At 36.1% G+C, this 215,608-nt stretch overlaps 1 protein-coding gene and 1 long non-coding RNA gene across 2 annotated transcripts; one reads left to right on the forward strand and one right to left on the reverse strand.

Annotated features, from left to right (window-relative positions):
- The first annotated feature begins 59,680 nt into the window (after positions 1-59,680).
- Positions 59,681-188,533, forward strand: LOC149793773 (uncharacterized). Its single transcript, XM_089967764.1, has 23 exons — positions 59,681-59,727; positions 64,753-64,896; positions 65,860-65,955; positions 68,000-68,100; positions 69,020-69,115; positions 71,146-71,247; positions 72,276-72,417; positions 74,716-74,842; positions 78,530-78,666; positions 80,028-80,281; positions 140,846-140,915; positions 142,869-143,051; positions 148,752-148,864; positions 155,065-155,228; positions 155,935-156,049; positions 160,013-160,159; positions 160,461-160,601; positions 160,853-160,990; positions 163,692-163,817; positions 168,469-168,558; positions 171,642-171,842; positions 172,355-172,519; positions 178,386-188,533. The coding sequence occupies exons 2-23, from the start codon at positions 64,781-64,783 to the stop codon at positions 178,451-178,453; spliced, it is 2,892 nt and encodes a 963-aa protein (XP_089823890.1). The 5' UTR covers positions 59,681-59,727; positions 64,753-64,780; the 3' UTR covers positions 178,454-188,533.
- Positions 94,207-116,238, reverse strand: LOC149793774 (uncharacterized). The gene is made up of 5 exons (XR_016422587.1): positions 115,723-116,238; positions 115,090-115,211; positions 104,251-104,365; positions 94,770-94,876; positions 94,207-94,317 (listed from the first exon to the last, which is right to left on the reverse strand). It is a non-coding gene; the product is annotated as an uncharacterized LOC149793774 (long non-coding RNA).
- Positions 188,534-215,608: the final 27,075 nt, after the last annotated feature.

A 215,608-nucleotide genomic window follows, 5' to 3' on the forward strand; every position in this document is an offset into this window, starting at 1 on the left:
AATGATACTAAGGGAAATAACCTCCAGTAGACGTTTTCTAATGCCATCCCGTATCCATCATGTTTTGTGTATCTACTCGGACACACTTGCAGAAGAAATTTTCTGCTTGTAAGTTTGCGTTTGGTTTGATGTATAAAAAACCGCACTCGGAACATTGCTCGGCCTTTTCTGTCAGGTCGTGAAATTAACATTATTCTCAACCTGACGGAAACGCTTGACCGATGTTCCGAGTGACAAAACTCTTGAAGATATTGCTCTACGGCATTACTCCAAGCGAAAGGTGTGTGTGTGTGTGTGTGTGTGTGTGTGTGTTTCATTTGGATTTTTAACGTAGCTTTAACATTTTTTCAGTCATATTGCTACGATGTCTTATAGTGATGTCTAGCACTGGGGCATCATGCCGCAGACATGTAGCATGATGTCCAACCGAGTCACATTATCCTGACACCAGGCTGACCAGTCCTAACACTAACCTCTTAATGCTGAGCGCAAAGCGAGGCAGCTGCTAGTCTTTTGTAAGTCTTTGGTATAACTCGGCCAGGGATCGAACCCACGACCTTCGCTTCCGAGGCGGACGCTCTAACCACTAGGCCACCGGAGCGGTGAATTGTATGTATATGGTATGAAGTGCTTATATGTGCACAAGCCGAGATTATCACTCGTCATATAGTGTGATTGGTTAATCCTTGCGTAGTTCACCCTATTGCTATGTAAATGAGGTTCGTACTGAACAATAACGTTATAAATGTTACTTTTTGAAGCTTATATAGAAGCTCATTGTTGGACATATTTTGCAAACTAATACTGCATCATTAACATAAAATATAAAGGTATTCATTTATTGGCAAAATATATGAAAGCGTATTGGTGTAAAAAAAAATAAAAGACATTTGAGCAAATGTTTGTGAAAAAATAAGCAGAAAGAGAATTAGTTTTTTGGTACTTGCATCTAAAATGTATAAGATAGTTAGCTGCAAAACAATTTCCAAACTTGATGTGGAAGATGCGCTAATAATTGATATGTGTTATATTCTAATAATTTATATGTGTTGTATTCTAATAATTGATACGTGTTATATTCTCGACACATCGAAAAATCGATTGCTAATAATTTTAGCTCATTAATTCATTTCATTTACCAGTTTTGATAGTTCAGATGTGAAAATCAAGTTTAACTTATTAGAAGCAAAGTTAGATCGTTTACTGAAGTTATCTCCGTTTTAAAGATAAGAGTTTGAGATAATAAAAAAGTTATAAAAACCTGGTTGGAAAGGAATTCCCCTTCCCAGACGATTAAATGATCGGTTCTTTTGATGTTATATAATATGATTTAGTTTAACTTCTTCTGTCCACGTAGGTTAGTTGAACGTTTATATTGTGGGGTCGAAAATAAAACAGAATTCCCATGAAAGTGAACCTAGGTTAGAGGTTAGAAACACAAACAAATTATTGCTGGATCTATTTCAGTCCCATTCAGTAAACCCAACACTTTTTTGGGGCTTTGTGACGGTAGGCCAATAGTATTGTCATGGGGACTTTCAGGGACCCTGGCTACCAGGCCGTGTCATGAAAGCAATGACAAAATATAAAGTCGCAACAAAAGAAGTTTGGGAGATATAATTTATAATTGCAAGAAGAGAAGCAAATGTATTTCAGAGATTTCATACAAGTTCCGAAGTATAAACAAGATTTAAACAATCACACCGTTTTCTATGTTCATCACAAATTCCTATTAAGAAAATACGTATGCTAAAAACATGAAACTATGGAGGAGCCCAAAACACCTGATCATACATATTCTGCTTTTACATCGGTTCTAGCTTTGATAGCCAACTCTGGTGGGTTTTGTTTTGTTTCCGATTGGTTCAGATATGTATCTTCTTTCGAGCCCTTTCCCTTCCAAATATATCAGCCATTTATGATACCTTTAAATTAGCAGCAGAATTACAAAGATATATGAATGACCAATTGTACAAATAGCTCACTATTTATAGGATAACATTCCATTTTGAGCATTGTCTGTTGTGTTAATACCCCAGAACAGCTTGTGGGTATCTTGTAGTCATCTTTTGCTATCTTGTTGTCATCTTGTGGTATCTTGTAGTCATTTTAAAATATCTTGTCGTTAGCTTTTCGTATCTTGTAATCAATGTTTGCTACCGTGTAATCATCTTACGTTATCTTGCGTTCAACTTATGGTATCTTGAAGTCATCTTACGCTATCTTGCAGTCATCTTACATTATTTTGCAATCATCTTGCGGTATCTTGTACTCATCTTACGGTAACTTTCAGTCATCTTATGGTATCTTGCCGTCATCTTATGGTATCTTGCAGTCATCTTATGGCATCATGTCGTCAATTTTCTGCATCTTCTAGTCAACTTATGGTATCTTGTAAATTAATGTGCGGTATCTTTCGGTACCTTGTCATCTTATTAAATCTTGTAATCATCTTTTGCCATCTTGTAGTTATCTTACGGTATCTTGCAGTCATCTTATGGTACCTTGCAGTCATCTTACGCTATCTTGCTGTCTATTTACTTTATTTTGCAGTCATCTTGCGGTATCTTGTAATCATTTTACGGTTTCTTGCAGTCATCTTATGGTATCTTGCAGTCATATTACGCTATGTTGCAGTATATTTACTTTATTTTGCAGTTATCTTGCGGAATCTTGTAGTCATCTTACGGTATCTTGCATTCATCTTATGGTATCTTGTAGTTAACTTTCTGCATTTTCTAGTCATCTTATGGTATCTTGTAATTAAGTTGCGGATTATTTCGGTATCTTGTCATTTTATTAAGTCTTGTAATCATCTTTTGCCATCTTGTAGTAATCTGACGGCATCTTGCAGTCATCTTATGGTATATTGCAGTCATATTACGCTATCTTGCAGTCATCTTACATTATCTTACAGTCATCTTGTGGTATCCTGCAGTCATCTTATGATATCATGCAAATTCGAGATGGACAAATGCCCCCCCCCCCCATGACGTCCTTGTCTACTAGTAACAGGAATGATCTGTATTGTAAAGACATAATATATGTATAGTGTAGTTATGTGCAAAGTCCTCCATAGTGTGTGCCGGATGGCGATTTATCAAACGACACAGTATAATATTGTATAACAAGATCGGACCAGGTGTAGCCCGCAAGCGATAGGGTGCTTGTACATGTTATAGTGTTGAATGGCATATTATTACAATACTGGCTACACAGTGCTCATCTATAAGCTAGTTGACAAATACAAGTGTTAGCAAGTTATATTAATAATGTTACGTGTTTAGGCTCGAATAAACAGTATCACAAAAAAGAGTGAAAACAACAAACTTTGAAAAATGTAGCAAATTATTTATTTCCCTGGAAAAATACTGCAAAAATTAAAAAAATAAAAACTCACGGTTTTAAGAATCAAATCCAAAATAGATCCAAGAATAATCCACGAATAAAATTTTAGAAGTCCTAATAATGAAATGTTCTAATGAATTTAAGTTATAGCCCTGACGAAGAATCAAAGATGGAAGGCGATGACGTATAATGTTTCCTGTACAGTGTTGAAGTCTACAGTTCCTTGTAGAAACACAAGAAATAATTCGGTGTTTGAATTAATGAAATTTCTTTGTCCAAGAATTCTGTTTGAGCACACATATATTTCCAGGAAAAGAGAATTAATCCTTTTGAATCCAAATAATTCGAAGAAAAAAAACATTTAAAAAAAACAAACTAACACAACAAAAGAACATCTTGACACCAAGTATTTTAAGCCCAGACTGAGATTATTTCTCTAAAACAATGGTTATACAGTAATTCTGAGGCGCATAATGGGTGCCTGTATGAGGGTCACATGATCATGTTTACATCACGTACTCAAAACATGGCCCTGACGAAACCAATCATTTTACTCTAAGAATAAAATAAAAAATGTTGTTTACTTCAATTAAACTTTTTAAAAGCCTAGGGTAACGTCTTCAATACAGTCTCGATCTCATCCTTATTATTCACACAATAAACATAAATAAATCTGAACTTGTTCACGTGACTGTTAGTAATGTTGAATTAAGGTCTGGAACTAGGTCAACTGTATGTGTTTACAAACGAATCAGTCATGGTCAAACTATTTTCTTATTAAGTTTCCAAATCACGTAAACAAGATTATATTATAATAGCATGTATAATACAAATAAAGTTTTAAAGCTGACAAATAAAAAAATTAAAATAAATATGAAGTAAATCAGATATACGTAAAAATAGAAAGTGCATTATGACTAAAGTGCTAGCAAAAATTTAATATTAGTTTTGTGACCGATATTCTAGTGTTGACTTCTAAAAATTAATAAGCGGCATGCAGAATTTATAAACAATAGCCTATGTAGAGAAGTTTACACATGAAAACAATTATTAACAGGAAAAGAAAAGTATTACCCTTAAAAATTGCACAACGCTAAAATATAATACGTGTGCAGCAACATACATAATTCTTGTATATGGACGTCAAAGCTCTCCCCAATGATCTAATTAGGGTACTTGCTATGAATGGCGAGGCTATACAATTAGGTGTATTTAATACCGATCGGATGGATTAAAGTGCCTTGGGACTTAACGCATTGGGTTAGTCCAGTTGTTGAATTCGAACCTTTGCCCTTTGGGTCATGACTTTGGCTTACAAGCAACTGCACGAACGGCTTCTCGCGCCATTATTTGCCTCTTACGACATGCGGGGGGGGGGGGGGGACTGAATTGGTCTGTTTTAAATCCACGAGCCGTCAGGATATCCGGCCACAGAATGTAATCAGTGTACCGACATCATCTACTAATTCATATGCGAAACATTTTGTTAAGTTTGACTGATCTAGTGATTTCTTTAATTTTGTTTTTAATCTGCTCATATATGTCGTATATGGGATCGTGATAACACAAAAAACGAGAGGACCAGAATGGTGTATATGTTTAATACGAATGTATATGTATTTCCAGTTCATTATATTATGCAATGATACACGTTTGTAATGCGCTGCATATAATATTAGTCAAATTAGAACTGATGGATGGTAGAATGGATAAGCTGTGAACTTGATCTTGTTGGTGACTGCCGGTGGGACTAATTTTACATGGTTATAGTACGTAACTATGAGGATGACAAGCAAAGACGAAGATGTGTCTGTCATTTCAATATAATTTATTACTAACCTACTCAATGAAAATAAGTATTGTTTCAGTTCTGAAGGAATTTAATGTATATACTAAAGCATATTTGGAAGAGAATGATTGAATCAGATCACCGTAAGATTCAGTCCGATTTACTGCTTCAATTTACCAATAAAATTTTATAAAAACAATAAGGTAATATTTAACTTTATTCAAATCGTGAAGCCGAACTCACTCCTTGTACTCTACCCTAAGACTCCAAAGCAATATATATATATATATATATATATATATATATATATATATATATATATATATATATATATATATATATATATATATATATATATATATATATATATATATATATATATATATATTTATATATATATATATATATATATATTGACTCGAGTGAATAATCACGTTAATTTTGCACAGTGGTGCTTCGTGTTATTTCAGTGACTCCAGGTGGAATTTATCTTGAGCGAATAATACCTTGTGTTTTTATTGGTTAAAATTCTCACATATTATGTCAATATGTAGGATCATGCACGCGTGCATTTAGCACAGTTCGAAAACTTCATTCATGCCTGATCTAAGAGTGAGTTTAAAAATTAATCCCCTCCCTCGCAAAAGATTGAAAACTTAATTCTGACAATATAAGATGCTGACAATCATACCTAAGATAGAAAACAAATGATATACTGATCACGATGTTAAATTAGAGCAAAATGGGTTCTGGTGGTTTCATTAATGGTTTCATTTATTCATGCGATGTATCTTCATTTTTTATCTAAGAGAACAAGAAAAAGAGAAATGACATTGAAAAATGATACATAATAGTCATTTTGAGGCTGTGGTATCAAGAATTATATGGCAAACAGATAATTATTAATTGCGATAAGAAAGTATCACCAAATGTTAGAGATTCAGAAAGTCTAAATCATTCTTTTTGCCAATTTGTTTGAGAGGACATTTACTATTTAGCTAGACTTCACGAGTTTTAAATCAAAGTTGTTCATATCCAATGTGTTAATAACAGGTTGGATGATCACTTATCTCTCTGGAATTTGAATAATATTCGTGAAATGTACTTTTATCCTCATACCAGTCGATATTCAGAAGCATAATCGGATTGTGTCGGATTCAGTCCACAAATTTGTAACCGATATCAATGGTTGCACAGTTCAGCCCTTTCCTGTGGCCACTTTTAGAAGTATTTCAAACGCTATACAATTAAGCAAGGTGAGTATCAAACAATTTGATTTTGCTATCTTCCAAGTTGCAAAACAACAATATACAAAATCAACAAACGGATGATTTTTGGTCACAGAATTTTCAAACCTTATAACAACATCAAGGAAAATTAGTTCAAATACAAATGTCATTTCTTCGCCCACTTTTTCAAGACCAAAAGATGGCCACTTATTGGATAGAAATATTTTCTAAATAAATAAGTTTTTGAAAAATAAGGTATGCCCTGACTTTAATGCCATGCTTTTAGCATATTACAATTTTTTTTTCTATAAAAGTAATATCAAGTGGGAAACGTTTGCCAACAAAACTGGAGGTTTTCATTTGAATTTAGAAGGAACAGGTCACCTTAGGTATTTTCCCACTCGGGTTATCGTAGATCTGTCATTTTTACTAGCTTATATATATATATATATATATATATATATATATATATATATATATATATATATATATATATATATATATATATATATATATATATATATATATATATATATATATATAAATTGTATCCTTCAGAAGAAGATCTAGGTCTATTGTTAGACGATATGTCTTTGTGTGTATATAAACTGTTCATATCTTTATCTATGTACATAGATGACACCATTGCGGACCTTCGGCTTCTCGTGATTTCAAGGCTGTTGTTAATATATTTATCAAGCGTTTCTTTATATTTTCAAGAATGGAATGAATTTGTATAATTACTACATACGTTTACTTGTTCTGAATTGTTTAATTTTGACATTATTATGTAATGCTGTGTCAATAGTCGTGAAATCGCTATTTTCTAATTTACTCTAAGGGAAAGACATTCCAGCGACATGAAAATATCTTTATTTTTTAATCTGTCTTTCTCTCAAATTTGTTTTCTGCCCCAAATAATATTGTCATTATATTATACTCTTTCAAATATCCTTCTGTCTTTTGCACCTTATGTGATTCAAGTCGGTCTGACACGGAAATGACGGAAAACCGATCGGCGCGCGGTTTTCACGCTCACAACTAATGTGCTCACAGTTACAACGGTGAGAAACCGATTATAATAAAACAAACACTACCACATAACAACTACATAAATAAATCGAATATAATATTTTCTAACTTCTTATTATTGTATATTATACCGCGCATGTAAATGTAACAGCCTGAAGTAACGATTTCACTACGACGATTTGCGTCCCTATTTCTATCACACGCATACCGCCAAGATTGCTGTAATGACACAGCAGTACATCTCTGAATAAGGTATAACCCTAAATGATGTCAAATACATAGGACAGATGTACCAAAAAACCCAGTTGTCAAAGTTATTAAAAATGCATTGTTATTCGAAACAAATGATGATGACATTAAATAAAAATAACAGTTCTGGATTGCAGAAAGTGTGTGAATACGGTCCAGTAACTAGAAGAGGCGAGATCCAAGTATTTACGTATCAATAACATTATCATCGGCTTTTGCAATGCTGATTCACTTACATGTACTACTCAATACATAACCATAGAGAAGTTGAAGATTCTGTCTAGATTAATTAGCACATTTATAATTAAGTCTGAGCAATAGGAACGGTCCAAACTTTTAACTGGTTTCAATTGTTTCTGACACGACTCATAGCTGTGACAGATCGAACAAAACATAGAAGTGTACGAAATACACAAACATGTGCTCACACACACACACACACACACGCGCGCGCGCACGCACACACACACACACACCAACCAACCGACAGGACTAAATCAACTCCAAGGTTTTGTTTGAGAAGTTTGAATTCTCTTTGTTTCTCTACAGTTAGAAAGTAATCATTAACTGTTCCCCATCTTGATTACAACGAATTCAAAAGATCCGAAACACGTGTTTAATCTATGTATAGATTGATAATTGAGATGATTTTGAATATATTAATTGCTTGGTGTTTAACACAAGCAAAAGATGGAACTAGTGAACCAACTAGAAATAGAAATTAATTGCAGTGCATGTTCATTGCCAATCTTTGTACAAATAATCAATTTACAGTGATTTTTGCGACTTCGACTACAAAAGGTATACAGCATTTTTTTCTTTCTATTTTTGTTTAAGCGAGGCATCCTCCACCCCCGTAAATTTAGCAAGATGTATAGTGATTTTCGAGACTTTGACTGCAAAGACCATAACACATTTTTTTTTTCTATTTTGTTTTTGTGTGTCACCATACACCCCCGAAAATTTAGCAATACATTATAACCGAAATCCCACTTACAAACTGACGACGTATAGTTTCAGTTATCTGTCAGGAGTTAATGGAACATTGAAATAGCTTCTTGTCTGCACAAAGATATAACTACTTTTAGTAATGATTGCAAGTATTATTCAAAATAACTAATCGCTGCAAAACGAAACCATGATTCATTTCAAATTTACATCTAATATATTATTTTATTCAGCTTTAAAAATAAATATTATTTATATCCCTGAAGTAAACACTGTTAACTTACTATACGTATACATTAAATATACTTAAAAGGTACGTAAAATAGAAGTTTCATAAAGGCGTGAACAGATTTTTCATTATATTGGACACGATTTAGGCCCTAAAGATTTAACATACTTAGTTGGGTCGACACATAAAACCGGAATCTGTATACCATATCTGACAATATTCCCATAACAGTTCACGATTACAATATGTCCACCCCATCTCCACCACTAAATTATTATCCGCAAGCCTGAACTCCGCTTCCTTCCTCTTTTCCTGGTCCCTTCGAAGTACGAGCTCTATATTTCAGATGCCGATTTTATTGCTGAATGACCCATCGACTATTCTCCCGTCAGAATTATACACTGCGATGTACATGTATCAACATATATAAGGTACTTTTAGGCTTGTAGTACTTTTAGATTTGGTAAAATGTGTGCCAAAACTAGAATCCATGCCCCCTTTATGTAGTGATTTCAATGCTGTCGCAAAATTTTAAAACACAATCATATTTATCAACTTTCTTTTTAAGTAATATAATTGTTATAATATATTTTGCGTCACTATTTTTAGCATACGCATACCTCCAAGATTGCTGTAACACGACACGGCGTTACACTTCTGACTAAGGTATAACCTTGAATGGCGTAAAATGCTTAGGACAGATGTACCAAAACGCAGTAAAGTTACTAAAAATTCATTGTTATTCGAAATAAATGATGACATTAAATAAATAGAACAGTTCTGGATTGCAGAAAGTGTCATAATACGGTCCAATAACTAGAAGAGGCGAGATCCTAGTATTTATGCTTAAACGACACTGCCTGACAGTATGGGACTCGGAAAATATGCCCTGGACAATAATACTGGTCTACCTATCGGGTAGTTGAATGGGTCTAAAATAGATCCAGAGAATGTTTGTTTATGTAACCTCTGAATTTAATTTCGTGGGAATTATGGTTTGTTTTCTTTTCGACCGTACAAAAGAAACACTGAGCGGGCTTATGTGCCCAGAAAAGGTTAAGATAAATAATAATATTTAATACAATAATACAATAAATAATAATATATAATATCGTAAGAAACCAACCTTTTAATAGTAGTAATGGGGAGCTGGATTTCGAATGTATATTGTGTCCTAACATATAGGCAGATTTAAAAGCATTGTATTATACTTAGTACAGGGCCGGAGCTACCATATAGGCAAATTAGGCAGCCGCCTAGGGCGCTGATTTCAGGGGGGCGCATTTTTTTAAAAATAAATTATTGTTTATAAATTTTGAAATTGATATATTCCGGGGAGGGGGGGGGGGGGGCGCCAAAATCTAACTTTGCCTAGGGCGCCAGATAGTCTAGCAGGGTAAGGCGCCGGCCCTGACATAGTAATGTATTGCATTGCAATGTTACACCAGGTTAGGGCTAAAATTAGATAGCTACAGGATTCCCATGCTATTTTTAAACAAGAATTTCCAGGTGCTTACCCCCCCCCCTTTTTTTTTTTTTAAAAATATATATATATGGAAATTGGACCTTTTCATAGATCAAGTATGAGCCTAATATAGCAGGATGAGTTCATTTATTTTTTTATATATTAGTCATGTCTAAATTAGGTCGGATTAGATAAGGTACCATTTTCTAAAATTATAATTTCTAGTTGTAATAAAGTCAGTAGTTGTAAATATTATGTTATTTTTTTATCTACCCTTGTAGTCAATTAGGTAACCGTGATTGCTCGGTGAAATGTCAAAAGGTTATGTTTGAAATGCCGAATTTGATTCATATAGTAAGCGTAAAATGTTCATGATGATTTGTATTACATTGATCAAAACCTGCCAACATGCACAATAAACCCATTTTCAAACACTTTAGTTATTGGCCTGTTTCTATGAACCCGAGATTAGTCCAATCACTTACTAAACGTAATAAAAAAGAAACGTTTTCGTTTAGATAAAAATGAACTATGAACCAAGATTCTTACAGTCCTTGAAAACTCCTTGAACTTGGGCATGGTCCTTGAAAAGTCATTGAAGTTGATATTTTCCCTTGAAATCTTTATTTTTTTTTAAACCTTCTTGATTATATTTTAAAACAACTTTCTTTATATCTTAGAAGCAGACGTAATAATGTCATAAACTGTGTATTGATCGAAAATAAATATTAAATAAAATGGAACATTGTGAGTTCCAAGTCTGCTTATTGTTACGACTATCTTTCGGTGGATTCGTTTAAAGAGATTAAACTTTAACGGTTCACCGGCGGAAATACACCCAACAAGCATGTGTACTCATGTCAGTTATTTTTTCTGGGAATACATTCGCCACCAAAATCAGAGGAAAAATGTTCTGAAATAAACTGAGACTACATTTGTGGGTACTGAACCGGAAGTAATAATTGTGACTCGAGTCCAATCTGGCCAGTTATTTATGGCCAATATTAGGCAAAGTATTAAATGTGCATGCCACACCTTTTTCGACTTTACATACAAAATCTTTTTGAATTTCATAGCAAAGAAGATGTGTCATAGTTGTCAGAAATTTTGTAGCAGTGGTGTTGCACCGGACGCAATAATTTGGCCAAGTGGTCTTGAGAAACCAAACTAAATTTGTTAAATCCTCCTAACTTATAGGAATTTGTAATGTAGTAAAAAAAAACTAGCTCTTAACACCAGGTACTTTGTTTTATCAAAAATATGCTTAAAATATCAACCATTAATATATTAAATTTGCACAGAATTTAAAATAAGTATTAAAATTTACAATGTTAAATTGCAAGGAAAATAATTTTCATACATATTTTAAATATGAAAGTGTCAAATTTACACAGCAAAGTTCAATAATGAATCTTTTGTAAAACAAGTCGTAAAGTCGGTCTGTACAATATATATTTTATTTTATCCAGGGGTAGTGAGGCAAGCTATCTCAGTGGTGTTTGCAGCAAATTACAATATGACTATTCAAATGTACAGAGGTGCGTACACTAAAGAAACAACCACAAATTCAATGTTCGATGTTTATTTTCTCATGTATTCAGCCATTTTGTAACTATAAATAATAGCGCTCTAAACTTTTCCATTTCGATGGGACAAGTACCAAGTATTATCGGAAAAATGTACTGTGTTTGAATATTAATAACCACATAAGGCGACAATGTAAACAGAAAATACACCTCCAGAAAGGCTCTGCCACACTTAAGTAATGGTGCTTATTTCTCTCATGAAGACATAAGCTATGTCTTGGAGGTGATATATATATATATATATATATATATATATATATATATATATATATATATATATATATATATATATATATATATATATATATATATATATATATATCAGTGTGACAATGATAACTAATCCCGATCAGTTATGGCAGGTGCACTGGACATGTCTTAATGTCTAATCAGAACCTAACTACTGAAGAGCTTCCAAAACAATTCAACTCTTCCACCTTCTTCGGAAGAGCAGGCTAGACCAGAAGACAGATATGTTCAACTGAATCTTTTTGACCAATAAGAGTGGGCCCCGAGTGACCGAGTGGTTAAAAGCGCTCACCGTTATGGATCACTGCCATCTCACCTTTGTCTGCGTGGGTTTGAGTCTGAGACTCGACTTACGTGGGTACGTGAGAAAGCTTGCCAGTAGTTTCTCGTGGGTCGGTGGATCTTCAGGGGGTTTTCCAGGGTTCTTCCTCCACCAGTTACACTGGCCGCCATGTATAGCCTATCTTGTACTGAAAAATGGCGTTAAACCCTACAACAAATGATAAGTAATATTGAGATGTTAAAATGTACTAGACATGGAGTTTTAAAAATGATATTAAGGGTGCAAGCAAGGAACAAACAATTAAAACTGACATAGTGACACTCAAAACTGAAAACAATCCACAGGTATTAAAGTAACTATTCATCATATATATATATATATATATATATATATATATATATATATATATATATATATATATATATATATATATATATATATAAATATATCATTGTACCTGTAGTTGATCTGTTAGGGACATATTTGGCAGTTTGCATCCAGAAATAATATATCCATCATAAATTTCCTTACGTATGTTAATATATGCTAATTTAGTACTTTGACATATTTCGACATCAGCTGATATCACATTCTAAATAATTGTTAATCGACACACTTATATAGTAATGCACATAACTGGCTACATGAACTTAAAATGTTAAAAATGTTTTTTAATTATGGTTACAGCTTTTAACTCAGTGCATTGTTACTTAACCACCCTGCACACTGATATTTACCAGTTGTTGCACCAGTGATCATACATTCCCATCCCCAGGTTGTCTTAAAACTTTATTGATAGTTAGAGGCCATCCATGTAGTATACGTACGTACGCAAAATTCTGGCAAAGTTTGACCACCATCCCGTACACCTGCGTACTTTTTTTACACCCTCCACCTGCGTGCGTACGTCTGACGCACCCCCCCCCCCTCCAATTTTATAGAACGGCCTATATTTGATCCATGCAGAAACGATAAAGGATTATTGATGTTAAAGTGTTTAATAAAGCAGATAGTCCACCGACGTTGAATGTCTGGCTGCATCAAAGAAATAAGCTGCGTAACTTATAACAGTTAGTCTAGTATCCGCTAAAATTCAAACACCGGCTGCACCCAGTCGAACAGGTTACGTATTAGACAAATTATTATCCATGTTTCACCTCACCCCACCCCCACCCCCCTACCCCCCGTTTCTTATGTGTACGTCCATTATCAGTAGACCCACCATAGGCAAGCGTATGCAATTGGGTTACTCCCTCCCCCCTCCATGCGTACGTACTAGATGGACGACTGACCCTTAGTTTATCTTCGTAGTTAATTTGCCTGTAAATGGCTGAGCATAATGTAATAAACATACTTCTAGAAACCTCATATAGTCCAAGTGCAGAGTATCAATTCAAAAGTGTTCTCCATGGTATAGCAGTGTTAGGGACCAGCTTCGCACTGCTAAAAGAGACCGCCGTAAAGCTGAGAGGTTCGGGCTTTCCACCAGACTCACTATTCATAAGCAAATCTATGAAGTCGCTAAGAAGAATGTCACAAATATAGTCCATGCAGCGAAATCAGCCCACTACACTACTAAGATCATGGAAAGTTCCAGCTGCAAAGAGCTCTTCGAGATTACTAACAAGCTAATGTCAAGGAACAAATCAACACCACTTCCAACTACCTTCTCTCCAATCGACCTTCCAGACATGTTTGCACATTTCTTCCATGGCAAAGTACAAACCATTAGAGATAAGCTTGACACCACAATTTCAATTGACTCGTCGTCACCATATAGTTGCGATACAGAATTTGAGCGGAAACAATTTGCAGCATTTGAACCGGTCTCTATGAATTTCGTACGTACAATCCTGATGAAGAGTGCACCAAAGTCATGTGAACTTGATCCTATTCCAACATCACTGCTGCTTGAGTGCTTAGATCCAGTATTGTCTTCACTAACTAATGTTATTAATACCTCTCTCTCTCATCCGGGGAATTCCCATCATTTTTACCAAAACTGCCATTGTAAAGCCTATGCTGAAGAAACCAACACTAGACCATAACGATTTAAAGAACTACCGCCCAGTTTCTAATCTCCCATTCATATCAAAAATCGTAGAAAAGGTTGTTCTATCCCAGCTTTTATCTCATCTAAGTTCAAACAGTTTTTTTAGCAATGTACAATCTACATATCGCCCTTGCCACAATACTGAAACTACTCTTCTAAAAGTAGTTAATGACATTCTGCATTGGATAGCGGAAAGATTACAGTCCTCATCCTCCTTGATTTGTCTGCAGCATTTGACACAATAGACCATGATATATTACTTCACCGTCTCCATCATATATTTAGCATTCATGATACCGCCTTGCTGTGGTTCAAGTTCTACTTGGTCAACAGGACACAAATTGTATCTGCAAATGGAATACACTCCAGCCTAGTTGATATATGTTGAGGTGTTCCACAGGGGTCTATTCTTGGACCTGTTCTCTTCATTGTGTACACTCAGTCGCTCTCGAGTGTCATAGATCATCATCCAGTGTCTCACCAACTGTACGCTGATGACACCCAAATATACAAATCTAGCCACCCAACTGAAGTTGTTGCTACCATCCAAGGTGTAGAGAGGTGCATTTCTGATGTGAAATCATGGATGACATGTAACAAGCTGCAGATGAATGATGATAAAACTAAGGCCATTCTGATCACAACACAAAGACTTTATCATTCACATCCTTTACCTCAAACAATAAATATCTGCAACGCCAGCATTAAATTCACACAATCAGTACGAAACCTAGGTGTTACTCTGGACAGTACTCTCACATTGCACCAACATATCATGAACATATGCAAGGCTGCATATCTTGAGCTGAGACGCATCAGCTCAGTTCGCAAATATCTTTCAGTTGATGCCACTAAAACACTTGTGTGTTCATTATTACTTTCAAGACTGGAATATTGTAACTCAATTCTGTCTGGTTCATCTCATTATCTCCTCCAGAAACCTCAAAAAGTTCAAAACACAGCTGTTCGGATCATACTTAGAGTACCACGATCAGAGCACACCTCCCCACTGCTCTGTACCCTACACTGGCTATCCATCCGATCCAGAATCAAACACAAAATTTGTTCTCTGTGCTACGTTTCACTGACGGACTCTAGTCAAACATACCTATCCGACCTGACCCATGTGTACACACCAGCAAGATACTTACGCTTCTCTTCTGACAATCGTATACTCATTGGAACAATATTCTCAGCATGTTTTTTTTAATTTTTTTTAATGTTTTTCGAATTTCATGGTGTTTGTTTTTGTAATAATATTATTATATGTTTTTATCTTATAGGTGTTGTCTAATGTTGTAAAGCGCATAGAGCTTCTAAAGATTAAGCGCTATAGAAAGTCCTCATTATTATTATTATCACCATGACAAGTTTAATGTTTTTCCTGTGATTGCACCATTGATGTCAAGGCCTCATTAATACATGTGCAATGTACACGCCATAAGTTACCTGATTTAGTTCCTACTACCACACTGATATAAAGCGTCAAAAAATGGCTTCATGAAAGAGATAAGTACCAATATTCGGTAAGGCAGAGACTCAATGGAATTTTATTTTTCTATTGCAAAGTCGCTTTTTTGGTGTTAGTGACATTGTAACACAACTTAGTTTTGCTATAAAACATGATACGCTACTGGTCTCATTAGGATGTGAAATCTGAGTGCGCTATTACTTGTTCTAAAGCTGGTTGAGTACCTGACACAATAAATATCGAACATGTATTTGTCATTGTTTCTACACCTACGTGCATTTTAACTTTTATGTTAATGTTATTAGGTTTATCTCCATTTTTCAGCACAAGATAGGCTATACAAGACGGCTATTATAATTGGCGGAGGAAGAACACGGAAAAACCCGAGAAAGAACTACCGACCCACAAGAAGCTACTGGATAGCATTCTCACATACACACTGGTTGACCCCGAGACCCGAACCCATGCAGTGAGAGGTTTAATGCTTTAGACACTCGGCCACTCGCGGCCTTTAATAATACTGCAATTTTCTTTAAACCATCACTGTGAGCTATCTTGTTTCACTAACACTGGAAAAATGTGATACCTTGTATAAACCCAAGCTACCATTTGTTTTAAATACTGTTCATTAGTCAACATTGCAGTGTAAAATTTGTCAATGTCCTTTGTACAACTTGTGTGAAAAATTAATTTTATGTTAAGATTCAGTATTCTAAAATTAATTGTTTTGTTTGAGATTATATTAAGACTAAATTTATGAGTGTTTAATATGTCATGCGCACTATCGTGTGTTATAAATAAGCTTTTTATTTAAGGACGATATAGCAAATTATCTTTTGGCGTTTCAAAAACAATTGTCCCTACATTTTCACCCAGTGGAATACCAGCAATAAACACTTTCTGAGATATGCCACACAACTTGTTTGCAATGAAAATCAAATGACTTCGTGAGGAAATTTGAAATAGGCGTGGATTGCAAATATGAATGTTTTGAATAAAATTAGCCATAACAACGTTGGTCTGACAGGACTCGGGTCACAATACTTACTTCCAGCTCAGTACCCGAGGATGTTGTCCCATTTTTTTAAATATTTTTTTTTTTGTTTTTGTTTTTTACATTATTGCATATTGTCATGTCTCATTTTCTTGATAATGCATGCGTTATATTGAGGCATGCTTTGTATCGATTGCAATTTATTTGTTCATTCTTTAGAATATGATCATTATAGTGTAGTTACTTGTGTCTATGTTTGCAAGTGTGCGTAGAGAGTAGTGGGGCAATTTGATACTGGTCAGGAAATTAAATTTGTGGAACACAGCACTTTGCTTTGCTTACAATACAGCATCTCCAAAGAATGACAGCATCATTAAAACTTCACCGTATGTTCATGGCTGAAGTTGAAAGAAGACAATTCACTTCTGGCTTGTTGTGTGAGGAGAAATGTGTCAATTGGTAATTGATTTGCCAAAATATGTTCAATTATTCTCTAATGTGGGCCCTTGCTTTATCTTGTACAATAGAACAGCTCAATATGCATCTTCTATTAAGCGTGTAATTTGATTTATTATATGCTCATTTTTCCCCCGTTAACTTTACATTGTCAGAATCGTTCAGTATTTCCCGATATTGAACGTTCGCGACAATACACATATATCATTCACGTACATAAAGGAACTACTTTCTATTGTAAACAAACAATGAGGCAGACGCCAGCACTTTTGATTTGTACACAAATCATGTACACTCGCGTAAGAGGCTCTTTACGTTGTGGTTGTTTAAATTTGTTTCTGAATGATCTAAAACATGTTTCGTGGACTGCAAAAAACGCCAGCTGTCTTGACATTTTGCGTTGATACAATGTTACGGATTTAGGCTAGCTACCTTATATAAATGACGGATTAGTCCTTACAAATAACAAGGCATATACTGTTTTCTTTTAGCTGGTGATAAGAATGGCAAAATAAAATATACTTACAGTTTTACATCCTGAATTTCCTCAAAATGTATTTTCTTAATTCTGCAAATCCGAATTACATGAGCCATGTCATCGGTTTTCAATCTGGATTACACATTTCGAAATTGTGCTGTAATTTCGATGATAAGTGCAATTGCATCCTCCTTACTGCACTCAAAATGAAATAAGCATTAAATTCCATAGCGTCTTTTTGATAATTGCAATTGAAAGACTTCATATTTTTCCCACATTATGATTTCAAACATTCAATGACAGAAACAGAAACACATTTGCAGACGTAAACACGCTTCTCCCGCGCCACTTCAATCCGATGTATTTTATGTATAATTTGCACAGACGAATCCAGTCCAAAATCACAAACTTTCGTCGAATCGAAACAAAATACCAAAATATATTCATTCCAGATCAAATGGAACAGTTGTTGCAGTGCGCATTCATTCACAATATGACTCCAAATTTCAATTTTAACTAGACACGCCATTTTCTTTCGAAAGTTATGTCGAGCGCGCGACTAAGTTCAAATTTATCTGGGCGGAGTTATGTGCGCATTAATAATGATGTCATTGTGTAATGACAAATCTGCGCTTGTGTATTTAGTTTGGAAAAAGACATTCATTCATTTACGTTGTTTCTTGTAGTGTATTTTGTTTATATAATTAAACCTTAGGTAGTATAAAAAATGAGCATATAATAAAAAGGTTACTGCATTTGTATGGGAAATTATGAACTCGTTTTGTCGGAAGGATATACTGCACTCACAAGTTCGTGCAGTATTCCATCCCAAAACTCGTTCATATATTTCCATACAAATGCAGTAACCTATAAATATTACTGGCCATTCTGAGAACCGCCCCTATAATCTCGATGCATGTTAAGAGAGACGGAGACACGCAGTTTGCATGTATATTTATTTAGATTTGGATTTTTAACGTAGGTTTAACAATTTTTCAATCGTATCGCTACGGTGAACGCAGTGTGGCAGTTTATAGTGATGTCTAGCGCTGAGACATCATGCCGCAGACATGTAGCACAATGTTTCCACTCAGTCACATTATCCTGACACCAGGCTGACCAGTCTTAACACTAACCCCTAATGCTGGGCAGCTAGCGAAGCAACTGTTATTACCACTTTTTATAAGTCTTTGGTCGTTCAGAGGAATTTTCGCATTAGTTAACCAGGCGATTTATATGGCAAAAGCTGGAATGGTTTGTTAGCAGATTCCCCATCATTTTAAATAGAAATAACTCCTTCTTGCTGTGATTGTCGCATTCTTTGATATAAAAAAGAGCTTGTGAAGTGCATGCCATTAATACAAAACCATACGGTTTCAACACATTAGGTCTATCAAGATGAACGAATAAAGAACATTGCATAATATTCGATTGCTTTTGACAGGTGTTATTGGAATATAAGAACTCCCACATAATACCTTTTGTTGCTTTCTAATTCGGTTGCAGTAGTTTGTTTCACTGCAACCTTTTCTCAAAGACATTAAACACTTCATCTTCGTTAACTGCATTTGTAATCAGTTAATTGTTTAAACAAGCCCAAGTGCAGAACTGAGTTACTCAAAACATCAAGCGTGTAATAAAAGATTCTATTTTAATAATTATATTACTTAAAAAGAAAGTTTATAAATATTTTCTTACTGAATCAAACACTCACAGTGATTGTGTCAAAATTCTGTAATTTATAGCTAATATTTAAATCAGTGAAAACCATAGTACAATTATTTTTTTCAAGAAATGTAAAATGGGTAGGGGGAGTCCTCTTCCCCTCAATGGCTTTTGTTTCCGGGGGCTGTTGTCATACCCCTGTCAGAGGGCTTATGTATGGGAGGGTGGTTTTTTTTGTTCGCACCCCTATGAAAAGGAAACGACCATTTAATGGAGGGCGGTCTTTCCATTCTCTATTGTTTCTCAATACATCGACTGGTTGGCAAATATTTCATTGCATTAGGATTTCACATCAAGTCAGAACAAAAGGTAGACATATAGAGTATTTTAACGCTTTCCGAAACAAAAATCTTTTGGTGTTTTCCATGGGTTTTCCGAGTTAAAATTGTTTTTATTCATTGCTTGATAGATCAGGTATGACATTACTGAACGAAAAAAAATCATTTTCGTATAAAAAAAAAGGAATTTTAAAACCCAATATCTGTTTCCATTTGAAGTCTCTCCAGTAGAATCAGAATTAATGATATGATTATGTACTCAAAATCGAAGATGTGTCACAGGAAACCAGTAAAACCATTAATATATATATATATATATATATATATATATATATATATATATATATATATATATATATATATATATATATATATATATATATATATATATATATATATATATATATATATATATATTACTTGTAACTCATTTTAGTTACATAATAATAATGTTCACTATGCCTTACTGCATATGTTTGTATAACAAAAGTATTCTAGCAAGGATTGTTTTAATTTTGGACAAAAAGCTCTTAAAATTTATATACCAGTGAAAAGCAAACTAACAGATTTTTAAATAAAGATTCAACTTATGTTTATCTGGTTCCTTAACATCTACTTTATAGTCGAACTGTGTATGCTACGTAATTATTTTCAAGGACAGCCAGAGTACGAGATTCTACGTTTAAAATTGTCTCAGCAGTTTGCACATTTCTAAGTACAGAGATGATATAACTATATAAACTGGCGCCACTTGGCAGCCACAGAAGTTTTTATTTCAAAATACTCCAAATCAAACGTTAGTAAATCTTGATATTCTTTTTCCGTACCAGAAATCATGAATCATGCAAAAGCATAGCATTGTTTTTAGATGCGTTTAATCATAATACGTCAGAGTCCAAGCTTGACATCAATATTTGGGAGAAATTATTTACCTAGCTAAAAGGGGCGAAGTTGGCAAAAATAGGTAGAAGCGGGTTTACAAAGTTCAAAAAGCAATCATATGAAAGTAGTGTAGTGGGACGGTATAGGGACAATGGGAATTAACATTACAGACCCACCCCCACCACGGGACGATATAGGGACAAGATTTATAGGGACAATGGGAATTAACATTACAGACCCCCCTTGGGACGATATAGGGACAATGGGAAATTTAACATGGGTGGGACTATACAGGGACAAAAAAGTATTGGGTCTGTATAGGGACAAGAGAAAGATAGCGTCTGGCGTCACGGTAGGGGAGATTGGTAACACTGTAGCAACTAGGGGCAGGTGACGTCACATGACTAAGCAAAGGTAGAGATGGATACAACACATAGACAACAGACATTTAAAAAAAAATAATTTAGCCAAGAAAGTCAATTTCTTTTCGAGGCAAATGAGGGGCCCTGAATTTTTTTAGGGCCCTTGGGTTCTTCTTCTATTTCCTCCACTTCTTCCGCCATCTCCTGACCTTTCCCACTATTCCTTTCTTCTTCTTCTTCTTCTTCTTCTTCTTCTTCTTCTTCTTCTTCTTCTTCACTTCATTCTATGGCATCCAGTTAGGATGGCCTAGAGCTCTGAACTTCTCCTGAGCTTTGATCCAGTTATTGTTCTGCCTTTCAAACTCTTCCTTTTTCTTTATGTTTTCTCTTTCTTTTCTCTCCTTTGACTACCTTTCTTTGATCTTTTTCACTTCTTGGGTCAGCACACTTCTCATGAGTTCTTCGGCTTTCTTCAGCTGGTCCAACCCCCATTTTACAAACGACCACTTTGTCCATTCCAGCATATCTTCTAAAATGCACCTCACTTTCGTGACAATATCTAGGGCTTCCTTCAAGTGACCCACTTTCACATACTCAAGGCGAATGAAGCCTCTTATTCTCTTCACCTCATCCTGTGTCATGTCATTCACAAGATCCATATCTAGTTTCAGGTTAGTTACTTGTCTTTTGTAACTGCATGCCTCCATTCCTTCTCAAGCCTTTCCACTGCATAATAGCCATCCACTGTCCAATACCAAATATCCTTCAACTGGTTGAACAAGTCTGATACTGCTACCATCTTCTTCTTTAGCTTATTCAATAGAATGGCGCGAATGACGAACGCTTTGACTTTTTATACCTAAAGCACGGACGTTAAGGAAAACATCCCCTATTTTTCTCTTCTCATAATTTCTACTATCCACACAGAGGTGAGGAGACAAATAACAAATCACAATTATAATAATCACACACGGGAAGGAAATAAACTAACATTTTCTATACTATCCACACACGCGAAGCAGCAAAAAAAAACATAATCATATTCTACTATCCACACACGCGAAGCAGCAAAATCAAACCCAAATATACTATCCACACACGCGAAGAAGCAAAAAACATAACCACAATCTACTATCCACACACGCGAAGCAGCAACAAACAAAACCAAAATATACTATCCATACACGCGAAGCAGCAAAAAACAAAACCCAAATATACTATCCATACACGCGAAGAAGCAAAAAACATCACCATAATATACTATCCACACACGCGAAGCGGCAAAAAAACAAAAAATTTTATACTATCCACACACGCGAAGCAGCAAAAAAGACATAACCATAATATATTATCCACAAACGCGAAGAAGCCAAAAATAAAACCAGGATATACTATCCACACACGAGAAGCAGCAAAAACATAACCACAATCTACTATCCACACACGCGAAGCAGCAAAAACATAACCATAATATACTATCCACACGCGCGAAGCAGCAAAAAACAAAACCCAAACATACCATCCACACAGAAGGGAATGTTTAAGAACCACACACTCTACTATTCACACATACGTACGTGATAGCTTACAAACCCCAATAATCTACTATCCACACAAACGTATGTGAGCGCTTACAAACACAAACACACACATAAACACACACAATCACACTTGGAAAGGAGTTAGTGTTTATATTCACACTACTCCACATTCACACATTGCCAAATTTAGTGTTTCGTTTCGAGAGTTTTGGTTAGCCTTGAAAAGCGCTGTTTTTATGGAACTCCAGAGGCACCTGACTAATGGTTGCACCTTCCGGGTCTAGCACCGCAGACACATCTCCTGCTCCAGTCATTATCCCAGTTGACTGATGCCGATGGGAGTGCAGAGGTTTGATGATTAGCCTCAGCACCCCAATCTTCAGTTTCTGGGATTCTGAAGATTTCCCTCTCTCTTCTTCTTCTATGCCACACCCGAGGATGTTGTCCTTGCCGAGGCTCCCGCTCTCGCTCCAATTCATCCTCCTAGTTTCCTTTTTGGGGGACAACAGCTCTTGGTAGTGGTACTGGTATCGCTTGTGATTGTTGTTGACGCTGTTGTTGTGGCTGTGGCTCTCGTGCGACCTCTGGAGGCGTCCTTGCTACAGGTTTCACCTCACACACAGCTCTAATCATGAGGGTAGTTAATATAGTTTTTTTATTTTCCTTATCTTCTTTCTTTTTCTCTCCTGCTCCTCCTCTTCTATTTTTGCTTCCCCTGCTATGGCCTCATTGGCCAGCTCAGGCGACGGGCGTACTCCAGGTGCATCTGAAGTTCCAAGAGTTTGGCTATTCTGGTGCTCATTCTTCACTGTTGACAGGTCAACGATGGGTGGCCAGACTGCCGAGTGCTCCGTATATATTACCGAAGCACGGACGTGAAGGAAAACATCCTCTGACATTCAAATCTTGCATTATCCATATATCACCAAAACTGCGCGGACCTAAAAGAAACACTCACTTTTTTATACTGACAATCAATATTTTAAAAATTTTGACAAGCATCTTAAAGAAAATGCATATACACGCACTTTCTAACCAAGATAAAGAATTCAAGTGGTTTGCGATGAGGTAGTTCATCTTTTGCGCACACGACAGGATTCCAAGAAGCAATGTACGAACTGTGGTTCAAAAGGTAATAAAGTTCCCAGGTATCCATATTTTTTGGTGTTGTTTTCTTCTTCACAGGTGATAATAAGTTATCAATTCGATCCTGATTTTCTCTTGGAAAATGTCTGACAAGGAAACGGGTATTAACTCCGACTTCGTACCCTTGTCCAAGAGACTTTCGATGCGACGGATATCCAGAGGCGTTAATGGAGGATAAGAATATGTACGCAAGTCTTTATACCACTGATGAAACACGTCTTGTTCCGAGATGAGACTCCAAGCTTATTCCAGATACTCGTCCAATTTTTCTTCTTGACTCAGCATCAGACATTTGTCCTGTTGAATTTGACTGGGCTGATCGTTTTGACATCCATAGCAATATTTCTTGATCAATTCCTTAATTGTTTCTGACAGGTATGTAGCAAAACAGGAGAATAAATCTGCTTCTTGTTCTGGCCATCTGGACTTCATCATTATGACTTCTCTCAAACTGTTGATTTCTATCGTATTGTCAAATTCTGCATACAGGATGACGTTCACTGTATTATCTGGGGGTAGTGGATTCGCAAACTGAAGTTCCACACGATTCTGGCCGGATTTTATAGGGTGAAAATGTCCCTCGTCGCTGCCTTGGTCGGGAGTGAAATCAAAATCCCACAAAGCATAGCCTCCTGCATAATCCTCGTACGATATGCCGTGACTGATGTTGGTCCCTAACTGTCCGGTGACTTCGTACAGGGACAAGTACGATCTCAAATAATTCCTGTCACCAAACTTAGGTTCGAAGGGCCTGGTACACAGTGTATTGCCATCACGACTGACTTCGATTTTGGCTAATGTAATGTTGAAACTGGAAAAGGTTTTCGTTGTGAAGTCCATTGAAGGCTGAATTCATGACGATGCCAATGATCAAACGTTTGGGTAATTGTCCTTGGAATAAATGATCTTCGATCATGGATCGCTGTCCAGCTGTAATAGTGAAAGTTTTCACTTCCACTCTTCGTATCGGATACTTGGCGGTCATTCTGCGCAAAGTATGACTGATGTCATTTCCCACTTTAGGTAACACTTCCACACGACGCACGTAGAGCCTGGCTTCTTGACTGATAGTTTTATAATCGTTGGCATTGGCCATCAAATGGAAAGTGGCACTGCTACGATTCAGTCTCTGGCGGATATCCACTCCGTTCAGCAAATACTTTTCTTGTAACCACATGTCCAAATGCAAACGATCCAACAGTTCTAAACTAAGTCCTTGCAGAAGTTTCTTACGACGGTCATTAAACCCTACATTGTGAGGATCGTCATCTGCTGTCAGGACTGTGTCGTTAAACGTGTTCTCACCCGCTGTGTCAGGTTTCCATACCACGCAAGCATCCAGATGAGTATTCTTGGCTTCTTTTCCGTACGTCAAGAGATTTTCCAGGTACGCTCGATAAGGGTAAGTATCCATGCTGCTGCTGACCAGTTTGTTATTCAAGTACATGTCCACTTCGCTGCACAAGGAATGCATGAAATTGTTGACAGGAGCTACTCTAGCATCGGCTCCTGGATTAGTGTTGTCCGTTTTGATCACTTTGACTTTCAAGCACAAGTAACTGCTATTCAGATCAATGTAATCTTCGGGCAGACCTTTGATATCAAACTCAATGGGAGCTGAATCCGTCAAAGAGGAGACGAGATGAAATTCGACCCATTGGGATTCTTGCATCGTCATCATGGTGGGTGACATGGCAAACAGATCCAGTTTATCTGTAATAATTGAAAACGTCTAAGTCTCGAGCAGTTCTTTTTTCCTTAGTCTTTCTAGCTTTAGAAGTGTGAAGTCTTGTGAAAGGATGTTTTCTTCCTCGTCATTTTCTACCGTGTCCTTGCTGTTTCGTCAGGGAAGCGGAAATGCCTGAATCAGTAGCACTCAGGGCATTTATAGAAGTTTCTCGTCGACCCAAAATGTCTTTGCCTGTTTGCAACAAGACATTGTTGCCTGCTCTCACGAAAGCTTCTTTAGGGTTTTGTTTGTCAATGATGACATTTTGGAGAAATTCTTTGCCTTGCGTCAGTGCGGCATCTTTCAAGGCGTGCAATCCTCGTGTCACCATCAGTTTCAACACGGGAGCCACCGAACAAAAGGCTGATTTTAATATATCTCCTAAACCATGTCCTCGCTGTCGAGCAACACCTCAGTACACTGGATGCATGACTTACAACTCGTTAGAGAACCGTTTTCGAAAATGGAGTTTCACCGTTACGTTTCCTTTGGTGAATGGAATATTTTGTCCAAGATCTCCTTTAATAGCAATGTTGACAGTGTCAAAATACGAATTACTGACGGGCAAATAATGAGGATGTACAAATTCGCGGTGAACATGATAGGTGTTTCCACCTTCCTCGTTAGTGGCCGTGGCAGAATCCACTTTGAAAAGAATGGCACGCAGTAACGGTACAGAGGTGTGTCCCACTACGTTGTACTCCACCACATCGGATTTCACAAAGATCAAATTCAGTCCTTGGTTCATTTTTACTGGGAAACGAAATAACTTAGTAAAGGAATCATTCTTGGAAATGACTGGTAATTCGTTTTTCTTCATCATTGCCATCCTCATCTCCACGTACCCGCCCAAGATGTCAAACAATTCAGAACAAAATAAAATGGACATTAAATTAACCACCCTCAAATTTCATCATGAAGCGTCTAGTTACTTTGTTATACTCTAGGGTGACATTTTTTCTGACACTCCAAAGCTTTAAGAAACACGACATTGAACCTGGATGCAATGGTGCCCACTAAATGTTGACCACTAAAATAATAGCCTGGGGAATGATCAAGTGGTAGGTCCACTTTTGAGTTTGTTCATTATATGTTTTATTGTCATATTTTAAATTATTTAAGTACTTTTGCATTTGCTCGTCATGAACTTCGACCATAAAATAATTTTGATTGGGAAGGACATTGAGGACTTGGGTCGGGGGAAAAATTTCCACTAAAGCTACTTCCCAATAGGCTTCGTGGTCTAATTGGATGGCCTGATGTAATTTGACTGTGTAACAGCACAAAGTGTTATTGGGAAACACGTCCATGGAACTGTCACTGGGTAAGGTTAAGTAAAATTGGTTATGGTGGCTCATAATTCCAGAGTTCTGTGGCTGTCCGAAGGGTTACTGGAAGTCAGAGGAGTGTCTCAGCCCAAAATGGGGTTGATGTTGTTGGAGTAGTGACTGGCACTGGACACAATATTCCCGTTGTTCCCGTTCGAGGTTAATTTCAGGGACGGATTGGGAAGAAGGTAACCGATGCAACTGCTCATTAAAATGGTCCACAATTGTTTGTCTCCTTGTTGCAAACTCATATTGGCGATGGCTGCGCCGATGACACCATAGAACACAAAGATTTGGCAGAAAAAGACGATTTGCGTTTTAGGCACACGTTCTCCAGAATCAAAACTGGGTGGATATCCTTTCCAACGTACTTTGACTTCTTTGACACGTCGTTTTCCCACTTTACGGGTTCTGCGTTCGAGAATGCTTTCGATGTCGTCTTCTTTTTTGGTGAAACGTTGTAACTCGGGCAAATAAAACGTTCCTTTGAGCACTTCTCCGTTTATGCCTTCCAATTTATAGACGGCAGGATGACGGCCATGCACTCGTCCAGTGACACGAAACAATTCGGTCGTCCAGTTAGGTAAGTAACCTTTGTCGAAAGTGCGTTTGGTTTTGCCAATGCGCACCCAATCTTCTACGGTCAACACTCCACTTTTCTTGGGGACAGCCCTCGTCGGGGACGTACCAAACAGGCGCTCAAACACCAACACTTCGTTCTCGAGAGTCACTTCTTGCGGGGCACGTCCGATGCTTCGATGGTAAGATTGGTTGTACGCTTGCACCAGGTGCGGTAAGATGTCGATGTACTTCAGAGTGTGGTGATGCGTAAAATATTTCCACATACGTTCTTTCAAGATACGTTGAAAACGTAACACGATGCTGGCTTTGGTTTCAGGATTCTCGGTGGTAACAAAATGAATGTCACGTTTCTTTAATTCATTTTGGAAAGCTTGGTTCAGAAATTCGATGCCATTGTCCGTTTGCCATCGAAGTGGGTGACCACCACTTTGTTTCAACACCAGTTGCAGGGCTCGCACTAACTCGTTGCTCGATTTGGAAGTCAATGGCACGACCCAGGCAATTTTGGAAAACACATCGATGACACAAAACAAATATTTGTAGCCGCGATTGTAGGTAGCCAAATGAGAGACATCGGCTAAATCGGCTTGCCATTGATGATCGTTGCCTTCCACTTGGGTGCGACTTCTGGAAAACTTGAGTCGAATGGGTTTGTGTAAAGTGTAGATAGCTTGTTCTTGTAACCATCGTTGCACTTGTGGTAAACGTAGACTTTTCAGTCGAGTTTTGGCAGCACGATACAATTTCTGAACTCCTCCTTAACCCGCAGGATATGATGGATCGTAGTAAATGCTGGCTAACACCTTCTCCATTTTCTGTTTTTTTTAATAAGTCACCCACTCTTTGCTGATACTACTCTTTTTCTCGTGTGGTATTTTCTTGGTTTGTAATGCTTTGCGTGTGCGGCCAGCGATAGGTGTCGAGGAGGAGGAGGATGTCTAAACAGGGGTCATCGGTTCTTGTTTCACTTCTATCTTCGCCTTCTTTTTCTCTTCTGATGAAGAAGGGGTGGTCATCATCTTTTTAATCCATCCAATTCTGGATGTAGGTGGTGTTTTTAACTTGCGTACTTTTTCTGGCGGAGTTTGAAACCCTTCTTCTTCTCCTTTTTCTGTCTTAGTCACTGGTAGTGGTGGTGATGGTGGTGGTGGGCTTTTCATCAAGATCTTAAAATCTTTCAGTGTGGGTTGAGCTGTTTCGTCTAAAGCTTTCTGGTGAAAGAGTTACAGTCGTTGCAAGAGTTGACCGTACTCTTGCGATTTTTCTGTTTCGGACAAATCGTGGCGATCCATCAATGACTGCAATTCGTGTTGTAACTGGGACATCTCGCTCAAATTAGGATTGAGAGGCAAATGCGGGGTCCGTTTTTCTTGCCAAAGATGGTATTCCATCCATCGTTTCTAAGGCACTAAAGCTAGTTTACGTCCTTCCATTCGATGTCACGGGTCACGTCTGAGATCTTGGGACTCCAGAGGTCCTTTTTATCTTGTTCCCACGAGTCCTCCCAACGTGGTTCCCAAGATTCCTTTCAGCAATGTGCCTAACAATAGTGGCTAAATTCCTCCAAGTTGGACCAACATCTTCTTCTTTTGACGAATGGGGATTTTCGTTTGAACCATTTGGCGAAGAACGTGACGATGTTTGCCTAAGCATTGTTTCTAGTGTTTTAACAAAGGGATCGTGCCTTTCAAAACTTTCAAACACATTCGCACACGGTATCGATGACATCTTTGGAGGCCGTTTGAATGAGTTTTTTCGCATGAATGGAGAAGCTTTGGACAGGACAGACAACATGTCCCCATGTTTGACTAAACGAGGAGGCAGTCCTTTCCTTTTCTTTCCTTTGGGTTTAGAAGAGGGATGTTTTCTGGTAGGTGACATCTTTGCTTGTTGGTTCCGGGACATTCACCAAAAAATACACTAACGTCGTTGACTTAGCACACGCCCTTTTATCTTTTTTGGGACTATCGCTTCGTCAAAAAAGTGACAATGTGTTTTCCAAAATCACCAAGGAATCCTCCCCTTTGGTGACTCTTCTTTTTCTTTGGACGACTGAATCTTTTCTTAGGGTAACGTCGATGCTTGGCTAAGCGCTTTGTCGGACGACGAGACTGTCTTTGTCTCTTTCCTTTTTGGACAGGAGAATGACGATAGTGACGGTGTGCACTTCTTTGAGGTGACATCTTTTGGGAGTTCAGGAGCACAAAAACACTGATACCCATACTTTGTCTCAGGCCTTTTTTATACTGGAACGAGTCGCCACTGATTGTCTTTACGTCGTATCAACTTAATGAAAGGCATTACACGTCGTGCAGGGGTTCGCAACGGACTAAATCGAGCCAGTTCTTGCTTGGACAAATCCAGTAAACTCTGTAACATGTCCGATCTCTCTTGGACTTTGATTTTGGGAGCAGGTACTTTGTGAGCAGCTGCCACTGCAGCTAAAGAGGAGGAGGGTGTCACTACTGGAGGAGAAGTTCTTGGAGACACGGGCTTCCATGGTGTCATCAACGGAGAAGTGGATGAACCTGAGGCTACCGAAGACACGGTCACCGCCGTTGCAGGTTGTGGTTTGCAAATTTAAGGATGCGTCCTGGCTAAAGTGCCTCTCTTGTGAGCAGAAGCTGTTTTCTGTGGGCTTTTCTTTTTCTGGGTACTTCTCTGTTTCTAATTATGGGGGCTTTTCTTTATCTGGGGTTATGACCTGGTCTTGACACCGTTGCTCTTTTTCTTCTTGGGGCTTCGTTTGGCTCTTTTGGGAGTGGCTATTTTCTTAGGGAGAACTTTGGGAGCATTAGCATCCTATCTTAAGAGTGAGCGAATGATGACCCCTCCTAGAGTACCGCTCCCTCCAGGTTTCAAAATGATTTGCTTTTTGGCTTGAGTGTCAATGCGGGAATCGGACAGTTGGGTCAAAGCGTTTGGTTTGATGAGGAATCTGAATGATACCTTGCAGTAACTGACGTACTGTCACCGTAAACCATCGTAAGACTTCTTTGAGACTGGCTTCTAAGACACGAGCAAGTATTTGTGGATTTTTCTCGCTACTGATGATATACAAGGCACGAATCAATTTGACGGGAAGATGAGACTGAAGGGACGTCATGTTGACCCTGTGTGAGACAGACGAAAAGTGTCCGAGGTTTTTATAGATTTTTGGGGGGTTAAGTCGAGAACGGAGACATGTACAGGACAGGTCCTCCGTCTTGACACCAGTGGTGAAACAAATGGGCACGAAATCGCAAATAATCGGGGGTAGTGGGTTTCAAATCGAAGTGTAAATAGGCGTGTGAAGTTTGAGTGGCATCGTCGTACGCCTGAGTGAGCCAAAGCGTTCCTAACTGTTTGGCTAAGACTTGCACTTGCGATTTATCTCGAGGGCTTTTGAACAAGACCACGTAATGAGCACTGAGACTGATGTTGCGATGGGCTTTACTTTATTGAAACAAATTTTGAGTAATATAAATGACACTGGCAATACGATGATGCCCTTTGCGCGTAAACCAAAGTTTAATTTCTTCTTCGTCTTCTCCTAGCATGTCGTCGAAAATGACCATATGGGTTTGACGGGGGTCAGACACGATTCCGTCGTCTTCGCTAGGAATGCCTTCCACAAACACGATGGAATCGCCTTGACTTTCTCGCAAGAGGCTGTACCCCGATTGCCACGCTTTTTAACACCACACGAGGTGGACGATCGATCAAATGATGTTTATGTTCGATCAAACGTTTGACCAAATCGGTTTTGCCTGAACCGCTAGGTCCAGCACTGAGCATGTTAAAGGGATGGCGAAGATAAAAGCCTCCCAACTGGCACGATCTAAGTGTTCGTCTATGATTTTGAAAGTGGAGGAAGAGGGAGCAGAGACAGCAGACGCAACCATGGTGTCAGGAATGTCACTTGGGACACGAAAACAGACAAGACAAGAGATTTTATACATTTTTCAGGACACGTTTATTGATGTTTCAAAAATAAACACGAAAGACTAAAATACATAAAAGCCAAAGGCTTAAGTACAACGATAAAAATGCACATTAAAACGATCAAACTGGAATAGAAACAAGTCTCTGTACAACATGTTTTGGGTAATGTTCTGACAGGTTCTACAGGGGTAATGTCACACATGCGTCCTCCCGAAGGGGTATTTCGTTAATGTCCATATCCGTCCTGTCCTCGGTGACGGGTTCTTATGGTACTGTCACTAACACAGGTTGAAAAGTGACTTTTTTCCTTGGACGTTGGAAGGAAGGATTACAACTCTCGAGCATACTGAACTGCTTCTTGGGTCCAAGCCTCAAAACCCCATTTTTTCCAGTCACGTACATCTGTCCAATGGGGGTGTAAGTCACAAGCTACACACACATCGTCATACACGTCATCGGTAGCTAAAAGTTGACGAATCTTTTTTTCCCCGTAGAAGTCGAGAAGTATCGAGATGAAAACGCAAGGCTTTGAGCAAAATGAGTCTCTCGTGACCATTTAAAACCATTTGGGTGGTAAGGGCTGTTCGTAAAGAGTCCACAAGGAATCGGCTGGTAAACGAAATCCTAGAAAACAAGTCACTGAGACACACACCACTTGTCGACCCAAATTCAACGGAACCTGTTCTTGTAATAAGTGATGGTAATCATCCACGGTTTTAATAGTGTCATTGAGTTCCTTCCACGGAATCTGTTCAATCACTTTTGATAAAAGCCTTGGCATGGCAGCCTGTTTTTATATCCTCTTTTTTTTCGGAAGCAATAAATGTACTTTCAACCCAGAGATATTCGTTCTTCAGTAGGGAATCTAAATGCTCCAAACACTAACCTAAGTTTCCTCTTCCACTAAGCAGATGTTGCATAAAAGATTTTTGTAATCCTTCAACTCTTCTTCCTCAGTTCGTTGCAGTAGGTGTATCTCGAAGTAACGGAAATCATGAACATGTTGATCATTCGCGACCTTGAAGTGTTTAACAAGGTCTGACCACTGGAACACTTTCTCATGAATTAGTCCTCTTATATTATTCAGGTACCAGTGGTTCAAACACCGGTGACTTAACTGATGCAATTGTTCTTTACGTTTGACTTGAATTTTGACCAGTTCTCGGTAAATGCGTTCTCTCAATTCCACAGGAAAGCCACGAATGTTCTCTCGTAAAGTATCCATGATCAGGTCATACTAAAACCCTCTTTTGTCGGAGGTAATAAGTGAATTTTCTGTACAAATCTGATTGTACTCCAGTAGCTAAAACAAATGTTTTAATGTCTAGTTGACACATTACACATCGCATAGAATTTTCTTCTAGAGACAAAATTCGATCAGGTAAAAGATTTTGGTAATCCACTAACTCATCCTCAGGTGCTCGTTGTAGAATGGTCAACATGTAAGTAGTAGGATGAGTAGACACCAAAGTCTTACTATCATTGTCCAGTTGAACAATATCTGACCATTGGAACACTTTCAACTCAATCAGTCCTCTTATAATATTCCGGTACCAGTGGTTTAAAAACCGGCCACGTAACGGATGCACTTGTTCTTTACGTTTGACTTGTATTTTGACCAACTCTCGGTACATGCGTTCTCTCAACTCTACAGGCAAGCCAAGAATGTTCTCTTCTAAAGTATCCATGATTAAGACAGTCAGTATTATTGTATTTACAATCTTCTCCTAGAACAACAGTAATCAAAATAGTGAGTAATTTCTGGCCACTGCCATTCAGGGTAACGCCCAAGAATGTCAATGAAGTCTTCTAATGTAAACGGTCTAAAGCGTATAATAGGATGAACGCTCCCTTGTTCCAGAGAATTTCTCGACACGAAAGTTCTACAGTCACCCATTGAGATTTCGCTCTGGCAAGTCCCTTCCAAACCTCCTTGTAGATCTTCTCTTGCAGTTCTTTAGGTAATGATTCAATATCATTTTTTAAATGAGGTTTAAATACTGTTATCGGTGGTGTCCAACATTTGACTCCTAACCAATCTGGTTTCCTCAACAACATGGTAGGTTAATTCAATGACTCAATCCCTCTATAGGTAGGTAGTGACAATTCGGAGACCATCGAGCGTGTTCCAGGTAGGCTGAATCTTGTTGTTCCCACAGGTGTAGTGACACACCGCAACTGAAGCACTTGACTTTATCCCCTTCGCCCAAGTAGCCAAAATCCGGCTCTGGCTAATTCTTCAGGGGTTGGTCCTGCCAGATACTTAGACCATTTTCCTTTCAACGATTGAAGACGGCTTTTAAAGTCGCAGTATTCAGGCAAACGCACAGGGAACGAATATTCGTCTTTCACAGGTTCTCGATGAGGGTAGGGTGATATCGATAGGAGTTTGCTCTGGTCTGAATGCCATCCGTAGGGTGGGTGACGTGAAGGTTGACATCCACATTCACAATGAAACCCAGTAAAGTGTCCACTATGACGAGTGGCATCGCTTACGCATCCATCAGCTTTGACACGCACAACATCACTTTCCATTATAGGGGTAGTGGTAGTAGTAGTGAGAACAAAGTTCCCATGATGCTTTACTGCATCACTGAGGTCACAGCGTACAGAATCGCTAACATCGCAAGGCTCAGCATCGCACTCCACTTCAGAGGCCCCAAACTTGAATTGTGCCTGTCTGAACTTGTTTTGTGCTTCTCTGAAAGTATTCATTTTGTTCGCTTGGTCTTGGTAGTCACAATGAACTATCAAGCTTCCGTATTGTCCCTTTTTATATGCTGACCAATATCGATGTGACCGTACGGCAAAGTGAAGTGGTTGGGAAATCGCACTCGCTTCTGGTACCCAATTTGATAGACTTTTGCCAAGGTTCGACTGACGATTTGATGGTTGGGTAAACGTAGAATCTTGTGCGATTGGTAGGTGGTCACTTTAAAGTTTCCATCCTCTCCAGACTGCAAGGCTTCTTTCAATACGCCAACGTTTAACACTCGACTGGTGCGATAATTGAGAGTCAATCCTTTCACTTTACACTCCTTGTGCACTTCTCCTTGTTTGTCCCGGTATTCGTAGCCGTAATTTTTAGGACCGCCACTAGCGAAACTTAAAATCTTCTCGTCGGGGTGCTCGTCTGTCCAGGCTCCTAAACGGTCTCCTTCGATGTTAGGGTGATTTAGACCCGGACGATCGATGTAAATGCAAATGTCCGTGTCAAAGTAAAGGACGCGATCCTCTAACAGTTCTAAAGCTTCGTACAATTTAAAGCGAGAATGGGCTGTCACGTAAGCCGCAATGATGACATTTCCAAATTTGTCGGCTTGTACAAGGTCCAGATCTTCTTCGTAATTGACTAAAATCAAATCCTTACGAACGACGTCCACGTGTTTCATGTATTTGGTTATGTCTGAATCATCTGGAAGTAGCGGGAAGGTTCTGTCAAATATTCCGTCTTGGGTAAACACGGGCATTGTGCCATTTTGAACCACAAGCAATTTAACATCACTTTGGCAAACGATCGCCTGCCTTCGTTTTCCCGATTTGGTCTAAAGTGATGCCTTCTTGTTCCCAGTATTTCTCTTTGAATGTCTTTTTATCTTCGGGAGTGTGACACCAAAAAGGATAGCCACTGGCTTCTTGTTTCAGTTATAAAAAGGCATCCACGTAGTCTGCGAAAATGCCTTTCTGACTTGGGTTACCCTTGTGGTAATGTTGTGTCTTGGAAACGTGGTAAATTTCGTACACTTATAACAGTTGGTATCCCATGTCCAGAGCTTTGAACAATTCCACGCTGACCCACATTCCCGTTAAGGCACGTTCTTCCTGGGTGTGATGACAAGGCTGGTCTTGGTCGCACGTTTCGGCACAAGTACGGCACAAGGGAAACATCAGTTTGCCTTGGCAATGGTGAGGTAACACGGGATGGTACAAGTCGGTGGGAGGCAAGACTTTACATTTAATCAAGCCTTATTATTGTCGAATGTGGTCCAGGTCGATGTGTTAAGTCAAACATTGAGGGTGCCCTGCAAGAAAGTGACAATATTTGCACACGTAAGGATACAGCGAACACACGTCCAAGTATTTTATTTCTTCTCCTTTCTCTTCGTCAGCGTGGTACAACAAAAAGGTGGCATTTGTCTTTCCTCAGTATAAACTGTCCCTCGGGTTCAGGGGGTCCATCAACTTGTAACTTTCCACGATGCGTTTAAACTCAGGATCGGTTTTTAAACGGTGATCGTACTCGTGTTCCATCATTTCCACACTTGGTATCCTTGCTGTTCTAACTTCAAGCGTCGCTGACAAGTGACCTGATACAAGTCTTCCATGGTTCGTTGTAAAAACTGATTTTTAGTGCCACGTTCAGGGTAACAGGCGGGACACCCGTGAAATAAGCAACCGTTAAACTCGTACACTATCTTGGGGTTTTCTAAGTTCCAGCCGTCCACCGAATACGTTCCGATGGTCTTTTTGCCCCCTCCATTGCGGGCGTGCTGAATCCATTTGTCTTCCTTGTCGCACAAGTATTGTAACTGGCGGAGGGCTTTGACCGAGTATTGACGTTTGACAAAGTTGGTCGTTTGCGGACTGATGACAGCCAGGGTGTTTCCGGGCATGAATCGTTGGCGGTACACTAAGGAACACGCTTTGGCAATGGTGCGGGCTTCTTTCAAAGGATCGACCCATCCGTGTTCCATGAACAGTTCTCGAAATTTTCCACAACAACGCCGAAAAATGTCCACATCGGAACGACAATACTTTAATATTTCTTCCTGAAAGTCGAAAGGGTATGTGGCGTGAGCCTGGTACCAAGCGTAGAAAGCTTCTCGTTGTTTCGTGCGCATGTTGTCGGGGTCGTAATCGTCAGCCTCATGCAAATGGGGTAGAACGGCATGTTGATTGGCTTCGGTATTGAAAAAAAGTGGAAGGTATCCTTTGGCCATTTCTGTCATTCCAAACGTTTTAGGCATTCGGCTCAAATGCATGGCCAAATAGCTCATCGAATCTTTAAATTGTACTTGTCCCACTTGCATGGAAATGATTTTCGCTCCGTTCAAAGTCACTTTAGGATGTTCGGTGCCATGTTCCATTTAGTATCTGAGAAGAAACTGTCCATCGTATCCCGAGAAATTGTGAGCCATCACCGTGGCATGGCGATGACAATCTCCGTAACGTTCAATGTCCTCTTGGCTCCACGTCTCGTCGATGGGGTCTATGATCCATCGGGCAAAATTGGTTAGCGTGTTCGGTCCCCGAAATATTTTTTCACGTCCTCCAGGAATCTTGCTGCAGTGAGGGCAATGACTAAAGATAGGCTCTTGAATGCAGTTCTCGCACGCTCGATGAGCCAAGCAGAAATTAGGAATGTGAATGCCGATCTCTTGCCTGCATTCGAAATCGAAAAAGATGAAATTCCCTTTCTTCTTGTGCTCATCATCTTTCTCTTGTTGGGGCTCGTATTTCTGAATGTAGCATTGATGTTCCAAGTCGACGATTGGTGACAAATGTGACATCGTTTCTTTCCTGAACATATGTGTGCCTTGGCATTATTGATAAGTATGACTTGCCCACATGTATGACACAATCTCAGCAGTTGACAAGCACATTTCTGCTGTGAACCTTGTGTCTTCAAATGTTGTTGGTAATAGGCAGGGCTGACAAAAGTGCGCAGAGAAGCAGGGCAATGCACTCGTTCTTGTCCTTCGTCCAAACAGGATAGAGAGGCCAATCATCCTGAGCATTTCGATCCACATTGGTTGTTATAGCCATTGTCACATTTCTCACAGTAAGAACCGTATCCCAGGAATCCAGTGATACTGGTAATGGTATCGAAATGTTCATCGTGATAATAGATGTGAATGTATTTTCCATCCTTAAAATCTTTGCCTCGAAACAACAGAGGTCCGCGCACTTCTTGAGGGTGCACTTTCAAGGTGTAGCGTGGAGATGGAGCCAAGAAGTCTTGCAATTTTAGCATTTCAGGAATGCCACAGGGTGTGTCTTTGGATAGCCCAGCTTGTTGTAACATGAGTTCTGCTTCACTTCGTTGTTTGGCTCGGTTTGTTTTTCGAATGTTCTCCCAGGCTCTCTTCCATTCTACCGTGTCGTTCTTGTTGGCATAGGTTCGTCCCACCACGATGGCACGGGCTAAACACATGTTATCCTGAGAGTTGTTAATTTGGACGAGGCTACGCTTAATGCTACGAAGGTCGTCCACCAATAACACTTTTCTGCGTTGTCCGGTCCCCTTGGGGAGAGAAACATCAGTCATGAACAGTGTGGCTTTACCATCGGCGATGTGAAACTGGTCATTGGATTGTTGCACGTGTTGTATCTTGTCCATGACTTTGGAAGGGGTCAATTCTGCTGAGCTACTAAACTCGATCCAAGCGGGTGACTCCCAACCGTCGTGATGAATGGAAAGTCTCAAGCAATCGTCTTCTTTGGCTTGACATTGGTGTTTCAATGTGGTTAACAAAGAATCCCACGTCTCGGTGATGAACCCTTCTGCTTTCTCTAACGGTACGTTGGTCTTGAAATCTTTAAACTTCACCCTGTAAGTGTAAGCCGTGGTTCTAAATTTTCTAGAGGAGCGCTTTTCCGTCTCTCGAATGTGATAGTAATTTTCAGAGTTTACTAAGGGTTATGAACTTTGACTGGGTGTAGAATCACTGGGTCTGGATTCTGGTTCACTCATGTCATCTTCAAAATCAGTGGCATGAATTTGTGCCAAGACTTCAACTATTGTATGAGGCGATAGATCACATTTCTGCCTCTTACTTTCTTCTTCTTTCTTCTCGAATTGATTCGATCGTTTCATCTTGACTGCAAAAAGTCAAATGACTACATGTTAAACACCATGGGTCACTTTATATCCATGACAGACCAGTGTATATATAAAGGGTGTGTGACTTGCCTTCCCATATTTATTTCACTCTCAAACCGAGCACAACGATGGAAGAGTCTACACAGATCGAACTTTTGATCAGAGCTTTACGAGGGGTCATCAGAAAATGTTCTTCAGACAAGCCGACGGACTACTCACCCCCCTTTCGAGATAAAAGTCAAGATACTTGCTATATCTATAAGAAGAAAGGGCATTGGTCTTCAGAGTGTCCAGACCGTCAAAAAAGCAAAACAGGGGCTAGAAGAGACAAAAGTCAAGATACCTGTTATCATTGTCAAGAAAAAGGACATTGGTCTTCAGATTGCCCTAAGAAACAACAGGAGAAAGAAGAAGAAGAGAAGAATTATGGAGAGGAAGAAGAGGTAGCCTCCCCCAAGGAAAAACCCAGACACGTGCAGAAAGAGAAACAGGAGAAGAAAAGAAGAAGAGGAGAATGTGAGGAAGACGTGGAGGAAAAACTGTGAAAGTGAAGAAATATAAAAAAACAGAGAGAGTGAACACAGACACAGAAGAAGCCTAAGTTTTAAAGTGCTATGTTGTGTTGTGAATTGGATTGTAAAATATGTACCAGAATAGGCCAGGCATAACAAGTAAGTGTCTCTTGGTTTTGATTTTTAGAATAAGAATCTACACTCACGCACTCATACATTCACACGTACCATAGGGGTTAAAAGGTTTTTTTTATAGTTTTAATTGATATTGGCAATTGAAATAGTATCTCTTTTCGAGAGAAATGGGTGGCCCTGAAAAGGGCATTTTAGGTATAAACAACAAACTTAGGAAGCAATCAACTTTAACTGTCTTAATCCTTTGCCACGGCCAAGGCCTACTTCTGGACTGCATACTGTCGATGATGATTTGGTAGAAATCACTAAGGGTGGTATGGCAGGCGTAGTCACAGGGTTGGGTTGTTTAGCTCGGGAAGGTCTTTTTCTCTTCGGTCGTAATAAAGAAGTCTGATACATTTGTTTCATACTTCTAACTCTGCTAAAATGTCTAACAGTACCGTGACCGTTTGACTTTCACACCCTTGTTTCTTTGCTGCTTCTTCTTCTTGTTTCCTTCTTACCTCTTCTTCTTGCTGTTGTTGCTGAAGGAGAAAAGCTTGTTCTGTTTCCTTTTGCTGCCGTATAAATTTCTACAATTCTTCTTTCTGTCTCTGTTTAACATTCTCCACGTGTGGTAAAGAAGGAGAAAGTGGCGAAGGTACTGGTTCCGGAACAAATTCTTGCGAAAGAAAATCCACAAAATCCCAATTAAAATTAGCTTCTTCTGGAAGTAAGTCCGAGTTGACTTGGGTAGTCGACGCTATTTCATCTCTTTTCGTTTCCACGGCCGGTGCACCCCAATTCATCGTCTTCTTAGTTTCCGTCATGTTTGAAAACTGTGTCGCATGGATTGACTGCGTACAGACTCTAGCGCCTCAATATAGGGAATGTGACGTCACAGACTGCTCTCTTAGGATTGGACGACTGACTCCGTGTGGTGACTGAATTTTATAACGCGTGTTTGGATTGTTCAATGAACTCAATCCGTTTCGATCCTCCCTTCCCCTATAAATAACCGCAGTTCGCTGCATTTCTTCACCTGTTCTCGTCACAAGATGTGGATCGACGTAGAATCCTCTACTTTCGTATCTTCAATGCTGACTTACCCATGTATGTCAGATCATCGTTGACCATTGTCAAGATGACGGATACAAGCGTGTGGAAAAGAAGAATTTATGTGGAGAGGCAAGGCTGTTTAAAGAGGGTTTTGATTTCCGGACCAGAAGTGAGACAAAGTTTGAGGAAAAGAAGGAGACCGACGCGATGCCCTCTATGTTAATGGCATGATGTTAACATAAACCCAAAGGCCCTTTTCAGGGCCCCTCGAAAAGAAATTGACTTTCTTGCCTAAATTATTTTTTAAAAATGTTGTATCAGTGTTTTGTCTGTTGTATATGTGTTCTATCAATCTCTACCTTTGCTCAGTCCTGTAACGTCACCTGCCCCTAGTTGCTACAGTGTTACCAATCTCCCCGACCGTGACGTCAGACGCTATTTTTCCTTTGTCCCTATACAGACCCAATACTTTTTTTTTCCCTGTATAGTCCCACCCATGTTAAATTTCCCATGCTAAATTTCACATTGTCCCTATATCGTCCCAAGGGGGTCTGTAATGTTAATTCCCATTGTCCCTATAAATATTGTCCCTATATCGTCCCAGGGGGGTCTGTAATGTTAATTCCCTTTGTCCCTATACCGTCCCACTACACTACTTATGAAACTACTGTTTCTGTCTCATAGGATGGATGTTAATACAGTAAAGTGTTCCACTTTCTGGTCGTCAATACAGTAAAGTGTTCCACTTTCTGGAGGTCAATACAGTAAAGTGTTCCACTTTCTGGTCGTCAATACAGTAAAGTGTTCCACTTTCTGGTCGTCAATACAGTAAAGTGTTCCACTTTCTGCGGACACTAGCATGTTATGCTCTCTGGCCGAGATTCACCCTTTAGGACGTACGCATAGGTCAAATATATAGATCATGTATGCCAGCTACACAATACCACCACATTTTTGTGATGTGTTGTCTATGATGGATGCTACTCTTCAATGATGAGTCTGACGCCCTTAAGTTTGTGGAGATTTTATCCCACATATTTTGTCACGTGTATCTAATAGCACTGGTTGACATGGTATTTGAAGTCACTTTATTAATGCTTCCATTCGAAATAGGCGAAAGAGGACAATTTTGGTTGCCTTAACTGCTCTTTCATTACCCTTTATACCAATTTATATATGTCACGTTCATTTATACATCTACTGTGGCGCCGGAGATTTTTGCTGTGCAAATGTCTCAACAGACGATTGTAACGCTCATATGTTAATTTTCAAAATATATGGTAAATTCGCTGGCCGATTAGCAGTATTGTCAGCATTCTCAACAAAATCTTAGACCATATAAATTCACAAATGTCATACTTTCCATGCTCTGGCCTGACTAGATCCAAGCTGTTTTGGTTATAGAGCCTGTCGCGTTTGAGTGAAACTTTCCAATCGTCAGACTCTGATAACAAAGCACTGAGTACATTAAAGCACTATTTTCGCCAAATCTAAAAGTACTGCAAGCCTAATGAATCTGACACCATTTCATTTGACCAAATCTAAAAGGATATTATACATATGTTTTTCCATATATATCATTGATGAACTTCACAAAATAGATATTGTATATTTCTGACGGAAAAAAAGAACTAATAATCAGATCTACTGTCCTTCGTTATCAATCGGGATAGATCTCGCAGAGTCGTATGAGAATCTTCCTAAATAAGACCGAAAAGTAACTTGTAGATTAAACATAGTCAATGGGTCTATTGAGCAATAAAATCGGCGTCCAAAGGGACAGAAAAAGAAGGAAAGTAAGTGAAGTTCATCCTTAGGGATAATGATTTTCGGGGTAGGGTAGAGTTTGGGTGAGTAATATTGCAATATTTAAATGTTTATGGAAACACCGTTATATATGGTATACAGATTCCGGCTTAATGTGTCCACTCAACTAAGTATGTTAAATCTTTAGAGTCTAAATAGTGTCCAAAAGAATGAAAAATCCATTCACAGCATTTTTAAACTTCGGTTTTATGTGCCTGGTAAATATATTGAATGTATACGTACATTATGTTAACACTGTTTACATCAAGTCTATAAATAATATGTATTTTTAAAGGTGTAAAAAATAATGTTACATGGAAAGTAGAGATGAATCATGGTTTCGTTTTGCACCAATTAGTTGTTTTGAATAGCTTAGGCTTGAATTATACATGCAACATATACAAAAGGTATTTGCACAGACAAGGAACTATTTCAACAAGGAACTATTTCAACTCTCCAGTAACTCCAGAATATTGAATATGTACATGTAGTCAATATGCAGTTGGGATTTCGGATATAACTTATTGCTAAACTGACGGGGGTGTCGGGTTACACACATAACAAAAACAGAAAAAGAAACTTGTATGGCCTTTGCAGTAGAAGTCTCGAAAGTTGGTATAGCCTATTTATTTTTACAAAGAATTGCAAAGAAGACGTGTTTCAATTGAGTTCCATTTTTAAATTGTTCAATATTTCCATCTTTTGCTTAAGATAAACACGAAACAATATATTCATGAATGGTCCCAATTATCAATATGTATTTTCTTTATAAAGTTTAAACACGTATTTCGCATCTTTCGAATGCGTTGTAATCGATATCCAGTTAGTCATGACTTTCTTAGTGTACTGAAACAACGAGAATACAAGCTTCTCAAACAAAAGCTTGGAGTTAATTTACTCCAGTCGGTTGGTGTGTGTGTTATGAGTGTGAGTCTGCTCGCGAGTACTGTTTGTGTGTTCCGAACACGTCTACATTTTGCTCAATCTGTCATAGTTATGAGTCGTGTCATGAACAACTTAAACCAGTTAATAGGCTGATCTTTAATTATGTTCAGACCTAATTATAAATGTGGTAATTACATCTAGTTTCCTTAAACGCTATCAGCTCTTGAGTGATAATGATCTCACGACAAAAACAAAGTGCTTAAAAGTGTTTTGCCTTGTAGTGTCATACCATGTGACAAACTTGTTTTAAATATGTAGTGTGTCATTTGATATCCAAGACAACATTTTTAACTTCTATATCGTTATGTATTGAGCAGCATATGCAACGAATCAGCATTGCACAAGCCGTGATAGTGTTATTGATACGTAAATACTTTGCTTTGCATAAAGACACACATGTAAATAAGCACATGTCTGCGTGATTGCAGAAAGTCAGTATCCCGTTTCTTTTTTTTTTTTTTTTCTTTTCTTTTTTGTTCCTTTCTTTCTTCTTTTCTCCTTTCTTGACGGGAAGAGGACAACAGTTGCGGTTAACATTTAATTGGTCTAATTCGTCCAACAAGGTTCGAGTTGGCATTGTACAATTTACCTTGGCATACACTAAGTAACATGGTTTCGTGACCTGACGTTTGGCTCTGACCCTGTGTGTTAATATTGCATAGACTATAAATGTGGACAAAATATATTATCGCTTAAAATTTATAGAAACCAATGCAAATTTATGATACAATAATGTGTTGAAAAGACATTAGAACATTCTTATTTTAAAACATGATACAGTCATTTGAAATTTTTCTTAGCACCCTGCCCTTGCAGTTAGTATGTGTTCCTGTACACAGCACTAGCTCTGATCAGACCCGTAAACCGTTATGATACTTATATCCGTCTTTTTGGGGCTCAAGAAGGGGAAAATCTAAGTCTGTTATTAAAGCACAACAAAGACAAATGCTAGAAAATTAAAATGACGTGATAATCTGAATTTGTTCCAAGAAACAAAAACATACACATATGAGACAGACAAATAGATCAAGAGAGAATATTACGGATTAAATTAAATGACTACTGAAAAACTTTTCAACGGCAGACTACTGCCGTAAAACTACATCTGCGTAAAACCAAAATGTAAGCTTTCCTATGTTGACTTCAAACATGACGTAAATTGGTGTTAGATACACATGGAAAAATATGTGGGATGAAAAATCCACAAACAGGCTTCGGGACATTAGATTCTTTACTGAATAATGACATGCATTATATAGAATAAATGGCATAAATGTGGTGGTATTGTGTAGCTCGCATGTGAGACATACATACGTTGTGAAGGATGAACCACGGTGCATTCAATGACATACATAACCGGCATATGCATACTTCCTGAGTGTGAACCGCGACCAGAGTGCATACCATGACATTCATATTTGATCCATGTAACCTCGGTTAAAGAGAATACCATGGAAGTACATACCTGACCCACGCAAACTTCCTCCGGGGCAAACCTCAACCAGCATGAATACCATGAAAATACACAACTAACCTATGCATACATCCTGAAGTTGAACCTCAACCAGAGTACATCCCATGAACACGTACCTAGCCCATGCATGCATCCTACAGAGTAAACCTAGACAAGAGTGCATATCATGACATACATCTCGGACACATACATATATCCTGGAGGGTGAAACTCTACAAGAGTGCATACCATGACATACATTTCTAAGCCATGCATACATCCTGGAGGGTGAACCTCTACCAGAGTGCAGACCATGACATACATCTCTGACAAATGCATACATCATGGAGGGTGAATCTTTACCAGAGTGCAGACAATAACATACATCTCTGACTATTGCATACATCCGGAAGGGTGAATATTTACCAGAGTGCATACCATGACATATATCTTTGACACATGCATACATCCTGGAGGGTGAACCTCTACCAGAGTGCAGACAATAACATACATCTCTGACTATTGCATACATCCGGAAGGGTGAATATTTACCAGAGTGCATACCATGACATATATCTTTGACACATGCATACATCCTGGAGGGTGAATCTTTACCAGAGTGCATACCATGACATATTGACAGACATCTCTGACTATTGCTTACATCCTGGAGGGTGAACCTCTACCAGAGTGCAGACAATAACATACATCTCTGACTAATGCATACATATTTACCAGAGTGCATACCATGACATATATCTTTGACACATGCATACATCCTGAAGGGTGATCATCTACCAGAGTGCATACCATTACAGATAGTATATACCTATCATTTTCTGCTCAATATTGCGCCAGACGTTTACCATCAAACCCAAAATGTATTAAAACTTCACTGTCCTGATATAATCCAGTAATTCGATTATCCCAAACGAGGCTGGAACTAGTCTCCTCCAAGGTTTCTGGATACAATTAAACACGCGTGAATAACCACGCAGTTGCAATACTTGACATACACGTGTAAATTAGTATCATTCTCTTTAGCAAATCTATATAATCAAGTTTCGATATTTTGTATCATACCGTTGTAAATATTTGTCCAAATCATGATGTCATTAGAATGCCAAGTCCCCAATTCACACAAAGTCTCGCCTGAAAAGTCAACAGCTGTCAGCAGGGCCTCGGATAGAACCTTGCATAGTTTAGTGATAAATATGAGAATAACAATTACTATTTTCATTAATATTGACGATGCCAACGTCAGAAAAAAACGACAACATGAGTAAAACGATCTATACTTAAGACAAGTCAACCGTTGGCAAAATTAATCTTGACTGCTTTTAAAAAAATGGAAGAGTAATACACTCTGTAAATGAAGTTAAGGAAAGGATATACACAACCCGGAAGGATATGAAATGTAAATAGTTTAGTGGGGCTGTACAGCGTCAATGGAAAACCCAGTAAAAAGGGTCGTGGGGCTGTATAGCATCAAGACTTTTACTGACACTTCACCCCTGGGGAGCATCAAGATTCGGCTTACCTGGAACATGTTCTATGGTCTTGCATTGTAACTGCCCGCCTTCAGTGGAACGACTTCAGTAATATCTGGTGAATACTTTGCACAAAAATATTCCTGGTTTACCTATGGAGTGGAGAGAACGCATTTACCGAGAATTAATCAAAATACAAGTGATACGCAAACTCAAACTCATTTCTCCATTTTTTAATATATGCTCGTTTCCAAAGTAAACGACGACTGATTAATGGAGGACACTACTTCAGTCACAAATGTAATGAAGCTATTGGCCACGACCGAGAGATTCCTGATTCTTGGAGGACACTGAATGGATATTTTACAAAAGAACATTCGTGGTTTGCCTATGTAGTTGAGAGAACGCATTTACCAAGAGCTTGTACAAATACAAGTTAACACAAAGAACAAAGGCATCCGTTACGTCACTAATGTTTACACCACTGGTACCTGAAAGCTATAAGAGAACTGATTCAGATGAAAGTGTACCAGTGGCCAGACATTGTTAAACTGGACGTGGGCAAGAAGGATTTGTTTGTTGTTATTCATTCTTTTTACTACAAGATAGACATACTGGAATGAATTCCTAAAATAAGCGTTAGTGGATAACCAAACTTTTTTACACAATGTGCGATCATCTCTGTGCAGAAAGTACACTTGTTGTATCCGCCAATAAGTTATAAAACGGGCTACCTTGCCACAGTCGTTATCAGTGGTGATACAATAAATTCCGTGAAAGGAAATCAATGAGAGTATTCAGACGGTGTAGGATTACCAGCACTTACTACGAGAACTGTGTCCCGTGAATTTGGGCAGTCTTGTCGTGTGCGTCTTAGTGACTTGCTTTCTGGCATTTCGTTTACCAACCGATTTTTTGTAGGCTCCTTATGAACAGTACATGCCGCCAAATAAAACATGAAAGTGATCCCTTTAAATGTCCACATGAGACTCATTCTGTTAAAAGCCTTGCACTTTCATCTGGATACTTCTCGACTTCTAAAATAAAAGAAAAGAGTCGTCACATTTTAGGTACTGAAGATGTGTACGATGATGTGTGTGTAGCCTGTGACTTACACCTTCACTGGAGAGATGTACGTAACTGGAAAAGTTGGGGTTGTCAGGCTTGGACCAAAGAAGTGGCAAATTATGCCCAAGAGTTGTGATCCTAAAATCAAACGTCCAGTGAAAAAAGTAACTTTTAAACATGTGTTAGTTACAGTGCCAGAAGAAGAACCTGACACTGAGGAAACCCCATCTCTATTCTGGACAGGACTCTCATGGACCTTCCCGAATTTCCATTCCGGGAGGACATCTGTGTGACTCTACCCAATTAAAGACTGTAAGACCATTATACACTGTACCTGGGATAGCTTTGTTACCTAAAACATATTCTACAGTGACTTGCTTTTATTTCTTTTATATTACCTCTACTATCTCTGCACCCTCTTCCTCCACTTTCAAAGTCATTGGCCAACACTTAGATTGTGCCAGTTCGGAGGTCATGTATATTCGCCATCCCTTTAACATTGTTAAATAAATGAGCCTAGCAGTTCAGGCAAAACCGAATTTGTCCAACGTTTGATCGAATGTAAACATCAATTGATTGATCGTCCTCCTCAATGGATCGTGTGGTGTTACAAAGATTTGCAATCGGCGTACTGTCTCTTGCGAGAAAGTCAAGGCGATTCCATCGTGTTTGTGGAAGGCATTCCTGGCAAAGAGGAAGGGATCGTGTCTATCCCCAGTCGAAACAATCGCGTCATCTTCGACGACATGTTAGGATAAAACAAAGAAGAAATTAAAATGTGGTTTACAAGCAGAGGGCATCATCGTAATGCCAGTGTCATTTACATCACCTAAACTTTGTTTTAACAAAGTAAATCCCATCTCACCATCAGTCTCTACGACCTGTAGCGATGGTGACCGCGTCTCCAGTAGCCTCATATTCTTCCTCTTCTCCGTTGGTGGTGAGGCCTGCCAAATCCAATTTGCCAGCCGTTATTACTCATTTGATGAAACGATGGAAACCCGCGTCTCCAAGAACTTCTCCAGCGGTGAGACCCTCCTCCTCTTTAGATGTAGTTGCAGCTACTCACAAAGTACCCACCCCCAAAATCGAAGTCCAAGAGAAACCAGGCATGTTATAGAGTTGAATAGATTTGTCCAAGCAAGATCTGCTCCGATTTACTCCTCTGCGAGCCCCTCCACGACGCGTGATGCCTGTTATCAAGCTGATATAACGTAAAGACAATCAGTAGCAACACATTCCAGTATAAAAAGGACCTGAGACAAGGATGGGGTTAGTGTTTTTGTGCTCCTGAACACCCAAAGATGCCACCTCAAAGAACTGCACACCGTCACCGTCGTCATTCTTCTGTGCAAAAGGAAAAGGAAAAGGACAAGGACAGTCTGTTTGGTACGTCCACGAAGGTGGCTGTCCCCAAGAAAGGTGGAGTGTTGGCAGCAGGAGATTCGGTGCGCATTGGCAAAACCAGATCCACATTCAACAAAGTTTACCTACCCAAATGAACAAACGAATTGTTTCGAGTCACTGGACAAGTCCGAGGCCGTCACCTTGCCGTCTATAAATTGGAAGACACGAACGGAGAAGTTTTAAAAGGAACGTTTTACTTGTCCGAGTTACAACTCGTGACCAAAAACGAAAAAGAAGTATACGACATGGAAAGCATTCTCGATCGAAGAACGCCAAAACTGGGAAACGAAGTGTGAAAGACGTCAAAGTACGTTGGAAAGGATATCCTCACAGTTTTTATTCTTCGATCGACGCTTCGCAAGCCATCGACTATAAAAAGAAGTGAACATCATGTCCTTCAACATAGCCTCAACCGCTACCACGGCAATGACCACTTCTTTACCCGGTTCCTCTATGCAAGACCTAGAAAAGCAACCCTTGTGGGTGTGGTGTGGAGAACGCGTGCCTAAAACACAAATCGTCTTTTTCTGCCACATCTTTGGGGTGTATTGTGTAATCGGTGATGTCATTGACAATTTGAGATTGCAGCAAGGAGACAAACAATTGTGGACCATTTTTTGAGTAGTTTCATCGGTTACCGTCTTCCCAATACTTCCCTCGAACGGGAAAAACGAATAGATTGCATCCAACAATCACCACAACAACAGCAAACTTCTTTTGAACACTCCTCTGACTTCCAGTGACCCCTCGGAAAGCAGCACAAATCTTGAATTATGAACAACAATAACCAATTTTATTTGACGTTACCAGTTACAGTTCCATGGAGGTTTCTCCAACACACCTTGTGCTATTTCACGGCCTAATTACCTCAGTGTATCCATTTAGATAACGAAGCTCGTTGGGAAGTTGTTTTTTGGGGAAGTGATTCGCCCTGCACAAATTCAAAATATCGCCGAAAATCAACGCACTTTCAGCGTCGAAATCATGACCGAACAAGTGCAAGAAGAGAGGACGAAAATCAAGATTTCAGGTCCTACAGAAGGAGCAAACAATCCATTTTTCAGCGTCTGGAGGCAAAGTTTGACACTGTCAACATTGCTGTAAAAGGAGATCTGGGACAAAATATTCCATTCACCAAAGGAAAAGTCACGGTGAAACTCCATTTTCGAAAACGATTCTCTAACCACTCGTAAATCATGTATCCAGTGTACCGAGGCGTCGTTGGACAGCGAGGACATGGTTTAGGAGATACGTTCAAATCGGCCTTTCGTTCTGTAGCGCCCGTGTTGAAACCGATGGTGAACGAAGATTTACACTTTGACAGATGTCGCACTGACGCACGGCAAAGATTTTCTCCAAAATGTCATCATCGACAAGCAAAACCCTAAAGAAGCTTTCTTAAGAGCAGGCAAAAAATTCTTGCTGAAAACGGGTAAAGAGATTTTGGGTCGTCGAGAAACACTAATAAATGCCGTGGACGGTGCCGAGTTAGGCATTACTACTTTGCTGACGCCACATCAAGGGCAAGGCAGAAAGAGACGACGAAAACACCCCTTCAGAAGCATTTATTCCCTTCGATTTAGAAATACCAAGAAAATAAGAACCGTCCGAGACTTATATGTTTTTTATATTTTTAAATCCTATAGACAGATATAATGATGCACCGAGAGTCTTGCGCCTGTTCTAAATCGGAACTGGATCTGTTTGCCATGCCACCCACCATGATGACGATGCGAGAATCCCAGTGGGTCGAATTTCAACCCGTTTCCTCTGTCAAAGACTCATGATCAGCCTCCAATGAATTTGAAATCATAGGACACCCCGAAGATTACATCGATCGGAATAGCAGTTACTTGTACTTGAAAGTCAAAGTGAACGATAAGGATGATACCGAAATAGAAGACGATGAGAGAGTAGGTCCCGTCAACAATTTCATGCATTCTTTGTTCAGCTCAGTGGAGTTGTACTTGAATAACAAACTGATCAGCAGTAGCATGGATACTTACCCTTACTGAGCATACCTGGAAAATCTCTTGACGTATTTAAAAGTGACCGCGAACACTCATCTGGATGCTTGCTTGGTAAGGAAACCCAACACGCCTGACAAGTATAAACTCTAGATGACCACAATTACGAGTTTATAGACCGTAAAGAGAAGATCAAAGCAAGCCGTAGTTTATTACTGATGGTTCGTTTGCATTTAGACATGTGGGTGTAAAAGAAGTATTTGCTGAACGGCGTGGATGTCCGCCTGAGACTGAAAACATCAGTACCGCTTTCCACGTGGTGTCTGAAGCTGATGTTACCAATTCAAAACCATCATCCAAGAAGCCCGACTTAAGGTCCGACGTGTGGAAGTGTTGCCTTAAGTGGGAAATGACATCAGTCGCGTTTTGAGCAGAACGAATCCCAAGTATCCGACACGAAGCGTGGAAGTGAAAACTTAACACCATTCCCGATGGATAGCGATTCATGATTGAAGATAAATTTTCCAAGGACAGTTACCCAAACGTTTAATCATTGGTATCATCGAGAAACCAGCCTTCAACGGAGCCTACGACGAAAATCCTTTCGACTTTGATCACTTTGACGTGTCCACGATCGAAGTCAGTCGTAATGGCAAGACACTCTGTACCAGACCCGTCAAACCTGACTTTGACAAGAAGAATTACTTGAGATCGTACTTGTCCCTGTACGAAGCCACCGGACAGTTAGGGACCAACACCAGCCACGGTATTACGTACGAGGATTATGCAGGAGGCTATGCCTTGTGGGCTTTTGATTTCACTCCAGACCAAAGCAGCGAGAATCTTTGAAAATGGAGGATACAGTGGAAGCATAACCTCAAGTCAAAGACAAATAGGACATAGTGATGCGGTCCGGATGGCCAGAACAAGAACAACATTTAATCTATTGTTTCGCCAAACACCCGGCGGATAAAATTACGGAATTGATCAAGAAAGATTGCTATGGATTTCAAAACGATCATCCCAGTAAAATTCAACACGATAAATTTCTGATGTTGAGTCGTGAAAAAAAAAATGTATTAGTATCTAGACGACGCTTGGGGTCTCATCTCAGAAGAAGACGTGTTGCATCATTGGTATAAATGCTTGCGTGATCATTCCTCTCCTCCACTGATTACTCTAGAGATTCATCACAACAAAGCTGTCTTGGCTAAGAGTTTGAAGACGAAGCTAAGAAACGGTTACTTGTCAGAGATTTTTAAGCAAAAAGTTCGGATTGAATTGATGACTTATCATTACCTGTGCAAATAAAACAAGAAAAAATAACAACACAAAAATGGATACCTGGGAACTTTATTATCATTTGAATAACAGTTCGTACGCTGCTTCTTCGAATCCAGTGGTGTGTGCTAACAATGAACTGCCTCATCGCAAACCTCAAGATCATCAAGCTTATGTCATCACGGACGACTGTCATCTCCCAGGAACCCTCTGGGTAGCCGTCTACTTCCCTAAAGAGGATTATGTGGAGTATTTTGATTTGTATGAATTAACACCTTTGGAAGACGACATCGTCGACTTGATGAGAAGAAATGCCCAAACGTCACGATTCAATAATGTGAAATTACAAGGCACAGATTTCATGGTGTGTGAACAATATTGTGTGTATTGTCTTCATCAACGCAGTCTTGGATATTCTTTAGAACATTTAATGACTTATTTTGATCGTAACTCTTCTATAAACGATGACAAATTAGATGGATTGTTTTGTGACAGTTATGACTATCTCTTGTCTTTAGCAGGAAAACGTAGTGTACATCAATGGCCCACTGATTTCCATCCGTGGAAGTCTAGGTTGACTTCATAACTTTGTCAACCGTGTCAAAAATAGTTTGTTATTTGAATAATTGTTTGTTTGTTTGAAGAAAAAAAATGTCTTATGGTTAAGTGTTGGATGTTTGTTGTTTGAATAAAAAATGTTTTGAATAAATTATCTGTCTTTTATTCCAATTTTTATCATAATACATGCTCTTTGATTTCTCTATATTCCCCTCCCTAAAATCGACAATCATAGCGTTCCGACCCAACAAAACTTCGTTGGGATGTTTGCTACTTCGTCCGCGCTTGAACCATATAAAGCGAGACAGTCACCAGTCTGACCATCATCATCATGATTAGTCTGCAGCGAACAGAGCAAGAGGTAACACACACAATTGAGCTAGCGACGGAATTAATAACCCCACCCCACCCCCAGACGATGAGTGCAATAAAAGGCTTAGGTCTATTTGTTGCTTCCGACTAGAGTTTAAGAGCCCAAAAAAGCAGAACAACGCTTCTCTTAATCTGGGAGAACAATAAAAGAATAAGGCCCAGGAGTCGCCGTGGCGGAAGGAATATGCAACAGCAGAGGGAGCAGTCAGTGCAGACCCAGCCAGTATGCAGCCCACCTAGGTCGACTCAACAGGCAATTAGTAATCAACAGCCGACTGTACCAACCACAGAAAAATACCCCGGAAACAGTGGTACAACAACATAGGGCCCGGACTAATGTCGTAGCTGGACTGCAACAAACATCACAGGAGACATTTGCGAGTATTGTAGCATATACTCCTGTAATACAGGCAACTCCACTAGAGCAAAAAACCACGAGCGAAACAGAGGACACAGTTGCAGTTGACCAGGACATATCTTCTACTTCCAACGATAGTCCAGAAGAATCTTACGTAAACGATCAGAGCGAAGAGGACAGAAGAAGAGGAAAGTGACCCCCCAATCAATAAGTACAAAAAATGGGCCTAGCACCAGCGATGGAAGATGTAAAGAAAGCAGGACATTTCACTAACGCTGTGAAAGAAATTGACTATCAATCTTTGGAAACCTACAAGCTAAATCCTGCCCAATGGTATTACTGGGTCAGGATACTCACGCAGTACTACCACCACGCATATTCCAATTATCATCTCTGGCAACTATTATAAGCTGCATAATTCGTGTCCACGCTGCACCAATACACCTTCCCGCAAATTAAAGGACAAGATAGACGAAGTGCTGAAAAGGTCAAAATTGCAGAGGACTGTGGTATCTTCTAGCCACAAAAATAGCTCTTCTAAGGGCTCCAGTTGCCTTTTCTATTTAGGGAACCATTTCGGCTTGGTATCCCATTTTGATACAACTATATTTACACAAACCGGATCTATTGGACTGCCACATCGAAACTTAAAACTCTTTATGACCTAATAGTGACTAAACTTGTTATATGTCGCTTAGCCATATTCGTTAAATAGGACAATTAGGGCATTTTCATTGCGTACATTATGTACTAGAATTAGATAGATTTGCTAAGAAGTAGGAAATTGTTAGACTTGCTGGATTTGATCTAATTGCACAGGTGGCTAACACATTATTGGTATTATTGTATTGTCCATTAGCAAAACTGGACTATATTTGAAATAAGTACGGGCTGGCGTTTTTTGGGAGTACACGGCATCCATGTAGATTTCCGAGACCATTCTTCCTGAACTCACTCCGACATTGTACCATTGACGGAATGTGGGACCATTTCCACCCGTCAAAACACCAGGTGTCGTAATGTGACGTCATCGCTGCCGACCAATCGTAGCGGACATTACATACTGCTTGGGTTGACACCTGGTGCGTTCAATCGCAACTGCATTCCAACGTTTCAATCATGAGTGCGAGTTGGGTTCATTCCCACTCATGACGGCTCTACATTCAGGTCGTTAGGGACTAATTAGTCCCACCATCGGATAGCCAAATTAATTAGTGTTCCTTGAACACATAAACGCCTGGGGGATGAGGCACTAATTCCTTCCCCCAGGAGTAATTAAACATCCAACTATGCTGGAATAAAGGTCGAACAAGCCCGAACGGGCGCAATCGACGTTAATTCAACATACTTACTTACCTTACTTAGTCTGACCATCCGTCGTTGACTCATCCTTTTAAGATCTGTTCAAGATTAACCAAGCTGAACGAAGTTTACGTGAATTTACATCGTGCCAGGCTAAGCCTGATACCCAAACCTGAAGAAATAGAGAATGTCAGAATGATAAAAGTGACCAAAGACCTGATAGAAGAGCTCTTCAGAAAGGAAATCAAGAAGAAGAAAGAATAATGGACGGAGAAGTACAGACTTCAGAAGCAGAGGGAGCAGCATCAATAGCAGGAACCAGACAGAGGTATTGTGGACCGTCGTGTGGACACGAATGAGTTCTCCTTCTCTTCTGAATAAGGATTGTAAGGAAGAAAGTCTTCACGGTTCCGCAAACTCAAACGTATGATGATGAGGACACTCAAACTGCCTTCGCACTCCCAGCAGTCAATTGTGTCTGTGCTGCCATGCTTTGGAGATGTCACCATTAACCAGGTGTATTTAGAGTTTTTATTTAAAAAAACACCCCTTCTCAGGTCTAACCAAAACTCTAGAAAAGAGACAATTCAAGTTGCCAATTGGCATGAGTGTCGAGTAGTGTGATTATAAACAATCATTCCTTTCCGTGTGTGTGTGCGTGTGTGTGTGTTTGCGTTCACGTACATTTGTATGGATAGTATATTTTGGGTTTATTTTCTCCCCTTCTCTTCGGTATGGATAGTATAGTGTGTATGTATTCGCGTGCGTTGTATGGATAGTAGATATTGTGTCTGTATGCGTTTGCGTACGTATGTGTGGATAGTGCATATTGTGTTTGGTTTTTCTCCTTCCCGTGTGTAAATAGTATATTTTAGGTTTGTTTATTTTTTCCCTTCCCGTCTGCGTGAATAACAGATTTTGGGAATTGTATGCGTTCGCGTACTTTTGTGTGGATAGTAGATACTGTAGTTTTTGTCTTCTTCCTGTGTGTGGATAGTATAATTGGGATTTTTGGATAGTATATCATAGTTATTTATTCTTCCCGTGTGTAGATAGTATATTTGTGATTATTTTGTCTTCTTCCCAGGTGTGTATAGTATGTTTTGGGGTTTGTATGAGTTGGCGTACGTTTGTGTGGATAGTAGATAATATGTGAAGTGTAAGGGGTTTTTTCCTTCATGTCCGTCTTGACAAGTCGAGCGTTTGTCATTCACGCCATTCAACATTGAATAAACACTGATGGCTTCAAATCAGATGGACGTATTGAAGATACTGCAAGAGGCTAAAGGCGATCTCGGGATGGTGAAGGAATTCATAGTGAAATTGAATTATGGTGTCTATACTATTCAAGGAGCCAAGATGGAGACATAAAATGTAAAGAAGACGAAGGAAAGATTGACAGAGCTGCCTAAAAGAGTAACGTAGGACAAGGAAGATGAAGAAGGCAGAATAAGTATGAGAATGGAATGACAAAATAGAAAAATAAGAGAATGAAAAAGGGAAAAAGAGGAGAAAGACAAAAAGGAGACAAAAAAGGAAGAATGTAGGAGAGAAAATAAGAAGTTGATGGAGAACAAAAGAGATTAGAAAACAAATATGAAGAAGACAACAAGAAGAAAAAACCCAAAGGACAAGACCACTCATATGCCTCGAGAAGATATTTATTAACAAATTATTAACAAATGTTTTAGTGATTTTATAGTTTAGGTGGGATCGATTGATGTTTATCAATCTACGTATGTATGTTGCATGTGTTACATATGTATATGTCCCGCCAGTCCCGCCCCGCCAAGCGTTCTATGTTTTTATTTCGCTGTTTGGTCCGATTGAGGTCAGGCCCTTGCAACATTGTTACCAACGTCCAGTCCCTTCACGCTATACAGCCCCATGACCTTTTTGACTGGGTTTTCCATTGACGCTATACAGCCCAACTATAATATTTATTTTGTTTGTATAGTGTAAGTGATCACTATCTGAGATTGGGTTGCATTTTTTAGTTTTTAACAGCTAGTTGCACTTAGTTGCTACATTAACACTGTCGGAGACCGTTCTATAAATATGACGCTTCTAATTCAAATGTACTAGATATTTTTGTTTTAGAAAGCTGCGAATCCCGGTTATATTTGGTACTTAGAAGAAAGACTCAATGTGTCAATTTATCTGCCTTACGCAACCATTAAAATTGTTTCACTTCCTGATTTATTGAATGAGACACAAAACACTGTAAAATGTATGTTTCTGTATACACTGAAATGAACCTAACGCACAAGGCATACAAACCATGCATGTGATTTCTACCTGCAACTTCAACAATACGCGTTAATTTTATTTTAGGATTTGATTGAGCTCATTCTTTAAAGAACCGTTAATCGTATGTTTGTTGCGCTATACTGTCACAGCTTACGAACCGTGTATGGGACAGATTTGCATTACCCTCCACTGGTAATGAAGTTCTTATATTGATATATATTTCCTGACAAGGAATGAACCAGCGTTTTACCGGCTAACCCAAAAAGGTAGGAAAACTATACTGTCGTTTTCCAATTCATTATTACCCTAATCTAAAACTAGGCTGGAACTAATCTTACCTCGAGATTTTCTGGTTTCAATTCAACAAGTGTGAATAACCATGCAGTAACTTCATTGGACATAGAAATGAAAATCAGGAGCATTGTCTTTAGAAAATCTGCATCATCGAGTTCCAACGATTTATCGAATCCCACTGGCTGCAAATAACTGATATTATTATATGCTCTTTTTTTTCTCTGTTAACTTTACATTGTCAAAATCGTGCAATATTATCTAATACTGAACTCGCGTGCAAATACACATATTGCAATCACGTGCATAAAAAAAACTAATTTCTATTGTAAACAAATAAAGGACGCAGACTCCAGCACTTTTGATTTGTAAACAAATCATGTACACTCGCGTAGTAGGCGCTTTACGTTGTGGTTGTTTAAATTTGTTTCTGAATGAAGTAAAGCAGATGTTTCGTGGACTGCCACATACCAGCTACTTTGGCACATTCCGCGTTAACGTTTTTGATACAATGTTTCGGATTTAAGCTAGCTATATAACAGACGCAAAAAAGGGATCTTACAAATAATATACAAGTGACAAGGCATATACTGTCTTCTTTAGCTGGTGATAAGAATGGCAAAAAAATATACTTACAGTTTTACATCCTGAATTTCCTAAAAATGTACTTTCTTAGCTCTGCAAATCGCAATTACATGAGCCATGTCATCAGTTCTCAATCTTGATTATACATTTCGAAATTGTACTGTAATTTCAAATATAAGTGCAATTACATCCTCCTTACTGCACTCAAAATGAAAAAAGCATTAAATTCCATTGCGTCTTTTTGATAATTGCAATTGAAAGACTTTACATTTTTCCCACATTATGATTTCGAACATTCAATGACAGAAACAGAATCACATTTGCAGATGTCAACACGCTTCTCCCTCGCTTCTTCAATCCGATGTATTTCATGTGGAATTGTTTCATATAAATCCAGTCCATAATCACGAAATTTCGTTGAATCGAAAAAAAAATAAATACCAAAATCTATTCATTCAAGATCATATGGAAAAGTTGTTGCAATGCGCATTCATTCACAATATGACTCCAAATTTCAATTTTAACTAGACACACCGTTTTCTTTCGAAAGTTATGGTCGAGCGCGCGACTAAGTTCAAATTTATCTAGGCGGAGTAATGTGAGCAGTAATAATGTTGTTGTTGTGTAATGATCAATCTACGCTTGTGCATCTAGTTTGGAATACGGCATACATTCAGTTACTTTGTTTCTTGTTGTATATTTTGTTATTATAATTAAGCATTAGGTAGAATTAATTTAAAATAAGCATATAATAAAAAGGTTACTGCATTTGTATGGGAAAATAAGAACTCGTTTTGTCGGATGGATATACTGCACTCCAAAGGTCTGCAGTATTTCCATTCGAAAAACTCGTTCATATTTTCTCATTCAAATTCAGTATCCTATAAAAAATAAAATTTTGTCATTATAATGACAAGTCCCCATCGGAGCCTCACACAATGTCCTGCCTAAAAGTTCAAAGCTGTCAGCCGTATCTCGGGTTAAGTACAACTTTATTGTTCAGCTGGTGAAATATTATGTGGTGCAAAATCATATATCTGCACAATGTCTGCAATCCGATATATAGGTATGCTGCCCTAATGTGTTGAAGAATTCGTATTATTAATAGCGTAGGTACTTAAACGTGTTATTACACGTGATTTATTCATAAAACTAATAAGCTCATCACACCTATTCAAACAATGATATTCGGTTTATGTCTACAGGAGTTCGTAGCAGAAAGTTTCAAAAGATGAATTGTTTCTTTTTTCAGTTCGTAGCAGAAAGTTTCAAAAGTTGAATTGTTTCTTTTTTCAGTTACGTTGTGGAATTTTCTTAATTTATCTGACATTTGATTGGAATATAACAAACATTATATTGTCATGATAATTCGATCTTGATTATAAAACAAATCTTGTTGTCACTATCAGAGATCGTGATTCGATGACTTAAACACCCCGATATTCTGATGTTGACATTCGACCTGATCGAGCAGTAAAGATCGCTTTTCTGAGCTAATACCATATGTAGATCTCCCATCCACTTTTCTAAATCAAGTTGGAGTTGAAAAAGTCCTCTTCAAGTGCTTATTTCTTCTCAAAGTTTTGTGAAAACATGTAACGTGCAGATTACTTAATCAGGTATCTTCAAACATTAATAAAAATAAAACTTTAGTAATAAATATTAGAACAGCAATTAATGTTTTCTTTAATATCAACGCTGCCAATGTCAGTAAAAAAAGAAAACATGAGTATAATGATGTATAGTTTAGACCAGTCAGCTCTAGGCTAATCAATCTTGACTGCTTTAAAACAAAGGCATGAGTAATGCAGTCTGCACATGAAAGTTAAGGAAAGGAAAGACAACCCGGAAAGATATGACAAGTTGTCTGTATAGGGTAAGTGATCAGTATGGGAAGTCTGGATGTATATTTCACTGTATAGGGTTAGTGGTCACTGTATGAGATTCGGCTGCATATTTCATTGTTTTAAGAGTTAGATGCATTTACCGCTCCGGTGGCCTAGTGGTTAGAGCGTCCGCCTCGGATGCGGGAGGTCGTGGGTTCGATCCCCGGCCGAGTCATGCCAAAGACTTACAAAAATGGTACTAACAGCTGCCTTGCTTGGCACTCAGCATTAAGAGGTTAGTGTTAGGACTGGTGACTGGGTGGGACATCATGCTACATGTCTGAGGCACGATGCCCCAGTGCTAGACATCACTATAAACTGCCACATTGCAGACATCGTAGCGATATGACTGAACAATTGTTAAAGCTACGTAAAAAATTCAAATCACATCACATCACACAGTTAGATGCATTTAGTTACTGGACCATGTATGACACTAACCCTTCTATGATTCTTATCCTTAGAAACAAATGTGCTGTGAATTTTCCTTTGAAGCAGGTGGAAACTCTGTATGTGTGTTTATGGTGCTTACCGCATGAAAACAATACAATACAATCACATTAGATTGTGGTTAAAATGGAAACTGGTTTTCTTTATGTGCTGCCCGTATTAATATTTTAATAAGGACTATTTGCTGTGAAACTAGCAAACATGGAGCATTCCATATATATATATATATATATATATATATATATATATATATATATATATATATATATATATATATATATAGTGTCATTCCAAATCCCTTAGTAATTTATATTTAAGTATTACCTTCTCTTTTATTAGCGTCAGTCTAAAAAGGTATATTAAAGTGAGCACTACTTTGTTTGGAAAATAACAGGTAAGTGTGAGATGTTTATGTTTAGTCCGTTTCTCTTTTAACCACAGAGTTATTTGATTGACTGCATTACTTTGGACGCCCTATCACTGACTGTTGCACATTTGCGTAATTAACAATTCAGTTCAAACCAAGTTACTCTCATAAATTGTACGTTTCAGTTAAATGTTAGAAGAAAGACTTAATGTGCCAATTTATCTGCCTTAAGCAACCATTTAAATTGTATCACTTGTTGATATATTGACTGAGACACACAACACTAAACATTTCTGCATACACTGAAATGAAAGCTAACGCGCAAGGCATACAATTCACGTGATTTGTACCTGTAACGTCTTCTATATGTGTTCATTTTATTTTAGTATTTGATTGAACACATTCTTTAAAGAACCGTTATTCGTTTCATTTCACTCCACCTTCATCAATATTCATTCAAAGATTATTATATGAACACCGCTAGAAAGACAAATGAGAAAGTAATCTTTAAAGTTTGTCATCACTTTTAAACCAAGTTCAACCAAGAGATATGATTCCTTATAATTGTATTGAATGTTTGTTGCACTGTACTGTCACAGCTTACGAACCGTGTATGGGACAGATTTGCATTACCTTCCACTGGTAATGAAGTTCTTATATTGATATATATTTCCTGACAAGGAATGGACCAGCGTTTCAACAGGCAAACCCAAAAGGTAGGAAAACTATACTGTCGTTCTCCAATTCATTATTACCAGAATCTAAAACGAGTCTGGAACTAATCTTACCTCAAGATTTACTGGTTTCAACTGAATACAAGTGAATAACCATGCAGTAACTTCATTTGACACAGAAATGGAAATCAGGGATATTGTCTTTAGAAAATCTGCATCGTCAAGTTCCAACAATTTATCCAATCCCGCTCGCTGTAAATAACTGTCTAAATAAAATGTTGTCATTCTAATGACATGTCTCCATCGTAGCCTCACACAATGTCCTGCCTTAAAGTTCAAAACTGTCAGCCGGGTCTCGGGTTCATACTTGCCTAGTTATTCAGCTGGTGAAATATTATGTGATGCAAAATTATATAACCACACAATATCTGTAATCCCATATATAAGTCTGCTGCCCCCATGCGTTGAAGATTATTATATGAACACCGCGAGAAGTATTTATGAGAAAGTAATCGTTGAGTTTGTCATCATATTTAAACCATGCTCAACCAAAGTGTATTGTATGTTTGATGCACGGTACTGTCACAGTTTAAGAACCGTGTATGGGACAGATTTGCATTACCTTCCACTGGTAATGACGTTGTTATCTGCTTATCAATTTTCTGACAAAGAATGAACCGGTATTTTACCGACAAGCACCAACAGTAGGAAAAATGTACTGTCGATCTCAGATCCCTTTTTACCATAATCTCAAACGAGACTGGAACTAACCCTCATGATTTCCTGGTTTCAACTGAACACGCTTGAACAAACATGCGGTAACTTTATTTAACATTGAAATAGAAATGAGTATTATTTTCTTTCGCAAATATTTATCATTGAGTTCCAACAATTTCTCGATCCCCGCTCGCTGTAAATAACTGTTAAAATAAAATTGTCATTCTAATGGCAAGTCCCCATCGGGGCCTCATACAATGTCCAGTCTGAAAGTTCAAAAGCTGTCAGCCGGGCGTCGGGTTACAACTTGCCTAGTTATTCAGCCGGCGATACATTCTCTGATGCAAAATTATATAAATGCACAATAGCTGTAAATTCCATATATAGGTCTGCCGTCCCCATGCATAGTATTAATAGTGTGGGTACTTACAACTGATGACTGTTATTACACATGATTCATTTATAAAACTGTTATACGCTCATCTCACCTATTCAAACAATGGTATTTGGTTTATGTCTACAGGTGTCGTTCGTATCAGAACATTTCATCATATTTAAACCATGCTCAATCAAGAGACATGATTCCTTGTAAAGTGTATTGTATTTTTGTTGCACTGTACCGTCACAGTTTAAGAATCTTGTATGGGACAGATGTACATTACCTTCCACTGGTTCTTATATGGATATCAATTTTCTGACAACGAATGAACCAGTATTTTACCGGCAAACACCAATAGTAGGAAAACTATACTGTCGATTTATAATCCTCTTTTACCATAATCTCAAGCGAGACTGTAACTAATCTTGCCTCGTGATTTCCTGGTTTCAACTGAACACGCTTAAACAAACATGCAGTTACTTCACTGACATAGAAATGGAAATGAGTATTATTTTCTTTAGCAAATATTTATCATCGAGCTCCAACAATTTCTCCAATCCCGCTCGCTGTAAATAACTGTAAAAAAAATAAAATTATGTCATTCTAATGACATGTCCCCATCGGAGCCTCACACAATGTCCCGTCTGAAAGTTCAAAAGCTGTCAGCTGGGCGTCGTTTTACAACTTTCCTAGTTATTCAGCTGGCGATATATTCTCTGATGAAAATTATATAACTACACAATAGCTGTAAGTTCCATATATAGGTCTGCTGCCCCCATGCTTTGAAGAACTTGTATTATTAATAGTGTGGGTACTTAGAATTGATGACTCTTACTACACACGATTCATTAATAAAACTGTTATACGCTCATCTCACCTATTCAAACAGTGATATTCGGTTTATGCCTACAGGTGAAGTTCGTATCAGAAAGTTTCAAATGTTAAGCGGTTTCTTTTTTTTCAGTTACATTGTGAGATTTTATTATCGTATGTTACGTGTTTAGGCTCGAATAAACAGTAACAAAAGAGTGAAAACAACAAGCTTTGAAAAATCTAACAAGAAATTTATTTCCCTGGAAAAAACACTATAACAAATGAAAAATAAAAATATACGGTTTTAAGAATGAAATCCAAAAATAATCCAAAAATAATCCACGAATTAAATTTTCGAAGTCCTAATAATGAAATGTTCTAATGAATTCAAGTTCGAGTCCCGACGAAAATCCAAAAGGGAAGGCGATGACGTACTGCAGCCTTTACGGTGTTGTATCGTCTACAGTTCTTTTTTATTCAACAGTCAATAATATTCCGTTGTTTGAATTTCAAAAAAAAAATTAAATAAATGTCTTTGTCGAAGAATTCCGTATGAGCACTCAAATGTTTCCAGAAAAAAGAATTAATCTTTTGGAATCCAAATAATTTGAATAAAAATTAAAATGTAATTCCCAAAATGGCCACAAACACACACTTTCCACTGTAAAGAAAAAGACCCAACTGAGAAATCTCTCGCTAAGCATCACTGTTAAAACTAACTAATGCGCAACTTCTGAAAGACCAGAATTGCGAAATGGAGGCTGTTTACATATATAAAAAAAATCACGTAGCCCCAGTATGAACGTGATAAAATCAATCATTTTACTCCGAGAATAAAAAGAAATAAAAAGTTGTTTACTTCTCGCACTGATTTCTAAATCAAGGTCTGGAAGTAAGTCAAAATAAGATCCAGTGTTTCTATTATTAAGTATTTATGAAAAGATTCAGGTCAAAACTGAATTTTCTGGAAAATATCAAATTAATAATAAACAAAATTACATTACATTGACATGTAGTAAAATTAAAAATATTTATAAAAAAACAACTTACAAACAGAGACATAAATTAAATCAAATATACGTAACAATTAATTTATCGGACATTTGATTGGAATATAACAAAAATAATTTTGTCATAATAAATCGATCTTGATTGTTCAATCAAATCTTGTTGTTACTGTCAGGCGCTCCAGATCATTAGTAGACACCACCCCGATATTCTGATTTCGTCATTCGACCTGATCTAACAATCAAGATCGCCTTTCTGTGCTAATATTTATATGTAAATCTCCCGTACACTTTTCTAAATACATGTACGAGTTGAAAAAGGCCTCAGCAACACTTAATTAGGTATCTTTATACATTAATAGAAACAAAACTTTAGTATTAAATATGAGAACAGCAATTAATATTTTCTTTAATATCAACGATGCCAAAGTCAGTAAAGATGAAAACATGAGTATGATGATGTATACTTTAGACCGGTCAGCTCTAGGCCAATCAATCTTGACTGCTTTAAAAAAAAAAGGGAAGAGTAATGCAGTCTGTAAATAAAGTTAAGGAAAGGAAAGACAACCCGGAAAGATATGACAAGTTGTCTGTATAGGTTAAATGATCACTATCGGAGGTCTTGCGTATATTTTACTGTATAGAGTAAGTGGTTACTATGTGAGGTTGGGCTGCATATTTCAACATTTTAAGAGTTAGATGCATTTAGTTACTGAACTATATCTGTCTAAAATCCATGTAGGACCCTTATAATAAAGATGCACTGGGAATTTTCCTTTCAAGCAGGTGGGAAACCTGTATATGATTGTTTTAGGTGCTTACCGCATGAAAAACAATACAACAGAATATAATCACATTTGATGGTGGTTAAAATGGAAACTGGTTTTCTTTACGTGCTGTCGGTATTGATATGTTAATGGGGATTATGTGCTATCAAAATAGCGAACATGGAAAATCTCCCATATATATTTATATGGGTCGCGATACAAAAACAATTGTTGCTGGATCTTAAAATCTGTAAATTGTAGCAGTCCCAAAAATTCATTAAAATTTCGTAACGTATGAAAATTATTCAATTCGCAGTAGAAAATACTATGAAAAAACAGTCAATTTTCTCACTCTCTTTCTTTATTGGTATCTGTATTTTATGTATACAGTTTCCTTAATTAAAATTCCTAAGATCAGAGCATCACACAATGCCTCTTTTAAAAGTTCAAAAGTTGTCAGGCGGGCTTCGGGGAAAAAGCTTGTTTTGTTATTCAGCTGGGAAATCTTATATGATGCAGAATTGTACAGCTGCACACTAGCTGTGAATATCATATACGGGTCTGCTTCACGTACAAGTCCAGATCCAACTGTAAACTACACAAACAGCATATCAGGGTCTATGTTGTTTGCAAGCTGGACTGGTTTTGTAAGCGGGTATATACGGTACCAATAAAACCTTGAACTTTCATTTCAGATTTAGCAGATTTATTTGAATTTCCAACATGAAAGTGAAGGCCATCTTAAGTGTAGCTGTAACTGTGATATTTTCGATTGCTCCGAATAGAGGACAGGATGCTCCCAGAGATGGAGGACCCAATATTTGTCATACTGTAGCAATGTAAGCTATAAAAAAATTGTATTCTAGTTTAGACCGCTTGTTTTAGGTTTATGATTTTAATTGTTGGCGTCATTTATATGGGTCGTGATACATAAAAAAATTGTTATTGGATCTTAAAATCTGTAAATTGTAGCAGTCCCAAAATTCATTAAAATTTCTTAACGTATGAAAATTATTCAATTCGCAGTAGAAAATACTATAGAAAAACAGTAAATTCTCTCACTCTCTTTCTTTGTTGGTATCTGTATTGTATGTATACAGTTTCCTTAATTGTCATTCCTAAGATCGTACAATTAACATCTTAAACGTTTAAATATACGAAGGGGATATTGTGATAACAGTCCGTTTGTGTCTGCGCAGTATCACGGAACTCCTACAATGTTAAAAGCTAGATGCATGAAACGAGAAATCAGGGACAGCCTTGCGGGCATAGATTGTGCCAAAACTTGAAGAATTTTTATCGTGCTCCTCAAGATGGGACTAGAGGGTTAGCAGGTGTTTTTACATTAAAAGTTTAAATAACTTTGGAGTTTTATGACGCCCATGTCTGAGAATCAACATATGTGATAAATGACCACATTTGCTGGTGATCACTTTAACCTCGTCAATGTGCAGCTTCAGCAGTCTTTGAACACGCGAAACTATGCCTACATGAATCGTTTGTAGCAACAATTAAGTGTACATTATTGTAAAACAATAAACATAGTTTATATCACTTTGAAAAGTCAGCAGCTGCTATAATACTAAAAATAAAAATACTAAATAGCTATAATGGTTCACCATCGTAAATCATCGCATTTCTTATCACTTTTCTTTGCACTAGATTCTCTGTTTATTGATGGACAGACGAAGAGTATTGCATTATCTGTTGACAAAACTACGGGAAAATTAGAATGGGTAGATGAGACCAAATAATGTCAATTAATTGAATTTTACATAAGATTGCTTTATTATTCGTTTCAGGGAGACTGTATCAGAGACAGTGGCCTACAATGAACCCTACACTTACAGGACCACGACGTGGTGTTGGTCATTTCCACCAAGATGTTCCCAATATTTGTGAGTCAGACCTCGATACACATTGATAAAAACAGTATATATTGCTTTATACTATAAAGCATTTACACAACAGTCTATTTAAATATAAATATTTAAAAATTTGATTGTTCCACAGCGTAGAAATATATTACCATTTTTCTATATGAAATTGTAAATACTACCTGCTCAGAACATAAAACGTTCAAATAACGACCGTCCTCGAGTTACTGACTTGAGGTGCGAATTCTGATTGTGATTCAAGAAAAGTACAGCTTTTTCAAGTACATATATTGTGAGAATGATGTCAGCTAGCCAGACTTGAATTGGGATTATATCTTTTAGCAGTTAATAGTTTTTTTTTTTAAAATTTAAATTGATATGCCAGTTGAACAAGAACTAGGAGAGGCCCAGTTATTTCTTACCTCCGGGCCCGTGATCGCTCTCAACGGCCCTGGTTATTAATGCAGGCTGCGCATCTTGCACATACATCCATATATTTACACTTGCCACTGCACAATGCATTGGACTGATATAAATATTTGTTTTTAAAAAACAAACGCACAAAAAATCATTGTTCGGTATAAATCTGCATTATTCGTTAGTTAGCAAACACGACATTTCCGATTGGCCAACACTAGTCTGATACCCCGTACATTGTATTATCATTAGTCATTATACTAGTGCATCATCGCTGTCTTCCGGTCGGGCGATAGAATCAAGTTGGGCCACTGATTTACTCCAGTCTAGTTACACGTGCGCGAAGACCTAAAAATAATGTAATTTGGTCAGTGATTGAATAAGCGGTATAACACCCGTCATGTTCATTGTAAGTTTTTATTGTACCTCATCAAGTGGAGAATGTTGGTTTGTACTTAGTACCGATACACAGGTGCTCGACGCGAGCTTGATGTTAAAAAATAATAATAATCTAAAGTAAAAAAAATCATACAGAGTGACAAAAATACTTTAGATTACCCCGATGACCGGTTCTGACATAGGACCCTCTCTATCATAAAATATATTATGATAGAGAGGGTCCTTTGTCAAAACGGGTCATCGGGGTAATCTACGGTATTTTTGTCACTCTATGATTTTTTTCCTTTAGATGATTGGTTTTTTTCTTAACATCAAGCTCACATCGAGCACCTGTGGTCGTAGCTATAGGACTCACGGTACTAATTCCACTCCAATGGTAAACATATGGAAACACTATCATATTCAAAATTCAATAACTTAAAATTTATGGGTGCTGATAATGACACCTATAATTTTTCGTGCACATCTAACCTTGGTGCAAGCTTATGTGTGGAGAACACCATATGACCCGCGGCAATTTGTTTACACACATGTGCATGAAACACGTGTTATTGATTCTGCACCAAATGAATAAGGTGCTACTTTCAGTATTGAGTACTCCTGAGTCAAGCCTGTAAAAATGCTAAAGTTGCATCAGTAGAAATTTGTCAATATTTTTTTTACATTACATATAGGATAAGCTCTCAAAAGATATTTTTCCTAAAATTTTAATTTTCATTATTAACCAGTTATGGACCACCAAACCTGTAAATACTCTATCATTTCTTCACCCATTTCTAGACTGGTTCACAGTTCTTCCGTATAATTAGTACCGTGTGTCCTATAACTCAGTGCAATAAACGGATTAGTTAACCAATAAAGGAAACAACGACTTAAAACATTTCTTAACTTATATGTTAGCGAGTAACGATAAAAATTGTCTCTGCTCCCACGGATTAGTGACGCTGATATTTGTTGTGTTCAGTCGGCAAAATCACTAACCGTGTGGTAGCGAATTAGCAATAATTTTGATTCCTCTATAAGTGACCTGTAAGTTCTGAACCGGTCAAGTATATATCAGTCAGAATAAGTTGTTTCCGTATCAGAGGTAACAGGTGAAATGATTTGTGGACGACCAGTGTTACTCGACATAATGGGAAAATAGATTAATACATCTAGAGGACAAAACGTAGTACTTGATAAATGTATATCGATGATTTATTCAATTAAATCGTTTTTTGTCTTAACATTTTTTTCATGTACATTTCAGCACCAAGTACAGATTGGGACAGAGGGTCGAGCAAAGGACAATCTATAAAACCATTAACAAATGTTGTATTGGATACATAAATGTAAATGGAATATGTCTTGGTGAGTAATGACACATAAAATAGGAACCTAATTAATATCAGATTGACATTAACCTGACCCCAATATACAGTCTCATTTGATGATACAGTTGTAGATTCAGGTCTCTGCTTCATGGAGCTGGGCACCGGTCCGGTGGCCTAGTGGTTAGAGCGTCCGCCTCGGAAGCGGGAGGTCATGGGTTCGAACCCCAGCCAAGTCATACCAAAGACTTACAAAAATGGTACTAACAGCTGGCTCACTAGACACTCAGCATTAAGAGGTTAGTGTTAGGACTGGTCGGCCTGGTGTCAGAATAATGTGACAGGGTGGGACATCATACTACATGTCTGCAGCATGATCTCCCAGTGCTAGACATCATTATAAACTGCCACACTGCAGACATTGTAGCAGTAAGACTGAAAAATTGTTAAAGCTACGTTAAAAATCCTAATCGCATACTCATGGAGCTGGGTATGTGTTATGTTCACTTGTTATTTATTTTGTTTCACACATTTTTATTGAAAGAATGACATTTTTCTGATTATTAAGGCATAATGTTATCTTTGATAAAAATACATTATTGGTTAGTCATGCATCCATCATCCTGTATCCATCTAGTGTCATGAATCCGTCTATCTGGTGTCCATTGGCAGTCATTGTTGCTTCAGCTCCTAAGTTATTTGGAGAACATTCATGAAACCTAATACACAGGCTGACCTTTGTAATCAGTTGGTCCTAAATTAAAATGGTGTTATTTGGACATCCAGCAGACTTCTCATGAATTCCTACAAATTTGTTTTAGACTGTATAGCATCAGTCACATCAAGGGACTCTTGTTTATATTTTAGTCCAGTGTCACAACACCTGTAATAGTAAGGTGGAAAGGGGGCTAATTTTATTAAGATGTAAAGACCATAAATACTTTAGTTTCTGTTTTCAGCACAATGTAGCAATGACTGTAATGGCCATGGTACCTGTGTTGCTCCTGGAATCTGTAAATGTTCACCTGGGTTCACAGGAAACAACTGTGAGGCAAGTAAGTAGAATAAATTACAGTATTTACCTGTACACTAATCATACATAGAGTAATCAGTGTAGGCCATGATCTGCCACTATATCAGATCACAATAGGTCTGTTTTATGCAGAGTATACATGACCAAATATAGTGGTCCCCTCACTATAGCACTTTTCAGGGTAGCCATTCAGGTGTCCCATGTTATATGTGAGGTCACCTTATATGGGGATATATTATACACTGATCCCTTACTATAGCACTGTTCAGAGTATCCATTAAAGTATACTGTGTTACATTTGGCTGCATTATACTGTACATTGTCAATGATCCCTCACTATAATGGAATTCAAGGTAATCATAAATGTGTCCCATGTTATATGTGAGATCACCTTATTCTGGGGTACATTATATTGTGATCCTTTACTACAACACTATTCAGGAGTGCCAGTAAAGTATAATGTTATGTCATTTAGGTTGTCTTGTACTGGGGTACATTAAACACTAATCCCTCACTACCACTTGAGGCAGCCATAAATGTTCACTGTATATGTGAGGATGCCTTGATCTCTCACTATAATTCTGTTTAAGACAGACATAAAAGTGTACCATTTTATATGTGATGTTATTTGTTGCTGTAGTACCTTATACACAATATTCATGTGAAATGAGGTAACATTATAGACAATATTCCTGTAAAATGAGGTAACATTATAGACAATATTCCTGTAAAATGAGGTAACATTATAGACAATATTCCTGTGAAATGAGGTAACATTATAGACAATATTTCTGTTACACAAGGTAATGGGATCCATGGCCTTGTCTGCTTATATAAGGGAAAGTGTTACATTAAGATGTCCATATATGCCTGATAAAAGGAACAGTGTTATATTGAGATGGCCATATATGCATTATAAAAGGGACAGTGGTATATTGAGATTGCCCTACCTGTATTGTAAAAGAGACAGTGTTATATTGAGATGGCCCTATCTGCCTTGTAAAAAGGACAGTGTTATATTGAGATGGCCATATATGCATTATAAAAGGGACAGTGGTATATCTAGATTGCCCTACCTGTATTGTAAAAGGGACAGTGGTATATTGAGTTGGCATTACCTGCCATGTAAAAGGGACAGTGTTATACTGAGATGGCCATACATGCTTGATAAAAGGAACAGTGTTATATTGAGATGGCTATGCCTGCCTTATAAAAGGGACAGTGTTTTACTGAGATGCCTTATTTTGAGGGACCACTGTACATAGTGAGTTTGAAGTTATGAAAATGAAATCAAAAGAACAAGGGGCAGCATATTACTGTAGCCAGTCAAGGTTGGTATATACCTGGCTGGTATCAAGTAAATAGGCCCATTTCAAGATTTCATTGACTGAATTGTTGTCATCTAATAGTACCTTCAGTCAGTTTTCATAACAAATGGGCAACCAGTGTTTGTCTATTTTACTGATAATGCTCTCCAGGTTTTAATTTTTGGTTGTAAAAGCAAATAAGAAAGCATTAAACATTATTTCCTTGTTAAGATATTTATAAAACATGTCAGGAAATAATTGAAATAACAGTTCTTATAAACTGCTGCTGATCATTGTTCTTGAGGAAGAAGTAATGGGAGGGCTTAGAGGGCAGATGGTCATATGGTGGGCACTAGAGGACATGATAGAGGGCACTAGAGGGTATGATCGAGGGCAGGTTGGAGGGCACTAGAGGGCAGGATGGTGGCACTAGATTGCATTATGGAGGGCATAATGGGGGCACTAAATAGTATGCTGGTGGCTATTAGAGAACAGGTTGGGGTGCATTAGATGACAAGATGGAAGGTACTAGAGCGCATGATAGGAGGCACCAGAGGACAGGATATGAAGCACTAGAGACATATGAGGACATAAAGAACATACAAGTAAAGATGCAGATAGGTCAGACATACAGAGCAGAGAAGGCCATCCTTGATTTTCTGTATACTGGTATCTTTACTTTGTATCTTGCTTGTGAATTTCAAGTATCATGTATTTATAGCTGCTGTCTTTTAAATGAATTTAGTTTGTGTGGAAGGAACATGGGGACCAAACTGTGACATGAAGTGTAACTGCAATGGTCATGGCACATGCAGCACTGTGGATGGAAGATGCATGTGTGCAGCAGGTGAGAGTTAATGCCAATTGATTCTGATATTCCAAAGTATCTTCAATTGTTAGATATAAAACTGTACAAAAGAAGCTGAATTATATTTATTATTCCATATTCAGTTGATAGCAAGTATCATATTGTTTCATATTGCATCATGTTGTGTCATATTGTATTATTTACTGAGTATAGGGAAATTGTATGGTCTGTCAAGACATTTGATTATTTTTTTTTTTTTTACTTATTGTACCCTAAAACTGCAAAGACTTTCTTGCATCATCAATGAAGCATACATGAGAAATAAATAGCTTTTCCAGAAGCATAGTCAGCCTAGGCAATAAGTTTATGTTTTCCCATTTAGCTCTATTTATATGATATGGTTGCATGTACAGTCATGAAGTTTTATAGGTATATTTATCTTGGAGGAGATATACAGTACTACGCGCCATGGGCAAATTAGGTTACTATTGCTTGCTTCTCGTGCTCAGTGATTTACATGGTCTTTTCTATTTAGGCAAGTTTATCAGACACTTTTTCATGTACAGTTATGAAACTTGGTGAGTATATTCAACTTCACACATGCTATTCACCATGGGCAAAATTATATCACAGTAGCCTATTTGTTGCTCCAGAGACTATGCAATATTTTGGTATTATAGATATGACATTCTGTGAAGCTCTTGTGTTATTTTGTGACATTGGTATGTTGCATTACTAGACGTTATTTTATAATTTAACCTGATATGTAATTTATGACAAATTATTAAGAAGGTTATAGTTGTTGTTTTAAAGATGTTTATTAAACCTTTTGATATCAGTTTTACAGCTTTGTGAAAAGGTATTATATTGATGCAATATGAATACTGATATTTATTGCCAATATAGAACAATATAACTTCCCTCTTATCAGTGTGTTTTTATGATTGCTATTTCTTTACAATTTCATTTCTTTAAATATGTACATTACATTTTTGATTTTTGTGGTAGAGTTTCAATATTTACCATATCATAATTTTTGTGTTTGCTTATCTGTGATTGTTTTGAAGGTTATACAGGAGAAAACTGTCAAACTACGTGCCACAATTCATTTATAGTGAACTGTCAGATTCCATGTGCATGCCAGAATGGGGCGACTTGTGATCATGTGACAGGTGCATGTGACTGTGCCCCTGGATTTTATGGACCCCTGTAAGTTATTTTCTTTGCATTTCTTTTGGAGAGACCAGTCTGATTATACATGCATACAATGTCTGTGCATTGATGTATATATGTAGTGTTTTGTGTTGTACACATCAAATACACAATTAAAAACATCGACCTCATTCCGTGATATGCAGTTTATTTTCGCTAAGGTCATTTCATGTATTTCAACAGATATTCTTCTAATTAATAAAATATTTTCATGTTTTTCCTTTTGCATCTTAGGAACAGAAATGTTCTGTCATGAGATTAAAAATCTTTAGGCTAGAACTGTTATAATTTTTTTAGTATTGTGCCTAATTTGATTTATTGGTAATAGCATAAATAATGAGAGAAAAAAATAGAAATATAGGTATCTGATTATCAAACTTATTTTTTTTGTAACACTGTACATGTTGCAGATGCTTCATTTGTTAGATTTACATGATTATTGTTTAGAATATTCATAATTAAGTTTTTAGACTGTACATGGCTTATTGTTTAGAATATTCATAATTCAGTTTTTAGATTGTACATGGTTTATTGTTTAGAATATTCATAATTCAGTTTTTAGACTGTACATTATTCATTTTGACTTTACATGATTCACATTTTAGACTGTACTCAATTCAGTTAGACTGTATTTGTTTAGTTGTTTAACAGTACATGATCCAGTTGTTAAACAGTATGTAGTATAATACATTTTAAAGATTAAAAGGTAAATAAAAAACCCTGGATACATGTCAGTGAAAAATGCTACAAAATAATTTTAAAAAGGAACAAACAACCAAGACTATGACAGCCAAGCAAATAATAGTGACTAATACCAAAACTATGACAACCAAGCAAAGAATAGTCACTAATACCAAGACTATGACAGCCAAACAAATAATAGTCACTAATACCAAGACTTTGACAAACAGGCAAATAATAGTCACTAATACCAAGACTATGACAACCAAACAAATAATAGTCACTAATGCCAAGACTATGACAACCAGGCAAATAATGCCAAGACTATGACAACCAGGCAAATAATAGTCACTAATGCCAAGACTATGACAACCAAACAAATAATAGTCACTAATGCCAAGACTATGACAACCAGGCAAATAATAGTCACAATCCAGGTTAATATATTTTGACTATCATTATCAGACAATTCAGAATAGAAAGAATGTATTATAGGTGATGTGTTGAGGGTCTTGAGCCAGTTGGGTCGGGGAATTGGAGTCTGTGCTCTTTTGTTTCCTGAAAAATATTATTCCATATCATCTGTTGGGCTTTGGTATAACTTTCCTGGAGGTGCTCACAGGTGAATTTAATATTGGCTGCAGTGGACAATATCTGTCTTTTAGAGTCAGTATCACGGTTGAATATTAAACAAAGTCAATAATCTTGTGCAGTTTATGGTGACAACTTACACACACACACACACACAGACACACACTGGATCCTTAACAAAAACAATAATAATGCATATAAAACATTCCAATTTTATTTCATAATGCATTTGCAGTTTCTAGTAATCATAACATATTTACATTTTTCATGCTTTTGGACACTAATTTGATTTCTGTAACAGAATAATATGTATTGAATGGTTCTAAAGTCCAAGGTCTTTATACATGTCAAATGACACAAATGCAACTTGTATCTAAGTCAATTGAGCATTGTTTGTTTCTTTGGGAAATGTCCAGAAACATTAAGATACCTGAAACATAATACATTTTTGTCGTTTGTTTTGGAACAAAAAGACTTTCAAAGCAATTGGCAGGAGTTTTGTATAAAATTTTCAAAGTCACCCAGGAAAAAGGCTTGTTTCACTCATGGTTTTATTTATTATCATTATATATTTTGCATTTTGCATTTGGTCTTGATATTTATATTATACATTTTATTTGCATTTAGTTTGCAATCACCAAGTGCTTCCTTTGCTTCCTTTTTATATTTATTTTCAGTCTCCCATCTTTTTTCATTTTACTTTAAAGTGAAATCACTCATTTCAGTGTCTGTATGATTCTGTGTTGGAATTTTGGTTTAAGTTTTGGCATGTCAGATGTGTGATGACTAATTCATTACAATTTGCATAATAATAATATAAAACACTGCATCCTGTGGAACCAATATCTGATAGACTGGTAATTCTGATTGATCCTGCCAGAATCTGCAAGAAAATGCATCCTGTGGAACCTTTTTCTGCTAGCTCAGACGGTTTGATTGATGCAGCCACAATCTATGGGACATGTACAGCATGCCTAGGTTTCATTCAGTGACAGATTTGAAATGCAATTTTTATTCCCACAGGTGTCATTTGATATGCCCTCCTGGAACCCATGGAGACAATTGTCAGAACAAGTGCCTGTGTCAAAATGGAGGACGATGCCATCCTGTGAATGGAGCCTGTGACTGCTCACCCGTCTTCGGATATACTGTAAGTATATTGCACTGCTATTTTCATTTTTTAAAAATTGTAAGTTTTAATATAAAGTGTAATTCTCATTTATTTGCATAACACTTTTGCCAAGAGAATTTATGCACTTAACTGTGCTATGTGAATAAACAAGATAAAACAGAAACTAAGGGAAATAACTTTCTTAGAAAGACATTTAATTAGTAGCTAGTATTATGGACATACAGTTGAAACATGTGATAATAATAAATTATAATACAAACTTTTAAACCCAAATTGAGTGAGGAATATAATTCACTTAGATAATATTTTATACAGTTTGGCATTGAAATGTTTTTCTGGTTCTAATACTTTAAAAAATGCACAGATTATGTAAACTGACTGGGTAGATAGCATGGAGCACATTCTTTATAATTGTATTTAATAGTGAACATTAAAGTCGAACACACGCTCAACTTCCAACACCACAGGCAGTGTGAAAATCCCAGTCCAACACATCCATGACTTTCCAACACCACTGGCAGTGTGAAACTCTCTGCTAAATTGAATGAATCCCTTCTTATAAATGGGTAGGCCTACAACAGTCACAAAAAATTGAGTTGCCATGAGTGAAGTGAAACCTGTAACATTCCATTAATATTAAAAAATGTTCCATCTGATCATGTAAGTACTTGACTTCTAGATGAACTGCTATAATCAAGCACATACTAATTGACTGTCTGCAATCAAGCAATTGAATTATCTAGTTATTAAAAGCCTTTTATCAAATGTAGTTGTTGATCCTTTACAATGGTGGATATTCTGTTTTCGGTATTTGATGGTAATGTTAATGTTGTTACATGTAGTTCTAATGTATACAGTGTAGTATTATTATTCTTTTAGCATGCATCAGCTGCCACCATTCTGATAATAAACAAATATAAATTTTATCATTATTCATTTAAAGTTATTTTTACACACATCCATTCATACATACTATAAGGGGTATATTCATAATGTTCTCACATAAAAACTATCCCCCTAATTTTAAAAAAATAATGTCACCCTTACAAAAAAGTCAGATGATTCACTTTATCTCTTCCTCTCTAAATATCCTGAAAAGTCACTGCAAAGAGACATTCAGTTAAACTATTGATACTGAATCCAGAAAAGTCCATGGTCTTGTAGTGTTTGGTATGATGTGGCACACTGCTATCAATTTAAGTCTGCCTGGCCTTTATGAAAATTGAAAACATAAGTGCCAGTAATTTGTGTACAATGTGATTACATACTATACATACAAACATGTGATCTGTGTACAATGTGATTACATACTATACATACAAACATGTGATCTGTGTACAATGTGATTACATACTATACATACAAACATGTGATCTGTGTACAATGTGATTACATACTATACATACAAACATGTGATCTGTGTACAATGTGATTACATACTATACATATGAACATGTGATCTGTGTACAGTTTGATTGCATGGTAATCATACAAACAGGTGATCTGTGTACAGTTGTTGTTGTTGTGGGGTTTAACGCCATTTTTCAGCACACAATAGGCTATACATGGCGGCCAGTATAAATGATGGAGGAAGAACCCAGGAAAACCCCGGAAAGAACCACCGACCCACAAGAAGCTACTGGCAAGCTTTCTCACATACCCACATTGGCTGAATCTGAGACTCAAACCGGCGCAGACAGATCTTTGTGCAGCGTGGTTGCATGACAATCATACAAACATTTAATCTTTGTACAGTGTGGTTTTATACAACACATACATACAGTGTATATACTACACATATAACAAATAATCCTGTATGATGTGACTAAATGCTACAATTAAAACATAATATGTGTACATTGATTACATACTACAAATACAATCTGTTTACAGTGTGATTACATACAATACAGATGTATAAAATATTATGTGTACAGTACGCTTACATTGTTCATATGCATGCAAATACTCTATGTATTTACATACTGTGCATACAGATTATCATTACATTTGGTAATGCATATGTGTAGGATATGCTAGTAATGTCTGCATATGTGTAGGATATGCTAGTAATGTCTGCATATGTGTAGTTTGCTAGTAATGCCATGCTTATGTGTAGGATATGCTAGTAATATTTGCATCTGTGTAGGATATGTCATTTATTTACATAAGGACTCACATATGATGACAAATGAGAATAAATGAGTTTGAGCTTGATAATTTGATGCAACACTCCAAAATGTGCAAATAAGTGGCATATGTTTAAGCTGGTTGCATTGTATTCCTATTCATGTATATTTTCACACTTCTGGCTGAGTTGTCACTGCATTGTAATGTTTTTGACATAGTAGAAAGTGTCAAAGATAATCTTTTTAAACTTTAATAAGCATTTAAAGCTTTATAAAACCTTAGTTTTAACTTAAGCATTGCGGTGTTTTTACTACAAAGCATGCAGTAGTGACTAAACAGTGTATGTAGATATTGACATAACAATAAGGCTCCTGATTAACCAGTAATTACTACCATAAGTGTTAATTTTTAATAGTGACTGAATTAATCTCTGGTGGCAATACATACCATTTACACAGTGATTTATATGAAAATACCTTAGCCACCAGTATTTTTACTTATGGCTTCTTTGATGATTTGCTCCATAAAGCACTTCAGCAAATAATGTAAATTTCGGAACATAAAATTAAGGAAAGCTAAGGCATTTTGCTTAATCATGACTTTAAATACATGTTCAGTATTCATCAAAGAAAGTATTATTCCATGTAATGCAGAAACAGTCTTTTCACAGGTGAAGAATGTGAATGCAAATTCCAATGTTTCCATGACATCATGTAATATGGTTGTTCTTCTTGAATATTTTTCTGTCATTATTAAGAACTGTTGAGTAATTGCATGCAATGTTTTAGTTATCATACATGTCTAAAACTGCACTTGTTTTACTAAGGCCTTGTCTGTTTCATTTTGTCATGCGATTTCATGGTCTCTATTAAAATGAACATGCCCGTATAAACCTGGGCCTTGTCTATTTCATTTTGTCCTGTATTTTTTAGGGTGACTATTGCAAAGAACAATACCCAAATAAAAAGTGGGGCTTGTTTATTTCATTGTGTCCTGTAATTTCAATGTGCCTTTTGCAATAAACCATACCCAGATAACACCTGGCCCTTGTCTATTTCATTTTGTCCTGTAATTTCAGGGTGCCTATTGCAATAACCATGCCCAGATAAAAAGTGTGGCTTGTTGATTTCATTGTGTCCTGTAATTTCAATGTGCCTTTTGCAATAAACCATGCCCAGATAATACCAGGCCCATGTCTATTTCATTTTGTCCTGTAATTTCAGGGTGTCTATTGCAATGAACCATGCCCAGATAACACCTGGGCCTTGTCTATTTCATTGTATCTTGTAATTTCAATGTGTCTTTTGCAATAAACCATGTCCAGATAATACCTGGCCCATGTCTATTTAATTTTGTCCTGTAATTTCAGGGTGTCTATTGCAATAAACCATGCCCAGATAACACATGGCCCTTGTCTATTTCATTTTGTCCTGTAATTTCAGGGTTCCTATTAAAGTAACCATGCCCAGATAACACATGGCCCTTGTCTATTGTAATTTCAGGGTGCCTTTTGCAATAAACCATGCCCAGATAACACCTAGGTCTTGTTTATTTCATTTTGTCCTATAATTTCAGGGTGCCTATTGCAATGAACCATGCCCAGATAACAAGTGGGGCTTCAACTGTAACAGCACATGTCCTGTTTGTTATAATGGAAAGTGTAAACAGTCGACAGGGAAATGTGAATGTTACTTTGGATATGGTGGAGATAAGTAAGCAGTTTGACATAAAGTATCATTAGGCGATTTCTATTCTTACTTTAATAACCATTAATTAGTGCCTGAGAAAATTACTAGATGAAGAAAGGAATCTTTTATTGTTTGCTGGGTTGCCTGTTTGTTTGTCAGATATGATTATTAATTGCATAGGTAACATGTATGCTTTTCAGATGCAAATATCTTCTTAAGTTTCAAAATATGAACCAGTTTTGATTTTACAGGAGGATATTTATTAATTTAAATCTTATTTTAAAATTAATTTTTCAAGATAACAAGAAAATGTCCAAGTATTATGCAGTCTAACTTAGTGAGCACCTTCATGAAAAGGTCATATGTCCATACAGGACTTGGAGAGGTTTCAGTCTTTACTGGTATTATAACTAAAATGTGTTATAAAGGACATTATATCTGTGATATTTTTATTATCTTCCACATACAGGATTTGCCATACTTGCTTGGTTGTAATTTCTGTTTTTGGTCCGGTTCCATTTTTCCTGAAAATTACTAAGCTTTTGAGTTTTAAATTTCAAAACCCCCAAATATTAGAACAAAGAGACCACTACATTTAGGGCATGTCATGAGTTATGTTGTTACAGAGAATTGTTATGCACACCTGAAAGCACATATTATTCCTGTTTTAAGTTCAGGATAGAATTATAGGGTCTGTTTATTTGCATTATTTTACCTGTATAGACCTATAGCAGAAAATAAATAGAAATATTCAGGTAACAGTTGTGCTTGCCTGTATATGCAAAACTCGTACCAGCACCAGAAATTTGTAATGCCTTATGTTTTATTCAAGTTTTATTACAAATTAAAATATATGGCTCAAAACATGTACAGTTTACTAGTCAGCTTCGTTTCCTGTTAAACTATAATTAAGAAAATGCAATTCAGGGACAAGCAATTATTGCATGTGGTGTTTCAGTGACTTACTTTCAGAGGAAATTAACAACAACATTGCCTATTCCCTCAAACCAAAGGAAAGATTTTACCCATGTTTAAATAGGATCACTTGAAGAGCATATTCATTATGTTATAAAGGCATGAACATTTTGTGATAAATCTTATTGCCATAAACTTTACAGTTGGACCAGTCAGAAAGTCTGTAACATAAGTTTATATTTTAGATATTTGACTTTAAACAACAAGAAATTACTATAAATCAAATGTTTTGTGATGTGCTTATTTTCAATAAGTTCATGTTTGATACAAATGGCAAATTTAGAAACCCAACAAATATTGATCCTTCTTTAACAAGGCAGTATAATTCCTTCCTGCATTCACAAATACAAAAATGTAATTTTTTGCAAAACCATGAATATTGATACACACAAAATATATATTCATTTCAGCTGTCAAACCCAATGCCAAACGGGTCGCTATGGTGATAGCTGTCAAATTCAGTGTCCATGTCAGAATGGAGGCACTTGTTACCAAACTGCTGATGGAGGGGATATTGCCTGTAACTGTTCAGCAGGATACATAGGAAAATACTGTAATCAAACCTGTCCATGTGACAATGGTGCCAGATGCTATTACACTAACACAGGAGTTATTGGCTGTGATTGCCCTAAAGGATTTATTGGTGACAAGTGTAATATCAGAGGTTTGTATCAAAATATTTTAGGGGCCCCGAGTGGCCTGAGTGGTTTAAAATGCTTGTCGTTATGGATCATTGCCATCTCACCTCTGTCTGTGTGGATTCGAGTCTCGGGTTCGGCCAATGTGGGTATGTGAGAAAGCTTGCCAGTAGCTTCTCGTGGGTCGGTGTTTCTTTCCGGGGTTTTCCTGGGTTCTTCCTCCACCATTAATACTGGCTGTCATGCATAGTCTATCTTGTGCTGAAAAATGGGCTTAAACCCTACAACAACAACAAAATATTTAACAAAGGAGAACAATTTGTTTTATCCTCTTCCTAGTAACGGCACTGTATATACTCGCATTCAAGTCCAACTGCAAACAACAGATTCTGATCTGCCATTACATAATGCACCAGAAGATCAGGGTCTATTTTTGTTATACTGATTACCTCTAACAAACTGCATAGATCCAGATCTATCAGTGCATTATGTGATGGCATATCTGGATCTGTGCTATTTTTGCAGTGGAACTTGACTTATAAGCAAGTACATATGATACCAAGTTTCTACGTTATGTCCAAACTTTTTGTGTTAAAAGTTTTGAGAGTCATCATGATATATACAGCAGTGACTCATTATAAGGCAGTCTTGTCTATAACACATTTCCTGTTATAGGGCACATCTTTATAAAACATTTCCTGTTATAGGTAAATTTATAACATTTCCTGTTATAGGGCACTTCTTTATAAAACATTTCCTGTCATAAGGCATATTTTAACACATTTCCTGTTATAAGACACTTTATAACACATTTCTTGTTATAGGACTCTTTATAACACATTTCCTGTTATAAGGCACCTCTTTATAGCACATTTCTGTTTTAGGGTCCTTATAACACATATTCTGTCATAAAGGCACTTCTTTATAACACATTTCCTGTAATAAGGCACTTTATAATGCATTTCCTGTTATAAGGTACTTGTTTATAACACATTCCCAGTTATAGTTCTGTTGATAACACATTTCATGTTATAAGGCACTTTATAACACTTTTCCTGTTATTAGGCAGGTACAGTCATGGAACCTGTCTTTATATGCCGTAGGAAATATTCTATACACCAGTACAAAGTGGTCACATTATAAGACAGTATACACCATGGCTCCCTTGGTCAACATTATAATAATGAGTGCTGTAATTACATGCAGTATTCCAATAAACCCTTAACATTAAATTGTTTCATTGGTTTGCACCGAATTTAACTAAGAAGATGATATGTACTACGAAGAATCAGAAAATATGATAAAAGAATCTGGATGGTATTTTTATTTGGAATTGACTGTATATCCACTTATAAATCAAGTCCAATTGCAAGCAATGTAGACCCTGATCTGTCATCATGTAATGCACTGTCAGATCAGGTTCTGTATTGTTTGTTCTGCTGAATTCTCCGAGCAAACTGCACAGACTGAGCACTGCTGGCACATTACATATGGTCTGTGTGCTTTGCAGTTTGACTTGCAATCTAGCAGTTATTTGTCAGAATGATCTTTTTAACAGGATTAGGCATATATTACAGTGCAACCCCGCTATAATGCGAATTCGGATATAACGGGGTCGTGGTGTGGCTCCCGAAATTTTGTATATTCATTTGCACATGAAAATATAATTTTTGTTCAAAGTACATGAAATAGTGTATAAAAATTTATTATCATTATGGGGAAGAGATCGCGTATGAATTCGAATTTAATATGATTGTGGTGTGGTTCCTAAAATTTTAAATATATGTATGTGTATTTTTCTCATACTGGGAAAGAAAATTTGTTTTAAAGTACGAGAAATTGTGTGTAAAACATTCATTTTGGGGAAGAGTTCGCATATGAATTTTAATATAATATGATCGTGGAGTAGCTTCTGAAATTTAACAGTATCACCGGGTTCTTGAAGTGTTGCGCCAAAAAACACATTATCGGAAATGTTACTTATTACTGGTCCATGAGTAAAGCCAGTAAGTCGTCTTTGTGATTGTCTTGAATTAATTCTGTATACAGTTGTTGCTCAAACAGTTAGCTAACATGTGTTTCTTTAACTGCATACACAACCAAGCAGCAGACAATGTGGTGGTTGATAAAAGATTCTCACAGTTTAATAAACATCAGAAAACAAAAGCCGTCAAGATATTTGCTGGGCTTGGTGGTGTTATTAGATGCAGTCAGTTGACCAGTAAATAATGTCCGCTTTATCAGCTGGAAATTGAAAGGGTATGAAATTGTTCATGCATTCAACTGTAAATTTTTTTATAAAAGTGACTCGTGACCATTGCAGGCCTACTACACTTAGTTCTCGGGTTTTACCTGTTTATGGATTTTTCTTATGAACTCGTTATTAATTTCCTATTTTTTATACAAATATTTTGCCGTTACGGTAAAGCAAGTTCACAAACGCAATTTATGCTCTGAAATTTGTGGGGGAAAAAATTATTATCATTTTGAGGAAGAGTGTATGAATTCGAATATAATATGATCGTGGCGTGGTTCCTGAAATTTTAAATACTTGTACGTGTATTTTTCGCGTACCCAGAAAAATACTTTTTTTTAAGTACGAGAAATAGTGTGTAAAATGTTTATTATCATTTTGGGGAAGAGTTCATGTACAATTTTGAATCTAACACGATCGTGGCCTTGGCTTCTGAAATTTAACAATTTCACCAGGTTCTTGAAGTGTTATGTCAAAATAAACATTATCAGAAATGTTACTTATTACTGATCCATGAGTAAAGCCAGTAAGTCATCTTTGTGATTGTCTTCAATTAATTCTGTATACAATCGTTGCTCAAACAATTAGCTAACGTGTTTCTTCTTTAACTGCATACACAACCAAGCAGCAGACAATGTGGTGGTTGATAAAAGATTCTCACAGTTTAACCCAAACCAAAATTGCAAGCTTGTTTTAAAGCTTGCCACAAGCTTATTTATAAAGCTTGCGGCAAGCTTGTATTTGGAACATTGCAGCAAGCTTATTTAACAAAAGTGTCATAAGCATGCACAAGCTTGCAAAAGCATGCGCAAGCTTGTTATTTATTTACCTAGTACAATAAGTATACACAAGCTTGCGCAAGCTTGTTACTAGTTTGCGCAAGCTTGTTACTAGCTTGTTGCAAGCTTGCAGAGATTTCCTGCTACAAGCATCTGGGCTTTCAAAAATCAGACATGATTGTGTTTTCCCCTCTTCCAAAAAAAACCCTGAAAATGTGAAGGAGGGGTCTGGGAGTCCAAAGGCCCCTGTTGAAAAATGCATTTTAGACTCAACTGCTCCTGGTGGACCATATTATCATAATATATTGCAAAGTTTTACTTCATTCCAATGAAGTAATCTGCATATTTAATGATTAAATAATGTAATCTTATAGTTGCAATGCAGTGGAAAACAAATCTGTTGCGCCAAAACATTAAGTTTAATTCCATTGTTCAAGTTTATTCATTCACTGCAAGCTTACCCAAGGCTGCAGAAGCTTTATGTGTTCCCCAGCTGCAAGTGTCACCCCCCTATGAAATGATCATGAATAATGAGTGAACTGGCATGAACTGTTCATGAACTTGGTTCAAGAACCATTCATGAAAGTTCATCAAAAGGTTCATGAATTATTCTAGAATGTGCATGAACTGAAAACAGTCCACAAATTGGATCATCATCATTCATGAACAAGTGCATGAACATATTCATGAACTATGATGAACAAAGTTTCTCAATGATTCATGACTTCATGAACAGTGCCTATAAAAAAAAATATGATTACCTGACAAGTCACAAATACCTATTTCATCCTGAATCATACAGTAACCTTAGATGGGGGATGGGGTTAATACAGTATAAAATGCAACATATTATCTTAAAAACTGTATTTGATTTCAGATAAATTTAAACTGACAAGTGATATTCTTTTTTTTTCACCCTTAGCAACACTTTTTGTATGTTTTGTAATTTTTCTTTGAAAAATGTTCAAGAGATATTGGGGCAGTTGCCTGCAATCAACTGTTGAAGCATATTTCATCGTCATGGGGCTGTCTTTCAGCTGGGGTTTCTCCTGACCAATCTTCTTCCAGAGACTGACCTGTCTGATAACTCTTTTGTGAAGATGTTCAGGGTCTATAATTTAATCAAATCCTGTCCATTGTCACTACTGAATGTCTCCTTCTGCAACTTAAGCTGTTCCATCCGATTACTGTTTGGATCTTTAACATTGTTGCAGCAGTCACAATTTAATGTCTCATCCATCTTGGATCCTCCAGTTTTCAAATTTTCGTCCTTAACCTACAAACTTCATCCTCTAACAATTTTACTTTTCTGCTGTCTGGTCTGAAAAAAAGGTAAAGTTAGTTAATTACAGATAATCTCTGATCAACATTGTTTTTAGCTTTTAGCACATTATCATTGAACCCCACTTTACTTACTGGAATAATATGATCCAACTCAAAAATGATTTAATCCCTTACACATAATACTGAGCATTTATATTATTGCAGAATTTTGTCACTGTTTTATATTAATTGAATCTGTCTAGCCATAGGTATAGTCACAGGAGACGGATGCTTTATTCAGTAAAATATGACAATTTTTTTGACAACATCGTTACACTAAATAACCGTATATATTACAGATAACAGTTATTTCATGCTTTCAAATATTTTCGCCATTTTTTATTGATAAAACGCCAGACTTGTCTGGTATAGGCCCTTAGTATGTCACTAATGCATCCACTCCGACTCTGCCTGTTGCGTATAAGCTGCTTCTGGTTTCATCACGTTGTTATTTGCACTTTTATTGTGAACAGTTTCATGCATTAACTATTTTCTTAAGGTTTTTTTTTTAAATTACCAAATTACATCAGATTATAGAAATAGTGATGTCATGTAAAAGAAAACGATCTTGAACATCTCGACTCCTATCGATATCGTACCACATCTGGTATCAAGAACTGGGGGGTGGGGGTGATAATGTTTAGTGATTTTCAAAACTTCGATGAGCAAGTTTAAATTAGGTCTGAACAAAATCGTGTCATTAGCTTGGTTATAAATAATATGATGACATATATAAACCAATAAAATATCTATATAACTTCTACTGAAATAATCACGAATGACCAAGGAAGATATACTCACCGTAATTTTGGTCATCCAGGCTTGGTACGCTTTTCCGCCTAATTTTGCTCTCACCAAATCATTTCCTTCATATTCTTCAAAATCGCTTCTCTGCACTTCTACTTACTTTAAAAAAATGATATTGAAAATATTCTCATCTGTCCATTCCATGGAGTCCACGGTTTTTGTTCGAGGTTTTTGCCTAACCATCTGCATGATCTTTGGTTTCTGAGGAAGCTTAACTGCTGAAATCGCACGCGTATATTAACCAATCTTATCACGTCTTTTTTCATAGTCATCCAGTCAGGATAATCGTTGTTAATATATTTCGGTTTTTACTGCAAATTGGCAACCAGTGACTAAGTCAATAGAATATGCAGTTTATAACAGTAATGGAGAGAAGAAAAAAAACGTTAGGACAAAGTCATTGAAAGTTTTTTAAAGCAAATACATTTTGTTGATGCTGGCCAGAAAATATTTTCCCATATTAATCCAGAAATACTCAGGTTAAGTACACAAGTATTGAATTAAAGATCTGTATGAACATTTATAGAGTATATCATTTAAAAAAAAGAAAAAATTCATCTTTATTTCAATTTCACTAATATTGTGAGAAGTTTGTATGATAAATTTTCATGAACATTTTATGAATATAATGATATAGATATTTAATATACATTTTTTTAAGAAATACCATGGTATTGCATCAAAGTACTTGAATTGTTCATGAACCATTAGTTCATGACATTTCAGGAACTTCAAAGATATTATAATAGTTCATAAAAAATTCATCAGTGTGTTCATGAACTTCAAGTACATGATTCGTCAAAATTCTTGAAGTTCATTAACTTAGTTGAGGAACTTTCATGAACACTTCATGATTGTTCATCAAGTCATGAATTTGTTTTCGTAGGGGCATGACAGTGATGGTGCCTGCTACTTGGATACATGGTCTCAAACTTTCACAAGCAATGTATATATATATATATATATATATATATATATATATATATATATATATATATATATATATATATATATATACACGTTTTAGGTGCGTTGTGGGCAGTCATCCCGAAAGTGGGTTTACGGGAAGGACATGATATAGTTTACATTTCAAATCAAAATACATATACATAGGTTGTATTTCTCACATAGTAATTATGTATATGTTGAAAATAAGTATATACACTTATGTTATAGTCCTATTCATGTTTTCGGTTCGTGGGCAGATATATATATTTCATGGGCAGTTTTGACCTTTAGGTTGAAGATGACAAAGTAACTGCCCAAAAATACGTTCACGAAGAACAAACATATAGCATTCTGCCCGTGAATACGGTCACGGGAACAATATATAGCGTACTGCCCACGAATACGTTCACAAGTAACAAATATATAGCATGACTTTCCGGTGTGCGCGCGCAAAATGGTTGTCAAGACACGACGATAAACATTAATCTATTAAAGCATCCTTTGCAATGGCCAGCGTACATATAGCGGACGTGAGGTTCGTTTTTCACAGCTTGTTTGAAATAAATGGATGATTATATATCCAGTGTAACAACTTGTCTTGACAGCTTATGGATGCTAATGTTTGACATTTATTGTGAAGATGATTGTTCACTGCTTGTTGATGAATTCGTAGCTTCTGTTAATCGATGCTATAGCTCAATTTAACTGTCATACACTGATATGTTTAAGTCTGCTTGCACAGTTAACTATGCAGAGTTATGGAAATATAACAAATTGGTTTTAATAACTTTCAGAGTTTGTTTTACTATTACTCAATTTTTGTTTCAAGTACTATAAAGGCTGTGATAGGTTGGGTGGCTTAGATTACAAATCAGGCCCTTCTCACTTGGGGGTGGGGGGTGGGGGGTGGGTACTGCCCATTATGAATATTACTGGTCCTAGATGTCCAACCTGATATTTATGACATATAGGTTCAACATCTTACTGCCAGCAGAAATGGTGTTCTGTAGTATTTTTCCCAGTCAATAGTTTATGGATATATTATGTCATGTACTATGCTTGTTTAATTCTCTCATCTCAGTTCTGACGTTACCATTGAATGCTATAATGTTCCCAGACATCCGGTATTCTTGGTTATTAAAATTATATATATACACAGATAACTGAAGGTGAGTTCTCATTATTCCCTAACAATTGTAATTAGTGGGGCTGTAGCAATTGATGGTCTGAGAATTCAAGTTAACTGGTTCAAAACTTGGGTAAACAACAAACTGTTTTCTTCCTTTGACAGGCATCATAAAGTTTTGCATCTTTGTCTCTCTGATGACTGTGGTACACAAGTTACAGACTTTGCCTTAGAATGAGCCTGATTTTTGATACTTGTTACTGAATGGGGTGGGGTAGGGAAGTAACAAAATTATTAAAGGTGGAATGTATGCAAACCATGCTGGAAATAGATATGTGCCAGCAACTGCAACATGTAAGCTTCAATCAATTTGGAAACTATAAGCTTTATCCTGTAAATATTAACAGTTCGCACCCTGTATAAAAGGTGATTTTGTGTTTGATTAACTGGAACTGTTAATTTATTATGTTAAGGAATTTATTGTTTTAACCCTAGTAAATGTAATATAATTAGGTCAAAAGTTCCAGTTTGTTTATTGTTTCCAGAGTTGATTATTGTAACTGGAAGAACCTGTTTCTAAGTGTTAAATGAAACGAAAGAGATATTGTTTACTCAAGTGATATAAAATAAAAGTTTAAAATGAACTGAAAGAAATATTGTTTATTCAAGTGATACAAAATAGATGCAAAAGTGTATATTCATTAAGAAGTGTATTGTCAATTGCAAATAAATGAAGATTTATCTTATTTTGTTCTTTACTTGTGTACAAAATTATACCTGGATTGGGCAATAATTACTTGGACTCCATTTGGAAAAGAAAAATCTATATGTCCTAAATACCTAATGTTCATATCATAATGCTCTTTTAATGGATGATTATGCTTTTCAGCTGACATTACCATATTGCCAAGTGAACTAATAGTATGGCCTTCGGTGTGGCCCACTAATCACATTTGTAAATGAATTATGCATACAATAGAGAAATAGCTCTTAAAATATCTTATGAGTTGAACAATGTGTGTACAGAAATAAACATGAAGCAAATCTTTGAACTTGTATGCCACACATGCAAGTGAATTGGTGGTTTTCATATGTAACTTGTGTACTCTTATGGCTTTTGTCTATATTACTTTTAGCCATTTCTATTCACACACCAGAACACAACCTTTTTTGTCTGATTCAGGTACTAATGCAAAACTTATTTCAGCTGTAACTGAAGTATACAGAATTTTTCCTGACGTTGAGGCCTACTGTGTAGACAGTATAGCTGTAAGTCATCAAATCAAATGGAAGACAACAGTGTGCAGTTGAAGAAAATGATATATACCCAGTACCATTTAGAGTTATCTTAAAGAAAAGTCACAATGCACACTGATACAAGTAGTTTTAGAAAATGCATTTGTTCCACATACATTTTAACTTAACCCAAAAGTTCAGTCTCTTGCCTAAAATTCAATCAGATGTATGCATTTATTCCATAAAACACAAAGATATAATGAACCAAATCATTTTCATTATTGAGTTAGGTAGTAGGCTATGTTAAAGAGTGCAATCACTTTATCGATTTTTTTTTCCATTACATTTTTATTTATTATAAAATGACATTTCTTAGTGGAGTGCTAGCAACTGTAACTTGAGGAATATTTTGTACATGCTGGCCTAAGTGTCATGAATATACTGTGCTACATTTTGCTTTATTAGGTATAATACTATCATGAGACTTGCTTGATTAAATCCTGAATTTGTCAGTTACACTTACAAGTCCACTGGTAGAATTTAAAATCTGTGACAGTTTGGGAACTTTTTTTGCAGTAACTGCAAATCACTTTGCCTTCACAGTCAATGAATTCAAGCCATTGATAATTGTCAAACCATTGTGACTGAAAATGTGATTGTCTCTTAGTTGTGTCCTATTTGATAATTTTGCTGCCACAGAGTCTGGATTGTGTCTCTGAAGAAATAGTTCATCTAGACTCTGTTGCAGTATTACATTTTATATGTTCAATTTAATGAATTTTCTTTCTTTGAATCATTCTTATGTCATAACTTGCGAAAATAGTTTAGTTAACAATATTTATTCAAACAGAAAAGATAACCTCACTTGACAAATCATCCTACTAAAGTGATCATGGCATACACTTTTATCTTTGAAATTCAAATATTGCCCACTCGTTAATTAACATAACTAATATTGCACATTGAAGGTGATCATATGTATCATCAGTTTTAAAAAAATAAAGACATAATACTATCATTTAATCACTGCATACAGGAAACAGACACTTGTGTCTGTAAAATGCCTTTCATTGGATTACTTTGGTTTATTAAAACCAAACAGCAATCCACTCAGGATTTTCTAGGATAGATACAGAGAATATATTATGGTCATTCAGAACGCTATCAATACATCAGACCAGATTGTTTTTATTATTATTTAGGCAAAATAACTTAGTAAGTCAGATGGCAAACATGAGGATGGTGATAGGTTATGTGGAATTTGCATTGAATCATCTGATCCCAGAAGATTTGATACAATGTCACTGGCTGTGGTAATCATCAAGTGCAGTTGCACGGCACCATAAGACTTATCAAGATACCATAAGCTAGAAAGATGAAGAAAAAGAAAAACGATGACCCAAAGACAAATCCTGCAAACTGTGTGCAAAAATGATTCCACAGATTATAGATGAAAACTTTACTATATTTAGCTTCAAGATATTAATAAATTCGGATTACTTCCTCCAGTCTGCTACAGTAATTCATGCCCATTGCACTCATAAATTGATTATAGTCCTTGCAGTATTTTGTGTGGGCCACAATATTTTAATTGATGCAGCTGATGCTCCATTCTTCAGTTCAGTGTTGATTCAAACATAGCAATGTCCCTTTGGGATGTGTGCATAAATAAAGAATGCCTGTCCCTTCATTACCACACTTGTTGAATTTATCGTGTCTCTCTGAAAACTGTACCATGTGAGAAAGAATTTTATAAACAAACTGGACATAAGTATTGCTAGACATATACTCAGACCTGAGACTTCATAAAAGACTGCTTACTTGTGAGGCATTATTAGTGCTAGGGCTTGAGGTAATAACTTGCTATATGTTTGGTAAGGCAAAATAAGGGGCCTTATGACTTAAATTGAAACTGTGAAAAAACAAAAGGTTCAAATGCAATAAACTTTTGTTTTACCTCATTTGTTATATTACAGTGCCATGAAAGGTCATTTCTTTTATCTTTTTAATCCCTTGCCAATTTTAAGTCATCATCACTAACCAAGTCTCTAAATCAATTCTTGGCATATTTAGCTAAAATGGTGTCTACTGTTCCATTATATCATTGATTGTTTAGCTTGCTTGTATGGAGCTTAACACCATTTTTCAGGACATCATAGACTTTACATGGCAGCCAACATATTTATTGGAAGAAATCAACACACATAACGCTACTGGCAAGCTTTCTCATATACACACATTGGTTGGACTAGAGAGAGTTGATTAGTGATGTGTATGCCTAGACCATTCTATAATCCAGGGCCCCATGATTGAATACAGCTTAAAGAAATTAACCCTAATTCAATTTCCTTGTTGCATTTAAATCATAACACCCACCATGCAAAGTGACACATGTCTCAAGATTTTCAAATTTGTATATGTTTTGCAACTTTTAATTCTGAGTTGATGCATGTGGATGTGGAAATTCAGTTACTGAATACTTAGCTACTTATATAAGGAGCTCTCACACTGGTAAAAGCATGCAATTGGGATTGTATTTGCAAGAGGGCAATTAATTGTTCAAAATACTGTTTTAGCTAACTACATATGCGAAGGGTTGATGTATAAAAAAGAGGATCAAGAAATCCTAGCTGGTAAAGATAATTGTATCCAACTTGACAGAAAGTGAGAAGACCTTTTAATTTTGTACAGCAGTTTCATTAAGGAACCAACTATAATACCATTAGAAGTTTATGAGCAGCAAAAACCACATTTAGGACCAACTAGACATCAAAACCATATGCATAGTTCCATTTACGGCCAACCAGACATCAAATAGGTCATCTAGTGAAAGCACAATGTCAAAATGACCAGCCATCTAGGAGAAGTAGCAAGGAAGGGGTTTTCCAGATGCCCATTAAAACAGCCATATTGGAGGTTAGATTGGCACTATTTTCATTTACGTCCAACTAGACATAAGAAGTCTTTCACTGATATGACGATTCATTCAGGAGAAGTAGTTATACCAAGATTTTCAGGATGGCCACATTGGTGGCCTTATAGGATGTCTGTACAGCACCATAATTCTCATTCAGGACCTGCTAGACATCAACATAAGTATTTTGTACACATGTTGACACGCTGACACAATTATCCATTCAGAAGTAGCGATAAAAAGTTTCTTAATATGGCTACTGTGGCAACCACATTGTATGTGTGAGTGGCACCATCTTGTTTTTTCTTCCAGATATTTTCACACAAATATCATATTTAAAGATAACATGAATTCATACAAGATCTTGTCAGTTTATTTCATAACAGATTTTTCCCTCATATTAATATAATCTTTTGAAAACATTTATACATTATAGTTCTAGAAATTTTTCATGCTCTCAGAAACTATTAAAATCACAGCAGAAAGTGTTATGTTATATCTTTATTCAGCACTGAAAAATATTTATGAACTCTTAAAGTTTTTTCCCCTATATTAACTTAATTTAATGAAGATTTTCAGACTATAACCTTTCCATTGGATTTATTTTTTCAAACATGGCGTAAAAAGTATGTTATAGTAACCAATTTTTACATTGCCTTCACCATTGCAGAAATCTCTATAATCAATTTCCTAGTAAAGAAAAGCCAAGAAAATAAATGGACAGTTAATATTCACTTCAGGATCACAGACCTGAGGCAAATATGTCATTGTTAAATCAAACATTTTTATTGTGTTTCCTTAGACCTAAATATATATATATACTTGCTGTTACTCTAAACGAAGGCTGGTGATCCAGTTGATAACCTTTTGGGGGTTTTAAGGATGTCTTTAAAATTAAGGCCTTAAAAATGTTGAGATCTTATATTAAAAATGACAATTTGAGCCTTGCAGATTCATGTCCACAGGTGCCCAAATAAAAAAAAAAGGGGGGGGTGCAAGGGGCAAGCTTGTTGGTGTGTTATAAAATAACTGACTTATCATCGGTGTGCTGACAGGTGATGTGTAATTAAATCACTGTTGTAATATTAATAATGAGTGAGTCTGCACAAAGGAATTTCATACAGCTAAACTAGCTCAACAACTAGAGGCAATTAAGAAATATATCCACATTCGTGATTCTGTCAAATGGCAGATACAACAGCATCAGGAAGCTCAAGTGGCATTTACAGAAGGTAAAGAGCCGCTATACTTGTTATCTTTTTAGGGATGTGCTTGGATTTTGCCCTCAAGCTGGAGCAGTCATAGGATATATAATAAATCGCCACGGTCAGAATTTATCCCCAAGCTGGGGTAATCGATGGGTAAAGTCTTATCCACAGTCGGGGTTTTATTCAAGCTTCAGGTGCAAGTTTTTGTGCATCTCCATGCCCTTGCATAAAACACAGTTACACGTTTTTTTATATAGATATTTTTCAGTTGTAGACAGGAATAATAAGTATTTGCGAGTGTTTGAAATGAATGGGTTCATTATGAATTGAGTGGCACTACATTTCAAAAGCAAAATTGGATTGAAATGCAAGAACTGTAGTACGGAATTAGTGTTGGTTCTGGATCGTAGAATGGAATTGTGTGTGTGTGATTGGATTTTTAACGTAGCTTGAATAATTTTTCAGTCATATTGCTACGATGTCTGCAGTGTGGCAGTTTATAGTGATGTATAGCACTGGGGCATCATGCTGCAAACATGTAGTATGATGTTGCACCCAGTCACATTATCCTGACACCAGGCCGATCAGTCCTAACACTAACCTCTTAATGCTGAGCGTCTAGCGAGGTAGCTGTTAATACCATTTTTGTAAGTCTTTGGTATGACTTTGCTGGGGTTTGAACCCATGACCTCCCGCTTCTGAGGCGGACGCTCTAACCACTAGGACACCGGAGTGGTCAGAATGGAATTGTAACAATTACAATGGAAGCAATTTGTATTATGCTTGTTGGGGCATTCCTCACTGATGGCTGTCAGTGACATCATCATGGGAATGTGTAACAGCCACATTTTGTAAGAACAAGGTGTAGTTGGTGAACAATACAGACACTTTTCTGCCATTTCCACTGGCATCATCTCATATGATGTTATTTAAAAAAACTTCCTACAACATACTCACAACATATAAAACCTATATGCAAATCTGATGAAAGCTGCTTGTGTTTCTGAAACACATATTCCATACTGGTGGCAAGAATGTCCAAATCTACATTACAAAAATGAAAACATTACCATCCATCTAGGAGTTGCAAATGTATGAAATCCTCTTGTTGGGTAGTTTTACTAACAGGCTTTACAGCAGGGCCTTCCATTAGATTTAAATGTGGCAGGTAAGTTGACAAAGTAGGGTGGGGGGTTGGGGGGACCTACCCCAATGGGGATAATTCATTTTTTTTTTAAAGTAGCATGGTGTAAAGTAAAAGTAGATGGGCTGATAAGGAATCCACTGAATTTACAGACTAAAGGTTCAGACATTTGTTTTTAAGAGAAAAATGAAAGAAGGAAACAATACAACAGATATTTTAATATCACTTTAATGTTTATTTTCTAGATTTAATTAAGATTATGAATCAGAATCAGTCTCCAACTCCACTGTAAAGTTTATCTATTACTTCTTCTGCTCAGGCACCTGCAAATTAAAACAAAATTGTAATGCTTAAATAAAGTCATATCATCTCAGCACTAGTTACATATGCAGAAGTCATGTTAATCAGCATTATAAAAATGTATGAAATTTTCTTCACTGCACTTGTGCTTCCCTTACTATCGTTAAGCCATGATACAAGATAACTTTGCACTTACTTGTCATTTCTGGCAAGTGGATGGTGCAATCAATTTGCACAAAGATGAATTTATTTCATCCAAATATTTCATGTGAATAAAAATTCCAAATGGAGGCACTTGTCCGATCAGACAAGATATATGCATATTGTAGTTAGCTGGACTCTAGCTCTGATAGTCCTGGGCAATAGGATAAGCTGATTTTGTTATCAGTTTAGAAATGCATCCGCTTTGCAAATACTATGCTTTAAAAGACGAAACTAAATCCAATATTGATGAAATAAGAGTCATTTGGATTACCTTGTTTTTTATCATTCTGCGTTGGTTGGGTGCATATTTGAGGGTCTCTGATATGGTCTCTTCCATTCCATTTGCCTTTGCTTTGCCATTAGTTTTCAAGCAGGCTTCTGCATGAGTAATACAATGTTTTAAAATAAGTTTCACAACAAAGGATGCATTGCATTTTTCTAAATGCCAGCAATAATCAATGGAATATTTTTAAAACATGTACTTTGAAATGTGTCTCAAGTTACTTTATCAATTCATTTAAAAATCTCTGGCAAGTCACATGAAAAACACAATTTAAATCAAGCCATACTTACTTATCAAAGACTTTCTCATTCACATCCTTTACCTCACACAATAAATATCAGCAACACCAACATTAAATTCACACAATCAGTGCAAAACCTAGGTGTTACTCTGGACAGTACTCTCACATTGCACCAACATGTCATGAACATATGCAAGGCTGCGTATCTTGAGCTGAGACGCATCAGCTCCATTCTCAGATATCTTTCAGTTGATGCCACTAAAACACTTGTGTGTTCATTACTGCTTTCAAGACTGGACTATGGTAACTCAATTCTGTCTGGTTCATCTTAATATCTACTGCAGAGACTTCAAAAAGTTCAAAACATAGCTGCTTGGATCATACTTAGAGTACCACAATCAGAGCACACCTCCCCGCTGCTCTGTACCCAACACTGGCTATCCATTCGATCCAGAATCAAACACAACATTAGTTCTCTGTGCTACGTTTCACTGACAGACTCTAGTCCAACATACCTATCCGACCTCACCTATGTGTACACACAAGCAAGATACTTACACTCCTCTTCCGACAATCATATACTCATTATTCTCACCATGAAAACAAAGTCACATGGACAGCATTCTTTTGCATACCAGGGCCCAGCAACATGGAATGAATTGCCCACTGAACTTAGACACAAAGACGCAGTGATCCCATTCAAGAGTGCTCTCAAAACTACTTATTCTGACTACAAAAACAAACTTAATGACTTAATAATGTTAACTACCTTAAATATTCTCAGCATGTTTTTTATGTTTTCTAATTTCATGGTGTTTGTTTTTGTAATCATATCATTGTGTATGTTTTTATGTTGTCTAATGTTGCAAAGCGCTTAGAGCTTCTAAAGATTAGGCGCTATACAAAGTCCTCATTATTATTATTATTATATTTAGCTTGGATGAATATTTTTTAAATCAGTGGCCATAACTAAAAAATGGGATTTTGTTTTATGATCATAAAAGTATGTTGGACACCATCCATGATGTACAATGCTGTCTGACATTTCTATGCACCTAAGGTTTCCATCTCAAATATTCAAGCAAAATGCATACCGAATTTGACAGATTGATGAAAATAAAAAAAAGCAATGCTTACCATTTGAAAAGAGGCAATTGTCACTAGAATATTCTATTCAAAATGATATTAATTTTGGACACAGGGGATACCACCCCCATGTTTTCCTGACTCGTGATATGTCGGCCTATTCTGTGCACAGCTTTAAAAGATGTAATGTTTATCCATCGAGCTATAGAAATGAAATACATTTACTGTAGACTGTTTCTGTCAGCAGTTAAGTTGAGTAATTAGGTCAGGTTTATAGCTAGTTTACAAAATTCAATGTAGAATGCCAATAAATGACAAGATGTATTTTTGCAAACTAAAGTGATCTTGAAAAAAGATTAGTAAAGTTTAACATTTTATAAAAAATAAGCTATTATGTGGAAAAGAAACAACAATGAAATAGGATGCAATGTGTTTACGTCTAGTTTTGGAAGGTACCGTCTCTAAGGTACCGTCATAATTGTACCGTAGTTTAATGGGTGGAAAGGCCATTGAAAGGTAAGGGCAGTGCGGAGACCATCGAGTATGTTCCAGAATAGCTGAATCTTTGTAGATACATAGATCCATTCGTAACTTCAGTCCGCAAGCGAAACACTGTACTTCGTATCCCAATCCTGACTCGGGTCCGAAGTAGACAAATCCTGTTCTAGCTAAAACATACGAAGAAGGTAATCCTTCCCTATCCGTAGGCTATTTTTGAAACATGTCCAATCGACGGGCACAATCACAATAGTCAGGTAAGAAGACTGGAAAATGGTAGGGTTTGAACTTGGAGTTCTCACTGGATTTCTCACTCGATTCTTGCTGCGGCGAAGTCATCCTTCTGGTGGGTGGCTATCCTCTTACAACCAATGTTTTATACCGACATGTCCATACGGCAAAGTAAAGTGGGTGGGAAGCCGCACTCGCTTCTGCTACACGATTTGATAGACTTTTTCCAAGGGTCGACTGACGATGTGGTGTGTGGGTAAACGTACAATCTTGTTGGGTTGATAGGTGGTCACTATCTCTAGACTGCAAGGCTTCTTTCAATATGCCAAAGTTGACCACTCGACTGGTACGATAATTCAGAGTAAGTCCTTTCACTTTACACTTCGTGTGCACTTCTCCTTGTTTGGCCCAGTATTCGTAGCCGTAATTTTTGGGACCACCACTAACGAAACTTAGAATCTTGTCATCGGGGTGCTTGTCTGTCCAGGCTCCTAAACGGTCTCCTTCGATGTCAGGGTGCTGTTGACTCGGGTGATCGATATAAATGCAACTGTCCATGTCAAAGTACAAGACACGTTCCCCTAACAGTTCTAAAGCTTCGTACAATTTTAAGCGAGCATGAGCTGTCATGTAAGCTGCAATGATGACATTTCCAAAGGGGTCATCTTCTACAAAGTTCAGATCTTCTTCGTAATTCACCAAGATCAAATCCTCACGAACGACGTCCACGTGTTTCATGAATTTGGCTTTGTCGTGAATCATCTGAAAGTAGCGGGAAGGTTCGGTCAAATACTCCGTCTTGGGTAAACACGGTCATTGTGCCATTTTACCCCACAAGCAATTTAACATCACTTTGGCAAACGATCGCCTGCCTTCGTTTTTCTCAATGTGATCTGAAGTAATGCCTTCTTGTGCCCAGAATTTCTCTCTGAATGTCTTTTGGTCTTCGGGAGTGTGACACCAGGACAGATAGCCACTGGCTTCTTGCTCAGTTTCAAAAAGGCATCCACGTAGTCTGCGAAAATGCCTTTCTGCGTGGGGTCACCCTTGTGGAATTATTGTGTCTTGGGAAAGTGGCAAATTTCGTACACTTCTAACAGTTGGTATCCCATGTTCAGAGCTTTGAACAATTCTACGCTGACCCATGTCCCAGTCAAGGCCCGTTCTTCCTGGGTGTGATGACAAGGTTGATCTTGGTTGCACGTTTCAGCACAAGTACGGCACAAAGGAAACATAAGTTTGCTTTGGCAATGGCGAGGTAAGACGGGATGGTATAGGTTCATGGGGGGCAAAACTTTGCACTTGATCAAGCCTTCGTATTGTCGAATGTTTTTTAGGTCGATGTGTTCGGTGAACAATTGTGGGTGCCCTGCAGGAAAGCAACAATATTTGCACACGTAGGGATACAGTGAACACACGTCCAAGTATATGATTTCTTCTCCTTTCTCTTCGTCAGCTTGGTACAGCAAACAGGTGGCATTGGTCCTTCCTCCGTACAAACTATTACTTGGGTTCAGGGGGTCCATGAACTGGTAACTTTCCATGAGGCGTTTAAACTCGGGATCGGTGTTCAAACGGTGATTGTATTTGTGTTCCCACATTTCCACCACTTGGTATCCTTCCTGTTCTAACTTTAGGCGTGGCTGACAAATGGCCTGGTACAAGTCTTCCATGGTTCGTTGTAAGAACTGATTTTTAGTGCCGCGGTCAGGGTAACAGACGGGACATCCGTGAAATAAGCAACCGTTAAACTCGTACATGATCTTGGGGTTTTCTAAGTCCCAGCCATTGACCGAATGCATTCCGATGATCTTTCGCCCTGTCCGTTGCGGGCATGCTGAATCCATTTGCCTTCCTTGTCGCACAAGTAATGCAACCAGCATGGGGCTTTGACCGAGTATTGATGTTTGACATAGTTGGTCGTTTGAGGACTGATGACAGCCACAGTGTTTTCAAGCATGAATCGTTGTCGGTAGACTAAGGAACACGCTTTGGCAATGGTGCAAGCCTCTTTTAAATGATCAACCCCTCCGTGTTCCATGAACAGTTCTCGAAATTTTCCACAGCATCGCCGTAAAATGTCCATGTCGGAACGACGATACTTTAGCATTTCTTCCTGAAAGTCGAAAGGGTCGGAGGCGTGAGCCTGGTACCAAGCGTAGAAAGTTTCTCGTTCGGTACGCATGTTGTCAGGGTCGTAATAGTGAGCCTGAGGCAAATGGGGTAGAACGGCGTGTTGATTGGCTTCTGTATTGAAAAAGTGTGGAAAGTACCCTTTAGCCATTTCTGTCATTCCAAACATTTTAGGCATTCGACTCAAAGGCATGGCTAAGTAGCTCATCGAATCTTTAAACTGCACTTGTCCCACTTGCATGAAAATGATTTTGGCTCCGTTCAAAGTGATTTTAGGACGCTCGATGCCACGTTCCGTATAACATCTCAAAAGAAACTGTCCATCATATCCGGAGAAATTGTGAGCCATCACCGTGGCATGACAATGACAATCTCCATAATAATGTTCGATGTCCTCTTGGCTCCACGTCTTGTCGATGGGGTCTAAGACCCATTGTGTGAAATCGGCTAGTGTGTTCGGTCCTTGAAAGATTTTTTCACGCCCTCCAGGAATCTTACTGCAGTGAGGGCAATAACTCAAGATAGGTTCTTGAATCACTTCTCGCACGCTCGATGAGCCACGCAGAAATTAGGAACGTGAATACTGATCTCTTGCATGCATTCGAAATCGAAAAAGATGAAATTGCTTTTCTTCTTCTTGTGACCATCCTCTTTCTCTGGTTGGGATTGGTATTTTTGTATGTAGCATTGGTGTTCCAAGTCCACAATGCAATGACAAATGTGACATTTTTTCTTTCCTGAACATACGTGTGCCTTGGTACTGTTGATACATAGACCTTGTCCACACATTGGGCACAATCTCAGGAGTTGACAAGCACATTTCTTCTGTGAACCTTGCATCTTCAGATGTTGTTGGTAACAGGCAGGGCTGACAAATGTGCGCAGACAAGCAGGACAATGCACTGGTTCTTGCCCTTCGCTCAGACAGGGTTGAGAGGCCAAACATCCTGAGCATTTCGATCCACAATGTTTGTGTTGCTCTCGATTATTATAACCATCATAAGTCACATTTCTCACAGTAATATTTGTATCCCAGGAATCCAGTGATAGTGGTAATGGTATCGAAATGGTCATCGTGATGATAGAGGTGAATGTATTTTCCATCCTTAAAGTCTTTCCCTCGAAACAACAGAGACCCGCGCACTTCTTGAGGGTGCACTTTCAAGGTGTATCGTGGAGCTAGGGCATCTTGCAATTTTTGCATCTCAGGAATGCCACAGGATGTGTCTTTGGACAGGCATGCTTGTTGTAACAGAAGTTCTGCTTCATTTCGTTGTTTGGCTCGGTTCGATTTTCGAATGTTCTCCCAGGCTCTTTTTCATTCTACCGTGTCGTTCTTGTCGGCATAGGTTCATCCCACCACGACGGCTCGGGCTAAACACATGTGGTCTTGAAAATTGTTAATTTGGACAAGACTTGTTTTGGTAATGCGAAGGTTGTTGACCAATAAGGTCTTTCTGCATTGTCCGGTCCCTTGAGGAGGAGAGACGTGGGTCATGTCCAGTGTGGCTTTTCCATCGGTGATGTCAAACTGGTCATTAGATTGTTGCACGTGTTGAATCTTGTCCATGACTTTGGAAGTGGTCAATTCTGCAGGGCTGCTAAACTCGATCCAAACAGGGGATTTCAAGCCGTCATGTTGTATGGAAAGTCTCAAGCGATCATCTTCTTTGGGTTGACATTGTCGCTTGAGTGTGGTGAGCAAAGAATCCCACATGTCGGTGATGAACCCTTTTGCTTTCTCTAACAGTACTTCAGACTTGAAATCTTTAAACTTCACTGTGTATTTGTAAGCCGTAGTTCTAAATTTTCTAGAGGGACGCTTTTCCGTCTCTCGAATGTCATAGTACTTTTCAGGGTTGACTAAGGGTGGTAAACTTTGTTTAGAGGGTTTGGATTCTGGTTCACTCATGTCCTCTTCAAAATCACTGGCATGAATTTGTGCCAAGACTTCAGCCCTAGTACGAGGCGATAGATCACGTTTCTGCCTCTTACTTTCTTCTTCTTTCTTCTCAAATGAATTGGATCATTTCATCTCGATAGCAAAAAGTCAAATGACTAAAGTTTAAACACCATGGATTAATTTATAGTCATAGCAGACCAGCGTATATAAAGGGTATGTGTCTTGTCCTTTCACTATTCATTTCACTCTCAAACTGAGCACAACAATGGAAGAGACTACCAAGATTGAACGTTTCATCAGAGCTTTGCGAGGGGTCATTAGAAAATTCTCTTCAGACCAGCCGAGGGACTACTCTCCTTCCTTTCAAGATAAAAGTCAAGATACTTGCTATATCTGTCAGAAGAAAGGGCATTGGTCTTCAGAGTGTCCAGACCGTCAAAAAAGAAAAAAAAGGGGTTAGAAGAGACAAAAGTCAAGATACCTGTTATTATTGTCAAGAAAAAGGTCATTGGTCACCAGACTGCCCAAAAAAGAAACAAGAGGAGTCAGAAGAAGAGAGGGATTCTTCAGAGGAAGAGGAAGAAGAAGAGGAAGAAAACAGACAGGTGAAGAAAAAGAAACAGGAGAAGAAAAGAAGGGAAGAAAGTGAGGAGGAAGAGGAGGAAAAGACTATGACGGTGAAGAAATTAAAAAAACAGAGAGTGAACAATGAGACAGAATAAGTCTATGAACTTTTTAAAGTGCTCTGTTGTGAATTGTGAATTGTAAATATTTATAAAAGAATAAATTAATTATAAAAGGTAAGTGTCTTTGGGTTTTGATTTTAAAATAAGAACCTACACTCACGCACACTCATACACAGACAGGTACTATTGGGTAAAATGTTTTTTTTTAGTTATTGGCAATTGAAAGCCTATCTCTTTTCGAGAGACGTGGATGGCCCTGAAAAGGGCCTTTTTTGGTGTAAGGGGTGAGTTTAAACAATCAACTTTAACTGTCTTAAGCCTTTGCCATGGCCAAGGCCTACTTCTGGACTGCGTACTGTTGATGATGATTTCGTTGAAATCACTAAGGATGGTGCAGTAGGCGTAGTCACAGGGTTGGAGTGTTTAGCTTGGGAAGGTCGTATTCTCTTCGGCCGTAATAAAGAAGTCTGATACATCTGTTTCAGACTTCTTAACTAAAATGTCTAACAGTACCGTGACCGTTTGATTTTGACACCCTTGTTTCTTTGCTGCTGCGTCTTCTTCTTCTTGTTTTTTTCTTACCTCTTCTTCTTGCTGCTGTTGCTGTAGGAGAAAAGCTTGTTCCGCTTCCTTTTGCTGTTGTATAAATTTCTCCAATTCTTCTTTCTGTCTCTGTCTAAAATTTTCCATGTGCAGTAATGAAGGAGAAGGTGACGAAGGTTCAGGAACAAATTCTTGCAAGGTAAAAAAATCCACAAAATCCCAATTCACCTCTTCTGAAAGTAAGTCTGGGTTCCCTTGGGTAGTCTCCACCATCAGTGCACCCAAACTGATCGTTTTCTGAGTTTCCGTCATGTTGAAAAACTGTCGCTTAGATTGACTACGCACAGGCGCTAGCGAATCTATATAGACTATGTGACGTCACAGACTGCTCTCTTCGGATTGGACGTGGGCTGACTGAATTTTGTAACGCGTGTTTGGATTGGTCAACAAACTCAATCCGTTTCAATCCTTCCTCCCCCTATAAATAAGTACAGTTCACTGCATTCCTTCACCTGTTACTCAGCACCCCAACATGTGGACCGATGTACAATCTTCAACGCTTGTGTCTTCGATGATGTTCCGGACGGACATATCAATGTATGTCCGATCCAACTGGACAGTTATCCACAGGACAGACACCAGCCTGTGGATGCGAAGAATCTTATGTGGAGCATCAAGGATGCCTCAAAAGAGTCTTAATCTATGGTCCTGCAGTCAGGCACAGCCTAAGGTCAAGAAGAAGATGTCACAGATGCCCTTTATGTTAAGGGTATATTAACATAAAACCAAAGGCCCTTTTCAGGGCCATTCCTATCTCTCGAAAAGATCTTGACTTTCAATTGCCTACCCCTTTTTTTATTTTTTTGTTTAAAAAAATAATAAAAAAATAGAGACCCCTCCCTGTTTCAATTTTCGCCTGTTCCATTTTCATAGACCCATCAGGTCGGGACCTTATTAAAATAGGGTCCCGACCCTGTTCCATTTCCCCTAGTCCCAAGACAGTCCCACGATTTATTCCCCATGTTCAATTTCCCTTGTCCCTAGAGTGAATAGTTTTTTTTCTTTCTCCCATGTTAAATTCCCCTTGTCCCTAGAATGGATATTTTTTTTTTCTCCCATGTTAAATTACATAGTCCCCAGAGTGGATATACCCTTTTTAACATGGAAGTTCCCTAGTCCCTAGACCGTCCCTATTCACTACTACCATTGTCATTACCAGCCTGAAACCAAATTTAATGCCATTTGTATAAATTCATTTCAAATAAATATTATGATATAGTTGAAGTGTAAAGTCAAGCAAGTATTCTGTTTGCAGATTTTACATTTTAGATATTATAGTAAAGTCATATTTTCTCTTGTTTAGTAAACTTTATTGCAACTGGTTCCAAAATAGTAAATCTTATTTAATGTTCATTCACCAGAATAGGTATTAATACAATCCCGAATTAACTGTATGGTACTAAAATATACCCTGATCTTGTGTGAGATTGTAATATACAGAACTATACCTCAAGAAAACAATAATATATTGAATTTATATTGTATCAAGACTGTCATGGTTATGAACTCCAACTTTATTCAGGTTTTTTCATAATAAATGATCATCTTGTGCTATGGTTGAAAAGAAATCAAAGTTCAGTTTAACTCCATTCTCTCCACATTTGTAAGTTGTTAAGAGGCATACTCATCCTCAGTGTTATAGTAAAATGTAATCTTATTTGGATCAATCTTGGTGGTGTAATATATGAATGGAGAAAGAATATTATCATCCAGATTAAAATATGTTTTATTCAGACTCTACTAAAATTTTTAGTTGGATATGGGTTACGGAGCCTGATGTGTACGAACAAAGCAATGTGTACCATGACCTTTTTAATTTAACATTTTAAACTCCTGCAGAAGAAAGAGATTTTTTAGATCCATTAATCTGTATTAACAAAAACATTTCTTCAGTATGATTTTCAATTACTTAGTATTGACAAAACTCATATTTTAAAGTTGTTGTTTTTTTGTGTTTGGTTTGGCCTTTTATGGTAAACCAACACAAGTAAGTTATTTAGTGCCAAGGCACTTTAAGTATAGTGCCTTGCCCAAGGACACACCATGGTAGCTAACCCAGGTTGGTCTGATGGTAGAATTTGAACCTACCTTATTTCACAGGTCCAGAAAGCTAACCACTGAGCCACTACAGCTCCCCATCTTATAGTGGAATGCTGGTATACTTTATGATCAAGAAGGATGGGTTGGGGTATGCATGTTGCATCTGAAAAAAGTGATGGAATTTTTGTTTACATAATATTTTAGTCATACAATATGAATCATTTTCTATAGATTTAAGATGTATCAGATCAAGTTAAGAAAAATCATATATTCTGTTTCCTGGGAATGTACTAAAATTCACTGTTATTGTTTGATTTTTTGGTAGTAAGCTTACTTGGTATTTTTTTCTTTTTAACTTGAATACCTAATTTGTTAACATCCTATTCTAAATCTTCAGAGTTCTGTCTATTAAGTGACAACTGTTGATACATGTAGGGAAGTTTTTGTTTATATCTTTTGATTTTTGTGATTCTGGAAGTTGCAGTATTTGTTGTTGTATTATAACCATTTCAGTAATTTAATGAATGCAGAGTATACTGCTCCATAAATGAAATTTAAGTGAAAATAATGTAAAAGTATGTTTCACTGCAAATATAAATTGTTTAAAATAATATATCATTTATCATATGACTATTCAATTGTGGTAACTAGTATTCCATCCAATATCTATATATTAAAATATGTCTTTTCATACAGCTGGTGATCATTTAGATACAAGTCCAATTGAACATAATCAAATTATCAATGCAGGTGTTTTTATTAGTAGTAGTATTGCAAGTATAAGTGTTAGTATTAAGATTTCATATACAGGTATGATAAGTGTATCATAATGTTTAAATGATGCTCCTTGTTACAACATAAAATATGTTCATTGAAACAAATGGTTCACTGGTAAATTGGCAGCAAAGGTCTTCACTGAATTATGTTGCATAAACTATTTTACAATAAAACATATATGATGCATCTCAATTATGATGAATGTGAGGAGGAGGATTAATAATAATGCAATTTAAGTTATCTTCATAACATAAGTTCTAGCAGATGTGTAATTTTTATGTGGTTCATCATCAGTTTGAAACTGGTCTGTGATTTCTGGATCTGGACATACCTGGTCCCCTGCTGTTGTGCTGCTATGGTCTTTACAGTTCATTAGGATATCAGTTACACTTGGTTTACATTTAGAACCCCATGGGATGGAATGCCCAGTTTGAAACTGAGAGAATGGTTAATTATCCATAATATAACTCCTGCAGTTATTATTAGGTTTGATATCAAGGTCTTTCTTTAAAAGCTTTTCAACTCAGGTTCTGTTCTACCATACAGATAAATAAAGTCAAATTCAAGGCTTTCAGATTTGTCCAGTTTGTTTCATGTGTTGCGGCAGACAGACTGTATATTGCCACTGTACCATATAAATATCAGTGCTTAGTCTGCTCTCAGTTGCTGTGGTTTGATTAGTTACAAGTGTCATCACATGTGACTAATTATTGACCAATGTAATGAAACTTGTATAATTAGAAGGCTGTATTTAAAAACTCTAAAGATCTTAAAAAGAAAATTGGATCGGGGTAAGTAAAACCTTTTACTTTGACCATTTGGCTAGAAAATAATTTTCAATAAGTTTAAATTGGATAATAGTAATATAATAATTAATTACACAAATCAGAATAAAAGCTATTTGCATATCCCCTTACAGCTGTTGCTTTTTCATAGTACTAAGTAGAATAAAGTATAGTTAAGACAGATAGCTTTAAGCTAGAATTAAACTCAAATAAATTGCAAGAAATCAAAACAAACCCAGGATTAAAACTAAAGAAATATCCCGTCATATATACCTTACATCAAATAAAGAAACTCAAGATGGATAACAACAAAATTAATGTCACATCATCAAATAGTTATCTCAGCTGCCTGGTCAACCTAAAGGCAGATAAACTAAGGCAAACTTACTCCGAAGCAGTCTCATCCCCCCTAAGAGAAAAACGACAGATACAGTTCTTAACGCCAATTTTCAACTCGACCCCAACTGACTCGATGAGTAGACTCTACCTGTCACCAAGCGTAAACGAGAATGTGGACAATCTACCGAGTAACCGCAAAACTACATCCGACATGAGTACCCAAACTGAGGAACAATACTCAACAAGCACAAAAACAACCCAGACCACGCTGGTTAAAAACACTAGCAGCCAGGGGACTCAAACTGAGAACCTACTAGATGAAACAGAACGCCCTCACCCTACCACAAATAAAGCAGTCACACACGACTCAACAAAAGGTAAGAATAATAGGAAAACCAAATCCCAAATACCAGTTAGAAAGAATAAGGAACACACTAACTGTCAGAATACAAGACCCAGCAAGCCGGTTATGGACAACGAAACAAAGTCAGCTAAAGAGACAAACACCAGGGGAAAAAAGACCAGTCTGCAAAATATCCAAAACAAGAAACACCCCGCTGAACTGACTCTCTTCGTCAAGGGAGTAAATTCCAAAATAACGAAGTTAGCCTTTAAAACCATAGCATGGCAATTGAACAAACATCACCAAGGAGAATTCACGCTTAAAAGCACTAGAGACGACTTGCTGATAATCAAATGCACCACTGAACAACAGATTGCCAAATATATGGAAATTGAAAGAATAGACCAAATAAATGTTCAGGTCACTAGACACAACAGAACAAAACAACACATAGACCCAAACCCCCCAAAAACACACAACAAAGGAGTCATATACGTATCAACTCAAAATAAAACCAATGAAATAGTAGACTACATAAGGAGTAAAGGACAGGAAGTAGAGAAAGCAATCCGCCTAAAAACAAGAAGGGGAAAGGATAGCACTGCAGTGGTACTCTTTTTTAAGGGCGCCACCCCAGAAACTATCAAAATAGCCGAAAAACTCGAGGCTAAAAAAATTTTTGCTTTCAAAAACAAACCACGGTTCTGTGGCAACTGCAAAAATTGGGGGCATTACTCTAAGAGTTGCGGAAACCTATTCCGGTGCAATCAATGTGGTCTTCACCACCCAGACCGGAAAACATGTAGCGCCACCAATCAGCACTGCGCTAACTGTAGTGGTAACCACAAACCAAACCACGCAGAATGCCCCAGGGCTCTTAGAGAAGCCCTAATAGTCGAATATATGATCTCCCATGGGGTAAACTATAAGCAGGCCAAAACAAAAATCAGGATACCAAAAACAAAATAAATAGGTAGCACCCTCACTGGTAGGAAACACGCATAAAACGAAAACAACAGTAAATTAAACAAACTATTAAGACTTTTTGCAATAGAGATGGATTCCAGAGCAGAAATCAAAATATGGCAATGGAATGCACGCGGCCTTAGGGCCCACGCTGACCAACTAAATAACAAAATACTTGAACAGGAAAGAAAACCAGATGTTATATGCATACAGGAAACCCACCTAAATGATACCTCACGTATCCCAAACATCATAGGCTACAACACCAAATACCTAAAGCATCGATCCCCCACAGCAAGAGGAGGGGGGTTAGCAACCTTTGTTAGAGATGGAATTACATCAGAAATGCATAAATTAACAGATAGTAGACCGCCCAATGACTTCGAAATACAGATAGTCAAAATAACCGCTCAAACTAAGCAGGTACTAATCGTTAACCTCTATGAAACAAATGAGCAGCGCAATTTAAGTGCAGACGAAACAATCAAAATGATTAAAGACTGTGGAGAATGGGTGGTAATATGCGGGGACTTCAATGCGCACAATGAACTATGGGGGAGTCAAAAGACGGACATTAAAGGAAAAATTGTAGAAAAATGGGCACAAAAATGCAACTTAGTTTTTCTAAACAACGGAATGCACACCCGGATAGATGACAGAACAGGCCACACATCAGCAATAGACCTATCTCTATGCACACCAAGATTAACAGGCATTTCTGATTGGCAAGTTGATGAAAGCGACCCTATGGGAAGTGACCATTACCTTATAAATATAGAAATACAAATTAGAATACCTCAAAATAAAGCGTCCTTCACACCAAGATGGAAATACGAACAGGCCAACTGGATTAGGTTCAAACAGATAGGTGACTCAATCGACCCAGAAACCATATATCACCGGGACATTGACACCTTTAATGACAAATTAATAGAAACCATTAACACAATGGCCCAAGAAACAATTCCTAAAACTAAAGGAGTAGCACCCAAACCCACGGTGCCCTGGTGGAATAATGAATGTAAAATAGCAATTAAAGAGAAAAAAAGAGCTCTAAACAAATTCAAAAGAACTAAAAATAATAGGGACTTTAACTACTACAAGGAAAAGGAAAAAACTGCCAAACAAACTATTATGATAGCTAAACAAAACTCATGGAGAGAATTCTGCTCAAAACTAGATATTAACACAAAATCGAAGGAGGTGTGGCAAAGAATTAAAAAAATGAGAGGCAAAACTAAATCAATAACCCCCAACATACCTGGACAAAACAACAAACATAAGGCAGAATTATTCGCAAACTATTTCGCCAACATGTGTAGCAATACCAACTTAGAGGATAAGTTTAAAAATCATAAAAGGCAATTTGAGGAAAGCAACTCTGACAACATAAAGGAAGCAGGAAATAATGACGGCCCACTAAACCTTCCGTTTACAGAAGCCGAATGGAGAAAGGCCCTCGCCGGCAAAAAGACCACATCCCCCGGGGAGGATACTTTGGGGTATGAAATGTACAAGAACCTACCCAAAAAACTTGTCACAATTGCACTTAACCTCATTAATAAAATATGGGAAACCGGTACCATACCTATAAGATGGAAAAAGGCAGTAGTGGTCCCGATTCTTAAGCCTGGAAAACCCTCAAGCGATATAAAATCATACAGGCCCATATCACTAACAGACAATATATGTAAAATAATGGAAACTATGGTAAACAACAGGCTGAAATACCATTTAGAAAGCAAAGGACTACTAGCTAATACACAGAGCGGGTTTCGCAACTACCGAAGCACAATAGACCAACTCATGAGACTAGAAACCGCTGTCAAATTAGCATCTAGAGAAAAATTTTAAAAATCCAGATATGTTACAGCCATCTTCTTAGACATGGAAAAAGCATATGATCTAATGTGGACTAAGGGACTGATAAGTAAACTTAAACCATACGGAATAACTGGCAATATATACAAATTTATTGCTAACTTCCTAACCGATAGAAAGATACAAGACAGACTAGGACAAGACTACTCCGAACGATACAAACTGGAAAATGGCACGCCACAATGAAGCGTAATCAGCCCAACTTTATTTAATATAATGATAAACGACCTGGAAACAGCGGTAAAACCCAACCACCTTGACTTATCCCAATTCGCCGATGACAGCGCCGTATGGAAAACTGGCAACCCAGCCAGCAGAGAAACGACCAAGCACTTACAAAAAGGACTAAACGATATAGGAAATTGGACAGATAAATGGGGATTTAAATTGTCACCTCTAAAAACAGTAGGCATAGTTTTCAATCCGGGAGGTGGCCACCCCCCACCCACTCCAAACTTAACCCTAAAGGGGGTACCCATCAAATTCGAAAAACAAGCGACACTCCTAGGTATGGTATTCGACCACGAACTCACGTGGGCAGCTCATATCCAAGAACTCGTAACGAAGTGCAAACGAGACATCAACCTCCACAGAAACCTCAGAGGGGTGAATTGGGGGGTTGATCAAAAAACACTCGTTACCCTATATAGAGCACTTATAAGAGCAAAATTGGACTACGGTTGCCAGGTATATGGAGCGGCGAACGCCACGTTACTAAAGAAACTAGACACAGTCCAATCAAAAGCGCTAAGGGTATGCACCGGCGTCCTAAATGGTACCCCCACACAAGATATCTTAATAATAGTAGGAGAACCCCCGCTAGACCTAAGGCGGAAGGAATTGATGCTGCGATACTCGACTCGAATATCAATACACCAACCCAACCACCTCACGCTACAAGCCCTCTTAGCATGCGACAAACCATTCGATACAAAAGGAAAAAATAAAAAAATACCTAGTGGGAAAATAATTATAGAATTAAAAAGGAAATTTCAAATCGCAAATATCAACCCAGAAAAAATAAGGTACTACCCAGACCCCCCGTGGACCTGTCCCACACCACAAATAGATCTTAGCTTACGTAAACTAGGACAAAAACAAAATGACCCGATAGGACTAAGAGCATCAATACTAACGTACATTGACAACAAATACGAGACATACACGCAAATCTTCGCAGATGGATCAAAAACCAAAAATCCAAATAAAACTGCAGCAGGGATAGTGATCCCAAAATTAGATGTCGCCATTGGAAAAAGACTCCCAGACCAATGCGCTATATACACGGTAGAATTCATGGCAATACTAATGGCATTAACATACGTCAAAACATACCCCACAACTAAGGCAGTCATTCTAAGCGACTCTTACAGTGTACTACAATCGTTAGCAACAGACCAATCCAAGAGCAGACCTAATATGATTAATCATGCAAGATCGCTACTTAAAGAGATTGAAAAAAACAACAAACACGTTGAATTCGTATGGATACCCTCTCACATCCATAATCCCAGGCAATGACAAAGCAGACGCAGAAGCAAAAAATGCCACAAACGAACCAAAAGCCCAAAATATAGCATACAGCGTCACTGAAATCAATAACATGGGACAAGATCAATGACATGTGGCAAGAGCTATGGGAAAAATCGGATGCAAACAGTCTAATACACACGATGATGAAAAAAGTAAGTAGAAAAGTCGAAAGTCCGACCTTCAAAAATCCACACGATATAACAATAATAAATAGAATAAGAACAGGTAAAACACTATTGGCAGGATGCGCAGGGAAACACATAAAAAGGGGACCAACCGAAAACTGCCCCTACTGCCCAACTCCAGAAACAATCGCACACTTAATAAATATATGCCCCAAATACAACCAGGAAAGGGCCGAACTAAAATCTCAACAGGAACAAATAGGAGAACGGTGGACATACCCGGAGTTACTTGTGGCAAAAAACAATAACATAGGAATGACCTATAATAACATCATGACATTCATTAACAAAATAGGCAAAAGGGGACAAATCTAAACCGAATGAAGGGTTGGGTATAAAGAGAGACCATGTAAAGAAATTAAAACCAATAAACCTAAAAGATCGAACCAAAAAAGAAAAAAACCAATCAAAATATTACAAATCACTGTTTGGGAATTGTGACGGCCGGCTCGGGCTAGTGGGTTCACAGACTGACACCGCCGCTCATAATCCGAACAATAAAAACCAGATAAGGACGAATATTACAAAATCACTGTTTTGGAATTATAATGGCATGCTAGGCCCCGTAGGTTCAAAAAAAAAAAAAAAAAAGAAAAAAAGGAAAAAAAAAAAAAAACAAAAAACAAAAAAAAAAATATTAAAAAGTAAATCAAAGACCAGTCAAAATATTACAAATCACTGTTTGGGAATTGTGACGGCCGGCTCGGTATCGTGGGTTCACAGACTGGCACAGCCGATCATAACCCGAACAATAAAAACCAGATAAGGACAAAATATTACAAAATCACTGTTTCGGAATTATAACGGCATGCTAGGTCCCGCAGGATCAAAAAAAAATTAAAAAAATATAAAAAAATAAAAATAAAAAAAATATACATTAAAATAAATCACAAATAGCTAAGCTAAACAAAAATAACAGGTAAATAGCCAAGTGGTCAAAGCGAAGGGAAACAAAGGCAATCAAACCACCTCCCTCGAAGAAAACATCTCACGGCGAACATGGCAGTATCAAAAGGACGAGAAGACCAAAATAGAAACGGACACGGGATAAGGCAGAAAGAGCTGAAATAAAGAAGAGCAGGAAAAGGCACAGGATGAAGTTAAACGTCCTAAGGCAGTAAAAGAAGAAAGAACAGGACACTTGCAGACCTTGGGGAATGAAGGCAGAAACAATGAAAAGAGTATGCCTCAAATAATCAAACCACCCCCACCCCACAGTATGAAAAGAATTGCCTTCCCGAAATCAAACAAAAGAAATAAGGCCACCCCCCCCCCACATCTACTTATAAGTGTGAATGAGAAAGTGAGCGTGAATGTGTGTTGTCGGGATATGTGGGAAAAGCAGAAAAACGAACAAAAATGTCTATAGCCATCATACAAATATAGCATACACACTCCCTACCCACCTTTTTTTTCTTTTCTTTTCTTTTTTTTTTTCTTTTTTACAAACAAATTTTACCACATAGGGCTTTCATTCTGACCCACGAAAGCCCTCTTTTGACCAACAACTTACTGGCCCTGAAACACACTGATTGGTTTAAAGCCACACGTACGAAATACTTAACCAAATTGAGATCTCCAAAACAAAATAAAGGGCTACTAAAAGCCTACTAGATGTGAAAAAAATTTCGGAAAATTCAAGTACGCAAAGTACACAAAATTTAATAGACCTTACAAAAGATAGGAAAATTCACAACTCAGGAATATCTGAAGCGTATGTGACAATCACATGTTTGGCAAGATAGTACAGGAATAGCCCAATAAATATAGGGAACTGGGCATTGATTGCAACGAAAATTTCATAATACTGCTGCTGGTGTGCTTCGGTTACTGCCTGAAATGAGAGAGGAAGGAGATGCAGGATGCAGAAACAGACCACCAACGGAGTACAACGATGGAGAAGGTTGCAGCGATGAGAGCCTGGGCGGGACCTTTTGGGGCACCTGGGCTTCGGCTTGCTTGCTTGGGGGCATTGTATAAGTTAATCGCTAAATTCAAAAAGTACACAAACGTGTACAAACTAAACAGTCGCACATACCGAAAGGTGCACGTGACTTTAATCCAATGAATGAATGAAATGTGTGCTAGAGGGTAGGGTTAGCAGTTATACTCCCAATTATGTTTGTGATGAGCAAAAGCAGCTGCACAAATTTGAGCTTTTAGTTTGGTTCTGGTAGGGTCAAAGGATGCAGGTACATTTTACATTCATTTTTTACTAGAAATAGCTATTTTCAATATTTTTCTGTGACAAGGCAACTAAGAGAATCAGTATGTGCCTTATGCATGAATAAAGTTCACTAGTACTATAACAAATTAGCATACTTTTCATCACCCCTCTACCATCAAGATTTTTTTATATTTACCTCTGTAGCAGACACAAATAAAAGTCGGCAGCTCATTTGCAGACTAAGTTACGCATATGATCTCCAATGCTCATCTAACTGTGACAGGCAGTCACCAACAAGCCAACCTATTTCCATGCCTAACTCAAAGTAAATCTGAACCACATTATAGATTTAGCTTATGTGTAAATTTATAAATGCTAGGCTTGTGATAATTAGGTTCATGCCTTCTACCTTAAAAATTAGAGGGATGTCAAAATACGAAACTATCCAGTGAGACCTATGATGTTAATTTTAATCCCTATGGGATCTGTGACATAAAAAACCCAAATGCTTTATGTATTAAAAGGTAACTAATGGGGGCAGGATCTGCAGTGAATCAATGGTTAGTATGCTAGACTCCTGATAAAAATGTTTGTGTTAAAATCCTGTTATCAAGTCAACCAGGTTACCTACTGCAATGTACCCTTGCCTTACTCCAATTCCCTCAGTACTCAGTAAACAACTAGTGTTGCTGTACATAACAAAACCAGTCCATATTGATTTTACATATTTTACTAAATCCTGACAAAAATAATTCTCTAAATAAAGAATGATTAATATGTGATGGTCTCACATGTAATCAAACTCTTCCAAGCTTTTAATGATATGAACCGATTTATCAATGTTTATCAAATTTGCATGAAAAACTATTTCTTATTTGTCATCAAATATGTTCAATGTTTTGATCATATAAGCATTTCTGCTACATTAGATCAAAATAATCTTTTTGTCAGAAATAGAGCCCTTATAGTATTTGCAAGGTCAACCAATCAGATGCAGAATTTGAGTTTAATATGAATGAATATTTTTTTTTACAAAATTGCTCTTTTGCTATATCTTGATGAGATAAATCTATTCACCAAGTCTGATGAAATTAATGAGAAATAGTTTTAAGAGCAGTAGCAAGAATGGCTAGTGAGATGTAGAACCACCACATTATATGCATAGATTTTGCTTATAGCCTCAGACATACAAGCAAATAATTAAACAAGTCAGATCTAAATTGGATCATAAACACTGTTGTGCAAATCATAAGAAACTCTGCCAATCAGATGCAAGGTCACTTCACTACCATACCTTTATCACACTCATAATAAGCATCATTGTGAAACTTGACTCTATAAGCCCAATGGCCAAGCATGATCAAACTTGAATCAGCAGTAGTGGTTATAACCTCATGTATTTGTATGCATCTTCACTTCTTCAATCTAGATCTCATTTATATAAGCATGTATTCTACGTTTAGTAAAAACTGCACTACATGTATAAATATTGCATGCGGTGGTAACATACTCAGATGAAAGATCACCTTATTATTATTAATGGTTAACACTCATCAAACTTCAAGGACAACTTAATGATTTTAGCCTATATTGTGGAAGTATGGCTTTTAGGCTGGTTAAAAAACTCAACTAATCTTATACATGATCACATGTATATACTTGGATTTTGCTCATTATTAGATTTATCCAAGATGTTGATTTAAGCCCAAAACCAAGTTTTATATAAACAAATTGATCAGAACTATGGACTCCAAAGTAGCTAATTTCTTACTGTTGAAAGACAGAAGGGGATGTGAAATAAATAACACACTCTGGACCATTACATAAACCCACTTAGCCTTTTGACCAGTTGAGATAAAATATCAACAATAATGTTAAATAAGATTGATAAATTATGTTTTCTCACATTACCTCTAGCCCTTTTCAACATGGATGGTATTTTTCTTCCACATATGTCAGCTCTTAATTAGTGGCCCTTTCCCATCATGAATGTTGTAGGTGAAACTCTCAGAATTAGGCTTTTTAATTTATATCTGTAGAAGAAAAAAACTATTGGTCTGCATATATCAATGTCACCATTTCTGTATTAGATTAAAATACCATATGTGTGTGTGTGTGTGTGTGTGTGTGTGTTAATTTTAGAATTTAAGCAAACTTGTCTCCATGTGTTTTTCGTTTAAAACTGATGATGATAACACATAACAGGTTCAATGGATAAAATGTTATTTCTTACTTCTTACAACTGCTCATTATATCTGAATTTACATTCAATGTTTGTTTTAATTAACATATTTGGGATATTGGGCAAATTATTTATTTTGTAGTTTATCATTATATCATTTACCAGTCTTTTATCATTCAAATATGTAATATAGTACCATTATACTGACTTCATATTCTATATGATATCCCAGCAATACATATTAAGCAGATAAGTGCAAATAAAAATGTTCAGAATGTAAAATTTACTCCAAGCTCAAAGAAGATCAGCAAAAGATAATATCCAACAAATTACCAAACAAAAAGCGAAGTTAACGCAGTTACCTTTATTATGACGTCTCCAACACCAACGGTACTGTACAGCTACGTCTTCTGAGTTTTACCGTCATCTTGTCTTTCAAACCAGAATTAATTTCTTGAGCTCTTACAAAATGAAGAAACTTTTAAATACTATAATTTAAGCAGCTTCTTTACATGCCATCAGATAAATTATGGCACAGTGTTATGTCTGTCAGCAAAACGCAACTTCACATTTGGACGGCGCGCTGTGTGGGCATCGCCGACACAGCAACTGACATGAATTCTCTATTAGCAGACAATGATTCGGAATAAATCCTTCGCAAATCTAACATTCTCGATTTTTCATAGTTCCACTTTTCATTGTTGCATCTGTTTGATTGTACAATTGCTAATGATGTTCAATGAATCAACTTCAATTCATCTGCTGTCTGAAATCCCGGTTCAGTTGGTATTTTCTTCCGCGCATGATGCCGTGTAAATAAAAGATACGGTCGACATTCAAAGTGGTTTAGGTTAATTTATTATTTTTCTGTATTAAGGTCATTTGCAGAAAGTGTTTCGCTAGGGTGAGAAAAAAAAATATAACAAAAAGAAAACTTTCTTTTCCAACGCTAATACTGTATATATTTCAATTTGTGATTGATGCTATAAATAAAAAAAAATGATAATAAAGCATTTTAGCCCGTGGCTTCGGCACGGCACTCGTTTTTGTGGGTTTTTTAAAATGTTGTTAGTGTTGTTTTGGGGTTGTTTTTTGTGTGTGTACCACACTAAAAAACATACCAGGTATTAGGCCTAACGTAGGAAAAGAAATTATCCTCTATTTATTACTATTCTTACTGTCAAATGACGCAAAAGTGATCAAATTGCTATTAAGATTTTGTTTTGTATAACACTTACCGCTCGTTTTCCTCGAGATAAAGCAGCCACTTCAAAATGATTATAAAATCTGTGACAGATGAAAAACGTGGTTTAAATAATTCGTAATCGCCTGCCTTAAAATACTGTAGGAATTTGCTAATGTATTTCATGGCCCTTGTTTGAATAGATACCAACGATCATGTATATCGACCAAATTTTGTATATTCCTGCCCACAATCATGTATTTTGTATTAAACCGTATATTACACGAGCGCTCTGTGGCAAACTCGGGGGGGGGGGGGGGGGGTCTCTATTATACCCAGAGGCGTAGCTATGATATTTTGCGCCCGGGGACGAACTATAAAATTGGCGCCCCAGCCCCCTCCCCGTTTAATCACATTTTTGAATATTACCCTTGTTTACTTATTATAATGTAACGTTGTAAGCCTCATTTTGGCGCCCCTGTACCTTGGCGCCCGGGGACATATGTACTCCCCTTCCCCCCCCCCCCACCCCGCTACGCCTCTGATTATACCTGCTGTATCAGTTGAGAAATATATTGAACAGATCAGGCCCCAATACTCTCGCTCTGAAAAACATTAAAATAATTATATGCAGAATATCGGTAGGTCTCCCTCTTGCCGAAAATGTCAGCACCATATATATTTTGCAAGTAATGTAATGGGTATAATAACACACACACACACACACACACACACACACTTTTTTGGGAGTGGGGGGGGGGCAACGGACAGATGCCCCCATTTCCCAAAAAAAATAAAAAGTATTTTATATTTGTGTATTTCCCCCTCAGATGTGTTCTACGTTTTATTAAAACAAAATTTTATATAAAAAATTTAGTTTTTAGAATTTTTGATGGGGTATTTATGTTTCCATAGTGTTATCTAAAGGGTTGTTCGTCCGAGTCTGGTTTCCCTCACCTTGCTCGAAGTTCATTCCCTTGAAATGTTTTGTAACCTTTGCTATATGTCGCCTAGGTCTCAGTGTTTGCTATATGTAATGGTGTTATATTGTGTGTATGCTATATTTTCTTTATGTTTGAGACAGCAAGTATAGATCAAATATCTTTCCCAGTTGTATTTCTTCCTTTATGATGTTATATTGTATCTTTTAATTTGTTTTATGGTTTTCTAATTTTGACGATGGAATGGTGTACTATTTAGACTTTGTTTAAAAAAAATAATTTCCTATTTTATTATTCGAGTGATAATATGTGTCGTTCCTCATAATAGTCTTTAAAGATGTTGATAGGTAGGTTACGCTCGATCCAAGGTTCACGCTTCTTTATTCTCTATGTGTTTTTCCTGGGTCGCGTTAGGCCTCCTTTATTTAGTTTATCTGATTATGCTTTATTGAAAGATCCAAACGTATTTATGAGACCACATTATTCTATAGTGGTCAACCATGCAGTGCGGGAGAAGTTAGTAGGGTTTTAAACTAAGTGTTATACAGTATGTATTTGTGTCTTTATTTTGTCTGTTTATGTTCTACATTGGGTGTTTTCAAAGACTCATGATGGGCCTATGCACTTCACTGAGCCCTGTGACTTAGCCCCATGATGTCATCGCCATTTATTTCCCCCTTATATTTTCCCTGTATCCCTTCCTATATATGTCTTTAGAATTTTCTTTCAGAGAAAGAAGAAAAAAAATTAAATTACAAAATTCTTTTATTTTTTTCTTTCTTCCTTTCTTCCTTTTTCTCTTTTAAAAAAAAAAGTTATATGGGTTTCTTTGAAATATTTGAAATAGAATTTGAAATTTTCTTTGAAATATGGCTGTTGTGGGGTGCGAGGAGGGGGTATGGGTATGGCATCAGCTCGCAATTGCGCTACGCGACCCTTCGGTCTGTAATACCTATTCCTCCCTCCCCCTCTCTCCCCCAATTCCAACATCAATTGCGTTATATCAACCTGACGGTAAGTATCTATTCGTCGTAAGACGTACTGAGTTCTTGTTGTGGTTAATATTCTTATTTTTACCACGTATCTTATTTAAAAATCTTTATCACCTGTCCACAGGATATCATCGTAGTTACTATATAGTCTATACATTTTAGAACGATTTTGTTTTCGTAGTCTAAATCTATGAATAAAATGTTATTTTTGTTATACTTATATTTTTTGCAAATTTTCATTATTAACTTTATCCTAGTATGTTTAGATTTATCACATTGGACAATCGTATGTAGTTTGGTGAAGTTCGCTGTTTTACATAAAGGGCCTTTCGGCATTATCCTCAGCATACGATGTTTGATTGTTTCTTCGCCTGTTAGCCAGGTGTTGTGCAGGTATTTAAAAATTATACTTTGTGTTTTGACAGATCTTGTTTTCCCCAATTTTTCCAATTTTTTGTCCAATTTACCCCCTCAGTTGTCCTGCTCTACTCTACATTTTATATTTTTGGTTACCTCCTCCCTAATCCAAGCGTGACTTTTACTTATTAAATTTTGCATAAATCTGTTTTGTCTCTATATTTTAAAATTAGTTCTCATATGTTTGCGTGGCACTTCGATTTTTTTATATTAATTTGTTATTTTTGTATATCTCTGGTCGGTTTCTCAAGGTGAAGCCGAACCAGTAGATGTACGGTGCTTCTCACGCTGTAGCCGGGTCTGAGTGCATTTTTTTTTTAATCTATTGATTATGTTAGTTAATTATAGTAGTAGAGGGCTCGGCAACCCCAAGCCCCCTCTACTTTTGGCCCTATATAATGTCTCTTTTTTTACATGATGCATTTTATGATTCCATATATAATCTATTATTTCGTTGTCTGTTTTGTTTAAAATTGTATTATCCATATCTATGGATTTAATTATGTAGTTAATATTTGAGTATAAATAAGTCTTGGCCACTTGGGCCCGCTCCATGATAGGTAATGGCGCCATGGCCAGATTTTCACATTTTCTCTTATTTTATTGATAATATGTTCATAATTTTCTACAGCTTCTTTTTTTTATTACCAAAGTAAACCCCTAGAGCCTTTACAGTGTCTCTCAGTAAGTGTGTGTGTGGGGGGGGGGGGCGATAATCCAGGGTGGTTGCCCCTCCAGTTAACTATTTTTAAGATTTCGTGCTTGTTGTGGTTTATTTTGGAACCCGACGCTTATAGCATTTCCCCTCTCTTATAAAGATGTTGCAATCATATGCATGTTAGAGCATTTTTTAATTCTTTTTTAGGTTTGGTATTTGTATGCCTTGTATAATCAGGGGCGGATTAAGGCTCACTGGTGCCCTAAGCACTGACAAATCTTGGCGCGCCCCTCTTTTCCACGTACACCTGAGAAGATAACCCTAGGGTGTACCATGATCAAGAAACAGAACATCATGATCAATTTGCACTAGTTGTATCAGTTTTTTTTACAAATCTTCATTCTTTTTTCTTTCTTTCTTTTCACCCTTTTCTCAACTTTGTGGTGCCCCCTTTGGCCCTGGTGTCCTATGCACGTGCTTAGTCTGCTTAATGGTTAATACGCCCCTGCTTGCACATCTGGGTTGTTTCTTATCGTGTGACGTAGGATTTATATTGCCATTACGTATTCTAGCATTGATAGTGGACATCCTTGTATCACTGATCGTTGTATTTCAAATTCTTTCGTGCATTTCCCGTTTAATTATCCCAGTGTGTAGGATTTTGGTCCATTTTGGAAATTGGGTCCGAAACCAAATTTTTTAAAAACATTCTTTATACAGTTTTGTTCAAATCAGTCGAAAGCTTTCTCCTGGTCGAAGAGTACCATAGCACTCATCATACCAGTTTCATTTATGTAGTTAATTATAGTTTTAATGTTTAAAATATTGTTTTGTATATCCCTCCCCCACAAGTTTGATTTACATTAATTATCTTGTTTATCCTACCCTTTACTGTATTTGTTAAAATCCTACTTAAAATCTTATAGTCCGTGTTTAAAAGTGATATAGGCCTCCAGTTTTTAATCTCGTCTCTATTCCCTTTCCCTTTGTATATAATTGTGATAACTCCCTCCCTCATAGATTTAGTCATTTTAGTTTTACTTAAAACTATATTATTATACAAAGCGTTTAAGATCGGCGTCAGTTCACCGTGGAACTTTTGGTAGAATTCCACGATGAGTCCATCTTTCCCTGGTGACTTTTGTGAGTGTTGATATAATTTTTGTGATTTCTTCATCTGAGATGACATCATCACATTGGTCTCTATGTACTGCTGATGTCATCTCACAGTCGACATTTTTTAAGTAGCTGTCGATTGTGCTGAAGTATATGTTCTGTGTGGTGTGTGGTGTATAGTTCTTTATAATATTTGGAAATATTATTTAGGATATCTTCTTTTACAGTATGGGTTACATTGTTTATTTTGATATTGTTTAAAATTGTATCACCCCCTTTTCTAAATTCTTCTCGCTTATATACGTTTTTTGCCTCGTTGTAGATCTCTGTAAATTTTCCCGCCCTTATTATTCTCCCCTGATTTTCGTCTTCTTCAACGATTTTAATTTTGTCTGTCAATCGTTTTTTTTTTCTTTCTCCATCGTCGTTTGTTGTTTTGCTTAGTTCTAATTTGAGTTCGTGTTTGTCTTTTTTTTCTGGGGTTTTTCCGCCCTCTATTTGAGTACTGAATATTTATTCCTTTTATTTTGTTTTTTAAAACATCCCAATCAATTATTATATTAATATTTTCTTCATTTTTGACGGTTTCAATTTCTTTTTTTAATTATTATTTCGACATATTCTTTGTCATTTAAAATCTTATTATTTAGTTTCCATAGTCCTGACCCACATTTTTCTATTTTTTTCATTTTTAGGTCAATAGTGAGCATGAAATGGTCTGATAGCTTTTGGTTGGTTATTGCAGTATTAATATATATTAATGGATCATAAAAATTTCCGTAAAATTTATCAATCCTGCTAGACTGGTTTAATTTATAGTTACCCAGTTGAAATCTCCCCCTATGATTAGATTTTCCATCGAATATTGTTGTAGGTAGGTGTATAAGTTTTCTTTAAAATTAGTTTCTTATTTCTATTAGCTGGCATGTACACATTTATAATATGCCAATTAAACATTTTAACACGTAGCAACCGTCCCTTAAAAAATTCCCCCCTCCTCAAACCTTTCCCAGCTTTTTAAAAATATTATTGTTGCAACCAACTCTAATATCATTATTTGCAAAATTGTTGCATATCTTTATTGCGTTAAGTTTGTCTTCTACTAAAATTTCGAACTCTGGCTTAATTCTATAGTGTGTTTCTTGTATCATTATTACACCAAAGTTTGTTTCTTTGGCTACTTTGTCTGCTTTCGCTTTGTCTATCCCATTGCTGTTGATAGTAGCGATCCGGAAATTTGTTTCTTCCATTTTTTGCTTTACTCCCAGGTGCCGCATCACTTTTATATAGAATTTAATTGTATATATTTCAGTTAAAGTTATTATATTCCATTTGTTTTTGTACACACACACCCGCACGCTCGACAAAGAGCGCTTGAGTAATATACAGTTTGATACATCCTACATGGTAGTGGGCAGGAATACATATATAGGTCGTTATCCTTCTCGACCGAAGTAGTAACATTGTTCCAATGCTAACACTCGACGTCCTCGATTTGTGCTTCATCGTATTTGCAGTCTATACACTTAAAGTTACAATGGAAAAGTGTACATGAACATATTTATACCATAGACAGAGCCTTGAAGTACTACTTTTTTCGGTCTAAAACTGTCCCAAAAAAAAAAGAAAAAAAACCCAGCATGTAATAGTTCATTTCGATACAGTTGCACAGAGCATTTGACGTTCATTTTGATGTCAATATATATTGATATCGATTAAGTGCGATTTGTTTTCAAAGCTGCTTTATTGCTGGTAGTGCTTCTGTTTTCAAGTTCGATATATAATATACCCATGGAGCAGTAGTAATACAGAAATCAGAACAACAACCATCATCATCATCATCGGGAGTATTATTATCGTATATGTTGGTCACATCGATGATCATTAATAAAAAGCGGTTGAAATATGAACAATATTCCATCTCTTCAAATAGCAAATAACTAAGCAAAGTGTGTGTGTGTGTGTGTGTGTGTAATTTTTAACGTAGCTTTAAACAAAATGCAATCATATCGCTACCATGTCTGCATTGTGACAGTTTATAATGATGTCTAGCAATGTGGCATCATGCCACAAACATACAGCATTTTGTCCCACCCAGTCACATTATCCTCACACCAATATCTTAATGATGGGCGCCAAAAGAGGCAGCTGCTAGTACCATTTTTATGTCTTTAGTGTGATTCGGCAGGGGTTTGAATCCGCGACCTCTCGCATCCAAGGCGGACGCTCTGTACAGACACTGCACCACCTGAGCGATCGCTTAGCAAAGAATGTACGATACTGTTTCCTGTTGTTCATAACAACTCGACCTGGAGACCCACCTGACGGAAAATGAAAGCGCATTATAACGTTATAATATACGAATCCGGAATTTTTTTTGATTATTATAATTTTCAAGAAAGTTAGTGCCTTTTAGCATTTGACAAAGTGTGCTTGCAGTTGCATACTAAGGGCAGGGGGAGTTTACAACATACTTCGATGCTGACTACTGATTTGAAGCATAAAATTAAAACTAAACAACAGCATAACATGTTTATATATCTTATTAAATACGTCTTCATTTGTCTTTCCGTGCGCCAAAATGCCTTCCTACACGAACATGTTCCATATAGGTAAATAAGTTGTACCAATCGTAAACAACCACCGATTTCGACATATATGATATCAATTTATAGGTTTCTCATCAGTTTAAATCGATCTGTGCAAAAAAAAAAAAAAAAAAAAATAATTTAAAAAAATGTGTGAAAATGAATAATAAAAAAGTTGCTATTTGCGACTCATTGTCGCTTGCGACTTTACCGATCTTCGTATCCTTGATGCTTCCATCCTTCCCGTTTAGGGATGGTAGCACCTACTTGGATGCTAATACTATAGATTTGAAGCATATAATTAAAGCTGTACAACAGTAAATAATATGTTTATGTATCTTCTTATTAAGTACGTCTTCATAATGTATGTTCGTGCGCCCAATGCCTTCCTCTACGAACGGTTTCGATATACACGAATAAGTCATACCAATAGTAAATAAACACCGATTTTGACAAATTTCATATTAATATATAGGTTTCTCATCTGTCTAACTCGATCTGTGCCAACAGACATGTGTGAACATGCAGAATACAAAAAAGTGTACTTTTTACTGAATATTGGGTTCGACTTTACTGATCTTCATATCCTTGCTACGTTCATATACCGTTCCCGTTCTGCGATGGTAGCACATACGTCCATGCTAATACTATAGATCTGAAGCATAGAATTAAAGCTGTACATAATTATAAAATATGTGTATGTATCTTATTAAGCACGTCTTTATCTGTCTTTCCGTGTGCCTACATCTGACCTATACGAAAGTTTTCCATATGGGCGAATAAGTCATACCAATCGCAAAGAACGATTTTGACACGTTTGATATCAGTTGATAAATTTTTATCAGTCTAAATAGATCTGTGCCAATATAAATGGGTGAAAATGCAAAATAGAAAAGTTGGTATTTTTCACTCAGTATCGCTTGCAACGTTACCGATCATCGTATCCTTGCTATGTCCATCTGCCATTCCCGTTTTGCGATCGTATCACATTTTTTCGATGCTAATTCTATAAACCTGACACATATAATAAAAGCTGTTCAACGGTAAATAATGTGTATGCGTCTTATGAAGTACGTCTTCATTTGTACGTCCTTGCGTTTAGTGCTTTCCTAACCGAATATTTTCCATATAGGCGAATAAGTCATACCAATCGCAAACAACCAACGATGTTGACAAGTTTGATATCAATTGATACGTTTCTCATGATTCTAAGTCGATCTCTGCCAATAGACATGTGTGAAAATGCAAAATAAAAAAGATTGTTCTTTTTACTGAATATCGGGTGCGACATTACCGATCTTCATATCCTTGGTACGTGAAACTACCATTGCCGTTTTGCGATTGTACCACATATTTCGATACTAATACTACAAATTTGAAGAATATAATTAAAGCTGTACAACAGTAAATAATATGTGTGTGTATCTTATTAAGTACGTCTTCATTTGTCTGTCTTTTCTCCTAATGTCTTCTATACGATCGTTTAACAAACAGGTGAATAAGTCATTACAATAGTAATAAACACCGATTTAGCAAAATTTGATATCAATTGTTAGGTTTCTCGTCAGTCTAAATCGATATGTGCCAACAGAAATGTGTGAAAATGAAAATAAAATAGTTTGTATTTTTGACTCGATATCGGTTGCGACTTATACGTGCCTCTACCATTGCAGTTTGCCACGGTACCACATATTTCAATTTTAATATTATAGATCTCAAACATATAAGGAAAGCTATACAACAATATATAATATGTGTATGCATCTTATAAAGTACATCTTTGTGTGTCTGTATGTCCGCTCAATGTCTTCCTCAATGAGCGTTTTCCATATAGGCAAATAAGTTATAACATTAGTAATTTTTTAAAAACGCGATTTAGACGAATTTGATATCAATTGATAGGTTTCTCATCAGTCTAAATTGATCTGTGAAATATATAAATGTGTGAAAATGCAAGTAAAAAAGTTGATATTTTTTACTTGGTGTCGCTTGCGATATTACGGATCATCAACGGATCATCATATTCTATATTCTACCTACGTGCCTCTACCCTTGCCGCTTTGAGATGGTACCATATAATTCGATGATAATCATTTGAATGTTAGTGCTCCTAGATCTTTACAACACGAACGTTTATCTTAGAGTCGAATAAGTCATACCAATCGTAAGCACACACAGATTTTGACAAATCTGGTATTATTTGGTAGGTTTCTCATCAGTCTAAATTGATCTATGCCTACAGAAATGTGTGAAAATGCAACCTAGAAAAGTTTATATATTTTACCCAGTATCCTTTGCGACTTTACCATTACCAATCTTCATATCCTTGTTACGTGCCTCTAGTATTGCTGTTTTGCGATGGTATCACATACCTCGATGCTGATACTAGTGATATGAAGCATATACTTAAGCAATAAAACAGTAAAAAATTATGTGTATGTATCTTATTAAGTACATCTTCATTTCTCTGTCCGTGCGCCTATATCCTTGCAACATGATCGTTTTCTATAAGGCTAAATATGTCATGTTAATCGTAAAAAAAGCTACAAAGATTTGGACCTATTTGATATCCAGTCATTGGTTTCTCATTAGTCTAAAACGACCCGTGTCAATATAAATGTGTGAAAATGCTACCTTGAAAGTTGTCTTTTTTGTCTCGGTATTGCTTGCGACTTACCGATCTTCATATCTTTGCTACCCGCTTCTACCCTTGCCGTTTTTTGATGGTTTGTATATAACCAAATAAGTCATGCCAATTGTAAAGAACCACCGATGTTAACACATTTGATATTAGTTTATAGGTTTCTCATCCTCCAAATCTTTCTGTTTTTAAGAAACGTTTTTCTAATTCAACTAACGGGTCATCACGCTAAAATTACGCTACTGACAAATGTCACCTTAATATCCTACATACTAAACTTAGACAAGCAGGTAGTCTCCTGAAATCCGACCTTTACATGGTGAATTTAGTTAACTCTTTCACGTGTGCATGTGCTTATGATAATGAAGAAGTTGAACACTTTGTCTATTGCCCCTTACCTAATGCCAAAGATCCCAGCTCTTTCGCTCTACCTTTCAATACACTTCTTGGTTAAGTCTAGATTTATCATTGAAAAGTGACGTGACTACTCACCTACAATAAGATGTCTTTCTGCTTGTGTGATGACCCGTTAGTTAAATTAGAGAAACGTTTCTTAAAAATAGAAAGATTTGGAGGATTTCGGATATCATCAGGCAGAGAGTTCTAAAGACGAATCGTATATGGTAAAAGGTCGTGTGAAAATATAAAGTTTGGTTGAGATTGGTGTGATACTTTGAGAGTAACGTAGACGATAATTAGATGCCTCATATCTCCTTTGTGGAAGAAGTTCGTTTAAATAGTTAGGTACTTGAGTATTTATAATCGAATACATAATGCATAATCTCTTCCTTTTCCTTCGTTGTGCAAACCAAGCAGTTTCCGCATAAAGAGACTATCTAGAAGAATTAATGGGTATAGATCTGGAACGATCCGTGCATCTTCCATCTGATTTTCCCCCCTTTATTCTGATCTTTCCGAATCTTCAATAGAACAATTATCCCAGACTCCAGAAGTATATTCTAAGGTTGGACTTATGAATAGTGTATATAATTTAGCTGAAGTCAACAATTAGTCTGCATTTAGACGGTAGTGTTTTATCTCCTTTCTTATACATCGGTATGTCATACGCTAGCTTGCACTGTGTTAGGAACACGCTGGCTGGGAGTGATTTATTTAAATGTATTTGCAATGGAACATACATTTCTTCAACTATACTTGTACAAGTTTATTACTTATTGGATTGGTTCCAGCGGTTTTGTTTAGGTCAAGACTAGTTACTACATCTATAATTTCTTGTTTGTATATAATGATGGCAGAAATAAAAGTTTCATTTCTAACTTCAAAATGCGGTAACTGTTTATCATAATTTTTTAAACGTGTAACATATCAAACTTCCGAGTTCAACAGGTCGCACTTCTCCTGATCACTTGTTGCAAATTTAGATGATCATTTCGTACGTTTCAGTGGAGGTAATAGGTTCCATGTCTTTTTAGAATGTACTTGTTATCTCATTATTTTCCAAGAAGGTCGAGGATTTGATCCGATGGCAGGGGTTGAACCTGCATCCTTTCGGTCGCAGGTCTGAGACGCTAACCACTGAGCCAATGTTGCTCCTCTTAAGATTAATATACCCATATGATATTTTCCAGTATCATACGTAACTATATGATACGTTTAATAACACCCAGTAACTCAGCAAATGCCGGCATGACGACATATGAATTGAAGGTGTAATGACGAATGCAATTTAAAGTCAATTATGTAACCTATTTTTATGTTTTTTATTGAATATCATTTCTGTCATGTGATACACATAACATAATCTTACATTTAAGTTTATTTAAAATGAAATTTATGAAATTCGTTAAATAGTTTCAATCTTTTGCGACTCTCGTGAAAAGATCCTTCATTGCTGTTCATGTAATTTTACATGTCATTATATTTCTTTATTGATTTGCACTTTGGTTACAAAAGAGACAACTTTTGCAATTTAAAACTTATTTCATCTATACTACACTAGTATAGCTCATGAAATGAAGGCAGTTTACTTGGCCTCTAATTCATCTATAGGGAATGATACCTGCGGGAGACTGCTCTATCTGACCAGTGTGTAACTATGGAAACGGTAATTTAGTGACCTCTTCTCCAGCCTCGAGCTTTAGGTTAAGACTGAAATTCGCTGTCTTATGTAATGTTCTGTATCTGTAGTTTAAAGCTGGGAGAATTATACAAAGAGAATAGCAAGTAAACCCTTCTGTAAATGGAGCAAACTCGCACTTTTACACTGTAAAACTAATTTATCTTACAATCATTTATGAATAATTAAAAATTACTGAGTAGTAACTAAGAATATATAAATTCTTTAGATGGAGACCCAAATTTCATTTTTTAAATTATCGTATTTTTTATGTTTACTTTCCAGATACATTTTTAAAAAAATTCTCAAGAAAATATGAAATCTGACAAAAGATAACGAAAGTCTTATTATTTTGATTTTTTGTAAAGAGCAAAGAAAGAAAACTATTAATGACATAAGCTTTCATCATGACATATACACACTAGCCTCCACAGAAGTACCTTTATGACAGTACGGTTAAAATAGAAATAAATATGCATATACAGTTGTAAACTTTCCCGATTTATGACTAAACATTTATACTGTGATAGGGTATTCTTAGTAAGTAAAATGTGTATTATACAATGAATGAATAGGAGGTATTCGATGAATGGACTGCACGCATTTCAGGTGCAGTGGCTACTCAAGATTATTTACTGATGCACAAACTAGTTATAGTTGTCATACTGGTTGTCATTCCAGGGATACTGACAGTCAGTGATTTCCACCTTGTAAAATCTTTCCTCTAGGGCGGACAATAATAATAGTTTCTGAAGCTGATTTTATTAGCAATGGTTTGCAAAATAACAACAAATATCCTTGTGTTTTATCAACTCATTATGGTTCCGCTGCTTTGGTAGAACAAAAAGGAATGTTCTTTATTGTTTTATGAATTTTATGCCCTGTGACAATGGCCAACATTTTGTAGGTCACGATCACTTTGGCATAAACTTATTTTATGCATGGCAGTTGGAAACTACGAAAATCTTCTTAGAGGCGAGCTGTATAATCGGCAGTTACATTGTTATTCTGAAAGAGTTCTGATAACTAAATAAATAAGTAAATAAATAAAAACACCATCTTTTATCATTAAAAGTTGCCAAGTGTTGTTTATACATTGTACGTGGCGTAATTCGTAAGTTTACTCGGCATATTTTCAACTCGGTAACGCCTGGTAACGGTCATACTTTTACCTAAATATGTGGGTCCTTTGAGAGCATCGTAAATGTATGGAGGAAAAGAAATAATTGTATTTTATGCTCATCTCAAAAGATTTGTTTGTATTTCTGCGAAATAGTCATGCCTAACCAGATAATAGCACAGACCCCCCCCCCCATTGTAACTACAAAGCCTTGAGCAAGTGCGAAGTTACCAGTTAATTTTATTGTTTGTTTCTATTTTTCAAGTTGTCTTCGTGTGTGAGCGCGTAAATTGAAAGCTTGTTATTACCAGTCAATATCGTCAATCATATTTGCTCCATTATTCCATGCAGATAAGAAAGGAACTAATTTTGTGTTGAATTTGTGCCCCCCCCCCCCCCCATCCCACCCCGCCCCGGCACGGTACAATAAACAAACACTTGATTGAAAATAAAATAAAAGAAACTAACCTTGCATTGTTATAATGTATTCCTTCTTTTTTCATCATGCGAAATTTACAGAACAAAATATATCAACGAACTCCGTAAATGTAGCGGATGCCGGCATGCGTATGCATCCTTACTGTGTGTGTATCGCTAATGTCAGATAAAAAAAATATCGCAAAAGAGACGAAAATATCACCAGATTGCTTGAAGGCGCCTGCCATTCACGCATGATAAGTTTCAAGGTGCAAACGGACCAAGATTATATTGTATCCAGGTTAACTATACGACGATATCTCGCAAATAAAAAAAAAAAAAAATCATTATTTTAAAGAACATACAATGTGAGTGCAAATGATAATCTTTCGCAGGTATGAGTTACGAAAGTATCATGGGGGGGGGGGGCACCAGACAGATGACCCCCACCACATAAAAAATAAAGTGTTTTCATGTACTCTTGTATACCCCAAGATGTGTGTGCTTGTTTAAAGTTTAAAAAAGGAATTTTGATCAAACTTTTAGTTTATAATTAGTCCTAGTGTTTTCTAAAGGGTAGTAGTCTGAAACATGGGTCTTATTCCCATTTTCAGATTTCATATCCTTGATTTTTAGTGATCTTTGTCAAGAATTTTCTATGTTCCGTGTATGCTATGTGTATCAATGCTATGGTGTGTGTATGCTATATAGTCTGTGTGTAGGGACAGCAATACTATGTCAAATTTGTCTCTGTTGTCTTAATATATATTTTTCTATGGACTTTTCAAATTTATTTGTTTGTCCTGGTATAAATTTAGTTGCTTTTGAATTAATTTGCAATTTAGAATTCCGGCGAGATGAACGGTATACTACCATTTGAAATTAAAATAAAACCTTTTGTTTTATGTGATTGACTATGGTGTGGTGTTTCTCACATTAAAGTCTATTTTCAAAATGAGGTAGGCTGTATTCGAGTCAGGGTCCGCGCTTTCTTTCTTTATTTATTTGTGTTTCTCCCGATTCGAGTTAGGCCTCCTCTCTAGTATTTAATTTATAATGTAAAAGAAGTAAATATCCAACCCAAAACCCCTTAGGAAGCTTTATACATTTACTGGTTTGGTTTTAGCATGAAAAACATAAGTGACATCTACAAAAATAATAAACTGGTAAAAAGACTAGAAACAACAAGGACCTTTAGAAGTATAAAGGAACTTTTATGTAAATATAGGGAAAATGAGGAACTTTGGGGAATTGAAACTAAGGAAACATATAATTGGATAAGGGAAAATTTAACCTCTAAAATTAAAAATAAAGTAGAGGAGGAAATATCTCGGTTAATTGGGACAGACCTTAGAGGTACTGGACCAACATCGGCTCTCCAAAAATACAAAGCTTGATATTCAAATATCTACACGACATATGCATACATGTAAATTATCTCATGTGCAAATGTGCGAACTTCACAAAATATCATGCGATGGCACAGTGCGAGTTTAGGAAACAAGACAGGATACAATTAATTATGGAGATATCCAAGAAATAAAAATACAGAAGAAACCAAGTTTTATATCAAGACGGCAACTTTAACAAAACTTTAATAGGAAAAATAACAGATAACATAACTAAAACCATGATGGCGTGTGACCAAGTCATAAACATAAAAAAAATGAATAGGCAAATTTTTTTGTAATCCTTTCAAATTAATTAGAAAAAAGAACTTCTAGGAAGATTTGTGAATGGGAGGGACGGGGCTGCAAAGGGTGAAAAGAAGGGGAGGGAGATGGGGCAATGGATAATCTCCCCTTAAAGGGGACCATCACAAAGTGAACCCTTGCCCTCATACCCCCACCCCGGATTGGAATCTGCTGTAGCCGCCACCCTTTTAGATTCTTATAAATTTTCCTAAACAGCTTCAGTTTCTTTTTATTATCCATTACAATTAAAATTAAATAATTAAATAGACTTTAATTATATTACGTAAACTATCACAAATCCTAATTATCGGGACAGAGAAACTATATGGGAAAAGAACGAGATAATGACGTCATGGGGCTATGAAAGAGTCGGGAAAAACACCTCATATAGGAAACTTTACATACATACACGAAAACAAAGGATCTAATAAGTCTCTCTTCTAATTCTATTTGCTCAAAATGTGCAGCTGTCGCACTGCACGGTAAATCCCCACTGTGTGTGTGTATGTGTGTGTGTGTGTGTGTGTGTGTGTGTGGGAAGAACAACCATTTTTAGAGATTTTGGCAGAAATCCAATAAATAATTTGAGACGGCCTAACTCTAGGTGGGAGAAATACAAGCAAATAAAAAAGTGTATGGACTCCAACTCGAGTACAGCGGATTTCAATTTACAAATCCAATATGTGAATAATGACACAATATATTTGCACACAGAACACATTAAGTTTTTTTTTTCTTAATTAAATTATAATACACCGTTACTTAGCCAAAATTCAAAAATATATTAAATAAATAAAAATAAACCTTTTCTTGATCCGATTATAAGGTCCTAAGATTACTGGGGAGATTTGGGAAAAAATAAAGGCTATCCCAACATGGAAGCAAAATATAGCATACACAAACTATAGCATATATATATATAGCACACACGGGATATAGGCGACCTCTAGCCAAGGTCAACCAAGAGTATAGGGAAGGGATTTCAAGTCAGGTGATGGAAAGATGGAAACCTATTCGGAAAAACAACCCTATAGATAAAACTAGGTTTTAAAAGAAATACCCCGTTAAAAAGGAGAATTAAATTTTTTTGACCTAAATTCTTTTGCATAATATAAAACATACAACACATGGGGGGGGGGGATAAATACACATAAAACACTATAATTTTTTGGAAAAGTGGGGTGGGGGGTCTGTCTGGTGCCGGCCCCCCCCCCCCAGTACTTCGTCTTGTGGGGATAAATGTACGTCATTTCCTGCTGGCGTCCTCTATAGGTGGAAAATCGTATCTAAGTAACAGTGATGTATACTTTTATTTCGAGAAATTAAATTATTTTTTCTGTACACTTTATAGGTTTTTTTTGGTTCTTTTTGTTCAAGTATAACTACTTTTAATCATGTTATGCAAATCTGATGTATAAAGAAAAATGTTGGTGCATGGCCGGTAACTTTTATACGTCATGGCAACGGAAAATAAATTCCGCGCATGCGCATTTTGTGTGGGAGCACCAAAAAAAACCCCACACAAAAACAAGCAATTTACTAAAACAAGCCATTACGTGAGAACTTGGCCTGAAAAGAGCAAATATAGGTACTATAAAATATTGCTAGTCTCGGATTTGACAAGCCTTAGTTTTTTATGCTGATGAAACATTTTTCAGTAGAATTTTTTTTCCTACAGTTTAAATGCCTAATTTTACTGTTTATAATCATACATGTTCAAATGTACTGGTCACATATAACAATATCGTCGAAATATTAACTGATACCATGCTGGATTTATATAGAATGTCTAAATAATCATAAAACTAAAGGTGTAATTGATTATAACCAATATATATTTTTTGCAATAACAAGATAATGAGATCCGAACATTGACCAAACAGTACTTAGAGAAATTCAATATCGATTAGTTCATCCTCAACCTCCAACTGATATACTTTATTGCAAGGGGTAAATGGTACCGTATTGAAAGACGTGTTAGGATAAAAGATACCGTTGTTAAAGAATATCCTGACCGACTGAGATCTTAACATCGTACATCATAGCTGCAAACAGTGCAAGCCAATATACACATTTGCATTATGCTCACGCAAGAAATATTGTATCAACCAAATGGGTTTCTTGACCGAGCGATGTCAAGCCCTTGCGCGAATCCCGCTACGAGTCATAGGTTTCCCCGATTCAAAGGAATCCTGTACAACTACTTCTGCAAACTGGAAAGTCCAACGCGTCCAATCTATCAGTAATGTTACTCTAATTAATACATGACCACAAATCCCAACTTCCCAATTGTATGTCAATGTCACAACTGCAAAGCTTCTCTTCGTTAACTTTCCGTAACTTACCGCCAGTATTTCACGCCGTGAAACTATACAACTCAACAACCTAATACAGGGAACCGTTTTTACTACGCCACCTTAGGCCTTTTAAATCATGATTTTTAGCTTCATTTCGCCTGTAACTTTGTAACATATTTACCACCACAGCAACAATAAATGGCGCCCGCCGACGGCGGAACAGTCCTTTTCTGTTGATTCCATTGTATAATTTACCAATCTCCAGTCATAAATACTGCACCTGGAGTCACACGATCAATTCACGCAATTAGATTTGAATAGGGACTACTGAGTGACAGGGATACTCATGCGGCTCTTACCTGAATTCACCAAAAGTAAACCATGTCATCTTGAAACTCACTTACACTTCACTCCGTAACGTTTGCCCCTAGTAATTGGCTAATTATTTTGGTCTAAAGACTATAATCCCAGCACCGACTTCCCATATTCAAGCAAGTATATAAGGAATCCTTAAAATGGAGAGCGGTAAACAAATGCGCATACTCCAAAATATATTACAATATTATACATACCTTGGAATTTTATTAACTATTTTTGTTTACATATTTTCATTGTACTCGTGGATGGGTAATGTGATTTTGCGTTCTGCCTTGCTTATAAAATGTATTGTCTTTGGTCAACAAAAGTTGATTTAGAGAGGATAAGAAAAGAAGTTTTGTTAAACGATGATGGAATTAAATAAACACTGGGGACAATATCGTACGTTGCACATAAATCGCAGAGATTAATTGAGATTTTGCTTAACGGTCAATCAGTCCGCACTCGAAGTAGGGAAATAAGCGAATAGTGCAAAAGCCGAGCATTGTCTGATAATCGACGTACATCTGCCACAGCCATATATTGTAAAAATCCCATTACTACAGGTAAAAAAGAATTAACTACAACTGCTTCTTTGGGGCGTCATGTGTGACCAGTGTATATTATTAGTACTGTGTTAGAAAAATATTGCGACAAACCAAAGTAAAGAAAACAGTCACTTTTATCAATCAGTCCATATCGTTTTACAAATTATACTGAATAACTGACTTCAGTAGAACTCAGAAGAATGTATTCCTGTAAGCACATCACGATTGCGGTGTTTGTACATTTATATAAAGTGGGATCATTTTACAAGCAAAGTATACATTTAAAAATTAACACTACAAATGAGACAACGCTTAAGTACATACGGATTATAATCGTGAGATGGCAAAGAATGGTTCATATGTTGAGAGGTAACCAATACACCAACAAAATAAGAGTTTGTAAGAACATCTTATTTCCTTCTTAGATATACTTAGCCATAATGCAAATTGTTTCCTAATATGAAACATGTAAACATATTCCGACCATGCTGGAAACAAAAATAGTAAATTTAATTTAGTTCAGCGTAAACTGTAAGTTAGTTCTTTCCTTTTGGCATGGTGTCTGAATAAAAAAGTATATTTCTCAAATTTGCTAACCACTACACTGTCATTATGTAATTAGATACCTAATTGATGTACCATGGTTGTATACATATATCTATAAATATATATAGTTTTGTGGACATGTACGGTTGAATAATACCATCCCGTGTTTGTGTAGGGAAATGCGTACATCACAATCGCACTCGTAAATTTGAATCAATACCATCTCATGAATGGTTAGGGGCCGTCCATTTAGTATGTACGCATAGAGGGGTGGGGGGGGTAACCCAAATGCATAGGCTTGAGCATGGAGGTATACTGATAATATATGTACGCATTTAAGGGGGGGGGGGCGCTGAAACCTCGAAAATAAGTTGTATAATACGTGACCTGTTCGACTTGGTTCAGTAGGCTTTTGCATTTTAGCGGACATAAGACAAACTTGTCCCACCCAGTCACACTATCCTGACACCAGGCCGACTAATCCGAACACTAACCTCTTAATGATCGGCACCAAAAGAGGCAGCTGCTAGTACCATTTTTATGTCTTTAGTATGATTCGGCCGGGGTTTGAATACGCGACCCCTCGCATCCGAGGCGGACGCTCTATAGACACATTGCACCATCGGAGAAGTCGCTTAGTAAAGAATGTACGATACTGGTTCCTGTTTTTCATGACAACTCGACCTGGAGACCTACCTGATGGAAAATGAAGGCGCATTATAAGGTTATAATATACGAGTCCATAAATACATAAATATTTTTAAATTATAATTTTCGAGCAATTAGTGTCTCTTAGCATTTAACAAAGTCTGCTTGCAGTAGCGTACTAAGGGGAGGGGGGTTACAACATACTTCGATGCTAATACTACTGATTTCAAGCATAAAATTAAAGCTAAACAACAGCATATAACATGTTTACATATATTATTAAGTACGTCTTCATTTGTCTTTCCGTGCGCCAAATACCTTCCAACACAAAGATTTTCCATATAGGTAAATTAGTTGTACCAATCTTAAACAACCATATATTTCGACATATATAATATCAATGTATAGGTTCCTCATCAGTTTAAATCGATCTGTGCCAAAAAAAGTCGAGAAAATTAATAATAAAAAAGTTGGTATTTATGACTCATTATTGCTTGCGACTTTACCGATCTTCATATCCTTGATATGTGCATCTACCCTTCCCGTTTTGCGATAGTAGCACATACTTGGATGCTAATACTATAGATTTGAAGCATATAATTTAAGATGTACAACATTAAATAATATGTGTATGTATCTTATTAAGTACGGTTTCATATGTCTGTTTGTGCACCCGATGCCTTCCTATCCGAACGGTTTCCATATAGGTGAATAATTTATACCAATAGTAAACAAACACAGCTTTTGACAAATTTCATATTAATATATAGGTTCTCATCTGCCTAAATCGATTTGTGCCAATAGACGTGTGTGAAAATACAAAATAAAAAAGTTCCACTTTTTACGGAATATCGGGTGCGACTTTACCGATCTTCATATGCTTGCTACTTTAATACACCCTTCCCGTTTTGTGATTGTAGCACATACTTCGATGCTAATATTAGAGATCTGAAGTATAGAATTAAAACTATACAATATTATAAAATGTGTGTATATATCTTAATAAGCACGTCTTTATTTGTCTGTCCGTGCGCCTAGATCCGACCTATACGAAAGTTTTTCATATGGGCGAATAAGTCATAACAATCGCAAAAACAACGGTTTTGACACATTTGATATCATATGACAAATTTGATTTTAATTGATATGTTTCTAATCATACTAAATCGATCTGTGCCAATAGACATGTGTGAAAATGCAAAATAGAAGGTTTTGTTCTTTTTACTGAATATCGGGTGCGACTTTACCGATCTGCATATCCTTGCTACGTGAATTTACCATTGCCGTTTTGCGATCGTACTACATATTTCGATGCTATTGCTATATATCTAAAGCATATAATTAAAGCCGTACAACTGTAAATAGTATGTGTATGTATCTTATTAAGTATATCTTCCTTTGTCTGTCATTTCGCCTAATGTCTTCCTATACGATCGTTTTCCATACAGGTGAATAACTCATAACAATAGTAAATAAACCCCGATTTTGACAAATTTGATATAAATTGATAGGTTTCGCATCAGTCTAAATCGATCTGTGATAGTAGAAATGTAAGAAAATGCAATATGAAAGTTTTGGTATATTTGACTCTGTATCGCTTGTGAATTTAACAATCTTCATAACCTTGATACGTGCATCTTCCATTGCCGTTTGTCTCGGTATCACACACTTCAATGTTTATAGTATAAATCTGAAGCATACAAGGAGAGCTATACAACAGTATATAATATGTGTATGAATCTTATTAAATACATCTTGATGTGTCTGTATGTCCGCCCAATGTCTTCCACAGCGAGCGTTTTCCATATTGTGTATTGTTCCACTTCCTATTTTTACACTACCTAATTTTGACCTAGTTTAATAAACACCCATTTCTACAGAGGACACATCTGTCGCAGCCTCGACATTTTTTTACACTTATCAGCATTGAGTCACTCGGACAAAAAGATTTGTCAAAAGTCATATCATTATTATTAATGAAGTGAAACAAGGACACATACGATGAAAAAAATAATACATTTCTCCAATTCACTTTTTTCCAACCAGGAAGTCCTCTTAAAATCTTTACCAACTATTCTGACAAGGCAAATACAATTTGTTCCATACCAATCATCCAGTCTGCTACTCAACATGTGTTAGCTATGTGACTCACAGCTGATAACTGCATCTCCATCACCTTTTTAGAATTGTGTTTTGTGTTTTACGTGAATATGTCATTACTGATTTTCTGAGGTGGTTCTTGGGTATTTTACTTTGGAGTAATGAACATGAAACACACGTTTATGGTATATTTCATAAATAAATCAGCATCCTCTACATTACTGCTAATTTAAATAAAATTACGTGTATTACTATTAGGATGTTTCTCTCAAAAATAGGCAATTTTACTTTAATAGTAAATTTTCAAACGTCCATTAAACTAATCTTGATATTTAACTTATTTTGACAAATTAATTCTTTCTAAATGTCTTCTGTCTCCTATTATTTGCACTATTAGAGAAATAAGTTATGAAGTATGCAAAACAGTTTTGTACCTTAAACAGTACATGTACATTAAAGAATTGGGGTTCTGCATATTCACAATGCCATTTAATTATTGCAAGGATGTTGTACACTAAATCCAGTATTCTTTTATTATAAGTAAACAATTGTATTATTATACCATCATGATTTTCCCCCAATTTTATTCTTTCAGCTTTTCCAACAAAATATCTGTTCCAAAACAAATTTTTTGATAAATATAGGAACAAATTCTGAGTAAACACCATTTTTCTTTTGTTGTCGTTGTTAATGGTAGACTGAGAGAAGAAAATGCAGCAGCATATAATATGAACTTAAGTGAAGTTATGAACTTACTAAGCCTGGATTTAAATAAATGGTATCACTTGTATTTCTAATGACAGCCACAATCCTCTTAGTTTGGGCTCAAGACCAGCAATAGTGAATAGAGGTATTTCGAAAGACATATAACAGCTCACTCATTATAATGTTACTAATTAGCATTATTGAAAACTTCTTAGATATCAAAATAAATAGTATATATGTATGGTGCTTGTTGGCGACATTGGCAGATTATTCACTCCACATCCTGGTTCCCGGGCAGTTTTGATCTCTCACAATAATAATCACGGGCATAGTGGCTCGTTACAAAGAAAATCAACAGATTTGGGTTCTAACCTGTAACACTATTAACATATTATATTGTTACAGGTTAGAACCCCATCCCTTGATTTTCTTTGTAACGACCCCCTGTCATCATGGGCAGTAAATTTGAAACATGCTACTTCCGGGTCAATCTATTTTTAAGGTGCAATATATACTAGTACATAATGGGAGGTAACTCAAGTTGTGCTATTCAATTCAATTCATTAATGAAAAAATGGAAATAAATAGGTAAAAAGGCAATTATTTATTTAGCAGATGAATATTTATCGAATATTTAACATTCAGCAGCATAAATATGCATTTATTTTATTGATATTTGTGGCAAGAGTGCAGAAAAGGACGACGTGCTTCGTGGGCAGATGGAAATCTGCCCACGAACTTTTATCTGCCCACGAAACCGTCTGAGGACGACAAAACTGCCCACGACCCACCTTAAATAATAGTATATATATATATATATATATGAAGAAACTTGTTGCAAGCTAGTTTAAATTTACTTTCTGAAACATACAAGAAAGCTTGCGCAAGCTAATTTTACTTTCTGAAGAAAACAAGTAAGCTTGCGCAAGCTAGTTTTACTTTATGAAGCAAGCAAGTAAGCTTGCGCAAGCTAATTTTACTTTCTGAAGAAAACAAGTAAGCTTGCGCAAGCTAGTTTTACTTTATGAAACAAACAAGAAAGCTTGTGTAAGCTAGTTTTAATTTCTGAAGCAGACAAGAAAGCTTGTACAAGCTTGCACAAGCTTGTGCAAGCTTGCGGTTATATCCAGCTATCTTGTCTAAGCCTGCACTTGCTTATACAAGCTTGCGCAAGCATCCATGTTAGCTTATAAACATCAAACTAGCTTATCGCAAGCTTACCGCAAGCTTGCCACAAGCTTTCAGCAAGGATGCATTTTGGTTTGGGAACAAACATCAAAAAACAAAAGCTGCCAAGATGTTTGCTGGGCTTGCTGGTGTTATTAGACGCAATCAGTTGACCAGTAAATAATGTCCGCTTTATTAGCTGGAAATTGAAAGGGTATGAAATTGTACATGCATTCAGCTTAAATTTTTTTATAAACGACTGACTTGTGACCATTGCAGGCATACTGCACTTAGTTCTTGGGTTTAACAATGGTATGGTGTTTGTTTATGAACTCGTTATTAATTTCATATTTTTTTATAAAAATATTTTACAGTTATGGAAAAGCAAGTTCACAAATGCAATTTGTTCTCTGTACTTCGCGCAGTGATTAGTATAGTAGTTTTCACATGATTTTTTATATTCACAAAATCTGAAGTAAAGGTTATAAGCACGCTGAAAGCATGTGTTGATTGTTAATTATTCTTGCTGTAGACATTCAAACAAATAGGCGTACCAGCATTAATTATTGGAAATTTGCAATGGATAAATGTACATGGAAACGCATATGAGAAACTTTTAGCAGTATGAAATTTGTACAGACACCGTTCATAGACCCTGGAACGTAATGAACCATACACGTGCTTCATCTTTCTTAACCTAATTTTGCTGTTAATTTTTCACATTGAATTCAGACACATAATGATGTATGACAAAAGTATTAAATTAAGTTTAAATATGTATGCAGTTTTGGCAATGGAATTACATATATTATGGATTAATTGCAAGCCTCGACGGTACAGTATCAGATGGCAAGTAAACGGTGTTAATACTCTGTTCCTGCTGTATATTAGATGTTGAATTCAGTCACAGTGATCTGGGAAATGTTTTTATTAAATTTTGTAAATATGTGTGCAATTTTGCAATGGAATTACATGCATTATAGATGAACTGCATGCCACGATGGCACGATAGTAAACAGTGTTGATACCCTATTCATCATACACATTAGGCATGAATACACGTATATGTGCCAATGAGTTGTTCTCTGAAAAAAGTAAAATACTGTAAAACTGTATTATGTAATAGTGTTCATCATTTTGACATGTGACCTTAAACACAGTCAAGAATATCTGATATATGGATGGCTCAAAAAACTAGTTTACCAAATTTTGTCTACTGTTATACATAACATTTATTTTTCATGCCTTAATTTTTTAAAATTTTGTTTTGTAGCATGTCCACCAAACAAGTATGGAGTCAACTGCGAATATGACTGCCAGTGTATACAAAATGGCACAGAACTGTAAGTAGTACTTAAGTTCTTGGACAACTGTTCTGAAATTGAAATCTGAATTACCATGGTTAGATTTTTGCATCTCAAATGTTTGATGTTAGTCTCCTGTTTACTGTACTTTACATGTGGCATTGTTTGTGATGCTATTAAGGAACCTTGCTGGGCAAGGTTTTAAGTGCTGAAACAAAGATATTAATATGACAACTCTATGTAAACTCCCAATCAACACCAACCTCAACTCCTTTAAATCAACCCCCAACCTCCACTTCTTTAAATCAGCCTTGTACCTACACTCCTTTAAATCAACCCCCAACCACAATCCCTTTAAATCAACCACCACCTAAACTCCTTTAAATCAACCCTGTGCCTATACTCCTCTAAATCAACCCCAACCTCTACCCCTTTAAATCAATCTCACCTAAACTCCTTTAAATCAACCCTGATCTCCACTACTTTAAATTTGTTTAAGAATAATACTGACAGTCAGAAGAAAACAGTATGTGATGAAATGGCAATGGAAACTTTATTTCTCTCTTCATTTATGTCTTGCCTGCAGATGATGGGACGTGTGTCATCATTTTGATCAAATTTATGCAATTCATAGCTATTATTTAAAAATTATTATTGTCATCAGAATCATTAATTTCAACATCATTACCCTCACTGTGAACATACAATTTGTCATCCATGACTTTTTTAAGAATCTTGCTGAGGATGCATGCATACCTTGATAATTTTCCTTTTTTTGGTGACAAAGTACACAACTATTTGTGATGTATAACACATGTTTTTGTAGAGGCAAAATAAATATAAAGTACATTATGACTGTAGTTTTATTCAGGTTAAAATGAGTTACTATAACCATAGTCATGTCAAGGATAAAATGAGAATTTTAATTCTAGTTGTATTTAGGATAAAATGGGATAATGTTACCCATTTCCAACATTTGTGTCACATCTGTCGATGATTCTCATACAATATTACCCATTCCCAACCTCTGTCACATCTGTCATTGATTCTCATACAATATTGCCCATTCCTAACCTCTGTGTCACATGTTTCTTTGATTCTCAATCAATTGTACCCATGCCCAACCTCTGTGTTGCATCTGCCATTGAGTCTCATATAATATTGCCCATGCCCAACCTCTATGTCACATGTGCCAGCGAGTGTCGTACAATATTACCCACACTCATCCTCTGTGTTGCATGTGCTACAAATTTTGTTTTGTCTCCGTAACTTGTGACAGACTTTATGGATTCAAACTAAATTTAGTTTAAATTTAAGATTAGGAAGATCATTTCATTTTCTTCCTCTTTTTCCCTAACTTGTATGGAGTTATGGCCCTTGTTTTGATTACAGCATTGCCATTCATTTGCATTACATTGTCATCTTGTGTGGATATATACTATGCTATTTCTTTAAAATCCTATGCTATATGTCACAGAGTCCTTTGAAGGTTGAAGAGAAAGTGTCTCATAAATTCTTTATTCTAAAGTTAATGATAAATTTGTGAAGATGTTTCTGGTTCCATCTTTCACCTGTTATAAAGGGTGAAAGAAAAGCAGCGAGTTAATATGGATGTCAGAGTGGTCCAATGTGACTAGTTAGGCATACTCCAATTATTGATGTTTTTCCAGATGCCGGGTACATTGGTCTTGATAGAATCAGACTTATCCATGGTTCCAGCACAATTAGAATTTACAAGCTCTTTTAAGAGAAAGACTGAATGCTTATTGCTTTTTCTGAATGCAGGAAAACAATTGCTGGTGTTAGTTTGTAAAGTGTTTAAAGCTCATCAATGCAAGAGGAAATAAATTTACTTGGAAACTTTTTTTCTGTTGATGAATATATGAATATAGACTCTTTTATATGATGTTTATTTAAAGATATAAGTAATAATATAATATAATTTAATATAATATAATTTAATATAATAATATAATATAATATCATTTCCAGCTGCCATCCCAATAATGGACACTGCTTCTGTAAGCCAGGATGGCAGGGTATCTACTGCAGTCAACCCTGCTCCTTTCCATATTATGGGGAGAACTGTGCAAAAGTCTGTGATTGCCTTAATAACGGTGACTGTAACCACATTACTGGACAGTGTCAGTGTCAGCCCGGATACAAAGGAGTCAGGTAGGAAACAACAAAAATTAAATGTGCTTGAGATGCTAGTGCACATTAATTTAGATAGCAATGTGGTGAAGTCACTTGTTTTTCATCTCTGCAGTCCTGGTTTGGATCTCCAAAGCCAGCATATATTGCACTGTCTTTATAATTCTATTTATGGTAGTGATCTGTGTAATAAGGGAGGCCACTGGAGGTGTGTTCCAACCAGGTTGTATAATTAATATGCATATAAATGTTCAAATATGTATTTATAATGTGAAACCATATCATAATTGATTCTTATTAAACCAATGCAATAAATTAATTATATTAAGTGTCATATGTACTCATATTCATGTTGAGTTTAACAAACAACATAAACCCCTATCTGCTGTCACATGATGTGCCAGCAGATCAAGGTCTCTTTTGTTTTTTCTTTTAATTAGTCCTAAAAAACTGTATAGACCTAGATCTGCTGTAATGTTATGTGATGGCAGATAATGCACAACATGTTGAAAGAAAAATATTTTTTTTAAAAACTTTGTAATGGAAGCAGGTTACTAGTGTGCATGGAAGTATATTAAAATTATTCATGGAAGCATATTGCTAGAATGCATGCAAGCACATTACTAATCTGCGTGGATACAGATTGCTAGTATGCATGGATGCACAGTAATAACAAGCATTGAAACACATTTCTAGCATAAAAGAAAGCACATTACTAGCATGAAAGGAAGCATATTACTGGTATGCAAGAAAGGACATTATTAACATGCATGGAAGCACATTACTAGTATGCATGGAAGCATATTACTAGTATGCATGGCACCACATTACTAGTATGCATGGAAGCATATTACTAGAATGCATGGAAGCACATCACTAACCTGCATGAAAGCACATTATTAACATGCATGGAAGCACATTACTAGTATGCATGGCACCACATTACTAGTATGCATGGAAGCATATTACTAGAATGCATGGAAGCACATCACTAACCTGCATGGAAGCATATTACTAGACTGCATGGAAGCACATCACTAACCTGCATGGAAGCACATTACTAGTATGCATGGAAGCATATTACTAGTATGCATGGAAGCATATTACTAGTATGCATGGCACCACATTACTAGTATGCATGGCACCACATTACTAGTATGCATGGAAGCATATTACTAGAATGCATGGAAGCACATCACTAACCTGCATGAAAGCACATTATTAGCATGCATGGAAGCACATTACTAGTATGCATGGCACCACATTACTAGTATGCATGGAAGCATATTACTAGAATGCATGGAAGCACATCACTAACCTGCATGGAAGCATATTACTAGACTGCATGGAAGCACATCACTAACCTGCATGGAAGCACATTACTAGTATGCACGGATGCACAGTAATAGCAAGCATCGAAGCACATTACTAGCATAAAAGAAAGCACAGTACTAGCATGCATGGAAGCATATTACTAGTATACATGGAAGCACATTACTGGTATGCAAGGAAGGACATTATTAGCATGCATGGAAACACATTACTAGCATACATGGATGCACATTACTAACCTGCATGGAAGCACACTATTGGTATGCAAGGAAGGACATTATTAGCATGCATGGAAACACATTACTACCCTGGATGGTAGCTCATTTCTAGCATGCATGGCAACACATTACTAGTATGCATGGAAACACATTATTAATATGCATGGAAGAACATTAATAGTATGCATGGAAGCACAGTACAAGTCGGCATCAAAGCACATTACTAATATGCATGGAAGCATATTACTAGCATGCATTGAAGCATATTACTAGCCAGCATCAAAGCACATTACTAGCATACATGAAAGCATATTACTAGTATACATGGAAGCATATTATTAGTATACACTGAAGCACATTAATAGTATGCAAGGAAGCATATTACTGGTATGCAAAGAAACATATTACTGATGTGCATGGAAGTACTTTAATGATATGCATGGAAGCACATTATTAGTATACACTGAAGCACATTAATAGTATGCAAGGAAGCATATTACTGGTATGCAAAGAAACATATTACTGGTGTGCATGAAGTACTTTAATGATATGCATGGAAGCACATTACTGGCATGCATCAAAACACATTACTAGCATGCATGAAAGCACATTACTAGTATGCATGGAACACATTGCTAGTATGCATGGAACACATTACTAGTATGCATGAAAGTACTTTAATGATATGCATGGAAGCATATTACTAGTATGCATGGAAGCACAGTACTAAAATGCAAGGAAGCACATTACTAGTATGCATGGAAACACATTATTAGTATGCATGGAATTACTTTAATTGTATGCATGGAAGCACATTACTAGCTGGCAGCAAAGCACATTACTAGTATACATGGAAGCACATTACTAGTATTCATGGAAGCACATTACTAGTATGCATGGAAGCACAGTACTTACCTGCATGGAAGCACATTACTAGTATGCATGGAATCACATTACTAGTATATGTGGAAGCACAGTACTAACCTGCATGAAAACACATTACTGGTATGCATGGAAACACATTACAAGTATGCCTGGAAGCACATTACTAGCATACATGGATGCACATTACTGTTATGCATGGAAGCACATTACTAGCATACATTGATGCACATTAATAGTATGCATGGAAGCATTTTAATAGCATGCCTGGAAGCGCATTACTAGTATGCATGGAAGCACTTTAATAGCATGCCTGGAAGCACATTACTGGTATGCATGGATGCACATTACTAAACTTCATGAAGCACATTACAAGTATGCATGGAAGCACATTACTAGCAAGCATGGATGCACAGTAGTAGCTAGCATCAAAGCACATTACTAGCATGTGTGGAAGCACATTGCTAGCATGCATGGAAACATTTTACTAGGCTGCAAGGAAGCACATTACAAGCACATTACTAACATGCACAAAATATTGAAGGACAATAATAAAGTCCTTTATTTTACTGTCAGGTAGATGATTGGATTTATTTGGCTTTTTGTTTTATATTCTGAGAAAAGTTCTTTTCAGAAATTCTTTTTACACTATTGCATAGTTATTTATTGTGAGTACATTTTGTAGTAACTTGAGTTTCATCAAAGCAAATTGAGGTTGGATATTTAATATTTGGCATTGTGCCTCTTGATGAGTACACTTATCTGAGGTGTGAAAAGCCACAGGGTTCTGAATTCTAATATTATCATCAAATATGTGGATAATATTAAAAATGTTAACAACTGTGTTTGCAAAATAATTTCTGGCAAATATTATATATTTCAGTTGTTCTCATTTTCAAAATATTTCCCTGTATCCTAAGTCTAAATGATTTAACTGGAAATGTTTTTGTAAGTTTCTGTTTGCAAGAAACATTGGATGAAGATAGTATTTGCAGAAAGTTTTTTATTACTGTGTAACTTTATGCAATTGCATTGCTTCCCGTGAAGGGTGTGTGCAAAATTGTTAGCCTCTCATTTGTGTCAGAGCATTTGCAAATATGATTTAAGTGATTTTACAAAACTGTTTTTGTATTTTTGGCAGCTTGACTACAAAAGGCAAAATATGTTTGTTCTAACAGGATTATTAGATGGTTGAAAGACATAATTTTTATGAGCATCTAATTTGAATCAATAATACAACTTGTTTAGAAACACAATTTAACACAAAACAGAAGTGTATTAATCCTACAAAACCCATCCAGTCTTGTTTTTTCTATAGCCCAAGTCAATAGGAGTTGAAATGTTTTTTAGTTGTAAATGAGTTAACCCTTAAAGAGCTGTATTGTTTTGCAGTACAAGATCCCTCAGTGCTGAATTGTTTGAGAAAAGAAAGAGGAAAACTGCACAGATTTTAAATTGCATGTATTTCAAGAAATATACACAATAGATACACAAACACTATATAAAAAATGATGATAGATGTCTGAACTTTATTATTAGCATCAAGGCACACAATTTAACACAAAACAGAAGTGTATTAATCCTACAAAACCCATCCAGTCTTGTTTTTTCTATAGCCCAAGTCAATAGGAGTTGAAATGTTTTTTAGTTGTAAATGAGTTAACCCATAAAGAGCTGTATTGTTTTGCAGTACAAGATCCCTCAGTGCTGAATTGTTTGAGAAAAGAAATAGGAAAACTGCACAGATTTTAAATTGCATGTATTTCAAGAAATATACACAATAGATACACAAACACTATATGAAAAATGATGATAGATGTCTGAACTTTATTATTAGCATCAAGGCACATGTATAAGTTTAGCATATTTGCATGTACAGGTGCAAATACAGGCAAAACAACAAGTTATGATTGTATTTCATCTGTATTTTTGCTTGGTTTTTTAATGGAAAAGTTCAAATATATTCTAAGAAATATTATATTCTTTAGTAGTTCAACCATATACATGTAATGTCTGTCACAATGTTATATCTAAATTATGATAATCACAGGTAAAGAAAAGGTAATAGTTTTGTAAACATCCACTCCATGAATGTCAGAGGTAAGTTTAGACCCCCAGAGTCAGTAATAAATGTTCATGAAAAATTTTCACTTGTTATTTATTCTAATATCATCAAAACTTAGGATCATAACTGGTGAATAAAACTCAGCAAATGCTTCATTTTTTTTCAATCATTGGGTAGATATTTTGTAAAGGGTCACCTTGATTGTTCTCATCTGGCAGGTGTAAATGGCTTTAGAATAGCTAGAAATCATTCCGATACTCTTTTCTTTGCTGAAGTATGGGGTTGATATAACATCATCAGTAGCCCAGTAGGAATCGAGATCAGATTTATGTACCAAAGCCATTGCTATAATCAATGCAAAACAGAGGTTTAGCTGCTCAGGTGTGACAGGCTGACATTTCTTCATGTGACTATTCTCCTTCAAGTCTTCCTATGAACTCTCTGATCTACATAACGATTTGTTTGATCTACTATCAGATGCAATAATTTGTCATCAAAAAAAGTCCTAGTCCATAGGTTCAGTATTCGCCATCTTGACATTTAATTTTGAATTGCCATTGAATGTGGGGTTGACAGGCATGCCATCTTTCTTTGTCCAGCCAGCATGTACATCAGACTCCATTTCCACGTCAGTTCCTGGCTCAAAATCACTCATGGGTATTTCCATCAACACTTCGCCAGCTCCAATGATTTCATCCTCCTCAAATCCTTCAAAATCATTATCATCATCACTATCAGAAGCCAGTATTTGTTGCAAGAAATTACCATCATATTCAGAGTCAGCCATTGTAATTTTTTCCAGGTACCACATGCTCAAAAGCAAGTATTTGTAAAACTTTAACTAAATGCATAGTAAAGTACAACAGAATGCTTGTTCCAGGCCCCAATAAACCATTCAAATATAGTTTTACAAGCAGCCATGGCTAGCTGAAGTAACAGGATGCATACATTGTTGCTTACCTGGAAAATGACTTAAGTCGCGACAAGCACTACAATACATCGACCGACAGCACGACTAATGTTGTGACTAGCACTTTAATGATTAACATTAATTCACAAACTAAGAAAAATGCCAGATGTTAACATGGCTGAGGTTTCAGATGCGTTTTTAAGATATAACAGGGCAAGTAAGCAATTTGACAGTGGCAGCAATGCTTAACTCCCTTTGATACATTTTTGTCATAGACTTAAAATAGATTAAACATGTGCCATCTTTAATTACAGATGTGGAGAAAGATGTGATAAAGGCACATTTGGTGTCAGGTGTGAAGAAAAATGCTATTGTAAAAATGAGGCTTCTTGTAATGCCAGCAATGGCCGCTGCACATGTACACCGGGTAAGACCTGATTTTTAATAGAGTAATCTTTTATTCTCGCACAAACCTAATATTATTTACAGTTGTGTTTATATTTAAATTCTGCATTAGTTACAGAAAGTGAAAATGTCTCAGATCTTTGAACCTAAGTCCTATGGTCAGGTTTTCAAGTTAGATTTTTATACCCCACCATATAAGTGGTTTGGGCATTGAATAGGTAATGGTTTCCATCCATCCCTCAGTCACATTTTGGTTGAGTTTTGCACTCGGGTCATTAAAATCACATTATTGTGTTATTTTTAAGTATATGCAGAATACACAAATAGGAAAAAAACCTGAAATTTTAAGTATTATATAGCTCCAATTCATTATAGTTCTCACAATTATAAAATGATTTCATATTCTAATATGATTTCACATTATAACATGATTCCATATTATAACATGATTTCACATTATAACATGATTTCACATTATTACATGATTTCATGTATAACATGATTTCATGTATAACATGATTTCTCATAACATCATTTCACATATAACATGATTTCACATTATTACGTGATTTCACATTAAAACATGATTTCATGTATAACATGATTTCACATTATAACATTTCACATTATCACATGGTTCCACATATAAAATAATTTCACATATAACATGATTTCACATTATAACATGATTCCACATAAAATAATTTCACATATAACATGATTTCACATTATAACATGATTTCACATATAACATGATTTTACATTATAACGTAATTCCACATATATCATGATGTCACATTATAACAAAAATCCACACAATCATGATTTCACATTATAACATGATTTCACATTACATGGTTCCACATATACCATGATTTCACTTATATGATTTCACAGTATAACATGATTCCATATATAACATGATTCCACATATAGCATGATTTCACATTCTAACATAATTCCACCTATAACATGATTTCACATTATAACATGATTTCACATGTATCATGATTTCACATTATAACATGATTCTATATATAATGTGATTTCACATATAACATGATTTCATATTATAATATGATTCCACATATAACACAATTTCACATTATAACATGATTCCACATATAACTTCATATCACATTATTACACGATTTCACATATAACATGATTCCACAGATAACACGATTTCACATTATAATATGATTTCACATTATAATATAATTTCATATAAGATTATTTTGCAATATAACATGATTTCACATTATAACATAATTTCATTTTCCAACATGATTCCACATATAACACGATTTCACATTATAACATAATTCCACATATATCATGATTTCACATTATAACAGTTTCATATTATAAGATGATTTCACATATAACATGATTTCACATTATAATATGATTCCACATATAACATGATTTCACATTATAACATGATTCTATATATAATGTGATTCCACCTATAGCATGATTTCACATTATAATATGATTCCACATATAACATGATTTCACATTATGACATGATTCCACATTATAACATGATTCCACATATAACATGATTTCACATACACTGTCATATTGCCATAGTCTTTGTGAATAGAATTTTTTTTACAAATTAAAAATAATAAAAATAAATTAAAAATTAGCAATATACTTGAGCTCAAAATTTCATGTACTTAAAAATTGCCTGTCAAAACCATTGTACTTAAAAATGCATGTCAGAACCATTGTATTTAAAAATGCATGTCAGAACCATTTTGCTTAAAAATTGCATGTCAGAACCATTATACATAAAAAATTGTATGTTAGAACCATTGTACTTAAAAAATTGCATGCCAGAACCATTGTAATTAAAAATTGCATGTCAGAACCATGGTACTTAAAAAATTGCATGCCAGAACCATTGTAAATAAAAATTGCATGTCAGAACCAGTGTACTTAAAAATGCATGTCAGAACCATTGTACCTAAACAATACATGTCAGAACCATTTTACTTTAAAAGATTGCATGACAAAACCATTGTACTTAAAAATGCATGTCAGAACCATTTTACTTAAAAATTGCCTGTCAAAACCATTGTACTTAAAAAATTGCATGTTAGATTCATTGTACCTAAAACAATGCATGTCAGAACCATCATACTTAAAACTGCATGTCAGAACCATAGAGCTTTAAAACAATTTATGTCAGAACTATTGTACTTGAAAAAAATGTATGCTAGAACCATGGTACTTAGGCTGGACATCAGCAGATTTTGTTTTCACAATCTACCCTTGTCTCTAATAAGTGACTTTAACCATTAAAGTGCTATATTGTTTTGTAGTACAAGATCCCTCAGTGCTGAATTGTTTGAAAAAAAAAGAAGAAAACTCCACAGTATTTAAATTGCATGTATTTCAAGAAATACACACAATAGATACAAAAACTCTATATGAAAAATGATGGTGGATGTCTAAACTTTAAGATTAGCATCAAGGCACATGTATAAGTTTAGCATATTTGCATGTACAGGTGCAAATACAGGTAAAACGACAAGTTATGATTGTATTTCATCTGTATTTTTGTTTGTTTTTTAATGGAAAAGTTCAAATATATGTAAGAAATATTATATTCTTTAGTAGTTCATCCATGTACATGTACATGTTAAATCTGTCACAATGTTATATCTAAATTGTGAAAATCACAGGTAAAGAAAAGGTAACATTTTTGTAAACATCCACTCTATGAATGTCAGAGGTAAGTTTAGATCCCCAGAGTCAGTAATAAATGTTCATGAAAATTTTTCACTTGTTATTTTTTCTAATATATTTGCTTTATCTCATGTCCACTTGTGAGCTTACAGAGTCACCTGTTGTGTTTATTACCTGTTCAGGTGTTATCTAATTCATATGAACTACTACATTCACTTTGTTTTTAATTTACACATGTGTGGAATAACCTGAAACAATCAGGTACACAAAGTGCCACTTGGCATGTCTCACAACTGAAAGATGTTTGCTTTCTTCTGTATCCCTCACGGTCCTTTCTTCTCTTGTTACAAGCAACACAGTCACATGCAGGTTGTGCTTTTTTAGCTCCAGGTGTAGCTGGAATAAATTCAGGGAAATGCCTCCGAACAAGGCATTCGGGTTGCTCACCAGCAAATTTTCGTCCTCTCCTAGTAGGTTCTGACACATCTCCTGCTCCTGAACCAATGACTTCACTTCTGAAACACAGAAATCATGGTGACTTAGTTTCTTCTGCACAGGTGAGAATTTCAGGTACAACTGATAGGCGTTTACCATACATACATTCAACAGATGAAAAAATAGTTTTCTTCACCATTTCCTGGATTTCCTTGCTACAGGATTGTATTGGTTAAATTGGTCACTTAAATCTACTCCTCCCATGTTTTGCACCTAATCCACAATACATATGGGTTTCATTACAGGTGTGTTTGTTACAAAATTTGTTTTATTGATCACTGCTACCTTATCTTCATGAAAACTTGAGATCATAGTTACATCTCGCTTGTCACATTTCACCAGTAGCAAATTGTCCTTTCTGCAAAAATACACTCACCCTGGTTTAGTTTTTTTTTAACCTTCATTGCCTCAGCAACACCTACTCTATTTGTTCACAAGGTTCCACATGCAGAGGTATTTAGCAACTGAAGTTCGTTAAAAATTTCAGGTGATGAATAATAGTTATCCATATATACTCTTTGACCTTTATTCAAAAGACTACACTTGCAAAGCAAACCAATCACAATTTTTGTTGGTTTACTCAGCTCATCGTGTTTAGTTGTAGTCCTTCACAATAATTGTTAAGGTCTCCACCTGTTTTACCAGCATAAATGTGGTAGCCAATACAATATCCATTGCTTGCCTCACACACCTGGAACAGCTTTATTCCAAACTTGTTAGGTTTGGCAGGGTTATAAACTTGAAATTTCAGACGACCTTTCCAAGGGCAGGTAGCCTCATCAAAACTCAGGTTCATATCTGGTGAATAAACCTCAGCAAATGTTTCATTTGTTTCAATCATTGGGCAGATCTTGTGTAAAGTGTCACCTTGATTATTTTCGTTCTCTGCCAGGTGTAAATTGCTTAAAATAGCTAGAAATCTGTCCCTACTCATTTTGTGGCTGAAGTATGGGGTTGATATCACATCATCAGTAGCCCAGTAGGAATCGAGATCAGATTTATGTACCAAACCCATTGCTATAATCAATGCAAAAAGGAGTATCAGCCGGTCAGTTGTGAAAGGCTGCCATTTTTTCGTGCAACTGTTCTCCTTCAAGTCTGCTCCATTAACTCTCTGATCTTCATAACAGTTTGTTTGATCTACTATCAGATGCAATAACTCGTCATCAAAAAAATTCTTAAATAGTTGAACGGTTCAGTAATTCACCATCTCGACATTTAATTTTGAATTACCAGTGAATGGGGGTGGGTTGACAGGCATGCCATCTTTTCTCGTCCAGCCAGCATGTACATCAGACTACATTTCCATGTCAATTCCTGGCTCAAAATCACTCATGGGTGTTTCCATCAACACTTTGCCAGCTCCAGTAATTTCATTCTCCTCAAATCCTTAAAAATTATTGCCATCATCACTATCAGAAGTCAGTATTTGTTGCAAGAAATCACCATTGTATTTAGCATCAGCCATTTAAATTTTTTCCAGGTACCAAATGTTCAGAAGCGAGTATTTGTAAAACTTCTTTGCTAAATGCTTAGTAAAGTATAACAGAATGCTTGTTCCAGGCCTGACTATAAACCAGTCAAATATAGTTTTACAAATAGTCATGTCAGTTTGAAGTAATAGGATGTGTACATTGTTGCCTACCTGGAAAACGACAAAGTTGCAACAAGCACTATGAGACCTCGACCAACAGCGCGACTAATGTTGTGACTAGCACGGTAAGGGTTAATTGTATTCAGTGAATGTCAGATTCCTAACAAACCCAATATTATCTGTGTCCCAGTGAGCAACTGCTGAGTTGATCGGTCATCTGTTGAACACAGCTGCATGGTTAGAAGAATGATTCATGATATAATCTACTCCAAAAAGATGAATGTCTGATATCAATAGTAACTTGTCATAAATCTAAAGAGAAATGTCTAATAAACATTCAGTTCAGTGAGTGAAATTAGTTATTATGGGGAAAATGCATTTCCAAAGGGGAAGATGGACTGAGAGAAATGTTTTGATCAAATTTAAGACCAACTTCCTTTGCACAAATAGAACTATACATGCATAAATAACATAATCATGGATGGGCATACTGTTGTTTATATTGATCAAACGTGTGAGTGTCCGAGCCACACTGTAAGAATTTTTTTTTTACAAAGGCTGAAGGAATAAGTCTTCCTTTCAAATAAGGTGAAAAGATTATTAGTGGGCATGCTGCTGCTGAAAAAGGCTTCAGACGAAGTTCAAAACTGACTTTTAAATTTAAAGAGACAGACAAATTTGGTAATTTCTGCATATGGCTCACAGAGATACTCCTACCAAATGTGGAGTCCAGTTCCATCCTAGTAATAGACAATAACTCATGTCCAGGAAGATCACTGTCCATTATCTGTCACAATAAACATGGAGATGCAAGACTCATGCCTTTGTTAAAACAGAACGTCCTTGTGCCTAACTGAATTTTTTCCTTTTTCCTTAGTCAATGAGAATTTCAGCGTATCATATATACTCAAATATAATTTTGAAAAAGTTACAAACAACATACACCCTGCACTGGCAGATGAGGGTCATTGCTGTTTGTTCTACTGATTACTTCTGACAAACTACATCAACCCAGATCTGTCAGTTCACTATGCAGTGTTGATCTAGTTCTATGCAGTGTTCAGTGGGATGTGAATATATGCAATAATTATTAGTAGAATTTATCATGGGTCATTTTTAAGTTTTCAAAAACAACCAGGATTTCAAGAAATGCTTTTGTTTCAGGATCTATCTCTTAAGATGATTTTAGGTTTTCATTCTATAACCGCAACTTTTGTTATTAATATTTTAATATTTCTTTTGAATCATTGATCAAGTTTTTCATTTTGTAATGTCTTCTTTTTCTATTAATCAGATTTTGTTTTTTTATTTTAATCCATCAAGTCCTGCTTAATGGTTACACATTATATGCATCTTCGGCTTTTTCTCCATTGTCTTTATTTACCACAAAGATGTCTATTTGTATTACAGTTGTACTTTGTCCCATTTTTCAGGCTGGAATGGAACATTTTGTACAACTCCCTGTGTTGGATATTATGGGCTGAACTGTGCCTCTCCGTGTCTTTGCTCATCAGAGACCTCACTATGTGACCCATTTGATGGGACCTGTACATGCAAGCCTGGATACACTGGAAAATATTGCACTGAGCAATGCAGTGTAAGTAAATGTCACTTCTACAGTAATTTGCATTTAAAGTTATCTCATGTCTAGAGAAAACCTAATTTTAAGCAGTTAAACATGCTAAATTAATAGTCTTCAAGGCAAATACTTCACTGAACTTCAAAGTTGGATAATAAAAAGTATATTCAAGTAAAATTACAGAAACATGAAAGCACACAAAAAATATATTTACTTTATCAACTGTTCATTTTTTTTAAGTGATCCATAAAATGTGTCATATGTTAAACTCTGTTCACAACATTATCAGATTACACCGAAATATTTGCAATTAAAAACCACATGGCATGGTCCTTTACAGTGTTTTCTATAGCACATTGAATTGGTCAGCATGAAATTCGGACATAGCAATAGAATTTCAGAAATCCGTTGGACTTCATTATATCTTGAGATTTCACCAAATATTTATATAATTCCTTGTATTTTGCTATATCCTTGTGAACAATATATTGAAGTTTTTCGAGGTTTTTTTTTGTAGATACTCTTTTGCCAGATTGCATGCAAGGATCGAGGCATGAACTTAGTAAATGAAATTTTTATGCAAGATTTACCAAAAGCATTGGATCTTTTTAATATATGGTATGTGTACTTTTTACACCATTATGTTTCTTAGGTGATGTCATGAGACAAAAGAAGGTATAGGTACAGTGACGTTGTCAGAGTATTGTTTTTGGTGTTTTTTTAGGCCTGGATGTTTGGCAGTCAGTGTTCGCAGTTGTGTAGCAGTTACTGTGACCGGACCAATAGTTTGGGTTGTCATCATGTGACAGGGGAATGTATCTGCAAGCCAGGGTGGAATGGCAAGTATCGATGGATTCATTCTTTTAAATTTTGAGGTATTTTGAATCATTGGTTCTAAACATTTTAGGAATGATTTTTTGTATATGTGACAGCTCCAATTTTGACACGTAAGGTAGGCTTTAATGTATAATTAATGCAGCCAGATGTTAATGTCATAAATCCAGATTGGATGTCACATAATACATTGGCTGGTCAAAGTCCATACATTAAATTGTTATCCTTATGATTTTAAGTGTACAGCCATTTATAACACTGACCGACATGTCAGTATACCCTTGATCTACCAGCACATTATGTCCCTTCATCTACCAGGACAGTATGCCTATGACCTGCCAGCACAGTATGCCCCTGATCTGCCAGCACAGTATGCCCCAGATCTACTAGCACCTTATATCCTTGATCTAGAAAAGTATGCAGACTGTGTTATTAGATTGACATTATAATGTCCTAGCAGATCAAAGTCATACTGTAATGGCAGATCATGGTCATAATGTGTTCATTGATCAAGGTCACATCGTAACTGTAGATCATTGTCATACTGTGCAGGTAGATCCACGTCAAACTTTGCAGGTCGATTAGTTCATTATGTGCTGGCAGATCAAGGGCACAGTGTGCTGGTAGATCATAAGCATATTGTGAATCTAGTGCACACTGTGGTAGATCATTGGCATACTGCACAGGTAGATCAGGGGCATACAATGTTGGCAGATAAGGGCCATGGCTTGGTGGTAGACAGGTGGCAAAATGTGCTTATGGATTAGGAGCATAATATGTTGATAGGTCATGGATATTCTGTCCTTTTAGATCATGGCATCATGTGCAGATTGATCATCGAATAATGTGCAGATGGATCAGTGTCATAATATGGTGGTAGATCATGGCATAACGTGCAGATAGATCATGATCATAATATGCGGGTAGATCAGGGTATAACATGATGGTAGATCAGGGTCATACCATGCTAGTAGATTAGAGTCATAACATGCTGGTGGACTGGGATCAAAACATGCTGGTAGATCAGGATTCTAGCATGCTGGAAGATTAGGGTCATAACATGGTGGTAGATTAGGGTTATAGCATGGTGGTAGATCAGGGTCATAAAATGCTTTCAGACTAGGGTCATAACATGCTGGTAGATTAGGGTCATAACATGTTGGTAGATTAGGGTCATAACATGGTGGTAGATTATGGTTATTGCATGGTGGTAGATCAGGGTCATAACATGCTGGTAGATTAGGGTTATACCATGGTGGTAGATTAGGGTTATAACATAGTGGTAGATCAAGGTCATAAAATGCTTTCAGACTAGGGTCATTCCTGTACGAAATAATTAGGTGGGTTCCACCTGGAACTTAAGCAGACTCTAGGCGGAATCTGCCTAAAATGTTAAAAATCTGGTTAATACAAAGGCGGACATGGAAAATTTGAGAAATCAAACATAAATCCATCTAGAGTCTGTCTAACTCTAAGATGGACTTTTGTCAAATTCCTGCTATAAATACATCTTCAGGCATAATTTTGGACTTGGTTGATTTTCCACCTACCATCGTGGTGGAATTAGGAACTTAGTCACTGGCATCTATTATATGAAAGGAAGAATCTGGACTTAGTTTATTTTCTAACCAACATCTAGGCGGAATGAAGAACTTAGTCATTTATATCAGTTAAATAAGGCATAATTAGGACTTGGCTTTTGTGTGTCTATAAAGTTAAATGACTGAAAATATAGTGATATTTTGTGATTGTAATATCACTGACAGTTCAATAAAAATATCAGTAAAAATATCAGTACGATATAATAACATTTATTGTTTCTTGTATAATTTGAATGATTTTCAACAGCATTTATATTTCCTGTTTCTGATAGCTGTAATTATATTGTTTATTTTTGGCACAATTTATAACTTCTTCCACAGCTTTCCTTGTTAAATTTCTTTTTCAAATTAAAAACTTTTTTTAAAATAAGGCTCTATCCGGTCCCATTCCACAACGAGCTTTCAAATAAGTACTTGTTCCGTTTATTGTTGAACAGAGGATCATTGTATAAAGCTTTCTGATTGGTCAAAATTTTGTAATTGCCCAATGGGTAGCAAGAATTTATATTTTTGATTCTTGATCCTGAAATCGATTGTTATGCTTGTTGAGTTCCATTATTACACAAATTGCATCAGGATCCAAGAGTACAAACCAAATACAATACAAACCATGTGTAGCCTACCATGAGTTGAAAAATGGGTAGATATCTTGAGCAAAGTAATTAAAAAACGTAATGTCATTGTAACAAGATAACTGGGTTGGATTTCGGATTTACAAAAGAACACTTTTGATGGTGACACAAATACAATGTTTAATGATAGATGACTTGAATGAGAAAGTAATTATGATTAATGTGTGCATATATAATATCCAAATATTGGATCATTTAACATAATCCACACAAACTAGATAATAAAAATACAAATAAAAGCTTCACACAGTACAAGCACATGGGGTGAATGATTCACAGTGATTTCATAATGAAAGAACAATGTGTTTTACTCAAATAGTAAAAACTGGTATTTTACTCATATAGTAAAACTGTATTCACTCAGATAGTAAATAATGATGAAAACAAAGGGACAGATATACAAAATATCTTTACAGTCCCAAAAACCCCAAAGATTAGCCCATGGCTAAAATATCACATGTATGGAGTTACATACTCCATCTCCAGCACACTTGGCTACCAGTCGCACTGGTCAATCAAGCAAGCAGCTCCCACCAATCTCGGTCAGCAACGCCTGATCACCTACTATTTGACCAGCAACACTTTACTCAGCTCTACGGCTGCTATGGTTCAGCTTCACAGCTGCTATGGTCAGTTCCTATGGTTAGCTCTACAGCTTGTACCATGATGACATTGATCACTCCGATAATTCTGATCACTCTGGTTACTCTGGTCACCACTCTGATCATTCTGGTCAGCTGAAAATACATCTAACATCGTATACTATGCATGAAACGGGCATATACGATAAAATATAATGACGTTATATACAGTAAGCTACACAGAATACATTATTGGCACAATAATTTCAAAATAAACAAGTTCAGAAGTGAACCTAACTGTGCCGACAAGATTCATATGGTATTAAACATTTCTTAAAAATGCAACTTTATATATTGTTAATCACAAACAAGAATAGAAAATATTTGCATGATACTATGTAAGCCAAAGTTACATAGAAATATACAAAAATAAATGTGGTAGTACAATAATTATAAATTATACACAAGAAATTAATAACTCACATCTACAGCTGAAGATGTGCAAGTCCTTAAAGTAGACCGCTCACTAACAAGACATTCCGTAATGTAAAGATTTTGTCTTATGGTGAGGCATTTATACAAAGACAATGCCACAATACATGTCTGTGCACTGGAAGTATTCAGTTCTTCCCATTGAAAGCACTTCGCACGTGCGGCATAGGATGAACCGAACTCACTATTTCAAAATCTTTGTACAATATACATAAATCACCCTTGGGTATCGTTGTACACAAAAAAAGGAAACCCGAGTACATGTATTTAATAAATAAAAGGATTTATACAATTCCGTGACAGTTATTTTGATTTCTCAGCCCCAAAATATCCATTTTCATATTGTATGTTCAAAAAATCCTTATATAAGCCATTAATTGTCTTTGCATAATAGGGTGAAAAACATGGTATTTTTTGTTTTTCCACTCTCACAAAAATGTGATCATCACAATTACTCAAGTTCCTGAACAGGTTAACCATGAATGTCTATCAAAAGTTGAATTTTTCTTTTGATAAATTACTTCACAGACTCTAGAGATGGACCATAAATAAACCCTGGTGATGAGATGTTCTTCTGTCTGTTTGTTTTAGTACAGACTTGTGTGACAGTGTGTTTTTTATTGTGGATTAGCAAGAATGTTAATATGATTTTTCCATTTCAGGCTTGAACTGCAAGTCCCCCTGTCCTGCCAATAAGTGGGGCCCTAATTGCCTGAACAACTGCAACTGTAAAAATGATGGAACATGTGACAACAGCACTGGGTCTTGTATCTGTCCCCCAGGGTACCAGGGCACCTACTGTGAACAGAGTAAGTTTTAGACATGTATGTTTTATTTAGTGTTGTATTGTGTACATTTTACCTGCATCAGTATGTAATCTGTGAAAACTTGAACCCCGTAAATAATAGTGAAATCATAGTGTACTCCTCTAATTCAGTAGTTTTATAAAATACATTTTAATCTGTAGAACAGTTAGACGTTTATATTAAGCATACAGATAATTCATTGTTGGGACAGGATGACTTTTTGCTTGTATTGCACATACCAATGAAAAAGAAAAACAAGTATAGGCCTGATTCAAGGAATACAAAGAGGAGCTTTGTTTTTCAGAATGTCGTGGGAACACATATGGCAAGGACTGTGCCTTCCAATGTCCAGTATGTGGGAAATATGAGCTGTGTAACCCAGTCACTGGTGTGTGTGAACTTACCAGCTGTCCACCTGGTTACACTGGGCCCAATTGTCAATTTGGTGAGTATTTATCCTAGTCACTGTATCTGCATATTTAGATAATATACAAGGGCCATGCTTGCTACGTATTTTTGTTGATTAATGTTATTTCCTGAAATAAGTTTTTATTTAAGTTTCATAAAATGTTGAAAGACATGTCTCTTGAAAAAGTTAGTACAGGATATATGTTTTAGTTCTGGTGTTGATTTAGATGTGGTCAGTCAATGGTTCAGAGGTTTATTTCTTTATTACTTATTCTGACATTTTTTCAGATTGTCCACCAAATACCTATGGTCAAAACTGCTCAGGAATATGCAGTAAGGACTGTGATGTCACAAAGGCATACTGTGATGCTGTCACAGGGAAGTGTATCTGCTATCCAGGATTGTATGGTCCCAACTGTCAGTACTGTAAGTTTAAAATTCAACTCTCAGTACTGTAAGTTTAAAATTAACTGTCAATACTGTAAGTTTAAAATTCAACTGTCAATACTGTAAGTTTAAAATTAACTGTCAATACTGTAAGTTTAAAATTCAACTGTCAGTACTGTAAGTTTAAAATTCAACTCTCAGTACTGTAAGTTTAAAATTCAACTGTCAATACTGTAAGTTTAAATTTCAACTGTCAATACTGTAAGTTTAAAATTCAACTGTCGATCAACTGTCGATACCATAAGTTTAAAATTCAGCTGTCAGTACTTAAGTTTAAAATTCAACTGTCAAGACTGTAAGTTTAAAGTTTGATTATCAGTTGTTAAGTGTGTCAGTAATAAATGACTGCACAGCTTTTATTTGTTCGTGTTATGTCAGTACATCCCAAAACCTTTATGTGCAACTATTTCTCCATCTTTATATGGTATGTATTGAGTCTTGGAAAACATTGTTTGACTGCATGAAGGTCTGTCATCAAACTCCAATAACGGTAGTTTTGAGCTCACCTACACTAAGTAGAAAAAAGCTTATGCTATACACCTGATATCTTAGTCATTATTTTCATCAGCTATTTACACTGCTCCAGTGGCCTAAGTGGTTAGAGCGTCCACAGGAGGTCGTGGGTTTGAACCCTGGCTGAGTCGTACCAAAGACTTATAAAACGGTACTAGCAGCTGCTTTGCTTGGTGCTCAGCATAAGAGTTTAGTGTTAAGGCTGGTCGGCCTGGTGTCAGGATAATGTGACTGGGTGAGACATGATGGTACATGTCTGCAGCATGATGCCCCAGTGCTAGAAATAACTATAAACTGACACACTGCAGATGTCACAACGATATGACTGGAAGATTGTGAAAGCTACATTAGAAATCCAAATCACACACACATCAGCTATATACATTGTATATGATTCTTGTATGAGTAACTAGTCCATCTTTTGTTAGATTAATTCCCTGAAATTTTGCAGGCATTTGGAAATAAGGTGAACATGTGAATATAGTTATGTTAGTATGTTTCACTGAAGATTTATTTCCCAAGTTATGCCCCATTTGATGTTAAATTTATATACTGTGTTTTATATTTTTTGTGTGCACAACTTGAATCATCAGGTCAACATGTGCAGATCATGTGCATGTCAGTTTTGTGTGCTTTTGTGGTTCTTTCATCAGAAGAGTTTTTATAGAGTTATGGCCCTTTTTGTCAGCAAATGTATATAGTATTAAAATAATCCTCTTTTGCCTAGCTGGAGTTTTAGCTTTCGATTACCCTAAAACTTGGGAGACATTATTGAAATCAGGTGAACATGTGCATATTTATTTAGAGGTTTTCATGCTCCATTATGAATATCCTTTAATGTTAATGCATATATGAATACATTCTGCCACAGTAGTATCACTTAGCTTAATAGCCTAACAGTGCTGGTGCGCCGTGAAAATAACATAACAGTACTATCACTTACCTTACTCTACCCATTAAAACTGAAAGGCAGGCAGGGGGCATCTATCAAAGATTTTGCAAAGAGATAGTTCACCCAAATTGATTTCCGACTTTATGACAGTACATGTAAAATTGTGCTCCAGTACAAAAGGGAAGAACAGTGCTACTGGTATCTGCAATGAAAGTCATTTTGTCTCACCTACAAAAATTTCACAGAAGGCTAGATGTGGTAGACACAATATCCATCCATCCATCCATCTGTCTGGCATTAACTTTTTCTTACAGTGTTCTTAAAAGGCAACACTATCTTTTTCATAAGGAGATCATCATCAGACTCTGCCTCAGATGTATCTGGGCAAAACATTTGGGTGGAGGAGAGGGGAGAGGCAGATTGACTGCCAGGAGATTGAATGTCATGGTCACAGAGAGCAATTGTTTAAATTTAAGATGGTGGTCAATGGTTTAAGTTTTGTATCTGCCAGTAATATTCAATAATTACTTTTATAAATTAACATGAGAAAAATAAAGATGTTTGCCATAGATTATTAATATTATACCTGATGTGGAGGTCAGCAGGTCAGAGGTCATAGTTACAATGATCGTTGTAAATTTTTGGGACAACACTTGTATCATGTGTCTATTAATAGGAATTAGATTTACAGCTAGATTCACCAATGTACGTATCACATCCTGTGGGATCATAGGTCCAAAAATCAGAGGTGAAGGTCACAGTTTGAATTGTTTTTTAATCTCTTAAGGTAAGTTTTTTTTAGGTAGTAAGGTGATTTATGTTCAGTTTCCAAAAATGTATTGTTATTACATTTGTTACATATTAATAGAGGAATGGATAGTTCAAAAGGTCAGAGGTACAGGTCACAAGGTCAGAGGTACAGGTCACAGCAGTTGTCTAGTAAATTATTGTATTACAAGGGGGTGCAGTGGCATCAACGCAGGTAAAATGATACATTTATGGATTTTTAAAAGTTAAATATTTATAATTTGTAGGTGAACTCCACAAATGTAAAATATCTTCACTTACTAAATGATAATTAACATGTTTTAAGTTATTCTCAGGATTCTTTGTTTCTAATTTCAAAATATAGAGAAGATCAGTTCTGCAAAATTTACTAAATTTACAAGAAACTTGTGATGTAAATAGACACCAATTAAAATATTTTTACCACAAGAGAGATATACCTTAAAAAAACACAGGTATTTAATTACAAACATGTTCTCCATATTTCAGCATGCCCTACCAACAAGTATGGCAAGGATTGTAAATATGACTGTGCCTGTGAGAATGGAATATGTAGACCTTATGATGGCCACTGTCTCTGCTATGCAGGGTATATTGGGGTCATGTGTTCACAGAGTAAGTAACACATTAATTGGTGATTTCTTTACAAAACATTCCTTGTTAAATCAAATATGGTTAACTTGTTTATTTTCTGCCAGAACTATAAGGAACAAAAAAGTTAATTTCCAACAGTTCCATCAATTCTCACATAACATGCTAAATATGGTTGTTATTCTTACATTAATATGATTGTTATTCCTATATAGGCATTAACATGGTTGTTATTATTACATAGGTATTAACATGGTTGTTATTCTTACATAGGCATTAACATGGTTGTTATTCTTACTTATACATTAACATGGTTGTTATTCTTGCATAGGCATTAACATGGTTATTATTCTTACATAGGCATTAACATGGTTGTTATTCTTACATAGGTATTAACATGGTTGTCATTCTTATTTATACATTAACATGGTTGTTATTCTTATATAGGCATTAACAAGGTTGTTATTATTACATAGGCATTTAAACATGGATGTTATTCTTACTTATACATTAACATGGTTCTTATTCCTATATAGGCATTAACATGGTTGTTATTATTACATAGGCATTAACATGGATGTTATTCTTATACATCAAATGGTTGTTATTCTTCCGTCAGCATTAACATTCTTACATAGGCATTAAATTGCTTGTTATAATTACATAGGCATTAACATGGTTGTTATTCTTACATCAGCATTAACATTCTTACATAGGCATTAAATTGCTTGTTATAATTACATAGGCATTAACATGGTTGTTATTCTAACATCATCATTAACATTCTTACATAGGCATTAAATTGCTTGTTATAATTACATAGGCATTAACATGGTTGTTATTCTTACATCAGCATTAACATTCTTACATAGGCATTCAATTGCTTGTTATAATTACATAGGCATTAACTTGGTTGTTATTCTTACATCAGCATTAACATTCTTACATAGGCATTAAATTGCTTGTTATAATTACATAGGCATTAACATGGTTGTTATTCTTACATCAGCATTAACATTCTTACATAGGCATTCAATTGCTTGTTATAATTACATAGGCATTAACATGGTTGTTATTCTTACATCAGCATTAACATTCTTACATAGGCATTCAATTGCTTGTTATAATTACATAGGCATTAACATGGCTGTTATTCTTACATCATCATTAACATTCTTACACAGGCATTAAATTGTTTGTTATTATTGCATAGGCATTAACATGGATGTTATTCTTACATAGGTATTAACATGGATGTTATTCTTACATCATCATTAACATTCTTACATAGGCATTAAATTGCTTGTTATTATTACATAGGCATTAACATGGTTGTTATTCTTACATAGACATTAACATGCTTGTTATTCTTTCATAGACACTGATATGATTGTTATTCTTGCACATACATTAACATGGTTTTTATACTTACATAGGCATTAACAAAGACTGAGTTCATCAAGAATTAGGACATATGATGATGGTAAAAACAGTTTTGTTGTTGGTATTTGTAACAGATTACAGAATTAGATAAGTATTTAATATAAATTGAGTAATTTACTGTCTAAATTTGAACCAATTGCGTATTTTAGTTAAAATAAAATTGATGGCTGTTTATATTGATTGAACACAACATCATGCAACAAGGTCAGCAGGAGCAATATTGCTGACAACTTCAGACAAAATACTTCAGTATAGTTACATATGGAACTTACAGTACAAAAAAATTGTTCATTGCTGCAAATTATGCAAAACAAAGTATTTAGTCCAAAGTTGTCAGAAATATTGCTGTTCTAAGTACAGTCCTTGTTGTATGTTGGCATACTTGATTGATATAAACTATGGTATAGGTTTAAGTTCCAGATATCCTGCAGGGTTTTGCATGGTTAAGTACTTGCATCCTGTTGTTTTTTTAATGGTTAAGTTCTTTGTATCTGATAGGGTCTTGTATGGTTAAGTGCTTGCCTCCAGCAGGATCTTGCATGGTTAAGCGCTTGCATCCTTTAGTGTTTTGCCTGGTTAAGAGTTTGCATCAAGTAGGATCTTTCATGGTTAAGTGAGGGTCTTGCATGGTTAAGAGCTTGCATTCTGTAGTGTTTTGCCTGGTTAAGAGCTTGCATCCAGCAGGGTCTTGCAGAGTTAAGTGCTTGCACGCAGCAGGGTCTTGTATGGTTAAGAGCTTGCATCCAGCAGGGGTTTGCATGGTTAAGTGCTTGCATTCAGCAGGGTCTTGCATGGTTAAGTGCTTATATCCAGCAGGGTCTTTCACGGTTAAGCACTTGCATCCAGCAGGGTCTTATGCATAAGTAAGTGCTGGCATGATGAGGCCCTCAGTTAAGCATATTTGAAACAGAGATGTATCCAGACAACTGGCTTGGGTTCCAGAAAAATCTATACAAGGATTCCTGATAAGCTCTGATGGGTTGGCATCACTATGTCAGGTTCTGAAGCTGTGTCAAAATATGATGTACATGGAAGAAACTAGATCTTGTAGAAAACTTGTCTTCCTATGAAAGTTTACTTAAGAGTTCATTTAAATCTTAATAGTGTCATTAAATATAAATTCAGCTAACTTCCATACAAATAAAAGTATACAAAAATACATATGCTTCATCTTTTTGCTGCACCTTGACTTTCTGTAAAATGGGAAATGTACCTGTCAAATCCTAGGATTGTAAGCCATAACCGAGTTGAACTGTAAGTACACCTGAACATCTGGATATTTACATTTTTAGTTTTTTAATTTCAAGTTTAACTAGAGCAACTGCAAGGGCACACCATTGCAATTTCCCATACTGTTGTGACATTTTCCATACCCTTGCTGGCCATACACATTTCCACCCACAGTCAAGAGAAACCCACTATTACAAATGATTGCCTCCATGGCAACATATCTGCAAAGTTTCATGGATTTGCCTGAAACAATTTATGTGAAATCGACAGAATGATGGAAGGAGTATTCTGCAATGATACCAACTAAATTATGGGGACAAAATTATGTTTTTTTGTTATCACTATTTGTTTACAAATCTAGCACAAATGGTTGTCCAAACAGAAGGGATTGACATTAACAGTGATTACCTAAGATGATATTAATAGCCATTTATTTTCAGTAGGTGAATTTGTTCAGTTCCTGGGGTCATGGTTTGACAGGTTAACCATTCATCTTTGTGCTTTAAAGTCTTTACAATAACATCTGTGCGGTAATCCCTAGAAAGTGCTCAATAACACATGTGGTAATAATAACAAAGTGCTCAATAATACTTGTGTCATAATTCCTACAGAAAGCTCAATAACACCTGTGTTGCAATTCCTACAAAGTGTTTAATAACACCCATGTGGTAATTCCTACAAAGTACTCATGAACATCTTTTGTGGTAATTTCTACGAAGTGCTTCTTTATGAACTACTGATATATATATATATATATATATATATATATATATATATATATATATATATATATATATATATATATATATATATATATAATCATTACAAGACCTTAAAAAGCTCTATAAAAATGATGGTGTAATTTGTCCTAAAATATGTGATAAGTTAGATTGATCATACTTGTATGAACATTCAGAATTGAAATAAAATAGAAACTGATGGCAAGTCAGGAGATAAGGGACTACTGTATTTAAATGGATTTAATTCACCATGATGTATTCATTAACCCTAAATTCCATCATAATTGATATTTTGATAATGTTTTATATAAATATAATATGCATTTGTCAGCTACCATATGTACTTATAATGTTATGTATATATATATTGTGTGTTTAACTGTTGTCCATGGTTGTGATTGTTTACTTTAATATAATATTTGTCAACACATTTACATGGCTTTCTGACTGTAGAAAGTCCTTTAAGCAATCTTTTGACACACATCCTGGTCATCTTATTATGTCTTAGGTTCTTATATTTTTTTGTAATCAACATAATTAATTATATCTTTCTTAACATCAGTCTTTATGGAATCAAATTTAGTTGTGTTTGGCTATAATTTGAGACAAATTATTTATCTAAAGTATTCATTGGAATTACAAGGTGCTCACTGATTGGATTAACACTATTATGAGATTATTGTGCATTCATTCAAAGATGTTAGTGTGATACATCAAGACTGTTGGCACATCAAACTATTCAAGGCTATTAGTATATCAGCACATTCATGGCTATTAGAATTCAGAGCACTCTATACTTTTGGACTGTAGTATTATTTAGGATTTAATTTCACAATACTGTAAGTTTCTCTTAAACTTTCATTTTATAACTTTTAGAATTTTATTATTTGTTGAATTGTATGGAACTTCTTGCTTTTGCTTCTTTCTGTTACTTAGTTTAAGACAATAGAGTCATCACAGTTAGTCAGGTCCAACTGCAAACAACATAGATCCAGATCAGCCATTGTATAATGTACCAGGAGATCAGGGTCTGTATTGTTTGTTCTTCTGATTAGTATTCACCAACTGCATAAACCAAGATCTCCAGGCAGGTTATTTGATGACAGATCTGTGTCTGGGCAGTTTTTAGTTTTAAAATTACATTTTATAAGCAAGTGTCTATAGTGTTCAAATTCATAAATGTAACAAAATACAGTTTCTTTTGATAGTTTGAAAGGAAGGTTGTCCTTAGTTTGATAAATACTTTCTCATTCATTTCCAAGGCTGTCCTTCAAGCATGTATGGAAATCTGTGCAACCAGACGTGTCAGTGCTTAGACATGGAGTACTGCAGTCCTGTGAATGGATGCCTTTGTAAGTATCAATTTTTAAGTCTTGTAAGATGGTAGACAAAATCACACAGCTTTACAAATGCTAGACATTAAGCTGTGCTGTGTAAAAGCTAAGTTCTTTCTTCAAATGTCAAATTATATGAATTAGAATGACCCTTTTTGCTTGAAGCCAGTTTGGCCATATAGTATTTTGTATCCATTTGTCTCCAGTGATATGTTTACTGAACAGAGTTCATCATCGCAGTTCTGGTGCAAAAAAAAACTATAACAAGAAACAAACATACAAAAGTTTAAATATGTTGGACTTTATCAGCAATAATTCTTCAATTTAAAAATTATTTTACTGAAATAAGTGAGAAATTGTGGCCTGAATATGCATTTCTTTTCAGTGAAAATCCTGCTCTAAGTCTAAAATTGTTACCATGGAAACAGAGTTTTGAGAATAGAAGCCATTATCTGTATGTTTACATGAACAAATTTTACCCAGATATATCTCCTTATTCAAAGGAGGGTATGATGGCTCAGCGGTTAATATGATGGATTCACAACCAGATGAGTACAGGTTCAAATTCTGCCATTGGATTAGTCTGTGTCAGCTACCTTTGGTGTGTGTATCCTTGGGCAAGGCAGTTTACTCCATTTGCCTCAGCATGAAATGACCTACTTGTGTTGATGCGCTGAAGATTTGAATTCTAAATTGAGAAAGAACTATTTTGCATGTACTCAATGTGGATTTTTTTGCTAGGGCAAGAATCTCATATTATTCCAGTACAATAAATAAATACCAGTTAAAAGAAAAATATAAACAAATCCAAAGGACTTGGCATACATGCATCTGTTTGACCTATCACAAAACCAAGAGACCCAAATGTTACTGTGATGTCAGTATCTTTAATATATTGCAATTGGCTGCAGATAATTTATCGGACAAGCATTTAATTAGTAATAGTTTCTCAAAGATATATATTTAGGCACTGCCATGACAGTTGAGTTAGTCTTTTCACATTTGAGCAGATTTGACATATGCCATTGATGATGATTACATAAACCAAAATAAAAGATAAAACTCAAACATGGATTTCACTTTACAAGATTTATTGAAATTGGTATTTACTTCTTACAATGTTGCCACCCATATTAATTTACTAACATGTTCATATTGTGTATCATTTATTGAGAAAATGTTTTATCAGGAAAAAAAACATCTTAATGAAAAATATGGTTTCTTATTCAATTTTTGGGAAAGTTGATGATGATGATTCCAAATTTCACCACAGTAACTGTAAAATTTTGACGATAAATGAAAGTTATCATAAACTAATTTTGATTGTGATTTTCTTAATTTTAAGCAAACAGGAGCCCATTTTGTGCCTTTTCTATTAAAAATATTTAGGGTCCACACCTGCCTCCTTATTAGCTCTTTACCTTCTGCAAGTTAGCTGCCCTGCCTACAAAGCCTGCCTGCCCTCTAGCGGCTGTTTGTAGGCTGAACTCCAGAACATCATAATGGCTGTGTAAGTGAGAGCTTCCTGAGTTAGTGCACATGCTGTCTACATTCCCTATATCAATCTTGTCCCATGCAAACTATGTAATTTAATGAAAACATATTTTAAACACTTGCCAAAGTTTGTGCCACTCATTTCAACCAACAAGTAAACATAATCCTCAGGAATCAATATTTATTTTCACATATTCATAATAAAAAATATACCTCAAGATATCTGTTGTATTTATAACGTATCTTATACTCCTTTTCTCACCACTATTTTACACAAATGGAATATTTCTTCAAGAACAAACTGTAAAAAGAAAAAAAGAAATCTCCCTTGCATTTTCATCTAAATTAAATTTTTGCCCTGAATCTGCTGTAAAGTCGTCCACATGTAACGGCCCCATGTGTTCTGACCAGAAAAGATTGCTGTGCATTTCATCCTCAGATAAATATGAAATAGCAGGTGTTGAAACAGGACTTGTTCTAATGTCTGATCCTTCATATTTATTCGAATCATTAAAGGCAATGTCATTTGCAGTGTCATCAATTTCAAATCTTTCAAAACATTCGTTGGACTCGTCCGAATACATGAATGTTGCCATTTTGTTTCACTTTGATAATTGACCTCAGTTTCAAACAAAATTCCTGTTTATATGCTGTAAAACTACTAATAGAACACTTTCATCATTTTATGTAAGGACTGTTATCATTGGCTAAATATTGTTAAAAAGACTGGATGTTTGCGATTTCATCCAGTGCGAAGCTTTAATACGAAACATTTATATGCATCTCGGGGGTTTCCCAACCCTTTGCCGGAAATGCATGTATGAGCCAGCTGGGACAGAGACTGTTATTAGCAGCTTGTATATGTGTCTCTGGGGTTACAAGGCTATTTTTAACATTGCATATATGCGTTAGCAGAAGGTAAAGAGTTAAAGCAGGTTAGCAAGTTATTTGAATGCACTGGAATGAGGGATTTGTGTACTTGTATGCAAACGTTACAAACTTACGTACAAATGTTTCCGATGCTCACATGTCCACATTTATTTCACTGAATTCCACAACAATTTGTCTGGAACTTCATTTCAGGTATATTATAATATTCCTTATGATTTATATCCATCTGAATTCATATTAAGCACTGTCTAAAATAAGTCTGTGGTGGAACTTGGTTCACAACATTTAAACCACCATTAGGCAGTATTGTGTGACATGATTTTGTAATTTCCTTGTATTGTAAAGCATTCTATTTTTTCCATTTGTTGCTATGTAACACAATGTCAGTGAATGGTTTCATGATGTAGTAGCATGTAATCACATTATCATGTTACACAACATGCATTAGGAGCTATGCAATGATAAAACATGGTGACTGAAACACTGATTTCTTTTCAAGAGTGACACATTATTTTGGGAAAATAAATTTTAATAAAATATAAAAAATCGGGGCTATCTATTTGATAAATTATAGTTTTCATATTGTTGAAACATTACAGTCTTTGATGAAGTATATGGTGTACTTCTGTCTCGACCAAACAGAATCCAACAGTACAGACACTGTAATCTATATTCCCACTCATAAAATCTACAAAGTTTGGATCTCCTATTTTCAGTGAAGCTACGGTCAGTGAACCAGCCTGTTAAAGAGCAGGAGTTCTCAACACCTGTCATAGTTGTTATTGTGGTTGTAGCTGCCATTCTTCTTGTCTTGCTGATCCTCAGTGTACTGTGCTTCAGGAGAAGAGTTAAACGGCTAAAACATCAAAACAGAGATCAAAATAACACCACCAGGGGTCTGGGTTTTGTTGCACATGGTATGTATATATATATAGAGAGAGAGAGAGAGAGAGAGAGAGAGAGAGAGAGAGACAAAGCTTGACATATAAAGGGAGACAACCTCTCTTTTTAAATAAATATTTGTTTCAAGAATACAACTCGATTTGTTCCAGTGCTTGGACAAGTAATATTTTTCTCATACTTCTAAATAATTATTTAGGGCATATTTTAAATGTAGGAGTGATAATTGAATAATAAAAATTTAATGTGGAAGGGGCATATAGCGCTAACCTTGTTGATCCAAACACCTGTCTGTTCGTATCAGTTGTTAAGTTTTACAGTTTGGTCACATTCTTGTTACAGTTGACCAGATTAAATGTAAGTAACTAATGGAATTGATTCTTCATAAGAAATATAACATATATGTGACATGTCATCTAGAAAAAGTCTTGAGCACTCTGCTGGGCTGATATGTTTACTGGTAGTATTATACATTTATCGCTAAAAAGAATTATTTTGTTGATGCTTATAAATATATTTTCCCACCCAGATGGATTGTGTGTTGTAAATCCTACATATGACTCGACACTAGAGGATAATCAGCAGAATAGCAATAGATCACCGGCATCACTTCCATCGCATGATGCACATCGTCTGTCCGGTTCCTTTGATATGGATAAACCTGATAAGAATAGATACACCACACAAACATCTGGTAAGGGAGCTGTGGGTGGAATGTCTAAAGACATGAATAACAAACAAACTTCTAACTGTATAAATATCTCTCTCTCTCTCTCTCTCTCTCTCTCTCTCTCTCTCTCTCTCACACACACACACACACACACATACACACACATTGCTCTATTTTAGTATAGGCTCTATATCATTGTCTTGTTAAAATGTATCATTAAACTGAAATCTGCAGTGCCTGTTTTGGGTAAACCTGAGCTTGCACCATGGATGTTGGCAAATAGGGGCAAGGTGATGGGGCACTTGCACTCACACACACATGCACACATACACACACACGCACACACAGATTTCACCTCTAAACAATGTTTTGGTCTATATCCATTCAACCAATGGAAAATAATACTGCAGGTGCCCTGCTTTGCACAAACTCATACAGCCTATTCATGATATGCTTTTAAATTCCATATTTACTTGTTGTAGTTACACTACATGTCATAAGGTGGACAGAATCATATTATTATGATGCTTTCCATCTGTCTATCCATTTGCCCATCCATCATTTCCCTTTTCGGTTTCCACACAACTCCAGTTTTCCACCATCTACCACTACCCAACTTTGTAAGTACATTGCAGTTGGGACAAGGATGAAACCTATTGATTTGGGGTTCAAAAGGTCAAGGTCACAGGCTGAAAAATGAAACTGTTTCTGTATGATAACTTGGATAACATAAACCATGAAGTGAAGGGCTTAAGGTAAGAAACCTTTTGATTTTGGGGTCAAAGGTCAGAGCCACTGTGACTCTAAGAAGAAAAATTATTTCTGCACAAATATTTTGAGTTGTCCAATTTTGGAGTTTGAAAAAGTATGGGGACAACAAATGTCTCAAGAACTAGAAGAAGAAAAAAATTATTTCAACACAAACGCTTAACTTCTGTAGCAGATGTCTTAACAAAACTTTGTGGATGGCTTGCCCTTGAGGCAAGAAAGATACCTATTACTTTGGAATTAAAAGGTCATGGGGACTCCAGGAAGGAAAATGTTTAAACAAGAAAGGTACCTGTTGATTTTGGGTCAGTAGGTCAAAGGTCAGAGCCCTGAGACTGAAAGAAGAAAAATAGTTTCAGTTAAATCACAAAATTTGGAATCACACATCACAGTAGAAAAATTGCAAACCTTCCCACTAAAACCATAATGCCTAAAAATCTGGCACATGATACAATGTCATTGTCAAAACAGCCACTGATGTCATAAACCAGTGATGCAGCTTGTTTCATTTCATACTGACAGTTAGTGTTGCTTAGCAACAGTGGCATAGTACACAAGTTAAACAGGTACTTTGTCATTTTAGTACCTGAGTATCTGACCAATGAATGAGGGTTTTACATTCAAAAAGAATAACAATACTATTTACCACATAGGGGGTGGGAGTGGGGTGGCTTATAATGTAAGGTACTCTTGTTTTAATGATGTGACTGACAAGAGAGAGAGAGAGAGAGAAATAAAATAAGGCATGCCAAGTTGTTTTAATACATGAATTGCAGAATGTGGATGGTACAGTCTAACTCCCTCGTTGTAACACTGTCCATGGAAGTCATGGAATTTACTGCCTTATAGTGAGAATGCCTTATAATGAAGTACATGATACAGAACTACCTCATTGTAATACTGTCCATGGCAACATTAGAATCTCTTGTCTTGTACTGTGACTGCCTTATAATGAAGTACATGATAAAGTATTATCTCATTGTAATACTGTCCATGGCAGCATTAGAATATGTTGTCTTGTACTGTGACTGTCTTATAATGAAGTACATGATACAGTACTATCTCATTGTAATACTGTCCATGGCAGCATTAGAATCTCTTGTCTTGTACTGTGACTGCCTTATAATGAAGTACATGATACAGTACTATCTCATTGTAATACTGTCCATGGCAGCATTAGAATATGTTGTCTTGTACTGTGACTGCCTTATAATGAAGTACATGATACAGTACTATCTCATTGTAATACTGTCCATGGCAGCATTAGACTATGTTGTCTTGTACTGTGACCGTCTTATAATGAAGTACATGATACAGTACTATCTCATTGTAATACTGTCCATGGCAGCATTAGAATCTCTTGTCTTGTACTGTGACTGCCTTATAATGAAGTACATGATACAGTACTATCTCATTGTAATACTGTCCATGGCAGCATTAGAATATGTTGTCTTGTACTGTGACTGCCTTATAATGAAGTACATGTTACAGTACTATCTCATTGTAATACTGTCCATGGCAGCATTAGAATATGTTGTCTTGTACTGTGACTGCCTTATAATGAAGTACATGATACAGTACTATCTCATTGTAATACTGTCCATGGCAGCATTAGAATCTGTTGTCTTGTACTGTGACTGCCTTATAATGAAGTACATGATACAGTACTATCTCATTGTAATACTGTCCGTGGCAGCATTAGAATATGTTGTCTTGTACTGTGACTGCCTTATAATGAAGTACATGATGCAGTACTATCTCATTGTAATACTGTCCATGGCAGCATTAGAATCTCTTGTCTTGTACTGTGACCGTCTTATAATGAAGTACATGATACAGTACTATCTCATTGTAATACTGTCCATGGCAGCATTAGAATCTCTTGTCTTGTACTGTGACTGCCTTATAATGAAGTACATGATACAGTACTATCTCATTGTAATACTGTCCATGGCAGCATTAGAATCTCTTGTCTTGTACTGTGACTGCCTTATAATGAAGTACATGATACAGTACTATCTCATTGTAATACTGTCCATGGCAGCATTAGAATATGTTGTCTTGTACTGTGACTGCCTTATAATGAAGTACATGATACAGTACTATCTCATTGTAATACTGTCCATGGCAGCATTAGAATATGTTGTCTTGTACTGTGACTGCCTTATAATGAAGTACATGATACAGTACTATCTCATTGTAATACTGTCCATGGCAGCATTAGAATATGTTGTCTTGTACTGTGACTGCCTTATAATGAAGTACATGATACATATAATTTGCAACCACTCAACGAAACACAGTCCTTTGCCATAATTATCAGGACTTGAAACAAATGCTAATCCATAATCACAGTTAATGATTTTGCTAATGAGTCACTAAAACCCAACCATCACTAATCCATTGGAACAGTGTATTTTACTGCCAGTTACTATTATAACAGTTAAGAAGTGGTCTTGCATTACATGAATCAAATAAAATGTTTGTCTGTGTTCCCTTTAATGGTTATATGAAGTTATTTGAACATCTACCAATATCCTGCATGTGTGGTACAACCAGTGCTCATTGAACAAATGGACAAGTGTTAACTAGGGGTGAAATGCTATACCTGTGTGACATATTGATACGATTCATGATACACAGCCTGCAGTATTTGATACTTATTTGATACACATATGAACTTTATGGTCTTTCCAACTTTGGATGGTGATTGGTGCCCTTTTATGTATGCAATTCTCATCGATGACAAGAAAACATAAAAACTTTCAAAAAGACTACCTGTTGGTTGTCAGTGAGTTTTATTTAACTTTAAGGTCATTTAATGGTGGCTCCATTTAACTCACTTTAGCCACCAGGCCCTCTAATTTGCACGGCATGAATGAATTGAAACCGTCTTATTTTTCCATTTTCATGTCTGACTTAAACTTAGAAGACATTACAATGTTATGTTCAAAACAGAAGAAATAAATCAGTGTACTTGTGCAAAGAAAATCTCATCAACAACAAATCCAGGAATGGGAATGAGGATGAACACCAAAACAATCAACCACATTGTACTTCCTGCAGATGCAAAATACTGCTGCAGCCACAGGTACTTGTATTTGTTAGTGAAGAGTGAAAACTATTGACAACACCAAGTCCTATTCTATAATCTCTTTTTTAAAATGTACACAAGGTAATAAACCTGAGCAGGTCAAAATTAGCCCCCTTGCTGATTCTGTGCTAATTTTATTTATTCTACTGCCAGGCACCTTCATTCACTGGTTAACTATCTCAACACAAAAAGAGCAATTCCAAATTTTTGGTTCACCATGTACAATTTAAGGAGAGATACTGCCAGGATTTTACCTTATGGGGGACTACACCCTTTGTCACCAAAATAAAGGGGAAGTAGAAAAGAAGGAGGTGGAGGAGGAAATGTTCATAGTTCAGTATTTACCTAACACTTCAATATCCGTCTCTCTTTCTTCCTGCTCCACTTTCTTAGAGCTCTAATGAAACAAAATTCTAAAGGTGTCACATCTAGTTGTTACAACATTAATCTGTTAATTATTTCTAAGCATACTCTGTTCCTACCTGTGTATGATTATTGTTCTGTGCTTCCTTCTGGAGGAGCATATGTACTAAGCTAGGTTTGGCAGCTTGAAGATGTTGGGAAACTGATCTTGATGGCTCTCATGTACAATTTTCCAGAGGTCTCAAATGTTATCTTTTGGAAACATGCCCAAAATAGGATTTTTTATTAACATAAACTTCATTTCTTGAACCTGACTGACTGACTGATTACTGACTACCATGCCAGATTTCTTATCTCTTCCATAATGCTGTATTAGGGTTTTTAGTCCATCAATCCCATAGTCTGCTTGCGTGGACAGGGGTATTGAAATAAATATCTTTACTTCTTGATTTAATGAAAATTGCATTCTACTTTTAAACTGTCTGTATTTTAAATAGGCTCAGTATTCTGCTCTTTTTACATTTAATTTCAAAATACCTTTGAAAGGGAGGTTGACCATCATGCTGTCTATTTTTATCCATCCAACATATACATTTAACACCATTTCAGGCTCAAAATCACTCACTGGTATCTCCATTACCAATTTTCCAGTTCCACTAATCCAATTTAGTTTCAAAATTATTTTCATCATCACTATCATCAGTCAGTATTTGCCAAAAGAAAACTTAATGAACCATGCCAGGAATCAGACATTATGGGTTTTCCAGGTAGCCCATATTTTAAACACGCATTTGTAAAACTTCCTTTATAGATTGTTCAAACTACACCATAATTGCTCATTCCAGGGCACAATGTGCCAATCAAATTTACAAACAAATTTTGCATGATTCACTCAATCACACACCGTAACAGAATATCTGTTTAAGTACTTTACATATCAACTAATGACTTGTGCATGAAGTTTCTCTGTTGCATTGCCAGTACTTCCTGTTTGTAATGCAGGGAATAAGCTACACTAATTTCTGATTGGAATAATGAAGGGCCTTATAACAGGAACCATATTAAAATGAAAGCCTTATGACAGGAACCATGTTATAATGAAGGACCTTATTACAGGAACCATATTATAATGAAAGCCTTAAAACAGGAACCATATTATAATGAAAACCTCATAACAGGAACCATATTATAATGAAAGCCTCATAACAGGAGCCATATTATAATGAAGGGCCTTATAACAGGAACCATATTATAATGAAGGGCCTTATAACAGGAACCATATTATAATGAAAGCCTCATAACTGGAACCATATTATAATGAAGGGCCTTATAACAGAAACCATATTATAATGAAAGCCTCATAACTGGAACCATATTATAATAAAGGGCCTTATAACAGGAACCATATTATAAAGAAAGTCTTTTAACAGGAACCATATTATAATGAAAGACCTTATAACAGGAACCTTGTTACAATAAAGGGCTTCATAACAGGAACTATGTTATAATGAAGGGTCCCTTGGTAAGGAAGTGTTCTACTGCATAATTTGTTCTCTTGTACTCTAAAAGATTCATATTTAAAAGATTCTGTCTGCATTGACACATAAAGTTATCTTTTGAATTAAACCAGTAAGAAAGTTAATTGTTTTTTTTTTCTTCTTTTAGACATAAATAGAACTTACAACAACAAACTGACAGAGAAGATGATGTTTTATTCCAATTCCAAAGAATAAGCAGCATGGGTAATGGAGCGTCTGCAGATCAAGAATTAATTCTGAAGCAAATATTATTACAGAATATAAGAATACATTTTATTTTTAATGTTGTTCAACATACACACATGAAATTTTAAAATAGGTCAAAATAGCCAGAATGTCCATAATGTTCCTTTAGAGCCAAATTGTCTAATTTAGTCCAAAAAATTCATCCATTTAAATCCCAGTTTCTTGATAGTTTTAGCTCTTCATTGAATTTATTGTTTGTCATTGTTCTTGATACTCAGCCATTTCCTTTGGATCAGTTCTGTAAAACAAAATTAAGTAAGTTCATTTGAAACCATAAAATGTGACAAATTAATTTTAGAAATAGTATGCGTATAACATTACTGCCATTGGCAACCTTAAATGTACAATTCATATTTGAAATCCTTTAGTTTAGAATAAATAAATTATTTCTGAAAAGAAGCTATTAACTCTTAAATGCTATATTCATATAATGGCCTGTAACTTCCTCAAATTTCATAACTGTAATCAACCCTTAAAGAAATGACACAAAGCTTGTTGCTTATAAAGTTTTTAGAAAGTCAAAAATTGTTGCATATTAATCTTACCTGGGTCTTTTTGGGTGTTGCAGTCTTTGTTGCCTTATTGATCTGTTTTGTCACTACTGTCTTGGTCAGTTTTGGTGATTGTGGATTTGCATCTTTACTTGTTTGAACCCTAAATTAAGAAAAAATTGCAAACTTCTAAAATAACATGCATTAGTGATGGGTATTGTTACTTGGGAATAAATACATAGACCCATCTTTGTTGCTTAAAAAAAAATTTTGTTTGGCATGTTGGCCTTTAAAATAAAAAAAACCCCATCATTTTGATTTTGTAACTCAACATCCTTTAGAAAGTTAAGAGATCACTGATGCTTGCATTTTTGCAAATTGATATGCAAGTGGTAAAATATAGGATGAGATTGGTATCATGGATGCCACATTTACTTTTTAAGTAGACAAACAAAAGAAATCCAATTTAACTGGATGATTACTTCATTTTTGTCCTGGCTTGTTGAAACATAAATTCACATTTCTTTAAACACAGGTATTGGATCCACCAACAATGTAAAAAGATTTTACACAAACACATAATCAACATTTAGTAAATTAAAAAGTTAAAAGAGCACAAATTTTATATGAGTTATTAAATGTGCATTGTGTGTAAATCTTAGTTAATACCTAAAATAAATCATATTTACAATGTGTTTAACCATATATCCCTTTTCCCATCTCCAGTTCCATTTCAAACTGTAGTTCCTTTTACGTCTTAGGCTCTGACAGCTAAATAGTAAAACCAAATAAATGATAATGTTAGAAATATTTAAACACATATTTCAAAGTTATTATTATTATTATTTATACTCATTTTTTAATTCAGATCAAAATCTTGTTAGTTGTTTTGGAAATTACAAACAGTATTCAATTTAATCAACTGTGAAAAATTTCTGAATAAATATACAGAAATCTTTTAAGTGTACAGTTACAACGGTTTAATGCCAGGTGTTTACTCATGTAACTTAAATTTCTTTGGTATCTCAAGCTATTAATAGGTACTGTACATATACAGTTATTGATTTGTTTTGTCTGTATATCCTACACTTATTCCTTAGGCATCGAACAAAGTTTATTATCCCATATATTTATAGGTATAGCAATGGTTACTAACATTTTTATTTTCAATTAGTTTTTTTTCACAAATGCTCCCTGGTGTATTTTTCATTCCTTCCTTGATTTATTTAATGATGGTAATATATGTATGTATGGTACAGTGCAATGCCAGGTGTTTACTCATGTAAGTTTCTTTGGTGTGAATGGATTAGGAAGCCATTTGCTTGCAGAGGAAACTGCACAGCATTCTAAATGATCATTCTTGGGATTTAAACTAATTGTTAATTTTTGGATGTGGTTTGATTTTTATTTTATTATTTTTATTGTAGGGGTAAATATTTTAAATTCACATGTGTAATTTTTGAATGGCATGTATAACCTTAAAAGAGACGATGTTTCCCTTCATTGCATCAGTTTAAATTTTGATGGGCAAATATATCAGTTAAGGTTAGGTGGAGTTGCTACAGAGCAATATTATTTGAATGCCTGCATTGTCATCTTTCACTTTTTCCATTGGTGTCCTTAGTTAATTTATCATAAAACGTCTCTGCCAACTGAATTCTTTCATTTATATAATGACGTACTTTATAGTCTTATTATGTTTGAAATTTGGAGCTCTGTTGTATATCCATAATTTACATTATGAGAAATAGCTACATGAATGTCGATATTGACCCAGGACAATTTTTTTCACCATTTGATAAAGTGTAATGATCTATAATCTTTTTAGTTAAATGCATATATGAGATTTTTCTTATTTGTATCAAACTTTTACCTGAACTACTCTAAAAATAATGACACAATGTCTGACAAAAGTTCATGTGAGCAAATTTTTTTATTAATCCAGTTTTAAGTGAAATACCCTTCTGTACAATGTAGCAGTTTTCATTTCTTTTCAGTATACTATTTAATGTTAAATTCACAAAATGGATACACAGTAAGGTGTAGTGATGAATAATTTCTTCAGATTTTACCACATTACTTGAGAGACATCTTTTTTAACAATCTAATCTGCCACAAAAGCTGCAGTTATATGTAACCTGAAATTATTCATTCACAGCATGTGAACAACTTTCCCATAAATGCTGTTTTTCCTGAATTACCGGTACTCCTTGAAGTTAGGTGTGATATATTAAAAAGAAATTATGAACTTATGATTTGTAGCTTCAAAACAAGTGCTGTACTTTAACAGTGGAGTATAAACTTGGATTAGCTTAATTTCTTACCAAAGCAGGCTGGGTGTAATGAATTTCAGAGTAAATAGACACCATTCTTGTACCACTGCTCCAATAGACTTGTGGTTAGAGCATCCGCCTTGGATGTGGGAGGTCGTGGGTTCGATCCCCGGCCAAGTCATTCCAAAGACTTACAAAAATGGTACTAACAGCTGCCTCGCTTGATGCTCAGCATAAAGAGGTTAGTGTTAGGACTGGTTGGCCTGATGTCAGGATAATGTGACTGGGTGGGACACCATGCTACATGTCTGTGGCATGATGCCCCAGTGCTAGACATCACTATAAGCTGTCACACTGCAGACATCATAGCAATATGACTGAAAAATTGTTTAAGCTACGTTAAAAATCTAAATCACACACAAACACGTTCTTATACCTAATTCACCATGAAGATTTCCTAGAAGGAGATGTTATATTTCTTTGGCAATGCATTTAATTATCTTAATTGTCAGTTATAGATATATTGGCTCAAACCAGTGTTAAACAATACATAATACTTTCTTTCAGAGAACCTTAATTGCTATATATAGATGTCATGAAAGTAACTAATTAGCAGCATTTTGATTGATTCTTGACAGACAATTTGAATAATACTTCAACCTTTTTGACTAATCTGGTTGAAAATAATTTTAAATATACATAGTATGCTATGTAAGATTTGACATAACACTGTTTCTAAATACTATCATTCATTTTCATCATTTTCTCTAATTTAGTGCAAAATGTTGAAGTTTTTTTTTCAGTCTTAGCATTACTTTATAATGACTGATAATAGTTCCAGATGTTGAATTGATGGTAACCACAGCAAAAAAAAGTTCTTAAGTTCATGAACGCTTCATGAACTTCATGAACTGGTTGTGAAAAGTCAAATGTGTTCATGAACTGTTCATGAATATCAGTTCATGAAATTCAAGTTCATGAACTATTAAGTACAGAACCTAATAGGCAAACAAATTACAGTTTTATAATCTTGCTATGCATACTTGTAGTTCATCAACTGTCCTTGAAGCAATCCAGTTTATGAAGAATTACATTTGAGAATTTGTATAGCATTTGTGTAAAATTGGTGATGAACAAAATATTTACTTAAAATTAACCTGATAACTGTAATTTTTTTAAGTTCCAAGAATTAAAGATATCTGCAGAATGGGTTGTAAAATGGGATCTAATCTGTTGAACTTTAATGTCATTGAAGATTAGCATTACACGCAACTGAGTTGCTTACATATGATCCTATTTCACAATAAATAATGTCCAAATAAACACATTGAAAGTGCATTGTACAATATTCTTAAATAGATTATGTATTATTCTAAACATATTCATGTTTCAGTACATTACCTAATCATTGTATATATACTTTTTAGACTTGTTGTTATCGAGAACAGCTCAGACTAGTTTTGGGGTTATGTGCATCTCATTTTCATCTTTACCTAAATGAAGTTTTGTTACTTTTGGGCAAGAATTGCAATAAAGACCTTTTATTTCCCTCCAAAAGTAAAGAAACTTCAATTACCATATTTCATGTTATTTTTCATACATGAAAAATAATTATTAATTTCAGCATATGAAAAATTATATGTAAAATAAATAATTATCATTTGGTGGTACTGACCGTGTACGAAAAATAAAGGGATCATACCTGAACAAGTTCTACGGAGCAAACGCTACTAGACAACATAACGGTACAAACGCACAAAGTAAACGAATATTTTCTGTCTCATTCTGCTCTCAGCTCAAGACTCTATTTGCAACAAAAATAAAAGTACTCCAAGATTTTTCCTGTTATTAGTGAACGAGAGAGAAAGGGGGGGGGGAGAGAGTGAGAAACAGAGGATTATGTCTCGGTGTGAAAGCTCGTCTGATTTTGGAGCATATGTAGCTGTGGTGTAATGTTGGCAAAATGATTAAGATGGTTTGAGCATGTATTAGTTATGGGTATTATTTATTGGCAAATTATATGCAAAGATATGAGACCACACTGTCAAGAAATTAAGTGCAACTTGTATTGTTACATTAACAATAAACTCAATAAAATATAAATAACTTGAAATCACACTTTAGTTAATGCACGCGCACACAATGTGTGTGTGTGAGAGAGAGAGAGAGATGAAACAAAATTTTGTCAATGTACAAGACCATATTTATTCAGGGTGGTTTTTATTTGTTAAGCGTTTGCAAAGAGAAAAAGAAAAGACTGTTACCTGACGATTGTGATAATACACATTTATTATGACCCTACTATATTCCATTGTCAATAAACACCACTAAATCAACAATTCATTTTTGCTTTAATTACAATGTGCATTGTCACAACAGCCGCATGGCTATGCAGTGTTATTTACACGGTAATTAAACATGCTTAGCCATTGGGTTATTCCAGTTGAAACCAGATTGAGTGCAAGAATCAACAGAAGAAGTCATATCAGCAAGGCTGCCAGTAGGGAAATGAGGTTCTCTGTAGAAAAATGAAAATCTGTCACTGTGCTATTGAAGCCGTTGTCCATACAGCAGATGTTATAAGGACAAGCGATGATACACATTACTTGTTATTCAAACTCACCAATAAAGATAATAGAGGGGTATAATGTTGAATAGATTTGCAATAAAATGTTAATTATATCCAAGTCAAAACAGAACAAGTACTTAAAATATAGTATATGTATATATACGAATCAATTTAACGTAGTCCATGATTTACATATTTACGATAGAAAATGACTGGGTTTTTATATTTTATGTTTGTATGACTATAATGAAACAATAAGACTAGTTGACCAATGGTCTGTGGTATTCACTTTGGCATGTACTGAGATGAATTTTTGTTAGATAAGAAAACATCAAAGGTCTTTTGAACTAATTTTAAAATGCAATTGGTGTTTTGTTATGGTGACTGACTTAATAAGGAGAACTAATTAACGATAATATTTAAAGGTATGGTCTGTGAAGTCCTTTGTTCATTTGTTAATAAACACTAGTAGATATTGTAATGACAATAAGAGAGCTTATGCACATGGGCACCCACGGGATTATTTTGAAGGTGGGGGGGTAGTCAGTCACGGTCAGGAGGGTTAGTACAGTAAGCAGTCTGAAATTAAAGCTAATATGTACTAAGCGTTTTGAACAGAATTTTGGTACATATTTTCAGCTTCATTTGCATGATTAAACTTGTCGGGGTTTCACTTGACCTCCTTGACTTATGCTGCAGACACCCATGCTTATGCATCAGTCATTGTATTTTCTCACCAACAATTATTAATTTTTGTTAAAACAAAATGGCAATATACTATTTTCAATCCTTTTTGCAAACATAAACCTTCTTAGTAGAAATTTTATGTCCGATAACTTAATGTATTTTTTTTCGAAAAATACAAAGTGATATGTACGAAAAAATTATGATACATTTAAATAATTGATATTTTGATAACTGGATTGTGTACGAAAAATTAAAGGGTAAGAAAAAATACACGAAATACAGTAGAATTGTTTTAAAGGTGAGGACAAGGTGTGTAATATTCCAAATTAATCTGTGCTGTTCTTCGATGGCAGCAATTCTAAAATGTATGGTGTTCTATTGTACTGTAGTCTATCACTCAAACATGCTAAAGAGGAACCATAAGAATCTATTCAATAAGAGTAGGGCTATGGATTCTAAGTTTGATGTTAGTAAATAATTGTAAAGAATTATCTTTTTACATAAAAGTAACCAGTACAACACCTTTAAAGTGTTGACAACATTTGCATCCCATTCAGTCCCCTTACATATTGTATGTACAAATATATTCAGTCAACATTACTGATGCTAGAATCATTTGATGTTCATGCTGCTTGGCACCACTGCAACGTATGCTTCTGCTTCAGGTGGTGAAGAGGGACTGACATTTATGTAAACTAAAGTGTCGATCAATTCTTCAGCAGGCACCACATTAACAGTCAACATAGCTTTAACTGCTAACAGGTGCTTTCCGGCTGGTAGTTGTGAAAGTTTTGTTTCTGCAGGATCATATTTTTTTCAAAACTGCATGTACAGTCTTATTTGATGTATTGTAAATGAAATATTAACACATCCAATTTTGCTTTGGTTATATAGCACAACACTGTAGACTCTTCTCTGCATTCTCAAGTACTCAGTGAAGAGCAGAATTGTTTGCTACCTATGCTAACTCTGTCAACCTTTCTCAAATCTTTATGCTCTGTCTGCATGGGTTCGAGTCTCGGATTCAGCCAATGTGGGTATGTGAGAAAGCTTGCCAGCAGCTTCTTGAAGGTCGGTGGTTCTTTCCGGGGATTTCCCAGGTTCTTCCTCCACCATTAATACTGGCCACCATGTATAGCCTGTCGTGTGCTGAAAAATGGCGTTAAACCCAACAACAAATCATTATGACAGTCTAAATCTAATATAGCCAAACTTCATCTGTCACTTCACCGTCTCTAAAATATTTCACCTTCCCTGATATATCACAAGTTGCAGCTTCAGCAGTCTTTTTCCAGTGTTGTCAATGCTGAATAAATGCCATTTCTGCGCAAACTTGACACTGCTTGTTTGTACTTCATTACTTGCTTCATATCATTACCAGTTCCATGTACAAACTGTAGCAACATTGCATTATTATCCTCAAATGGGAAACAGAAAATGCCCACATTGGTCCTCACAGCTGTACATACCAAACTGAATGAATACAAGCATAATGGACATTGAGACCACTTGATCCTTGGCCATATAAATCAGCAAAAGAAAAGTAAAACTTGTCAAAAACAACAGCTGATCTGTCCAATTGTCCTGGCAATGTATTGTCTCTATGAAGAATATACACAGCTTCTGATAGATATGGAAAATGTTTCAGATAAACTTCTGTTAGTATTCCATCTAAACATGGGAGTGCACAAAACAACCATGCTTGCAATTCTGTAGCTTTGAGGTTTGCATAATGTTTTTACAAATCTCTCAATACTGATTGGAGGTTGAATATTCTGAAGTCTTTTGGAAACCGTTTTAATATGTTTTCCAATAAAATAATTCTTACCACTTCGTGTTGGTGAGAACCATTTGCTCAATAATGTATTTGTTATACCTAATAAAATCCTTAGACTTTTAACCAGGTCAAAGGACTGAAGAAATGCAAGCCCTTAAGCCTTTAATCCTTTTTTTGTTTATTGCATTTTGCATGTTTTGTAAAACTTCCTGACTATTTTGTAATGGATACTGTGGTTCAACATTCCTATGAGGAAACATGATGCGAGGTTCTTTTTCCTTGTTTTACAGCAATACCAGGCTCTTCACAGGTAATGCATGCCTCCATCCCATTAAAATATGTTGTATTTAGAATATCTCCTTTAGTTTGTAGATCAAATACACCACAAATAACAGCAACTTTTGCAATAATTAATTTGTTGTCCCGATTAACTTCAACCCCTTCATTGTACAAACTATTCATTTCTTCACTGAAACTTGCCATATACTGTTTAAAAGGGGTTTTTCCTTTCCTTACCATATCCCAACCAATAACATGTTATCCCTAGAAAATCTTTCTTTGGGACTCAACTCATTTATTGCCATAAAAATTTGCCATAATTCTATTTTCGAGGATGAATACAGATTTACTCCATCTGTACTGATGATGGCACTTAAGTTGTATAAATGATGTAGAAAACCATCTTCATTCAGCATTTCTCTGTATGCAAACCCCTCAGTTATGTCGGTCAAAATTCTAGAGCTTTTCCTGTCCTCAAGTGCTGCTTTACAATATTTAATTTCTTTCAGAATACCTGGAAAAGACAAGAATAAAACATAGTTATTTACAGGTGTTCATTCTTGAACAGAATAGAGCTAGATTTAGTATATATGCCTTATTTGAATATATATATATATAAGATTTGCTTAACTATTTTAGTAGGTATTAACCTTATTAAGGTATTAAGTGCAAACAATTCATGATATTGCACTATCAAACAAGAAACGTGCAATGCTCCTCAACAAATTTCCCCATAGAACTATGTAAAAGTATAAATAGTCCCTCAATTCAGGATTCTAAATCTACAAGCATAAAATTATTTATACCTGGTGTCTCGAGTAGATGTTTGTTTGGTATCAGCCAATATAAATCTTTTCCTTGGTTGTTGATCCTTTTTTTGTTGATCCAGCAATCTTTCTTTGTAACGAAAGCCTCCACAATTTTCCGAACTACATCTAAATTCATCCAAGTTGTTTGGAAATACCTTGTCACATGTGTCACAATAGTGTACTTCTTTAATTGGGTGGATATCAACTAAAGAATATATATACTCCAAGCCTAGAACATCAACACATTTCGATTTAGGGAACACACTTTTCATAGTTTGTAGAATGTCTACAGGCACTGATTGTTAAATTATGTCTTTGAAAGAGGGAAAGAATTTTTAAAGCTTGCAGTTCATTTTCTGAGAGAGACTATGGTTGTATCTTTGGCACTCCACCATTGCTGAATAATTTGCATCTTCTTTTCTGTTTGTCTCAACATCAGAAAAATGATCAGGAGATTCAATATGAGGTTTCCGATATTATAGAGTCATTTGAGTCTGATAGTACTGATAAGACCTCGCTTTCATTTGAATTGCATGTTGATACAGAGCTACATGTATCGTTATCTGATGCATACATCGGCAGCTGCATCATCTGGGATTATTGAGGATCCAGCTGTACGATAGGTAAGACTTCTTTCTGAAGATGATGCATTCTTAGCAGCATCTGAAAAAATAAGACAGCCAACTTTGAGCAATGTAAATCACACTCAGTATGAATGATTTTTGCACTAAGGATTAAAATAAAGTAACATTTTTGTGAGCTGAAGTCCGAATTTGGGAACAACTACAGTAGCTGTTTTCCTTAGACAAGTTTGCAAGTTATACTAAATATGAATTTAGGGAGGGTAAACAACGAACAGTATAATAATATACACTAAGTCTGTGATACTGTTTTCATTTCATAATTCAGTGTTTGAAACTCAGCATAGGAAGTTCTATTTGTCAATGTAAGCTTCAGTGTTCAAAATTATTTTTCTTATGGATACGAATGGAATTTTTGTGCATCTATTTTAACTATGCAGAGTTGTAAACCGTGATGTGATAAAGTCTTTCATATTTAACTGACTCAAAGAACTATTCTTGACACTGTTTTAATTGGTTTTTAATTATTTGTAACATTTATTAAAATTTTGTGCTGAGCATAACTGTCTTTTACTTCTTTATTGAACCCCAATTATAACGAGCTTCCAATCAAATCTTGTAAGGTTTTGATGACGAGGAAAAATAGACTTTAGTTGCAGTTTACGCTATGCAGATGTCATGACCATGCATTCATGATATGGAGATGAAATGAAGTAATGTATGACCTTGTGGACTTGGATCATCTTATGGTTTGTATTTAAAAGTGCTCAGTAACTCTCATCAGTAAGAGTTTCATCAGCACAGAAAACCAGAATATTTACTATTTACTTATTTCTAAAGGAAAAATGAGTTATCAGCATCCCAACATATATTGGCTGAATAATAACCACTTCCCTTCTGATATCTGTTTGTGAACTGCATTAAGGTAATGTGGAGCCTTCAACCTTTGTCGGATTTTGCCAGATATATCTTGATAACCAAATGATAATATTTATGCATGGGTTTGACATAAGGTATTACTGAGGTTCAAGTTGTGATTAAAGGGGTATAAGTCGGGCTAAGAGTCTTGATGATATAGGATTGAGGATGACTGGTATAAGCTGAGAAGAAATTTTCTCACCATGCGACAGAGAAATCTAGCTGTTTTGCAAATCATATTTTTCTTTTCTCAATCTGGTTTTCTCAGGTCATCACAGTCGCGGTGTCCACAGGCTTGGAACTACTTTTATACAAAGTTGTTGTGGGGTTTAACGCCATTTTTCAGCACACGATATGCTTTGTATGGCGGCCAGTATTAATGGTGGAGGAAGAACCCGGGAAAACCCAAGAAAGAACCACCGACCCACGAGAAGCTACTGGCAAGCTTTCTCACATACCCACATTGGCTGAATCTTAGACTCGAACCCACGCAGACAGAGGTGCCCCTTTTATAAAAAGAAACCCTTGTTGTCTTCTGCAGTGCCCAATAGATTGTTCTAAAATCAGACAATAACAACAGATAATATATATAACACAAAAAGACACAGAAGGTTAAGATCTCCATCTTTGATAACACACCATACAAGACATTTAGAGAGAGACAGACACATGCTCATAAAGTCAAGTTATTTGGTATTATGCTAGAAACTAGTGCGTTCCACACAGCATGATCAATTTTATCCTACCTGTACCTGCCTAACTCGATAAATGTTTAGGTCAGCATCATTAAATGTAGATAATAGAACCTAACTAGTTTTAAATACTTCCTATAAAATGAATTATATTCTGTTAGATACATATAATGATAATGACCTGAAAATTTACTGAGCTACAGATGGGAGATAAAATGTGTGATGCTGAGTGGAACTAACTCTAACAGAAAATACTGACCAATGTACATAGACTATACACATCACCGACCACAAAGTGAAAAATACAAACTCTCTCAAGAGCTAACAAAGATGGCAACAACCTGAAATGTGTTATGTCTGACCTGCACTCTTCAAACTTCGTCAAACACCTCCAAAGAGCCCAGGTGAATCAAACATTATAAACAAATGAAAATTCCTGCATTTACAAGTCAGAGTGGTTCATTTATCAGTCCACAAAATCTTCCACAAGAAGATTTCCATGTAGCATATCATTGTGCTAGTAATAGCAACGCTTGCCATATTTCCATAAGAGAAAATATTGATTTCCAAGAATATCATGAATTACAAATCTCCTCCATCACTACACACTTAGAAATGGCACTGCAGTCTGTACCCAGTAACGTATTGTACCATGGCCTACCTTAGAACTTTTTCCAAATTAAGACTGATGAAAGTTGAAAGTTATCCAGTTTAAAGATATTAGTTACTTATTGTCATTTTTCTATGATTTCCATTGATTAAATACAGTAAATAATACAGCAATAATATTAAATGGTATTGTTTCTATTTTCTGATATATAGGACTTGTTTACTTAGGATTGATAAGTTGCCCCACTGTCCTCATTAACACATTTGTATAAATATGCCATTCTGTAGTTTGAACGATAATATCACATGGTTCTAGACGATCTTTGCACATTACTTCCAAAGCCTAACAATTATAAAAATATTTCTTGATCTTTTTTCTTCTCCTTTTTTAAGAATGGCATATATAGCATGATTCCACTTAAATAATTATCCAGATTTTCATAAAAGAGTGCAAAACCAGATGACCTTCATATAGAATGAGAAGCAATAATAGTACCTGACAAATACTGTTTTGAATCTGTCAAACAAATTGCAAAAGAGTTATTTTAAATTGAATAAATTGGGTGGGAAAAATAACCTGTGGCATTTGTATCAAGGCAATGAAATGCCAGTCACAGGGTTACATTATTTGTCTCCACATGAGGCTATGCAACCCCTTGACTAGGATTTTCTTGTCTTGGTCCAAAGCCCAACAGATTCTGTTAATCTCATGAGTCGGTTGGTTATGTTTCCAAACCCTATTTGAGATCGAGGCAATTGGCATGAGTTTAGACAATCTGATCCGATGAGTAGGACCAATAGGTCAGAGCCTAAAAGATCATGGGAAAAAGGTTTAGGTACAGAATGCAACCCTGTGAGACGGTCCAATCAGTAATCCAGAGCCTTTGGGTCATGACTTGTCTTTAGTAAGAATGATTGAATAGAAAAAAATCCAAGCAAGTTGCTCAACCACACAAAATGATAATGCCTGTATCAAAGACTTACTTCAGATGTCTATTACAGCTGCAATACTGGTGCTTTATAGTTTCAGAATTATACAAAGGCAAATTATATAAATATGTATGCCTGTATTCGAACAGAAGATATATATCATTCAAGTAGCATCAATGCATAAAAGGTTTATTACAGGTGTAAAATGCAGATATAAGTCAAGCCCCAAATACAGGGGTAAAACGTGGAAATAAATCGAATCCTGAGTAATGACATACTTTACGCAGTAAAATAAAAGTGTAATACCAGCATATATTTTTATATAAAAGGTTAGTCAGTACACAAACAGTTGTATGTGCAACAAACATGCGGCACATCATTTCAAAAATGTAAGCCTGGTTGTTTTACTAGTGATTGAAAAGACGAACAGTCCAATTCATTTTAATAAAAAATAATTCAAAACGTGTAGGTGTAATTTCTCTTCTGCATAAATAATACAATTTTTAATCCCAGCTAATATCTTTCAAAAGAAGGTCAGTGACCTTAAATTCTGAAACAAAATTTCTTAGAGCTGTGTGGATGAGGTTTTCAACTGTGTAAACAACATCAGATATCATGTGTAAAAACAAATCTGACACTCAAAACCTAACAACACATAATACACCATGGACCTTCACCATCGCATTCTTTAGTATAATATTGTTACTGATATTTCATGGTATCGTGACAAACCTACCACGACCAAAAATCTTGAAATTAATGTTGCCTGTAGCAGCAAATGGTTACTCGGCCTATTGCACAACTATATATCTTGAAGTTATATTAATAAAGACACATTCATTACCAACTCTTCAGCATGAACATGCAGAGAAACTGGTGAATGTTTCAAAGAATGTAGAGCACATTAACATTTCTTCCAATTTTTTTTAGGTCAATATTAAAATGCAACAATGTGCAGAGTCTTCTCGATTAAATCGTCATTCTACTGCATGGACATTGCTGTGGAGTTATAATAGCTTTAACTTCTATTAAATCGCGATCTTTGACCCAAAATAATCCTACACGAAAAGATAAAACATGCAAAATATACCTCATGTATAAAAACCATTAGACTTCCTCGATGTACATGTATTAAATAAAATATGGAGTCACAACTAAACCTTGAAATGTGTGTTTGGATTGATTCTGGATGACCTGTAACTTATTGTATCTGTCTTTTGTCAATATTTTGTCAATAGTTTGTGATTCACATTTTCCATATATAGTAAATAACAACTGTTGTATCTGTCTTTTGTCCATATTTCGTCAATAGTTTGTGATTCACATTTTCCATATATAGTAAATAACAACTGTTGTATCTGTCTTTTGTCCATATTTCGTCAATAGTTTGTGATTCACATTTTCCATATATAGTAAATAACAACTGTTGCAAGAATTTGCAAAAGCGATATAAGGAGTAATAACTAGCTTCAAATACAACCAAAAAAATAACAACAACAAATGTTCAGTGACAATTCTCTTGGTAGAATCTGTTCTTAGAATATATGCATGTTTCTTGCTAGTTAAACATGTCACTATTTTGAAGAAAGATGTTTTATTGTGATTCTGTGCTCAACAATGTCAGCTGCAGCTGCGCTCAAATCTGGTTATTGAAGGCTTGGTTTATTAAAACTTGACACACCATAAAGTTACACATTGTAAAATAAAGATACATTTGGTAAAAACTGAATTTACCTTGTTTAATGAAGAAAGTTAAATGTGTTGATTTTTAATTCATTTGATTTCAGTTTTACATGGCATATAGTACAGTCCTGGTGACCAATAATATTACCATAATCATAATAATTTTGTCAGCGAATCAGGTGAAGCCTTATGGCTGAAGAGCATCAATGTGTGTCAAAAGATTTGATTCACATTCAAATTTCTGAAAGCTGCGTTTCTATTGGGTAATTAATAGGTCACCAGAAATGATCCCTAAGTGGTCGCTGTACGATCTTCATGTAGGACAGTGAAGATTGATTTTAATCAGATTGGAAATTGCCGATACACTACAATCATTGGTCTAGTATAGACATGTGCTTCCGATTACTGAGAAATATATTACAGAAGCCAGCTTATATATAATTAGACAATATATGTACCCCAAGTTACCAGTAAAATGTAAAAGGGGACCTTCTACAACTACTGCAAATAATTTCACTTCTAATGCCAAATGGACACAAGTTATGCACTTGTTTATGACTATGTATTAGTTTAGTGTGCTCGAATTTACAATATCTGTAAAAGCCAGTGAGATATCAATGTAGATATCAATGTAGATATCAATGTAGATATCAATGCCCATTTGCCATAATGTTATACAAAATCAAATGACAATAATCTTTACTCTAAAAGCTTTGAGAAATAGTAGATTGTATGCTTTTATAACAAGCCAGTGACAGATCTGCAGGACGTCTTTTCACAACAAGGCCTTTTTGATGGTATGTCTCATTTTGAAACAGTATAAATGATTTATACAACTATTTCAGTCCTAATTCCGAGTAAGGCAAGCAGATACTTTCATTGTTACATTACCTTATTGGATTAACCATAGGAAAACAAATCTTCATTCAAATATATGCATTTCAAACTGTATGCATGACAAATTGCAAAATATAACATGTATGTTTTCCATCTATTTTGTACATTTATATACATTAGGATTTGTTGTGTATGTATGTATGTATGTATGTATGTATGTATGTATGTATATATATATATATATATATATATATATATATATATATATATATATATATATATATATATATTGTTATGTATATTTAATTTAATTGTTTGTTTGTTCGTTTAAAAAAAAATATGTTTACATACTATTGTAATGTAACATTGTGTGCTGGACTTGACCTTGTCCGAAATTGAGTTAATTTCTTCTTATGTTGATTGCTTTTTATATTTAATTTATGTAAAAAAAATTTTAAAAAATAATAGCTAGCTAAATTATTCTCTGTTTGTATGGGCTTAATATCAGGACCATTATTAATAGAAGAAGTAAATATGTTTATTTGGGTCTAAGTTTTTGAATTTCCAAAGTGTAATCCAGGTTTATATGTTGATTCTGTAAACCTGTGGATCATTCTAGAAGGTTATTTTCCATTAGGTAATAAGTTATTTTAAGAAAATGACTAATAGTGACAAGAGGTCAAGTAGAGAACTATAGTATCTTGTAATTGTGAGTACTTGACAATTCTTTGGGGAGGGGCCTCCCCAGTTGATCTTTTTAGACCATTTAGGGAGGTCTCCTGCCCTAAATTTAATTGTTGCGCTATATTTTATTGGTTGCTGTTCATTTGTTTGGTGAAAGACTTTATATTATTTACTTATTTTCATTTTAAACATTCATTATTTTCTAGTAGGTAATCTTCACACATTCTCATTTCCTCTTCTCTCTTCCGTCTTCGTTTTTCTCTCCTTCTAATTCTGGCTATTTCTAGTTCTTTTTCTTGTTCCGTCAGATACTTCGGTGATAGTTCTGTTGGTTTTATACCTGTTGCTGCTGCTGTTGTTGTTGTTGATTTTTTGGGTACTTGTCCTTACTGATTTTGTTCCCTTGTTGTACTAATGATTGTTTCTCATTAATTTCTACTTCTGTTGTTTCTCTATTCTTTATTGATATTGGTTCTGCTGTTGTTATTTTGGTTGTTACTGGCGGGTTTCCTTTTGTTGTTTGTTTCTAATTATTTTCTGCCTTTGTTGATATTTGTTGAATTTGTAATGTTTCCGTTGTTACATTTCATTTTGTTATTGTTGTTTTTTGTACCTGTTCTTTCTGGTTCCTTTTTACCTGCTAGGAGTTTTCTTGCCCTTTTTTTGTTTCTGGTTGGTTTCCTTTTGCTGTCGTTTTTGTTGTTCCTGGTCCTGTTTATCTTGTTGTAGGTGGTAGTGGGTATTTTTTGTTTCTGTCCTATTTGTAGTTTCTGTTCTCTCTGCTGTTGCTTTGGGGTTTGCGTTTCTTGATCTCGTTGCTTTTTTCCGGGTTGTTGTTGTTGTTTCGTTCTCAATACTCTCTGTTCATTATTCCCTTCTCTGATCTCTGATGGGGTCTCTTGGTTTTTAGGGCATTGATGTGCAGTATGTCTTGTCTGCTCGCATCTATTGCATTTTCTGTGATAAATGCAACCCTTATACCACGATTTAGTCAGAAACCCGTGCAGAAAAGAAGAAAAGAAATGCTCTTTTCACTTCTATTAATTTGCTCTTTTCTATTTCAAAAAATATTGTTCCATTGTATATTGAGGTCAGGGAAATTGTTGCTAATATTGATTAAATCGCTTTCATATTCAATTTTGTCTCAAACCTTTCTAGCGTTGCTTCTATGAGTATCTCGGATGGTATATCAGAGAGGTGTAATTCTCGTTTGTTTCTTTATTCTCTGCAAAATAGGTGTGGGCTTTTTGACTGTGACTGTTCCCCCTGCAATATTTAAATCTCCAAATGGTAGTACGGGCAGAGTTCTTCTAGGACGTAAAATGTAACCTTTATACCCCTTTGGGTTGAGTGAGTGTATTCGTTGCATGTATTCTGAGATTTTTACTTTTATTGCAACCATCACTGATGTTATCCCTGGTACCCTTTCTCTTGGTATTCCTGACATAATCGTTTCCTGTGTCACTTCTCTGTATGTGCATTCCAGGAAACATCCGTCGCCCGTCTCTATCCTTCTTGTCTTGAAGTATTCTCTAGTTCTTTGACTTCTTTATTTGCTTTGCTGGCCGCCATTTTCTTTCGTGTGTCCCGTGTATCTTGTGAGTAGTTTTCACTGTTCATTTTTCTGTAGTATTTCTGTATTAATATTGTATTGCTTGTGATTTATGTGATTCGTCTTAAGGCATTCTTTTCATGTCGTCAAAAGTGTATTCTTTGGTTCCTATTTTAGAATCCGGTAGACTTTCGTGCTGTTTGTTTTGGACGTTACATTGTCTATGATAAAGGAAGACTTTACTTCTCAAGATCGAGGACTTGGTCATTCGTGTTTTAACATCTAGCACTTTCAAATTTTATTATGTTGTATCCAGTTGGGATGAAATGTATAATCTTCAAATTACTGAATTCATGTGATTCTTTTCTCTGGAAATACAAACGCGATGTGATAAAATTCTCGGATAAAGACATTCACTGGAGTTTTCACTGAATTCAAACCTGGAATTATATTACTGTGATTCAACAAAAGGCTATTGACACATCAACACTCTTTAAGCGATAATAGACAGGTCATCGCCTTCAGTTTTTGGATTTCCTTGGGATATTTGCAGTTTTTTCAGGACTTTAACTTATTGGGAATTTTGTCTGTAATTCTTTGATTATTTTGGGATTTCATTCGCAATACTAAAAGTTCTTTTTTCTCAGTTTTACTTTGTACTCTAAGGAAATAAATTATATGTTAAATTTTATAAAGCTTGTCTTGCACTCTTTTCTGTAACTTATTTTAAGGGCATATATTCATAACAATATATATATATATATATATATATATATATATATATATATATATATATATATATATATATATATATATAGAGAGAGAGAGAGAGAGAGAGAGAGAGAGAGAGAGAGAGAGTATACAAAATATTAACATGTAACAGTTTAACTAGTTACAGTATCATGTACATTCTTTGCATTCAGTTTGGCAAGCGATCCATTAATATGTGTCATTAACGCGGGCTTGCGGCTACACACTTACTCCAAAGTATTCTGACAAGTCGGGGTTTGATTACCATTTCTTACGAAGAAAAGCAGATTATTGATCCCCCATTCTCGTGAAAATGTTTGAGAACAAAAACTGAAATCGGACCCAAATATTACAAAATAAAATCCATAACTGCTGGACAGTCGGTGTTGGAAAGATATTTTTCAAACTGAGTAATTAGCAAATTTCTGCAGAAGTTGAATGCATAGTATTCAAGAGACTTGATGATAACACGGATTAATTTCGTAAAATGGTATTTTCTCAGTTTCTTAACGTAAGGAATTCTCTAGATGTTCCACATACGTATGTTAAGTAATTCGAGATAGGAACAATTACTGTGTGTTTGGGTCGTGTTTTGTGATTCGTTGGCGTGAAGCACCATCAACGGCTTAGAGAGTCGTACTGACGGATCGAACAAATGTGAAACAAGAAACACAATGCCACTGTGAAATTATGGTCTCGTGAATGTACGATCATTTTGATTAGAGAAAAATTATGTGTGGTATTTGCGCGGTCAAGAGATAATGACTGTTGTCATGGGTCTCCTTGGAAATCAGAGAAAGACTGACTTCAAGGCAGACCCACACTGCGTGCTACCATTATTTACGGATGCACTAGCACTTGACAGGCCATTAAAAACAATGCATGTAGATTTTTTTTACGACTGAGGTGTAACAAGCTACTTCTTTTTTTCCATGTTTGAATATATTTTTGACAGTACACCATGTTTAACGTCATTAAATTAACGCACGATATGTTCTTCTCTTTGCCGTGTTATGTCTCTGGGAAAAGATCTCAAACTTACAGGATTGCATGCAGAATCGATTGAGATTTTTTTTAAAAATTATTTAATTGTATTTTAAATAATATGCTGAAACGCAATTTATTAAAATACATTGCTTATTATATGATGTGCGTGCTTTACAATACGATATGCACTTTTAAATATTTCATTTGCAGTTTTTGCTATGTTCTGATTCTCGTATGTGGTGGCATTATGATATGATGTGCGTTATTTATCTGCAGGAATTGTAATTACAATGACACGGTAATAGTGGTGACCACACATAACTGGCAAGTTACTCATATGATGTGAAAAACAAGGGGTATTTCCAATGGCTTCCAATCAGACTTGCTCTAGGTTTTGTCAATCCCACTTCAGTGAATGCGCGTCATAGCAGTTATTTTTTTCATGGCCTGCAGCGGGGGTTTATACGTTTTGTTGATGGTTTTAATTTTTATTTGCTTCTATTTCTTGCACCGCCTCGTGTATTCTGCGCATGTCAACTGAGCTTACATTAGCTCTACAGGTCACTTTATATTATTCTTCTGGTTGTAAAGAATCTTTCCACTGATTTTAACAAAAGAATGTCGCTGTGCTATTAGATGACTACGGTCATATACTGATTGTTTCCCAAAATAGAAATGGTCGTTTTCGGTAAGCAAATTGATGGAAATCGAAACTAAATGGCTGTAAACAGTAGTTTCTACAAATTATGCTCTTTGAATCACAAGGAACTAGTAGAAAATGTTATTGTCTACTGCATAAGCAATTTTTTTTAAAAAATCGGTTCATAAACACTCTACAGCTAACTCGGTGTGCCAGATCGCCAAGATTTGCTAAAAATGGTAACATATTTAATTTAACTCTGAAATCTCCACTATATAGAATTTTGAGTAAAATATAAAGCAGACGATTGAAAACCTCAGTTATAACGAAATTACCAGCACTGAGAGCAAACTGGCAGAGGGTTCTATATAAATCGAGTCAATATTTGCCATTTTCTATTCTTGAAGCTTAGAACGAATCAGTTCACACTTGCTAAAACACCAACACAGAGCTTATATTTTACCCGTTATAGTAACCTCTGTTTTATATTTATACCCCAAATCTGTTGCGGTGATGCATGATAAATCTGGTGTCCGTCCGTCTGTCAGTCTGTCCGTCCTTCCTTCTGCCAGGCCCAATTTCCCTAGCCTAGCTAGTCCTGCGGCGGATTGCCATGAAATTTGGAAATATTAATATCATCACTGGGAGGTACTCATATCAACAAATCAATTGCTTGGTAACTAGTACGGCCATATCCACGTAATATTTTTGTCCAGCCTTATTTTTTCCATATATTATCCATTTTGTCTTGTTGCTCGGTTCATTGTAAAAGGACGTAATACTAAATACACAACATACAGTAACAACTGCACATATAATTAAAGGTATATACTACAGTAAGACAAATTGCACATAATAATAAATGTACATTGTATTTTTTGTACATGGTATTATGGACCGCTCTTGTGGTCTAGTGGTTAGAATGTCCGCCTCGTATGCGGTCGCGGGTTCGAACCCCGGCCGAGTCATAACAAAGTTTCTAAAAATGGCACTAATAGCTGCCTCGCTAGCCGCTAAGCATTAGGAAGTTAGTGTTAGGACTGGTCAGCCTAGTGTCAGGATAATGTGACTGGGTGGGACATCATGCTACATATCTGTGGCATGATGCCCCAGTGCTAGACATCACTATAAACTGCCAACCTGCAGATATCGTAGCGATATGACTGACAAATTGATAAAGCTACGTTAAAAATCCAAATCACACACACGCACATCATATAATGTACATTCTACCGCAGGTGTTACAAAGGACAACATAAGACGGTCCATGGATTTCCAAAGACATTGCTTTTTCAATTACAACGCTTCCTGTGTTCCTTGCGTATCTACAGCTTTTAGTAATTTGATAGAAGCTACAGTGGCTCAGTGACGAGCGTGCCAGACTCGCGGCTCCGAATTCTACGATTGGAATAGTCTTGATCGACTAGTAGATGTAGCACTACAAGTAGTAGTTATTATTGTTGTTGTGCTGTTGCTGGTATTGTTTTTATTTACGTTTTATACATTGGCATTATATGCCGATAGCTTTTGTTATACAAATGTGAAACAAGAGTAAACGATAATAGTGTGGAACGGTTTAATAAACATTTGCCCGAATCGGGTGGGGAAGGATCTATAGAAACCACGCAGTAAATACTTCTACAACATCCACACATCAGAACAGTCTGCAACAACGACATAAAGAAAACACGACATTAAAGAAAGGAGAAATCTTAATGACTTTGATGGTTTAGACTGATTTGAATAGACGCTTTGTACGCCTATGTTTCTAGCACGTCCCAACATATCGACATTTAAAATGACATGCTTGTAAGATTTACCTCCCATGGTTTGATTGTCAGTTCTAAAGAACTCTGTAAGAATGAATTTTATTTCACAAACTTTATTTCCTTAATATATAACCAGTATGGCGATGGGATGAAAAATATTCTGGTTTGTTTTCCTGGTTGATGCTTTATTGAAATTTTACTTTTCATTAGCAACCAGTCACTGCCAGGTAAATTCATATATACTCTTCTTTATCTTCTCCCATTTCGAGACTTGTTCCCATGATTCCATAGTAAGATATATATGTGTGTGTGTGTGTGTGTGTGTGTGTGTGTGTGTGTGTGTGTGCAATGGTGCATTAAGAATGCAGATGTGGGAACATTGAGAAGCAAACGATTATTATTTTGTATTTGCATATAATATTTTTAATTATGGCTGTTTTCAAAATCTGTTTACAAATTAATATGGAAGCCAAACGAGTAAAAGATCTATTTTTATCATCTTAAACGTTGAAAACTACATTGTTCCTAATTTTAACTCAATACTTTATTTAATTTACCAATTTTAATATTTTAAAGATCAAATTCAGTGTTAACTTATTAGAAGCAAAATGAAATCGCCTGATTTGCGTTTTGTGTCATCAATTAATTATAATAATTAATAATAAATTATAATTAATAATTATAAAGTATACATCAAAATTTAGATAAAACGTTTCTTTTCCTATTGATATTAGCAAACTCTTAAATCTTAATATATAGATACAAATAGTATATATATAAATTGGTTTTCAATATAATGTTGTTGCACGGGAGCAGCCGTACAACACAGTTAGCAGAGCGTGAGAATGGTAATCCAAGGTTCATGAGGTCGATACCCGTCCAAGCTAGCCAAGGTTGGCTGCCCCGGTGTGTCTTTCAGGAGGGCAAACTTACCTCCCATTTTGCTCTGCATAAAATAACCCGAGGTCACGCGAATGACACACATCAGTCCTATACCGGGTCAGCCACCTCAGTGTGTCCTTGGGAACGGCACTTAGCGCCCATTTCTTCGGCATTAAATAGCTTAGAAAAATCACTTAGTGCCCATTTCTTCGGCATGAAAAGGCCTATTATGTATTAAAAGCGCCGTCAAAAAGCAACCAACGCTGCAACAACCTGTCACCTTAGGGCATTCAGCCATCGTTTGACGTTAATCTTCGTACAACGACTACATGGACCTCCATTTAATTTTCTGGGGTGAAGGACGGGTCATATAACTAAAACTATTTTGCTCTAATTAGTAATTTAGAACCAGTTATATCCATCATATTTTGTTGTAAAAGAAGAAAAATAATACCATCCTTCCAACCAATCAAGTGGTTGGTACCTTATTTAAAAAAAAAGAAAACAGCGAATGATATCTTGTGTATCTGCACAGTGTCCGATCCTAGTGTTATATAATGTATATATTTCTAAGTCTGGAATGCGAAATGCATTATATATTATTCCTTCCTGATACCAAAAATAAAAAATGATGTAACGTTGCTTCGTAGTTACCATGAATCAATGACCATTTTATTTTAGTGGGGAGGTGGTGAGGCCATGACCGTTGGAAAACAATTTCTCGCCCTCATATAGCTTTCCCTGGTTTGTTGAGGAAGAATAACACTTTCTCCATCTTACTAGTTTTAAAGAAAATACTCTGAGGGGGAAAAAGGGAGAAAATTATGCTTGGTAAGAATTTCATCTTCCCCGATGATTAAATGGTAGGTTCCTTTTAATATATATCAGATATAAAGACGAAGTATCCTTATGACTTGTGTTCGATATCCACCAAGTCCATCGCGGGTGCAAAATCCAAAGGAAAACACCACACTTCTCAGGAATTTGAGCGTTTTAAGGTTACAAAAACACCAGTGACCTGTGGGATCTATTTTTGTCCCATTCAGCAAACCCAATTCGTCTATTGGTCTTTATGACAGTCTGCCGATATTATTGTCCACGTGAAGGTTTCCAACCGCTTGCTATCACGAAGTGTCAATCGAGCGTGTTAGCAATCAAACATGGAAGGTATTTGCTTTTGTCACTGATTATGACATGTTTATATTACCGCATAAGTGGTGGAGTTACATACTTGTAATGACTACTTTGGAATAAACACTCAAAACACACAGGTGGGAATTCTGGCTATAAGCTTTTCACATTTAGGACGTTGCAAACAGGCCGAACTTGACAAAAAGAACAAGGTAAGTTGGATAAATTATATATGTGCGTTATGAATTATTTGTGGATGAGATTAGAAACTCACATACATACATCCATACATACATACATACATATGCATGCATGCATACATACATACATACATACATACATACATACATACATACATACATACATACATACATACACATACATACATACACACACACATATACACACACATCCATCCATCCATACAAGCACATGTCTACGAGTTTGCGGAAAGTCATTATCTCGTTTTGTGGGGTTGGGAGGGGTGGGGTGGTGGCCAAGGTCGACATCATTTTGCGGTTAACAGCAGTATAAGTGGGTCAATTCATCTCGTACAGTTGGCAACGGACAATGTTTCCTTACATATGCACAATGTAACATGTTCTGGCACTAGGCTCTAACCACGAATGCCAGGATTTGACACGCGGAAAAAAATATGGACAATATATATGCTTAGCGTACATTTATTAAACCACCACACCCCTCCAAAATTTATGATTCTCGAATGGGCTGAATTAATGCCAACATTTATTTTCATCACTATAAAGATGTAAGATTATTTGTTGTATTTTTTTTTTTTTTTTTTTTTTGTACCTTTCCCCTCAACATTTCCGTATGGTTTCCGGTCCAATTCAGTAGCAATGTGACTAAATCAATCACGACAGCCGTAAAAAATCCATTACCCGTTTTCTTTGAGGACTGGAAGAGGGTAATCTAGTCCCTGTCGTTTATGTTCATATTTAAATAAATGCATTTAATAGATGATGTTAACTACTCCTGGCGACAAGGAGTGGGAGAGATGTCTCCGAGACCTTTCTTACATTGGTTAGATTTTGCGTGATTTTCTTTTTCATTCGTTTAAGTAAACTAATTCAGCAGTACATCAGTTGGTAGAGCGCCGGACTCGTAACCTAAAGATAGCAGTTTCGATATCCGCCTATGCAATCTCGGGTGCATCAACTTGGTGTGTTTTTGGGAAAAGCACTTGGCTGTCGTTTCTTCGATATGATAGAACCAAAGTGCTGAAACTGTGATTACAAAGCGAGAAAGAAAGCATCCAACTAAAATGCGGAGTAAACGTTTTATTTCTAGGAAATATTTATAAACATTGCATTATGTAGGCAGGACATAAAAATTCGCCTTGCTCACAACTGTGCGAACATTTCCCTAAATGGACAATATGATGCAATTACAGAGCTGCTAGGCAAGAACACTTGCATTCGCATGCATTTTTTGCCTGATGTGTGCGTAAAGTGTGCATTTATGTTTATGCTTAAGTATCATGTAGCATAAATATAATACAGCATATACAAATACGGTTAAGCTTACCAACATACAATCTACCTCAAACCAATTACAAGTACAGCTGTATTGATATATACGTTAGCTTAATCATGCATATTTTTAGATTATGCATAAATATAAAAACGCTTTTGAATACATAAATAATACCAACGCTTATACCCCCCCCCATATACTAACACGTGCCAAAATATACCATCGCTTATGCAAAATATACCGAAGCTTATAAAAAAAAATACCGACGTGTGTGCATAAATGTACTAAAAGTTATGCAAAATGTACTAACACATATACATAAATATACCAACCCTTGCGCAAAAAATATACCAACGCTTATGCACAAATTCAATTAAGTTTGAGCAAAAATATGTTACCTGACGAAAAGATTAAATTTGGCTGAGCGATAATTCATTTAATTTTGAACATAATGTTCATATTTATACCATATACATTGTATCAAATAATACAGAGAAGGCATATATATGTATAGTTTATGTACTCCAACCAAAACTCTTTTCCTACCATGAGAAAAAAAGATAATAGGTAAAGATATTTTAAAATTGTATTACCCCGTCACAAGACACACAAACTAACGAGAACGATAAAAAGGACAAAGTCATGAGAATACAACGTCAACACGTTTCTGTATAAACCGCTAAACATTTCACCATCACAGGATGCATCCCACAGCAAGAAAGTTTACCTCCATTAGGGGATATCAGGCCTACTGTTCATCTTCGAACCCAAAGCGATTGTACAAACATATTTTTTCTAAAACAGTACATCAAAGAATCTAAATACTTCTTTATCTACAAAAGTGTCATCAAAAGGTTGCAAAGACGTACTTTTCTAAAACAGTGTATTAATGGGGCGTGAAGACATACTTTTCTTAAACAATGTATCAGAATGTTGGAAAGATTATAATATGATAAGATATTATATCAAAATGCGTATCAGTTCATTATTACAGGTCTAACGTTGACCACACGGACGCACTAATAATTCAGATTACATTTAAGAGAGGAAGGAGTAGCATGAACGGCAGACGCGAAAGAAGAGGATGAAATAGAGTGTCTACTGCTCGTCTTATCTACGTATGCATCATGGGCGCCCATACATAGGGACAAGACCCCCCCCCCCCCCCCGATTTCACCTCTAACCTGCTTTGGCCTACATCCGTATAACTTTATAGCTGACACTACATGTTTGCGCACACCACCCACCCCCTGCAAAAATAATTATGCGGAAGCCCCTGATATGTATAGGTAGGTAGGTAGGTATGTAGGTTAGAGCTTAAACGAATACGAAATTTTCCTATTCATACTCATTTAATTGGGTTAGAATTCGAATGTTTGTTAATGTACAAAAGCTTTTTTTATATCTACTTTTGTTTTCTGCTTTGATATTTACAGACACCTCTCCCATTCGTCGCATCAAAAACAATGTGAGCTCGGTTTTCTAACTCCAATTAAACGAAATTCGAGCGGGAAGGGGTGCTTGGATACAGTATGTGTTAATTCAGTGAATGAATGATTCAGTATAATACAAAAGAATAGTCCTGAAGAAGGAACAAAGGTAAAACAGGGCACTGACTTTATATAACTTGATCAGTTAAATGTGAGGACTATCTCTACAAATTTATAACTCAGTCTTATATTCATAAATAAATTCGAACGAATCTAATTCCTGTGTAACTTGACAGGAGGACAAAAACGTGAAAACAGTTTATGAAAACAGTTGATGACTCGATTGGTTTCATGGTCTAGTTTCCAAAATCACGCCTCATTATTTTAATTACATTAATTATGTCCAGAAAATGCCGAATGAAATTTGATTGCTGTAGTTGATGCGTCAATAAATTGTTGGCTTAGATGCTGTTTTATGCCATGTTCTTTATCAAGATGGCTTACTACGCATTATCGTTTCTAGAGAGTTTGAATGACAACGAATATAAATGGCGATGATTTGAGCAATGTGAATATTCAGAATTCTGACATTATGAATACCATGATGCTAGTGGCTGTTTGAATTTTTAAGTAATTTGGTTGTTTTGACCTTGTTTCCTTGTAAACTAATACAAGTTTGCAAATAACGCAGTTTGTCTGGTTTGTCTTTTGTAAATGATGCTGCTAACGAATTTGCCTCCATGTCGCTACTTCTGGGTAAGCAAATAAATATTCTAATATCGATTTTAAATTCGAATGCTTGCGAAAAAGTAGTATGACTCGAAAAATGCTACAGTAATATACGCCATTGTATATGGATTTTTAAGCAAACCTAAGCGACATAATTCTTTTTTTCCTTCCTTTTTTATGATTTGCTTTTGTTTTACGGCACAGCAGCACAAATATTTTTTGGTGCCGAGGCAGTTGGAATAAAGTGACTTGGTACTTTACGAATCGGCTGATCCAGTGAAAGAATGGGAACCACGCCTGCTTCGGTCATGAATCTGGCACCCTAACAACTGATAGAGCGCAGCCACTATCTCCTCTTTTCGCCTCTTACCACATGCGTGAGGACTCATAAGGCATATGCTGTATATCTGAATTCGTAGGGGATTAGGTTAGATGCTCTAAACAGCGAAGCTAAAAATTAATTCGCGTTTGTGAAGCAAATTTTTCATTTGTGAAATTGACCACTTGTCTTAATACTCTAACAATATTTCAATTTATAAAATTTATTTCTTGAACTCTTACTGAACTAGTAACTTTTAATTCATGATTTTAACCCTCGAGCATAATTCGTATTGGTGTTGTATACTCACAAACTTTGAAAATAATACCCTCTCTCCCTCTCTCTCTGAGTTGAACTTTTAACGTAGCTTAAACAACTTTTCAGTCATATCGCTACGATGTCTGCAGTGAGACCGTTTATAGTGATGTCTAGCACGGGTGCATCATGCCACAGATATCTAGCATTATGTCACACCCAGTCACATTATCCTGACACTGGGCCGACAAATCATACCACTAACATCTTATTGCTGAGCGCCATACGAGGCAGCAGCTAGTACCATTGTTATAAATCTTTGGTATGACTTGGCCGGGGTTCGAACCCGAGACCTCCCGCATCCGAGGCTGACGCTCTAACCACTAGTCCATCGAAACTGTCTAATAACCCTTTAGTCGGGCAGTCTAGTATTTGTGTCGATCCCTCGTGCTGTAAAATTACAAAAGACAAGCGTGGTCACATAAAGTGTTTTGACATTTAGTTGTCGTATGCCCATGCACGCTAGGGGCCCCGAGTGACCGAGTGGTCTAAAGCGCTGTCCGTTACGGATCACAGCCATCTCACTTCTGCCTGTGTGGGTTCGAGTCTCGGAATCAATATGGATATGTGAGAAAGCTAGCCAGTAGCTTCTCGTGGGTCGGTGGTTCTGTCCGTGGTTTTCCCGGGTTCTTCCTCCACCATTAGTACTGGCTGCCATGTATAGCCTATCGTGTGCTGAAAAATGGCGTTAAACACTACAACAACAACAACATATCCACGCTAAAGTACGGAAATATGAGTGGTTTGAGTTTAATATCTATACCACATAGTAATACACAAAGACATTGTTTGTGTTTGTAATCTGGATTTTTTAACGTAGTTTTAACAAATGTTCATATCGCTACGATGTCTGCAGTGTGGCAGTTTATAGTGATGTCTAACACTGGGGCATTATGCCGCAGACATGTAGCATGATGTCCCACCCATTCACATTATTCTGACACCAGACCGACCAGTCCTAACACTAACCTCTTAATGCTGAGCGCCAAGCGAGGCAGCTGTTAGTAACATTTTTGTAAGTCTTTGGTATGATTCGGTCGAGAATCGACCCCACGACCTCCCGCAACCGAGGTGGACGCTCTAACCACTAGGCCAACGGAGCGGTCCACAAAGACATGAATCATCTTATGATTTGAACAATTTTGTAAAAAGACTCCTAACTCGCTGTACGAAGAGGTTATAAACAAATCTACGTGTTCTATCGATTTTTAAAACTTGTCATGATGTTCTTATTTCCATTTACGAGATGTTAATACAAATATAAGTGATCTAGTTAATATTTAATTTCGTAAATAATACAAATCCACCCAGCCCATCTGACGGTAGTGGTTTAACAGTTACAGTAACTGCTAAGGTTCATATATACCTGTACGACACGGTGATGCACATAAAAATATCAGTGATTTTAGTTTTGCTTTGTAGTGTTTCCGTATCTCTACACTAAACGGTGATGCAAAAAATATGAATGACCTAACAGTGTTTGAAAATTGTGGAATAATACACTGAAGTTTGACACTGGTCTAATGAATTTTGTAACTTGTATTTGTATTAGTGTTATATTATACGAGTTTGTGATGCACACAAATGTGAGTGGGCCAGAAATGATTATATGTTTACAACTAAAATACTAATATCGTGTTGACGTAGCTTTTGTAACAACATACAGTGTAATAATATACATTAAATACAATATATTCGCATATTAGGACACTTTAACGTTACACCTTTGTTAATTACTTTTCAATGTTGTGAGATCACTATTACTCAAACGACCAAAGATTTAAATGATAAATGGTGTACTTAATACATTTGGAAGTTAGCCCATTTGGAAGTTAGGCCAAACAACACAAACGGAACTACCTTGACTGTTTCTGCGAGACGAAACTAGACCTCTGATGTATGTCTGCGCTGTTAAGTTGCAGACAAACCACTCATTTTATTCGACGAAACTTTCTCCTAAAATAAACAAGAAACCCAGTATGTTCGGATCACCTCGGCGGCTATTTCTTATATTGGACTGACTGTAAAATTGATAGAGAGGCTATGAGTGAATAGAATAGTTTTATCATTTCTAGCTTCTCGGGGAAAATCTTGTTCCCTTAATAGCCCAAGTAGTCCGAAATGGAGGCTATCGACATGCAATCGAGATAACATCCGTATGATTGGCATCGATATTGCGAATAAATATGAACAGTTTAACCTTTTCACGGGGTTTAGAAATTGTTTATGACACGCCTCGTAATGACAAATCTAACAAAACACACAAGTGTATCAAATGCACAGACATATGCCTACGCACATACACAAAATAACGCATAATCATACACGGACCGATCAGTGTAAACTACCTCCATGTTCATGGCTGACCATTTTTGAATCCGGATGGTAATTACAACGCACTGGAAAGATACGATAGGCTTGTTTTCCGTTTCAAAAGAGCCATTCAGTGTAAGACAGGAAGGATATATTGATGGTTAATATGATTTATGAATCAATGGATTATGTCATTAACTTAAGCAAAACCTGATCTAGTGAACCACCTAAAAAAAAAAAAGAAATTAAAATGCCTGCTAATTGCATTTGTTTCTCAGTCTTCACGAGTTTCGACCGCAAAAGGTATACATCAGTTGTTTTCTTCTTTGATAGGGGTGGGGTGTTCTTTTTAAATGTGAGACACAATGCACCCACGTAAATTTAGCAACATATCCTAACCGAAACCCCACATACGTATTGATTACGTGAAGAATTGGTTCATTTTCAAGAGCTAATGGAGCGTTGAAGCAGTTCCTTGTCTATATAGAATTGAAATTACCCTTTGTGTAAGTTGAATGTAATACTCAGGTGTAAACTGTTTTAAAAAATTGCAGGTGGAAAGTAGAAACCATGATTCATCTTTACTTACAATGAAGGATATTAGTTTATTCAAGCTTTAATAATACGTAATATTTATAGCAATGACGTAAACTGCGTTAACATACTATTCGTATATTTTAAATGTATAAATAAGGTATTAAATATCAAAATAGTTACCTAGTACTGAAGGCATGTAGATATTATTCTTTAAATTGAAAAAGTTTTGGCTCAACGATTAATCGTATTTTGTTGACTCGAAACAGAAAACCAAAATCTGTACAGCTAAAAGCGTTACCATAAAGCAGATGAACTTTGCACCATTCTCTCACCTCCACCCTACCCAACCCCGATAATCCTAGATTGATCCTTGCCTCCATCCCTCATTTACCTGTACCTCCGGGGAACAGGTTTGTTACTATGGACGCTGATTTTTCATTGTTTATTCGGTTGGTACACGTACCTCACAAAAATAGCCGCTCTGCCTGGTGACCTTGCGGTCACATTCACATCGACTCACACGTGACGCCAAGAGCTTTACACCGACCGAGAATCAGGTCGATAGATCGGATTGTCGTGGGGTTTTTTTGTCTGCCAGAACAATGCATTTTCTATATCGTAAAGTCCATCAGCAGTATACGTGTATAAGTGATATGTGCAAACATTTATGATGAACTTAACCTGTGGTAATATGTACTAGTGCCAAAAACATGCCTCTTTATGTACTCGTATCACTACCTGACGGTTTGCAAATTTCCTTCGAATGCAGCAGTATGTTACCTGTACGATTCTGATGCGGCCAGTCCAGATTATGAAAAAACAAAAAATGAGTGATGCATTTGTATCATCGAAAGTTGCTTTAAAAAAAAATTATGCTGACAAACCCTCTCATCCAATTCGTTACTTTTCCAGATTTTTGTAAGCAAATTTTAGCGTTACAATAGTTTGTAGAGACTTTTTTGTAGCAAAGGTCTCCATAGCCATACAGTTCGACATGGCATAAAGAGCAATGAAAGAGTAGATAAAGCAGCCAAAATTGCCATAAATTAGCCAGTTTCTAAATGGAAGCTTTCATTTAGTGAGTTCAGAATATTAGATAAATAGTTATGCTCCAAAAGTGCCCTACATTCGCCCGTTCCCACATGGAAGATTTCATGTAGTGACTTCAAATATTACATAAATGGTAATGTTCTATGAACGTGTCAACCTATGTGGGATGAAATCTCCACAAATAAGCCTCGGGACATCAGATTAATCATCGAATAGTGGCATCCATCATGTTGAACAAGTTGCAGAAACGAGGTTTGGTATGGTGTCGCTCGCGTATATGACATATGTGCTTGACCAGTGCATACATCGTGGAGGATTAAACTCAACTTGAATATATACACATACATACCTGACCCGTACATACATCATACAAGCAGTTATGTAGTGCCGGTGTCGGATTAAGGCCTTCCAGGACCCTAGGCACTGAAAATATTATGGTCCCCCACAAGTGAAACTCAATAAAGCAATATTTAAAGCTTAAATGGTGGGAAAATGCCAGTGCCATCATTCCTAATCAAAATACTCGATACACGTACATGCCAATCGAAACGATCATTTATAATACATTTAGTATAATCATCGACAATTAATTTGAGTTTTTTTTCTGGTGCCGCTGTTGGGATAATTCCCTAGGCACGTGCTTAGTGTGCTTATGGGTAATTCGGCAATGTGTAATGCTAAACGAAGAAGTGAGAGAAGAAAAAAAAAAGAAGTGTGGGAGTGAATTTTATTGAGATGCGGGGGGGGGGGGCCAATGGCTAGCGCTAAAAGGTAAGGGAACAGGCAAACAAGTAAGGAAACGCTGTTCCCACAGCCTAGAGGAGAACCTCGACGCGCGCGCATCAAATGACATACTTACCTGACCCTCATGGAGGATGAACCTCTACCTGAGTGGGTACCTTGCCAGTCTTCACAGAAAATTAAAAACATTCTTGTCGAGTGTATCTACTTCCATCCTATTAAAAAAAGGCTTCTGATATGAACTCAGTTAAAAGTCATTTTGATGAAAGACCAACAGAAAATACTGGATGGTGTAATTTATCTTGGTATAATATTTTTGTGGTTGCAAATATTACTATCAAATATTTGGCCTTTTACTTTTAATCGGCACTGTATAGCCATAGTTGCGTCGACGGGGCGCCACATACATACTTACATACTCTTATATTACGTGTTTAGGCTCGAATAAAGAGCAACACAAAAAGAGTGCATCTCTCTCTCTCTTTCTGACGTTCCAGCTTCCTTAACTCCGATTCCATCTTGTATTTTAATTCTAATTTCTTTACTTTTGTGTCAGAGTCTGATACAGACTTACTGATCGAAAACAAAACACTTTTATCCAAAACATTGCCATCTACCAAATATTGAACCAAAATAATACTTATTTCTCATTTTATTAAGGAAGCCGTTACCTCAGAAAGATTTTTTTTCTTACAAGTTGAATCAATTCATCTTTTTTAAAAAGATATAATTGTTTCAGGGTAGATTTGAAAGAAAGATTTCCATTTTTGATAACATTTTAGAAAAAGCTTGTCGATTTCACCAAAGATTTCAAAAACTAGGAGAATTCAAATTTCCAGAAGCAAAAATGTTCTGAAATATTCTAGCCTAAATTCAAAATCCCGGACGAGCCCCCAATTCTTATGTTACGTGATTAGGCTTCAATAAAGAGCAATACAAGAAAGAGGGAAAACAACAAGCTTTGAAAAATATAACAAATAATTTATTTCCCTAAAAACATACTGTAAAAATTAGAAAAAAGGAACATACGGTTTTTAGAATCAAATCCAAAAATAATCCAAGAATAATCCATGAACAAAATTTTAGAAGTCATAATAATAAAACGTTTTAATAAATTCAAGTTCGAGTCCCGACGAAGAATGCAAGATGGAAGGCGATGACATATGTTGTATCCTATTCAATGTTGTTGTCCACAGTTCCTTGTAGAAAGTCAAGAAATACCCAGGTGTTTGAAATCCGAATAAGGTTTTCAAGAAATGTCTTTGTTCAAGAATTTTGTGTGAGCACAACAATGTTGGCAGAGATGCGAATTAATCTTTTAGAGTCCAAATAATCTGAAGAAAAATTAACGTATAACTGGAAAACTGGCTACAAGGGAAGGAAGCTACTTCATATCAAGCGTTTTTCAGCCCAGCCTGAGATTATTTCTCTAAAACAATGGTTATACAGTAATTTTGAGACGCAGAATGCGTACCCGTATGAGGGTCACTCGATCATGTTTACATCAGGTACTCTTGGCATGGCCCTGACAAAAACCAATCATTTTATTCTAAGAATACAATTTTAAAAATTGTTCACGTCACTAAAACTATTTGCAAGCCTAGGTCACGTATTCAATACAGACTCGATCTCACTCTTGTTACACCCACGACAAAAAAATTAAAAAAAGAATTATGACATTTAATGAAATTAAAAAAAAGAAGGCGTTTCAAACTTACAAACGATTAAATCAGATATAAATTAATTCAAATATACATAACAATACATACATACATACATACAATGCAAGTTGGCATCTGCAGCATAAACTACTGTTTATTGTCTTTACGGTGGAGGATGGACGTATACTTAGTAGTACGGATTCTTCTGCAATTCAGAAGTTGAGCCATTTAAAACAACAACAAAAAAAAGGATTTAGTTTGAAAAATGTATATACAAATACTCGGAATTTAGTGAAGACTCGACAATACAAGAATGTTTTTTTTTTTATATAATATCCATTTTCCTTTCCATTATATATTTGTGCTTATATCTAAAATTCAAAGACAACAAAAACAACAGAACTTATAATTTAACCAATCAAATAATACATCCACGGCAAATGCATGAATGTCAGTTGAGTATGGAGTTTAACCGAACATATTCACTAGTCAACTCCTGAATAAGCATGTCACGTGTACTGTGTGTGAGGCTGACTTATTAAATATCCACATGTCATTTCGTGAACATTCATGTCACATGCTATGGATGTGAGGCTGACTGGTGAAATATTCACATGTTAACTTGTGAACAAGCATGTCACATGCCCTTGGTGTGAGGCTGGCTAACAAAAAATATTCACATGTTAGCTCATGAACAAGCATGTCACATGCCCTTGGTGTGATGCTGGCTGATTGGTTGTTGTATGCCATTGCCGTTATCGCCAAATCCATCAGTTCACCAATCTATTCATCATCCATTCATCAGTGAATTACTAGAAGCAGATATAAAGGAAACGACATTTATCCGCATGAGGGATGAAGCTTGAAGTAATTTGAAAAGTGCGTGCCCTTGGCCTGAAAATTACTAAATTAATGTAAAATCTAATCTAAGATAATATATAACCGAAAGTTCATGTTTAGCGAAATGACACTTTGTAATCTGCTCATTGGCCAAACAATATTCTAGGTGTAGCCACATCAGCTTATCAGTGGAGGCTAGTCCGTAGGACGGGGGAGACCAAGATGCAATAGATCTATTTGATTGGTCAGCGTGATCTTTGTAGACGGATTTGTAGATAGGTCAGTTGTAAATAAATTCAATAAAGCATGTCATATTGACATGTAATGCAGCAATATGGTAATTAGATTTAAAGTGCAGTGACTCAGCATCGTTCCTCACTGGATTTAGTAAATTAATCATCACACACACACATCGTTTCCTCAGTTCCAACCTGAAAATCTCCTTTAAAAGTTTACTTGAAACGACCAAAAATGTTTCCCACATATCATTATATTGGTGTTAACTCAATGACACGAACGGTGCGGGAGGAGGCGCGCGGAAGTTTTATGTGTAATGAGAATAGGTCATACGATCCATTAGATTTCATGTCATACCTGCAAAACAAACACACACACACACACACACACACACACACACACACAGCCACGCACACATCAAAGTCATAGATACCGTGATTTGGTTGATATATCTGCCCGTTTAACAAGACCTGGCAGGCAAAAGTGCAGAACATTTTGTCAACGTTATAAACAATCTTGTTTCCGTAAGTTTTGGGATATCGACGGGTTATTAAGTTTAAGGTTCTGTAAGGGTTTATGTTCCGAAAAGATTAAGAAATTTGTTAATTTTGAGATGTTTCGATGCAGTTTTCAAATCAGAGATTGATTGTAATATCTGTGACAATAGAGGTCTCACCTATAACCGAATCAAGAATGATGGCGACTAGTTACCATCTGATTTGCAGACAAGAGAACGCTACAACAGTTTCTCCATATTTCGAACCGTCCGTATGCAAGGACACATTGCCACAACAGAAGGCTATACTTTCACTGAATTTATTCTGAAAAATAAAGGAAGGGACTTGTTGATGACATTTTAAAAGGCATAACACTTATTTTTGTTGGGTTGCGGAGACATTAATCATGGCGGTGATTTGAGTATATATCGGCATTGTCAATATTGATTTTAGATGGATATAAATGAAGGACAAAAATATATGCCAAAAAGATACAATGAAATTTAGTTTCTGAACGCGCAACATCTGGTGTTTTAGTCCACAAATAATATTACATGCGGTATTAGATGGGTTAGAGATTAGTTAGGTAGTATACATGTGGTATCGATTGGGTTAGAGATTAGTTTGGTATTATAACATGTGGTATCGATTGGGTTAGAGATTAGTTAGGTAGTATATATGTGGTATCGATTGGGTTAGAGATTAGTTAGGTAGTATAACATGTGGTATCGACTGGGTTAGAGATTAGTTAGGTAGTATAACATGTGTATCGATTGGGTTTGAGATTAGTTTGGTAGTATAACATGTGGTATCGATTGGGTTAGAGATTAGTTTGGTAGTATAACATGTGGTATCGATTGGGTTAGAGATTAGTTTGGTAGTATAACATGTGGTATCGGATGAGTTAGAGATTAGTTTGCTAGTATAGGGGCGCTTACCAGTTATTGTGTCCTTTTGAGAGTGTGGCGTATGTATGGTGAATTTGTTTGCATTTGAAACACATTGGAGAGAATGTTGGCATACTTCTATGCTACTTTGCTGTAATGTGGCTGACATTTCTTTGGATATTGTACGTATGGAAATTGTACATGATCTATGCACACTTCAAGTTAAAATGATTGCTTCCTTGTGTTGAATAAAATCAGCATGAATTAGTCTAAGGTACACTATCTTTATCAGCTATTAAAATAGGGAAAATGAATTTTGCCCAACTAGGCAATACCAGTGCAATGGATGAATTACCAAATACATAAAACATTACACTTTATTAAAATGTAAACACTTTATTGAAATGTAAAATAAAGTTATCAGCTCTTTTTGTTACAATATACCTGTGAAGTCCAGGAAGTGAAAAATGACCAAGTGAAGCCATCATTTGTATTTTTAAAGATGCACGTCTGGAGTAAGG

The sequence above is a fragment of the Sinohyriopsis cumingii genome, chromosome 8 (genome assembly GCF_028554795.1).
Source record: "Sinohyriopsis cumingii isolate HCF-2022 chromosome 8, ASM2855479v2, whole genome shotgun sequence".
NCBI classification, from domain to species: domain Eukaryota; kingdom Metazoa; phylum Mollusca; class Bivalvia; order Unionida; family Unionidae; genus Sinohyriopsis; species Sinohyriopsis cumingii.

Coding starts and splice junctions, on each gene's coding strand:
- LOC149793773 (XM_089967764.1), top strand. CDS start 64,781: ATGAAAGTGAAGGCCATCTTAAGTGTAGCTGTAACTGTGATATTTTCG. Junction 80,282..140,845: donor TGACAAGTGTAATATCAGAG/GTTTGTATCAAA, acceptor TTTGTTTTGTAG/CATGTCCACCAAACAAGTAT. Junction 160,602..160,852: donor TGGGCCCAATTGTCAATTTG/GTGAGTATTTAT, acceptor ACATTTTTTCAG/ATTGTCCACCAAATACCTAT.